Below are 222500 nucleotides of genomic sequence, written 5' to 3'. Positions count from 1 at the left end.
TTAAAAACAGAATGCAATGATGTGGAAGTTTAAAAGTTCAATATTTTATTCAGAATAAAACATAGATGACATATCAAATGTTTAAACTGAGAAAATGTGTCATTTTAAGGGAAACATTTATTGTTTTTAAATTTCATGGCATCAGCACATCTCAAAAAAGTTGTGTCATGCACATGTCATGACAAGGCCATGTTTAGCACTTTGTGGCCTCCCCTCTTCTTTTTATAACAGTCTGCAAACGTTTGGGGACTGAGGAGATAAGTTGCTCAAGTTAAGGAATATGAATGTTGTCCCATTCTTGTCTAACACAGGCTTCTAGTCGCTCAACTGCCTTAGGTTTTCTTTGTCGCATCTTCCTCTTTATGATGCGCCAAATGTTTTCTTTGGATGAAAGATCTGCACTGGACTGCTATTTCTGTACCCGGATCCTTCTTCTACGCAGCCAGAATGTTTTAATTGAGGCAGTATGTGGTTCTTGCATTGTCATGTTGCCCTGAAAGAGAAGACGTCTGGATGGCAGCATATGTTGTTCTAGAACTTGGATATACCTTTTAGCACTGATGGTGCCTTTCCAGATGTGTAAGCTGCCCAGGCCACACGCACTCACACACTCATGGAACCCCATACCATCAGAGATGCAGGTTTCTGAACTGAGCGCTGATAACAACTTGAGTTGTCCTTGTCCTCTTTACTCCGGGTGACATGGCATCCCAGTTTTCCAAAAAGAACTTCAAAATTTGATTTAGCCGGTTTTAGCCGAATGGCACAGTGGATTGTGTTCACAGACTGTTTTCTGGAAGTATTCCTGAGCCCATGTTGTGATTTCCATTACAGTAGCATTCCTGTATGTGATGCAGTGCCCAAAGATCATGGGCATCCAGTATGGTTTTCTGGCCTTGACCCTTCAGATTCTCTGAATCTTTGGATGATATTATGGTAAACCGGGGATCAACTGCATTTATAACAGACCCATGGCCATCCAAAGCACTTTACATATTGCCTGACATTCACCCATTCACTCTCTCATTCATACACCGATGGCGGTGTCAGCCATGCAAGGCACCATCCAGCTCGTCGGGAGCAGCTGAGGTTTGGTGTCTTGCTTATGGACATCTTGACGCTTGGTGGAACCGGGGATGGAACCACCAAACTTCGGGTTTGTTTACAATCTACATGAACTACTGAGCCACTGCCGCCCTCATTATGCACTGTATATGATGATAACTTCAAACTCTTTGCAATTTTTTTTGGGAGAAACTCCTTTCTGATATTGCTCCACTATTGTTCCACTTAAAATGTATCATTGAAACTCAACCACAATGCTCTGAGCTTCGACAACCGTCTACAAACCCAATTCCAAAAAAGTTGGGACACTGTACAAATTGTAAATAAAAAAAGTAATGCAATAATACAGATCTCATAAACGTATATTTTATTCACAATAGAATATAGGGTAACACTTTAGAATAATGGTCCGTTATTAATAGATAACTATTCAGGAAGTAATGCAGGACTAATGAGTAGCACTACATTAACACTTCAGCAACTACTATTAACTAATATAGAAACAAACTGAACTAATCAGTAAGTAATATTGAATTCAGGATTAAGATAGTTCCTTAATAGTTACTGAATGAGACTTGCGTCACTAAATAACTAATAGGTAAAATGGAAATATTATAAAGAATTACTACTAATCCAAACATTAACATGTCTGAGATTTGAGAAATTGTCTTTTTTTTACTCTCAATGTGGTCATAAAATGCATCACTGATTATTTAAGTGTTACCTAGTCATTATGCAGGAGCATTATTTTAAAGTGGAAAACATTGTTAGATGTTCTAAAAAAGTGTCCAATCTGAATAAAGTAAAATGCATCACTAATTACTCAAGTACCCAATCACTCTTCAGGGACTACTGGTGATCTGGACCCTTATTTTAAAGTAAAAAAAAAACATATTTTCCATTTTAAAATAATGGTCCAGATCACCAGTAGCTCCTGCATTAGGACTAGGTAACACTTAAGTAATTAGTGACACATTTTAATGACTTTACTCAGAGTAAAGAATATGATTATTTACATCTCAGACTCACAATAATGTGATAATTGGTCAGTTAGTTTATAGTTATTAATGAGGCTAATCTCAGTCAGTAATTATTGATTACTTAATAAGGAACTATCTCCTAAATTCAATATTACTTACTGATTAGTTCAGTTTGTTTCTATATTAGTTAATAGTAGTTGCTGAAGTGTTAATGTAGTGCTACTCACTAGTCCTGCATTACTTCCTGAATAGTTATCTATTAATAACGGACCATTATTCTAAAGTGTTACCCTATATTCTATTGTGAATAAAATATATGTTTATGAGATCTGTATTATTGCATTACTTTTTTTATTCACAATTTGTACAGTGTCCCAACTTTTTTGGAATTGGTTTTGTAGAAGGTTGTAGAAGCTCAGAGCAGTGTGGTTGAGTTTCAATGATACATTTTAAGTCTGCGTTTTTTTGTTTGGGTTGTGATATTGTCTCAATCTGCATACCACCTGCTGCTATATACCCCTGATTTGATGTGTTTTTATCTTTTGCATATGAAGAATTTAGATCAGTGGAGTGGTCCCTCTGAGACCGGGCCGGGCCTCATTTCAATAAGCCTTAAATTATGCACAATCTGTAATGAGTGTGTGCAGAAGAAGAAGAAGCCTTTTCAATATGTGCACATGGAAGTGCTAAACACATTACATTAGCCCCGGGGACTTTTTTTCATGACAGTTTAATCAGACTAGCTGCAAATGAGAGAAGTACTTGTCCTGTCTCTAGATACACAACCATTTCACGCTCTCAGGGACTTTAATAAATCACCCAGCGTGTGTGTGTGTGTGTGTGTGTGTGTGTGTGTGTGTGTGTGTGTGTGTGTGTGTGTGTGTGTGTGTGTGTGTGTGTGTGTGTGTGTGTGTGTGTGTGTGTGTGTGTGTGTGTGTGTGTGTGTGTGTGTGTGTGTGTGTGTGTGTGTGTGTGTGTGTGTGTGTGTGTGTGTGTGTGTGTTTGCAAGTATAGTTTTAACTTCTAGTATTGTAATTAGAGGTTAATTAAAAGTGGATTTTGCAGATACAGATGTCCGAGTCGGGAAAATAGGGCAGTCACAGAATGAATCGGCTGATTGTTAACTTGACTGTCAATAATATGGATGAAAACTTTCCACTTAGTGTTAAGTAATGCTAAACTTTTTTACACATTTAACAATAATGACTTATTACAATATATATATTTTTTATTTTTTATAAAGTAATATAAAATAAAAACTGCCGTAAAAATGGTTTCAGTAACATTTTTTTAGAAGTCTCTGTTGACATTAAAAACTTTAATATTGTGAAATATTAGTACAAAAACAACTGTCTTTTATTTTAGGCTAATATTTTAAAATGTAATTTATTTTTGAGGTCTTATTTTCACATGGCCTTTCAGAAATGATTCTAATATCCAGATCTGCTGCTCAAGAAATCTTATTAGTATCAATGTTGCTAAATATTAGAGCTATCGATTAATCGCGATGAATCACATCCAAAATAAAGGTTTGTGTTTACACAATATATGTGTGCATAATTCTTATGTTTATACTGTGTGTGTGTGTGTGTGTATGTATGTATATATATATATATATATATATATATATATATATATATATATATATATATATATATAAGAAAAATATGTTAAAAAAATATATACAGTATATACATGCAACTATTTCTTAAATATTTGCATGAAGTGTGTATTTATTTAATAATTATACACAGTACATATATTATGGAAACACAAACATTTATTTTAGATAGGATTCATCGTGATTAATCGATTGCCAGCACTACTTAATATTTTTGAGGAAACAGTGATAGATTTTTTCAGGATTTTTAAAGGAATATAATTTTTTTTATCATTTATTTGAAAAAAAAAAATTTTTAACTGTAAATGTTTTCACTTTATTCATCCTTGCAGAGTGAAAGTATTAATATCTATCAGACCTCAAAGCTTGAACGGTAGTGTTTGCATTCAAATTGAACCAAAACACTTAAATAATATAAACTGCAAATAAAGTAAAATAGAAAGTGGCATTAAATATGAACAAAATAACTCTCCAAATAACAACCGTCTGCAACTCTCACCACCAAAATGTTCTGTTAAACCGATATGTTGGTTAACTCTAATAACATTTCTCTGTTCGTTTGTGTTTTTCAGGTCTTCGTAAATGAGAGCGTGTCCTGAAGAGGAGCCGTTCTGCCCGTTCCTCCTCTCTGCTCCTCACCTCCTGCCCTCTCCTCTGTTTAAAACACTCTCCTCTAATTCATCCTAAATCAGTGTTGGAGAATTGGCTCTTGCTCTGGACAAAACACAGTCGCTCCATCAGATGCTCTGGGACATGGTTCCGGCGGCCTCATTTAGACACTTACAAGTGGCTGTAAAGCATATCTAAACAAAAAGGTCCTGTATTTTGACCGGTGTTGTGTGTGGTCTGTGCGTTTGAGTTATTGGGAGGGAGTTGAGATGCGGAGGTTCAGCGAGTTCCAGGTCTGTTTGTGCGTGTGAGGAGGGCCATTGAATGCTGTTTACCTTCACACAGGATGTGCTCAGTAAAACAGAGGAGGGAGCCGAGAGGAGGACAAAGCGAGCTAAACTCCTTTGGTAGTCAAAAATAGAAGCAAAGGAAGTAAAAACAAAAATGAATTAGAGCTTTTCTTGAAATGTCAGTGTGATGTATGATTCTCATGATTCACTCTCAGATTTAGGGTGTGTTCACACTTGTAGTTCGGTTCACCTGGTTCATTTGATCTGGACCAAACAAAATTGGCATTTTAACATCAAACCCCAAAGATACTGAACTCGAACCTAAAGGCATAGGGATATGGTTGGCTTTAATTTCCTGTTGGAATAACCGATACAATGCTATGTGCTGGCCTAAATGCACTCGATGTGTGCGAGATGAGGACTAAAGGAGTCAAAACAGTGACATGAATCCCTACGTCACACACACGAATGAAGATCTGCTGCCAGGAGATGCCGTTCTGACGCCTGTGAAGGCCAACGTGACTGTGACGAGAAAAAAACTGTGAGCATTCTGTCCTTTTTAGGGTCGCATCTTCCTGTTTTTGGTTCGTTTCCATGTCTTTGGTCCGTGTTGCATTGATATCTCTTTTGAACCGCACCCGAGTTCGTTTAGAAGCGGACCAAAACCCATCTTTTCAGCTCGTTTGGTGCGCACCAGGGTTCAGAAGGCAGCGTTCACACTTATTCAAAGGAACTGCACTGACTGAGCAATCGCATCAGAGTTCAATTTAATCAAACCTAACATGCCAAGTGTGAACACAGCCTCAGATTTAGTTTAATGCAGTGATCCCTGTACTTAGACACTTGAATCACGCTAAACAATGTATGAATGTCATGACATTAGACCAAATGTAGGTTATACACACTCAATGGGGCTTCAGTCGGGTCCTATATAGAACCCTAGGGTTCTTGACTCAATTTTAAAGAACCCTTTATACCAAAAAGGTTCTATAATACTCTTAAAAATAAAGGTTGTTATTTGCATTGATGGTTTCTTGAAGAGCCTTTAACATCCTAGAAGAACCTTTCTATCGCACAAAAGTGGAACCATTTCTTTTTTAGGAACTCTTCACAGAAAGGTTATTTTATTGGAGTCGAGTGTTGGGGTAACACATTATAAGTAACTTGAGTTACATAATCAGATTACTTTTTTCATGTAACTAGTAAAGTAACATTACTTTTAAATTTACAACAAAAAACCTGACTTACTTTTTCAAATAATTAACGCACATGACTGTTTCCCATTGGCTGACAGCTCTCCTGTCCTCATGTTAAGAGGAATTGCTTTTGATAACCCATTTCAACCATACAAAGCAAAAACTTTTGGTGTAAAGGGCCTTTACGTATGCCAAAAAAAAAAACAAAAAAAAAACATTTGAGCAAGCAAGCCCAGCCCATGTGAGAAAAAGTTATGTAAAATATATGTAACACATTACACATGAAGTAACCAAGTAATGCAATAAGTTACTTTTTTGTAGGTAGAATGCAATATTGTAACGCATTACTTGTAAAACTAACTTTGCCCATCACTGTGAAAAACACCATCTGGAACCTTTATGTGTTTTAGAGTGTGTAAGGAGAAATGTATTGAGCGACTGCATAATACTTTCATGTTTAATGGGTTATTTAAGTGATAAAAAATATTTTAAGGTTCTGCATAGAACCCTTTCTTGTAAGAATGACTAAAAACCTTGCGGAAGTGGTTCATTTTATTTGCAGATGCTTCTTGGTTTGATATTTTGTATCTAATGCAATGAAATGTGTCCATGTTAAGTGTGACTTAAGCGTTCAAACATTTTGGGATCACTGTACATGCCCTTCAGTATTTTTAATGTTAATAATCATCATTATTGCACAATGTGTTTTGTATAATCAGCCTTTAGATCTAACAGAAACTAGTTTGGCCATCCTCCGGTAGTCAGTACAATATACTGCATAACCTCATACTATTGTGTTTCATCATTATTATTACATAACTGGCTGATATTATAAAACAGAAAGTGGTTCTTTCATTTGAATGGTGCTTGTAATCAAATATCAGCTGTTTGTGAACAAATCGTCAGCATGTCTTTATATGAATATGAAAACGGTTGCGTGGCTGTCATTGTCTTTCACTGTAGATGCAGAGCTACTGTAACTGTTCTGGAAACATAAACCTCAAAGCACAACTGATTGACCCCGACATGCAATGTTACGTGTATCATATAGTGCTTATGATGACAGAGGCTGTGTATTTCTTTTCAATATGAGATGTGAAGGCCAGAGGTCAGGGTTTTGTAACTTCAGTTGCATTGTTAAGTTGCTTGCAATCCCAGATGTTTCATATCATGAGATTTGTGGACTGTATTGGCAACATTTTGGTTTCTTGTGGCCTGGTGGTAAAGGAACTGGGCACATCATGCTCTTAAGGGAGTAGTTCACCATTGCTCTTACCTGTGTGCCTGAGTGCAAAAGGAGAAGAATGTGAATTGTGAAGAATGCTCACGTTGCTCTTTTATGTAAGTTCCCCTACTGAAAGAGTGCACTTGTGCGCTGAAGTCATATGATAGCTTTGTGCTTTTCTCGTATAGAAAAGAGCTGCATGAACATTCTGCAGAACATCTTGTTTTGTGTTAAATCAACAAAGTTTTGTAACATCATGAGCCTGAGGAAATTAGTTTTATTTTAAAGTGAACTACTCCTTTAAACATTGCAAGGGTTCTGGGGAAGTCTCTTTGCATTTATTTTACGAATTTATGTAACGCTTTCAGCTTAATTTTGGCTTGCTTTAATCTTGTACAATGTTCTGTTAGTCCATCATATTGACCATGGATCTATCCTGCCCCCTAGTGTTTAATGTCCTTCTGTACATGACCTCTCTACTCTAGGAACAGGAAACTTGCATTTTGTACCACTCTGAAAATAGTCATGTACATTTGTAATTGTAGATTTTAGAATATTGAATATAAGCCAGCAATGATAGTCTGCTGCATATGTGTTATAATGAGAAAAGGAATGATAAATATTTTTATCACACCTTTTCCACTCATCTTTATTGCTCTGTCTCTTTGTACAGGTGTTTTTTAAGCCTCTTTCCTGTGTTTGCTCACTTCTCCATAGTTCTACATTGACTGCCTGTCCATCAACATGTGTTTGCTGACCACAGTGTAAATAGATGTTTGTTAATAAAAGTCTGCTTTTCATCTACTGATCACACGTCTTGTTTTTGTTACTCCGTGCTGTCCTATAATCTAACCAAATGGTCATTTCAAGTGTTGGACGGGATTTCAAGATGCTCAAAATAATAGTTGCAATATATTGAAAAATAAAATGTAATTGGTGTGTGTGTGTGTGTTTGTTTTATTGATTATGGATGGATGGATGGATGGATGGATGGATTGGGTGGATGGAGGGATACATGGATCATTGATGGATGGATGATTAATAGATTGGGTGGGTGGGTGGATGGATGGATTGATTACGTAGAGGGATGGATGGGTGGGTGGGTGGGTGGGTGGATGGATTGATTAGGTGGATGGATGGATGATTAAAAGATTGGATGGATGGATGGATGGATGGATGATTAATAGATTGGGTGGGTGGATGGATTGATTAGGTAGGTGGATGAATGGATGGATGATTAATAGATGGGTGGGTGGATGGATGGATTAGGTAGATGGATGGATGGATGATTAATAGATTGGGTGGGTGGGTGGATGGATTAGGTAGATGGATGGATGGATGATTAATAGATTGGGTGGGTGGGTGGGTGGGTGGATGGATTAGGTAGATGGATGGATGGATGATTAATAGATTGGGTGGGTGGGTGGGTGGATGGATTAGGTAGATGGATGGATGGATGATTAATAGATTGGGTGGGTGGGTGGGTGGATGGATTAGGTAGATGGATGGATGGATGATTAATAGATTGGGTGGGTGGGTGGGTGGATGGATTAGGTAGATGGATGGATGGATGATTAATAGATTGGGTGGGTGGATGGATGGATTAGGTAGATGGATGGATGGATGATTAATAGATTGGGTGGGTGGGTGGGTGGATGGATTAGGTAGATGGATGGATGGATGATTAATAGATTGGGTGGGTGGATGGATGGATTAGGTAGATGGATGGATGGATGATTAATAGATTGGGTGGGTGGATGGATGGATTAGGTAGATGGATGGATGGATGATTAATAGATTGGGTGGGTGGGTGGGTGGATGGATTAGGTAGATGGATGGATGGATGATTAATAGATTGGGTGGGTGGGTGGGTGGATGGATTAGGTAGATGGATGGATGGATGATTAATAGATTGGGTGGGTGGGTGGATGGATTAGGTAGATGGATGGATGGATGATTAATAGATTGGGTGGGTGGATGGATGGATTAGGTAGATGGATGGATGGATGATTAATAGATTGGGTGGGTGGGTGGATGGATGGATTAGGTAGATGGATGGATGATTAATAGATTGGGTGGGTGGATGGATGGATTAGGTAGGTGGATGGGTGGATGATTAATAGATTGGGTGGGTGGATGGATGGATTAGATATATGTATGTATGGATGGATGAATATATAGATGGATACATGGTTGGATGGATGGATACATTGATAGATATATGAATTGAATGGCTGGGTGGATGGATAGATGGAAGAATTGGGTGGATGGATGGATGGATGGATGGAAGAATGAATGGATAAATGGATCATGGATTGGGTTGATGGATGGATAGATGGATGAATTGGATGGATGGTTGGATGGATGGATTGGGTGGTTGGGTGGATTGATGGATTGGGTGGATGAATGGATGGATAAAAACATATCACAGGCTTTATTTTATATTTTATTATCCTCTGATTCAGTAGCCTATGCAGAGCTGCCAACTTTTCAAAAAAACTTAGAGTGAGATTTGGTGGTGCCAACCAAAATGTTGCCGTACAAAGCAAAAATTGCAAAAAATAAATAAACAAATAAATAATAATAATAGCTCTCTCTATATATGCATCTGCATTTAAATGGGGTACTATTGTTCGTTTGTTTTTTGCATCTATATGGCGGTTTGTATACATCCTATAGACACACACAATTTTAAAGCACTATAGAGACAGTGGCTTAACTTAGTAATGACGGATCCAGTGAGGGTATGACAAAAATGGTAAAACTTTAGTTTAGGGTCCAATTCTATATTAGGATATTGGCTGTTTATTGCTACTTATAAATCAAATATTAAGGCCTTATTCTGTATAGGACCTACATCCCTTAATCATAATAAAGGCACCGTTTTATAATCACTGAGATTCCAAATGTGAGGTAGTTAGGGGGGTTCGGGGGCATGCACCCCCGAGAAAATTTTGATTTCTATGATCTACATATGTGCATTTTAATATGTTCTGAAGACCAAAAAAATTTGATAACAATAGCTTAAAAACCATGTCAAGGACAATTTTCGTCAGTGAAGAAAGTAAATCTGGTTAACTGATATTTATGTTTTATGAATCATTTTTGCAGACACGTTAATTTATTGAAGGCTACTGGGAAAGGTGACTACGTTTATTAAATTAATTCACAATATGCACACATTCATTAGGCTACTAATCTTATGCCCAATACAGGCAGAAAAATACTGAGCTATTTAATTTACTGAAGGCAACAAATGGAATTGATTTAGACCATTTTAGTTGGCCGCCCATGATTCAGACCAACTAAAATCAGTAGCTTAGTTTGGTATAGTTCTTTTTGCGTGCATCTCTCTCCAACACACACAGAGATTCGCGATTGCACTGGACACGTTTTAAGTGCAGGCATATTCTCTGAGTGAGCCCAGAGAAAAATCTTCCAAGTGCAGCGTATCTGAGAGCGCACGCAGAGTTCTCGCGTACGAGCAGGGAGATTCGCTCTCGGCACATTACATTCCGCGCCCGAGAAGAGAGAAATTTCCGCTCGCGCATTATATTCCGCGCGCGAGCAGAGAGATTCGCGCTCGCGCACTACATTAATGTACTTTCGCGCTGCAATAATGCGCTCTCGACGGGGCCTCCCAAGATAAGGCGGGGCCCTAGGCGACCGGCTCTGATTAAGAGTTGCTCATCAGGTAGATCTATAGATAAACTTATCTTTCAGGCATTTGACCGACAGGGTTGACACTTCAGCGTGAGAAATAAGGGGTGTGGCGTGTGAGCGTGTGAAACCAATCAAATGCGTGTGTCTCACGGCCAATGCGTGAGAGTTGGCAGCTCTGCCTATGCTCTGATTTTTATCAATGAAATGCAATTCAATTTATATAAAAACTGAATAGGTCCTCTTAGTTTGAAGGTTAAAGAAATGTATTTTAATATTTGCAAAATATGTCAAAGCAGTTTGACTTTTTACGCAAATAAGAGCTGCTTCTAGTAACCAAAACTGTCCTCCAGATGGCGATGTTGGCTGCCGTCGACATACCCGGTTGGCATAGAGGAAGAAGTATTCTCGTGCGGCTGCAGTTTTCGCGATTTAATGTTTCAATATGGCTGCCTCCTCGAGTAGTGCTGCCACTGTTATACAGAGCGACCAATCTTCATTAGCCGAAGAAACAGAGGCAGAAACAGAGTTTTGTCCCGGATTTAAGGATGTTGATGCATTCGTCAAGGTTAGTTAATCGTTTCAGTGTGTAAATTCCGCTGTCAGCGCTGTTACTGACTGTAAACACAACTGCAACGTGGAAACAGGCCATGCGTGCATACGCAGTAACGTTTAATATGTCAAATTTACACAAGTGAAGTCAAAGTAAATATATTTGATTGGTGTTTGTTTCCACAGTACGGTCTGGGAGCGGTGGTCGCGGCCACGAAAGCGTCTGCAGCTCTTCCAGCGGCCGGAGATGAGTTTGATCTGTACCGCAGCTTCCCCGCCTTCCAGCACTTCTGCGCCTCTCAGGGCGACCAGCTCTTACACTGGTAAAACACACTCACTGAAGCACTGGACCAGTATACACTAAGGGTCAATACCATAGTGTCTCTAATAAGTCAAGGTATTCTAGCTTACTTAAAACAATGCCATTAAATGGCATTTGGCAAAATCCGGTATATTGCATGAAATGTAAACATATAGTGTGGTCCCTTTTAAAATAGATATACACAATTACCATGAGGGATATCATAAAACATATAAATACAATGGTATATTTTGTTACTTTTGGTGAAATGCTGAAATAAATCACACGAAGATCAGATTGATACTTCATGGGTTTGTTGATTCAATTCATCAGTAAGGTTATGAGGACTCATATTAAAGGTGGGATAAGTGATATCTGGTAACCGTTGATGATATTTCAAATCACCAAAACAAACACGCCCCTACCCTAAAAAAGGGTCTCTGCCCTATTTTGATAGCTCCGCCCCACACATACGTAACCCAGGCAACGACTATGGCAGAATCTGTGTTACACTAATCCAGGTTGAAAAAGTCACCCCTTCCATCACAAAAACACAAACCGTTCTCATGAACAAATAGTACACGAGCCGACGGTCCAGCTAACGACATATTACAATTATGACACGATTAGAGTTTTAGCGATCACAAAACACAAACCGTTCTCATGATCGAACAACTTGATAGTACACGAGCCGACAGTCCAGCTAAAGACTTATTACAATTATGACAAGATTAGAGTTATAGCGATCGCAAAACACAAACCATTCTCGTAAACCACTCGATAGAACACGAGGCGACAATCAAGCTAAAGACATATTACAATTATGACAAGATTAGAGTTATAGCGATCACAAAACACAAACAGTTCTCATGAACAACTCGATAAAGTTAGTAGGCTATACAAGCTTGATAGTCCTGCTAACGACATATATTACAATTATGACCGGATGGGTAATATAGATATAAAGAGGAAACAAACATACCAGTAAATATTAGGAGTATAGTATCTTACCCGTCGAACACATTTAGTGAGCTGACGCTTGAAACCTTGAAACACTGAGGGGATTTAGATGCTCCATATGGTGTGGAAGTAAACAGGTCTTTATTATCGCTGAAGTGAGACACAATACGATCGCAGATGGACAAACAAGCGAACATGACACACGAGCATATTCAAGCAAAAGCCAGCATATATTAGTTCTTTCTTGGCTAATGTCTGTCCTGTGTGACTCGTGTGTTTTTAATAATGACGTGCACTCTCTTCTCACCATAGACACGCCCCTTATCTGCTGATTGGCTATAAGTTTGTTATTCCACTCGGCCCGAGTCCTTTTTCTAAAACGGTTTTGAAATAACGCTTATCCCACCTTTAATTGTACTGTAACAAGATATTATAATTACTTATTATGCCCTACTGGATAAACTGAAATTCCTCCCAGATTTCTTTTTTCTTTTTTTCTTTATAAGGATATCGATACATTATTACTAGAGCTGCACGATTCTGGATAAAGAATCTGATAAAGTCATGATTTTCTTTCAAGGGGTCATATAATGCCCCTTTTTACAAGATGTAAAAACAAGTCTCTGATGTCCCCAAAGTGTGTAAGTGAAGTATTAGTTCAAAATACCCCACAGGTCATTTTTTATAGCATGTTAAAATCTTAATTTTTTGGGGCCATTTTTGTGCATGTCCTTTTAAAGTTGCCCTAGAATGATTTGAAACAATATGTTAAATTGTTACATATTGCAGCTGTTTTTGTGAAGAAAAAGTACATACTTTTGAGTGTACAGCAAAGGCGTAGACAAGCTTTAGGACATACTACCACGTCATACAATTGCTTCTTTGCATCCTGACACATCCTGTCACCATAAACTGGCCTGTCACTCATCTTGTCACAGTTAAATGATCCTCCATTTCATTTAATTTTCTTCCTTCATGCGAAAAAACTCTCCTCATATTAATGCATAATCATGCATTTAAAAGTTAATGGCCAAACAGGTCTTTATTAAAGTCCTCATTGTTATTGCAGATGAAATATAGCACGGACGGATAACATTAAATAAATCTTTTTTTATCAGGTTAAACTTTGATTATTTGCCACTCAAAGCTTTATCTAAACCTCTTACTGTTGGTCACATGTATCCGCAATGTTTTTGTTTGTTTGTTTTTTTATAGTTTGTTGCTGAACCGAATCCTCCTCTAAAGCACAATGGGTTGTGGTCAATATTAGCCTTTAGAGCAGGGTCTCCAAACTCAGTCCTGGGGGCCCACTGTCCTGAGTTCAGCTCCAACCCCATTTAAACACACCTGAACCAGCTAATCAAGGTTTAGACAGGCACCCTAGAAACTTTCAGACAGCTGTTTTAGGGCTGGTTGGAGCTAAACTCTGCAGGACAGCGGCCCTCCAGGACTGAGTTTGGTGGCCTCTGCTTTAGAGTGTGCACGGGTCCACACTTTGAAAATCTACAGGAAATAGTAGACCATCTGGGGACTTTTGACACCCTTTTCAACAAACTATGCTTTAGGACACACTCATTCTAATCTCACATACTATTTAGGATGGATAGTATGGACATTGGGGAATGATTCAATGACAAATACAAGTCACTTGTCGCCACCAGTTGGTTTAAAGATGTAATGGATACAGTCTTTTTTTTTTGAAGTGTCATGTTAATTTTCTGTAACACAGAAATAATGAAACTGTATGGCTGAAAAGACTCGGGGTCAGCGGCAGCCATCGCACATCTGAATGTTCACCGTGATCATACTTGTCAAAGGTTTAATACGCATAATTGAATCGCTGTCATTTAGGAATACAATCGTGTGGGTGTTTGAATCGAGATCAGAATCCTGTAATGATTAATTGTGCGGCTAAAATATTACATGAGTCTTAGCGTCTGTTGGACCCTAACAGAACTCGAGGGGTGCATGAAGTTCACTGTTATAACCGGAGACGTCATATTGTACTAATATCTGTTTGTTTCTCGTGACAGTATGAGCAAGATCATGCAGCATCATGGCTGTAGATCTCACATGAGAGACCGGAACAAACTGACTGGACTGGAGGACAGGTTTGACCTGGTGGTGGACTCAAATGATATCATCCTTGAGAAAGTGGTACGAGTGTTACTCTAACAATAACTTTGACATTCAAATATCAGGTTGCGTCAAGGCGTTTCGGTCCGGATGTGTGTCCTTAAAGAATATCCTGCCATTTAATTCCTCACCCTCGTGTCGTTCCAAACCCGTAAGACCTTCGTTCACCTTCAGAACTCAAAATGCCCGTCTTGGCGGGTACCCTCGTAAACAGTCAGTTACACAATTGAGAAAGAAAACAGATGTGCGCAATTGTCTTAGTGACAGCATTCCAATGTACCAATCTTTTCTTCTCTTAACTGTTATCATTGATCTGAATGTAACGTTTGCTAACATTTTTATTCAAAACCACGATTTCTTGAATAAATTCAAATTAATCTGAAAAATCAGCTCTAATCTGCATATGATTCGCCTCTGCTGTGTTACATTTTAGCTTCAAAAAAAAAAAAAATGACGACAACACTGGGGCACTATTCATTTTGTACCTACGATATTCTCTTAGAATTAGAGTAGACTTTATGGTTACCTACGCAATGTGAGGAATCTTGGATGGCCTATCAATAAAACACGTTTTCAAACTATATCTGAAAGGGTAATTTCTGCTTCCATAGACATAAGTGTATATTTTACAAACTATAAATGTATTTTTTACTGGTACTTATGCTATATTTAAATGTCTGAAACCTATAAGACCGCCACTGCTTCCATTGTGTTTGAGTAATGTCACAATAGCTGCTTGTAGAAATGAATGTTTAAAAGGTCTCAATACTTTAAGTCTAGTGCTGCATATCTGTCTTTTGTCCCGCCATATCTGTAAGCTGACTACTGCTGGATTTGTGATATGTTTTTTAAGGGCATTCTCCTGGACGAGGCCTCAGGTGTGAGTCGCTCCCAGCAGCCGGTGATGCCTGCAGGATATCAGCCGCCCAAGATCGTTGTGTCCAGCTGGAATCGCAAGGTTAGTTTCTCAGCGCATCTGACATTTGATACAGTGCAACATTTTTGATTGAGAGAGGAAATGTCGAGTATTTGAGAATGTCTAGATCATCGAGGAGCAGGTTCTGGCATGATGGCAGCTTCTCTTCTTACAGGGGGGAGGCCGCAACACAGAGACCTTTCGCCTTCTGCACGCTAAAAACATTCAGCGGCCACAACTCAAGTTCAGGGACAAAGTGGATAACAGCAACACTCCTTTTGTCTCCAAAATCTTCATCAAACCCAATGCAATGAAACCTCTGCCGTCATGTGAGTGGTAAAAAAGTCTCAACGATTTCTTTAGCAAAAAGGCAGAGAAGGGTGTTTTTTTTCATGTTGCTAACATTTCCAGATACTATACTTCCACCAAGTGACCACAATAAATCTTTAAAAAAAATACACTGTTAAAAAAGTGTGCTGCCTTAAATTAAGTACAGTCAACTTGGATGTTTAAGTCATGTCATTAATGTCAAAAATGAACTTTGTGAACGTATTTTAATGAGTTAAAGCAGTGTAAAAACATGTTGGCATAACTTATGGATCACATAATTTTTTACAGTGTATAAATTAAATAAAAATACTTTTTAATTATTTAGTTTAATTAAACCTTGTGTGTTTACGTCATATCAGTAAATAAAGAAAAGAAGCCGTAACAACTGAATTACTCAGATTTGCGTAAAATACCAAACCCATGTTCCTCCGCAAGTTTCTTGTTGTGTTATAGTTCAAATGCTAGACGGGCAAATGTTGCATAGTGTAGCTTCAAATATAATAAAAATAGATATTCTAAATATTAGAGCTATATATTAAAATGTTACCAAATGTGTGTTTTTTTTTTTTTTTTTTTTTTTTTTTTTTTTTTAAGATTTTGCAGACAAACACATTCGTAAGGAGAGACCGGAGGATTTAGATGTTCCTGCTGCACTGGCGGATTTTATCCATCAGCAGAGAACAAAAGAGCATGTGGATGACATGTAAGAGACATTTCTGTGATTTATCTGGCGTAAAGCCATCTAGTGTCATTATACATCAGTGTTTAATTCTAGTCTTGTGAAGGGATTGTAATGCTGTTTTTCAGGTTTTCCCACCCTTATCAGTATGAATTGGACCATCTGGTCATGCCAGAGAGTCTGCATTGTAAACCTGATGCCCAGGTCAGTGTCTTATTCATCCCCTTTTCTGATTTCCATTGCCTGTTTTCTTGTCACGTGAGGAGTATTTTCATTTTAATTTAACATGAATTATTGTGTGTGTGTGTGTGTGTGTGTGTGTGTGTGTGTGTGTGTTTTAGATGTATAAACCTATTGCTGAGTCCACTTGTCAGTTCATCAGTACTTTAGATGATCTTGTTGCTATGAATGAGAAGTTGGCCAAGATGACGGAGTTCGCTGTGGACCTGGAGGTATGACTGTTTTTCAGGATGCTAATTAATCACGGTATCACTTTAAGTTTTTAATTGACACCAGTTTTCCGTCTTCAGCATCATTCCTACAGAAGCTTTTTGGGAATCACGTGTTTGATGCAGATATCAACGCGAGAGGAGGATTTCATTATAGACACGCTGGAGCTGCGCAGTGAAATGTACATCTTAAACGAGACTTTCACTGACCCCGCCATTGTAAAGGTGATTGACTATAATGTTATGCTTTTTTAACAGTTACCCACTTAGATGTGTGTGTGTGTGTGTTTCTGCAAAGTGTAAAGTAATACTGTAGTTCTATAACTATAGAATAAACTATAGAATTTTGGCAGTTGTTTGTCATATTGTAAAATCGTCATGAAACAGAAGTTGCAATAGTCTTTTCCTTCCTATTGTGATGTGCATCCGCATGAAACGGCTTCTCGAACAAGTAAGAATTCGATTTTGTCCAATGGGAATTGATTGGACGGTTCTGGTTTGCTATTGGTGGATCTAATGTGAGTGACAGGTTATTGTCCTGCCCTCACACCAGTTGCAACACATCATCAGAGAAATGTCACTGCAAGAGGGAGGAAAAGTTGTTCAAGATTATGAGGACAAATGAGCTAAAAACATATGCATGGATAAATTATTTAAAATACTGCTATATTTCATAAAAAAAGAAAGAATTCAAATGCTAAAAAACAAATTCCTGTTTACTTAAAGGTTCCTGGTCTTGTCATGGCCTAACCTGCTTCATCCACACAGCAGTCCCATTAAACAAAGTCCTGCCTGACTGTATCCAGTTTCATTCATAGAAATGTCTCATTCTGCATGTTAAATGTGCTGTGAATGCCATTTGATGTAGTCTTTACTCTGTGAATGAGTTAAAGTTGTATGTAACGTGATGCTGATGCTCCTGCAGGTGTTTCACGGGGCTGACTCTGACATTGAGTGGCTACAGAAGGACTTCAGTCTTTATGTGGTCAACATGTTTGACACCCATCATGCTGCGCGTTGCCTGAACCTCGGCCGAAACACCCTTGACCATCTGCTGAAAGTCTACTGCAACGTGAACTCTGATAAACGCTACCAGCTGGCAGACTGGAGGATACGGTAATGCATTCAGATTTTGATCAGAACAAGAGTTCTGCTTTATTATCGAGTCAAAAACATTATGTATGACATTAGCCCATTTCAAACAGCAATACCAGTAAATTATAGTAAAATTACTAGAATGACTTTACCTGTAAATACACACGTACTGTTCACATTCTGGCTTTTTACAGCTAAGATACCATTCACACATCAGCAGCAAAATACCGGTAAATTCATCGGAAATGATCTTTATCTTCCCGCATGAGAAGCACTTCAGTTTCACTATCTGTTCAATTTGACCTCCGAGAGACCGGCATAACTCTTAAAAACAAGAGACGCACAAAATAGTATCCAACTGCAGAGCGCACCGCTGATGAATGGAAAAGAAGGCTGAGTCTCGCGCATGACATGTTGAAAAAGCTTCAAGAAGTGGCGCTGCACTTAATGGTGCACTATGTAATATTTTTGCAGTAAAATATCCAAAAACCACTAGGCAAGTTATATATTTTAATCCAGTTGAGTTCTTACCATATCCCAAATGTTTCCAACTATTTGTAAATTGTGAGAAAATTGCTATTTTAACCAATGAACCGGGACGTCTGAGGGAGTCGCCTGTCAATTGCATCATATCTGCATTACCCTCAGTTTCCGGTTTTATTCTGCAGAAGTGCTTTACTCTTAGCAGTGTGAACAAGTGTCACAGCAGCTGCTGAGCGAACGCACAGAGTAACGTCATAACATCATTTTAAACACACTTAAATGTATTTAATGTGATAAACAGAGTTGCGTTACCTCTTAATCATGACCAGAAAAACAGAAATAGTGCTGCATTTTGTCCCATCATAATAAAAGTCCCGCTGCCGCCATGTGTTGCTCAACAATCGCTCCAGCGGCCTTGCTCAGCTCCTCAACATTTGGTCCTGCTCTGCTTCACACTACAGTAACGTTGTTAACAGCATCCATGAACATGATTTCCATTTCATGCGTCCTATCCCAGTTCTTTTCCACCGGCTGTGAGACCACATGTCCCGAGATTCTGAGCTCAAACTTGACATCCTCAAACTACACCTTTGTTTTAGATAGGTGACCTCTAGCAGACGGAAAAATTACATAGTGCAACTTTAAAGATGATCATTTAGCGCATATTTGAATATAAACACTATTAAAAACCTTTCATTTTTACTGTTAATAGTGCAGAGTAATCGCGCCATCGTCATAAGTCTTTATGATTGGCCCGAAGCAGACTTCTTACATCAGCGCGTTCTGACTTCATATGTGAATATACAGGTAATCTTCATTCCGCTTCACACGGTGCACATTACCAGTAATTTACTAGTAATGTTACTGCTTCCCTTACTGGTAAATTGCTGTAATCAGTTTACTGGTTGTGGCAAGCAGGACAAGGCCGGTGGTGTGAGTGATGAGCATCGGCTGCACGCCACACCGGTCTCGTATCTCCCGCAGGAGCTCTGATGCATAAAAGGAGGAGCAATGACAATAAAGGACAAGACAACCACAGGCCTCACCCCGTTCTCACGATCCCTCTGCCTCGTCCTGCTTGCCACACTTGTATTTTTTTAAAAGGTCCTGTTCACACATGAACTATTACCCCTTTTGTATGTGTGAAAGGGGCTATTAACTCCCTCATTTTGCAGCAGGTTTCTTTTTGCTGTTGTAGACATTGTAGGAATACTGATGGTGTGTTTTGTGTCTATAGACCGTTGCCAGATGAGATGTTGAAGTACGCTCAGGCTGACACACACTACCTGCTGTACGTGTATGATCGAGTCCGAGCTGATCTGTATGATATGGCCAACGGGCAACCTGCCCTCATTCAGCAGGTCTGGGCTAAAAGCAGAGACCTCTCGCTCAAGGTGTGGACAGAGTTCATAATGCCAATTAATTAAACAATCCCGAATGAAAAGAGAATGGGAAATCACGCGTTAATCACTTTGTGTTGATCAGTACAATGGAATCATTTAAAGGTGCAGTGTGTGATTCTTAGCGGCATCTAGAGGTGAGGTTGTAAATTGAACCCCCCTCCCTTTCAGAGCATATTTGAGAAGCTACGGTGGCTGACACAGGACAAAAATGTCGTCATCGGAGAGAGCAGAGTGATTAGCGCTCTGTGGAGAAGTTTGTCCGTTTAGAGCTACTGTAGAAACATGACGCCACAAAATGGCGACTTCACTGTCAGGGGACCCGCGGTGTAAATGATAGAAATGAATCATTCTAAGGTAATAAAAACATAACGGTTCATTATGTAAGGCCGTTATGTATATTATACTGCATTTCTGTTTATAGATCCTCATAAATACTACACACTGCACCTTTAAAGAACCAGTTCAAAATTAGTTTGTTTCTAAACATTTTACAACCACCATGTATTTCTCTTTAGAAATATGTGAAGCCTATTTTTACGGAGGAATCGTACATGGAGCTCTACCGCAAGCAGAAGAAGAGCTTCAACACACAACAGCTGGCGGCTTTCAGACTGCTCTACGCCTGGAGAGACAAACTGGCACGACAGGAAGATGAGAGCACTGGGTGATGCCCCAAACCATTACTAGTGGTTATTTACTAGTTATTGTGTAGTAGTTGTGATCCATGAATGTGTTGTTCCTCCACAGGTATATCTTACCAAATCACATGATGATGAAGATTGCAGAAGAGCTTCCAAAGTAAGTTTTAAAGGGGCCTTATGCTAAATAGAACTTTTTTTTCTCCATAAGGTAATTAATAACATACGGTCATAATTTAGTTTTAAGGCCTGTTCACTCCAAGGACTAACAATAAAGAAATAGTTGTAAGAGTAATTGTAAATATAAAAGAATAGTTCAGTCCGCGCCATAGCTATAGATAATGGCACAGAAACGATGTCAAATGTCCTCTGTTATGATTGGCTAACATTATAGTTTGCAGGCATTTGCTAAGTAAATATCTGAGCCAAATAACTGAAAAGATGTTTTGTAGATGTGGGTGGTGAGTGGCATCACAACCGTGGTGATTTCTGACCAAGCTGTTTAGTGTCAGTAATTGGAATGGACTAGTGTATTTGAAATCCTTATTTATTTATTAATTTTTGATGCATCCTTTTAATATTTTATTCTGTTGGAAGCTGTAAGATGGCTGGTATCTCTCTCTCAGAGAACTGTATGAACGGATGTTTTTTTCACTCTAGGGAGCCTCAGGGCATCATCGCTTGCTGTAACCCCACTCCACCACTAGTGCGCCAGCAGATCAATGAGCTTCATCAGCTTATCAAAGAAGCTCGAGAGACTCCTTTACTGAAGGTGTGCGCTTATACAAACACCATTTAGCTGATTGACTTCTATCACTTATGTTATATAAATACATTAGTGCAATATCAATATGAAATTGTAAACCAAAGATTAGTAGCTAATAATAATGTTGTCTCTACTCAGGCAGAGGTAATTGCTGAAAAGAGGAAATCAATGACCCCTAAAAGAAAGGTGGGTTGACTGATTCATCCAGCCCTGTGAAACTAACTTGCAAAAGAAGCCGTCTTATTCAATAGCTCTTGCTTTTGTCTTGTAGCCACAGTCTACTTTATTCGGACCCCATGACACCTCCCGCTCGTCTGAAAGTGATTTCCTGGACCTCTCTTCCTTTGGTAGGTCTAGATATTATGGATACCTCACGAGTCTTTAATTTGCCCTTCAATTTAGTCATTAAAATAATTAAATGGTTTCCTCCATGTGTATTTAGAAACCCCAACCAAACCAGGAGTATTGTTTTCAGAGGAGGAGAATGAAAGTGTGGACCAAGAGGGAAAATCCTTGCATGGCCTGATAGCTCCAGCTAAAATCAGACTGTTTGCGGTAGGACACTTTTGGGTGTGCTGACAGCAAAGGCTAGGTTTAAGACAAAGGCAGTGTGGTTAAAGGCAAAGAATGAGCTGGTGTGATCATTTTGAACAAAATCAAGCCAAAATGCAGTTTGTTTGGTAGTCATTTCTGGAGTTTGGGGGCCCTAATAAAGTCCAGCAGAAGTTAGAAATTTAATGTGGTTAGAAAATGTTGTAGTTTTAAATGATCTTTAGGATTTAGTTTGATTCGGGAATGTGTTTTAGAGCTGTGAATGTTTTTTTAGGAGGAGGATGAGGCACCTCCAGCACCTGCTCATCTGACAGTGGCACAGCAGAAAGCGCACAGCATCATGGGCTCATTTGACAACCCCTTCAGAATGGTACAGTACTTCAGTCTTGCTGATGGCTTTTGTCTTAAGCATGCACTGCACTGATATTTCAATGTTTGTTTCCAGTATTTACCGTCAAAGGACATTCACATATCAAAGAATGCCAAATATGACCCATCTTCAAAGATTTATGAGGTATAGTTTATTTTTCCCTTCTTGGCGTTGTACTGTGTGTGTGTGTGTGTGTGTGTGTGTGTGTGTGTGTGTGTGTGTATCAATCAGGCATATATGACCACTGACAGGTAAAGTGATTAACACTGATTATCTCTTCATCAGAGCACCTGTTAGTGGGTGGGATATATTAGGCAGCAAGTAAACATTTTGTCCCCAAAGTTGATGTGTTAGAAACTGGTAAAAATGGGCAAGCGTAAGGATTTGAGCAAGTTTGACAAGGGCCAAATTGTGATGGCTAGACGACTGGGTCAGAGCATCTCTAAAACTGCAGCTCTTGTGGGGTGTTCCCGGTCTGCAGTGGTCAGTATCTATCAAAAGTGGTCTAAGGCAGTGGTTCTCAAACCTGTCCTGGGGACCCCCAACCAGTACACATTTTGCATGTCTCCCTCATCAAACACACCTGATTCAAATCATCAGCTCATTAGTAGAGACTCTAAGATTTGAATTGGGTGTCTGATGAGGGAGACATGCAAAATGTGCAGTGGTGAGGGGTCCCCAGGACAGGTTTGAGAACCACTGGTCTAAGGAAGGAACAGTGGTGAACCAGCGACAGGATCATGGGCGGCCAAGCCTCATTGATGCACATGGGGAGTGAAGGCTGGCTTGTGTGGTCCTATCAAACGGACGAGCTTCTGTAGCTCAAGAAGTTAATGCTGATCCTGACAGAAATGTGTCAGAATACACAGTACATCACAGCTTGTGTATGGGGCTGCATAGCCACAGTCCAGTCAGGGTGCCCATGCTGACCCCTGTCCACCGCCGAAAGCACCAACACTGGGCATCAGAACTGGACCACCATGCAATGGAAGAAGGTGGCCTGGTCTTATGAATTACGTTTTCTTTTCATCACGTGGATGGCCGGGTGATTGTGCATCGCCTACCTGGGGAACACAGGATGCACTATGGGAAGAAGTCAAGTCGGCGGAGGCAGTGTGATGCTCTGGGCAATTTTCTGCTGGGAAACCTTGGGTCCTGCCATCCATGTGGATGTTACTTTGATACATTCTACCTACCTAAGCATTGTTGCAGATCATGTACACCCTTTCATGGAAACGGTATTCCCTGGGGGCCGTGGCCTCTTTCAGCAGGATAATGCGCCCTGCCACAAAGCAAAAATTGTTCAGGAATGGTTTAAGGAGCACAACGAGTTTGAGATTCTGTTCAATTCCATGCCCCACCTTGCAGCTTACAGGATCTGTTGCTATCATCTTTGTGCCAGATACCACAGCACAACTTCAGGGGTCTAGTGGAGTCCATGCCTCGATGGGTCAGGGCTGTTTTGGCAGCAAAAGGGGGACGAACACAATATTAGAAAAGTGCTCATAATATTATGCCTGATTGATGTGTTTGTTTGTAATGTGTTACAATTAGTGCAATAAACACACCCTCCCTGCCCCAGACCTACGCATTTCATCTTAAATCTCATACAGGGGATTTGTGACAAACATGAAGCAGGGCAAAAACTCACTGTGTGATGGAGACTATAAAAATCATATCAGGGCAAAATGGCCTTGTATGAGTTTGTCTCATTTATATCATAACAATATTACACAAGTGCTGTTTTGTCCTGAATTGCTTGTGCAAATGTGATTATTGATTTTACAAAAAAAGAGTTATCGTGTTGTATTTTAGATACAATATTGCCATCTTTTGATCACCTGATTACCTATAAAGCCAGAGCAGAACTGTTGTCTCAGAGCAACACACAGCAGTGTTTTGAGTGAATCAATTGGGTGAACCAATGATTCATAAAGAGTATTAATAGTCTTAAAGAAATATAGAGTGAAGGTGTAATTTTAATCTTTTAAATTATGTATCTTGATGCTAACTAAAGCTCTGATACACCTGCTGGACCAGGAGCTTTGTCTATTTTGTTACAATAATTCAGATAATGTGCTTTTAGTTTATTTTCTTTTAGAAAGACTAGATAATGTCGACTACTAAATGAAATACTGTGCTGATAGTGGGCCATTTAGACAGACATGCATGTTATAATGGATCTGAATAATGGCTGTTAAAAAACAAACAAAAGATTCATAACAAAAAGATAATGAGAATTACGTCTCATACATTCCAAAGTGTGAAACGATCATCGAGTGAGCACATTGTAGCATTAATTGAGCTGTTCTCCTCACTAGACATTATACCAAAGACTGCAAGTATCTTCAGACCAACAAACTTGTTTGATAAAAGCATCTAAAAAAAAAATCCAGACATGGTCTTAGAAAATGTTTAATAAAATTCATAGTTTTGGACATAACAGCCTCAGATTTTAAATAAAGCATGACCAAACTTGTGCTTTCCTTTAGCTAGCTGTAGTTATAAGTTGTTATACTACATTCTCATAATATTTTTATACATGAAGAAAAATATTTAAAATATTTAAATTTATTTTTGTTTTAGCATATATATATATATATATATATATATATATATATATATATATATATATATATATATATATATATATATATATATATATATAATAACTGTCTGAGTATTCAGCTGTAAACTCTCAAGTGTTGGTTTTCTAAATATTGGTTATGTGTATATTCAGAATAACTTATGATCAGTTGTCTTTTTACTATGAGTATGTCTAATTTGCCAAATCAGGGGGTGACGGGCAAGGGGTTAATAGATTAATTAATTGCCACATTGTGTAATTTAATTAGATTTTAGTTTTTTAGTTTTTTTTTTATTGCTTGACTGCCCATATATATCAAAAGAAAAGCTGTATAGACCTTGACCTTCAAATGCTAGAAGCATTCTAGATGCAGTGAAGGTGCTCTGGTTGCATTGATTATATTGCTTATATTGACTATTTAAAATGTTTGCATTTATATCAGATTCATAACCGGTGGAAACTACAGAGTATTGAGCAGCAGCAGAAGGAGGCTCAGGCCAAGCAGCAAGCTAAAGAACAGGCCAAGAAAGCTCAAGGTACAAACAACACTAGAACCGTGTGGAGTCTAAAGTGATTATATACAGTATGTGCATAATTGCTTGTGTTTGTCTTTCAGAGGAACGAAAGAAAGCCAAACTGAGCTACCAGGAGTCGCTGCAAAACGTTCACACTGTCAGGCAGCAAGTCGCGGTGAGGAAGCTTCAGCTCCCCACGTTTTTTTTATTTTTATCAAAAAAAATGTAAGCAGCTTCTTTTTCATTTTACACTAGCATTGGTTTTGTTAATCTTGTGATTTTAGGAGGCAAAGCAGGCTGGACAGAAAAGGGAGAGAGCTCTCAGCGATGTTGGTGAAGAGAGTCTTAAAGTCTCAAAGACAGAGAGCGAGACATCAGTGGCTGATCAGTCGACAAAACCTGCACAGAAAAAACAGAAACAGAAAACCGTTCAAGAGCCTGAAGTTACCCAACAAAACTTTAAACCTTATGACTACAGCCAGTCAAATTTTAAAATGTTTGACGGTAAGAGGTTTTTCATATTTATTCTTCCTGTTGGTGTCTTCAGCGTATTGTCTTCATTTGTTTATATTTTATACATGCAGGTAAATCGAAAGAGAGTTCACAGTTTGATCCAAACGGACAAGCCCATGGCAAGCAGAAGGTATTCAACAGGCTTTCACCTTTCGAAAAATCTCTTAGCTTTGCAAGATCTCTGATCTTTAACCAATTTTGTTTTTCAGAAGAAACAAAAAGGAAAGAAGAAAAGTACTGGGGGAGGCAGGAGCATGTCTTACTTACCCGCCAAATCTGAGAGGTACTGTAACACTCTTCATTGTAAAGGCAAAATCTTTCAACAGAAAGCGAATCAGTTAAACAGCTCAACACAGTTAGTCTTATTGTTTAATCTTGTTTTTTTTTATTTATCGTGAGTACCGTGTTTCACCATGTCTAATATCGCTCTAGCTCACTGCAGTGTGAACAAGTGTCTCATAGTAGCCACTGAGCGAACACACAGAGTAGCGTTATAACATAACTTCCAACACACTCAGATGTATCTAGTTTAATAAAACAGCGCTGTGTTACCGCACATACACACGAGTGGAAGAAGCGGAAGTGTCTTTGGAATAATAAAAGCTCTGTGCAATCAAGGTGTCATCAAGCTGCGCCTTTGTTTTGAATAAGCAACGAAAAAAGACATATTGTGGTTTAACAGTCATTGCTGGATTAAAAAAAGCATTTATGGGGTCTTGTTTGCAGAGGGTTTCGCCACAACTGGCCCAAGAGATAGGAGCCATCGACTGATGAAGTACCATCCCCCTTTTTTGTTTTCCTTTTTTAAAGTCCTCCTGCTTGACATTCAAATGTTCTGCAGAGTGAATTTGTCCTGACTGTCTCAGCAGTGCTTGTATACATTTATTATTTTGTGGAATTTGATCCTTACTACTTCATTAAAATGAGATTTTAAAACATTACGGTTTGGAAGTTCTTAGATGTTTCATTTCTACTGGTGTTAAGAGTCTCTTTTTTAGTACATTAATTTGAATTAAATATAATTTTTTTACAGAAATGTATTGAATAAAGAATTGCTTTTTATTGGTTAGCTATGGGCGTAGTTCAGCACATGCCTTATGATCTATTAAAGGGTTAGTCGACCCTAAAATGAAATTAATGTCATTAATGACTCACCCTAATGTCGTTCCTCACCCGTAAGACCTCCGTTCATCTTCAGAACACAGTTTAAGATATTTTATTTTTAGTCCGACAGCGTATCTAAGTGTAAGCACACTGTACTGTCCATGTCCAGAAAGGGAATAAAAACATCATCAGAGTAGTCCATATGGGACATCAGTTAGTTAGTTAGAATCTCTTGAAGCATCGAAAATACATTTTGGTCCAAAAATAACAAAAACTACGACTTTATTCAGCATTGCAGGGATGGAAATTAACTTTTTTGTCCACCGGCCACTGTGGCTGTTGGATTTCAAAATCTACCAGCCACTCAATGTTTTAACCAGCCACTTTCTTGTTTATAACCGACAATGTGTAACTGCATGTGAAAATTAATACTACAAGCTCTACAATACTTAAGCTGTTTATTTAATCTCAAATCTCAATGAAATACTGAAATTTTTTGTTTCACTCTAAAGGCATCTTTACACAGAATTTTGAGCAGACACAGACACACTTGTGTTAGACCCGCCTTAACTCTGCTGTGTAAAGATGCCTTAATACACACACAAACCATGAACTGATATACATTTCATTAAATGAGTAGGGCTCTGTGTGCTCTCTTTTTTTTACCTGGATGTGGCAATGAACAATGAAACTACTAGTTTTGGCATCTCCTGAAGCGTGTTGACGACATACCGAGCAGAACATTGTCGGTAGGGATGCACCAAAATAAAGATTATTGGCTGAAACCGAAGCACTAAAAGAAATTATGCCAATTATCCATTGCATTTATGGCTAATGCTATGACTGTGTAACTTTACTAATCAATGCATTGCAATTGCATTAATTAATATTAAAGTTTCAAATAATAAATCAATTACATATTATGCAAATATTTATTTAGCACATTGCAACAACCCACAGTATAAAATAAAATTAAAAGTAAAATGTTTAACTTAACCTCACTCATGTGTACATTAAATAATAATGTACAGGTCTACTGGCCTGCAGAAAGGTACAGAAATAGAATAAAGTAATCAAATGTAAAATAACTGCATATTTAACTGTTTAAATGAAAGATTAATCCTTACTAAACTTACAAAAGCTATTCAATCAAGAGCAGTGAGTGATGTCCTTTTGTTTGACATTAAACATAGCAGTAAAGGCGACTTCCCCTTTAAGAGCTAATAGAAGGATATGCGTCATCTTTCACGACTGTATAAAGTTCACTTAAGGCATATTCAGACTATGTCTGCTAGAATACTCATCAAGATGAACATGTTGGCATACTTTTTGGGCGAGTTTGTCTGTTTAAGCACAAGACTTGAAAGAGAACTTTAATATTTGCGCGCTGTGAGACGGGTGCGCGCTTCCGGATGACAGTGACGGATCTTCTCTCAGCGCGCGCGAGTTCTTATCATAGACTGTAAAAAAATATGGACGTAGTGTCCGTGACGTCACCCATAGGATTCCGATAAGCCGTTCTGAAGCTTAAAGTAGGGGCGAGCTGGGCGTTGCCATCTTGTGAGCGAGTCAACGCGTGTCACTCCCGGATAACAGAAAATGGGCAAAAAGGCGGGATGTGCGCGGAGCTGAGGTGACGCAATAACTATAGACGGCGGATAAATGGCTATCCACTTGTAACCACGCCCTTAATTATGCAGAACCTTAAGGCTTTATATAATGTAAACGAATGAGTTATAAAAAAATTCACCCCCCTCAGAGTTGTCATGAAGATCAAAATTAGCCATATAAGCCAAAAACACAATTTGTACCAGGCTGTAAACATGTTTTTTTCTGCTTTAAAGTTGAGAATTTTAACATGGGGCTCAATGAGATTCTGCTCCCTTCTGGAGCCTGTCCCTAGTGGCCAGTTGAGGAATTACAGTTTACATTACTTCCGTATTGGCTTCAAGAGAGATCGCGGGAGGTTGCCGCTTGGTTCTTATTCGCGTCTTCTGGCTCTACATCCGGGTAATGACGGCGAAAACGACTGGTCATATTCGGACATACGGCCGCATGCACTGAACACAGTTTATAAAGAGGGGAAACAGTATGCTAATTTTATTTACCCGCCACGGTGGCCGGTAGGTGAAGCGAGTTTACCCGCCACAACTCAAAATCACCCGCATTTGGCTGGTGGCGGGTGCTAATTTCCATCCCTGCAGCATTGTTTTCTCTTATGGGTTTGTTTTCAATCCTCAAATAAAGATTCAAACGGTTATCAATCAGCGAATGATTCATGATTCGGATCGCGTGTCAAACTGCTGAAATCATGTGACATTGGCGATCGGAATCATGAAGCAATACACTTGTGCATGTAATTACTAGGAGTTAACGATACACTCGTGTCATGATTCGATAGAAATCACGATACTGAACTCATGATACGAAATGTATCCTGATATTTTAATAATAATAATAATAGATTTTATTTATATATATATAATATACATACATATATATATATACATACATATATATATATATATATATATATATATATATATATATATATATATATATATATATATATATATATATATATACATATATACATATATATATACATATATATATATATACATATACATATATACATATATATATATATATATATATATATATATATATATATATATATATATATATATATATATATATATATATACACACATATATGTGTATATATATATATATGTATATATATATATATATTCGGGAATTACATTTATATATTCGGGAATTACATTTATATATTCGGGAATTACATTTATATATTCAGAATTACATTTATATATTCAGAATTACATTTATATATTCAGAATTACATTTATATATTCAGAATTACATTTATATATTCAGAATTACATTTATATATTCGGGAATTACATTTATATATTCGGGAATTACATTTATATATTCAGAATTACATTTATATATTCGGGAATTACATTTATATATTCAGAATTACATTTATATATTCAGAGTTATAACTATATATTCAGGATTTACATTTATATATTCAGAGTTATAACTATATATTCAGATTTACATTCAATTATTTCCTGTTTGGCCCCCCATAATGTATGTATGTATATATATATATATATATATATATATATATATATATATATATATATATATATATATATATATATATATATATATATATATATATATATATATATATATATATATATATATATATATATGTGTATGTGTATATATATATATATATATATATGTGTATGTGTGTATATATATATATATATATATATGTGTATGTGTGTATATATATATATATATATATATGTGTATGTGTGTATATATATATATATATATATGTGTATGTGTATATATATATATATATGTGTATGTGTATATATGTATATATATATATATATATGTGTATGTGTATATATATATATATATATATACATATATATATATATATATATATATATATATATATATACACATATATATACATGTCCTTCTCAAAAAATTAGCATATGTGATAAAAGTTCATTATTTTCCATAATGTAATGATAAAAATTTAACTTTCATATATTTTAGATTCATTGCACACCAACTGAAATATTTCAGGTCTTTTATTGTTTTAATACTGATGATTTTGGCATACAGCTCATGAAAACCCAAAATTCCTGTCTCAAAAAATTAACATATCATGAAAAGGTTCTCTAAACGAGCTATTAACCTAATCATCTGAATCAACTAATTAACTCTAAACACCTGCAAAAGATTCCTGAGGCTTTTAAAAACTCCCAGCCTGGTTCATTACTCAAAACCGCAATCATGGGTAAGACTGCCGACCTGACTGCTGTTCAGAAGGCCATCATTGACACCCTCAAGCGAGTGAATGAATCTGAACGAATAGGCTGTTCCCAGAGTGCTGTATCAAGGCACCTCTGTGGGAAGTCTGTGGGAAGGAAAAAGGGTGGCAAAAAAACACTGCACAACGAGAAGAGGTGACCGGACCCTGAGGAAGATTGTGGAGAAGGACCGATTCCAGTCCTTGGGGGACCTGCGGAAGCAGTGGACTGAGTCTGAAGTAGAAACATCCAGAGCCACAGTACACAGGCGTGTGCAGGAAATGGGCTACAGGTGCCGCATTCCCCAGGTCAAGACACTTTTGGGCTACAGAGAAGCAGCACTGGACTGTTGCTCAGTGGTCCAAAGTACTTTTTTCGGATGAAAGCAAACTTTGCATGGCATTCGGAAATCAAGGTGCCAGAGTCTGGAGGAAGACTGGGGAGAAGGAAATGCCAAAATGCCTGAAGTCCAGTGTCAAGCACCCACAGTCAGTGATGGTCTGGGGTGCCATGTCAGCTGCTGGTGTTGGTCCACTGTGTTTTATCAAGGGTCAGGGTCAATGCAGCTCGCTATCAGGAGATTTTGGAGCACTTCATGCTTCCATCTGCTGAAAAGCTTTATGGAGATGAAGATTTGGTTTTTCAGCACGACCTGGTGCCTGCTCACAGTGCCAAAACCACTGGTAAATGGTTTACTGACCATGGTATTACTGTGCTCAATTGGCCTGCCAACTCTCCTGACCTGAACCCCGTAGAGAATCTGTGGGATATTGTGAAGAGAAAGTTGAGAGACGCAAGACCCAACACTCTGGATGAGCTTAAGGCCGCTATCGAAGCATACTGGGCCTCCATAACACCTCAGCAGTGCCACAGGCTGATCGCCTCCATGCCACGCCGCATTGAAGCAGTCATTTCTGCAAAAGGATTCCCGACCAAGTATTGAGTGCATAACTGAACATAATTATTTGAAGGTTGGCTTTTTTTGTATTAAAAACACTTTTCTTTTATTGGTCGCATGAAATATGCTAATTTTTTGAGACAGGAATTTTGGGTTTTCATGAGCTGTATGCCAAAATCATCAGTATTAAAACAATAAAAGACCTGAAATATTTCACTTGGTGTGCAATGAATCTAAAATATATGAAAGTTTAATTTTTATCATTACATTATGGAAAATAATTAACTTTATCACATATGCAATTTTTTTTTAAAGGACCTGTGTATGTGTATATATATCTATCTGCAGCGTCATAAGTAGTTTAAAGCGAGTTACTCAAACGCATCAAATCACTTCAGAAGGCCTTTATTAACCCCGTGTGAAATGTTTATAATGGATTGATGCACTTTTTTGGGCTGCCATTATAAAGCTTGGAATAGCCAGGATATTTTATTTAATATTAAATTGTATTCGTCTGAAAAAAGAATGTGATATACACCTATGATGGCCTGAGGGTGAGTAAATCATGGGATTATTTTCATTTTTGGGTGAACTAACTCTTTAACATAGTCTAACCCTTGCTTTATAATGAATTGCTTTGATATCTCCAACACAATAATATTTATTGACTTGTATGGCCATTGTACATATGATTCATTCAGTGCCAATACACACTACAGCCTCTAGATGGCAATGTTATTGAGCTCTACCTGTATCTATTTCTGTGCCAATCATTCTCATCATCACATGTACAGGAACACACAGCCTGTCAAGGTTATAGAAAATGGAAATCTTCAGGGGAACACATGCTTCTGTCATCAGCGACGTGTAGGAGGAACTGGTTTGATGTAACAAAACATCCACATAAACCTTTAATTTCTGAAGACGTTCTTTTCAGAAGTAATGTTTTTAAAGGGCATAGCTGGCATAAATATTCCTTTGCACCCTGAGAGCAGACCGCATGCTCGAACCTTCACTTCCTGCTGCTCAAGACTGCGGTTCTTTTCTGAACAATAGGTGCTAAGACAGACAGGAAACGCCTCATTCTTTTGTCAGCTTCTACAATTCAATGATAAACAGATTTTAGAAACAAGTTTATTTAAAAGAGCATAACTGATCCATTAAAGGGATCATTCACCCAGAAATTAAAAGGGTCATTTCAAATGACTCTTCTGTGAAATGATTTAACAGTTTTGGTTCTATTGTATGGTCAAAAATATAATTGAAGTCAATGGGAACCAAAGACTATTCAAAATATATTTTCAGAAGACAGACATTGGGCAAAATTGACATTTTTGGTTGAACTATCCCTTTAAGGAACTATATATATATTTACAAAAATGCACAACATTTATGTTCTTAGTCATAAATAAGTATTCGTTTGGCATTTTCAACAAAACAAAAATATCTTTGATATCATATCGATAAAGCAGTTCTTCTAATGCATCGTCATTCTACGATGACATTTGTAACAAGTAAAAGTCGCTGATAAAGTTCCAGAAAGTGTGAGAGGAGTGGAAATGGATGCTACGCCACCCAGCTGTGTTCCCCCTCCCACTCACACACTCCTCTGTCGTTCTTTCCTTCAGTCATGCTCTCTTTCATGTCCGCCAGGAACGAGTCCACACAGGAAACTGTGACAGCTTTGTCTCCAGCATCACCCACTCTGGAAGAACAGCAATGAGTCAGTGCGCTCGGACGGGAGTTTCGTCTGACGCCGCTTTCGCGCTCAAACAATATTTACGCAGAGATACACGAATGAAAATAGACGCTTGGATGCACGTTTCGGTTATTTTCCGGGTCAGTTTCATGTATGAATGAGAGTGTGTCTTCCCAGATCACTGCATCAAGAATCCAAAGTCATTCAAACACTCGTCCTCCAAGTCTCACTACAATCCTCCGCTCATGTTTCCCAGAGCTGACAGCAGTCTTCGCATTCCTCCGTCATGTAGAGGTACGAGTTAATGGCCTCCTTCAGTCCTTCGCTCACCATAGACTCCTCCGCGCCCTCTTTACTCTTCCCGAAGATCATGGAGCTGTGAAGAGAGCTTGTTTAGAAACTGCTCTACTAGGTTTTCATGGCTCGTTGTTAAGCTCTTAAGAAGATATTCCTAGTGTGGAATTAAAGGACTGATTATAATGTGTTTGACGTACCTGTTCACATCTTTCCAGTTTATAGTGGGCCTCTTCACGGCAATCGGAGGTGGGCCGTTCACCACTGGAACGTTGTTAGATCCTTGGATGAAGCACGGCTCCCCCAGGGTACAGCATAACCCGTCCGATACTTCTGAAGGACAGTTCACATTTAGACTCTGGCCAAAACACGTACACTAATGTATGTACAGGGCAGGCTACTATGTGGTTGACAAAGGTGTTTTGGTAGGCAGGACTACTTAAGGTGCAAAACTAAACCACCGTAATCCATTTTATTTGTTTGGTTTCTTACCAATACAACAGTGGTCTCTGACAACATACTACTAAGTATGTTAGCTGTAGAATTACCCTACCTAGACAGCAAATAGTGTGGGCCCAGATCCATGCCACATCTGGTACACGTGGATTCAACGCACACCAGATGTGGGCCGACACGTTGCTGTCTGGGTATTCGCAGCCATTTGTCACCCACAATTTATTCCGCCACTGAAAGTGTCAGACAAATTGGGGGTTACAGAGATAAACTCGAAATAGCAGGCAGTGCGATTTCAAAATGTCAGTCATCTCGAGGAGAATAAAACTTGTTTTTATAGGCACTGACATGACTGGAGCCCACTATTAGTGTGCCACCAGGTCATGTATCATGCATCACACCAGTATCAACCACACAGAAGCACTGGGTTTCAATGAGTTAGGCCGTGTGTCCACCAAAGTACTTTTAGCCAACTGAAAACACTAGCGCTCTTCTGGAAGCGGCTTGCTTGAGAGCGATTATGATACAAAAAATATCAGTATTATTGCTAATAGCTGATTAATACTAATAATATCTGATTTTGCATAGTTTCTGAATGTAAACCGTGTACTTTGGCACTAGTTTTGGATGTGCTTCAGGGTTGCCAGGTTTGCGTAAGAAAACCAGCACAATTCCCATTTAAAACCTGCCCAAACAAGGCCAAAACTAGTCCAACCAAATATTAACCATGGTTTTATCATAGTAAAAGTTTAGTAACCATGTTTATTTGCCAGATTTATTCCCACTTGTATAATCAGTTTTACTACAAATTCCATGGTCAAACTATGGTTAGTGTAGAAAAAACATGGTTCATTTGTGGTTACCGTGGTTTAACTACAATTTTGGTTTTATTTGTAGTAAAACCATGGTTTGGGCATCCCGGTAAAAAACGCATTTAGTAAAAATAGTCCAATGCCACGGGAAAATCTTGTTGTCGTTCATTATCGTTGTACACAGAATGTGGCGGTTGGTCGGTGTGGCATTTGTCCCGCCCCTCCTCCACTGTGATTGGACGGCTGGGTAAAAAGTGACAGTGATGAGCGCTGCTTTACCCAAAGTTGAACATTTCTTCATCTCTCTGCGACCGGCAAAAAACGCTGAGCGCTCAGTGTGAAATAGACACTTAGCTGACATTTAAAAAAAACTGCTTTCATTGAGAACTATTGGAGAATAGGCTGGCCTCTGGGAAAAAGCACTTTGGTGGAAACACAGCCCTAATAGCTGTGTATCTATGAGTGTGTTTGCGTGTACCTGAATAGTGCGAGACCAGGTCTGCAAGGGTCCTGAAGGTGAGGCTGGGAGAGATGTAGACCCAGCCGTTCTCGATGCAGCTGATGCGGTAGTGTTTGACTGAAGCGCGCTCCTGCGAGCTGCTCTTGCGCACTGACAGTGTGTGGTTACCTGGGAAAAAAAGACACTTTTTCAAATATTTCCTGGCTATGTAGTTGCTGAGGTATTCTGAGTGGTTTTTGACATGTTATGTGGTTGCTAGGGAGTTTCTATAGTATTCAGGGTGGTTTCTAACTGTCTAAAGTCAAGAGCCCACCCAGCTCCCTATGTCTTGAGTCTCTTCTTCAATAAAGTAAAATATATATTTAGTTTTATCGTTGATGAGGTGAAAACCATATGCATCATGGGCTATCATACAACTAGGATTAGCGTGTGTACCTGGGAAGGTCTCACTCTCTCTGATAAGGAACGAACCGGGCTGATTATGGGGGAGCATCAGCAGTTCCTCTGCTTTCTGTTTGCTGAGACCCACAAACTGCCACCTGCATGGACACACACACACACACACAGATGATTTACAAGTGTGGGGACAAAACCAAAAGAGCAGAGCAGGAGGAAAAAGCAGTAGGCAGAGACGCTTACGTTGTGAGTAAGAGTGATCAGCAGGCTCATTGTGGGTACAGTGCGTCCACAAACTGATAATCAGATCACACTGTATCCAGCTGTGCCCACTCTACACCCCCCACACACAGTTAACCCCACTACAGAAACTACAGCTGACATCATCAGACCCCCTGACCGCCCGCGTGATGATGTCATGAAGCGTGCACCGCATGAGCTCACCTGTTGTAGACTTTGGCGGTGTAATTGCTGGGGATGTAGCTCTCATTTCCTGTGGCCGATGAACTGACTTTCCACCACTCTCCCTCACTGTAACACACGTTATGACGTCACATCAGATGCTCGTACTGATGACCGAGGCATGCTTCGTCAATAATGATGAACCCTTGTACACTTACTCTGATAAAATGTTGAGCCTCTCTCCCACTCTGATGGTACAGTCACCCGGACCTCTGGACGGATAGTCGTACAGGGACACAACCATGTATCTGCCGGCTTCTATACACACACACACACACACACACACACCAGAACAACACCATTAGTCCTGCTGGCTTGATCATTTCATAATAGTAATGATTTGAATAGATTTTCCAGTAAAAACCTGTTAAAGTTACCCTAATATTTAGAGTGAAATTATAAATTGAAAAATTATAAATGGTTTAAAATATTATATTTATATAATTATTTAACATATATTCAATTTTAGTAGTTGGAAGTAAAACACATAAAATTACCATACAATTAATTTTAAATCTAAATAATACTAAATTTAAATCAGCATATCATTATGAATTTGTGTTTATGTTTATTTTACACACACACACACACACACACACATATATATATATATATAGACACAAAATCCTAAAGTAAAAACCTAATAAGTTACCCTAATATTTATAATGAAATTATAAATTGGAAAAAAATCAAAATTGTTTAAAATGTTATATCTATAATTGTTTAACATATTATATGCAAATTTGACTAGTTGGAAGTAAAAATAAAAAAATTATAAAAAAATGTAAAATAAATATAATTTATTTTAAATCTAAATAATACTAAAGTAAAATCAGCATATCATATCAATTTATAAAATGTTTTTGTAAGTAAAATATTAATATGTGTGTGTGTGTGCGTGGATTTTCATTTAAATTAAGTTAAAGCTTTAGTAATTTTGTTGTGTTTTTGTCATTTTATTAAATTGTATGTATAGTTTTTATTGATTTCTACTTATACTAAATGCAAATGAGAAATGATGCTTTGGCAACTATCTGAAATAAAACGAGTAAGTCTTTCAATATTTTATTTCATTTAATGTATATTTTATTTCAAGCAATTCATTTTTTTATGGTTTTAGTTGATGATAAACCTGTGCATCACATTTGATTATATTTTATTTATATAGCATTGTTTTTTTATTTTTGTAATCAGTTATGTAGATTAGGGAGTTTGTGCTACATTTTATATTGCGTGCATGCCCGTCTGTATGCAAATATTGGTCATGTTTTATGGACAGGACATTTATGATGAACTCTGATTCATCAAGTGCATGGCTTTCTATTTTACACTGTATATTATGGCAGTTATCAGTATGTGCAAATCATATTTTGGTAGTTCAGGTGGACTAATGTACTACTAATATTACATCAGTTAATGAAATATACAACTGTCATCCATCCTGTAATATCTGAAACTTTTTTTTTTTAATAACCATGAGCTGGTAACCTTAGCTCCAATTTTATTTTACCATAAATTTAACAGGATGCTTTTTTTCAATAGTCTTACACACTGAAATGTGTTAAGCTACTGTAAAGTTCCACGTCTGTACCAAATGTACGTCTAAGCTTCTGCTCTACACTATTGCACTTATTTCCATCTAGTGCTGATTTCTGGAATGAGTGTGACCTGGTGCACAGATAAAGTGTGTATTGCAGTGCTGAGCTCACCCATGGCCAGCGGGTCAGCTCGTTCCTCCGTGTCCAGGAGAACAGCATGTGCGCTGGATCCGCGCCGGACTTTACTGGGCCGACTGCCCATGCTGCTCTGGAGTGTTTAGGTGCACAAAGCTGACGGAAACCACACACTAAGGACAGAAGAGCGAGATCCTTTTTATTTAGTACTGATGGATTCGTATAGATTTTTGATATTCAATAAAAAGCATAAAAAAAACGAAGTAAACAACACAGAGTTTAATCAGGCATGACATCCTTATTACAAGCCTAGATTGCTAGGAGGAAGGATGTGGACAAACCACTTGTGTACTCTGATAAAAAAACTTTCCATTCGCACTTTCGCTATCACTCACTTTTTTTTAATACTTGGACCAAAAAAAAAAAAAAAAAAAAATGGGGTGGCTGTTCTAAAAATAGATCTTATGCAATCAATGTTGAGAACTTTCTACTCTTTTCTGTCATGCTCGGTTACATCACAAAGTTGCAAGATGCCTTCATTTATGCGACGTATCCAAAATATTAAAATGATTCAGTATGCAAATACCAGGTAAAAAAATGTATATAATAAAAATTATAATATATACCGTGACTAGTTCTCTTTTATATTATGAGGAAACGACAGTAAAGTGCTGAGGTACGATCTTCCACTGCCTTCCCACATGGTGTGAAAAATAGCACTGTAAATCATTTGAAGGAAATGTATCAGATGGTCTGATGATCAAAAACATGTTTCCTCTGCTAAAACACCATTGACCCTAAATACACTTACACTTTTTTCAGCATCTCTACATCCCTATAGTCTTATTACATGTTATTACACTGTAATAACATGTAATAACCCCGTAGTTCAATCGTTTTAAAGAACGCCCTATGTCTTTGAGGGTTTTTTCTCCATTATATTGTAATGCAGTGTCGCTGGTCCCACAGCTTCATGAGCAGATGGTCACCTGGCACCACAGATGGGTCTCACTAGGTCATCAGGGTCTCCAGGTCCAAATTACAGACCTCATACCCCGGGCACCGAAATAACACACGCGGAACGGATTACATGTGCCACACAGTGTACCTACACAGCTATACTGGAGCACATCATACAAGCACTAGCACACACAAACACGGCCAAAAGGCAGTCGCTTAAAATCACGAATAATATTTAACATATCTCGTGGGTATCGCATTAAAGATAAGACCAAATAAAATGATCAACTTCCTGTTGCAGCAATACAGAGCAAAATGTTGTTTTATCAGTGTTTAAGCCATTATGTGACTTTAAGACATGGTTTCACAGACAATGCTTCGATGAAGCCAGGAAAGGACTTCAAATCAGGGCATTAGGTAGCTTTTGTATACGAGCCTTAAACAAACATTAGTGGTGTGCATCTTGAGAGAAAACATGGCCCTGGCATATTTTAAGATCTGTCTGTGGAAGTTGCTTTCAGTTAAAAGCGCTCAAAAATGCATTTTAGTCTGGGACTAGTTTAAGCCTCGTCTGTGAAACCTGTTTTTAAGTAAGAGTCTAAGCATTGTTCGACTTCAAAATGGCACACAAACCCGTGCATTTCTTTCAAGTGCCTTTGAAGCAAGGCGCCTGTGCATGTGCACACGTTTCAAGATGATTCTGACTTTGATTCAAGATGGTGACTTTGAAGTTTGAGCTTCTTGCGTTGACATAATGAACACAGACGTTCTTTTAGACCAATCACAAACACGTTATTCTCAAATGTTTACCTTCAACAAAAATGGCCAGACTTTCTCCCAACCAAAAACGATTTGAATTACTATGAATCGGAATTCATGTAAGGCGCTTTGGAGAAACCTGCTAAACGAATATAGCAAAAAGACCTTAAACAGACTGAAAGGGCTTACACTTTATTTTAAGGTGTCGGTGTTACAGTGTAATTATGTATTGAAGTACTGAGTGAAATTAAGCAACTACATGTACGTACTATAGGGATAGGGTTTGGTTACTTAGTTACTAGTTATTACTACATGTAACATGGACACTATAATATAAAGCGTTACCCTGAAAGGTTACCTTATTTTAAGATGGTGTAGTTACATTCTACTTACTCTGAGAAATATTAATAAACTACATGCATTTAGTTACTTGTAATTATGCATAATTTGTAGTTATTACTACAGTAACGACATGTAACAAGCGCACTGTAAAATAAAGCGTTACCCTGACACGTTACATCTTATTTTAAGGTGATGTACTCTAATGAGTAATTTTAATACAGTACTTATGGTTAGTTATTTGTGATTATGCATAATTTACTGTTATTACTCTAGTAAGTACATGTAGTGATGTGTAACTACGCCACCTTAAAGTAAAGTGTTAGCGACTGAAACGAGGGCATCAAGTATCTTACTCACCTCATGGTCTTCAGGCTAGCTTTGATGACAATCCTTTCGTACGAGCAAACAGACGTCCTCAGCTGAACGTGGGTTTATGAACGCGTCTGACAACAGTTTGGAGTGATTTTGTCCCAGATCAGAGGCTGTTGTCTCGTCTCCGGTCAGGAGCAGAGAGGCAGTAGTTGAGCTGAGTTTCAGGTGAAGTGTCACTGTAGGCTGATGCTGTGGTCGACTGAGGCAGGCAGTCTTATTTACTACACACTTGTAGTTTCCTGTGACGAACAGGTCTAACTGTCACTCCTTTTGCTGACGCACAGATGTCTGTTTGTGAGAAGAGACTAGAAGAAGGTGTTTGGGTCATGTTTGAACTGTACTAATACAACACAGATGTTGGTGGAGGGCAATGTTTTGAATGTCATGATGTCATGGGCTAATCGATGCAGATGCAGATGGAAGCGCCTTACTACATTTAAAAAGGCTTAGGGATTCTCTGGCGCTACTTTTTGCACATATTAATTCCAATATTCCCAAATGCATCCAAACCAATTGCCATAGCAATAAGTGCCATGGAAACTAAATGATCAGATCCAGACTCTAATAAATGCAAAACAAGTCTTGCTACAAATGACTGCCCAGCTGAAACTAATAAATGAAAAGAACATGGATGCACAGTTTGCACTGGGATTCATAAGCCCAGTGTTGGATTTCAGCACATTAAAGGGTTAGTTGACCCAAAAATGAAATTAATGTCATTAATGACTCACCCTAATGTCGTTCCACACCCGTAAGACCTCCGTTCATCTTCAGAACACAGTTTAAGATATTTTATATTCAGTCCGACAGCGTATATAAGTGTATGCACACTGTACTGTCCATGTCCAGAAAGGGAATAAAAACATCATCAGAGTAGTCCATATGTGACATCAGTTAGTTAGTTAGAATCTCTTGAAGCATCGGAAATACATTTTGGTCCAAAAATAACAAAAACTACGACTTTATTCAGCATTGTCTTCTCTTCCATGTTTGTTTTCAGTCCTCAAATAAAGATTCAAACGGTTATGAATCAGCGAATGATTCATGATTCGGATCGCCAATGTCACATGATTTCAGCAGGTCTTACGGGTGTGGAACGACATTAGGGCGAGTCATTACTGACATTCATTTCTTTTTTTGGATGAACTAACCCTTTAACATGGTTACATTTAAAGGATTAGTTGAATTGGAAATTTCCTTATATTTTACTCACCCCCATCATATCCAAGGTGTTCATGCCTTTCTTTCTTCAGTGGAAAATAAAATACGTTTTTTTGAGGAAAACATACCAGGATTTTTCTCCACATTATAGACTTCAATGGCAACAAAAATGTTGAAGGTCCAAATCAATGCCGTTTCAAAGGGCTTCGGAGGCTCTGCGCGATCCCACAAGAGGAACAGGGTCTTATCTAGCAAAACCATCCAGGGCTCCAAACTAACTTTTTGCCTTTGTTTGCACTGGTGTGTCTAACTTTTTTATTTAGGTGCACCAGCGCAAAATTTAGGTCCACCCAATTTCCCCCCCAATTCGCGTCAACTTTGCCGCCACAATTTCACGGTCACCTTTTATCACGCTCCATACACATTCATATATTATATAAAATAACAACATAATATATGCATTTATACAGGGATTCATATAACAGGAAACAATGCTTTGAACATTAAATTACATTAAAACTGCAGTTATCAAATCATTTTAAAAATAATGAAATAATAAACAATGAAATACAACTCATAATAAATACAAATAGAGCCTCCGAAGCCCTTCAAAGCGCTTTGAAACTGCATTGATTTGGACCTTCAACATTTTGGTTGCTATTTAAGTCTATACATTTTAAAAGATAATGTGAACAGCCAAACAAAAAATCGGATCTGAGCAAAAAAATCCGAATTGAGCATTAAGACTTGCGGTGTGAACAGAGCCAAAGTTTCAGTGTCAGTGGCTCAGTTTGATGCTTTGCTAGCGATACTGGAGTCACATATTAAAAAGAAGACCACTAATTTCCGTGAATCAACTGATCCCGAACACCTGGAAGTATGTCTATGGATCGGATCACACACACACAGCTTTACAGAGACTTGATGTGCTATAATTATAGCTGTGATATAATAATATTTGTGGTATTTTTGCTAGAATAATATGTATGGTGGCTCTCAGTTGTCAAAACATCTCTCAATGCGGAAAATCAAACCTGTCCCGAATTTGTTTTTGACGGACGAAGTTTCAGAGGCAGTGTGCAAGCGTGATTGACATAACGTGAGGTCGAATTTATTTTTTGACGTGCGTAAATTTCGCATGCGAATTCCGGACTCAGTGTGCAAAGGCCTTTACTCAACGTTTAGTCTGAATAAACAGGTTGTGAGTACAGATGACACTGCATCAGAATTCATATAGTTCAGCTTAAAAGATTAGTTCACTTTAAAATGAAAATTTGCTTTTCCTCAGTCGAAAAGAAATAAAACTTGAGGAAAACATTCCAGGATTTTTCTCCACATATAGCCCAGATCTGATTTTTTTCAATGCGGCCGCAGTGTGAACGACCAAGGTGGATTTGATGCGACTTTTATGTCAATCTATGTTGACATTTGTCAAAATTATGCACCGGCGAGTTAGCCCTAGACTCAACAGACACTGACAGTCACATTAAAAACTTGAGTAGATATGGAGAACAGCGATGGAGCGAGTCAATGGAGGGAGAGTGAGGGTCTTAGACCTAATTAGTATATGGGGAGATACTTCAATTAAAGATACGCTGGAAGGATCCTACCGTAACCCCTCCGTTTTTGGAAAAAGCGGGTTAGTTTGAAACTTCAAACAGTTCACACTGGAATCAGATAGATTTGAGTGTTCACACTACCTCTGAAGAATTCTGACCTGGTCACTTGACCCCCTCAAAAAATCAGATTTGGGCCACTTTTGCCTGCAGTGTGAACGGGGCCTTTGAATCGGTCGATCTGGATAATCCCGCTTGATAAGAGGGGAAACTCTCCTCTCTACGCGATCGCAGGAGTTAATGAACCCAATATCTCCTCAGGACAAACAAATCATCCTCACTAGACGTCACTGTCTTGTTTTGCGTTTTTTTCCCGTAACGCATTCATTAATACGCATCAGACTCAGTGTGTAAGGTCTCGGTGCGTGACAAATTTTTGGGATCACGAATACGAAAAAAAACGAATGCGAAAATATTAGACTCAGCGAGCAAAGACCTTTACTCTGACTATTTTAATTATGCAGCTGAAGATGTTCTGATGTAGTTCCCATGACAAATGGAGAGAGTTAAAGTTGTAGTGAGACGTCATCCTACCTGGTTACAAAAAGTTCAACACTCATTTCTGAGGAGAAGCAAATCAGCAAAAACGTATACAGTAAGTGAAAATGACATAAAAGCTGTAACTTTCCTCATGCACATCAGATAAAGAGGACTCAGCACAGATCTGTTTTTGACAGATCCTTTCTGCTGTGGTCTAAGTTGTGCTAAGTGTTTGAAATGCGTATGCCGCAGTTTCTATAAATAGCTTCCAAATGTGTCATCTTTGACCACATGCAATCAATAAAAGCAGTCTTGCTAGTGATCGGAAACTTTCACAGCTGGCTGAGATGTTCTGCACAGAAGCGCATATTGAGCATCTGATTATTCGGTGCATGAAGTGGCACTTTGAAGTGATTTGGGTCACATCATACTTTGCTTTTCCCTGACGTCTAATTATGCTAGTCGAGGTTTTATTGCCCCAAAAACTTTGTTTTCATTGACCATTTTCTACACTCTCTCTGCTCCTTATCACAAAATCTAAATGATGTAGTTTACTGTACTCACCATCAGGTTGTTTCAGACTTTTTCTTCTACAAGAAAATAGATGCGCTTTTCTAAAACTCTTCAGACAGTGATCACAACAGCAGTTAATGTGGGCTAAACTGTGGATCATTTATCATTGCTTTGGCACAGAACGCAGTCAAAGAGATGAATTATTTTCACACTTAGACTCAAACACTGCCAAAACTCTGTGTACCTACAGGCCAATTTGGGTGTTTACATAATTTTTCAAACCTGTTAAACTTAACCCTAGAATGCATAAAGCAGGACAAATTGACCCGGTATGGTGTGAATCAGTGAAAACGTTATCACTTCGATATTCCATAAATTTAAAAAAAAAAAAAAAAAAAAAAAAGTGCTTCTGGCCCTCATCAATGTAATTTTTAATATTTCTTGGTCATATGTCTTTTTTTGCATCACTACCCCAAGAATGTATCAAGGAGGTCAAATTGACCCATATTAATTTTTTCCTATGGAATTTTTTTCCTATGAAAATACCCAACACAGTATTTTGGATACATTTTTGGTAAATAATATTATTTATTTTTTTGAAACTTTATGGATTACTGAAGAAAAAAAAACACATGCTTTGAGCCAAGAAACCTTGTGTCTGAATTTACTTTTTTTCCCCTTTTCCATTGTTGCACTGAGATTCTTCTGAATGAAAAGTGCATTATAAATAAAATCTATTATTATTATTATTATTATTATTATTATAGTAGTCTCTTCCCACTATATAGCAGATGAAATGCAGCATGTGAAATGAGTAGTATGTTGATAATTCACGATATAAAATAGTTGGGCAAAAATGTACTTGGATAACCTACTCCTTCGGCCATGATTCTGAAGTTCACATCCAATGGATGCTTTACTAGTATTCATAAACTAGAGGAGCAGTGAATGGCAAGGAAAACGACAAATCTAAATCTATAGAAGACTATGCTAACATAGTGGTGGATGTACATTCATACCGCCTTCATGCTAGACAGCCTTGCCCCCGGTTTCACAGACACGGCTTAACGGACCTAGACTAAAATGTATGTTGAAATCTGAAAATGCTGAAAAGACAAGCTGTTTTCTCTCAAAGCAAATTTGCACTGGCATATCTTAAAATATGTTACTGCCATTGTTTTGTCTCAAGATGCACACCAGTAATGTTTATAAAAGCTACTTATAAAAGGCCTAATCCTGGCTTGGTCCAAGCCCTGTCTGTGAAACCAGGCCATAACTGAACTAAAGTCTAATCCTGGCTTAATTTAAGCCCTTTCTGAGAAACCAGGTGCAAATATTGTATGAAATGTTCCGTCTCTCTCTCTAAAAATGTCATTTTTACATGTTCTGTAAGAAATGTGGTGAGTGGAGGTTCAGACTTGAATGTACTATACAGCAGATCCAAATTAGTTTAGATCGTTTAGGAAAAAGTGCAAAATGTAATCTTTTGTAATGCATATATACAAATAAAGGACAAATAAATGTGTTTTAAATTAAATTAAAAACATTTGTGTAGCAACTATTATTTTAAATTTGTGTGTCATTTTGACCCGCTTTATGCATTTATGTAGGTTTTTTTGGTTCCCGCATTGGACCAACTCAATTACATTTCACTGCATGAATTTGTTTTTTATGAGTTGGGGCTACACATTTATTGGACGGAAAACTGTCCTCAATAAAAAGTTATTTTTCTGAGTGCATAATAATAAAAACTGAGGCAGAGGGACTGTGATATACGAGAAATCAAATCATGCCCCCGGCCTTGTGCCGTTCTCACGGCCCCTCGGCCTCGACTGCTTGCCACAGACATCAAATTAGGACATATTAGGACTATAATGAGTTATTCCGAGACCTGCATGAAGTGTTAGGGTAGTATTAGTGCATTTTAAATGTGAAATTTACTGTTGTGCCAAGATGAAAGTCGGCTAGAATAATTGTATGAAGAGGAAAAAGGGACCCAAATATTGAGAAATGTGTCCTAGCAACTGTAATAAAAACAATGAATTAAATAAAGAAACATACAAGTTTTATGTACAACTACTTTATTTCAATATTCTTACAAATTGATACACTCAGCAGACAGTATGCAGTACAACGCCCCCTAAATGCTTGGAGGACAAAGCACAACACATCATCACAAACTCACTCAAGGCAGCGGTACAATCAGCAATCGACAGGGAATTGCCATCCATTGAAATAAAAAGAATAAAGACCAATAACAATAACACTTCAGAAACTAACAGTAGTCAAACAATAAGATGTTACTGGGATATCAGCCCGCTGTACAGAAGGAATGGAGAATTTGTACCAAAAGCCTACAGGTTACTACAGTGCATTTAGAGGACCCATGCTGTTTTAAACCTCTAGATGGCCCTTTTTTTGGAAAATATAACTGTTCTTTGAACGAGCTACAGATCTTCACTTCAGCTATTGGCTTGTTTTGGTGTAGCTGATCTCCCAAGCACAAAATGTGAAAAATATTGTACATGAACTTATGTGCAAACCTAAGCAAAGTCTTCACTATTACGGGGCTTCTAGTCTAAAACGCAGTACAGCTCTCCATGTAAACAGAATCAGATTGAATAAATTCAATCAAACTGTACTAACAATGAAGAAAGATCGAAACATAATACTAATATAAATGTCTATTGTACACTTTAAATAAAGGCATGCTAATCAGTAGCTTTTTCAAAAACACTACAAATAGCAGACCGTCAATCAAAATCAAATCTTAATAGCTGCTGCCATATGGTGACAGAAGTAGAAACCGTCTAACAGCCAGAAATCGGTCTACAAAGAGGAAGTGGTTTGGTCGTCTCTATAGTAAACACAAGGGGCAGGAAGACCTTAGAGAGAGCAAGAGAGGGAACGAAAAAGTCTCCTGCTACAGACGAGAATACCCTCTGAATGTTCAATATACAACAGCCACCGGCAAAATATACACACAAGAAGCATATTGAGATTGAAAATGAATCTCCGAAGGATGACACAAATATGAAAGAATGGAGTAATAAAGTAGTAAGCCAATCAAGATCAAGGTAAAAACATCAGCAAAAAAAAGTTAGTGTACATCCATGCAGTGGAGAAATATTCCAATATGTTAAACACATGGATTACTAGACGTCAAACAATGCATCCCTTCATTAGACCCGCTTTCGTTCTGTGTCTGCTTGTTCTCTGGCCACAAGGGAACAAGAAGACAAAGAACAAAAGACAAAGACAGTGGGGGAAAAAACCCAAATCATACAGAAAGGAGTCTGAGGTGCAGAAGGGCAACACGCGAATGATCCCAGGTGAAATGGTGGCTCGTTTCTGGGTGCTTTAGCAGGACACCTCCATGGTTTGCGGTCTGGTCTGGTTGTCGTGGACTGGGCCACCGGTGGCGCCCTCCATCTGTGAACTGGTGTGTGCGCGGCTGCGCGAGCCGTCGGCTGAGCCCATGCTGGAGGCAGAGTGAGTGCGAGATCGTGCCAATCGGGTCATACTGGCAGTGGGCACTGAGAGAGAGAGAAGAGAGAAATCGAACAGAGCTGAAAATATGTACGAACTATTGCTGCTGCATGACTGTTGGAGGATCCTGAGTGAAGGGCATGTGCTTCACAGGACAGTCAGCTTCGCATTAGGATCCAAACATATGGAGATCCAGGAAGGGGAGAATAATGAGTCTCCTCAGAGTGAGTGAACTCCTGCACATCTGCAAGCCACTGACTAACACTGGACTGATCGAGATACTATGACAACCTGAAATTATGGTTAATGAGAATAGTAAAGCAACAATAAACAAGTTGTTTATGAATCGCATGTATGTTTGAGCCTGTTTACACCTGGTCACCATGCATTTTACTTTCAGATAGCTATCTGATTTGTTAAAACGGTTCCATTTACACGTGGCCACATAAATGTGGTTCCGCACAACAAACAAAAATCTATGCAAGCCTGTTTCCGCCAAATAAAAATATAAAAAGAGTAATTGTGACTTTTCATCTCACAATTTTGACTTTAAAAACTTGCCGTTGTGAGAAAAAATGTCAGAACTCTGAAATAAAAAGTCACAACTCCTCTATTTTTTTATTTAGCGGCGGAAACAGGCTTCCATATAAATCCGGTCTTCAGTTCTGCGCTATATGCAAATTTAATGGAGTTCACATCAATCAAAGCAACAGATATGAGCTGCATTTTATTTATTATCAGCTAACTGCAAGATCAAAGGTCGCAATAGAAGAACGAACGGCATCAGCACTGGTAAGACCATTTAGGGTGTTTTCACTTCTAGTTCAGTTTGCATGGTTCATTTGGTCTAGACCAAAAGAAAGCCTCATTTAGTCCTGGTCCACTTATCATTCACATTGGAATTTTAACAAGGAACCTAAAAATACCAAACCTGAAGGAACAGAGATGTTCACAACCTTATTGTTCGGCTTTTATTAAGTATATTTTCCATCGGAACCTACCGAACATCCAAAACAATGCTGTGTGCTGGCCTAAATGCACTTGTTGTATGCACGTAGCCTACATATGCTATTTGTATGATATATAGTATTTGACCAGCTGAGATCTCGTGAAGCGTGTAAAGGAGTCAAAACAGTGACAGGAATCCCTCTTATCCCACACACAAATGAAGATCTGCTGCGAGGAGACGCGGTTCTGACGCCTGTACGAATTGTGAAGGCCAACATCACGACTGTGACAAAAAGACACATTGTGTGCTTGAGCATTATGTCTTTTTAGGGTCACAACTTGTAACAGGATTTCCTGTTTTCGGTTAGTTTACATGTCTTTGGTGTGTGTTGCGTTTATATTTCATTTGAACCGCGCCAGAGTTTGTTTGGAAGTAGGCCGAGATCCATCTTTGTCCACTTGTTTGGTGCGCACCAGGGTTCAGATGGCAGCATTCACATGTTTAAATGAACTGCACGCAGAGAGCAAATCGAAGGGTTTTTTATTAAAAATCAAACATGCCAAGCGTGAACACACCCGTGAACACACTACTTGAAGATGATTGTATCTGTGACTTACTGTAATTACTTTAAGTTATGTGGCATTTTGTGTGTCGGCTTGCTGAAGAGATATTCAGTTACTCATCTGCGTCCTTTCTAGCCTATAACACGTTCTCTCACGCTTATTTTTCAACATTTTAGAAGTAGTAAAATTTACATGTCTGGGTTTCAACAACCAGACGCATTTACCCCATTCATTTCTGACCACCTCCAGAAGTGGTTTAGTGATCAGATTTAAAAGTCTTGAAAGCCTTTCAGGGGGAATTTACACCTGTGGTCTTTTCACGATCAGATAGCTCTCCGATCAGAGAAAATGCATGAAGTGACCATGTGTAAACAAGATGTATTGAAAAATCTCAAATGCCCATCAGTTACACATTGACTTGCTACTTTAATACACTACGATTCAGAACAAAGTAACTGTTCTCATATATTATACACGATGGATAGTATGCAAATTTGGGATTCAGATCTAAACACAGAAAGGTCTCTTCTGAATCCATAGTCTAAATAGAGTGCTGCAAGGATTATGCTTATTTATAGGCAAGCCCAAGAACTTCGGATCACAGCGGTTCCCTCAACTAGGATTTTTCCATTGGTTTTTGGATTGATGCAGAAAATGGGCTTGTGAAGCTCTTTGAATTGTTTATCTATACAAGCTTCACAGAGACAAACTTCTATAGATTTTGAAGCCTAAATACAATCCCCAGAAGTAAAAGGATAAATGTAGACTATAAACGAACTACACCAAACTGCATGACTTCAACGTCACCATCACTAGCTCAATCTTTCTTGAAAATCTACAAGTTGCAAAGTTTGCAAGAGTGCGAGTATAAACACTGCAAATCTGTAAAAGTGGAGTAGTGAGTAGACTTCTCTTGATGTCCCCACAACCTCTGTAGTCCCATTTACAGTAGCCCCTTTTTAAGACGCATAAACGCTTGGAAAAAAAATCACAAGTGGGCTAAAATACTGATGTATTTTATGTCATAGACCTTATTTCAAGCATTTAACCAAAAACCCATTCAAAAAACCCATTGACTTTAGGATGATGGAATTGTATTAATTCCAAACTGTTTCCAGGTTTTAGGACTCATTCCTGCAGCACTCTCTTAATAAATCTCAGACTCAACCACCGTTTGGACACTGCAGTCATTATTCTCCCAGGAAGGAAAGAGAATCCTCGTGTCCGGATCAAGCTCAAATTCATTTTTACCGTTGCAGCAAAATGAATAGGCAACTTCAGACAATGCAGAATGTGGCATGCAAAGTCAAATGCATGTTCCTAGGAGAATCATAAAAGAACATAAGATCTGTTGATTGTGGACAGTGTGCACAAACACATTCTCTCAGACAGCTTATAATCAAATACAAACATTGACAACAAACCCACATGTCTATTCACCATGCTTCAAACGTTGTGATGCAGAGACACAAAGACATTTGTATGCACGTGATTGGGACAAGGACGGACAGACAGTGAGGAAAGGAAGCACGAGAAGTTGAGATGACAGGCTTAGGTGCAGCTAAAGGTGCTGGCTGATCTCCTGGTACCTGATTCGCTGTTCAGGTGGCTGAGTAGCACATGAGGGACTGTTGGCATTGGTTGTAGGAGGTAAAGAAAGAAGATAGGGAAAGGGAATGCACAAGGAGGAGGAAACATATGGGACAGAGGAAAGGGAGAGATTATTTGGTAGTACTTTTTGAAAGAGAGAGGATGGAGAAACGGAAAGATTAAGCAGAAGACTTAAAGGAGAGAATTGGGGATGTTAGATTGGGTGATGGGAATAGCCTTGACAGTTAGTTTGTGTTTACAAATATTTAAAACGCAAGAAAAGTGGCAGCCACAGGCCAGGGAAACTTTTCTGAATAGTTATGATTCCCTTTTGTACATATCCGATTATTATTTTATAAAGGTATTCAAACTCAGCTGTCAAGGATATTCACTCCAAATCAAACTAAATGTGGTGAGACAAGACTTCAATCACTATTACGGTCTCATTCATACAGCACTTTAACCTAAAAGCTATTTTTGTCTTGGTTTGTGTATACATTTCAGAATGTGGTAAAAGACAATGAAAATCTGAAAGTACAGAAAGAGAAAGTGAGATATATTCTGTAGAAGGGAAACTGTCTGCTGCTGGGATAGTCCCTCAAGAGAGCGGATTTTTGAGGGGTGAAACTAAATAACAAACCCTAAACAGTAACACAAAAAAAGAAAGAACAAAGCACACTTAATAGACTCAAAACACAAAGTGGAAATTACCGGGGGTACCCTCCCTACCTTCTACTCACACACAAACATGTCAATGACAGAAGCAACCAATGTATATAACGCTCTCCAAATGACTCAATCTGCATTTGCTAATATTTCCATAGACAAAAGAATCACACCCCTACAGATGTATGTTAGGTACTTTTCCTGTCTGAAACAAAAGCTTACATATGAGGAGTCAAATTTTACTAAAAGAATACAGAACACAAGATTAAAATGCACTGGTGTTTTGCGATGCATTACATTAAAATGGGTCATATAATGCCATTTTTGTACTAGTTAATATGATTCTTTAGTGTCTAAATGAAAACTTTGTAATATACTTTAATTAAAAATGATTATTAGTATTGTAAGAAAACACTCATTTTACCTGGTCAAAAACTGCTCTGTTTTCAGCAAGCCATTTCAGTGCATACAGCTTTAAATGATAATGAGCTTTGCTCACCCCGCCCCTCTTTTCTGTGGGCCGGTTTGAGAAACACGCATGGAGTTGTTGCCTTGACAACAGTGGAGGGGAAAGAATGGCGACAGGAGTCTCTAAGGATACTTCTGTTCAACTGTATCAATTTGATCTGGAGTCGGACCCGGGACAAGATGACAGCTCCAACAAAATTCGCCAATTAAGGCTCGAACAGAACGCTTCTGAATGGTTGGTTAACGTAATGTCACTATCTGACTATGTTTGTGGCAGGGTAACATTAGTGTAGTGAGATATATACGTATACGTTAGTTCATTGACAGATTGATGTTATACCTAATGCCAATAAAAACTTTTTATCTGTAAATCTCGGTTAGTCAGTGATGCGTAACGTTATCTACCGTAAATCCTCTAATATTGGCCTGTATTCCATTAGCGGCCGGGTCTCCAACATTGGCCGGTCTCGCTGTAACCGAAGGTAAATAAAGGCCGGTCTCTAATAGCGGCCGGGGGTATTATTAAAACCAACGTTTTTCTGGGCAGGCCTCAACATCAGGGGCGTAGCCAGCGGACGGGCCTGACAGGCACAGGCCCCCTCAGTTTATTATACAGATATAATAATATTTGTTAAATTACAGTTGTTTAAATTATTTTAACATAATTACAAAATTATTATAACATCTCAAATACTAGAATAATTAAAAAATAGTTTTTTACAGTCAATTTTTTTTTTTTTTTGCATGATGTTTGATTGACAGCTGTGTTAAGGCAATAGTCTGTCTCATGTATGTGACGCGGCTCGTGCCTGTGACTTCATGAAGTGCGTTTACCTATTCACTTAGCCTGTAATTTGCAGTTGTGTGATAGAGAAACAGCAGCGATGCAAATTTCTATAAAAAGGACTTTAAAAAAACGCGTTGACGTGGGAGAGAACCCATCCATCAGGCCGCAAGTAACGTTAAGACTTTTCCATTGCATGTGCGAGGATGACAGATGCGCAGCGGAACGTGAGGAGGACGAAGAGGAGCTGTACAATAATGAACTTGTTGTAGAGGCTGGCGCGAGTGATGAGGAGTTTACAGGGAGAGATGAAAAGGAGGAGGAAACTGAGGAGGACGAGGATTAAACCAGGGTATATACAGCAATCCTTAAGTTAAATTTACTACTTTTTAATACCTTTTTCACTACCTTCAGAATATTTTTTAAAACCATCACGACACTGAATTGCAAGTGTTAATCAGCGACCTTTCTATTATTTACACAGATTTTGACATATATAACATACAAAAAAAGAATAGATTTAGAATCGACACCAGGAGGAAATCTGTGATAAGTTATCATTCAGACACAGTAAAATAGATCTCAACATTCACAATGGTTGGTTAAGGAGAAGCATTACTACATACACATCTGATTTCAATTAATAATTGGTAATTCAGCAATTAAATTATTTAGTGTTTTTTTTCCAACAACAAAACCTGAGCCAAATATTACATTTCTATAACTGTGATAAGTTGTTGAATTTAACAAAATACTAAAAACTAGTGCTGTTAATCGATTAAAAACTTTAACTAGATTAATCAGACATTTTTTCTGTGATTAATCGCAATAAAAAAAGAAATGTTTTTGTACGTTTTTAATATATTTTTTAATATAATAATTTCACAGTTAATCAAATTAATGTAGAAACAACATAAAGACAGTCTATTTTAAATACTTGTTTAAATGGCATCTTTTTATGAATGAAGGCCAGTATTACTGATATTAATACAGCTACTGATTTTTTTTAAATATTTTTTTTTTACATTTATTATTAGGCTTCAAAAATATAACAGTTTTTAATTTAAGTAAACTTAAAACAATGCTAACATAAACGCATAATAAATGTCATGTTTACTCTTGCCCTTCCTGTCTTAACAGTTAGGAAATATACAGAAATTTAATAAAGTTATCAAAGTTATATGTAGTCTGCACTGCATAAACTATAAATTAAATAGTTAATCCTTATTAAAGCTACAAAAGTTATTTAGTCAAGAGCAGCGAGTCATTTTCTCTGTTCCCTGACAGGAAGCTTTATTGGCTGCTGCCCCTTTAAGAGCAGACAGACACGCGGATCTCACTGTCTATGGATCGCGCCTCATTCTCTCACAACTCTTTTTGTTCATTTTAGACTTTATATAAATCATTTAAGATTGCTCTAATGAGGACAGTCGTTGGAGATATGCCTTGAGGCAAGTCTACAATAAAACGTAAGCCAGCCACTTCTGTTGAGCGCGCAGTGTTCTGAGATGATGCCGAACGACCGCTGAATATGACGTCAGCATCAAACATACGCCGAGACGGAGACGATTATTTGATTATGTGCCCAGATATGCTAAAGCCCATATTTAAACGAACTAATGCGAACGCAGATAGAATTTCAATCAGAATAGGACACCTGAGAGTCTGAAAAAATAATACCTAGTTTGGAAAAAAATAATACCTCTGAGACCACATTTAACACTTTTAATGGCCTTAAATTTGGCAATTTTGATTTATCACTTTTTAATACTTTTTAAAACCCCGCGGACACCCTGTAAACAGAGTTGGAGGATTTCTTTTTTTACTTCAAACCAAAACAAGACCGGAATGGTTAAACTTTGTAACGGTAAGGTGTCCGTTGCCTTTTGTTATGAATTGCTATGCTTGCTATGTATTTGTTACCATATTTCTACACTGGAATTTAGCCTAAATAACCGGTATTTGTTGTTAATGTTCTGTATGCATACCATAATGTTATGGTAACTGTACGTTTTCAATAAATGAACCTAGTATTTTATAGGTTGAAATAGACGCAAAATCTCATTTTTATTCATTCTACTGGTAGTTTGATTTGCTCAAACAGAAATTGAGGCCTGCCTCTAATTCTGGCCTCCTTCCAATAAAGGCCTGGACCGCGATGCGCTTGAGTAAAATAAAGGCCCGGGCCTATATTAGAGGATTTACGGTATGCATTGTAATAACTGTTACAACACAATTTTTTTACAGTAACAGACATTGTTATAAACCATCTACAAAAGTTAGCTTAGTGTAGTGTTACCACATCCACGTTAACTTTATCACTAACGTACGCAGTTTGTAATAACACAATAACCATAACGCATTGTTCATTATAAATGTGGGATTATAAATTATATTGAGAAAGTCCTACATAGGTAGCATGCCGTGATGTAAGTTAACTTATCCTGTAAACTTTACCCGCATTTATCGTGAAGCGTGCAAGCGTTTGAAACTACACTCACATCTTCAGGAGGTGCAGCAGGAACACGAATAGCTGGTGCTGATCCGTTTTTCAGGAGCAGCTTCTTAGCCAAAAACAAAACTTCGAAAACAAATCTCAGCCACTGCTTCTTCTGCGATTTGGATTTAGGGACATCAGTATGACTGCTGTGTTCATTATTACACCCAAGATCAGAACACAACAATCGCTAAGATGCCATTCTGCTCCAGTGTATCCACAATGGCGGACTATGATGAGCTCGCTCAGGGCAGGTCTAAGATGAAACGCTGCTTGTCAATCAACAGTTGTGGGAGGAGTGTGTGTGACGTCACACGGTTGAACGGCTTGATGTGACACAGGAGAAAAGATAAGGAAATAAAATAAAAAAAAACACTAGATGGATTTTTATCATTATAGGATGGTTGTGTACACGCACTACCAACACACATTTTCATACAATCAGCTTGTAAAAGTGCATGTACCATTATATGACCCTTAAACAATGAAACTGCCATGCATTGATTATGGATTTTATTAATTAATAAATAGAGAAGAGAGAAATAATGAATACATATTAATAGATAATTACTGTAATAATTCACAACGTATTTGCATAATTTAAAATTCATGTACTGTGAATGTAAAATATGGCCCGGACTGTTGTTATATAGTCTGTTTTATAGTTTTTTCTTACTATTTATGACATTATTGTTTAATTAGTCAATAGTATTATAAAATTACAGCACAATCGTTTATTTTAACTGACCACATTTCAGAATCACTTAATAATAAAAATAATAATGACCAAATTTCAGAATCACTTATAATAATTAAGTACAGAGCAAGTTGTAATGTAAAAATAAAGTGTTTTGGATTACATTCAGAATTAAAGGCTCAAATCTTACAGAGCGAGTTTTTCTTCCTGATGGAGGGCTGTATTTTTCAGTACAAACACAAAAATATAGACTTATAAAAGGTCAACCCTTCAACCGGATTAGATTGCTGATTATGAAGGAGGAATGTGACTAATCGCGTCAAAACGTGAGCATTTTCAAATGAGTCAGATCGCTTGCGATCACGTTCCTCTCACACTCAGAACACACCTAATAACTAATAACTGTTGCTAGTCGTGTTGAATATGTCAGACAGAAACTGTCTCTGGAAAATCAGATCAAAAGATTAGCATGGGTGCACTAGTGCTAAAAAGTCTGAGTTAATAAATAATAAATAAATACTTCCAAATAAACAAGGATACATTAATTCATCAAAAGTGACTAAACCAACAAAAAGTGACATTTATAATGTGACACTTATTTCAAATAAATGCTGTTCTTTTAAACTTTCTATTCAAAGAATTCTGAAAAAAATTGTAACATGTTTTCCATAAAAATATTGCGCAGTACAACCGTTTAAAACATTGATAGTAACATTACTAATAATAATTACTATAATGTTTCTTGATCAGCAAATCAGCATATCATAATGATTTCTGAAGGATCACATGACACAGACACTTTAAGTAATGATGCTGAAAATTCAGATTTGATCACGGGAATAAATTACATTTTAAAATATATTCAAATAGAAAATTATTTTAAATTAATTAATTATTAATTTTAAATTGTAATAATAATTCACAACTTCTTTCAACAATATTAAAAACCTATAACATCAAAATCTTATCATTTATCATCTTATCATCCCATTTGAAAGGATAGAGCTCTTTAAAATGAACGATCCTGTTGGGTTAGTTATAATTATTATTGGCCATAACGGCAAACAAAGCCTAAAATATTGATACTGTTGACAGAATACCACTGGCTGGTATGTTAAAATGTTTTCAAATTGATGTTAGACCCCTAAAAGTGAATGTATATATGTAAATATTTTAAGGAGCTTATGGATATTAGAGTGCATTTCATTTACTAGGTATGTCAGGTGCGATTTGTACATAAATTAACTATTAATAACCATCTAAATTTTTGAGATTGAGAGAACTTATGGGATTCTTTATAGACTTACCAAAACCTGTTGCGGAAACAAACTGAAAGTTCAATGCAGAAAGTTCAGCTCAGTGGTGCAAGAGGTTCAGAAATCACACACTTCACATTTAAAATTCAGACTATTTCAGCTCTGTCTATTCAAACAATAGACAGAGCTGAATGAAGCCGAGGTTTGAACGCTTGAGGTTTTTCAGCATGTTTCCATGCTATACAAATCAATGTGCAGTCAACAGATTTTTTTAGGGCACAAAAGTTATTAAACCTGAAGATTAGAGAAGGTTTGTCACACAAGGCTCATGCTACACAACATGCTCTTAGAGGAAGACTAGTGTACTTACACGCTGAAGAGCGCATCACTGACAGCCACACGGAAGACAAGTCATGTGTTAGTGCGGCCGAGGGCTGATCTGAGACCTGCTTTACTTAAGAATACTGGCCTGATGCTTTTGTAGCCAATCAGATCAGCAGTGGATAAAGATTATGATTATTAACATCTGAGGGCCCATGTTTCTTTGAACATGCAGGGTTTGTTCTCTCACCCTTCAATTCCTCATATTCCTGCTGCTGTTAGATGTTAATATATTTATGACGTACACTTTTAAAGCACTGGGGACATACGTAATGCAAGTTGAGATGATGCTGATATCTCTCTAACAACAAGATGCTTTCAGACACGAAATGCAAACGAGACAAATTCATACAAACAGTGATGATAAATATACAGTAAACTGAGAAAGATGATACAATCAAACGTTCAACATTAAAGTAGGCCTATGAGAAGAGAAAGAGGACAGATACTTACTGTAGCCCATTCCCTGGACAAAGTACTTGAAAGCCTCAGCGAGTTTACCCGGCTAAAAATAGAAAACATCCACATTTAATAGTCCAAACTATGTCAAACTGATGCTATGGTAGACATACCGGGTAATGGTGTTGTCTTTTATTCTTACTTGGACAACTTGGGGAAGTCCACCACAATCTGCCATCTGAAGAAAGGAGGAGAGGACAATAATCAATTTAATAATTCATTCTGTCAAAATGAAAGGCCAAAAAACAAAACAGGGATGCAAACTCATCAGGGGTCAAAAAGGTGACAAAGGGGGGCCTGAACTAGTAGATACAAGAAATAAGCAGCCTAGTTGACTGGCACAGAGTATTTTATGACTTTAACGTAAATGATCACTACTTTTAAAAGAATTTTAAAGACAATCAATATTCGATTTTTTCAAAGGCTTAACAATACAAACTAGTCTTTTTTATATAAAAAGCATGCATCTGAAATACTCCCCCATCCCTGCATAATAACAAAATATATATTGGAACCAAAAGGACACTTTTTGCAGAAAGATGACAAGATTGCATCCCTGAATGAAAAAAACTAGGAGGGGAAAAGCTGCCATGCCTTGAGTAAAGTAGTCTTGGTTGGATTTAACCTCGAGTTGCATTCAACCTGTGAAAAAACAGATACAATCTCACTATGTCAGTTTAGAAACTGAATTGAATGTATAAGCAGACAAAATGACCAACTATGCACTAAACCAAACTATTTAAAGTGCCACGCTTGTGTTTTTATAAGGGAAACTGAGTAGGTGCCACATATTTAAGTACAACCTAAGCAGTTACCCTATAAAGGATTTTAACACAAATGGGATTGCTGTATTGACCAATCAGTATCCTGCATAGGGATGGGCACCGAAACCCCGTATTAAATGAGCCCCGGTGCTAAATTATGAAAGACCGCAGTATCGATAAGCTCTGCCGCTATCGGTTCTGCTGTCGGTACTGGAGCAATGAAGAAAATACACTTACTATTTATTATTGCTACATGTTATATTGCGAATTCTATATTGCCAGCCGTTTCTATAAACAAAAATATTAAACTATGTGTTACATTGTACCACATAGTTTACGGAAGGTCTTTGTATGGGCCGTACGGGCTCTTCTCCCGGTAGGGTGTGCGCGGGCATGACTAGAGCGAGACAGGAAATGCACGCCCATAAACACTCACTCAGGTGCAGATCCACTCGTCTGTGCAACACTTCTGTCGCACCGCGCTCCCTATGGGTGACGTTAAACGGCTTTAACGTGTTCGCATAGCATTCCGGGAAGGCAGCGCTGCATTTGAACCGATTTGAACGCAGAAATGACGGGAAGCTTCACAACATCGCTTCAGTCGCGTCGCAAAGTGAATCTCCAATCGTCACTGCTGTCACAGGACTTCACCAAATCAACAGTCTTACCAAAGAAGTGTTTCTGACGGAACGGTCCCGGCGATAAAGGTTCGGTCCTGCTTTGGAAACAGCCGGTGAGTAAAACTGCTTCAAATGTCTATGCTGTTGGCTATCGTTGCGTGAGTAAACATCAGTAAACAACATGATTGTGTATAACGTTAGTTAATTTATCAATGGAGCATCGATCTATGGTGTGTGTTGAAAATACATTTGTTTAGCTGACCAATATAGGTGTCAGTTTGTTTATTGTAAAACCACCCAAACATAAACCTAGCGTTCTCACAAAGCGTGCTTCGTCATTCAAATGCGTTACTCCATTGTTGTTCTATGTATAACGTTACACTAGTCTGACGTGCAAAACCGTTTTGCTCGCTACTGCTAAGGTTTAGTCGCATACAATAGTTCATAAACCAAATCATGTCATCACATACCACGAGTAAACCCACACAAATGTTGACAGTACACACCACAGAGACGGACGTCTGGATCATATATGTATTAGTTGAATCTGATTGATAGCCATGGTTCATTAGAGTAACGTTTTCTTCTCCACGCTTGAGGACGTCACCGCTTTGTGCGCACTCGTCATTCTTTAGCTCCGCCCACACGAGACGCCTCCAGGCGCTCGTTTTTTTTTTCCAGAAAGACTCGGTACAGCCTATATTTCTTTTATAAGTATAATAAAACTAAAGACTTTTCGGAGATGTGAAGGTTGCAATACTACTCTATAGGTACTCAAGATTGACATGAGATTTATGTCCCCCCCTTCTAAATGTATTTTGTATGCCATAGCCTACCTGAACAGTAATGCTAGACCTTCCAAAGATTAAAGCCCCATATTTAATTTGTATCTTTGTTTTATTGTACATTTATTTTATTTATTGGACCATTTGTTTGTACTTTGTTTCTTTGTTTTTAGCGTATGCATATAAAACACAAAAAAATAGATGTTTTATTTTAGTTTTGTTCAAACATTTCTGTTTATTTTGCTATAGATATTTTACATGTTCAGATTATAAAGCAATGTTAATTATGTTCTTACATTTTCTGTTTATTATAAAAAAAAGTATAACAAAAGAACCGATAAGGATACCGTTAAAGTACCGGATCGATAAGCAGTATCGGTAAGAGTAGTAATATTGTTAAAACCTTAACGATACCCATCCCTATTCCTTCACATTCTGCACATGTAAGGACAAGATATCTTGACACAAGTGTGTAAGCAATCAGTCATTTAGGAGTGCTTTACAACAAAGAAAAGTGAATAAAATGTTATGATGATTAGCCCTTTTCAGATGTGATGTTCCTGTTACAGTCCGAACAGAAAAGCAGTACAAGGAGACGATGAGATAAAACATACTGAGCTGTTTATAAAGCACACTGTGTTCTCTTTCCCTGGCTACAGATGCAATGGCAGTGCTTTCAATTTGTCACTCACCACAGCCTCTACCGCTGGTGATGTGTCACCAACTATTAGCAGGGAAGGACATCTAAACAGCAAGAGAAGAGAGACATAAAAGTGTAAGGAAGAGAAGACACCATGATTTAATAGCGAAGAGATCAACAACCAATTAACCTACTTCAGTGTTTTGACTGTGTCTTCATTAAGTCCCAGGATGGGCCTTTCAATCTCCAGATCTTGTCGACTATAATAAGGAGAAAAAAAGCCTGTTCAAGATCCGCACATATGACAGTGGCCACAGATCAGTGTTTGAATTGGTCCTAGATCAGGGTTGATAATGTCACCTGTTGTAGGAGTGGCAGAAAAGAGCCAGGTTGTCCTGATTGATGTCCTGAGCAATGTGCAGACGGTATGTTTGAATGATCTCCTGGTTCTCTGTCAGTTCGTCCTGAGGTAAAAAAAACTCTTAAAAGATGTTGTGTGAGAATTATTTCACATATGCTGTGATGAATCTCGTATTTAAGACTTACCGTGCTGAAATGGTGTGCCATCACAATGTCTACTAGATTGCTGGTCCATCCAGACAGCTAAAGCAGAAACACAGAGCCACAGTGGGAAGCACAAGCTTTAGATGAGATGTTTGAAGATCATACAAATCTTGTTCCCAGCACCTCCACTGACTTGAGCACTTTTTATTATTGTAGCAATCTGACCTCTAAGGTCATTATGTGCTTTGTAACAGGGAAAACCTTAAGAAGATCAAGTACACTAATCTGTTGAGAAATCTGAAGTATGGAGGAATGATTAGAGTTAGCTTGTAGCTAATAATAGAAGTATAACATATACATTTTTAGGAATAAATATACATAATAGTCAATACATAAAAGACAGTAAAAGCGAATAATTACATGAAATTATGATAATTTAAAATAACCATCTGTATCAACAGTGTTTTTTGAGTAAAGCATACAAAGACTATTGTACAAGTTTACTGTGGCATTTCCATATTATTGAATGTATCATTGGCCTACAGTCCACAGTCAAAAAAAATATTATTCTTATTATTAATTTAATAATTAACTGCATGTCTCCATGTCGGACAGAGCATTCTTAAATTTACCTTAGATGCAGCCCAGTCGATCCAGCCCTTAGCACAGGGGTCCACATTGATGAGAACCAATCCCTCCACCAGAGAAGGCTCATTCAGCTAGAGAATGATATCACATGGATCAGTCCAGCATTACGGCTAATACTGACTTTAACCCTCAGGGCAACTACTGACTGAGAGGATTAGGGGCATGACATGTAGCTGACTGAACAAACTAATGAGACAGATTCTTGACTTTCTCGTAGTATTGTTACATTTACTTGTCTGGGTCATTTGATAATCTAAATCAAACACATTATTATTGGCCTGGGAGATTTTACAGGAAACGATCATTTAAAGGGGTCTTTTAATGCCCATTTTTTTTTAAAAGTGTTTTTGTGAAGTTTTAGCTCAAAATACCCAACAGATAACTAGCATGTTAAAATTGTTACTTTTTGAGGGTGAGCAAAAACACAGTTTTTCCTGCGGCTCCTACCCCCTTTCAAGAAAAGGACGGAGCTTCAAGAGCTCATGCTTGGAGCTCCGATCACGCAGACATGCACCGAAAAAATGTCTGAAACTGTTCAGCCTTTTATGTTCAAACCGTAGTTGGACAATAACTCAAGAAGAAGTGACAACATGTAGAATGCAACAGGGCGTTTCTGAATTGGTTAGTTGATGAATTTATGTAGCAGATGTGGTGTTAACTATCTTCAAGTCATTGATTAGCATATTCTGTCATTATAATCTATAAAATGCTCATGTGGGAACTATTGTAAGATGCGAGAAGCCAGAGAAGATAGAACAGGTGTAGTTAGTTTTATTACGGTTATAACTCATGTTGTCACCGTGCTTTTATGACAGGCTATTGCATTTGTGTTAAGTACTATGGTGCAATAAAAGTGAAAAGACGACAGCTTGAGCAGACTCCCAAATGTGCTTTACCACAACAACTCTTCCTCTTCTCAACATGGCCTTTGTTGCGTGTTCCCATGGGCAGGACTTATGTAAATGTAAGGGTTAGTGATGTCACTATCTGCATCATGTTTACTTTTTGGCGAAAATGATTAATTTTGCTGGTTACTTGTTAAATAATGTTACAAGCCATGTAGCCATTTAAAGGGATAGTTCACCCCTAAAATGTACATTCTGTCATTGTCACTCTTGTCCTAACATTTCCAAGAATGTTGGGAACCAAACAACATTGGATTTATTGATTTCCACTGTATGTTGGAATCTGTTTCCGTCTGACTGGGCTTGTTTTCACCAATTGAATATGCTCAATTGATTAGAACGTCTGAGAAGTGACATGCTGTAATCTGGTGACTGTTGGCGTTGGTCTGCATCTGTGGGAGCAGTGTGAATTGACCTTAACAGTAATTAAACAAATATTATAGGACGGGAATTCAGGTAATTGCGGAACATAGAGATGCACTCAGGGGTTAACTCAGCCAGTAGACTAAAAGGTGAGTGCTGATGATGTTCTGGACAACTTAATTATTCAGTTTCACCCATAGACTGTAAAAAAATATGGACGTAGTGTCCGTGACGTCACCCATAGGATTCCGATAAGCCGCTCTGAAGCATAAAGTAGGGTCGAGCTAGGCGTTGCCATCTTGTGAGCGAGTCATCGCGTGTCACTCCCGGATAACAGAAAATGGACAAAAAGGCGGGATGTGCGCGGAGCTGAGGTGACGCAATGACTATAGACGGCAGATAAATGGCTATCCACTTGTCACCACACCCTTAATTATGCAGAACTTTAAGGCTTTCTATAACGTAAACGAATGAGTTATAAAAAAATTCACCCCCCCTCACAGTTGTCATGAAGATCAAAATTAGCCTTATAAGCCAAATCCACAATTGGTTCCAGGCTGTAAACATGTTTTCTTCTACTTTACAGTTGAGAATTTTAACATGGGGCTCAATGAGATTCTGCTCCCTTCTGGAGCCTGTCCCTAGTGGCCAGTTGAGGAATTGAAGTTTACATTACTTCCGTATTGGCTTTAAGAGAGATCGCGGGAGGTTGCCGCTTGGTTTCACCCTTAAACACGTCACATTACAGAATTAAGATGACTTGAGAACGCAACAAAGTATGCATGCAGCTTTAACCTCAGCAGTGACCAAGTAAAACTGATTGACGCGACCTCACCAAGTATAGACATCAACACCTTAACCAAGTTCCCAGTATGTCAGTGTCCGGAGCGTTGACTTCCTGCAAGGGCTCACGCTTGGTTTTAACGAAGAACTTCAGCTGTGGGCAGCTGAACAAATCTAATGTCATGTGACAGTGATCACAATGGAAAAAGTTTCCAGTTTCACACCTCTTAGTTATTCTCTCTGCATAAGGCTGTGCACCGAAGCTAGAAAGACATGCAGAGAAACGTTCCAGGCAATGCTCTTATATCACCACATGTCTACAGACAAGCACGAGATAACCAAGGTGTAATTCAAATGATTTTAAATAGTTCACACTGCCGTAGCTGTTCTGCAGAGCTGCGTAGGTGTGTGTTTGTTGGCTGTCCGATTTCACAGGGCTCTGAGCAAGAAATACGAAAATGTGCACTGCAAGCTGTTAGAAGGGTGAGAGTGTGATATGCTGGACTGAAATAATGGAGCAAGTAGTGAAAGAAGGCCATGAAAAGCCACATTCTTCAGATAATTTGAGGAAAATATCAATCATCTCTTTACACTTTGATAATAACCAGCAGGAAACATGAGAGTGAGTGTGTGTCCAAGGGAGTATGACGTCGTAATGAATGTGTTTATGAGGGTATCCATCTCCAATGTCTATGTTTGTGCATAGATGGTGAATGAGGTCTTTGTGTAGGGTGAGAGTGTGAATGCATGCGTGAACTGTGAGTTTCTTATTAAAGTGTGAGGACAGATGGTTTTACTGCAGATATACTTCAATGATCTTCACCTCTGATGAACTCAACTTCATTCAACTGCTCAAATAAACATCTAATGGCTCGTTAACACAAACTCCAACTATAGGTTATTTATAACAACATAAACTGACTAATTGGTCATTATAACAAAATAAAATGGAAGAAATTTTACTTACAGCCAGTCTAGTAAGGATATAAGCTCCTGCTCCCACACCGATACCAATCACACTGTTGATTCTGTTAAAGCATTTCAATCATCCATTAACTGGCATATATTACTTAAAACACACACACATTATTTGAGACTTTAATAGAAAGTATGTCGACCAGGATTTTGTGAACATATGGAAACTTATACTTTTTTATATACTTTTATCTAATTGTACAGGATTGGGAATCATGTTGTGACTCACTTTAGCTGGGTCAGAATTGAGGGCAGCATCTCAGCAAGCTCATCCATGGTAGGGTACTGGTACCTGAGAGAAAGAAGACGGAGACAAGAGTGACAAATTAGCCCAGCTTTTCAAGCGAATGTAAAAACACTGTCAGGCTTAGCAGTAAAGTTGTGGTTACATCAGAGGTTGCGTGCCGTTAACTGAAAGTGTTGTGTCATTGGCTGATTTTTTTTAGCAGTAATGTAAAATTATCTCCAAATTTGTTGGCAAAAAGGTGGGAGGGCAAAACAGCAATAAAACTGCAGCACAAGCCTGTCAATTTTCCATCTTAAAAACAAAAATATATGTGAACAAGATGCAAGTTTTGGGCACTTGTGATCCATATACAGTACCTGCAGCAGCATTTCAATCACTAAAAACATAGGGACGTTTTAAAACGCTTAACGTGAAAAACATTAATAGGGTGAGTTGCACCAATAAGGATTAAATTAAGCAAAGTGTAACACTAATCAAAGATTTGTTGATCAGGGTTTTATTTTAAATCAAATTCATGTTTAAACACCTAAACCAGGTAGAAAGACTATTAGGATTAAAGGGCTGATAGGGATGAACCGACACCATGCTAGATAATCCTTATTAATAATGTACAGTAATATTAAAATAGATAATTCAGTTTACACCTTTTTGATAATGATACCTGTGCAATAAGTCCATTCGTGCAATTGAGAACAACAGCAACTCAGCCACGAAGTGCTAGGCCACGTAAAAATCACAGACTGGGGTCAGCGCATGATGAGGCGCACATTGCCTAGAAGTTACCAACATTCTGCAGAGTCAATAGCTACAGACCTCCAAATATCAATGCCTGACCTCACAAATGAGCTTCTAAACCTTGTGGAACGCATTACCAGAAGAGTTGAAGCTATTATAGCTGCAACAGGTGGGCCAACTCCATATCAAACCCTATGGATTTAGAATGGGATGTCATTAAAGGTCATGTTCATGTAAAGAAAGATGTCCCAAAACTTTTGCCAATACAGTGTACGTGTATATTCCTATTAACAAGCTGTTTTACTGATGTCTTTCCACAGTTGAATCACTGAGCGATTGAGACAAAAACATATTTTGGTAAGTTGCACTGTAACTTCCAACAGACCTTCTGATGTTAGTTCAATCACGTTTATTTTGTCCTGTAACTAGTTGTAAAGTGGAAGAGATGACAGTGCACGTGTGCCCCGTCATCAAAATGACAGACAATGCAAAAATCGAATCTCAACCTCTAGGTTACATTAGAAAACTTTAGGGAAAAAAAGGTTAGTCTACTGTTGAGAAGCCTTGTTTGAAGTACAGCGCACAGAAAAGTCACTTTTGAATAAAGCAGCGTAGGAAATCTGCATGTGGAAATAATATGCCCTCACACAAACTTCTTGATTACTTCATTTCTTATTGAAATGACTGGATTTATACTTTGAAAATGTGCTGAAAAATGTACTTTGAAAATACACCAACAGGCACTGGTAAAAAAAAAAAAAAACAGCAATAGGTACACATATGAGCGATGGTTTTCATGGTGGAACATGGTGTCTAAGCTTGGATATATTATGGTTTTGAGCCAGTGTTTTGTTATTTTGGTAGTTTGTCTTACCCAGTGGGGAAAGGAGGTGCAGATTCCTGCTGGCCTGGAGCATCAACATGGACCACAGCAAAGTGCTGGGTGATCTCCTGCATGTCCTCGAAGTTAAAGAGTGTGTTGAAACATGACTTATCTGCATCGCAAGAGAACAACAAAACACTTGTTTATCATCACAGACACTTCTCAAACATGTTTTTCATAAATAAAAATAAAAAATAAAATAAAAAATCAGATCAGATCCTTTGGGTTCAAACAAGACATTTTTTAATAACTAACATTAACTACCATCATCAGTGCCCTGTAAATAATTTTTAATTTTTCTGACTTTCAGCTTGCCATTATAATATTGTATATACAACATAATAACTATAAAAGTATATACTATAGCTGTATATAAACCCGCAAAAAAAGTTTGAAAAAGTGTAGTGTTGAGATGCAAGTGAAATCGCATGCTGTCCAAGTTGGTACTATATTTGATGAGGCAACCATTAAAAAAAGTATGTTCTCTATAGTGTAAAATCCAGATGTACTACACTTGTTATGTACTATATATACACAACTATATATACACATGCACTATATATTCACAACTTCTCTCTCGTGGCCTCACTGGATAGCAAAAGCACTTCAGAAACTCTGTGAAAGTAGTATTTTTCACATACTGTTTTATAAATACTTTGAATTTCAACCTACTCATATCACATCCTGTTGTTCACCTACAGTGAGGAAAATAAGTATTTGAACACCCTGCTATTTTCTCTAAAAATCTAAAAAATAAAATCCAGAAATCACAATGTATAATTTTTTACAATATTTATTTGTATGATACAGCTGCAAATAAGTATTTGAACACCTGAGAAAATCAATGTTAATATTTGGTACAGTAGCTTTTGTTTGCAATTGCAGTGGTCAAACGTTTCCTGTCGTTTTTCACCAGGTTTCCACTCCTCCACACAGATCTTCTCTAGATCAGTCAGGTTTCCACGGAGTTTGAGCTCCCTTCAAAGATTCTCTATTGGGTATAGGTCTGAAGACTGGCTAGGCCACGCCAGAACCTTGATATGCTTCTTACAGAGCCACTCCTTGGTTATCCTGGCTGTCTGCTTCGGGTCATTGCTCTTCAATGCTCTAACTGAGGGAAGAAGGTTGTTCCCAAAATCCCATGTGCAGAAAAACACCCCCAAAGCATGATACTACCAACCCATTTTCAGGTAATTTTTCACCAAGCTGCTTGGCAATTTCCCCGTAGCTCTTTCCAGCCCTGTGGTAGTGTACAATTGTCTCTAGTGTCTTTGAACAGCTCTTTGGTCTTGGCCATGTTAGTAGTTGGATTCTTACTGATTGTATGGGGTCGACAGGTGTCTTTATGCAGCTAACGACCTCAAACAGGTGCATCTAGTTTAGGATAATAAATGGAGTGGAGGTGGACATTTTAAAGGCAGACTAACAGGTCTTTGAGGGTCAGAATTCTAGCTGATAGACAGGTGTTCAAATACTTATTTGAGCCTGTATCATACAAATAAATTGTGTTTTCTGGATTTTTTTTATAGATTATGTCTCTAACAGTGGACATACACCTACGATGAGAACTTTAGACCCCTCGAGGATTTCCAAGTGGGAGAACTTGCAAAATAGCAGGGTGTTCAAATACTTATTTTCCTCACTGTACTATATAAATGGGAAGTGGGCATATTCGGACACAGGGTTGGTCTAGCTCCAGGAAAAGGGCTGAGAAACACTGATCTAGACCCCCCGTCCCTGTCCTCTTCAAGCAGGTGAGCTCTAATGGCACATTCTGAGACCGAAACACGAGAACTTTGAGTATATGGGACAACTTACGATTGAGTCCGATGTCATGATAGGTGAGAATGACTGGCCGGTTGCCTTTAGGGGTCCCTCTCAAAGTCACGTGTAGGACACCATGAGGAGTCTCAATGTCATGCTCCTGCAACCAATCAGATAACGACGTGTGAATTACCAATAAAAGCACAAAAGCGTCAGCTGTTTCTAAATGGAGCTGTAGAGGGTTATTCCTGCAATATCTGCATGAAAATATAGAAAGAAAGGTTAAACTTATTCTTTGTAAGGAAATATCTGCCCAGCCAGTCAAAAGTCATCTCTAAATCATGGTCTCAGTGAGGACAATTTCACACAGGTAAATTAAACTTGCAACGATAGTATGTAACAACCTTTATGTAACCAGAATAATCTCACTGAGATTAAAAATCTCTTTCACAGGAGTGTCCTGGCCAAGAATGGGCAGCAATTACAAACACAAACTCACAAGACAAATCATTGAGTCTTCTTCAAGTGACTGAATAATAGATTTAAAGGGTTACATCAGCGATTTAGCATATGGATTTGTACCAGTAGAAACCCAGGAGTATATTCGAATGATTGTGCTTCCCTCTTAAGGATTTTGACACAGAGGAAGACTTGCACTTTTTGCTCAGCCATATTTATTTGAACCCAAATACATGGGCGCACAAGATAACACGTCAGCACAAGATAACACTGTGGATTAAAAACAGACCCGGAAGAAAAGGCGATGCTTAATAAAGTCGTAGTTTTTGTTATTTTCGGACCAAAATGTATTTTCGATGTTTCAAAACATTCGAACTAACCCACTAAGGTCACATATGTGGACAAGGACAGTAGTGTGCATACATTTTCAATGGAGGGACAGAAAGCTCTCGGACTAAATATAAAATATCTTAAACTGTGTTCTGAAGAAGAACGGAGGTCCTACAGGTGTGGAACGACATTAGGGTGAGTCATTAATTACATAATTTTTTCATTTTTGGGTGAACTAACCCTTTAAATACAAGGCTTAATGCTAAATCACTGAAGTAACCCTTTAAATGTTCCCTAGACATCCGAGAAAATAAGCCATTTTTCCTAGTTCAGTTCTAACAAACGGAACAAAGAATATAATTTTGAGACCGAATGGAATATTTCCCAGCACTTTTCTGTTTAATAAGACAACCTAAATATGAGGGCAACAGCCCCAGAATGTTTTTTTTAAATAAATAATTAGATACCAGTGCATTTTCCTTTTAAAGGACAGAGAAGGCCACTACTGTTATACAAAGTGAAATGATGGGTTAAAGGTTTGCAATCTGATATAAATCTTGGAGCACTATGATAAACGGCATCCAAGGGAGAGACAAGATGAGAAGAAGCAAATTGATACACTACATCACCGTAATCAAGGACAGGCAAAAAGTAACAGAAACTAACCTCTTTCTTACATTCATTGAAAAACAAAACTTGTTTTTAAAATAAAACCCAAGCATTATCTTAATTTTTTTCTTAAACTTACGTGAGAGCCAAAAGGTAATGTATAATCAATAATGATGCCAAGATAGCATATTTATATTCTTTCAACTAACAATCACATTACCTTGTAAAGTCTGGAAAGGAATCAGATAATCTACTACCTTTCTCAAACTTGAAAATACAATGAGCTTGGTTTTATCAGCACTTTAAACAAGTTTTAGTGTATAAAGCACTGGATTACATCAAAAGCCATGCTGTTGAGAAGGTGCACCACAACACATGACAGTGTCATCTGCATAAAAGTGAAAAAGGATCCGAATCCTCTACCATCATCTTGTCTGTCATCTCTCCCTACTTTCATCGCGTGATAAGTGAAATCCAACAGTTTGTGGTGTATGGAGCCAAGCAAATGTGTACTGTTTGAATATGTAGCATCTGTTGTCCAACTAAACTCAATGGTTTTATATCTATAAAAAAGCAAAAGGACAGTGGGTGTGGTACAGCGGTTGCAAAGTAATGCAATCAGTGCATGGCTGAACACAGTAACACAGTCTACCACAGCAAGCCTTTTGGGCGGAGACAGTTAACTCCTATGCTTTTTTTTAAGCTTGTTTGCAAAAGAACGAAGGTCGACGTCAGTCACCCTCTTGTGTTTCATTGTGGTGTAGGTTTCGGCCCACGGTTGATGATGTTTGTTGTAGCACATCACCACAACTACCACAGCATTATATGTCAAAGTATAAACAAAACAAAAACTGCCGCCTCGGACAAAATGGACACCTCAGCTACAAGATCACACAAACAGGATGTGGCCTGAACCACAAGAATGGCGAGAGGCTAACAGCACAATTCAAGGACTCCTAAGAACAGCAGAGCAGCAGGTCCAGCTCTAATCTCATTCCACACACAGCGTGAGGTTTCATTATTCTGGATATATCTGCCTGCAGTTCTCCAAAAGCAGCTCAGAGCCGCACCAAAGGAGGCTGACATTGTTTTGATGCCAACACACTTAACAGAAAAACACAAGACCTTAGTAACCTTAGCTGAAGGTAATAACGTGCAGGCACGCTCGTCATTGCGAGGCGAGAAGGGAGAGATCATTTCTCTCATAGTTGATGTTAACAGACACAGGCAATGTCTCTGATAGTGATGTCTTAAGCAGGAGATCTAGAAATCATGCTAGCAGCTGACACCTGAAGCAAACCACAGCAGCACCCACTGAAGGTAGCAGATTTAAAAATAGACAAGGCGGTTATGTTTGAGTGTGCACACATATCGCTCTGCATGACATCTCATGTTAAGTGACTGATGTACAATTCAAACAGTCTTCAGAAACAGGTGTTTCTACACTGGCAGTGTTTCTACACTGGACACGAGCAGCATGTGACCTGACAAAATGTGATCACTCCCCTTTATAATCAAAGCTGTGTACAATGGAAACGGCCGTTGCAACAGTTGGTGGACCCCCAGTTTCTTTTAGAAGTGGTGCACAGCTATTTGTCCATCTGAAATAAAACATTTTATTAAAATAAAAAAATAAAAAACTTTTGAATTGATTGCTAATGTATGCATTTTATCTGTTTATATAGTTAATATATTTATAATAACTTGTGTGTCTAGTGGTACACCGAATGCATATTAAAAAATTTGCGGTTGGTATGATTTTTAAAAAAATGTTTTAATGAAGCCTTTAAATGCTAAACAATGCTATTTTATTTGATAAAAAATAGATTAAAAATATAATTACAATTTACAATAATAGTTCTCTTTTTGAGTATAGTTTAAAATGCTATTTATTCCAGTGATAGTAAAGCTGAATTTTGACACTGACATCCAAATAGCCGAAACATTTGCACTATTTTTATTTTTTAAATTAATACATCTATTTTTAGACTGCAGACCTTTTTTGCATTTTTATACTGATAAAGAGGTAATTAACTGTAATACGTGCTTTGATTAAAGCTGACTTTTCAGAAAGAAACATTTCTGATTACGGTATTATTATTAATGTTGAAAACAGTTATGCTGCTTATTATGTCACTGGATTTTTTTTTTGATGGATAGAAAGTTCAAAAGAACAGCATTCATTTTAAATAGACAAATGTATACATGCAATAACACATTATAGTTTTTAATTAATGGATGCTTTTACAAGTCATAAGTACTTTAAACAGCAGCCACATAAATAACTGCTCATGTTGCATGGTCACTTGCTATTTTTCAAGAACATATTGCAACAAAAAGACTTAGAAACTAAGACAACATCACATCACAACAGTGAACAACCAGCAGCTCGACAGAAATCATAAAGCAAGCGGTTTGGATGAAGCTGAAGGTACACTCCTGGGGGAAAAAGGCTAAACACCAAGCTTTTAATTGTCTTAACCACAAATTATTGATCAAGCAAATGCACTACTTAAAGGAAATGCATGTAAGATTGTGGCCAAAACTGGTACTGCAATCACTATCCCCTCTCCCCCTGACTCGAGGTTGCCAGATATACTGCAGGATCAGCAGGAGCGTTTGTAGATCTGCAGCTGTGGTAACTAGAGTGGATCTGGCAACCTGAATGCCCAAACACTACTGACATTGTGATTGGTCGTTATGGTGGAGGGCGGAGCTTCAGGCCAAAACACAACATGACAACAACATCAGTTGTGGGCTGCAACAACAACTTTTAAACGACAATATCCTGGCCGGATACCAGACTACTGTTGTCAGTGATATAAGTATTTGAAATTAACATAATTTATTAATGTCTGGTGACATATCAGGGCCATTTTATGATCAACTGAAATACATTTCTTACATACAGTTCCTTTAAAAAGCTACAGCTAGGTCGGAAAAGCATCAAAGACAGAATATGGGAATATGGGAGTGGTTCAGCAGAGGTGTGTGGAGTGATGCATCAATGAAACACGATTTGCATGGTGATGCCCCAGAGCGATGCCTTTGAAAATATAATAATTAATGCATGTACTACAGTGAAGCATGAAGGAAGAGGTGTTGTTCTGTGGGGAGCTGCAGATATTAGTGAGCTAATTCAGTACAGGATATTGAATATTAAGAATAATGCAGAAATATTTATATACTGCACTAAATATTTATTTTTTACTTGTCTTATATTATTTTTAAGCCCAGGAATGTAGATGCGGTTTTGCCTAAGGGCAGATCAGGAATGTGTCAGGGATCTGCCAAAGACAACAGCGCTCTAGAAGATGGAAGTAAGAGAACAAGGTTATAAAGAGCTTGGACAGCTGTCAGTGTTGGATTTTGTTGTAGAAAAAGCCCAAATCTCATCCAAACACAAGTACCTGTCTCTCATCACTTGTCTGCAAACAGCCGAGACAGACACCACACATCATGACAACCTCTTAGATCAGCTACAAAATTGCACTGGTGTTTGGGGACATGCGTTAAATATGCGTATGTAAGATTGTGGCCAAAAATGGTACTGCAATCACTGTATAGTGGTGTATCCCCTCTCCCCCTCCCTCCTGACTCGAGGTAGCCAGATATATTTCAGGGTCCAGCAGGAACGTTTGTAGCTGCAGTTTTGGTAAATAGAGCAGATCTAGAAATACTACTGACTTTGTGATTGGTCGATAGGTGGAGGGTGGAGCTTCAGGCCAAAACACAACATGTCCAGTGACATATCAGGGACATTGAAATACATTTCTTACATACAGTTCCTTTAAGGAGATTCACCCAAAAAGGAAAATTCTGTCAAAAAAATGAAAAACCCTCATGTTGTTCCAAAACTGTACGAATTTCTTTCTGCTGAAACCAAAAGAAAAGATTTTAAAAAGTGTTGGTTAGCTGACAGTTGACGGACCCAACTGACTTCCATAATAGGAAGGAAAAAAAAACCCACTATACAAGTCAATGGGGTCCATCAACTGCTCGCTACTGACATTCTTTTGTGTTCAGCAGAAGAAAGAAAATCTTGCAGGTTATCTGTTTCTGATGCAGAAAAGCTAGTTCATGCATTCATGAGATGTAGTCTGGATTACTTTAATGCTTCATAAGCTGGTTGTCCTGCATTCTCAATAAACAAGCTACAGTTAGGCTGCATGTCCACCAAAGCGATTTTAACCAGCTGAAAATGCCTTGTTGTGGGCACTTGAGAGCGTTTTGGCAGAGCAGTGTTTGTTTAGTATGTTTTTGCAAGGATACAGAATATCCACAGAAGTATAACTAGCATCTCATTTCACAAATAGTTTGTTTCTGTACTATTTCTATATAAAAAAAAAAAAAATGGATACAAATGTAAAGAATGTGCTATAGCCCTTGTTTTAAATTAATTTGTTCCATTGTTATGGTTGTTGTCGTCTGTTGACGTTGTACAAGCAGAATGTGGCAGTTGGTCGGTGTTTTATTTGTCCCGCCTCTCCTCCACAGTGATTGGACGGTTGGGTCAAAAGTGACAGTAATGAGCATTGTGTTTTACACATTGTGTTTTTTATTGTATGAACAACAAAGTGAGATGCCAGCTGAACATCTGACCATCTCTTCCTCAGCTCACACTTTTATACAGTTCTAGCTCAAGGTTTCATGGGAGGTGCATTACTCGCCACACTTTTTGCCACAGTTGCTCTATTCATAAACTTATCTAGTCTTCTTTGTAATGGTGGCCAACTGCCACTAGTTTCTCTCTCTCATCCATTAGGCACCATTCTTTTTACAGTCACCTCCTGGTTTTTTCCACAATTATATATAAACAATGTATCATATTTGTCTGTGGGCCTTCCCCGCCTTCCCAGTACATGAGTTTCCCAGCGCTTCTCACCCATTTTCCCTTACAACTAATGTAACATCTCCTGTTTCTCACGCTTTGATGTTTCTTACAAGCGGCATACCTTGGTTTCTTCGTGCTCAGCTAAGGCCAGCTTATACTGCAGCTAAGGCCTGGTGAGGCCTACTAAGGCCTAATGAAAATGAATTTCCTCTACATACCTAGGAATGGAGATCTAATTTCACTAAAGGAGGGAAAGTGTGTTCACATTTGGAATAGTGTGACTCTGGAATAGCCATCCTGCTAATGTTTGGAGCTCAGACACACCCTAGAACCCTTGGGGCGCCTGATGTGCCTCTACTTTTCTTTGTTTTTCCTCACTTACTCTAGCAGTTAGCATCAAGTGCCATATATCGTTTTAACAGGATAACCTGAAGTTTCCATCTAGCTCACTTCAAGTCCCAATTTTACATTTATTTATTCTAAGATTTCAAGATTCAAGAGATTCAAGAGTTTTATTTGTCACATACACAGTTATACAGAATACAACCGGCAGTGAAATGTAAACAGGTCCGCTCCATGGACAGCAAATAACAATTAACAAAAAAAGCACAATAAATTATAAAATAGGAATAGGATAAAGGTGCTATATATATACACATATGTAGATTTATGAATAAATCAAGTAAAAGAAATAAGAGATGTGGAAGAAAATAAGTGAGATAAAGTAAACTGGAGACTATAAAAATAAATACGTGGATAACAGAAGTGCAGGAGTGTAATGTGCAAACAGCATTATAATGAGTAGTTACAAGAATGGATTAAATTAAAGGTACCCTAGAATGAAAAATTTAATTAATCTTGCCATAGTGAAATAATAAGAGTTCAGTACATGGACATCACATACTGTGAGTCTCAAACATCGTTGCCTACTTCTTATGTAAATCAAAAACTCCACGGAAAAAAAGTTCTTCTCAACATAAACCCAAGCGTGACGCAAGCGTTGGGGATCATTTATATGCACCCCCCCAACATTTGCATCTCTCCAAACATGTTAATTGTCAGGCAGAAATGAAAGAGCCGAATCATCAAACGACACTTGAGGATAGCAAAAACAGCTGGTTTAGGCTGTGCAGGGGACTGTTGTCATATGTCAACAGTCATGGTTGAGGTTTATTATAATCGGATACCACAACTAGGTCTGTCGTGATCGTCAATAAATAAATTAATCGCACGATTAAAAAAATGAGCTAGATCATTTTTCTGGCCGTGATCATTTCCATTTGCATGCTTGTTTGTTTTCCTCGTCTCTCTCATTGACTGAGGGCGCACGCACGCCGATCGTTTGGGGAAATGTTTATACTCGACGCGCATACCGGCTGCCGGCGTGATGAGACGTCATGCTCGGACAGCTTCTCCTGGAGCTCGTGCTTCTTCGGTTGCGGAGCTGCATGCAAAGTTACAAAATTTGACGTGCACAGCTCCAAGCTAAATGGGGTCTCGTGCACTCCACGTTAACGTTGTTTTTGCCGCACGCACCCTCGCGCTCGTGTGGACGCGCATATAAACGAGTATAAATGAGGCTTAAAGCTACACTGAAGTTGACAGTTTGATAAATGCAAGTACATTCTTCAGTTCAATCTTTGTGTCCTAAAAAAGGCACATAAGGTACTGTAGCGATGACAATACACATTCTCCTTTTTTTGCCAAATAAATGAAAAGCATGTCATCAATGTCTTCTCTCTTTCTGTATCAAAATCTCACCTAGCTTTCCTCAGAGATGGTCAAGTCAAGTTGTTTGAGCATGATTACAAGATATAACATTTTTAATGCTGTATCCTAAACTGTTTATAATTAAGTTATATATCACATGCTAAAGTAAATTTCTGGAGTGTTAAAAAAACAAAAACTAGTACCGTACAGAACCGAACTGTGGGTTTTGTGAACCGTGCCACCCCTAATATGCACCTCATCTATTGCAGTTTTCATCCATTTTATTTATTGTTTTTGGTCTTTTGTTCTAGCCTGACAAGCCAGAGCCACATCAAGATGTTTGGTCTGGAAACTCACCATAGACAGGGCTCAATCCGAGGGGCGGGATAAACGGTTGTCTTTCAAACTCCCTCTGCACGCGATAGGATAGCGCTACACCAACCAGAGCAACGAAGGTGAAGCAGAGCTCGTTGACTGATTAAACATTCACCGTATCCGGTCGGCTAAACTCCGAACACATCTTCCCTTTTTAAGAATGACTTCAGTGCCGCTCTTTGTTCCAGAGTCGCGGTCAGAGCTGATTCGAAAGACCGTCGCCATTCGCCAGTTTCTGTGTTTACTAGAAGCACGCAAACGCAACTCGGCCGTCGTCATTATGGCCCCATCCACCGACTCTATACACGATGTGATTGGCCCGACAAGTTTCTGAGGAATACAGCTCAGAAGGGTATTGAGAGTGCCTAGACGACACTTGCGGGCAAATTAAATTTGCTGCCGCTAGGGTGCGTCTAGATTTCCAGGCTACTTTTGTTCATTTATTGATTAATGATTTATTTACTGATATTTTAAATGTTTTCCGTTTTCAGTGTTAGTCTTTAGAAATAAAAGTTTTTTGATCTTTGAAAAAATTTACCTGCATTATTATACCATTATCATTATTTTCGATGAAAATGGTCTCAGAACGACATTATCGTTTATCGCAATAATTTCTTGGCCAATTTATCGTTCAGCAAAATTTGTTATCGTGACAGGGATAACCAAAACAAATCGTTAGTTTGTTCGGCCCATTTTAAGCAAGCTTCGTTCAGCGTCTTAAGGGGCAACATTCCTGCAAGCAGTAAGTAGTGATTTATCCACTTATTGACTAGCTGTTTAAACAATTTCTGATTAAATTGAAGTTTCTTAGTGAGACCGCATTGTAGATGACGCAAGATGCTAGTACAGTAACAATAGGAAACACCAAGTACCATAAAAAACGAAATATTGTGTCTAATGACAAAGGGTAATATTATTTTGTATTACAAAATACAACCGTAGATAAATTTCACTCGATCCTTCTAGCAAACGTCACCTTTTCCACCATATAAGTTAAATGTGCATATGGTTGCCAGATTTGACATGTTTAGGTAAAACACCGGATAAAATACAGGGTTTTTTTTTTTCACAGGAAAGCTGTTTGGGGGATTAAATTACTAAATCTTTCTCGCGCGTGGATGATCTGAAAACACCAATAAACAAGTAAGCTGCAGTTTTGCTTAAAGTGTCATTCAGTCAGTCTGTGTTCTGTCAGGAAAGTCCGGACTCATGAGCCGCTTCACTGAAAAGCTGAACTGCTCTGAGCTGCTGAAATAACCCAATCAGAGCAGAGCTCAACATTAATATTCATCACTCTTCCAAATAAGGCAAAAACAGAGCATTACATCCTAGGGACAATTTATAGGGTTGTAAATGGACCTGTAAAACTGTATCTGGACAATTTTTGCCCTTAAATAAGCCACATACCCTCTATTTAGATATCAGAGAACAATTTAACATATTGTTTCAACTCATTCTAGGGCACCTTTAATATAATTTCAAGAAACACAGCAGCAAAAATTTGGTATTTTTACTATGAACACCAACATAAATTCATGAAGTTTGGATTTTTAGTTTAGAAAGTTAGACTTCCAGATAAAATGTTGTCAACATGTAACAATCCCATAGCAAGTTATAGCCATTTATTATAACATTATTCTAGGCGTTTTTAGGTTTTTGAGTGAAAACAGGTGTACTTTATTTACTGACAATGTAGATGTGTCCTAAAAATTTGAAAGATTAAAGGTCCCGTTCTTCGCGTGTTTTCGAAGCTTTGATTATGTTTACAGTGTGCAATATAACATGAGTTCATGTTTTCGTGTAAAAAGAACACAGTCTTTTTCACACAATTTACTTATCTGTACAGCGCTGTTTCCTCTATCCTAAAAACGGCCTGATGATTTCCTTGTTCTTTTTTTTTCCTCTTTGTTTTCATGCACACAAATTCACACCCACTTTCACATTAATTATTCAGAGAAACGTGATTGGTGGTTCAAAGACCAAACACTGTGTTTATTGCTTGAGTTGATGACAGTTTCAACGAATCTGGGCAAGGGGGGGTGGGACTAATGATAACAACAAATAATTTCTGTTTGGCTCAGGGGAACAACCGTTTCCTTGACAAATCAATACTGCATATTTTGATGACGCATCCATGCTGAATACAGAGCCTATGAATGATCAATCGCGAGAAATGTAATACTTAAAGCGGAGATTCTCCTCTTTATGGTGCAGTTTACAGCATATAGATTGGATTAACGGTTTAAAAATTGTTAAACATTTTAGAGCGATAGTTATTTTTAGGTGCGGGTGGCTGTCTTGGTCTTTAAGGGTCAAATCTAGATTAAAAACATCTCTATCCAAGCATTTACATAGATCTCCTTTTCTAAATATTGTAATCATTATGAACTTGTAATAATTGCTTTAAATGAATGAATACATGATGAACTGCATGATTTGTATTATCTTAGAACTGTTCATTTCTGGACATATGGACATTACTTGGACACAATCACCTCTGATAACAAATTAACTACTACTAAATTGCAATGTAGAAACATGAATTGTCAGTAAAGCTGCTTTGAAATGATCTGTTTTGTGAAAAGCACTATAGAAATAAATGTGAATTGAAAAGCAGTTATTAAGTTGGGGAGGTTAATACACCCTTGTCTTTGATTTCGTAATTACCAATTTCAGTTCTCTCAACAACAAAAAAAAAAGTTATCTTTTTTGGTTCAAACTGATTTAAAAAAAGAAAAGAAAGGTAAGATAAAACATAAAATAAAAACCTTCATGCATCATGCATTATATTAATGGAAATTACATTACATTGATACTGGAGAAGCGTGCATAGTTTAATTGTATTCCTTTCAGCTTGCCAGTAAAATGACCAAAATTTGATTAAAGTTGGTGTCATTATTTGATTATCCACGCTGCATCTCAAGTGACAGTATGCTGGTAAGAAGCAGCACATTACTAATCAACAGCAATTATTTAAAATAAAGGATGGGGGTGAAGAAGAGGGACTGATGACACCAACAAAAAAGTTGCTTTAAAAGGTAAAGCAAACAGTTACAATTATTTTACAGAAAAAACCTGGAACATTATTCATTATGTTATACTTCACAAAGCATATACATTTATTTACATTTATGTATTCGGCAAATGCTAACATCACATCTATACATTTTTAACATTCCCCGACAATTGAAGCCATTGCTAGCACCATGCTCTAATCTTTAAAATATAAGAACACTGCATCAGAATATAGTATGCTTCACAGTAATCACCGTTTCTCTCACACACACACAAAACACTCAAAGGCCTCCTTTTGACACTGCAGACACATGAAAGCGCAAGAAAACCCCTCACGTGAACAACCCTCAGACAAAAAGCAGATAACGCCCATCGTTCACCCACACTACCTACGACAGACACGACTCAAACTCCATCGACACTCATACACAGGCGTGAGAGAGCTTGAACAGTTCCCGTCTGCAAAGTTCCCGCTGGTGCTTCAGAGGGAAAGCAACAGGCTACTCGGAGATAAAACACACTCTTTTCTGTTAACACTCACCACGGCAGTCACTGCACAAGAAACCTGGTTGATGTCCAGCTCTGCCATCATGGTTCATCCAGCGATTACAGAACAGACGCTTTCTCCTGTTCCCTCTTCTCACTCTCCTCAGAGAGAGGGGCGGTGGTGGGAGGTAAGGGAGGGGACAGTCGCGATCAAGAGAACCGAGAGAGAAGACAACAGGGCAGCTCGTTGCTTCGAAAACACCTACCGATAACAAATAAAAGGTCTTCCCCCCCCCCTCAATAGAAGCCGACGTTGCTAAAATGAGAGGATAAGAGAGGGACCCAAAGCAAAGCAGACGTATAAATGCCTGGAGAGTGTGTTTGAGAGCAATGAGTGGTAGATATGGAGGGCACTCAAGCAGCTCTAATTGGATTTACAGGGTCAGGTGGAGGGGGTGGGCTCTGCAAATCTCAGCTTGTTTCAGAGTGTGAATGTGGAAGTTGATAAGGGTGATTATAAAGAAACGTAATTAATAGAGGTGGATAAATCCATCCAAAAGTAAAAACGGCAAGTGAACAGAACACGTGGTAACATCCAAGCTGCTGTTGCTATAGTGATAGGAATGGATAACTCCATATGGCACGAATGTGTCCAAATGTCTCCGCTATTGTTTCTCAAGTGTTTCAAATGTGAAAGGCGAATATATTCGAGGTATTGGTGTGGGCAATGGTTGCCGTCCACAGTGCAGAGTTGGTTAATCCTGAGCTTAGCCTCCTCAGGTTTTCCTGTCCGGAGAGCGCTGCCTGGCTGCAAAGCTGGGGAACTGTGCTGAGCAATGAGGAGGTGATGTTTCCAATAGAAATTTAAAGTGCAAATATGATGACACCTTCCTACAGGTATAAAGTATTCAAGAACATTCATTCTGCTCTTTGATAACGTCAGAGGTTTAGCATTAGGATACAATAGCACTTCTGGCTTGAATCAAGGTGCTACAATGACATAATTAGGCACAATATCACAACCTGCAAATTTGCCAACACTTTTAGAAGAACATTAAGTTAAAGGTAGGGTAGGTAATTTTAGAGAGGCTAGCAATAGCAAGCTAGATTTAAAAACATGAGATCCAACCCTCTCTTCAGAGAGCACTTCAAAACCACATCTCCTCCAGCAGACACAAGCACAGCAGAGTCTGAGACGGAGTTAAATTACTTCATGTCTCAACAACTTAAAGAGCTCTGGCTTGTACCACCTGACTGCTACGGATTCATTTTGTCATTGATAGTGTTGCCAAAGTAACGCATGATTTAGGACGTGAACTGGACAGGTAGCTAGGGTATCATTACATTTGGACTGAAAGCAATAACTAAACTGACATCTGAGCGTTCACACTGCACACATGGGCACGGTCTGGAAATGAGTTCCATATAATTTAATGTCTACTGTGTTTCACAGTAGACACATGGCTTTTTGCCCAGGGTAAAACAAGTAAAACTACATTTAACACATACAAAGTTCTTAATGACCCATGGGATTTCTCGTAAAGATTTAAATACAAAAGAAAAGGCATGAGACACTATGACATCTTCTGAAAGAGTACTGGATCTCCTGACCAAAACAAAGATGAAGATGATGCAGAAACAAGCGATATAATATGTATTCATATGCATTACCAATATTCAACAGCATCTAAAATCAAAACTGCCTAATGTAATATACTGAATAAAAATAACAGATTTCTTATTAAATTTACCCATATTCATATTTCGATTAACGATTATATTTTATAAATAAAATTAATTTTATTTAAAGCAGAGGGTCTGTTTTTTCTTTTGATATATTGCATGTTTAGATATTACAAGAAAATATTTTGGGGGCCATGAAATTGTGAAAATAATCAAAAATGCTGGCAGGCAAACGCTGGCAGCTTGATTATGTATATATTTTATTTTTATAAACGCTGGCGGGGAAAGAGTTGAATTTACGGTTTAAACGGCAGTAAATCTAAAAAAAAATATTGTATAACTGTGCTTTGTATAAAGAGAATCACAATTCTAAAAAAAGATTTGATCTAATTAGGGACAGAAAACTGACCTCTAATTCAATAGGCACATTTACAATGAGGAAAATAAGTATTTGAACACCCTGCTATTTTGCAAGTTCTCCACTTAGAAATCATGGAGGGGTCAGAAATTGTCATCGTGTGAGACACATAATCTAAAAAAATATATATATCCAGAAATCCCAATATATATTTTTTAACTATTTATTTGTATGATACAGCTGCAAATATGTATTTGAACACCGGTCTATCAAATACCTGTTAGTCTGCCTTTAAAATGTCCACCTCCACTCCATTTATTATCCTAAATCAGATGCACCTGTTTGAGGTCGTTAGCTGCATAAAGACACCTGTCCACCCCATACAATCAGTAAGAATCCAACTACTAACATGGCCAAGACCAAAGAGCTGTTCAAAGACGACGATGACAACAACTTCTTTCCGCTGTTCCCTTCAGGGGTCGCCACAGCGAATCATCTGCCTCCATCTATTCCTATCCTCTGTATCCTCTTCTCTCAGACAGACTACCTTCATGTCCTCCTTCACTACATATACCCCCTCTTGGTCTTCCTCTTGACCTTCTGCCTGGCACACAGGACACTCTAACCTCAGCATCCTTTTACCAATATATTCACTCTCCCTCCTCTGAACATGTCCAAACAATCTCAGCCTTTGTCTCCAAAACATCTCACATGTGCTGTTACTCATTCCTGACCCTATCCATCCTCGTCACTCCCAAAGAGAACCTCAACATCTTCAGCTCTGCTACCTCTAGCTCTTCCTCCTGTCTTTTCCTCAGTGCAACTGTCTCCAAACCATACAACAACATCGCTGGTCTCACTACTGTCCTGTACACCTTTCCTTTCATTCTTGCTGGTACTCTTTTATCACACAACAGACCTGACACTTTTCTCCACCCATTCCAACCTGCCTGCACATGCTTTTTCACCTCTTTTCCACACTCCCCATTGCTCTGGACTGTTGACCCTAAGTACTTAAAATCCTGCACCTTCTTTACCTCTTCTCCCTGTAACCTCACTGTTCAACTTGGTTCCCTCTCATTCACACACATGTATTCTGTCTTGCTGCGACTAACCTTCATTCCTCTTCTCTCCAGAGCAAACCTCCACCTCTCTAGACTTTCCTCCACCTGCTCGCTGCTCTCACTACAGATCACAATGTCATCTGCAAACATCATAGTCCATGTCTGACCTCATCTGTCAGCCTGTCCATCACCACTGCAAACAAGAAGGGGCTCAGAGCCGATCCTTGATGCAGTCCCACCTTCACTGTGAAGTCCTCTGTCTCACCTCCGGCACACCTTACCACTGTCCTACTGCTCTCATACATATCCTGGACCACTCTAACATACTTCTCTGCCACTCCAGACCTCCTCATTCAATACCACAGCTCCTCTCTTGGCACCCTGTCATATGCTTTCTCTAAATCTACAAAGACATAATGCAGCTCTTTCTGACCCTATCTGTACTTCTCCATTAACATTCTCAAAGCAAAGAATGCATCTGTAGTGCTCTTTCTTGGCATGAAACCATACTGCTGCTCACAAATGTCCACTTCTCCCCTTAGCCTCGCTTCCACTACTCTTTCCCACAACTTCATTGTATGGCTCATCAGCTTAATACCTCTATAGTTTCCACAACTCTGCACATCTCCCTTGTTCTTAAAAATCGGCATCAAAACACTTCTCCATTCCTCAGGCATCCTCTCACTCTAAAACCTTGTTGAACAACCTATTTAAACACTCTACTGCCATCTCTCCTAGACACTTCCATACCTCCACTGGTATGTCATCAGGACCAACTGCCTTTCCTCTTATCATCCTCTTCAAAGCTCTCCTAACTTCACCTTTGCTAATCCTTTCTACTTGCAGGTTAAAAATATTTGCCTCTACAACTCTTCTCTCCCTGTAATTTTCCTCATTCATCAGTTCCTCAAAGTACTCCTTCCATCTTTCCCTCACCCTCCTGTCACCTGTCAAAACATTTCATTCTCTATCTTTAATCACTCTAACCTGCTGCAGATCCTTTCCATCTCTATCCCTCTGCCTTGCCAACCGATACACATCCCTCTCACCTTCCTTACTATCTAACCTTGCATACATGTTCTCATAAGCTTTCTGTTTGGCCTTTGCCACCTCTATCTTAACCTCACACTGCATCACCCTATATTCCTGTCTACTTTCCTCCGTCCTCTCACGGTCCCACTTCTTCCTAGCTAACCTCTTCCTCTGTCCAAAGACACAAGACAAAATTGTACACTGGATCATTTAAATATGGATGATCCAGAGGAGTCATGGGAGAAAGTCATGTGGTCAGATGAGACAATTTTTTTGGTCAAAAACTTTTTGGTCATAATTCCACTAAACGTGTTTGGAGGAAGAAGAATGATGAGTACCATCCCAAGAACACCATCCCTACTGTGAAGCATGGGGGTGGTAGCATCATGCTTTGGGGGTGTTTTTCTGCACATGGGACAGGGCGACTGCACTGTATTAAGGAGAGGATGAGCGGAGCCATGTATTGCAAGATTTTGGGGAGCAACCTTCTTCCCTCAGTTAGAGCATTGAAGATGGGTCGAGGCTGGGTCTTCCAACATAATTACCCGAAGCACACAGCCAGGATAACCAAGGAGTGGCTCTGTAAGAAACATATCAAGGTTCTGGCGTGGCCTAGCCAGTCTCCAGACCTAAACCCAATAGAGAATCTTTGAAGGGAGCTCAAACTCCGAGTTTCTCAGCGACAGGCCAGAAACCTGACTGATCTAGAGAAGATCTGTGTGGAGGAGTGGGCCAAAATCCCTCCTGCAGTGTGTGCAAACCTGGTGAAACTACAGGAAACGTTGACCTTTTCAATTGCAAACAAAAGCTACTGTACCAAATATTAACATTGATTTTCTCAGGTGTACAAATATAGTTGAAGCTGTATCACACAAATAAATAGTTGTGCATTAAATACATTGTGATTTCTGGATAGATTTTCTTAGATTGTGTCTCTCACAGTGGACATGTACCTGCGATGACAATTTCAGACCCCTCCATGATTTCTAAGTGGGAGAACTTGCAAATTAGCAGGGTGTTCAAATTTTCCTCACTGTAGATTATTCCACTTTAGATATTGTCAAAGTATGGACAAATACCAATGTCATTCACATATTTACTGTTCGATATAACAGCGTCATCACCGCATCGTCCCACAAAAATCAATCTACAAGTGAGGTAAACTTGGCCTAGTTTACATCAGACTGTGTCTGTGTCCTTTGCAATTCAACAAAAACGCAAAACAAAATAGGTTTCTGAAATAGGTCATCTTAGATCATTAGCGTCATGCAACAATTGAGCTACACCGAGATAAGCACCTGACGCTCAAAGATAATCCAGAGAAATAGGATGCACCATTTTAAATGTCATAGCAAAGGGTCTGAATAGTTGAGTCAATGTGATATTTCAGTTTTTTAATTATCAGCTATCTTTAACTTTGTCATTATGGTGAATGGAGAGTAGATTAACGTGAAAAAAATATTGGTGGCAGTTTATATTAACTGTCTTTAACTACTATGTACTAAAATTGTAATAATTTGATACAAAATTGGCTTTTCTATCTACCACTAGAGAAGAAGAAAAACGTTTGTTGGAGGTAAAAATAAATTAAAAAAACCTTAACACCCATAATGCACTGAGCATGTTGCCGTCCAAGGCCACTCCCACCAGTCTGCTATGGATACGCTTGACCAGAGTCAAATATCACCTTGCTTAGTAGGAAAATACTTATTAGTAAACGTTTAGTCATAATGGTGTTGACTTTATTATTACTCCCGGGAGCAAGATTTTAAATAGAAACCATTTAGCGGGAGTGGGTTATTTTTTTGGTTTCCAGAGAAGGTTCCAGCGCATTGTAGGCAGTGACTAAAGGCTGCAAAGTGTTTGTGGTCAGCATTTCAAACTGGACGAACTAGGGGTGTCCATGGTTAACCGATTGACCGATTAACCGTTAAAAATTGCGTAACCGAGTGAAACATTTTGCTCGGTTAAGTGGCGTCAATGACGTGCCTTGAATTTAGTTGTAATATATGTTTGCACCCCTATAGACCGCCAGAGCGCTCCCAGACATTTGTAGTATCCATAGGGTTAGGGTAGTATCCACAAGAAGAAGTCATGACCAGCTTTCTAAGCGGGCAAAGAAAGCGTGGGAGCACTTTAAAAATGAGAGTGACGGGGCGAAATGCAAGTATTGCAATGCAGTGCTTACCGCATTTTTCAGGCTATAAGTTGCTCCGGAGTATGAGTCGCATCAGTCAAAATATGCGTCATGAAGAGGAAAATAACATACGTCGCACTGGACTAAAAGTCGCATTAGGGCAGAAGCAGAGCGCGAGCCGCGCGCGCTGTTCATAACGGATCAGAAGAAAGAAAGTTTGAAGTGAGAAACTTGTGAATGACTAGAGAAAAGCAGACGTTACTTTAACTGTAATGAAGAAAACAAAAAAGCTAATCGCGGACTGAAAGCAAGATGGCCAGAGCTGAAGGGACGAGTCCACAGATGCTTGAACTCTCTGCCGGGAGAGGCTCATCAGCCGCGCGAGTCAAACGCTGAGTCTGTGGGAATCATTCTCGGCTGCATATTTTACTAACGTTACATGCTCTAATCGTGCAGGCGGCCACTCGCATTGCTCGTGAACTGGAGCGCATCTCATCCTAATTTAACGAAACTCAGCGTACGCCTCGCAGACATGAAATAGATCTTAAGAAACTTGAAATGTCTTTTAACAATTTAAAACGAAAAGAAATAGGCTACTCTCTGATTATGTAATCCATGATGTGCATTTCTCTCTATAGGCTTGTTCACTACGGAGATGGTGGTCGTCAAATTAATAAACTAAAAATAACCCTGACGCACACTATGGTTAACCGAGTATTAACCGCTAAGGGCCTCGGTTAACGGTTAATGAAAAACTTGAAAACGTGCAGCCCTAGGACGAACACAGTGTTTTAGGCCAAACGGAGGAGAAAACTGAAAGAATCTGTTCTATAAGTTCAGTCAACCTCCCGAAGTACAGGTAAGAATTAAAGCTGTTGCCATAGTGTTCCCTTTTTACCATAATTCTGTTTAAAGAGTAGACAATTTTTTTTTTTTTTTTTGTGAACCCTACCTTTACAATAACTGTTTTGTTAATAACCCTCTGTCAATCCGACTGTCAGTGGGCGAGATACAAAAATGCAGAAGTACAATATGCAGTTCTCACAAAAGCCCTGGAGCAGCTGTTAAGATATACATTTTTTGCTGTTCAAGAAACACAGAATTAGTAATCAATTTTTATTTACAAATACTACCGACATTGTAACAATACAAAGCATACAGTTAGATTCATATATATTTGGACACAGGCATCATTTTTACACTCTTGAAACAACCAAGATGAATCTGAAGTGCAGACATTCAGCTTTAATTCAAGGGGTTGAACAAAATTATCAGGTAAACATTTTAGGAACTGCAACCATTTTTTTACACAGTTTCCCCATTTTTATGGCTCAAATGTAATTGGACAAATGAATATAATCATAAATAAAAATGCTAATTTTTAATATTTTGTTGAGAATCCTTTGCAGGCAATGTCTGGAACCCATGGACATGACCAAAGACTGGGTTTCCTCCGTTCTGATGTTTTGCCAGGCTCTAACTGCAGCTGTCTTCAGGTCTTGTTTGTTCTTGGCTCTTTCTGCCTTTAGTTTTGCCTTCAGCAAGTGAAATGAATGCTCGATCGGGTTGAGATCAGGTGATTGACTCGGCCATTGCAGAATATTCCATTTATTTTCCTTAAAAACTCCTGTGTTGCTTTTGCAGTGTGTTTTGGATCATTGTCCATCTGTACCGCGAAGCGCCGTCCAATCAGTTTAGCTGCATTTGGGTTAATCTGGGCAGAAAGTATATTCCTATACACTTCAGAATTCATCCGGCTGCTTCTATCTTCTGTCACATCACTCACTGGCCCCTGTCCTTCATGGCCTCCTATATAATCCCCATATCCTGATTGGCTTAATCACTCTGTCTCCTCTCCACCAATCAGCTGGTGTGCGGTGGGCGTTCTGGCGCAATATGGCTGCCGTCGCATCATCCAGGTGGATGCTGCACATTGGTGATGGTTGAGGAGATTCCCCCCTTCTATGTAAAGCGCTTTGAGTGCCTTGAAAAGCGCTATATAAATCGAATGCATTATTATTATTATCATCATCATCATCATCAATAAACACCAGTGCTCCAGCCGAAGCCATGCATGCCCATGCCATCACACTGCCTCCAGCATGGTTTTCAGATGACGTTGAGATCATGCTTCGGATCATGAGCTGTTCCAAGCCTTTTCCATAATTTTTTCTTCCCGTCATTCTGGTACAGGTTGATCTTTCATCCGTCCAAAGAATGCTTTTCCAGAACTGGTCAGTTTTTTTTTTAGCTGTTTTTTTTTTTTTTTTTTTGGCAAAGTGTAATCTGGCCTTTCTATTCTTGAGGCTTATGAATGGTTTGCACCTTTTGGAGAACCCTCCGTATTTGCTCTCGTGGAGTCTTCTCTTGATTGTAGACTTTGATAATGACACGCCTACCTCCTGGAGACGGTCCTTTATTTTTCTGGATGTTGTTAAAGTACATCTACCACTGTTTTCTTCCATGTGATGTCCAGGCCAATGTTTTTAATGTTGCTAAGCTCACCGGTGCATTCTTTTTTACTTAAAATGAATCAAACTGTTGATTTGGCCATTTCTAACGTTCCTGCTATCATCTCTCTGATGGACTTTTTTTGTTTTTGAAGACTAATGATGGCCTGTTTGACTTGCATGGAGAGCTCTTTTGAACGCATGATGTGGATTCACAGCAGTAGATTCCAAATGCAAACACCGAATCAACTCCAAAACCTTTTACCTGCTTAATTGATGAAGAAATAATGAACAATTGCACAATAAGTACATCACACCTAACATGTTTTTTTATATATATATGTTAATAGTAGTTAAATACACCTAATATAAAGTGTGACCAAATTATTTAAAGGTCCACTGAAATCAAAATTTAAGTTTTGTAGCTTTTAGTATGACAGTTTTAGCCTTAAAGTTATGAATAAGCTGGTATGTTCCAAAACTATGACAAAATTTGCATTTAGGAGATAAAAGCATTCAAAATTTACAGTCTCCCACTTCCGTTAAAACGAATCTCAGATTTTGGTGACATCATCGCAGACTTCACTTTCTCGTCAAATCTTCTGTCCAATCAAAATGCGCTCTAGAATCTAAAGCCCGCCCCCTGAAGCTGCGGCTGAAATCGGTCCGTTTTTAACACATTTACTAATATCTACATGGTGAAAGGCACATAGCACACTATATATATGATAGGAAACAATTCAGTGTAAATATGCTTTCATTTGAGGCGAATAAAGTCCGTTTTCACCGCCTCAGCGCACACACCCCAGTGGCTCTGGTCTAAATTTAGACTTCAGACACGAGAGCGCAGCGCGGATCATAATGCGTGAGTCTGCGCTGACAACAAACAAATCGACCCATTTGAATTCTGCACAGAATGCTGGATTTCAAAAGCGATATGGAGGAGATTATGATGATAAACAGTGTTAGAGAAAACTGGCTTTACTAAACAGAGAAAGGTCCAATCTTGCGATCTAGTCAAACTGTATATTAACGAAACGCTATTGGCCGTTTCAAAAAAGGGGAGGAGCTGCTAACAGCTGAAGCCGTTTCAGGGGAAATTACGTCAACACGCTGAATAATGCGGCGCGTTTCAAGGCACTTTAAAGAATTTCAGCATAATTATGTGACAAAAAAAGGAACACTTTCTGAACTCTGATGGAAACAGACCTTTAAGACAATCAAACACAAACCACCATAATTAAATATTATATCGTCATTCCTTTTGTTCCTGTAATGAAATCACATCACTGGGATGCAAACTTCCAATCACTCCAACCCAGTTTGAACAACAAAAAGCCTTTGAACTGCTACAAAGGCCACGAGGATTACAAGCACACGAGGAATAAAACCTGCATAATGATCAGGAATCTAGGTGATCCTGATCTTTGAAAATACCTCCGTTTATAAGCCTATAAACAACCCAAAAAAAGAGGGGTTAACCTTGACATTTCAGATGGTGTAACCTTGTCCCAGGATGCACCTGAGTTTCTGGTGGATGACAGAGTGGGGAGAACAAGGATTCCCCTCCGAACACAAAGTGCAAAGAAAGCCCCCCGTGCAGCGGCCCACGCGTGTGCGCCCCTGCGCTGGAACACACCCTTGATCAGTATAACTGTACACAAGCAAGTGTGCTTGAGAGCAGCCACATCAAGCAGCAGGTGTATCCTGCCACAGCAGCAGTTGAGGATGATCCAAATCTGATACGCAGTCAGAGAGAGTCAGAGTGTTTTGATCTCAGACATTAAAATGTCAGCTCTTTCTCTTCACTGTCTGACAACTACAAAACGTGATGTTAAAAGAGGGCACAATACCCCTCAACACCCAGAGAGGGCAGCATTTCTCACAAAATGCTATTGCTGCAAGCGTACAAAGCAACAGAAAAGGGTTAATTTTGTTTTAGTTAAGCATTAGGCATCATGAACTAAGACTAAAAAAAACTTTTGCGATGCTTTGGCAAAAAAAAAAAAAAAAAAAAAGTTTTAATACATCATTATTAAAGAGATATTCTGATACTCACTGGCCAAAATCAACATCATGCAAATATCATGCTAAAATACAAAGTATTGGAATTTAGTACAGCACCAATCGAGGACAACTATGGTGTGTTTACAAATTATAAATAATATAAAAATAAATCATCATGTTCAAGCTGAACTAAACATGCCAGAGCCTGACGAGGAGTGAGTTTCAGCTTTTAGGAAGAAATGAACAGACAAAAAAAGAAAAAAAAGAAATGAAAATAAGGGATATAACTAAATATGTACCTTATAATCACCAGCTTTGTGAATTACATAATTGCTGCTAAAGATTAAACTCGTAACCTGTAAACATGTTTTTGTGTTTACGAGAGAGAGAGAGAGAGAGAGAGAGAGAGAGAGAGAGAGAGAGAGAGAGAGAGAGAGAGAGAGAGTAGAATACAGCAGAGATGGTAGAATACAGCAGAAACAATGGTAACGAGAGAAAATGGTCATGTCTTGTGCTGTGCCTGTACTTTTCCAGTAGAGTGCTGTGCCTGTACTTTTCCAGTAGAGTGAGCTTCACGCCTGACTAAGCACATCCACTGCCCTGTGTGCCATCTGACCCAATGCCATAGCCCTACAGAACCAACGCTGCGTTATCAGCTCGACACTGGGAGAGAAAAACAAGCTTGCATAGCTAATGATGCTGTTCGCTAGAAGATCAATGCCATTAAAAAAACAGATGTCATTTGGGCAAAGTAACACAGAACCAAGCCACAAACATAATTCTACATGTTGTGTGAGAACAGCTTGTCTGTTACAAGTATTTACACTGCCCTCTTGAGGAGAAGCCCAACAGGTGTCAGCTTACATCATCCACAGACACCCATTCACATCTCACACTCAACCACCAGCCAACAGCCACACCGTCACCATAGCAACTGCTCTTCATAACGCTGGGGACTATACAAAATAGTGATGTCATTATGCATTATGGGGCTACAGGGAACCATTACGACTGGACTCTTCAGGCAGAGTTTTAGACTTCAAGATTTACTGTAGTTCACTCATTGTACAGTACTTTCCTTTTTCTCCCTTTAGAAGAGTTCAGAGATGATAAGTTACGTAATAATTCATGTCCTCCTGTTGCATAGTTACCAGCTCAAGTAGAAACCCAATAGAGAAAAGATCAACTTTTGCATTGCCACAAGGAAGACAAAGAGCAAACACTATGGTTTACGACTACCCATCTCTCCTCCTCAGCCTCGTCCATATTCCTTTGGTATGTCTAGTAACACATTCAGCATCCTCTCAGGTTTCTGAATGTGTGATGATGTAATTCTCACCTGAGATGCAGATCTACACGGCTAGCTGATGTACCTGTCGAGGCTAAATTTAAACCTGTGAGTGCGGCCATGATCTTAGCTAGTGCACATTATGACAAATTACTGTATAATTCAACACACTCTAAAAATACTGCAAATGAGACTCCCTTAAAGGCTGCAGAACCTCAGTTAAGTAAGTATCTTTTCAGGGAGCTGAAAGACCCGAACTCTGACAGTCAATGGATAAGGGGAAGTACTACAATCCTAGGTGTTCAGACAATAATTACACACCAATCAGGCATAACAGTATGAACAGTATGACAGGTGAAATGAATAACACTGATTATCTCTTCATTCGGGCACCTGTTAGTGGGTGGGATATATAAGGCAGCAAGTGAACATTTTGTCCTAAAAGTGGACTATAAGAAGCAGGAAAAATAAGCAAGCGATTTGACAAGGGCCGAATTGGGATGGCTAGACGACTGGGTCAGAGCATCTCTAAAACTGCAGCTCTTGTGGGGTGTTCCCGGTCTGCAGTGGTCAGTATCTATCAAAAGTGGTCTAAGGAAGGAACAGTGGTGAACCGGCGGCAGGATCATGGGCGGCCAAGCCTCATTGATGCACGTGGGGAGCGAAGGCTGGCCTGTGGGGTCCGATCAAACAGACGAGCTTCTGTAGCTCAAATTGCTCAAGAAGTTAATACTGGTTCTGATAGAAATGTGTCAGAATACACAGCACATCACAGCTTGTGTATGGGGCGGCGTAGCCACAGTCCAGTCAGGGTGCCTGTGCTGACCCCTGTCCACCGCCGAAACTGCCAACAGTGGGCACGTGAGCATCAGAACTGGACCAGTGGCGTAACTTTGTTTTAAAAAGTGGGTGGGACATAAATTGCGTATCATATGCACGCGAAAAAATGCGTACTATGCACGGCAAAGCTCATTTTGACGTGTGAGGGGCGCTCATACGTCAAAATGAGCTTTTGGCTTGCATATGGTAGGCAGTTTTTCGTGTGCATATGATATGCACTATATGGCGTATTAAGGGGGGTTGCATTGCTGATACAATGTTATATCAGATGCAAAATATGTACAATGACATTTGCAGAAAAATTAGTATTAAGATGTCCGGAAATCAATTAAATAGTTCATTAATTGATATAGATCTCGTTTAATTATAGCATCTAAACACAATATAGCGGTGTGCCAAGATTTTTCACGTGAATAAAGGCGCACACTTTTCTTATAATCCCTGGTCTAGTCTGTTAAACTTGTCAGAAGTTCTCGTTTCTAATCTGCCCTTGTAGCCTATTTTCTCTCTCATCAAAACCGAATACCATCAGTGGTTGTACATCAAGAGCAGGGACAGTTTTTGTGCATTATTTCGTGATCTGACCGGAACAAATAGAAAGTCTATGCAACGGCGTTAAGCGTTAGATTAAAGTGCTCGTCTGTGTGAAGACTGCATGAGCCGCGAGAGAAATCCGCACCACTGATAACAGCGGCAACGAACACCAGATCGCCTCTTATTTAACAAACGAACAAAATGATACTCTTCCTAGTTAACCAGAGATGTTTTGTTTGTATTAGCTCATCCGTGAAGCAAGATGTTTTAAAAAAAGTGGTGGGGACATGTCCCACCCATAAATTACGCCTATGCACAGAGTAATGGAAGAAGGTGACCTGGTCTGATGAATAATGATTATTTTACATCACATGGATTGGGGGTGGGGTTTGTGTGCGTCCTGGGGAACACATGGCTCCAGGATGCACTATGGGAAGAAGTCAAGTCGGCGGAGGCAGTGTGTTGCTTTGGGCAATGTTCTGCTGGGAAACCTTGGGTCCTGCCATCCATGTGGATGTTACTTTGACACATTCCACCTACCTAAGCATTGTTGCAGATCATGTACACCCTTTCATGGAAATGGTATTCCCTAGTGTCCGTGACATTTTATTTAAAAAAAAATGTATATTGTGGGCTCATATGCAAATCATGCATTATGCATTTATATAACAAATACAAATCGTCTTTCGGATGAGACGTTAAACCGAGGTCCTGACTCTCTGTGGTCATTAAAAATCCCATGGCACTTCTCGTAAAAGAGGAGGGGTGTAACCCCGGTGTCCTGGCCAAATTCCCTTAATTGGCCCTTACCAATCATGGCCTCCTAATAATCCCCATCCACTGAATTGGCTCTATCACCCTCTCTCCTCTCCACCTATCGCTGGTGTGTGGTGAGCGCACTGGTGCCATTGTACTTTGGCTGCCGTCGCATCATCCAAGTGGATGCTGCACACTGGTGATGGTTGAGGAGAGACCCCTGACATGAGTGTTAAGCGCTTTGGGTGTACAGTTGTACATTTGAAAGCGCTATATAAATGCCTCATTCATTCATTCATTCATGCATTCATTCATGCATTCATTCATTCATTATACAACGAATTTCCTGTATAATTGGCAATTAAAAAATTAAGAAAAAACAACTACCAGCAAAATAAAAAACACCTTGGGGAGAGATTGTCATCTAAGTAATTCCAAACACATCGCGAGGCAGACGACGACATTGTGATCAAATACACTCAACTTATTTAATAATAATAATAATAATAATAATAATAATAGATTTTATTTATAATGCACTTTTCATTCCGAAGAATCTCAAAGTGCAACAAAGGGGGGGGGGGGGGGAATTACAACAAAAAATGAATAACAAGTACAAATATAGAATACTACAAACAATCAACCAACACAGAAAACAGAACAGAAACAGAGCTGATGGTGAACAGAAACAGAGCTGATGGTGAACAGAAACAGAGCTGATGGTGAACAGAAACAGAGCTGATGGTGAACAGAAACAGAGCTGATGGTGAACAGAAAACAGCTGATGGTGGAAGTCTCTGTTAGCTCCGCAGCACACTGTGGTCCACTCCATGTTTCAGATTTCTCCCAGCGGCAGTGTCCCGATGACATCGCCGAGGCACGACAGCTGAAGACCAGATGATGGGTCTTCTTCATGATGATTCAAACGATGGGGATCGCTGCAGCACCATGCAGGAGGAGGAACATTCCTCCGGGCACTTCTGTGGACACACCGGGGCCGGCGCAGATGTCGCTCCACGGTCGCAATGCAGGACGGAACAGCGGCGCAGCCGGCGCAGCCGAGAAGCAGAACATCCCAACATCATGCCGGACGCCGACGACGAGAGCCCGGATGACGCTAGCCCGGTGCAAACTTCAGCCACCATGCAGCTTAAGCCCAAGGGAGACCACCAGTGAGCACCCGCGGCGAGAAACATCAAATGTCCTCCAAACCAGAAACCAACCGCAGCAATTCAAACGTAAACATTAGAGAAGCGGTTGAAAACGGCGAAACGACGAACAACGACTTCTCAGTGGCTGCCAGCAATCAGCAACAGTCCCAATTGTAGCTCTGACTGTTAGACTAGTCACAAACATAAGAAAATAAAATAAAATGTAAATCTAATAGTACATTAACATGATTTGTTGTGGGTGGAGAAGCGGCGAACAGACAACGCCAGCGTCCTCTCCCCCACGTTGCCTAGCAACCTATTTACCCGCTCCACAGCGCCACGTAGTGGATTTAGTTATAACTGCGAGATTATAGGGATTTCTCATAGTCGCATAAATCAACGCAGTAAAATTCGAATAGTATTTTTGGCTTTCGAATGTTAATTACAGATAGAATATTCGACTATTCAAATATTCGTGCACACCCCTACTACAGTAATGACCCAGTTTAAATACAAATTCATCTTCCCAGCACTGAAGGACTCCTTTAACTTTCAACTATATTACCGATCTGCCCGCATTGACACTATGTGATAATTGGAATTAGAAGGATAACATCAGTTTTCTCCAAAGAGGCTGTACAGCCAAATCAAATTCTGTTGCATTATTTTCCTGTTAACACTGTGAAGCTGCTTTGAAACAATTGGACTTGTAAAAAGCACTATATAAATAAAGGTGACTTGACTATTGACAGTTATTGTCTTACATGACGGCACAGAATACACATGCTAGTTGACAGTCGCCTATAGTCATTTTGTTGTGTTCAAGAGCAGCTTTTTTTTTGGACCAGATACAGCTAAAGCAAGGCGACAACAAAGTCAACTTTCATAGCCACCAGTTCTTTTTACAGTGGCTTGGCATGTCACGGCCTTTAGGACTTGCTTTTTCCTGGGTGAAATTTGACTACAACTGCCCTACACCTGCAGGGGCTCAATTGTCAATCAGATCAGGTTTAAGACAATTGAGAAGGGAGAGGACAATAAATAATGAAGAGCTGTTGAGCAGCACTAACAGCAATGTGCTGCTATCTGAGGCTGGGGTAGGAGAATAAACACAACTGAAAGGAGCAGTCAACTGTGCCAAAATACTAACAAAAAATTGCAAGTATCAGGAAAATGCAAATGGTGTTCAGCACAACCGGGCTTCAACACCTCTGACTAAGTTTACGCAAGTAAGTTTTATATTGAAAGTATTTCTTATGCAATCACCTTTTGATGTAATGGTGAGTGAACTGGAAACGAAAGAGAAGCATGCTACTCACAAACCATACACTAAATATTTAGCTTAACCCTTGTGCATCAATGTGCATCAAAAAAGTTACACATAGGTTCATAGATGACAAAAATGTCCATGTCGAAAAACTGTCATAAAAAAAATTAATCTTGGGAGCACAGGCTTCAGTTTCGTGTCATTTTAAAGAAGCCCTGTGGCAGATTATTGTAGAAGTCAAAAAAAGTTAAAAAAGTTATAGAAGTTTAAGTTTATGAAAATGGTTTATGAACAATATTTTATAAAACAATATATATATATATATATATATATATATATATATATATATATATATATATATATATATATATATATATATATATATATATATATTTAAAAACATGTTGAGCTCTAAAAATCAAAATCAAAGCCATAAATCTAAAAAAAGCTGTGTTTCAAATTTGAGGTTGATATCTCAAAAAATGAGCACTCAGTAAGATTTTGTTTGGGCGCAGTGCCAACTTTTCCCCATTAGAAGCCAGCAAAACTTCAATGGTGCACAGCGGTTGTATTTGTGATTTGCAGTTGAGTTTTTCCCTCTCGTATATCTCAAGCACACACGCACACCTACACATAATTTGTATTACATACATACACCCCACACACCCACACAGTTATACTTGCATAATTTATCAAATTGGCTTTATGATATGCATAAACAAAAAACAGGAATAAAGTGAGTATTTGCTTTATACGCCAAACCTACAAAATATAGCTGGTATTTTTTTTTGTTTTTTTTTTAAACATTTACATTTTGAAGCCTTGCCAACAGAATAAAAGCCTATTAACAAAGATTGCATAATTTTATAGTTAAATGGCAACAGAATTAAAAATAGCAGTTTTAATGGGTTTCAATGTGGGCATTTTTGTCCAAAAGGGCCTGAGTGTATGTATTTTGTGTACCTAGTGCAAAATAGTTTTTTTTTTTTTTTTTTTTAAGGAAATGGTGGTTAAATATCAAAATTCCAATAAAAATACACACCTGTGGCAAATTTGATACAGTTAGCATTACCACACAGGCAAAGTCATAAAAAAATAAAAAATACATAAGGATGTCCATAAGGATACACAAGGGTTAATCCCTAATAAATTACATATAACAATAAATAATACAGACAGGTACAAAAATCTATTAAAAAAAAGTGCTACTTTTATTTAATGTTTTTTGTTGTTGTTGTTGTTGTTGTTGTTGTTTAACAACTGATTATAATTTAACTACTGACTGAATTAGCAAACAGTTAAATGAACAAAGATGGCCCAGTTTATGTTTTAAATTATAGTTTCGATAATGGCACATTTGAAATTGTGTATGTAACATGCAAATTTCCACCTCTTTCATACATGTGCGCTTTGTGTTAAAATCTGAAAATTGTTGCTGCGTTCTTATAGGCAATATTACAGAATGACTGCTACTGGAGGGAAAATAAAAATAAAATAAAAAATGAAGCAAGGATAAATAATAGTGGAATAAACATATGATAATGAAGTGTGCTAAGATCCTGAGTCAAATCGTGCTCTTCAGTGGATAACACACACAGCAGCTCAACCCACCACCCACAAACCCTCCCACACACCCATAGACAAAGACAAAAGAGTGAATTTCACTGCTCTACGGTGAAGTACAGGTCAAGAGTCTTTCACCATCACACTGTGCTGGGAAATAGAGCGATGGTGCAGGAGGAGTAGATGAATGGCTGTGGGTGAATGCTTCAGAAGGTTATATGGAATACATAAAGACCTAATGATCACATGAGACTCTTACCTGACAATCAAAGTCCTGGAAGTTCTGTCCATTCTGTGTGGAAAGACAGAGAAAAGAAGAGAGAAAGAGATCAGCTAAAGGGTTAAGCATGTGATGTTAAAACACCAGATCATTTAAAACGCAATGGTCCATGTTACACCTGGCATTAAAATCAGTCGCATGTGAGCTAAATCCCAAGCAGACAACAGACACAGATTTCCATTAACATACAAAACATGAACATTGAAAAACTCCTGTAACCACGAGCATATCCTCACAGAAAGGCCAAAATAGAGAGTCGTGTGATGATTTAACTCATGTCTGAGTTTTCATTGAGGAATAAAATGGCCATTTAAAATCTTTTGACCAATGGTAAGTCCAAGAGGAGTCGTTTTCATGTAGTCAACATGAGGGGTGGGACGGCATCACTCCATCCGTTTCAATGGCGGAAAGATGTCAATAAAACAGCTTGTAAACATTTACCGAGTCCACAGCTGGTTAGTTCACTAGAGAGATGAACACTAGCGCTAAATATATGCACATATTAGCCTATATATTCATTATATTCTGCTTAACATGTAAGGGATGTCTTGATTATTTAATGCATGTTTAAATGTATTTGTCATGAAAATGACAGCTACCGTGTATACATGATTTTATTTCAACAACAAATTGGAGTAAAAGCATAATTTTATAATGCGATTTAGAAGATAATGCAAAAACTGCCTTGTGTGAAGTTTACATGTTTGCACACAATGCGTTATTGGAGTGTTGACTATTATATAGTAATGGATTTTAAGCTAATAGTTTGGGCTCTGTTGTTACTTGTTAACCTTTAATATTATATTAATGTGGAAGTAAGGGCTCCATATATAGTTTATTACAGCATTTTCTTTAAGAAACTTTTAGTTTTAATTTAATTCATTTAAGGCCAGACACATTTTGTTCAGTAAACCACTGTTTATAAATAAAGCAAAAATAAATAAAGCAATTTTATATTTAGTTTTCTCTCCCCTGCTGTACCGAAACTCCCATCGAACCGTGACTTCAAAACCGAGGTACGTACCGAACCTTACCATCAGTTTTGTGTACCGTTACATGTTAGTCAACATGAATGTTTGTTTATTGTCGTCGCTGTCTTTAGCAGTTTGTCTCTTAGGTAGTGATCGACCGATATATCGGATTCCCGATATTTTTCCCGATATTTAAGCATTTTTTCATAATCGGGTATCGGTTTTGTAATATCGGATTTCCCGATAAATGGATAAACGTCTTGAGAATTGCATACAAGCGCGCCATTAACAGACTGTCTGAGGGGAGATGAGTAAACAACGGTGTTCAAAGGTAAAATAACCTGCATCCCTTAATTGATAAACTTTGTTTGACATAACATTAATGCACAATTGAGATATGCACAAATTAGATGTTATGAGATGATATTATATAGTTTAAACTTGGCGCTGTAGAGACGACTCACTGACAGAGTCATCAGGTAATCCGTCATGTCATAATAAAGACGTAACTTCACATGAATGAAACAAAACAGCCATGAATGAGAGCATGTTGGAAGTAAAAGCACCACATTTCTTTCTTTCCGTGTGTTTATGCTCAGTCGCATTCAGCCGTTCACTCACCGAGTTGTTGCTCCAGCATATATGCTAACGTTACCGTAGGCTATGTAAACAAGACCGACTCGTTTAAAACTCCTTAAATTATATTAACGTCTGCTATATGACATTTATATAATGAACATCTTATTAATTACAGCTCCGTGAAAATGAATTATTAGGCCACCATGAATGAGAGCATGTTGGAAAGCGCTAAACTTATTTCTCTCTGTGTGTTGTTTATGCTCTGTCGCATTCTCTCTCGGAGTTGCTGTTCCAGCATAGGATAGTCACCGTGTGTAAGACCGACTCGTTTAAAACTCCTAGATATATTAACGTCTGCTATATAACATTTATATAATAAACATCTAATTAATTACAGCTCCGTGAAAATGTATTATTAGGCCTATCTCCGCGAGATGTGTAAGTTAAACGCAGAGATGAAAACAGCGCTGTCGTCAGCATTTCATAGACATACACAAACATTAATTTTGATACCGTACTAGATGAGATAAGAAAAAGAAACAAACCCGCGAATACATCATAGCTATTACAATTCCAGAGAATATTCAATCTTTAGTCTATTAAACACATAAACCTTTTAAAACTGTAGTTTAAAAAAATGAATGCTTATATTTAGTTATGGGGATTTGATAGACTCAACTCTCATTTATGTTCTCCATTTGAAAATATTATACTTTATAAATGTATTTTGCCTGTTGTTAATATGGCTGCATTTATAAATAAAAAGTTGAAACAGCATTAATGCTAAAAGGACTGCCAATTTTTTCAGACTATTTATTAATGTAAATGTCTTTTGTTCTGTATGTAAGGGAGTGAAACCGCAAAAATTACAGTGTTTAAAAAGCGCAGTTAAGTGCTGTAGCTGTAATTGTAAAAAAACAGAAATAACACAATAAATAAATATCGGTTCTATATATCGGGTTATCGGCACATAAACACCCAAATAATCGGTAATAAAAAATCAATATCGGTCGATCACTACTCTTAGGTTTCTTTACCGATTGTGAAAACGGACTGGAGCAAACTGAGGCGAAAAAATAAATAAAATAAAAATACAGACTTTGACCTGTGTACATGCTATCCTTATGATGAATGCACTGAACACTTACCTTATCGTACACCTACAAATCAAAGTATACTTTCAGCTTAATTCCAGTGAGGGAATTTTGTAATCTGCTGTAGTTTTTGTGACTGAACTCAGTTAAAAGTAGTCATCATTCATGTAAAAAAAAAATCAAGCACAGAACGAGCCTTTGCGGTTCACAATTTAACCCCATAACGGCCATTACAGGTGATACACAAATTTCAAAAGCCTCTAAATTATACTCAAGACATTATGCTTGACATTTTCCTATTTTTTTTGTGTGTTTTATTTAATTTGTTTAGTTACACTTCTTGGGGGGTGGGGTGGGAAAATATTTGTTCATGATTCTGCTGTATTTGGATCCTGTTATTATTGAAAAAGTTAAATAAACAGATTTATATATAATTTTTTTTTTTTTTAAATAAAAACTTTGCTGAAAAGCCTGTTGTACACAATCCTCTAAATGAGGCATCGTATTAATAGATTATACCATTTTAGTAAATAAAATGTCTAGTATAATTGTAAAAACATCCCCCCTTCAGGTGGTAATACATGTCTTGATTTGCTGTCGATCACTGATTAATCATAAGAATAACTATTATTAGTTCAGGAAAAGTACTTACTAGACAGTTAAGCAACTTAAGTTTACTTAATTATCCATACATAACACACACACACACACACACACGCAATTTTTTTTTTTTTTAAACGTTAAGATTTATCAAATATTATCAATTAGGCTTTGATGAACATTAATTTGTTTGTCTTATCTCTTAATCATCTTTTATTGCACTGCATTATATTTTTGCTTTGATCATAAAACTAATCATTAAAATATTGTACCAAGACCTTATTGAGAGACAGTCACAACTGATATTCATATGCATTTATTCAATACTGTTTCTAAAGATCTCATTAACTTACATTTCAAGCATCATCAGAATTTCATCTGCACATTGCAAATTGCATATTTTTTCCTCAGTTTGTCACTTTGAATACCATTTGTATTCATACTTGAGTATGAGCTCCATATTCTCACTGTCATGCTATATGAGCCATAAAAGCCTGATGCATCAAATTTGATACTTAATAAAACTATAACTATAACACAGCTCTATTTCAAATTAGATTTTTTTTATCCGGACTATTACTTCATACACCGATCAGACATAGCATTATGACCACCATCCTAATATTGTGTTGGTCCCCCTTTTACTGCCAAAACAGCATCTGGCAGCAAGATGTTAGCAGCAGATCCTTTAAATCCTGTAAATTGTGAGTTGGGGACTCCATGGATCGGACTTGTTTGTTCATCACATCCCACAGATGCTTGATTGGATTGAGATCTGGGGAATTTGGAGAATGCTTAGGTGGGTGGTATGTGTCAAAGCAACCTAAGGACCGAAGGTTTCCCAGCAGAACATTGCCCAGAGCATCACACTGGCTCTGCCGGCTTTCCTTCTTCCCATAGTGCACCCTGGTGCCATGTGTTCCCCAGGTTAGTGACACAGCATGGGGTCAGCATGGGCACCCTGACTGATCTGCGGCTATGCAGCCCGAAACATAAGAAACTGTGATGAACTGTGTTCTACAACTACCAACAACCAATCAGAGCAAAGAAGCGACGCATTGTCAAATGTCAACAGAGCTCAACTGCACTGTGTTGCCAAGTCTGTGTTTTTTTCCATGGGTTGTTTTATGTCTGCAGGTTAAAGCGACTATTATGTGATATATAGACCCATGAGTGTGAATTTTAGCAGGCAACCTTGCCAAAATAACACACATTTTACCCCCCAAACACCATTTTTTTTCAGGGGAATTTCAGCTGGCACCCAGGCTAATTTTTCCTGGCAACACATCAACTTTGAGGACAAAATATTCTCTTGCTGCCTAATATATCCCACCCACTAACAGGTGCCGTGATGGAGAATTATTCAGCGTCATTGACTGTGGTCATAATGCTATGCGTCAGGCTTTACAGGGTTAATCAGAGACAGTTAAGAGAGCCATATGGAGCAAAAAAAAAAAAACACTCTTGAATTGTTCTGTGGGCCTTCTGGCTCTATTTGATGCTGGTGATTTCAGCAGCTATGAGATCAGGATCTGATGACATTCATACATCATGTCTCTGATCTCATTGCTCCTCTACAGCTCGTTACCCAAGGGAAACAGACCCCGAGACGGGCGCCTTGAGGAGCCTGGGATCGGGTGATGATGATGAGATTTAGTTAAAGATAGCAATATATATGTTTTTTTTCTTCTTTTCTTTTCTTCTTCTTTAATTATATTTTGTATTTATATATCTATACCTGCATAACTTGCTACATGTTTAATGCTTTGGCAACATTGTACTATCCGACAGTCATGCCAATAAAGCTGAATTGATAGAAAGACAATCGGTCATTTGCGAGTGAGTGAGTGAGTGAGTGAGTGAGTGAGTGAGTGAGTGAGTGAGTGAGTGAGTGAGTGAGTGAGTGAGTGAGTGAGTGAGTGAGTGAGTGAGTGAGTGAGAGAGTGAGTGAGAGAGTGAGAGTGAGAGTGAGAGAGAGAGTCTTTTATCCTCAAAGTCCAAAGAAAGACGCTAATCAACGGATGCAAGGCAGAATTAGGCCAATACCCTCTCCTTCTAAACATCCAAAAAAGAGCCAACAAACACAAGTGACCCCAACACATAGCATTACAAAGCCCCAAAACACCAAGAGCTGAGCGTGACTAGGAGTCCCCTGTGTCAGCTGGTGCTGAGACTGACTGAGCTCACACACACGGAGATCAGCCGGCCTCAGGACACACACACTCACACACACATTTGGCCCTCAAAAATTATGATCACAGAACAAGAAAAGTACATCACCCATTGGACACACACCATTCAAAACCAGCACAAACTGGAATGTTATTCGGCCCTAAATCGAGAATATAGCGTAGCGCAGTACCTGAGCTCAGTGAGGGATGTGAGACTCAAGAAAGCCCTGACGATGTACAGACTCAGCGAGCACAGTCTCGCCATAGAGACGGGCCGAGGAAGACTAACCTGGCTCTCCCGTGAGGACAGACTCTGCTCGCACTGCATTCTGGGAGTGACAGAGACCGAGCTGCACTTCCTCACAGAATGCACACAATACAAAATGATCAGAGAACATTATTACCCCAAAATTAATAAAATATTCCCCCATTTCAGCACCTGTAGCCCAACCTAAAAACTGAGCTACATTCTTGGTGAAGAAGCCAAATGTTCAAATATAGCTGCAAGATTTGTAGCCTCTTGCCATCTCCTTAGGGACGAGCAAATACACAGCCCATAAACACGCACTCTCTCACAGCCAATACACACACCCATTAGACCTGCACGCACACACGCACACACTACACACACTAATATAGTGTATATACGTTCAGTCGTTATATGTTTTCTATATTAACATGTTTGATTTTCTTAACAAAAATCTTTATTTTACTATTCATATTTTGTTGTTTTTATTATTAATATTTAGTTTAGTTTTTTATGATCAGTTGTTACAAATCACTATGTTGTCTTAATGCTTTGGCAATACAAAATTTTGTCATGCCAATAAAGCTTCTTGAATTGAATTGAAGACAGCGAGAGCGAGAGAGAGGTTTAACAGTACTTTATTTTCAAAAATAAAAACAATTCATCAACATCAACTACTTAATCAAGATAACTTAAAGCAGCACTTGGCAACTTTTGCTCTCGGGGTCCCCCTACAGTTGGGAAAAAATAATGCTCGTAAGCTCTTTCATCCTACAACAGGAGATGCCATCGCACGTGCATTTGCTGACATGACAACCCTGATAGCCCTGAACTAGTGATGCGCGGGCCGTCTCATAACCCGCGGACCCCGTATGTCTATTTAATGGTCGCGGGTGCGGGGCGGGTTGTAAAAATATATACAGTGATGCGGGGCGGGCCAAATAACTTCATAAAAGCGGCCCCGCGGGTTGGTGCAGCACTAACAGTTCCCCTGAACACTGCAGGAGGAGTTCTTCTGGCGGCGCGTGTGAAATGTCTTCATCCCAGGTACAGTCAGTGGCATGTTTCAGCATGTCATATGAATATAATTTCATGTGTTTTATTTTTTTTAAACGCCAAATAATCACGATGCTCACGTTTACAAGCCAGCGTCATTATAGTAGTCTATTGGTTACCGTTTTACAGAATCTATATGATACTTCAGTTCAATGTTTGAGTGGTAGCTCACCGTAACAAGCAGGACAGCATCGGTCGGGCACGCCTTCTTCAGCTCACACCGACGAGCAAACCCTGGTCCAATGTTGATCCTCGTCCTGCCTTTAATCACATCACTTTTTCGTTTCCTCTTATTGCTTTCCTCCAACAAAACCTTTTCTTTCTCATTTGTCTGTGCTGCTTCGGACATGACTATATTATCCGATGAACAAAGCTGGGCTCGCACGTCCGAATTTAAGGAAGTGTGGGTGTTGGTGGAAGTGACGTATATGCCGTAAAGCAGTCGAATTTTGTAGTTCTTTTTTTTCTCGGGTTACTACCCGAAACCCGAAGTTTAAAAGTATGATTAAAAACGATACAGACTCCATCAGGCTATAGCAGACGTGTCATTCAACCTATTGTAAGTCGATGTATCATCACAAGAGTCTTGAAAGTATATTATGAAGGTTGAAAAGTTACCTAGTGCTGCTTTAAATTAAAAATTCAAAAACAACTGACCCTCATCAACTACACACAAAATATTGTTAAAACACCAAATATGATCAAAAACCTCCTCATTTTTTATTAAATTATAATACATAAATTCTATATTTAACCTTCCAGCAACCAAATTCTTGAACATCAATTCAGTATCAGTACTAAGAAGTTTCAGCCCTTCATTTTTTCTTGTCTTCCACATTGCTAACTTCGCAGTTCCTATCAAATAATTTAACAAACATGTTTTCCTTCTGATTAAGAATCTATACCTCACACCCCCAATGAAAACTGCTTCTGAGAATTGCTCATCAAATACCTGAAACCATCTCTCAAGAAGATTTAAAAGACCTTTCAACCTTCCACATCTTAAAAACAAAAGCTCCAAATTTTCTACCATCCCACAGAACCTGCACTTTTCATCCACTGCTGGGTTCAGGTGTGCCACATGTCTGTCCGTAGCTATCGCCCCGTGAATAAGCCTCCACTGTAGATCAGCGGTACGCTTCTCTATGGGAGGCTTATACAGGGCTCTCCACCTGTCCCTCACGAGGAAGTCTGGCTTCAACAAACCTGGCCACCTTGAAGCTTTTTGTCCTTTAAGAGAGTCCTGATGTAAAACTTTGACTGCAGAGTAATATATTGCTTTCTTTGATGCAGACTTAAAGTATTCCAGCTGCAGGGTATCAAAAGACAGAATAGACCCCACATCATCATCATCATGCTCCGCCTTTATAAGAGGAGAGATTTTAATTTCTGGGAATTCCTGTTCATTTATCATGTCCGTCAAAAGTACTCTCCCAATGCACTTTCTGTAACTGCTTGGTAAGGCATTAACAATCTCCTACACCAATTTCTCTGTCAGACGTGAAGACCTTAAGCCTGTCATTTCTTTAAGGACCTCCACTGATTTCCATCCATCTCTGTTTAAGAGGTATCCCAGCTTTACAATCCCATGTTTCTGTAAGCATGCACTCACACCCACAGAAGACAAGAGTCTTGTTTGAGTCCTTGGGTGAAAAAACAATGGTTCCTCTAGAACCCAATTCCCAGGTTCATCCACTTCTCTCAACTTTAAAAACAGTTCTCCATGAATGCAACATTGTCCGGTAAAAAGGTGTCAGCTCAGACAGGATCATCTTCTCAAGCATCATTAAAAATAAATGTCTATCCAATCCCAGACCCCCAGATTTTGACCCCCAGAGTCCAGACCACGTCTTTGTGGTAGAGAAGTCTTTGTGGCACTTGAATTCTGAAAGCACATATTCTGCTCCTCACATCCACCAGACCCTGGCCACCTTCATGAACAGGAAGATAAAGCGCTGCTGCACAAAACCCAGTGCTCTCCGCTCCAAAAGAAATCCACAATTGTCCTTTGTATCCTGCAGATCAATTCATCAGGTGGCTCCATTATAGAAAGTCTATGCCACAAGATAGAGGCAGCCAGGTTGTTTACAACCAGAACTCTTCCTCTGTACGACAATTGTGGTAATAGACATTTCCATTTAGACAATCTAGCATTCACCTTCTCCAGCATTCCCTCCCAATTTTTATCTTTTAAACTGTTGTTTCCTAAATAAACACCTAAAATGTATAACCCTTCCCTTACCCACAACACCCCACCCGGTAATTTTGGAGGTCCTAACCCTTCCCACTGGCCAATAATAAGCCCTTCACTTTTTCCCCAGTTCATTTTTGCTGAAGACGCTCTCTCATATGTTTTAATATTTTCAGTTAAAATATTAACATCGTTTTGGCTTGTGATAAAAATTATGTCGTCCGCGTAAGCAGATAATGACACCCTGCCACTGTTATTTATACCAGGAAGTAAAATTCCATTGAGGTCTCTCCTTATCCTACACATGGCTCTATAGCTAGGCTATATAATTGGCCAGACAACGGGCAACCCTGCCTAATACCTCTTGATACAGGTATGGGTGCACTTAGTCCTCCATTTTTTTAAGTCAGTTTAACATCATTTAAGTTGAAATAACTTAAACATCCAAGTCGATTGTACTGCAAAAGTTAAAAATTTGCCTTTTTTTTACAGTGTAGTTTCATCGTTATTACCGTTGACATCCTGATTGTTATCTTGATGACATCCTGGACTTCCTCAGCAACACTAGGTCCATCTTGAGCCTTATGTGGGCACGCCATCTTATTATGGCCGATATCGCCACACTCAAAGCACTGAATGCTACCAGTATTAGCGTAAACCACATGAGTCTTTCCTTCGTGGCCAATTCTAAACGATACATCCAGCTCTGGCTGATTCAAAAAACAAAAACACTTGCCTCCTAAAAGACAACTTCAACGCGGCATTTCTGCATCTTAGTGGAATTGTTCTAATTTCACTTGCAAACTTCCCATATCTCGCCAACGCTCTTTCGATCTCATCATTATGAATGAAAGGTGGTACATTAGACACGGTTATACAATTCCATCGCATATCAACCGGTTCGCCAGTTCCTCCTCCTTTACAAACACCACCACCGCCTTATTCATTCTTGAGGCCGAAGAAATACTCTCGTAGCCGACCTGTTCTCCAACCGCCAGTAACACATCTTCCACAGACACGCCCTGTGCGGGCACACACCTGATACCATGACGGAGCGACACAGGTGATGCCGCCACCTACGCGGCCGCGGGGTGAGACGCCATCACGATGCCGCAAAAAAAAACAAAAGTTCCCAACAAAAACGATTGAATTACAGAGCACAAAACAACTAATATACTAACAGGAAAGAAAATAACACCCTCACCTCACGCACACCCCAAACTTCAACAAAGAGAAACAAACCTTGTCTGTCAGGAGGGGTTTGATCTCAGTCAACTGCACATCCTGTAACTCATCCATCCCTCAATACTGACAGCTGCCCGTCACTACAGAGAGAAAGAGAAGGGATAGAAATGGATTAGTACATCATTACAGTCAGCAACTACTTATTGACAAACAGGGAACAGAACTCAGCATGCCAAAAGTTCATGAATACAGGGCACAGAGACAGAGAGAGAGAGAGAGGAGAGAGAGAGAGAGAGAGAGAGAGAGAGAGAGAGAGAGAGAGAGAGAGAGAGAGAGGAGAGAGAGAGAGAGAGAGAGAGAGAGAGAGAGAGAGAGAGAGAGAGAGAGAGAGAGAGAGAGAGAGAGAGGAGAGAGAGAGAGAGAGAGAGAGAGAGAGAGAGAGAAGTATAAAGTATAAAGATGTATAACATCCTGCCTAATAACTGCCACCAAACCCCCATTGTCCTTGTTAACAGAATTCAGATGAGCTCATGTTTAATTCATGGCTTAACTCTCTGTGGCAGTCCTGAAGGTCAATGCATGCTACTGTCTGTATGGGCATTATGTAGGCTTATGTCAACCTTACAGTGCTGACGGCTGTGCCAGCATGAGAGAGATAGACAACGACGGAGATGTGTTAATGAATGAACATCCCAGTACTGTAAAAGTGCAGGAAGGCTGTGTCTATTTCATGCTCACGTGGTTAACCACAATAGATAAACATGTCAGCTGTGTGGACGCCAACAAATCGGAAACAATTCTTGTTTTTAATTGACACGTATATGGATTCTTATAGTGGTGACCCCGAATAGTCGAAGATTCGATGCATCGATATGCAGAGCCGGATTCGACCACCGATCTCGCGGTCGAATCTTCGGGGGTGTTATGAAACAAGGATCATACCATTTTGGCAGTATGGGGGTGCTCAATATTTTAAAGACGCGCCGCGGCTCTGCGCAGCGCTGAGCTTCGCATCCGGTGTGTGGCCCCTTTAAGGCATTCGTCGCCTGTCCGTGGCTACTCAGGAACTTGAACTACTTGTTAAAAATTTTGCTATGCCACAGAGCGCCATTTCAAGCTTTCATATTAAATTTATATTATATTTCCCTTAAATCGTCAATGTACATACTGATTTCACACTGTGGTACAAGACACACCCATCGTGCAGCTCTTCTGTCAGAAGTCAGTTCAAAATTGAGCTTGCGTGTATATAATGTGTTGGGTCATTTATATGGATGCCCCCAACATTTGCATCTGTCCAAACATGTGCATTGTCAGGCGCAACTGATGGGGACTGCAGATAAACATGCATCGCACAAGGATAGCAAAAACGGCAGCTCATGGTCATGTTCCAGGCGGTGCAGGAGACGTTTCTATCCTTCCCACAGATAAAAAAAAAGTCAACAGCCAGGATCGATGTTTATAATCCGATACCACAACAATTTAATTCAAGATCGTTCATTTGTTCGGCCCATTTCAAGCAAGCTTCACTCAGCGTCTTAAACTGAAGAAAGGGGCAATTTATTAAGTATTTAGTCATTAAGTAGCGATGTTTCTTAGTGAGACCGCATTGTCTAGATAACGCAAAATGCTAGTACAGTAACAGTAGGAAACACCAGTACCATACAAAACTAAATAGTGTGTCTAATGACAAAGGTTTGGAAAAGAAGAGCGTTTTTGCGGTTGCCAGATTACAGTAATTTAAATCCCCCAAACAGAGCTTTTCTGTGAAAAGAACCCGTATACTATCTGGTGTTTTACCTAAACATGTCCAATCTGGCAACCATATGTATGCAAGCTCTCTCTCTCGCCCGTGCGTGCGTGCGTATGATCTGAAAACACAAATAAACAAGTAAGCTGCATTTTATCAATCTCCATTTGAGATGTTCTGCTTAAAGTGTGTGTGTTCTGTCAGGGCGGTCAGGACTCACGAGCCGCTTTGCTGAACTGCTGTGAGCTGCTGAAATAAGCCAATCAGAGCAGAGCTCTAATTTTAATATTCATCACTCTTCCAAATAAGGCAAAAACAGAGCATTACATCCTAGGGACAATTTATAGGGTTGTACATGGACCTGTAAAACTGTATCTGGACAATTTTTGCCCTTAAATAAGCCACATACCCTCTATTTAGATATCGGAGAACAATTTTATATATTGTTTCAACTCATTCTAGGGCACCTTTAAATGCAGGTTGTGTCCCAATCCATCAGGGCTCGAATGTGCTGCTGCATTTTAGGAATGAAAATGCAAATGCGAAATGCTTGGCCAACACAGGCCCCTTTGGGCATGCTTGAAGAGATGAAACAGCATTGGCAACTGATTTTACTACTGTAACGTGACTCATTTCTTAGTCACCCAAGTTATTCATGAGACAAAAAAAAACATGCAGGCTGACTGTATATTATCCATCGGGAATTAACAGGCCTCTACTAATTCAGGACATCACAGCATATAAAGAACCATTCAAACATTTGTGAAAGAAGTCGCATATGCTCACCAAGTCTGCCTTTATTTGGTCAAAAAACCCGCAAAAGTCTTTAAAAGCCCCCCCCAAAAAAATGCACTTACACATTTTGGTAGACAATGACACATGAAATCATGCTTGGCTATAAGGAGTTTGCAAGTGCGCACGATTTGGCTGGCTGTATGTTTTTTTGTAGTTTCTGATCTAAAACCACTTAGGAAGTTCATCCTTTTGCATCAAACAGTTTGTCACAACATGATTGTATAACTGTTCTGTACGTGTCTGGTTTAAAGGCTTTGCCCACATATATGTAATGACTTGGCATTCAGAAAAATCTCTCCATTGCACACACACACACAGGCCAGGTCACGTTAACAATTGCTCACAGTAAGTGCCTCTGGGCATTGACTGACTATATGTGGTGTGGCGATGAGGATGCGAGAGAAGACGAACAAAAGGATGTGAGGTGAACGCTGGGCTTCGGGTGGCGTCCACAGGAGGGCTGACAAGTGTTGACAAGGTCACAGTCAGAGACAGAAGGCCATGCGCATGTGTAAGATGGATTAGAGGAGTTACTCAGAGGGAAAATGTCAATCTGTCATGGTGTGTAGGGTCAGTGATCTGTCAAAATACACCGCTTGTGAGACGAGACAGGGTTTTGCTTATTTATACGTTTCTAAATGTTGACCAAATTGTTTTTATATTCTTTAGTGCTTTTCCACTTTCTGAGAACAGGATGAACACATCTAGCATCTCCTCCTGAATAAATGGAGACAGAGTGCACTATTTTAGGAGGAACGCTGCCCAATGAGTTTCTCCAGAGCTTCTCAAAGAACAATGTGAACTGACTATTCTTATGCAACAAACCATTTTCTTGTGAAAATGTAACATGATGTGCTCCTTTCATTGTGTTTGTTATATAATGCACACCAATGTTAATATTTGGTTTGAATATGAATGGCAGAGGCAGCACTAAACATGAATAGATTCCTGCTAGGGCCAGTCAGTAGGTTGATGATATACTGTGTTTCATGTCAACTGATGCAAATTTTGCCATTTGGTGTATACCAAGGTCAGGGGTGTGTAATCTACAACAATTATATAATACAACAATTATATCATAATTATTGCTTAAACAATGCATCCGCTGACATGTCAAGTATGCCACTCACTTTGCAAAATCCAAACAAAAACACTTGAGAACGCACGCTTTAACTGTGTGACATAGCCTAGCTCAATGCCGGGAGAATGCTCTAAAATTCAAGAGATAGCGGGTCAAATGATATGGTTTAGCAATATCACACAAAGAGGAGGGTTGTTTATTACAAATTCCAGTATGATTGCGAATGTCATATTGATTTCATCAAACAGTTAAAAAAACAAAACAAGTTACCATTGCTTAATGAATGGTTTAATGACTGAATGACAATGAGCTGTCTGAACGAATCCTTTTAATGAATGACACAATGACTCAACTCATTAAGACAAGTGACTGGGGGTTTTAGATTCATATTTAAAGTATAATTTTTATTTACAAAAATAAATACATCACTTTAAAGAGGCAAATGCTGATTTTTAGAGGAAACCTTAATTTGTCACTGCTGTGAATTAACTTCACACAGAATATGGATAAAACGAAAGCTTTGTGCTGTCCACGGCAGGTCTAAACTAGTCAAGGTACCAGCATAACACACTCAGCAAAATATACATGAAATCCCTCAACATTAGTAGGGATCAAGCCTGCAGTCTCCCTCTCATTTACTGAAGCTTTCGCGCCTCGATCTTCTGCATCTGCGAGAGTGTGGGCGGGCTTTTGATTTCGTAGCTGTACTTCCTGCGCTCTACTCCGCAACTCCGGTCTCGAAATCACTACTGTGCAGACTCGGTCCCAAGATGTCAGCGCCGTGCACCCCCGCCTGAAAGCTTCAAATATGGCAAGCGGAAACGGATGATGTCGAGTCGTCCATATTTTTTTACGGTCTATGGTAGGGATGCACCGATACCAATTTTTCAGGACTGGAGCATCTGTCGATACCAATCCGATACTAATGCAGTTTTGTTAAAAAAATTATAGATTTTCTGTACCTCAGTCTGTTGAACTAATAATCACTCTTTTGTGAGTTAAACACAATTACTAAAGACAGACTTCATTATAAAAACAAAACACACACACACACACACACACACACACACACACACACACACACACACACACACACACATATATATATATGGCGCACGATTATGCATCTTGGCAAGTACTCATGTAAACAATTGGTCAGTTATGCAAGTAAACAACCTGGGCTACATTTCTCAAAAGCATCGAGAGCCAAGTTAATCTTGAGACCATTGGTGGTAATGGTTTTACGATCAACTTAGGCTTATGGGCTTACAGAATATGAAGAAAATTAAAAGCTTAAACCTTTATTTTCTGAAACATTATCATGCACATCATCCTGCAAAACTGAGAGAACACAAAGGTTTGAACAGTTACTAATATTAGAAATGAGGTCTGTTAGTTTAAATCCAATTACAACTACTCAAGTTTCTTATGTCCTTATCCACCAGTACGGTGACAGTGCTGGAGCTGGTTCTCACTGCTCACAATGAGTAAATGCATGGGTCGGATGTGTGAAAATACCACATGGTTGCTACAGTGTGCCCATGTAAATTCACTAGGAAACATTTTATTCCAGCCAATTTGGTTTGATTATTTGCTGAAGTTGTAAGCCTACTTTCCAGCAGAACAATACTCATTATGTTCTACAGGCTGTTTGTGAAACGCTAATTATAGGCCATTGGTGAATGTGTGGGTTCAGGTCATAAAACCACTGTAGGGATCCTTTCTTGCTTAAAAGGCAGGGTTCCAGAAACACTTTTTGTTATGCTGGTTGAAAGCCTCTTCACATCCTGACAGCGATAACTAGTGGTCGAACAGGTGCAAGTGTGATACAGTTCAGCTCTCAAAGTATGCTCTTTTTCGTTGTAATGTTATGTGCTTTGAGACACGAGGTAGTTTAACGCCATATCTTGGGGTGCTTTTGTTTGCTCCTTGCATGTTTTTTTTGAAGGAGGCGAGGCTTTGGAGGCGCTCTGAAAGGAAGGTGGGATCTTTCTTTTTTTAAAGCTAGCTTTCTATTACTAGCTTCTACTAACCCTGCCTTTAACTGCTCGACTCTCTGAATAAGTCACGTAATTAGCAAAAAATACCCTTTCTCTCAGTTTCATTCAGGAGAGACCTTTCAGGCCTCCATTCCAACTGTAATCCTTCTTTATAATTAGTAATGGTGCTATAGGCTTGTGAAGCAAAAAGATAATTGCAGTTTTGAAAGTAGCTTCAAAGAGTTAGTATTTCATGTAAGGGAGGAGCAAAAATCTGCTTCAGAGAATAGTTATGTTTAAGAGAAATCATGAGGCCAATGTTTGGAGGCTTCAAGGTTTCTAATTTGAAATGTTTTCCCATTGATACAATAAGCTACATGAACTAAAAAGGTCATTGGCCCCAATTATAACATTTTAATTATTCTGTTAAAACACCACATAATTATCACTTCAGTGACATTCATGAAGCCTCTATTAAAATCAAAGGGCCCTCTCTTAATTCATCTCAGTCTAGTCTGAAGTCAATGTATGTGATGGAAACTTCACTTTGAAGAAGGGCAGCTCTTAAATAGAGTTGGCATTTCAAATGGAGATACGGTGTGCGGTGAACAGAAAAGGTGTGCGGTGATTATGTCCTGATATCATAGCGCCCGGACCGATGTCCCATGACAGAAGGCAGGCAGGTAAAGGACTACAGAAGAGAATAAACTACAACAACAAAAAAAGATCAAATTTAAACTTTTATTTTAAGTAAAAGACACATACAGGCAAATAATTAACTACTAGAATAATGATATTGTGGTATGGATTAGTGAAATTATCAAATCAAGAAGGCTGATTATAAAATAAATAATGATTAAATAAATACTGTACGCACTGTGCACTTTAGAATGAAGTTCAAAACAGTGTTCATTCACACGCGTCCAGCTCATGATTCAGTATTTGGCACACTGTAAAAAAAAAAAAAAAATGATGACTGTAAATTGATGCAATTTAATTCGGCAAACTGAAAAATTTAGAAGTGATCAGTCACTTGAAAATTTTCAATTGGAGAGGGAGACCTGAACTTTTTTTTACAGTGCAGAAATGTAGTCGCTTTATTTTTTATAGTACAAGTTAAATATTGTTAAAAGACAGTAAGTAAAGTTTTTATTTGTGCTATTTGTTTTAGTAATAAAATGATACAATTTATTTCAATATATATATATAATTTCAACAGAACAAACATATCCAAATAAAATAAACCGTTCTTTTCAGGCTTTTCATATAGGTCTAAACTATATTTAGGTACAGAAATGGTAATAAAATATAAAACATCACTGCATAATCTGCAATGTATAATATATAGATGAATTAGCATATTGTGATAAAATTCATTATTTTCCATAATGTAATTATAAAAATTAAACTTTCATATATTTTAGATTCATTGCACTCCAACGATTGCGATTATATTATGTGTGTGTGTGTGTGTGTGTGTGTGTGTGTGTGTGTGTGTGTGTGTGTGTGTGTGTGTGTGTGTGTGTGTGTGTGTGTGTGTGTGTGTGTGTGTGTGTAAAATTAAATACAATTAAATATGTTGTTTATCTGCAATATCAATTTCAATGTCTATGTCTTTAAAGCTACACTGTGTAACTTTTTTAGTTTATTCTTAGATAAAAGCACTTTAAAAGTTTCAAAAAGTAATGTTGGACGTTTGATGGAGTATTTCTGTGACAAAAATACTCCTTCCGGTTTCTCACAAGTTTCGGAGAGTTTTTCCCGAGTGTGGATCGGCTTGACGTTAATAGAGCGGAAGGTCCTTATGGGCCGTACGGGCTCTTCTCCCGGTAGGGTGCGCGCCACGCGCGCGTGACTAGAGCGAGAGAGCAAATGCACACCCATAAACACTCTCTCAGCTGCAGATCCAGTCGTCGTTATAGTCCGTGCCATGCTTCACTTCATTCCTCCACTTTGACATCAAGCGACTTCAATGCTTCAGCACAGCATTCCGCTACACATTCCAACATCGCTTCAGTCGCGTCTCAAAGTGGATTTCCACGGCCACTGCTGTCACAGGACTTTTTGACGGAGCGGTCCCAGCGATAAAGGTTCGGTTCTGCTTTGGAAGCAGCCGGTGAGTAAAACTGCTTCAAATGTCTGTGCTGTTGGCTACCGTCACGTGAGTAAACATCAGTAAATGACACGATCGCGTGCTTTGTCATTCAAATGCGCTAACATTTTATGGACTCCATTGTTGTTCTATGTATAACGTTACACTAGTCTGACGTGCAAAACCGTTTTGCTTGCTACTGCTAAGGTTTAGTCGCAGACAATAGTCCATAAACCGAATCATGTCCTCATAAACTGCGAGTAAAGACACACAAAGGCCACTAAATACAGTACATACCACAGAGACGGACGTCCTGCTGTTGCTGTTACTCCTGTTCTGTTTAAGATTGACTTGAGATTGACTGAAACTGAGTATTTCACCCCCCCTTTAACCTCTTGCGCATCCACTGTGAGGGAAAAAACTCCTGTTCATGGATTGAAAACATGGATTGTCCTTTAAATGTATTATTTTTTAAGTTTGTTAACTTTTTTAATTTCTTATATATTATTTTTCTTATTTATAATCCAAACGTTTAATTCATACTGAAAGCCAGAGGGTGCCCCCGAACGGAAAAGCCACATTTGCCTCAGAGAAGTGATATGATGACGTTCATTTTCAGGAAACCCCTTATGTGAAGCTAACGCGCTGTAAACAGGAGATAGAAACGCTTTGCTTAAACATGACGACAATAAACACGAGTGCAGCAAAATATGGTTTATTTGAGTTCTTCACGCCGTCAAGGGTATTTTCATAATAATAAAGTATAATGCAGTGCTGAGTGACGGACGTAGAATACTATAAAATAACGCATCGTCTGCCTCACTCTGATGAGAAGCCACATCAGCTCACACACACTCGACTGACGATATGAAGTGAGTTAAACATGTTATTAAACGTTGTCTTTTGTTGAACAGGTTTATGAATGCTTCACTAGTTTGTGAAGATGTTTGACTTGTGTTGCTTTTTCAAACGTTATAAGCGGCCTTTCAGACGGAGCAGCGTTTACTCCTGATCACAGAGCCGCTCTTCGCTAACACACTGGGTATTTATTTATTTCATTAAAATCGCAGCCTTTAAGCTTTCATAATCGCACATCATCCGATTGCGGTTTGATTTCGATTAATCGTGCAGCCCTAATTATAACTGCATATTTATACTGGTGAACGTTTTTACTCACGATCATGGCGCTAGGGAACGTCTGCCAATTTCCACCTAGTGTTAGAAGTGTTTAATTTTATGAATTAAAATTAAAACTTTTTTGTTTTTGTTTAAATGTTCAAATTCCAATGTTGTGCATTAGTCCGTTTTTTATTTTTTATTTTTTATTTTCTATAAATACAACAAAGCTGTGGTCTTTTTAAATGTTAAACGTAATTTTAATTCAAACAAATTATATGTTTCAACCGGCGTTTTCGGGGTATAAATTTGCAGCTATAATGCATGCGAGTGATTTTGAATTGATACTTCATGTCATTATACATTGCAGGGACGTACACAGACATTTTGAGGGGCAGTGGCCCACACCAAAAAAGGGGCATTAGGGGATTGAGTATCATCTTAATGTAGAGAATGAATAACAAACCTTTTACAATCATACTGTAAATACATTTGTTAGGCTTTAGAGCTAATTAAATTTTTGTTCTAATTATTCTTCCAAAAAAATTTATTCTAGGCTAATTTGATCTCTTTTCTATTTTACATTTTTGTTGGAGATTTAAGTAGCAAATGAGAATCACTAAAATTATTGAATATATTTTGAGAGAAAGGTATTGTTTATGGTATTTGGGGTAAAAGGCATATTTAACATGATATTAAACAGCTGACTGACTTCCATTTGTTGACATGACATGGTTAAGATTCAGCTGGTAAATATCTTAAGTGGGGTGTCCATCTTAGAGGTAACATCCTATTTATAATAAAAATATGATAATAATCATATAGTTGTTACAACGATAAAACTTTATTAAATTATTATGGGATCTCAGTGTTTTCAGATTATTTACTTAAAAATTAGTTTCTGTATTTTAAAAATATTTTTTATTAACATTTTAATATTTACTGAACAATGGTTGTTTATTTTATTAATCAAAATAAACAGAAAATACTGCAAACGTTGCTAGAGATTTTTTGAAAGCATGGACGTTTTTGAAAAATGAGCACATTTGTGCTTGTGGTGTGCTTGTACCCTGATACAACTTATTTATATTTATAATAGCCTTTATTACCTTTTTTTAAATTGTGTATACGATTAATATGGTCTAAATAAAATATCATTAATATGACATGTTATAGATAATAGTATTAACTCGTAAAATTGATTATAATCGGAAATCTATTTTACAGGAGTTAAAGAGTGACAAACTGTCAGCAATATTCAGTAGCCTATAGCCATGGCGATTTACCCGCTGGTATGCTGGAGATTTGAATCCATGTTTGCACTGTTTAAACAAACAAACTACGAATTTTGACATTCTACGAACTACGAACATTTCCGTTGTGTTGTGGCTTAATTTAGTACGGCTGCACTACTGGGCCACCGTAGTTAAACGGTCAATATGAGCATCCCTGAACACTACAATACAATATTTTTGTCAAACAAATGACCTTGAAATTATTTTAGTTCACATGTAGAGATTGCGACTTCAAATAATCCTGAAAATAGGTTAAAGGGATAGTTCACATAAAAATGAAAATGCTGTCATCTTTTACTCACCCATGTTGTCCCAAACCTGTATGAGTTCTCCTACTGTTGAACACAAAATAATATATTTTGAGGAATGTTGGAAAACAACATGTTTCAATATCTAATGACTTCAATAGTGAGTGGGGTGGGGGTGTCCAATGAAACATTTCTCAAATTATCATCTTTTATGGTCAAGAAAGACATATTTGGGATGGCATGAGGGCGAGTAAATTACATAATTTTCATTTTTAGGTGAACAATATTGTCTCGTCTGTTAAGAATTGTGGGAGAATCGTGATCTCGATTCGCAGAGGTTATTAGGGGCAGAATCATGGGGCAATGTCAGATGTACAGATATACATGGGGGGCTTTAAAACATGACATCAACTTATGCAAGAGATCCATTCAATAGCAAGTGCAAAACTAACCTTTGCATACGTATGTAGCTGGTTCGGTAATAAACAGCAGCTCGTGAAACAAAGAAATAAAAGAATGTGTTGACCCATATTCTACATAGTATGATGCTGAGAAATGCAAAGCCTGATTAATGCATCCAAATAAACTAAAGCTAACAAAACACACTAACCAGCAGCGCACATAAGCTGCACTAATCTGTCTGTGCTCTAATCAGCTCATGGGACAAACGGAAATCTTACTCTTCAACAGTGGATTTGAGATGATGGGAGTTTAACATGCTTTGGGTTCTTATGGAAGATTTGAATTGAAATGGATTCTATTTCAATTTGAGCCAGCTCAGTCAGAAAGCAAGGCATTTTCACTCACTCTCTCTGCACATTAGGAGAGGAATTGTACACACACACACACACACACACGCAGGCACGCGCACCTTTACACAAAAGTAACTATTTACTCTCGCTCTTGCTGCAATCACATTGTGACTTCTACAGAAAACTAGAGAGACTTCTGTGTGAACTATTCCTTCATAAACACTCAACAGTGCCAAAGTTCTAGTCCATGACCTGCTACAACCATTGGCTGGAGTTGTCACGTTACCAACATTATGACTTTGATACGATTGATACCAGTCTAAAATACCTCGAGACAGATACTCAATTGATACAACAGTCAAAAAAACCTAGTAAAATTAGTTGAATAATATCACAACAGAACTAATTATTCATTGTTTTATTCATTTTTTTACTAAAAATTAACTTGACCAGCATGTTCCTGCCCTGGTTTTTGACCATTCCCTCGTCTTATTGCTTTAATGACATGTGAATGTGAACATCCTTACAGAGATCACATTATCAATCATGTTATCATTCACTAACTTTTTTTTACTTCTCAACAGGTTGGTATAACCAAAATCTTACTTCATGATACAAGTAATTTACCGTATATACCCAAATATAAGATGATGTTTTGTGTCCTAAAAATATGCTGAAAAATGGGGGGTCGTCTTATACTAGCGATATAGACAAAATCACATATCTATTAAACTGACGATAACAAGGTCGCTCGGGCAGTTTTTATATTTATAACATATGATACAATTAAACAACATGACTCAACCAAAAAAGTATTTTCCTGATACCATCACGACTGATTTCATATGACAGTTCCATAAACAAATTAACATTAAATCACTTACATTTTAGATGCAGTATTGAGTGTTTTTGTTCTAGTTCAGCAGCGAAAATAGTTCTAAACAAAGATTCAGTACCAGAACTATAACACGTCTCACAGCAACAGTGTGCGTTACTAAATGATTCAGTGTTTGAATGAATCGGTTGAATCAAAGATTCAGTAACCTGTTCGTAAAAAACTGCCTCAATCTTGAATGAATCAGCCATTTGAATGAATCGTTTAAATGAATGACTCAATGGGTGCATTCACTTGCACACCAGAGTAAACTGACAATGCAAGTAAACCGGGTTTACAGGTTGACCAGATTTTTTCCTTTTAGTGATGTCAAAAATTATGTCCGTATCAAATGTTAGTTGTGATGTTAAATAAAGCGTGCACTGTGTCAGCGGGAGATTTACGACCCATATTATCCCTCATGTAGTTCCAGATGCAGCGTTTTGACTGAACCTCTTCTACTTCTGCTGCATGAGATGAGAACACATCTTTACAATTGTCTGGGTCTGTTTGTGTGATACATGCCCTTATTTCATGTAAAACGCTAGCTCGCTCTGTCTGGATGCGTTTAAATCTGCTTATTAGGCATAATCGGCTTAAGAACGTGCATGTAAACGCACCCAATGACTCACTCATTAAGACTCACCTGCTGCCACCTACTGGTGGTTTAGTTTAATGTTTAAACATACTTTCTAAAATGTCTTATTTATCCAAAAAATCTAATCTCATAACATTATTTAATGCAGTTGTAATTTTTCAGTGTAAATTATTTAATTTGATTGGTAACAGCCCTATAGTGTCTTATTTTAATTAAATGTATAGTTTAAATTTAAGAATATAATATAAGATTAAGGCCCTTTAAAAAAGGTAAACATATCACAAATATGCAGATCTCAATATGCCAAAGCTGATTGAACACTGATGAGAATATTGTTTCAGAATAAATTATATTTACAACACAAAAAAATAAAAATATATAAAGTTTTTTCCGGACAAGCAATTTTTTTACTCAGACAAGTGAATGACCGTGAACGGCGGTTTCACACCGCATGCGCAGGCAGCGCAGAAGCTTTGCGTATGGAGAGCGGGAGCCACGTGCCTGTTGTGCTTTTACACTGGCAACATTGGTCGCTCGCAGCTGAACCGCGGCTCGTGTGTATACAGACAAATATTGTCCATTCTGTCAGATTTTCGGGTGGTCTGCTCAACCCCTGTCATTCTCATGCTTTGATTTATGATAGGCACATTAGGCAGCATATCTGCTGCAAATGCGACCCCTCTGTTCCCCTCTGTTCCAAACACATATGCATATAACATGCTGTATATGGGTAGTTTACATGATAAAAGTAACCTTAGAGTTAAGATAAGCCTCTAGTTTTAAAGGTGCCCTAGAATGAAAAATTGAATTAATCTTGCCATAGTGAAATAATAAGAGTTCAGTACATGGACATCACATGCTGTGAGTCTCAAATTTGCCTCCATTGCCTCCTACTTCTGATGTAAATCTTGTGAATCCATAACACAACGGAAAACAGTGCTTCTCAACATAAACCCAACAGTGACGCAAGCATTGGGGATCATTTATATGGACGGCCCCAACATTTGCATCTGTCCAAACATGTGCATTGTCAGGCGGAAATGAGAGCGAATCATCATTTCAGATCATCCATCCGTGAGAAAGAGCTTGCGTGCATATGGTTGCCAGATTGGACATGTTTAGGTAGACGCAAGCTCTTTCTCGTGCGCGGATGATCTGAAAACACCAACAAACAAGTAAGCTGCATTTTAGCAATCTCCATTTGAGATGTTCTGCTTAAAGTGTCATTCAGTCGGTCTGTGTTCCGTCAGGACTCACTGAACTGCTGTGAGCTGCTGAAATAAGCCAATCAGAGCAGAGCTCAACATTAATATTCATGACTCTTTCAAATAAGGCAAAAACAGAGCATTACATCCTAGGGACAATTTATAGGGTTGTAAATGGACCTGTAAAACTGTATCTGGACAATTTTTGCCCTTAAATAAGCCACTTACCCTCTATTTAGATATTAGGAATGTGCCGATTTTCGGTACTGCGATATATCACGATAATGAATATGCATGAGTTTGTTATTGTGGGCACTTCAAAATATCGTAAATAATAATTTATTAACAACTATTACATTTTTTATAATGCACTTAAGAATACTTTGCTGCGCATCAACCATATAAACGCTCAACACCGCTGTTCTGCGTCAAAGGGACACGCACTCAGACGTAAACAAGCCCAACGTGCATTTGCACATGAATGAACCGGTGAAGGAGACGGACTAATGAAGTGCCGCTCAGTGACAGCAGAGGACGCCGATGAACTGCAGAAGAAGTTTTTAAAACAGCCAGTCGTTTTTGTAATCTCAATGTTGTTCATCACAGGCTCAGCACCAAATACTTAATAGGTACTTAAAGACCTAATAGGCTATTTATTTTCAAACTTAAACATTGTTTTAATCTGAACTACAAGATGCCCTAATTATTAGAATTTTTTTGGATTATTTGTCCAAAAGACATACAACATTATTAGTTATGTTAATTCATTATTACCAAACTGACAATGAAAAATACTTATAAAGAATTAATTATTCTAAGTAATGTTAATTTCTTAGTTACTGTTTAATAACGAAATAACTTTATTAATGGACCTAAGATAAAACTAACGATGATCAGTATTTCTTAACTAACATTACCAAAAACATTATACTTTCTGTTACAAATGTATCTATTGCTCAATCTTAGTTAATGCATTAAATAATAATGTTATCTGTTGTTCTTTATAGCCTAATTCTTTTGCACTTTAATCTGTTTGAAAATTGTATTTTTACAGCTCTGAAATTTTTTTAGAGACCACTTAACATTGATTTCTCTTATTTTGTTCCAGAGCTGTATATATTTTTGGTGCATTGCATTATTGTATTTAAACATTCAGTTATTTTTGTTATTACAAAAATAGTTCTTAAAGCTGTTATAATAATAATAATAATAATAATAGATTTTATTTATAATGCACTTTTCATTCCGAAGAATCTCAAAGTGCAACAAAGGGGGGGGGGGGGGGGGATAACAACGTAAGTTGTGGACTCGGTAAATGTTTACAAGCTGTTTTATTGACATCTTTCCGCCATTGAAACGGATGGAGTGATGCCGTCTCACCCCTCATGTTGACTACATGAAAACGACTCCTCTTGGACTTACCATTGATATAGAATACTACAAACAATCAACCAACACAGAAAACAGAACAGAAACACAGCTGATGGTGAACAGAAACAGAGCTGATGGTGAACAGAAACAGAGCTGATGGTGAACAGAAACAGAGCTGATGGTGGACAGAAACAGAGCTGATGGTGGACAGAAAACAGCTGATGGTGGAAGTCTCTGTTAGCTCCGCAGCACACTGTGGTCCACTCCATGTTCCAGATTTCTCCCAGCGGCAGTGTCCCGATGACATCGCCGAGGCACGACAGCTGAAGACCAGATGATGGGTCTTCTTCATGATGATTCAAACGATGGGGATCGCTGCAGCACCATGCAGGAGGAGGAACATTCCTCCGGGCACTTCTGTGGACACACCGGGGCCGGCGCAGATGTCGCTCCACGGTCGCAATGCAGGACGGAACAGCGGCGCAGCCGAGAAGCAGAACATCCCAACATCATGCCGGACGCCGACGACGAGAGCCAGGATGACGCTAGCCCGGTGCAAACTTCAGCCACCATGCAGCTTAAGCTCAAGGGAGACCACCAGTGAGCACCCGCGGCGAGAAACAACAAATGTCCTCCAAACCAGAAACCAACCGCAGCAATTCAAACGTAAACATTAGAGAAGCGGTTGAAAACGGCGAAACGACGAACAACGACCTCTCAGTGGCTGCCAGCAATCAGCAACAGTCCCAATTGTAGCTCTGACTGTTAGACTAGTCACAAACATAAGGAAATAAAATAAAATGTAAATCTAATAGTACATTAACATGATTTGTTGTGGGTGGAGAAGCGGCGAACAGACAACGCCAGCGTCCTCTCCCCCACGTTGCCTAGCAACCCTTATTGTTATGCTATGACAACACTTTATTTGAAACTTATTTCAATATCATGATAATATCGTATACCGTGATGAAAGCTTTGCAATTAATTGCAACATGAAAAATTGATATCGGCACATGCCTAGTAGATATCAGAGAACAATTTAACATATTGTTTCAAATCATTCTAGGGCACCTTTAAACATTTAAAGGGGCCTTTGAAGTTGGGGAAAAAACTGTGCATTTCCTTTTTATTTTTCAGAGCTCTGGATATCATAATGGTGATCGTTAAACAGACAGAACAATTCACTACATGATTTCAAGGTGAAATGTGTTATTTTTTTCATGTTCATTTTCAGCTTTAAATGTTTTACTTAATAGTACTGTATGTAAAAGATAATTCTTATGATTTTTTGTTTTGTTCTTTTAAACAAATTTTACTTGAAAGAAAATGCTAATGAAGCACTTTCCTTTTAACTTATATAAACTAATATAATGTATTTTACCGGAAAGTTTAAAGCTCATAATCATTAATATTTGAAGTACTCGAAGTGCAGTGTTATGTTGCTTCATGCAATATTTGTCCTAAATACTAAAAAGTAAATGTGATGTTTGTAACCTCAATAAATGTAAGGTCATTCCTATTATTTGTTTTATGTTCTAGTATATTAACATTTTATTTTACAGTAAAAATTAACATAAAAAACTGAATTTGCAAAAATTGAAACAAAAATAAAAGAGATTTTAAAGGGCCCTATGAAAAAATTCAGCCCCCTCACAGTTGTCATGAAGGTCATAATTAGCCGTACAAACCAAAACCGCAATTTGTACCAGACTGTAAACATGTTTTTTTTTTTTTTTCTGCTGTCAAGTTGGGAATTTTAACATTGGGCTCAATGAGATTCTGCTCCTTTCTGGAGCTAGCGGCCAGTCAAGGAATTGCAGTACGGCTTCAAAAGAAACTGGGAGAGGATTTCGCTTGGCTACATCACTTGTTAACAATGCCCCCAGAGTAAAGAAAGATTGAGGTTTGAGAGAGAAAATTGGTTTGAACATCTGCTTTTTTCCTCCAGTCCATGTCCATCAGCACCGCCCATTTGATTATTAGCACACTCAAGCCCGCCCATTTCCCATCACCACAACCAGCTGAAAACTCATCAAGAGCAGAGAGAATGGCAGTAATTACTCAATCCTTCTGCCAAAGAATCTCTGAACATTACCAACATTATCATTATGACTATCACTGTGATCCGTCATAGCTAAATTACCACAACCATCCACCACATAGCAGGCTCACCGTGAGCCACGTCAGCACTGTTCTCATTAGATAAACTTTGGCCCATTTCTTTATGTTGTTTACTGGGTGCAGAAAAAACCCTGACCTAGACTTGACATTACTCTCCTGTAGGTCTATTTTCATATCAATTAGATGAGGGTTATGAAAAATGAGTCAGCCATTTAATTTTAGCAAACTGCTGCTCAGTTACAAAAACTACTGAGTTGCTTTGCTGCTTGATTTAAGATGTTCCATTTGAATTCATACAAATGTTCTTAACAAAGGAGAATCAAGTCATGATTCATTTTAATATAGGTGACTTAAGAATAAACACACAATATAAACATGTACACACATTCAACAAGCGTAGAAGAGATGACAAATGGGTTAAAAAGTTGGTACGTTTTTCATCCTTTTAAACTGTGTAATCAATGCTTTTCTGTACTAAATGAATGCTATTTACATTCAACATTTTCAAAAAGGGGTAGCATAATTAAGACTCCCATTTTTTCGAGCAGACTTCACATTCAGGAGTGTGCCAGTGATGCCTTTAAAATGTGCTTATGGAGGTTTAGGAATTGAACTTGCATTTCAAAAAAATAGTGTCATGAGGATGCTAATCATTGCTTTGTGTCCAAAATATTCTAAAAATGATGAGCCTGTTGGTGCAAAGTAAAGTATGTAGTAACCCAAACGTTGTTGTACCCCTGAAATAATTTAAGATATATTCTGGAGATTTTCAAATCAAAAGACACATTTTTCTCACTGCTGAAAATCAGCCCACATCAATACCACTTCAATTTATGAAACCACACACAAGGCATAAGGCACAAAATGTACAGTGTAAAATCACACCATGCAGGACTGCAACAGTGCAAAGTGCTTAATTGATTTAAAGAGGGTTATTTTAGGGGGTCGCACACCGGACGCGGAGCTCGGCGGCGCTCGGCGGCGCGCCACGTCTTTAAAATTCGAACACATTGTTTTCAATGAGTGTACGCACACCGGTGGCGGCATTCGGCGCCTGTCCGCGGCGACTCAGGAAGTTGTTCTAAATCCTGCCGCGCCACAGAGCGCCATTTCAAGGCTTTATATTAAAAGTATATTATCGTTAAGGTATACTGATTTCACCCTTTGCTACAAGACACATTTTTTTTACATTCTGAGTTCAACAGCTTGAATAAAGTCTAAACATATTTTGGGGAAATGTATAATAAACGTAGCCTTTTAAAATGTGCACGTCCTGTGTGCGATACCTGAGACGCTGCATGGCGCGCCGCCGAGCTCCGCGTCCGGTGTGCGACCCCCTTTTGACATACATTATGCTGCTTATTGCGTTGTAGGACATTTTGAATGGAACAGGAAACAACTGAAAGTAGAGCCTCCAAGCAGAGCTGCACAACTTTGGATAAACTGAGATTCACAAGACTTGTTTTGTTTCAAATAGAGATATTGAGTCTCATTTACTTATAATTGTGAGGATTCTTTCGTATTTTTACACACATGAAGCCGCTCATGAAAAATCTCTGCCTGATTCACAAAACGTTGAATTTGTCCTTAACCTCGCTTTGATGTTTGTGAATTTGGAGTAGTGTTGTCACAATACCAAAATTATGACTTCGATACAATACCAGACTAAAATACCTCAATACCAATACTAAATCAATACCATGGTAAAAAAAAAAGAAAAAAAAAGAAAAAGACAATATGAATAATATGACAACAGAACTTGTTATTATTCACTGTTTTATTTTTTATTTATTAAAAACTATCGTGGCCATGTTCCTTAGGGTTGGGCATCATTTTGAACGATTCTGATTCTGATTGCGATTCTCGATTGCGATTGTTTGAGGGTGGGGTCAAAACGCCACATCGATATTCAATGCTATTTCCGAAACCACGGGCGGGAAAAACTCTGCATATACTGTCAAATAGATATTTTTAATATAATCGTTTTTTTGTCAGTCTATTGAAAGTCTAGGGCTAGGCAATCAAAAAAATATTCTGAAGAGATCACTTTATATTATAAAGCTTTTTCTCAAATATAAACATTGATCAATTACTACTAAAAACCTCACAAATATTTGCTAACTCAGTGTATTTTTTACAACAGGGTTATTGTGTTGCATTAGCACAAGTAAGCTTGATTTCGAATGGTAAATTGAATTTAAAAAGACGAGTAAACAGTAATAAAATAAGAACAAATAAACAGATTACAAACAATAGCACAAATAAATACAACAGAATGAAAGTAAATTAAACACGTAAATTAAATTAAATTACATTGGATAATGTTCTTTGTAAAAAAAAAAAAATAGCCTACAGATGAAACCATTAAAGTTACACAAGTTGATAAGTCAAGAGCAGTGTGATCGTTTGTCTTTTTGTAGTTTGAATAACAAATGACTGCTGTCCCTTTAAGACCTAACGCACGCATGGATCCTAAACACTGCTCCTGTTACTCGTTCTTCCTGATCCGTTTATGACTGTTTGCATTAATACTCTTCAAGATGTGCACTGAGAATTCTTTGGACTGTATTTGAACAATAATAAGCTGGACAAACAAGTAAATGTTTGCACTTGTATGTCAGATGGGGCTTTATTACGGTATTTGTGTGTGCGCTTCAGATGTGAGCGTGGAATCTGCAGGGATTAGTAGAATTATGTGCAATCCTGTGCGAAATTCAAACCGATCACACGCGTGCGTATGCATGCTTAGTGAAGATTCTCCCACAATTCTAAAAAAAATAATATTTACTAAAAGTTCAGACAATATTAATTGCTGTAGTCTATTTTAAAATGTTTAATTCATTAGGGATTAGGGCATATTGCATATTGACCGTTTAACCGTTAAATGATAGTAAGAATTTTGACCGTTTTTTGTTTGTTTGTTTTTTTTTTTCTCACGGGGCGCGTCGATATGCAACGAGAAGCATACTGTGTGGGACCATTTCAACAGAAAGGATGACAAAGATACCTGCAAAATAAGATATGCTCTATTACAATCCAGCAGTAGTACAAGCTCCTGACTGGTGGAGGAAAGCAAATGAAAGTCGCTTCCTGAGGCTGGCCTCTTTAAAGGGGGGGTGAAACACTCAGTTTCAGTCAGTGTCATGTCAATCTTGAGTACCTATAGAGTAGCATTGCATCCTGCATATCTCCGAAAAGTCTTTATTTTTTTTATAATTATATAAGAAATATGCGCTGTTCCGAGTCTTTCCGAAAAAAGCCGAGCGGGTGGGGGCGTGTCGTGTGACCGGAGCTAAATAATGACGTGTGCAGCAGCGCGCTGCAGTGAGGAAAGTGAGTCGCTCTGTGAGGAAAGTGATTCGCTCAGTGAGGAAAGTGATTCGCTCAGTGAGGAAAGTGATTCGCCCGCCGCGTGAGGAAAGTGATTCGCTCTGTGAGGAAAGTGATTCGCTCAGTGAGGAAAGTGATTCGCCCGCCGCGTGAGGAAAGTGAGTCGCTCTGTGAGGAAAGTGATTCGCTCAGTGAGGAAAGTGATTCGCTCAGTGAGGAAAGTGATTTGCCCGCCGCGTGAGGAAAGTGAGTCGCTCTGTGAGGAAAGTGATTCGCTCAGTGAGGAAAGTGATTCGCCTGCCGCGTGAGGAAAGTGAGTCGCTCTGTGAGGAAAGTGATTCGCCCGTCGCGTGAGGAAAGTGCTAATACAGATCGACCGCCGGCCTATCAGTGGGTAAGTCAGTAGCTACTGGTTATATCACCTGTTTAGCATCCTACAAGCCAGCGCTTTGATGGGCGTAGCCTGTTGCTTTCGCTCTCTCCCTCGCTCTCTCTCACGCGCTTCCGGTAGAATTGTCCGTAAGGCCCATACAAGGAAATTCCGCCCCCATTAACGTCAAAGGGGACGCATGATCGCAAAAAACTTGCCGAAACGTATGACTAACCGGAAGTAGTATTTTTGACAAAGAAATACTCCCATCAAACGTCCACCTTAACTTTTGAAACTTTGTCTATGTTTAGTATGGGATTCCAAGTCTTTAACAGTGTAAAAAGATCAGTATGCATGAAACAGCATTTCACCCCCCCTTTAAATTAACTTTAAAATTTTTTAAAAAGAAGTTTTTTTGTTTTTGTTTGTGACAAAGTGACGACCAAGCGACCAGCGGCCGACAGAGAGTTAACCGCATGTTTAATCAATTTAGCCTCTCAAATCAACTCCTGACTTGTCTTGTCTATAATAAAATCCATAGATATAATACTTAATGCGTTACAATGTTAGTTAATATAGCCAACTATAATATTACCTCCACAGTAAAAAGGCATTTTTGACGAGCTGAGGCCGGCTGATTGCTACAGCTCGTAATGCCGCACGCAAACGAAACAAGCTAAACAATCTAAACAAATAATAAAAAAAGAACATGCAGCTTACACCTTACACCTCTGCAAAATGAATAGCCTATAAATCAGATCTTTAATTCCCGTGGAATAGCCTAGCCTACATTTTACGGAGTTCACATCAACGAAAGCAAAATATTCAAGATGCATTTTATTCAGCAGCTCGTTTCAAATTCAAAGACCGCAATATGAGAAAGATCGACCTAAGCACTGTTCAAGCCAACTCAATATAATAATCTTACCAGTTAACGGCTAATAATCGATTAATGAGCATCGGTTGTCGGTCGGGAAAATTAACTGAAATGAGCATCCCTAGTTTGGATAGAAGATTCAGTAAGCAGATAAACATCACATTTTCATTTTTGGGTGAACTAACCCTTTAACTGGTAAACCCAAATTATTAGACAATTCATTTGCTATGTAATAATCAACACTCAAATAACCCATTGTGTGCAACCATTTAAACTTCAATCATTCTGACTAAAAATATAGAGATCTTCAGATCTGCATCCCCATTTACAAGAACGCTTTAATATGCAGTATGAAGAGTTTGTTGCAGCTGGTTGCAAGAATATTGTCAGACTTAAGACAGAGCCATAGTTTGTTCAGTAAAGAAAAGAAAGGTTTTAAAACATGCAGGAACAAACAGCAACTTTAAAGAAACAAACCAAATGAGACTGCATAAATAAAAAACACTCCGCTCTGCTTGTAGTGCGTGCACTAGCATAAACTCTTTTAATATAATGGCAAACCAGGGAAAAGGGGCAGAGTGTCAGCCAAGTAATCACTTCGCCAGGGTGTGTGTGCCAGGACACGGAGACGTCCCAGCATCCACAATGCATGCAGCATTGGACACACACAGGGACCATACAGTGACCCCTAAGCACTGGCAGGGAAAAGCAGACTGTGTGGCAGGAATTAATCAGCAAACTCACACTGGCCTTAAATGATTACTGCAAAGCTTCTGATACTGTATCCACCTTTTTCCGGGGGGCGCTACTGTAAAAAAGAACGTGGGTACAACTTCCGGTGAGACAGCGGAAGTAGTATGCCAATGGTATTTTGTGTGCTAGTTAGTGACGAGGCTACGTTTTTATTTAATTATTCGGATCATTGTTTTAATATGTAAAGTCGCAAACCTTTAAGAGAGATGTCGTTGCGGGGCTCAGGGACAACATGTGCTGTTCGCGGGTGTACAAATAACCAGACTAAACTAATTCAGTGGCGTAAACGTGAGTGTTTTGAACATAACTAAGTCAGAGTGTTCCTGCCAACGATGGTACAGTTTCCATCGTCTCCCAATAGACGACGAACCAAAAAGAATATGGTTGAAGAACTTAAACTTAAAAAAAACATCCAAACATCTGTTTGTGTGATCGTTTCACTTCGTTGACAAGAAGCCAACACAGGATAACCCGTACCCAGCGCTTTTTCTGGGTTACGAGAAGCCACCGGAGAAGAGACGCCGACCCAGGGCTAGACATGCTAAATTTATTTAATTAAATGTTCTGGATACCACTGCTAACTGAATGTGCAAGTAAAAAATGTTTTGATAATTACTGTCTTTGTGTATTTATTTCTTCAGAATATCCGTGGACTAAAACTGATTGTATAGTGTAAACCAGGGCTATTCACATCTTAGGCTTTCATTGTGTTGTTGGCAAGGCTTCAAATTTTAAATTTGTACTTTTTTTTTTACCAGATTGTGCCACAAGGGTTAAGTGAAAGTTCCTGTGAAGCAACATATGCAGAACATGAATGAATGACACACACTAAACATTTCAATTTAGTATTTATTAGTTAATTAATAATATCGCAATACAATAAACAAACACAGTGCACTTAATTGTCCTTACTTTACCGACCTTCCACAAAAGTGCTGATGCATGACTACAAGAGCGTCCTGGCCCTGCAATACATGAACAACCCGCTGTCTGTACTTCACCTGTCACCGATGCTAGCACCCAAGCCTTATGATGGGATACGTGAAGGCTCTCGCTCGGCTCAACGTCCGCTATTAGATAAACTAGGTTGTTTCCAACATCCTTAAATAACACCCGACCGACTTTATCACTATGCAAATACTGATACGCCTCTGAGCTTTTCAAATTGCTCATTGCCTTACCATCACAGGCTACTGAATCAAGAAAATAGCTAAAAATACCACCGTACGTGATACGAGGCCACTTTTTTACGTCATCTTCCCAACCAACTACAGCGGAGGGTAAAGGTACTGTTGTTTCACCATTTTTAAGTTCGTTGAGGTTGTGTTCCCACATAGTTAGCACGTTTGGATAGCTTGAATGACTGTCAATTGTTAAATGTCAATGTCGTCCCGCTTGTTTATTTCGAACCGGAAGACGCGCCCACTTTTGACGCAAGTGTTCATGGGGCGTAGGAAACTTGTGGATACTCATTTCATAATGCACAGGCAAGGGTTTCCTCATGCACATTCAGTTATGACAAATGAACAGAACAACGTTGGGGAAAACAAAGTCATGATTTAAGATTTCAGGTTCATTTTGCTCTACTCCAAACTGAAGTACAGTTCCTACAACTGCGCTCTCATTTGTCTCCTGTGCATGTTTGTTGTTTATTAAGGTCTCTGGCGTCATTCTGTTAGCGATCTCATTAGTGGCTTCCTGCCAGTGGCAGAATGGAGCAGCTGTGGCGAGATGGCCTGCCTCTCTAACCAGAGACAACACGGACCCAGAACAAGCAGATGTGATGTCCTGTGGGCTTACCAAACCTTTGGAGGACAGTGTCTGGCTGTCTCCTGACACCTGCTTAAACTGGGCCACTTGGGTCGATTTAGGGCATGTATAACAATAGATGAACAGAAACAATGCCAGAAATGCTGTGGTGTTACTGCTTGAGATCAGAGAGACAAAAGAGACACTGCATTGAAGCTAATTACCCATGATTTACAGCAGTAGCCTCTAAATCTTGAAGACAAAGCTTCTGAAACATTACTCGAGATTGTGAGACCACAGCATTAGTGGTGAAACCACAGATTGAGGTTAGCCCGCAACTTTTGATTAACAGACCTTCTCAACTAAAAGGTTCTCTAAGAAAGATTATGGCTTTGACAAAGCCACCAATTAAGTTTTATTGCTGACAAAATAAATCAACAACTCCCCACATTTCTATTGGTTTTTCTCAAATATTGATTGCTCCAGGCTCTTGCCACCATTTGATGTTTAAATACCTCTTAAAACTTAATAGGGGATATTTCACCCAAAAAAAAATCTATTCTGTCATCATTTGCTCACCCTCATGTTGTTCCAAACCTACTGTATGAGTACAGGATGAGGGGGAGTAAATGATGACAATTTTCATGTTTCGAAACAAATAAAAAATGTCATCAATTACTCACCCTCAATTTGTTTCCAACACTTGTTCCAAACCCTTTTCAGGCTTTCATTCATCTTTGAAACACAAATGAAGACATTTTAAATGAAATCTGAGGGTTTTTTCCCCTCCATTGAAAGTCCACGCAACTACCACTTTGTTAAGAGTTAAAAATTAAGAGATCATAAAAAGAATTAATAGGAATGGAGAGATTAAATCCAAATTTTCAATCACTTTATATGATGAACTAGCCTGACGTGGTCATACTCAGTTCTAGTCAGATTATGAGTCTGAAACTGCTCCACTGGGCTGTGATTATGGGCCGTGTTTCAACCGGACCGGGAAAGACATCAATTGGACAGACCTACAACCAATCAGAGCAATGAAGCAACACACAACGTTAGTTGTCAAATGTCAACAGAGCTCAAACTTTTTATCAGCTGTTGAACGGCCTGTTTGAGTTTAAATGCAGTTTTCAATAAATTGCCTACTCTCTATTTTTTGTCTCTTGCTACTGTTTCTTCTTTTGGCATTTTGAAGCAGCATTTACAACCCGGTTATGATCCACAAGTGCGAAATGTGTAAAACTTGCAATGCATCCCCTGGTCTTAAGATTTTGTTCAGGAGTGTATGAACTTTCAAGATATTACTATCGAAAAAAGCAACGATATCGACGATATAGATTTCCCCCCTCCGCGCTCACCCTGCATACAACTCTGGCAGTCATAACAAACATTTTACGAGTGCCCTTAAATACACCGGTATAGCCAGCGCACACACACTACCAGGGACATTGGAACTATATTGTGAGAGGGGGGGCATTTCCATGGTGGCTGACAAGCCACTAGCCTGACAAGCCAGACCCACATCAAGATGTTTGGTCTGGAAACTCACCATTGACAGGGCTCAATCTGAGGGGCGGGATACACGGTTGTCTTTCAAACTCCCTCTGCACGCGATAGGATAGCACTACACCAACCAGAGCAACATGTAGCGGAGCTAGTTGACAGATTAAACTTTCGCCGTATCCGGTCGGCAAAACTCAGAACACATCTCTCCTTCTTAAGAATGACCTTCAAACTATACATTAAATAAAATAAGACACTATAGGGTTGTTACCAATCAAATTAAACTATTTATTCTGAAAAAATACAACTGTATTAAATAATGTTATGAAATTTGTATTTTTGAATAAATGTTGAAAAGTATATGAAACTAAACCACCAGTAGGTGGCAGCAGGTGGGTCAAAAATGTCATTAATTACTAATCATTCTTGCATTTTGGTGATTCGTTAGTAATTTTTTTGTTATTGGCATTTTAATCAGGGTCTTATCCTTCGGGCAAGTAAAATTCTCTTTCACTTTCACATTATTGTCCCTTCAAGAAATCCACTTGTCCCGGACAAGCGTTAATGTCGAGACCTGCCATGAACAAGATTTGTCACATCGGTCACTCACGTTAGTGCTCGGCTAACATATATGTGCTGTTATTGATACAGTTCCCACATGTGTGGCAGGCCTATGCTCAAAATGAACTGAGCTCGGTGAGATGTTAATACACCAAGAACACCTGCACACAGTCTGCGCGTCGAGTAGAAACCATAGACTGTAAAAAAAATATATAAACACCTCCGCACGTGTATGCATGCGAGAACTGAATTGAGTTTATTTTTCTTGTGCTTGAATCTGAATGGTAACTGATCGTCAATCGTGGTAGTGCTAGAACATATTTATCTGACTGTGTACGCCCCTTACATAATAAAATAAAATAAACGTTTATACATCATATATTCTGACAGTTTAATTCAGTGTTTAATTTATATATAATACCATATTTTCACCCAAACTGAATATTGAAAACAAGTTTAAATCTTCTATAAATATTTTGATTCTTCATTTTCTTTTCTGATATATGTTCTTTACAAAATGCATTAAATGCTTACTTTGTGCATTTTGAGCACTGTGTGAAATTATTTATTTTGTCCATCAAAAGTGAGCATTCACTTTAATGGAGCGTCAGCAGCAAAAATAGGCTTGGCGCAAAACCCCCGCTTCACTGCTGCTCAAGCGACGGTGTAAACGTTCATTAGGCTGTCAAGCTTTAAAATGACATGAGTATCCAGATAAGTTAATTTGTTGTCCAAGTGTATAGCTATTGGCAAAGTGTGTAAATCAATTATAAAGATTGTGGCATCCCTGGCTGTTGGGTGCATTCAGCATTACTCATTCTGCAGGCACCTGGCTATAAGCAGAGCTGACAGTATGAAAACACTTTAGCTGTGATTAGCTTCAGCACTCATGTTCACAAGTGCCAGGAATGCTACTAAATCTTGGATCAAATGCTAGTTAATCTTTCCACTAAATCTTGGTTTAGAAAAGAACAGGTACAAGAGAGGATGGTACCTCTATAGGACACACTTGGATTTTAACATCTGAATTCTATTACAAACGGCAAAAGCAAAGATAAATAAATAAATTAATTAATTAATTGTGGGTAGGCATGTGCCGATATCAATTTTTCATGTTGCGATTAATTGATGAAGTTTTATCACGATATACGATATTATCACGATAATGAAATAAGTTGCAAAAAAAAGTGTTGCCATAGCATAACAGCTTTAAGAACTATTTTTGTAAGAACAAAAATAACTGAATGTTTAAATACAATAATGCACCAAAAATATATACAGCTCTGGAAAAAAAATTAAGAGACCCCTCATTGAGAAATCAATAAGAAATCAATGTTAAGTTGTCTCTTGATATTTTTCAGAGTTGTAAAAGTACAATTTTCAAACAGATTAAATTGCAAATAAATTAGGCTATAAAGAACAACAGGTAGGCTTACAAATTACAATAAGGTCTCATTATTTAATGCATTAACTAAGATTGAGCAATAGCTACATTTGGTACAGAAAGTATAATGTTTTTGTCAATGTTAGTTAAGAAATACTGATCATTGTTAGTTTTATCTTAGGTCCATTAATAAAGTTATTTTGATTTTGATTTTAATGTTATTAAACAGTAACTAAGAAATTAACATAGAATGATTCATTCTTTATAATTTTTCATTGTCAGTTTGGTGAATAATGAATTAACATGTTAACTAATGAAGTCGGATGTCTCAAAGTTTTACTGAACAATAACAGAACGTTCTAATTATTAGGGTATGTTGTAGTCCAGATTAAAACATAAAAATGTTTAAGTTTGAAAATAAATAGCCTATTAAGTCTTTAAGTATTAAGTATTTGGTACTGTGATGAACAACATTGAGATTACAAAAACGAATGGCTGTTTTAAAAACTACACGCGGTTTTTGTTTGTTTGCTGGTTTCCGGGGTAACCGGCTGCATTCTGCAGTTCATCAGCGCCCTCTGCTGTCACTGAGCGGCACTTCAGCAGCGCGTCTCCTTCACCGGTTCAGTCATGTGCAAACGCACATTGGGCTTGTTTTTATCGGAGCGCGTGTCCCTTTGACGCAGAATACAGCGGTGTTGAGCATTTATACGGTTGATGGGCAAAGTATTCTTGAATGCATTATAAAAAAATTATAAATTGTTAATTATTATTTACGATATTTTAAAATGCCCACGATAACAATACCGTGCATATTCATTATCGTGATAAATCGCATTATCGAAAATCGGCACATGTCTAATTGTGGGTTTCGCATGACATCATCCCAATGACCTACAATGCTTTCAAACTTTTAACTCTGAAGGTGCTCAGAGATTAGGTCCAACGCACAATCCATTTAACTTTTTTAGCGAAACCATTGCAAATCAAAGAGAAGTTTCTCCCAAGGTTATTTTCGTAAACGAAAACTGAAACTAAGACTAAAACTTTTGGTCAAAAAACATTTTCGTTAACTTAAATAAAATTTAAAAATCAGAATAATTGAAAAAACTAAACAAAACTAACAACTCTTACTGAAAAACTAACTTAAATGAAATAATAATTAGCAAAAATAAATATTCGTTTTCGTAATTAATAAGCTCTCTTTACTGTGGTGGAAAATCTGACCCGTGGCGGTTGAGGGAGTGTCTGTATATTGCGCTACTGAGCGTGAAGTTATCTGATGAGATTAACCGCTGTCCTGTGACGGACGCGTGCAGACAGTCAACACGTCGCTAGACCTAAACAGCAGTTCACAAAGAATCAACGCATTCATGGTGGTGAAATGGGAAATGACACAAGGTAAGGAGATGCTCGTTGAACTTCTTTTAACTTAAGCTTACTGTTTTAGAATGCCGTTTCTTACGCGACGAGAGACGCAGGCGCAAAAGTCAGCAACTATAGTAGCAAGTACTAGCGTGTGTTTGAGATTTCATGTTTTTTAACTAGTGAGGACCAGTCAAATGTCCCCACTTGTCAGTTGTCATAATATTTATAAGTGAGAACATTGGTTCTTTTTACAAGTATAGCCAAACAAGTTACACACACGCACACACGCACGCACACACACACACAGAGAGAGAGCACAACAGTGTTGGCTGTATTCAGATAACTTTAGCCCTGGTCACACTGCTAGCCAACATTGTACTACTGAAGAAATTAAAATAAGCGTTTAACAATATTTAATCTTTGTTATGAGTGAGTTTGTCTGGAATTAATAATTTGTACTTTTATATTTTACATTGCATTTATTAGGTTCGTTAGGCTCAGATCCTATGTCGAAAAAATCAAATACATTTGTTAATACCAAAATATAAATTAATATAATTTTTAATCTCAGTTCATTGTTTGTATAGGTCATAGTTTGACTCAAGTGCACTCAAACATTAAACTTTGCTGAAATTAAAAACCTTGATTTGGTCTACACTTCATTATGGTAACTCTACTAAACTATAATTACTAAAATTAAAACTTAAACTAAATAAATAAAAACTAAATAGAAATGTATTTGCAAAATAAAAACTAAACTAAAACTAGCAAAACCATTTATAAAACTAACTAAAACTAAACTGAAATTTGTAGCAAAATCGAAAATGATAAAATAAAAACTAATTTAAAAAAGCAAAACTATAATAACCTTGGTTTCTCCAGGAATTCAAGTAGAGACCTCCTTGGTATGGATGAATCATGCACAATAACTATTTAATGGATGGTTTAACCTCATGCCATTCTAAACCTGTATGACTTTCTTCTGTAGAACAAAAATGTATTTTGAAGAATACTGAACCATTACGATTGACTTGCATTGTATGGACAATTTCTTTTGGACATTTCAAATGTGTCCTTCTTGACCTACAGGAAAGTGTGACTTTAAGGTGCACTACGCAGAAATTTTCCATTATAGAGGTTCTCTGGTCTGGGTAAATATATACAGGATATGAAGAGGAAAAGACACTTCTGCAATACCCATGTGCAACATAATGTAACCGTAGCTCTCATTTAGTGAGTGTCTACTTTCTGTTTCCAGAATCAAGTAACCGGACCTCACAAAACCAGCCCATCCAAAATGGTACAGCAGCATCTACAATTACAGTCAGACAGACAGACAGACAGACAGACAGACAGACAGACAGAGAGACAGAGAGACAGAGAGACAGAGAGACAGAGAGACAGAGAGACAGAGAGACAGAGAGAGAGAGAGAGAGAGAGAGAGAGAGAGAGAGAGAGAGAGAGAGAGAGAGAACTAAACATTCAAACATGATGACTGATGTTATATAGAATTCAGCCGTCGCAAAGCACAAGCAAAATGGCCATTTAAGATTATAAGAATATAACAGCGGTGGCAGAAGCCTTCTCTTGAGAAATGAAAAAAAGTAACAGCTGTAATGCGATTAACAACTGTATCGCCTCTCAGTGGATAATGAAAGGCAAGACAAACAATTCAGCTGTAGTTTCATATGATCTGTGGATATCTGATGGACTAATTCTCAACTGGTCAAGCATATTTAGAGACACCATATGGAAAACAAACTCTCATATGCTTTTTTATGATGCAACTGTAATGCATGCTTGTCCATTTATTATACTCTGTGTCTTAGTGCCTGACTAACTTTAATCATTAACTGTAGTTACAGCTAAAGCGTTAAGGGACCCAGTCCTGAGGGGTCCCGCAAAGCTAAAGCAATTTTCAGTTCCAGATTTGACATGATGAGTTTAACAAAAGCAGACAATTATTTTATTTTCTACATGCATGGTATGGATCTTATTGTGAATCCTTCATCCATGTATACATTTCATTTTTTTTCTTTCAAAAACTCATTTTAAGATTTCATTCAGAGATCTTTCTGATGATGCATGCAAGATTTATTAAACTCTTTCTTATAAACAACTGCAAATTCATATTTTAGACCTGCCTCCATCTAATCAGCAACTGATAAATTGAAACAAAACCCCATTCTGCACTTTTTTTTCTGCACATTTCACTTGATGTCAGTCAAAATACAGTTTCATTTAACAAAATTGTTATCCCCCCCAAAAAGTACTCCACACGACTCTGCAGCCATGTAAAGTTGCTACTACTTACATTTTTCAAATGATAAGCCATATTTGAGGTCGATGAACGAGAGGGGAACGTTTGGATTTCCTGCCTGACATAATGTAATTGCCTCAAATAACCGTTGTTAAAGCTGTAAATCTGTCTCTCATGGACTGTGTCAGGGCTCTACGCTAACATTTTTCTTGAGGAGCCCTTGTGCTCCTAATAAAAACATTTTTAAGAGCAAAATGTAGGAGCACTTTCTGATCAATAACACACATTCCAATACTAACTTTCCCATTACAATAGTTGCTGAAGTACAATAGACAATAGTTGTCCTTTTAAATTAATGTCCATTTTTACCATTATAAGAAATATAATGTGGGTGAGGAGGCTAAAGTGAGTGGACGTTGTCAAAAGAGGCGCTACTCAAAACGGTCCATCTACAAAATCATAGCAGAGCATAATTATCTTCAGAAGGGGAATTCGAGACTAATATTAGTAAACTTTAGATCTCTTTTAAAGATCGAACTCATTGCCAGTCACTGCCTGAAGTAAAAGTAGGAAGAGACCGAACTTCTAGTGTCATGTAGGCTACTGATCAAATGTCAATGGAAGAAATAGGAAAAGCAAAACATATTGATGCGTGTACCACACTGGCTTCATCATCACCGCGAGTTTAGTTTGAGTGAATGCCTAACGTTAGCGGAATAGCGCTAGTCTACAGCACGCTATCCTTTTGACCGTCAGAAGCTCACGTCTGTGCCGTCTGATCCGACCCCCGACCGAGAGACAGAAAACCATCATTTGCCTTTTTTAGTTATATAACAGGGAATAGACCATCTACGATAGCCTAACATATTATTGTAAGTCAAACAGCAGCAGTCACTAAAATAACTACTCAATGGTAGGCTGAGGCTCATTTAAAAATGATGCTATTAGACTAGCGCTACATCTACTGGAGCACGGTTAGGCATTTCATGTATTGCTACCTCCCGAATTAGTTAATCAGCCCCTCAATAATCATGTTAACTATGTCTGAATCCCAAGCAATTTACTAGCGTTGTCATAGTAACGCTTCGGCTTTTGGTCGTTTATTACTGTTGTGACGTCATGGTGAATTGTCGTATACAAATTAGTGTTGTCACGATACCAAATTTTTGACTGCGATACGATACCAGACTAAAATACCTCAATACCGATACTAAATCGATACCACGGTAAAAACAAACAAAAAACAGGTAATATGAATAATACGACAACAGAACTTATTTGTTCTATTTGTTTGTTTTATTTTTTTAACTAAAAATTCACTTGGCCAGCATGTTCCTGCCCTGGTTTTTGACCATTCCCTCCTCTTATTGCTATAACTACATGCCAGTGTGAAGATCTTTACAGAGATCATCATTATCAATCATGTTATCATTCACTAACCTTTCACTTCTCAACAGGTTGGGATGACCAAAATCTTATTTTATTATACGAGTAATTTGCTATTTTTTAATTGTAATCTTATAATTATAATATAGATTTTTAATTGCATCTGTTTTTAAAAATAAGCAACAACAAAAAAGCAAATTACAAACAACATGACAAAAACAGTTCTTTATTTTTCAGCTCAAGAAAGAAATTAAATAATCAAAGATAAAATTGCTTACTTAGTCTTCACTCTATAATTTAACTCTACACTGATTCTTAATAAATATATTTGAGTTATTTAGCCAAGCATGTTGTGGTTTTCTATTTTTCATTGTTTGCGTAACATTAATCACAGAATATTAGGTCTGTCTTAAGACCTGCACGGATCTAATTACCTCAGCTGTACACGCTCACTAAAGACATATCCGACTGTGTTTACCTGAATACTCCCCAGACCATGCATTTTTACTTATGTTTGACCATTCAAATCCCAATAATAATCCTCGAAAGAACTGAATGGCGATCGCATGTTTGTTGTCTGGAAGGCGTGTGCGAGTGCTTCAGGTCAGAGTCCGGCAGCACGAGCATGTCCCGTGCCGCACCTTTTCTCCTCATGCGCGCATATTTCTGTTGCTTTCTCTGTCATGCGCTGCGCGTATATATATAACTCTTCTACTATAGTATATACTACTTCCAATGTTTAGTGACCGGTGGAAGCAGAGCTCTGCACACACATGTCCTGACACCTGCTGTCCCACATCCAAGCACATTAAGAAATTCAGCTTATATTAGCGCTGTCCTCCTTAATGTGCCGGTACTAATTAAAGTCCATATCTTACCGTTTGTAATAGCAGGGTATTGCAATACTTTTCTAGTACCGGTATATCGTGCAACACTAATGCTCAATAAATAGGACTGCATGCCATGCGTCTTACGGAAGAACATTGTAGCTGGATCTACTTCTCTCAGTTTGTGTCTTTGGCGAGTCGCGCAGGTTCTGTGCTAATCCGCAGCGGGCCGGGAATATAAACACTTATTATGTGTACCATAGCAATTCGGGATGAGACAAAAACACGGCTTGGAAAAAAAAGTCGTGATATATTCGTTCATTATATAAGGCTACATTTAGTAATTTTTTAAACATCATGTGTGATAAAGGTTTAAATCAAGAACTCAAGGGCTTTTTAAAATTATTATTAATTAATTTGTTTTTGGTGACATTTTTGCCCCAAGCCCCCATTAATTAAAGCTTGTTATTGATAATCCAAACGTGGTATTTCCAGGTAATTTTGATTTGGCTGCAAACCATTTGCACAAGGCGTCTGGTAAGCGCGCATGGCTGCTTTTAGCCTTGTAAAGAATCTTTGTTTGAATTGTAGTCCGTCGCAGGTGTTTTTTTAAACTTACTCTGCTGAAGGAATGAAAAGCAGTTAATTGCAGTAGGAAACATAGCCTATCAGTTTCTCAGTGTTGATGCACTTTGGGAGTTGTAGTTTTTATTCCAATTGTATTACACATCCATTCATGAGAATCGATCGGGTCACTTGCCGTTGCGCCTAAATATTTTTTCACAGTCGCAAGCAGTAATTTTCAGGCACAAATGCCCCAGAAATGGCCGCTATGTAGAGCCCTGTGTGTATGTTTTTTTTCCGGTGACTACCCGACTAATACAATCTTGGTCTAAGCCTCTTCTCGCAGACTAACGTTTGTTGACTATTTAGTAGGGTAGAGGGCAGCCCTAATACATACTGGACAATTAGACACAACCTGTATCTTCATTATCGTGATATATTGCATTATCGAAAATCGGCACATGTCTACAAGGCGTTTAGTGATTAGGTTCTCAAACTCTAACGGTGCGAGAGAACAGACTCATCTGCTTCACGCTGTGGCACCTAGTCAGACATTCCCAGATCAAACAAACGGGGCTTAGTGACACTCACTCGTGTCTGAAACGATATGCTGCTACACACAGATTCTGATCCACGGGGCCTGTCGTTCCAGCTGGTTTGAGTTGTTAGCTCTGAGTATGTCTGTACAAAAGGATTATGAAGTCAATTAAAAGACTAAAACAACTGAACATGCAGCTCATTAAACAAAGCGTGTAGCAGCATTCTGATGGCAGGCTTGAGTGCCAAAACAATGAAAGCAAGAGATTTTCTTCTCTCTAAAAAACAAACAACAACAACAAAACAAAAAACAGCCTAATAATCCAATAAGGATTATGAAAGAAAACTCCAGCAAATACTTTCACTACTAGCTGGACCTGACAGCTGCTTTTTGTCCCCTTGTAAGTGATCAGATAGATGCGGACAGATAAACAACAGCCCTCAGTTCCAGCAGTCTACCTCTCCAGGAATCCAGCGGAGGCCACGAGCGGCGTCCTCCCATGGGGGACGCCACCAGAAATAGAAGCAGGCGTGGATTGATGGAGGGCTGCGAAGAGCAGAGCCAATGGAAATTAAGGAACCAGAGAAAACACACAACAGCTGTCACCCAGGGAGGCTGTTGGCATAGCAATGGGAGGAGGGCAAACAGAGTAACCCAATCAATAGAACAACAGTGAAGCAAGTGTGATCGGTCCAGCAATGAGCTCGGTCCAGTGCGGAGATGGCGGATCAGCAGTGTCATCTCGCAGCCAAAACAGACTCAGAAAAAGAACGTTCAGTAAGTGTCCTTGAGCAGTTGACTCTTTGATTAAATGAAATGATGTCCGGTCCTGTAGCCTGTTATGAATTATTGCAGATGACCCCAAAGCTTAAACTGGTTCCTGATTTCATTTTGGAGGTCTAAAATAGGTTTACATGCATCAAAGGTAAAAAATAAATAATTTCATCATAATATACATTGCAGCATCACATCTTTGCTAACAGTGTCTAAACCAGCTCAATCAATGATTCAGTCTCTCTTTTCCAAGAGCATACTCTGCCCTGATTGGTCAGATGGCCCAGTCTGTTGTGATTGGTTTACTCTGCCCTGATTGGTCAGATGGCCCAGTCTGTTGTGACTGGTCTACTCTGCCCTGATTGGTCAGATGGCCCAGTCTGTTGTGATTGGTTTACTCTGCCCTGATTGGTCAGATGGCTCAGTCTGTTGTGATTGGTTTACTCTGCCCTGATTGGTCAGATGGCCCAGTCTGTTGTGACTGGTCTACTCTGCCCTGATTGGTCAGATGGCCCAGTCTGTTGTGACTGGTCTACTCTGCCCTGATTGGTCAGATGGCTCAGTCTGTTGTGACTGGTCTACTCTGCTCTGATTGGTCAGATGGCCCAGTCTGTTGTGACTGGTCTACTCTGCCCTGATTGGTCAGATGGCTCAGTCTGTTGTGACTGGTCTACTCTGCCCTGATTGGTCAGATGGCCCAGTCTGTTGTGACTGGTCTACTCTGCCCTGATTGGTCAGATGGCTCCGTCTGTTGTGACTGGTCTACTCTGCTCTGATTGGTGAGATGGCCCAGTCTGTTGTGATTGGTCTACTCTTCTCTGATTGGTCAGATGGCCCAGTCTGTTGTGACTGGTCTACTCTGCCCTGATTGGTCAGATGGCTCAGTCTGTTGTGATTGGTCTACTCTTCTCTGATTGGTCAGATGATTCAGCATATTGGAAACTAATTTAAGTTGGAAGGGGTCTATGCCCCATAATAGGACTGACAGTTAAGAGTATTAAATATATCATAACTGCTATATACAGCGAGGAAAATAAGTATTTGAACACCCTGCTATTTTGCAAGTTCTCTTGGGGGTTCAGGGACAGGTCACAGGAGTCGCACTGTCACTGCTGAAAGTGGACGGGGAAGATGTGGACACTTGCAGGAAAAGAAGAAAGTGCAGAGCCCAACTCGACCGCAGCAGAGAAAGAGATTTTAACTCCATAATCTAAAAAGCCATGTCTGGAAGTACGTTGGATTTTGTACGGTAAGAGGTAAAATTGTTGAGCCGCGAGATAAAGTCATATGCAAGCTATGTAAGATACAGTTAGCATACCATGCCTCATTTTATTTAATGTTAAATAGAAACATTCCTAAACTGTAGGCTACTGTACTGACTGAAGTGATATTGCATGATTAAAGGATAAATGCACTGCTTCCACTATTGTGATTATTTACCATGTGAAGGAAAAGCTCCATGTTTAGCACAGCAGAGCTCGCCCGGAGCGCTCAATATGCTGTAAAACTTTAATTAATAATATTTGTTTCAATCACTGAATGAAGCCTGCTATATTTGGGACAAGAGTCGCGAGTCTCGCGACCTTAAATTGCTTGCACAAAACTCTTGATCATCACTCAGTTTGCTCATTTAAACCGTTATCTGCAGTGAGGGCGAGAGAGAGGTCTGCGCTCTGCGGTCTTGGCCATTAGTTAATTTATATATAATAATTATATAATTTATAATAACAATCTACTTGTATTTGTGTAAGTAATACGCTGTCAAATATGTATAAACTTAAATAGACAAACTATACAAGTATGTCTCTTTGTATTAATTTGCCGCTATTGACGTAATGCACTGACAAAATGCACACCTAGATGTTCGAATATTTTGAATATTCGTGTTTGTTTTAGAGGGAATATTCGAACAATTTTGACAGCCCTAGTAAGTGCGCGCTGCAGTGAGAACGGCTGTGACGTAAGCCGCGTTCTCGACATATCCAGCAGCCCGAGTTTACTCGTCTACCTTACTCTAGTATTCTCGGTCCGCCGCGGTAACGAGAGAAGAGGAAGCGGCGGCGGTATAGTGACGAGAGCTTCGGCTTGAGTTTGTTTACCTACTCAAGTGTATGTGTTGTATTCTCTGTCCAGGGTGGTTCTGGAGTTTTCAAAGCTGCCCTGTTTGTTGTTTTAATGTCCTTCCACCTCACGCGCATGCGTGAATTCAATGACGCAGCAAATTAAAATTCACGGGGAAAATGTAGGCGTATTAAATCGATCCTCCGAGTTACGGATCGATCTTTAGAAATTAATATGAAAATCAATTAAGAATTGGTGAATCGATTTTTTCAACACATCCCTAGATACAGCTGCAAATAAGTATTTGAACACCTGTCTATCAGCTAGAATTCTGACCCTCAAAGACCTGTTAGTCTGCCTTTAAAATGTCCACTTCCACTCCATTTATTATCCTAAATTAGATGCACCTGTTTGAGGTCGTTAGCTGCATAAAGACACCTGTCCACCCCATACAATCAGTAAGAATCCAACTACTAACATGGCCAAGACCAAAGAGCTGTCCAAAGACACTAGAGACAAAATTGTACACTGGATCATCCCAATTTGGATGATCCAGAGGAGTCATGGGAGAAAGTCATGTGGTCAGATGAGACCAAAACAGAACTTTTGGGTCATAATTCCACTAAACGTGTTTGGAGGAAGAAGAATGATGAGTACCATCCCAAGAACACCATCCCTACTGTGAAGCATGGGGGTGGTAGCATCATGGTTTGGGGGTGTTTTTCTGCACATGGACAGGGCGACTGCACTGTATTAAGGAGAGGATGAGCGGGACCATGTATTGCAAGATTTTTGGGAACAACCTTCTTCCCTCAGTTAGAGCATTGAAGATGGGTGGAGGCTGGGTCTTCCAACATGACAATGACCCGAAGCACACAGCCAGGATAACCAAGGAGTGGCTCTGTAAGAAGCATATCAAGGTTCTGGCGTGGCCTAGCAGGTCTCCAGACCTAAACCCAATAGAGAATCTTTGGAGGGAGCTCAAACTCAGTGTTTCTCAGCGACAGGCCAGAAACCTGACTGATCTAGAGAAGATCTGTGTGGAGGAGTGGGTCAAAATCCCTCCTGCAGTGTGTGCAAACCTGGTGAAAAACTACAGGAAACGTTTGACCTTTGTAATTGCAAACAAAGGCTATTATACCAAATATTAACATTCATAATTGTCATTGCCATGTTGGAAGACCCAGCCTCGACCCATCTTCAATGCTCTAACTGAGGGAAGGAGGTTGTTTTGCCTATTGGCCTCTGACAATCATGGCCTCCTAATCATCCCCCTCTCCTGATTGGCTTAATCACTCTGTCTCCTCTCCACCAATCAGCTGGTGTGTGGTGAGCGTTCTGGCACAATATGGCTGCCGTCACATCATCCAGGAGGATGCTGCACACTGGTGGTGGTTTGAGGAGATTCCTCCTTCAATGTAAAGCGCTTTGAGTGCCTTGAAAAGCGCTATATAAATCAAACAAATTATTATAATTATTAACATTGATTTTCTCAGGTGTTCAAATACCTATTTGCAGCTGTATCATACAAATATATAGTTAAAAACATCATACATAATGATTTCTGGATTTTTTTAGATTATGTCTCTCACAGAGGACATACACCTACGATGACAATTTCAGACCCCTCCATGATTTCTATGTGGGAGAACTTGCAAAATAGCAGGGTGTTCAAATACTTATTTTCCTCACTGTAGCTAGTACCCTTCTGTTGGCAAAAGAATGTGGCTCGGACCAAAGTTTTTGTTTGGCCCACTTGTTAGTGAACAACCCTGCACTAAAGCATCTGGACTCCTAGAGCTAATAAAATGGCTTTGCTGGTGCTGTGTTGTTTCTCTGGAAGTATTTTGGGTAATTGGGTTAGCTGCCCTTTTATAAAACAGCCAGAGATGCCCCACGATCTGCCCTGGGGTATCTACAGCAATACGTATTACCAATTCACTGATCCGAGGGCTTTCGTTGTATTAAGGAGACATAACATTATAGGATGACGCACACTGAAAGGCTTCAGCAACAACGATAACAGAGTTCCGACTCCATTTTTACACCCTCTGCTTCTAAAACACATGTCGTACAGTCTCCCTGAAGAGACTAAAGTCCGAACGGCTTTCATCCTGGATCATGGAGGTGCTCGGTAGAAGTTAAACTCAACAGTTCAGAGTGCTAAACACGTTCTAACAAAACAAAACAAAACACTACACAAAAAGAGCACTCAAATAATGAATCAAATGTACCTTATTTCATCGATCAGTCTGCTTTTTCAACAAATACGCACTGAGTAACGTTACGTTAGATATGACAGGACGAACGTTAGCTGGTGTCAGTTTTCAGTCTTCAACACATCCAGGCTTCAAGCAGTAACAAGGAAAGAGGCGACAATGACACCGTTGCCCATATCTGTTATTGACAAAATAGCTCTATAATGAAACATTATGGACTAAGCATTCCTTAAAAGAGCCTTTATGTCTAATTCTTTTTTTTTGTCTCGCGCTAGCTTGCTGTTAGCTCGTGTTCCGCGCGCACCGCTCGCGCAAGAACTGACCAACTGAGTGACTTTATGATAAACATTCAAGCCAGGACTTAAAAAATGAAAATATATCACTGCTCACCGTTCACGATGATCAAAACCTGCTGGATAAGAAGTGAACGCAAGAAGGATGAATTGTGCAGCGTGTTGTAGGCACTGGAGTGTGAGTGTGTATGTGTGAGTGAGGCGGTGATCTAGTTGCTTCCTCCCGCGGACGGAGGAGGAGCTCACGAGAGCTGATAGACACCAAAGTCAAAACACGCGACCAGCCCAGACAGGTGTGTGTGTGTGTGTGTGTGTGTGTGTGTGTGTGTGTGTGTGTGTGTGTGTCGTTATGATTTAAAATAAACTTAAGTCCACATTTATGTTATTTTATACACATTTTTATAATAGCGTGTTGTTAAAACATTGAAAACATTTACAGCTAGCTAGTATAACAACCAGTATTATCAAACGTGGGGCCTAAATAAACTCCCAACATAATAAAAAAGTTAAATACTCAATTAAAGTGCAAAGGCATTATAAATGAAATTTTATTATTTAAATATAACAGAATATTTAATATTGGCTAATGTTATTAAATCTAACCATGCTTTGAGTTTTCTTTATCATTGGAATAAAAAAAGGATTCGTCATAATTATGTAGATTTATAGGGTTTAAAGGCGCAATATAAGATTTTTGGATTCAGATATTCAAAAACTACTAGAACTATGTTCTTTTTTTTTTTTTTTTTGGCGTGCATACTTACATTATCCCAAATGATTCCAAAAATGTATAAATCAAGAGAAATAAGAAATAAGTCATTTTAACCAGGACTGTGTCTGAAACCTGGAAAATGCTGCCTTCAGAGGACACATTTCAAGGTAGGAAGGCATCAAGGCATGTCTGAATTTAATGTTAGCTTCATTTCCTGTCTCCTGAGAGACCCTAATCGAGTTTTGAAGGCAGCATAAATGTATCCTTCGCTGCTTTTGATATCCCACAATCCTGTGCATTACATGACAGTCGAGATAGAAAAAAAGATTGTGTCCGAAAGTTGTGGTCAGCTAGTGTGTAATGACATTATACCCATTACTCTCGATTCCCAGTATAAAAGAAACCATGGAAACACCAACACTTTAAATGTGTTTTATTAGACAGGTGAGCAGCTGTTTGGATCATTCACAGACAGAAAACGAATCAGTTATAGCTCAACAGTTAGTCTTATTGTTCAAATCTTGTTTTCTTGATTTACAGCGAGTACCATGTTTTACCATGTCTAATATTGCTCTAGCTCACTGCATTGTGAACAAGTGTCTCATATTAGCAGCAGAACGAATGTATTATAACAACTTTCAACACGCTCAGCTGTATCTAATATGATAAAACAGTGCTGCATTATCCCACATACGCATGAGCGGAAGCAGAAATCAAGGCATTAAGTTACGCTTTTGTTTCGAATAAGCGACCTCTAGTGACGAAAAATAACATTGTTTACATTATTTATAACCGCTAATTATAATAATTAGTGACCTTGCAACATTAATAATACATAAAAACAAAACATTTTAATAAATATTACCACAATCTTCTATGAATTTTAGGCAAAAAACAAACAAACAACATTTTTGAGTTTATATTTGCATTTATTTTCTGGCATTTGGATTACGTGTCAATATTTTTCAGAACTTATAGATTCCCATTTGACCCCAATGCAAAAAAAGATGCAAACAATGGAAAAATGAAACGTAAAAAAAAGACTGCAATACTTAATCCACAACTAAATTCCCAGTGACTGGAAATAAACAGGGCAGATATAAAAAATACAATAGACAATACTGAGGAACAGTCAATGGACTGCTCACTAGCTGTACAGAGAAACACAAACCTTTCAGATACCCGTCGGCAGGATTTGATAAATTCACAGATTTATAACAAACGTAGTTTTCGTATTTGAGGGTAAATGACACTCAGATTGGCCTGAAATATGATATCAGGCACAGCTTTTATTTTTTTATTATTATAACAGTAATAGTCTAGAGGGAGGGAAACTAACACCAAAGGGTGAGAACACACACAAAAAAACTGCTTTTCTCGTTCTCTCTTTGACCATACAATACTCAGACTCGCACTGTATAAAAGAAAGCCAATGGACAGAAGTAAAAAGGTGGCAGAATCAATAACTTAAATTCACAATTACAATAACTTAAAAGGCATCTAATGTCTTAATCAAAAACAATCTTGTAGGCTTGAAAGCAACAGACACAAATAACAAAGAATCAGAAACAGTTCAGAATCATTGGGGGGAAACAGAAATACAAAGAAAAATATACATACAAAATTTCAGTATGCAAGAAAACAACATTCTTTGCTTGTTTAATGTTCCAGTGGAAACAAAGCCCACTGTTCTGAAATGCAAGCAACATCAATTGTGTCAAAAATTAGAAAGTTATAGGCAGAAAGCCCACAACTACAGTATTCACAACAGATCAAAGATTACAGAAAGTCTTTACTGTAAATACAAGTTTAAATCAGAAATAAAAAAAAGAACATGAATAAGCAATTGGTTGGGTTATTTACAAGATTACTTGAATTTTAAGTACAAATATAGAAGTAAAATGCAAGTATTTTCAGATTAAAATATATTTTCATATTGTTATAGTCATATTTAACATTTTTTCTTTAGCTACAGCAAAATACCATTCGGGTCCTTAAGCTCTTCACTCAGAGCAAAGACGTGCCGAGAGAGTCCAAAATGATCACTTATGAATTAACATAAAATTATTATTTAGCATGTCAAGGATACTGAGGAAATTACATATAAAATAAAAAACTCCTAAGTCTATAACAGACACAGCTAAGTGCTACAATGAAGCATTAAATTCCACAAATACCAAAAAATAAAATAAACTGTTGTTTGCATCAGATATCGTTAGCCTCGATTTATTTTCATCAGTCTTTTGTGAACTGTTAAACTGCTGACCACACCAGTCACTCCAACAAGCATGTGCCACAGAAACTGTCACATCAATGTTAGCTTGATTCATGTTGGGGTTTTCTCAAAAAAACCAGGCACACATAATCATTTCAGATGGACTCCATTGTGCATTGAATTTAGTTTGAGTCGTTTGCATGTTTTCTGGCGCCCTCAAGAGGATGAGGAGCAGAGTGCGATCTGCTGGACTGTTCCCAGGTCAGTCAGGAGTTGTCTGATGCGATGTTTCAGTTGAGGGAGGCGCGCCAGCGGATCTGGAGGTTCCAGCTCACCTGTGTAGTCTAGCCAACTCTCCAGCACTGCATAGTGATTTTAACAACAAGTTAATACCAACAATAACTACAACCCTCTGAAATTATAATGATGGTTTACAACCATTGTCTCACCGTCTAGTTCTCGCTCAATAAGGTCCATTCTGTGCGTCACTTCGTCCTGCACTGCTTCTATGTGCTCCAGCAGGTTCAGTTGCCACTGCTGGTGCAGCACAAGATCAGGGTCAGGCTTTGTGTCAGGGGTCACAGGGTCAGGCTCCTCTTCCTTGATTTCCACCCCACAACTCTTTTCCTGCTCAGCCGAAACCAGTCGTTTCATACGGCACTCCAGCTCCTGAAAACAGAAACGAATTAGTCTCGCATGATCAATAATGTGAAATCAATGACAAGTTTGTTCATTCTAGCATCCCTAAACTATTTAAGCAAATCAAATTAGTTCAGGTTTTATGCACAGCAAAACAAAATGCACAAAATTGTGAAAGTGAGGATGATCTAGTGTGTGCAATTGTAAGACATGCGGTGACTATTTGCAGATACTATGAAAGACTTTAGACTGGTTTAAAAACAGATTTCAAATTAGTTTGAAAACTAATTTTGAAACATTTTGCAAGACAGACTTTGAACTGGGTTGGCAACAGACATTAAAGGTGTCATGAAGAGCCTTTTTTATTTGTTTATACTGTTGTCTGAGGTCAACTAATAATGTTAGTGTGGTTTTTACATTCAAAAATATCATGACTAATAATAGGCTATATTCTACACTGGTCTCTCCTGAACGCTGGTTTTTGATGGGTGTGACGCACTGGAGACTTGGAAGTAAACGCCCACGGCTAGGATTGGATAAGATTTGCATATTTAATGAGCTTCAGCACCCCTGTCAGTTCACGGGGGAGAGGAGAGAGTGAGGGAGAAGCGGCAACCGGAATGATTTTTTTGAACACAGGGCTCGTAAACGCCTTTTTCAAACAAACACAATTATTTATTAATTGAAATATTATTTTTGTATTACTTGGCCCGCCCGATCGGTGGATATTGGCGCAAACACCGCACGCACACACATACACACACGGCCATAACAAGAAAGGAATATTATTTCACTATTTGAGATTCACCGGCCTGCTGACGGGCTTACGAATTACACGTGAATTACACGTGCTTATTACATGTGTTACATGTGGTTTTCCGCAGGGGTCAGTTCTCGGCCCAATCTTATTCATCCTCTACATGCTTCCTCTCGGTCCTGTCATCAGCCAGGGTTCTTGCAGGTTTCAGTAAGTTAAATTTAAGACCTTTTTAAGACCTTTTAAGACCATTATGAGTGAAATTTAAGACCAACACGACGCATTACTAAAAGCATTATAAATGATCTCAGAAACTCTCAAACATTCTATTTTTATTGATTCAGTTATAGAAACATTAAATAAACTCAGAAACTGATATCAAAATACTGAGTCCGATATTTTCGCATGCGGTTTTTCGTATTCCGAAAATTCGTTACGCACAGAGATCTTGCACACTGAGTCCGATGCGTATTAATGAATGCGTTACGGGATAAAAACGCAAAACAAGACAAAGTGACGTCTAGTGAGGATAATTTGTTTGTCCTGAGGAGATGTGGAGAGACTCCTGTGATCGCGTAGAGTTTCCCCTCCTTATCAAGCGGGATCAAGACCGACCGATTAAAAGTGTCAGTTTGATGCTTTGCTAGCGATACTGGAGACACATATTAAAAAGAAGACCACTAATTTCCGTGAGTCAATTGATCCCGAACACCTGGCAGTATGTCTATGGATCCGATCACACACACACACACACACACACACACACACACACACACACACACACACACACACACACACACACACACACACACACACACACACACACACACACACACACACACACACACACACACACACACACACACACACACACACACACACACACACACACACACACACACACACACACACCTTTATAGAGACTTGATGTGCTATAATTATAGCTGTGATATAATAATATTATTTGTGGTATTTTTGCTAGAATAATAATTTACGCAAAATAATTTCCAATAATAAATTCGACCTCACGTTATGTCAATCACGCTTGCACACTGCCTCCGAAACTTTCGTCCGTCAAAAAATGTTTTGGAACAGGTTCGATTTTCTGCGATTTCGCATCCGTAAAAACACATTTTGAGACGTTTTGACAACTCAAAGCCACTATACATATTATTCTAGCAAAAATGCTACAAATATTATTATATCACAGCTATAATTATAGCACATCAAGTCTCCCCTTACGAAAGGAAAATATATTTACCAATATATTTTCTTGAAATATATTTTAATATATGGAATAATATATTGATGGCATTATAAAATATATTATATATTCATGCAATATATTGGAAAATATACAAATGATGGCCGCTTTCAATATATTGCAATATATTGGAAAATATAAATATTAAATCCCCTAACGTTATATGTGAATATATTGCATGATATTTTCAAATATATTGCAATATATTTTTGTTTCGTAAGGGTCTGTAAAGCTCTGTCTGTCTGTCTGTCTGTCTGTCTGTCTGTCTGTCTGTCTGTCTGTCTGTCTTTATGTGTGTGATCGGATCCATAGACATACTGCCAGGTGTTCGGGATCAATTGATTCACGGAAATTAGTGGCCTTCTTTTAAATATGTCTCCAGTATCGCTAGCAAAGCATCAAACTGAGCCACTGAAACTGCAACTTTGAATCGGTCGATCTGGATAATCCCGCTTGATAGGGAAACTCTCCTCTCTACGCGATCTCAGGAGTAACGTTAGATGAACCCAATATCTCCTCAGGACAAACAAATCATCCTCACTAGACGTCACTTTGTCTTGTTTTGCGTTTTTTTCCGTAACACATTCATTAATAAGCATCGGACTCAGTGTGCAAGGTCTCTGTGCGTGACGAGTTTTTCGGATCACGAATATGAAAAAACGGAACGGAACGGAAGTAAAAGTTTTAAGACTTTGGTAAATTAAATTTAAGACCTAGGATGAAAATCTGGGCGTTTTTAAGACTTTTTAAGGCCTTAAATGTAACTTTCTGAATTTAAGACCCCGCGGGAACCCTGATCAGCAGACATGGACTATCTTTTCATTGTTTTACTGATGACACGCAACTTTATATCAAAACTGCCCCGAGCCCCTCCACAGCTCTGTCACGACTCTCCACATGTCTTGAGGAGATTAAGGCATGGATGGGAACTAACTGCCTCCAACTGAACTCCAGAAAAACTGAGGCACTACTGGTTGGCACTCCTCATCAGATCCACCCATTGTCCCAGCTCATCACTTTCTCCTCCTCAGTCACTAATCTAGGGGTTCGGTTTGACCCACAGCTGACCTTCAAAGACCACATTAAGCATATTTGTAAAACTTCCTTCGATCACCTTTAAAACATTTCTAAACTCTGTCCTGTTTTAACCTTTCCAGATGCAGAGAAACTTGTCCATGCCTTTGTGCATGGACAAGTTGGTGGACAGCCTGGTGGACTACTGCAATGGACTCTTCAATTAGATTTCTGGCAGAAATATCCAGATGCTTCAATACATCCAGAACAGTGCTGCCAGAGTCCTTATGAGAGTCCGTAAATATGATCACATAACTCCCATCCTACACTCCCATTGCACTGGCTTCCTGTTACATCCCGGATCGTCTACAAAATCCTCCTGCTCACACATAAATGCATCACCGGACATGCACCTCCATATCTACAGGAAATCATCACACTGAAATCCTCCACCTGCACCCTCAGATCTTCAGGCCACCTGCTTCTTCAAGTCCCCATCAACAGGCTTCGTACCATGGGAGCTCGAGCTTTCTGCTCGGCTGCACCGTGGCTTTGGAATCTCCTTCCCAGTGAGCTGAGAGCAGTACAGAGCCTAGACCAGTTTAAAGCTGAACTGAAGACTTTTCTGTTTAGAAAAGTCTTTCTCTTTCTCTTTATTTCTCTTGATCTTTGTACTCTTCTTTGTGTTAGTTCTGGCAGTTACCAGTTGCGCTCTTCAAAGTGTTTGCTTTTAAATGTACCAAGAGTGTTTACTGAACTGGGGAAAACTGCATTTTCCTATTATGGACCTATGGCATGGAATAATTTGCAAAAAGATTTAAAATTGGAGAAATTGGTGTCTATCGGTGAATTTAAAGGCATCATAAAGAAAGTGGTAATGAAGGCATGTGATGGTTTTTGTTGAGAGAATCCTATGTATTACTATTTCTTTTATTATTGTACTTGTTGTATTTTAATATGTTGTCAGACTGTATGGCTGCTACCTTGGCCAGGTCTCTTGTAAAAGAGATTTTAATCTCAATGAGACTTCCTGGTAAAATAAAGGTAAATAATAGAAAGGCTTAGTGTGTTAATTGTTTTTATTTTCTTTATTTTTACTTTTTATTCATTTTTGTTATTTTTTTCCCTTTTTCCATTGTTGCACTTTGAGATTGTTCAGAATGAAAAGTGCGTTATAAATTAATCTGTTATTATTATACGGTGTTTTTCGTCACGCGATGACGTAAGGATGATGCACATTCTGAGATCGATCGTTTGCTGGGCCTGGTGTCAATAAAAGCTTTTATTTGACTAACAAGGAAGTTTTCAGCCCTGAAATTTACAGGATAATCTTGTATTACCATGACCATTTATATATCAAAGGCTCAAGGAAAAGTGGATTTCTCAATTCATCACCCCTTTAAAATGGTTTAAAAACAGATCTCAACTGGTTTGACAACCGATGTGCTATTTGCACACATAGGACCATAGCTACAGTCGGGCAGGAAAAGTATCTTGTAATTGACGCACTTGGTCTGTGATAAGTTGTGTCCAATGTGCACTAACAAAGAAAATGCAAAGTCTTCAGATGCACACTGGCCGGCAAGCTTTTGTTTTGTAGTGTGCACTTGGCCGAAAAGGTAACAAATTGCTTGTAACTTACCTTACTAAAAGAGCGTTCGGCCAGCTGAAGCTTGTGCTGGTCATGGTCCAAAGGCATGCTGTACCTCTGCTCAGCCATCTCTAGTAGGTCCTCAGTACTCCTAAGACTGTCCTCCAGCTCAGAACCGCCCCGCGTCTCCACTACAAGTCTTCTCTCCACCGCTGGGTAGTATGTGCGCGGCTTCTGGTAGCAGTGATCGCTGCTAATGTACGAGTCCTGGAAAGAGCAATGCGTCTCCACGGGCGATGGGACTTCGCTTTTCAACGTCTCAAATTCGCTCACTCCCATTTCAGGGGGTGAGGGAGGGAAGGGAGTAACTATGCCGGAATCACCTGCCGCCTTCCTCCGTAGGCCATCTACAGGTTTCCAGGGCTGCCGCCAGAGCTTTAGGTCTGGATGGGCTTGTGTCCTAAAACGGGGGGAAGCTTTGATTTATAACTGAAGCTTTCACTGGTACTTTCACAAAGGTACTTAAAGGGTTAGTTCACCCAAAAATGAAATGTTATTAATGACTCACCCTAATGTCGTTCCACACCCAAAAGACCTACGTTCATCTTGGGAACACAGTTTAAGATATTTTATATTTAGTCCAAGAGATTCTGCCTCTCCATTGAAAACGTATGCACACTACTGTCCCTTTCCAGAAGTACCAGAAAGGTAATAAAAACTGTGTTTTTAATCTTAAACTGTGTTCCGAAGATGAGCGGAGGTCTTACAGGTGTGGAACGACAATAGGGTGAGTCATTAATGACAGAATTTTCATTTTTGGGTGAACTAACCCTTTAATAGTTGGTCACATCAAGAGCACTAGAGAAAAATAATTTGCTTACTGTAGGATGCTCATCTTGAGCTGAAGGCCGTTCAGGACCTCAAACACACGGTGGACATCTCCTAGAAGCTGATGGGCGGCTGTCACTTTCTTACTGTTCTGGTGGGAGTAGTTCTCCTCCAGGAAAGACAAGCCATACATGTGACCGCTGCTCAGCCAGTCTTTATCGTACCAGTATCTTTGACTCTGCCTCTGAGCTGCATACAGACAAAAGCACATTAAAACATTAACAAAAAGCCAGACCACAAAATGTATTGATGTGGTTGTCATATTTTGATATTTTGAATCATTGTCTTGTTTTGCCAACACACAAAATGAAAGTTAATATACACTAAACTGAGATGGTTTGGGGGAAGTCTCTCACCTGGTGGGTCTCTGCAGATGTAGCAGCTGTAGCTGTCTGGCACACTGTCTTCATACAGACCCATACACGTCCCATGCTGCCAGCACAAACACTCATCACACTGCAGAGAGCACAGGATATATCCTTCAGTCTCTCAGACAATTACTGAACATGCATATGAATGTTTCAAAATCATATAGTTTCACCAAAACAAATAATACACAACAACACAATTAGTAATTGTGCCAGTGCTTAATTTGTTGAACTCCTGGCTCAGATTTTTTTTTTTTTCATACTATAGCTGGAAGTATGTCAAGTATACTCATTTTTATAGCTGAATTTATAAATATAAAATAATTGTGCATAACATTTATATTTGTAATAAATATATAATCAAATAAATAAATGTAATGATTTCTGATCAGGGTTTTTCCTGCATATTTTGGGCGCTGCCAAAGAAAAAATTGGAATGGCCAATCAGATGTGTTTAACTTGGTCAGAAGCCACCCAACAAATTGTTTCATTAGAACCAACAATGTCAATAAACTGTATGATTTGAGGTAAATGGTGCTCATTCACACGAGTGACAATCACGCAGTGTGAAGTATCAAAGAAGCAATGAGAGAATCGCAGACGAGTCGGCCACACCGCTAGATATGCAAGTGCTAAATAAATAAATTAAATAAAAGACCATTTTCTTTATACTGTGTTTCTTTGCTGTTCATTTTATTGCTAACTGTGGGAGAAATTTGTAAAGGGTTAGTTAACCCAAAAATGAAAAGTCTGTCAATAATTACTTATCCTAATGTCGCTTGATACCCGTAAGACCTCCGTTCATCTTGGGAACACAAATGAAGATATTTGTGTTGAAATCCGAAGGCTCAGAAAGGCCTTCATTGACACCAGTGTTATTGGTTGATTTTAAAACAATGTTTCGAACTGTTATGAATCAGCGTATCGATTCATGATTCGGATCGCCAAAGTCACAGTCAAACCGCCAAACTGCTGAAATCACTTGACTTTGGCGATCCGAATCCTGAATTGATAGGCTGATTCATAACCGTTCGAAACATTGTTTTGGCCCATCACTATATACGTTTTTTTTTTTTTTAATTTGTGCACAAAAACTATTCTCATCGTTTCGTAAAATGATTGTAGAGTCACTGTAGTGAGATGGGCTTTGTAACGACGTCTTTAGTGCCTTTATGGGTCTTGAGAGAGGAAATGACATTGGTGTCAATGAAGGCCTTTCTGAGCCATCAGATTTCAACACTAATATCTTCATTTGTGTTCCGAAGATGAACGGAGGTCTTACGGGTGTCGAACAAAATTAGGGTAAGTATTTAATGACAATTTTCATTTTTGGGAGGAAAACAAAAAAAAACAACAGATGGTCTTGAGGTCTTGTCTGGTGGAGTTCAGATGGTGGTAGCTCACCTGTATCATGAAGTCGTTCTCCTCCTGCACTTCACAAATACAGCGCACAATCTCAGAGCTGTGAGAGATGGTTTCCACACCCTGCTCGGAGAGGGGCATGTTCATATCGAGCTCGGTGTCAGATTCATCCTCACTCCATACAGGACTGTCTGAAGACAAATCACTGCTGCTGTCTTCCCCTGGTGGAAACAAGGACCGCACATTTAAGCAGAGGATTTTCTCTCCATTTTTATACTACAGTCTTCCATGCAATAGCTATTCTCTCTCTCTCTCTCTCTCTCTCTCCCTCTCTCTCTCTCTCTCTCTCTCATACACTCACACTCACACACACACACACAGGTTTGTTTCACTATATTAGTGAGGACATTACATAGACTTCCATTGATTTTATATCAGGTCAATGATACTTTCTATCCCCTAACCCAACCCCTATCCCTAAACCTACCCATCACAGAAACATGTGCAGAACAACAGATTTAAATAAAAACATGTTTTGGCTGATTTATAAGCCTTTTAAACTAGTGAGGACCAGTCCAATGTCCTCACTAGTGGGTCATTTTCATGTTTTACTATATAAGTGAGGACATTTGTGTCCTCACAAGTATTACCAAACAAGACACACACACACACACACACACACACACACACACACACACACACACACACACACACACACACACACACACACACACACACAAGTCTACAGAGATAGATCTACATAGCGTCAGTGACTAAACACATCTGATTAAACGAAGACACTGGACAGCTAGTGAAGACACTGAAGGACAACAAGGCAGGAGAAGAACACAAAGCAGGCAGCTGTGAGTTCGAAGGACCTGCGTTCTCTGGTACCCACCCTGGCTGAGCATCTTTTCAGGGCAGTTTCCCGTGTAGGATCGGTGTGTGAGGGAGAGGGGCAATTTGTGGGCCGAATTCAGATTGCAGGGGAAAGACTTTAGGCCAATGCTCTCCTCAGTGCTGTAACAGTCTGTCAGAGGAGGAAGAGGGTTAAACACAGACCGAGCAGTTCCTCACCGACGAGGCGGCTTGTAGATCTGATTCAGTGAGTATATGACGCTAGGGACTGGCAACTGAAACGTTCATTTTGTGGGTGGATGTGCACTTTCAGAGTCTATTAATAATTTAAGATGAACGACACATCGATTTGGTGTCCCTGTGTAGATATAAAATGATTGAGAATTTCTGTATTCAACATTTAGTAATGAGTAAATATTTGTGGATACAATTTATTTAATTTACAATTTGTGCATCACCTTACATCTAGAGTACTCTGGAGAGGGAGCGGCTCTTAAAACAATGGATTTCTTTTTGGACAAATGGACATAAAAGCATTTGACAAAACAAAGAAAAGCAACTGGCAAATATTAAATGCTATTTAAACTGTGCAAATAAAAAGATTATTATTAATGTATTATTCTTAATTACCACATTTTAAAACAATTAAATAAACAGTTTTAAATATGGCCATTATGGCTATCCATTTAAACATTTATTTATTTCCATTTATTTTTTGTATTATTAATTGAAGCAATTATAAAATTAAAATGCAAAGGATAGGCTTTTTTCTACCTTCCATGAGGCATTGAAAAAATCATTGGCATCTTTTTGCATTCAAAAGGAGAGCCCAGTTTATCAAATGTTCATCAGGTGTCTAAACGTCACCAGCTAAGAATTGAACATGGAGAAACACTCACTTTAAAAACTCCACACCAATCTAAAATTAAAGAAATGTATTTTACAAATAATAATAATTTTAAAAACCTGCATGATTTTTAACATTTTAAATATACACCGATCAAGAATAACATTATGACCACATATTCTCATTATTCCTAATACTTTGTTGGTTCCCTTTTGCTGCCAACAGAGCCCTGGCCCATTAAGGGCATGACTCCACTAGACCCTGAAGGTGTGCTGTAACATCTGGCGTCAAGATGTTAGCATCAGATCCTTTAAGTCCTGTAAGTTACGAGGTGGAGCCTCCATAGATCTGTTCAGCACATCCCAAAAATGCTCAATTGGATTGAGATCTGGGGAAATTGGAGGCCAAGTCAACACCTCAAACTGGTTGTTGTGCTCCTCAAACCATTCCTGAACCATTTTTGCTTTGTGGCAGGGTGCAATTCAGTATCCTGCTGAAAAAGGCCACAGCCACAAGGGAATACAGTTTCCATGAAAGGGTGTACATGATCTGCAACAATGCTTAGGTAGGTGGAATGTGTCAAAGTAACATCCACATGGATGGCAGGACCCAAGGTTTCCCAGCAGACCATTGCCCAAAGCATCACACTGCCTCCGCCGGCTTGCCTTCTTCCCATAGTGCATCCTGGAGCCATGTGTTCCCCAGGTAATTGACGCATACACACCCGGCCATCCACGTGATGTAAAAGAAAACGTGATTCATCAGACCTGGCCACCGTCTTCCATTGCTCTGTGATCCAGTTCTGATGCTCACGTGCCCACTGTTGGTGCTTTTGGCGGGGTCAGGGGTCAGCATGGGCACCCTGACTGGTCTGTGGCTATGCATTCCTGTAAGCAACAAGCTGGGATGTTCTGTGTATTCTGACACATTTCTATCAGAACCAGCATTAACTTCTTGAGCAATTTGAGCTACAGAAGCTCGTCTGTTTGATCGGACCACACAGGCCAGCCTTCGCTCCCCACGTGCATCAATGAGCCTTGGTCATGAGTCAATGAGCCATGATCCTGTCGCCGGTTCACCACTGTTCCTTCCTTAAACCACTTTTGATAGATACTGACCACTGCAGACCGGGAATACCCCACAAGAGCTGCAGTTTTAGAGATGCTTTGACCCAGTCGTCTAACCATCCCAATTTGGCCCTTGTCAAATTTGCTCAAATCCTTACGCTTGCCCATTTTTACCAGTTTCTAACAAAATGTTCACTTGCTGACAAATACATCCCTCCCACTAACAGGTGGCAATAAGTGTTATTCACTTCACCTGTCATACTGTTCATAATGTTATGCTTAATCGGTGTATAACTTTGTATAGATTATTTATAAATTTGGATCTTTTTATCCATTCAAAACAGAAACCCTAGAGCGTGTCATCTTATCCTGTTGCTTAAATATATTGCCAGATCCAAAATAATTGTACATGCTTAGTTTAGTGGAACTGCCCATTTAGAGAAAAGTTGTAGCTATAGCAGACAAACAGAGGGGACAGCAGAGAGCCAAAAAGAAAGAGCCACCGCTGCATTAAAACTGCCGTCTCACCTGACTTAGACTTCCTTTTCTTCTTCTTCTTTTTCTTCAGTTTGATGCGGAAGAAATCCCTCTGCCGCTTCTCTCTCAGCCGTTCCCTTTCTTTCACCGCTTCAGATGAGAAAAATCAATCTCTATTACTGCCATGGCCTGATTGTGGTAATATGCAGAGGAATCGGCGTGATGTTCACAGATATAGATGGAATGATCACGATGCTCTCCAATACCTGTTTCCTTGGCAACCCAGTCTCTGTCGTCATGCAGCGAGCGGTTGAAGTGTTGGTTCTCTTTGCTCCTCTCTGCACCCAGTGTGGCCGAGCGCTGCCGGTGCATGCTGCCGACAGCAGGGGGCGACAGAGTGTGACCTGACTTACTGTCGCTCAGAGGAGAGGGAGTATCTGTGGGATATTTAAAGGGCACCTATTATGCTTTTTCCTTTAGTGTGTAATATAGCTACTTGTGCATATAAACAATCTGCAAACTTACAAAAGCAAAGTCCACAGCAAAGAGTGCCAATCTCATCAACAATAAACACTTGCTCGAAATGGCTTGTTTGTAGTATTTCTACACCATGTGACAAAGATTTTGCCCGTCGTCAAAGAATAATTGTTTAATTGATTTTGCTATCTTGAAGAGATGCTATTTTATTTTTGTTTTGTACAACATTGTAAGGACTTTCAATGGAGTACAACAGTTGGGTTCTGAAAGTAAAAACTCCTAATTTTCTTCGTAAGAAAGTTGATTTTAGACAATAACTTGTAAACCTTTAAAGACAAACCTACTGTGAGCTATCTATGGTATATGCTTCAGCTTCAGCTGTCAGCCCGTGTAATTTCAGCATATTTTTATGTGCGAATGACGTAATCAAGTTGATCTCTCTATGCCCTATAAAGGTGCCCTAGAATGGAAACCTGTATTTACCTTGGCATAGTTGAATAATAAGAGTTCAGTATATGGAGCTAACATACCATGAGCCTCAAACACCGCTGTAAATCTTGTGCGTACAAAAGACCACTGAAAAAACAGGCAAATCCCAACATAACACAGACTGTAACAGTTAGGATAAATAATATTTACGTCCCCAAAATTTGAATATACCAGCCCCCATTCAAGGCCAAGTAGTATGTATGTTCGTGCTTGCGGTTGCCAGATTTCAATTATTTAAATCCCTCAAACAGAGCTTTTCTGTTAAAAGAACATATTCCATCCAGTGTTTTATTTCAAATTTGCGATCTGGAAACCATGTGCCCAGGAGCTCTCTCTCTCGCGCACGGATGATCTGAAAACACCAATAAACAAGTACGCTGCATTTCAACATCTCCATTTGAGATTTTCGGTTTTAATTAATGTGTAATTCACTCGGTCTGTGTTCTGTCATGACTCACGAGCAGCTTGTGCTGTTTATGAGACTAAAACTGATCAAACCTTCAAACCTTCTCGGTGATGAACTGTACTAAATCCAAGCATGGGTCTCTCGACTATTTGCAGTTGTGTTTGCTGAATAACTCCACTTGAGTGAGCTACGGAAATGAGCCTTGCTGTGAAACAGCCAATCAGAACAAAACTCATTATTATTATTTATGACCCTTCCAAATAAGGTAATAACACCCCAATTAATTCTAGGGACAAATCTTAGGGTTGTAAATGGACATGTAAAACCGTATCTGGAGAATTTTTACCCTTACTTGAGCCACATACTTTCTATGTAGATATTAGAGAACAATATAAAATATTGTATCGATGCATTCTATGCCATGATGCATTTGATTATGCGCTTTGCAATGCATCATGGGATTGTAGTTCTTTCTCTCAGTAAAACCTTTAAAGGGAGAGTTTCCAGAAAAATGAAAATTCTCACATCATTTACTCACCCTCAAGTTGTTCCAAACCTGTATGAGTTTTCTTCTTCTGCTGAATACAAAATACTCTCTCACACAAAATATTCTCTGAATATGGGCAACAAAACAGTTGATGGGCACATTGACTTCCGTAGCACGGGGGAAAAACTGAAGAAAGCAATTCATAAATGTTTGGAACAATTTAAGGGTGATTAAATTATTAAATAAATGTTTATTTTTGGGTGAACTATCCCTTTAAGTACATGGTCACGTACCTTTGTGTTTTTGAGCGTTTTTGCCTCAAATCAAAGTTTGCATTTTTTAAAATTGATTTCAGAGCTGGTTGGCTTGGTACATGTGTTATAACTCTTTAAAAAAAGGCCATTTTAAAACGAATAAAAAACTGAATAATATAATAATAATACTTATTTTCTGCTGCTGAAATATCATCACTAAGCCTCGGAATGGAAACAGTTATGGGGCATTACATTTCCGACATATGACTGTTGACCAATCACAACAAACTGAGCCAGGTGACTAATCAGAACTTTTTAGAAAGGTGTGTTTTTAAAGGAGCACAGCGTTTTAGGAAGCAGTTAAAAAGAGGTGCTGCAGCAATGCACAATATGAGAAAAAAAAATGCTTGAACCTAAAATTTTGTAAATGTATTCTAGCAGACCCCCCCAATTTAGAAGCTCGTAAATGAGCATAAAATAGGCACTTTAATTGTGTTTTAAACATTACGAGGCCAAATCTGAACAAATCAACCCAAACAAACGACCACACAAACAGCAAATAGACAAAAGTGTGCACTAACGGTGGGAAGCCGAGACAGTGCGGCGCCTGCGAGGGGTCTCCTGGCTGAGGTTCTGTTTTTCTGTGGAGCGCGTCTGGACGCAGCGAGGGGGGCTCGGGTCGCTCTGTGCGTGATAGTACTTCATGTGGTAGTGCAGCAGAGACGCTTTGCGGAAAGACTTGAGGCAGCCTGCGATCTTGCATTTGAACAGGTTATGGTCCAGCTCAATGGACAGGATAGGAGGAGGTTGGTTTTTGATGACCCTGTACACTGAGGGAGGCAAAGAGCATGGGGTCACATAATAGTTTTTATACTGTACTGGTGAGCGAGAGTGAAGCTGTGGGTTTGTTGTGTACTCACATGGTTCTCTGCTGTACTTGTTTGTGGTTGGAAGGTGGACTTGCCGTTTGATGGCTGCAGCTGAGAAAACAATGTGTCAGTTAGCACATCATATACATACAAGTGAAATGAATAACATTTGTACATATTCTGAAGAGAATATGAGAGGTGGCCGCTTAAATATTTGTACAACCAATACATTTTACACTACTACTTTCTCTAATTATTAGGTTTATCAGCAAAGATACATTACATTAAAAAAAGGGACAGTAAAACATTTATAACATTATGTTCTTCAAAATGTTATATTCAACAAAAAATCCAGAGAAAAATGTTATTTAAAATTGTAATAATTTCACAATATTATTTTTCTACTGCATTTTTGATCAAATAATGCCTTGGTGAGCAAAAAAGACTTTCAAAAACATTCAACAAAATCATATTGAACCCAAACTCTAAAGCAGTAGTGTACAGATCATTATTTATTTTATGTTTAGGTGTTTGATACTTGATATGCAGAAGCCATATTTCATCTTTTTTTTTTTTTTTTTTTTACACTTTGGTAACTAAATAATTATAACAAAACTAAACATGTTTTTTTTTCTTTTTACAATAATGATAAAAAAAAAAAAAATATATATATATATATATATATATATATATATATATATATATATATATATATATATATATATATATATATATATATATGTATGTATGTATGTATGTATGTATGTATAACACCAAAAGAGTTATAAGACTTTTACCCCCAGTTTCACAGACAGCGCTTATGCTAAAGTGCACGTTTGAGCCGTTTTAACTAAAAGCAACTTAAAAATATGCTAAAATATGTCAGTGCCATTGATTTGATGCACAACAGTGATGTTTATCAAAGCTACTTAGATGTCCTAATTGAACTAAGGCCTAATGCTGGCTAGGGGTGTCACAAGTAACGGTACTTCGGTACCAATCTGGAACTGAAATTTAGAAAATGTGACGATACCACATTTCTGTAGTACCGACTCCCGAGTATATCCGGTACCCGCAGCTGTTAAGTCGATTCCGTGTTAATCTAAGCTCCAGACTAAAGCTGAATATTTACTAGTGTATGTGAATATTAAACTGCAAAATACTATTTAAATATTACTCCTGCATGTTCTGTGTGTCTGTGTGAATGACAGGCGCAGATGCACGAGCGGCTGGGCCACACGATGCTGGCTGTCTTTGTAGTCTCTGCCAACTGCCGTGTGTGGAGGACACGAACGCATGAACCGTCACTTCATGAGAATTTACCGTTTCATTTGAGAAAACGGTCATATCATTAACACAGACACTCAAAGGTCTTCACAAGTTTGGTGTAACGTGAAGAAATTGACAGAAATGTATTAGGCTAATGTTGTACAGTAGATTTATCTACGTCTCTATGTAATAATAATAATACACATCTACTACTACTACTAATATGTATGCCTAGATGGTTGATTATTTTCACTTGATATTTAAACAATGTTTAATTTTAAAAGGCATATAGCCTTTAAATGTGTATTTATTATTTACGTATGATTCCGTAATGATTATCATCATAAATAATAAACTTATTGAATTTAATATATTTTTTGAAAAATAGTTCAATAAAATAAAATTGCTGTGGTACTGAAATTGGTACCGAGTAATGTCAAATTTGTATGGTATTGGTACAGACTACTGGAATTTTTGTACTGTTGACATCACTAATCCTGCCTTAATCGAAGCCTTGTCTGTGAAACTTAGTATATTGTCTTGTGGTTGCTATGTTCAAATCCCTCACACTCTGTATGAGAAATAGTAACAGTGATGCAGTCAGTCTTATCAAACACCTCTGATTATGAAACTGAAACACAGAAAGATGTATACCAAGATCAGGTGTAGATCCTGCCTCTTCTGTGGGTGCTGTATTTCCTGCAGGACTGGTTGGGTCTTCCTTACTCTCGGAAGGTTCTGAGACAGATTCCGTTTTCACCGGCTTGATTTGAGATGGACTGTTTTTGTCTATGAGAGGATCAGAGACACAATGTGGTGGTAGATGGTATAAATCACTATCTAGCATAAAGAACAATAAGAATGAAGAATATTGAAGGAATTTCACATTAGGTAGTTATAAGACTTCAGTTATAGGAACTAGCCACCTGAGAGGTCTGCCGAGAACAACATTTATCCTTGACACCGGCCATAGGAACTCTGAAGTAACACAAGCTGGTCGTGTTCTGTATATCTATATGTGTATGTATGTACGTATGTATATGTACACACACACACACACACACACACACACACACACACCAATAACAAGTGAGACACAATCATGAAGTAAAATGAAATTTATTGGATATTTCAAACTTTTTTAACAGATCAAAAACTGAAAAATTGGGCGTGCAAAATGATTCTGCCCCCTTAAAGCTACACTGTGTAACTTTTTTAGTTTATTCTTAGCTAAAAACACTTAGTTTTTTCAAAAATATATGTGCTCAGTAATGTATATTTACTTCTTTCAAGTAATAAAGCACTCTCGTAATTTTATAATATACCATTGAAAACACATAAGTGTTGAGGGTTCGGATGGCGGTCGCCATGTTGCTCCTCCATCTTGAAAGTACATTTGCCAAAGAGGGACATACCCGTAAATTCAAGCTTCGCTTTTCGCGTTTTTACACTCGATGGCACTGTGTCGGATGTGAAGAGGAGGATTGCTTGAGGCTGCTATATGATGATGGAGGATCACTCTTAAGCCCCTTTCACACTGCACGTCGGACCCGCAATATTCCCGGAACATTGCCGGGTCGCCTTCTGTGTGAAAGGAACCACGTCCCGGGATTGATTACCGAATTCGACCCGGGTCGGGGACCTAGTAACATTGCGGAATATGAGTCGCCAAGGAAGCGGAAAAGAGAATTAAGACGGCAATGCAACAGGCAAATCAACAAGACAAAAGTAAATATTGGAGTGGCCTTTCCAAGATGGAAAGAGCTCATGAGGAGCAACGATTTTAAAAAGAACGCCGACGTTGCCTGCTTTCTTTTCGACAGGTAATATTAATTCAGCCTATTTGTGTATATTGGAAGTTTTATTGTTGCTTGGCTAATTATATCATGGTCTGCTGTGCATAACACTAGAACGACGTCTAGGATAGTTTTCCTCGCGTCAGTGATGAAAAAGTATTGTTTACCTTATAACATAAATCCGTGTTCTATGACGGATAACATGAGATTAATATTTTAATTGCATTATAATTTGTTTGCCTTACGCTAGTGATGTCGTACAATGTACACAATAACGATAGCACTGATAAAAGATACTTTACTAAGATTAGCTTGCATTCGTCTGGGAACCTGATAGCTGATGTTAGCAATGAACTGGTTAAAAATAACGCAAACGTAAAACTATTATTCATTTTACATAGATTAATTTGATCATAGATCATTTGGCAAATTAATTAACTGCAAATTATAATAGTTTTCAAAAGTAACCTCATCACTTGAAGCAACACTCATCGAAGGGGTCGAACTGAAAGCCATGACTAAATCGGCCACCGTAGGAGTTGAAACGAAATCGAAATTGAGAGGAACAGAAACTATTATTCACTGGATGGTCATATACCTTTTCACCACTAGATGGGGGGAAATATCACACAGTGTAGCTTTAAGTTAATACTGTGTAGCGCCACCTTTTGCTGCGATTACAGCTGTAAGTCGCTTGGGGTATGTCTCTATCAGTTTTGCACATCGAGAGACTGACATTTTTGCCCATTCCTCCTTGCAGAACAGCTCAAGCTCAGTGAGGTTGGATGGAGAGCGTTTGTGAACAGCAGTTTTCAGTTCTTTCCACAGATTCTCGATTGGATTCAGGTCTGGACTTTGACTTGGCCGTTCTTACACCTGGATATGTTGATTTTTGAACCATTCCATTGTAGATTTTGCTTTATGTTTTGGATCATTGTCTTGTTGGAAGACAAATCTCTGTCCCAGTCTCAGGTCTTTTGCAGACTCCATCAGGTTTTCTTCCAGAACGGTCCTGTATTTGGCTCCATCCATCTTCTCATCAATGTTAACCATCTTCCCTGTCCCTGCTGAAGAAAAGCAGGCCCAGACCATGATGCTGCCACCACCATGTTTGACAGTGGGGATGGTGTGTTCAGGGTGATGAGCTGTGTTGCTTTTACGCCAAACATAACGTTTTGCATTGTTGCCAAAAAGTTCAATTTTGGTTTCATCTGACCAGAGCACCTTCTTCCACATGTTTGGTGTGTCTCCCAGGTGGCTTGTGGCAAACTTTAAACGACACTTTTTATGGCTATCTTTAAGAAATGGCTTCTTCTTGCCGCTCTTCCATAAAGGCCAGATTTGTGCAGTATACGACTGATTCTGGAGAGAGTTTGCTGCACTGAAAGTAAAGAGGCCGAATCATTTTGCACGCCCAATTTTTCAGTTTTTGATTTGTTAAAAAAGTTTGAAATATCCAATAAATTTCATTCCACTTCATGATTGTGTCCCGCTTGTTGTTGATTCTTCACAAAAAATTACAGTTTTAGATCTTTATGTTGAAATGTAGCAAAAGGTCGCACAGTTCAAAGGGGCTGAATACTTTCGCAAGGCACTGTGTGTGTGAGAGATTATATATATATATATATATATATATATATATATATATATATATATATATATATATATATATATATATACATACATATATAAATATAAATATATATATATATATATATATACATATATATACATATATATATATATACATATATATATACATATATATATATATATATATATATATATATATATATATATATATATATATACATATATATATATACATATATATATACACATATATATATATACATATATATATACACATATATATATATACAAATATATATACACATATATATATACACATATATATATATCTATATATCATTGCTGTTTTCTATGCTGTGTGGCAAGTGCCAGTGTTTTATATGGTATGCATTCGGCCAATCAACATATACTTATGTCACTGGTAGTTCCTATTATGCTGGGTTAAACCCTACTCTGAAGTAGGAGCCAATTTCCCCTCAAAATACATTCTTATAACTAAATTTGTTCCCAGTTCCTGGGGTGCTTTCACCAATAGTCATGGGAACTTGAAGGTCCTTATGATAAGAGATGGAGAGAGAACTAACCTGTGCTTGAATTGGCTCTGCTTCTTTTGGAAGGTGGCATCTGTCCTGTTGATGCACGTCTCTTCCTCAGTTCTGGACCGTTGGGCTTTTCCACATCTTTTGCTGTGATTGACACAAGCCAAGAAATGTAAATCTCAAGCCTGAGCTAAATACATTAGTGAATCACCCAACAATTACTTACTTGCGCTTGACATGGTTAAAAATGTATCACCATCAGTAATACTCCCTAAATGACTTCACTCAGCGGTAACACCGAAAATGCGTGCAAGCTAGAAATAGAATTAACACCTATTTTTCCATGCGACACAAAGCGGGTTGGAAGCGTTTCCAGGCAAAATAGAATAGGAAAAGATGTGTAGATGCCATTTTGACATGAATACATAATAATAAATTACATGTTGATGTTTGAAAGTTAACATAAATGCAGATATAAGCCTAATTGTAATAATAATAATAAAAATATATTGTTTTTTAAACATTACACCTGTCAATACAGAATGGTATATTCTGTAGCACATTTTGCCATCAACACTGCCGATGATGTCTTGTATCAGTAGGCTATATATTTATGTTTAACATTGAAGTATAGGCCTTCCCTGTACATCATTAGCAGGAGCAGCACCACGTCAGACACACTTCTGGTGTACAAAGACACAGAAAACGCCACGCGGCTAACACGCAATACAACCTCCACACTCAAGCCACGTAGCCAGTGTGTCGCCGGCCTAAATGACTATGTCTATCAAAAAGGCAACTGGGTCTTTTAAATGAAACGCAATACTTCCTGTCCAGACTTAGACATGCCATATTGAGTATTACAATTTCTCCCATTCATTTTTATGTGAGTGATTTGTCTTCAACTGTCTCTCTCCATTTGCTACATAGCAAATGTTGCCTGTTGGCATGTGCGTGAGGCTGAATCTAGCTCTTGGAATTGAATCATAAACAAATCAAATATTCAAATGTAACACCAGCATGTTCCTCCAAACCAAACTCACCATCTGCCATCCTGCTCCGTGTCCTTCTGGGCAGACTGGGACTTCCATCTGATACTTCTTCCTTCTCTTTCTTGTCCTCTTCGTTCTTGTCAATGCCATTTTGAAGCTCTTTGGTCTCGTCCTGTCCTCCATTCGTCTCTTTCTCCTCTGGTTGGTTCGCTCCTTCTCCATTCTCAAGCGTCTCTGTCTTGTCTTCTTCGCTGGGCTGTTTTTCATTGTGCTCTGCAGATTTCAGCTCTGATTCGTCAACTATCTTACTATCTGTGCTTTCACTCTCTCTGCCATTCTGGAGATCTCTGGCCTCATCCATCGCTGTGGTGTCGTCTTCATCCTCGTCTGACCCGCTCTCTCCGTCCTGGTCTGAAGTGCTGTGTCTCGAGCCATTACTTCTGCTGTTGCTGTTCTCCTTAGTCTTCCATTCTTTCCCATTCTGATCCCTCCGCTTTCGAGCTTGCTGATTGGTCTTGCCACCAGAGCTCTGTAGATAAAGAACAACTGATTAAAGTGGTTTATTTCATGAATGGCATGGTTTAATAATATTTAAAGCTGATGAAGTCAATTCTCACCTCCTTGCGGAACGGCTTCACCTTAATCCCCTTAACTGTCTTTATGACTCCATCAAAAAACTTCACCGTGTAGAAACCTGAGACATCATAGAAGAACAGCCATGTGTAAAGACCAACACTTTCATAATGTAACAAATGTAATGCCCAACACTTTTATAACGTAATACTATAATAATGTGACGGCCAACACTTTTATAACCGAACACTATCATATTGTAATGTTGAACACTTTCACAATCATAACGTAATACCAAAAACTTTTATAATTCAACACTATCATAATGTAATGCCCAACACTTTTATAATTGAACACCATCTCTGGCGATAGGGGCGTGGTGAAGACAAGACTGCAACGGGAGAGCGTTTGCGGAGACGAGCGGTGAGAAGCAGGTCAAGTGCATAATGACTAACATCTGTCTCTAATTTTAGTAACTGGCAGAGACTGTATATAAGTGGCTTGCAGTCCTTGCAACATCAACACATGGCTCCCACATGGGGCCGCCAATTGTGTCCAGTGCCGCTGTTTGACATTGATGAACAAAGCCATTCAGCTGGCAGAGGATCACCTGGTGGCAAGCCCCTCCCTAATATCTCTCTCACGCCCTTCTCCCTCTTTTCCTCCTCTTCCCTCTCCGTCTCATCCTATCGAAATTCCCAGGTTGCAAAGCAACGCACCCCCTCGTCCTTCAGCCTGCCTTCTGAGATTTCCCAGGGTTCCAGACCTGGGACACTTGGGGCCGTGTCATTAAGCACCGGAGCCTCCACATCATATCCACCTCTCCCCTTTCTCCGTTAGTCTCTAGGCCATCTTTCTGCCAAAGGGGGAATGGGAAAGCCTGGGTTGGTTTGCTGGACATGCGGGTACCTGGATCATTTTCAGGACAGGTGTTCAATCATGAAGGTTATGAACTTTGATCTGGGTCCTTGATTCCCTGTAGGATGCCCCCGATCAAGCCGCACAGTATCAAATACGTATTAGGGTACGTATTAGGCTTTGGTGGATTCAGGTTGTAACCAAACCTCCATTCATCAAAGCCTGATGCAGCAAGAGGTATTGGATATAAGCCGCAAGGTTAAGGTGCAGTGTGTGCACAAGGATGTGGTGGATTACCCTCTGGTGCCTGTTAGCATTCAATTTAGGGGGAGAAAAGCATTAAATAAATGTAGCGGTTAATCCCCACCTTTGGCCTCAGGGAGAAGCCATTGCTAATGCCGAGTTCACACTGCACGATTTTCAAAGTAATCAGATCACAGTTCTTTTCACACTGCACGATGGATCAGCGACAGGGAGTTTCACACTGCATGAGTTTTCAAGAGGAAGAATCACAGACAATCCGTCTCATCCACACTATCTTTCACAACCAAACGCGAGATCATGTGTGTCAGACTGGAGTTCTCGTGCCAGACTGGAATTGTTATTAAAAATGATATGATGATTTTAAATGGTCTGTGCGCTGATTTGCAGCGAAAATGAGAAATATATATATATATGGTGGAGGAAATGGTTGGGGATAAACAGGGAGCAAGGAGTGTGTTCTGCAAAGTTAGAGGTGAATTAATATTTTGCAATGTGCTGCTGTTGTGGCTGTTAACCAAATGCTTGTGCTTTGTTTCTGTTTGATATAATTGTACATGTATCTATATAAAATACTGATATTCTGCTCTACAACTCCTCCCTGAACCTCCCGCTGTCCTGCATCTCGCTCTCTCATTGGCTGTAGGTGATCGACGATGTCATTTTCAATCAGAACTCACAGACAGGTCCAGATATTTAGCATGCCAAATATCTCACGGCATCTGCGACTCATTGGTGATTCTCTCAAACCACATCTTTGATTATTCACACTACGTGATCGTCACTCGCGTGAATGAGCACTGATTTGCCTATGATTTCGGCATTTGTCGAGTAAAAATCAGGCATAAATTCATGCAGTGTGAACTCAGCATAAGTCTGTGGAAATTGTTCAGGGACCTTCACAGACTGACTCAAAGGAAACGAGAAAGAGGGTGGAGCTAATGCCACCTTAATTGGAAGACATACAGATCAAAGAAGATACAACAAACTTTTTAGTACCAAAAACCTCATTACAGTCCAATGGCAGGACACTTAGGGGAAGGGAAGAAACTAGCACGATTTCTTTAGCCGGCATTCACGAGAGTGTCCCCTGGTGGTGTGTGGCTTTGTAGTGTAGTGGATGTCAGCTGGTTAACAAACCGGCCATTACTTGTGCCATTGCGCCCATAACAGTCATAGAGGTCCTCTTCGAGATAATTGCTATGGACCTTGGGCCATATCGGGTCATTAGAATGTTTAGCACACGACCACTGTTTTGCATTAGTTCTGGTGGGCTATGCAAGACGAAACGGTGCCGTTCACCATTCTTTGCGAAAAGTGTGGTGTATGCACCGCTTCATTTTATCTCCCGGGTGGGAATACCCAAAGAGATTCTTACTGATCAAGGTACGGCGTTTATGTCACACATATTAAGTGAACTGTACAGACTTTGGGCATTATATCGATTTGCATCAGTGTCTATCACACACAAATGGACAGACTGGTAAAACCAGTTTTATTGCACATTGAAATCCATGGTTTGTAAATTTGTAAGAGAAGACACCAAAAATTGGGATAAATAGCTTGAGCCACTGTTGGTTGCGGAGCAGGAGTGTCCACAAGCCTTAACAGGATTTTTCCCACATTTGAGCTTCTCTAGAAATCACAGCCCTATGGGGTGCTTAAAGCCTTTACTGAGGCTTGGGAGGAGGGGCCTTCAAACAGCCATATTGAAATTCAAAATGTCCTGGACCCCCACATGTTGAGGTAGCTCTCCATGGAGAATTCGCTCCAGACACGGGACCAAGTCAGTTGTCCAACAGGAGTGAATTTACGCCGGGAGATAAAGTACTTGTATTACTTCTAACATTCCGTTCTAAATTACTTGCCAAGTAGCAAGGACCCTTTGTGGTTACATGGCGAGTCGGGATCTCGATTATGAGGTACAGCGAACAGACGAGGGCGGCGTATGTCAACTTTATCACCTCAATTTCCTAAAACACTGGAATGAGGTGACACCGGACGAGCTATCGACGGCTGTTTCAACAGAGGAAGATCTCGGACCAGAAGCGGCTGTCCCAGTCAATCTGCTGGCGCTGGTCCTCAGGGAGATCACCTATTGCCAGTGCAGCTCACCGATGTTGCCAAGTTGCAGGCAGAATTTGTAGACGTGTTCTCGCCCCTGCCTGGTCGCACGGACCATATACAGCACCATATCGAAACGATCCCAGGGGTGGTGGCACGCAGCCGACCCTATTGTTTACCTGAACACAAGAAAAAGGTGGTACAGGATGAGTTAAAAGCAAACAGTTAGGCGTAATAGAAGAGTCTCACGGAGACTGGACGAGTCCAATAGTTTCTAAATGCTCAGTCCTTTTCGGTGTATGCTGTGTCAAAGTTTGACGCTTATCCTCCGGCCACATTCTGCATATGCCGCAATGATTGGCAGCGCCATCTGAAACATCTGCACTCTGTTCTGCGATTGCTGTGGCATGCGGGGCTCACGGCAATCCCGAGGAAGTGCGCAATTAGGCGTGTGGAGATACGGTATCTCGGCTTCCACTTAAGACCTGGTCAGGTGCATCCCCAAATTGACTACTCCGCTGCAATTGCAGTCTGACTGATCTCACAGTTGACGGAGAAACAGGCTCTAACCCAAGTGAAGGCTGCTCTATGTGACGGGTCGCTCTTGCAATCTCCCAATTATGATCTCTTCTTTGAGTGGCAGACAGACACATCCAACGGAGCTGGGTGCAGTCCTGTCCCAGGTGGTCTGACGCTCTCAAATACAGAGACTAGATACAGCACCATTGTGAAGGAGTGTATAGCCATCCATTGGGCCATCCTCACCCTGTTATTACATCCTGGGGCGGGAGCATCCCTGCAATGGCTCCACCGTATCCACCAACGTGCGGATCACCCGCCTTTTACAGCCTTTTAAGTTCAATGTGATCCATAGGCCAGAAGCGAAGATGGTTGTAGCGGTCTTCCTTTCTAGGGGTGGCCCTTGTGGATATTTTGATTTTGAGAAAATAAGATTCTGAAAATTTAACGCCACCCTGACTTCTTTGTCATTTTTTTTTTTTTTGAACCAGTTTACACTATCATAATGTAATGCCCAACACATTCATAATACAATTTTAGCATGTAATACCCAACAAGTTCATAAAGTAACACTATTATAATGAAATGGCCAACACTTTCATAATCTAACACTATCCTAATGTAACGTCCTAAGACATTCAAAATATAGTAATATCAATGTAATGCCCTACACATTTATAATGTAACTATATCATAATGAATAAAGATCTACAAAAGGTGCACCGATATTAAAATTCTTGGTGATACTGATAAGCTGATAATGAGTCATGTTAAGGCCATTATCTGATGTATGGCTGATATTAAAATGAAATTAATAATAATAATAATAATAATAAATAATACATTACTAAAAAAATGTAAATCAATAATTTTAAATGCTACAAGTGAATTTATGCATCGCAACATTATAATGAACATCATGAAAAATGGATATTCATTTTAAATTAAAGTGAGTGTTAGATGACGGCAAAGGTAAGGTAAAAGTAAAATAGGGGAAATGAGGAGCAATTAATTAATTTAAAGTAATTAATTTAACAATTAATATGTTAAATTAAATATACGTATAAAGAACTGTTCAAAAGCTTGGGGTAAGATTATTTTAAAATTAGTAAAAATAGTAATATTTTGAAATATTTCATTTTAAAATAACCGTTTTCTTTTTTAATATATTTTAATATATAATTTATTCCTGTGGTGGCAAAGCTGAATTGTCATGTTTACTCAAGCATCAAGTGAAAACAGCACAGAACAAAAGATCGATTATTGGGATTTAGGAATCAAAATATGTTACAAAATCATTACAATGACAATTAATTAAGTGATTTTCAACCCAGCCCTAATGTAATGCATGCTTTTCAGTAAGTTTAATTTATTTAAAAAAATAATAATAATGGAAGTATAGATTTTTTTATTCGACTTTTTAATAATTAAATGAACAAATACATTTATCTTTTTTTTGTATTTAATATGAGCCAAATTATCTGGTACAGTACTGTTTCATTTCCCAGTTGGTAAAAATCTAACAAAAATAGTGTCTGAACCTGGACCAGTCAGATGATGTGCTGAGGATTAACATTGTGTGTTGTAAGGTTGTGAGTACACACCATCTTTGTCCCGGGACAGGATCTTTGCAGGGTAGTATCGACAGTCTGACCAGCTGGCGAGAACTTTCTGGTTGACTTGAAAGCCCTGAGAAGAAAAACATCTATATATAATCGTGCAACATAATGAGTCAGAGTGTAACTTTGCCCATGCAGACCCTGAGTGATTCAGCACAGTTTGACAGGAAGTACTCACTGGAGCGCTCTGCCGTTCATTGAGACCTTGTTTCCTAAGCTGTATTCGTTCCACAGGTCTTAGGTACGGACTGCTCCAGTCAAACCATTCATCATAACGATGACTCCACTGTCTGTAGTGGATCAGAACCTTCTCGTCTTCATAGTCGATCTTCTCAATGCTAGCTGCGTACCTATGAGCACACACACAGATCGCTTGACATTACTGACTGATTACATCTGGGTTTCTAAAGGTTGAAGAACATGTTTGAGGGGAGTTTTATTTTTACGGGTAATAAGTCAAGCTTACATAGCACATTTTAAAATCCGTGTACAAAGTGCTTTACAGAAGAGAAATTCACAAAAAATGAACTACACACACATAGAAATAAGATAAACAAAATACAATAAGAAAATAAACAAAAACACATCAATGGAGTACACGTGTACATTCACAGAAAAGAAAAACATACGTCTTATTATATTAATAAGATACTATATGCCTATATTGATTTTATGCATGAAAGAGTTTGAGGTCCTCAGTCTGTGATTTACACTAGTAGCAGCCCCTGGCTTCCTAGCTCAAATAGTAAAGCACAAAACTTGTGCACTTTGACTTAAAATGCTGATTTTAAGATTTGTTTGGTTGGCAAATTAAGAACTTTTTCTAGTGGTATCAGCACCAGAGAAGCATCAGAATTTCAATCAGACCGAGTGAATGAGCAGATGGAAGAACGGAAGCAGAGGGCAGACACTGACCAGTTCTTCAGACTGTCCCTCGCCTCCAGCTGCGATCCCACCTCGAACGTGATCCCACGCCTGTGAGGAGGGCTCTTTGTCATGCTGGTCACACACAGTCACCAACCTATGAAACCAGAGAAGCACTTAATGAGGTCAAAGGTAACAAATATTACGCTCGTGGGCGGCACAACCTAACTAAGGTCATACTACAGCCTACAGGGAATCAACAAATTAGGGGTGGATGATATACCAGTATACACCATTATCCGGTAGATAGAATTTTGGACCATCACAACTACACTTACACTCATGTAATATAGCATTGGGGCTAGGTCACAACATTTTTTCGTTTGCATGCACTTTCTAGCATTGTGGATTAAAAGCAAGGGATTTTAAACTGATGAAACGCATTTAGCAGCGAAAGAGAACTCATTAGTATATAATGCACACTCTCTGAGAGACTTTGTCAGAGATGCGCAACATGATGGTGCTGCTCAGAAACTGAGAAACTGAGTGTTTTTTGCTGCCAAATTGAGCTTGAACAGTTAAATACACATACCGATGTGTCAAAGTGAACCTGTATTAGCAAGTAGAGTCATTTAACGTTAAAGGGATAGTTCACCCAAAAATGAAAATGTGATGTTTATCTGCTTACCCCCAGTGCATCCAACATGTAGGTGTGTTTGTTTCTTCAGATTTTTAACTCCAACCGTTGCAGTCAAACTGAACAATATTTATGTTGTTGTTTTTTTTTACCTCATATCCAGACGAATCTCATCTGGTATATATATATAGATGCAGATCGGTCGAATGAGGCAGCTACATACATACATACATACATATATATATATATATATATGTATGCATGTTGTCTAAGCATGTTTTTTTTTTTACTCTTATAGAGTTGTTACCCATTCACATGCATTATGACTGACAGACTGCAACAGTTGGAAATAATAAAAAACAAACTTCATTTGTGTTCTACTGAAGAAACAAACACACCTACATGTTGGATGCCCTGCCCCTGGGGGTAAGGAGGTAAACATCACATTTTCATTTTTGGGTGAACTAACCCTTTGAGTGGAGTAAACAACTGAGAAAGAAAGAGCGCATGTAATATTACATTAGATTTATGCAGTTCTTAACTCTTTCCTCGCCAGCGTTTAAAAAAAAAAAAAAGTTTCCAGCCATTTTCCCCAAAATTTAATATCTGAGCATGCAATATATCAAAAGAAAGAGCGGACCCTCTACTTTTAACCACACACACAAAAAAACTTTTTATTCTAGCTTCATTCATTCTTTTTTTATCAACACTTGAATATGGGTAAGTTTCATAAAAAAGCAACATTCTGAACAAAAAGCTGAGAAAAAACTGCATTCAGATGTGATTCAGAGGGATGATCAAACAGATGGAGGGGATCGAGTCCATCAACACCCCTAATGCTTGCACAGGCCTGTCGCTCGTCCTGGGTCCACATTTCATTCAATAACAGTAAGATAGTTTTGATTCATATGATGTTTAATGTTGTTGATCATTAAACATCATATGAATCATCTGCTTGCATACAATCAGTTGTTTTACTGTGTCTTCTTCATCTGTGTTTTGATCTAGAGATTCTGTACTCAATTAGAAGATGCGTAATAGCGCCCCCTAACGTATAACACTGAAAACACGGACACCCGGAAAATTCAGTTTTTGACCAGGGAAAGAGTTAAAGTGACAGCAAACCTACTTGTGTTCTTGGTGTTAAAAAATCAAAATCACCCATTGTTGCTCTAGACTGAATAACTTTTGTAGATTTAATAAGAATCTGTGTAGTATATTGAATTCATACAGTGAAGACTAAGTGTTTTATTTGTACATTTGATTATTCCCTTTATGTTAAATAAACCTAATGTGGTTCTACCTGAAATCCTAAAGCCCTTAGTTTACACTGACATTAATGACACTTATTTTTTTTAAGTAGCTATAATGCTACATTAAATAATATTGTTCACTTTCAGAAGTTTTTTAGGGATGCTTTAATTCTCTGAAAATAGAATGTGAAACATGTTTGTTGTTATATAATTTTCAGCTATTAAATAGAATTAACTTTTATTTTACACAAAGCATTATCATAGTGTATATCGAAGAGCGCATAATTTAACAAGTTCTTTCATATCACATTTTTCTTCAATATCGTGTTACGCCTTCCACTGAGTTAATCTTGTAAATTTAAGCTCACATCAACAGCAGCATCGTAAACAGTCATTACGCACAGATCAGAACTCCTAATACTGGGTCTAACCGATTACAGACTACATGACAACATGTCATAAACCAGAACACAGACAACTGACCACAGAAGAGGAGAAATAGAGGGAGGAATTAAAATAGATAGTTAAGTACGCAGCATCATTCAAAACAGAAGTATACTAGACATTAAGATCATCTTTGTGTACGTTTTTATATGATCAATTATATTGACAAGAAGTATATTCATACTTTTTTATTTTATTTTAAATATGATAATTGGACATATTTTTAAACTAAGGGGCCAATTTTAGTCATATTGAATGCTGACATAAGTGGGTTGTGAAACAATGGCAAATATAGTTGTTGGAGATCTCGTGCCAAGATATGCGGACTTGCATCTGTCATTCCCAAGATGAATTGATGCTGTATTGGCTGCAAACGGAGGTCCTAAACCATACTAATAAATGTGTGTGGTCTAAAACCATGCGTTTCAGTTTCATTGTCTCTGTAATTAGATTTTCAAAATACTGTACTAACAGCTCAGGAAAGTAATTACACACTTGTTGTTTCACCACATTACTCACTTACTGCTTAATGAAGACACTATAAATGTACAAAAAAAAAACACCCCTGCATAGTTTATTTTATAATATTGGTCTGAAACCAACATGAGGACACTCTTGTACTGTGATTATCTTGTAACGCAAAATAAATGTCTATAAGAATCCAGATCAGATGTGCAGTAGCTTGATGACGCCTGGATTTTGAAGAGCTTTTATTATTCCACAGTCATTGTTTCAGCTTCTTCCGCTCATGCGTATGTTGGGTAACGGCTGTTTTATTAAATTAGATACATCTGAGTGTGTTGAAAGTTATGTTATAATGCTAGTCTGTGTGTTCGCTCAGCAGCTACTATGAGACACTTGTTCACACTGAAGTGAGCTAGAGCAATATTAGACACGGTGAAACACGGTAGTCACGATAAATCAAGAAAACAAGATTAAACATGACTTGTTGAGCTGAATAACAATGATTTGTTTTCTTTCAATGAATTTATCCCAACAGTTGCTCACCTGTCTAATTAAACACGTCATATTAAAGCGTCTTTGTTGTTTTCATGGTTTCTACAAGACAAAATCAGAAATCGAGGGTAACGCAGATATGACATCACTGAAAGGTGAGGAAAAGACACGATCAGTCTCCTGGTTAAATGAGCTTTTTTCCTCTGGATTTTTTTTTTTTTTAAACATTTGGGATAATGTAATTACACAAGTCAACAAAATATATAACTGGTCTGGTAGTTTCTGGATATTGTAATCCAAAAATCTTACATATTGTGCCTTTAATAGTGTATGTTTAAATAATTAAAATGCATTACAGAGCAACATGAGGGAGGGTACATTACGCCATACTTCCTATTTTTGGGTGTCCCTTTAAGCACGTTTTTAAGACTGGTAGAGTTTATGGAAAACATTCAAATCTAAATGATATAATTTTGCCAGTATGAAGAGTGGAAAAAGAAGAGGAAACTTTGAGCAGCATAGACACCAAATACCCTAATGCATTATTATTATTGAATCAAATAGGAAAGACTGACATTATTCATAATGAAAACCAACGTTGTTTATCAAAAAAGTCTTCATCATCATCATCACATGAAAGCGCGTCATCAAAGGCGTAGGATAAGTTTCATAACTGACTCGCGTGCTTATCCAACCAGCCAGCGCTGCGCGCGCAACCGCGGGGCTCGTGTCCGTCCTCGTGGACAGACACGTTCCTACAGGGTGCATACATTTTCAATACGTCATAATCGCGGGAAACCGGCACATTAGGTTAAATCAGAGCATTCAAAAAGTCCAACTCTCCCGTTACACGATCAGCCATATCGACATGCGCTTGAGCGCCGCGTGACGCGCAAAACGTTTCCTCCTCGTTGTTTACATTGTCAGGCAAGCGGCTCATTTTTACATGCCTGTCATAACAAGTCGCAACCACTACATCAAACGACAGAGACTTAAAATAAATGTTCATATGGTAGAAAGAGGCAAATAGAAACGCAAATAGAGTATTCATGCGTTTGACTCTTCCTCTACTTCTCATGCGAGGAAAACGTGGGTGCAACGTTGCCTGCGAACTTGACGCTCACTGCTGTGTGTAGTTTAAGATAGCAACAAACAGAACATGCTCTGCGATATGATCTGCATATCACAAACACGAGTCACGCCCCCAAAATAAAGTTTAAGTAAATACCGTGGCATTTTAAATGGCTATTTTGAAATTACATTGTTCCGTTGCCGAGTATGATGCGCAACAACAGCAACCCGTTTGATTGGTTCAGAGCCCTGACTGACGCGGACTCCAGCGTTCTGATTGGGCCGCGCACCTGTCACTCAAACGCTGAAGCTCAGCGGCCTCCGCTCGGCCTACTCCTTGCTGCATGGGACCGTAAGTATAAGTCGAACAAAAGTCTTTTAGCTATTTAAGAAGCCACAAATGTGCATTCAACCCGATCTACTTAAAGACTATGTCTGTAACTGCCGACAATTTTCATCAATGCACTATTTGACAAAATCAATGATATAGGTCCCATTAGCATCAAACAGGAGAACACATGTATGGAGGCAAGTTTCTTTTGAACAGAACAGCATCATCCCCAGATTCAAATTCTAAAATGTACAATTACATCAAATAAACGACCAAGACAGCTGCTAATTATTGTGCAATTTATAAAATCACAGCGCCGTTTACCTTTATTGCTGATAAATGTACTCCGACACCAAAGAAAGCCAGTCCAAATGCATGGAGAGTGCTAGAAGTCGCATGCTTTGAGAGCGAGCGCATCCACGCAGTTTGTTTTCTCCGGCGCGAGCAGCAAGGCCGGTGTCCGCGAGGTGGAGCCTGTCTGCGCATGCGCGAAAGGAATTTTTCCTGGTGTCTTCGTTTCCTCATTTCATGGAGGTTTTCTGGCATTTTCATTTCGTTCCTCACGCTTTCCATTTAAAACCGATGTGCTGGTTATGTTAAGCTCAGAGAATTTTGGCGCTTGTTCTCTGAAGATAGATATGTTGTTATTAGAGAGTAGACATAAGCCGATGTCTTCGATATGATGCGATTGATTTGTACTCAAACCTCGAGACAACACTGGTCATCAAACTACGATGATGACCAGTGATTTCTTTATCATATATATATATATATATATATATATATATATATATATATATATATATATATATATATATATATATATATATATATAGTGGAGATTAAAACGTCAGTAGCCTAAGTAAAAAATATTTATAATTATTTTGTTTCATATGTTTTTGTCACAAATATAGGTGGGGCAAGTTATGGCACCTCATTAAACACCGGCTTTATTAGTAAAATATGCAGGGCAGAGATTTCCGAATTCATAAATCCTTTTACAAGAAGACTTGACTTTTCTTGAACTAGGTGTTTAAAAGCATCATACAAATTCAAGGTGTTTAAAATTCATCATACAAACCACTGATAGAGAAAGCAAGCATTCATGTACCTGGATTTTTCAGTCAAATCCTTATTACTCAAATACAATCCTTTTTTAATCACTAGCTTCATGTGACAATTTTTCCATAATAAAAAAATAACAAACAGATGAATGTTAGTTTTGAAAATCCCCCAACCCAACACGTATGCATCCGCATGGTCCTCTGTTTTTTATTTTATTTATTTAATTTTTATAGTTTTATATATTTTTATGATGTAATTAATAATTAGCTTTCTATTAACTCACTAGTTTTATTTTTCATATAGAGCCATTCATCATTTTTAGATATTTTGAGATCTAAACCACTTTATCTCTGACCACTTTCACTCTTGAACTATATAAACGTAGCTACTGTGAATGGAGCTTATCTGGCAAGGCATCAGCCAATAACGTTGAGTTATGCATATAACTACTGTTCCCAGAAGGAGGGAAACGAGGTACAACACATGACTATGGGATATCGCGCTCTAGCGCCATCTGCTGAAGACACCTTTATTCACGCCTGAAAGGCCAATGACGCATGACGACGTGGGCGGGGTCACCTGCCCACAGCATATAAATGCGGTCGTATGCGTCATCCCCTTTGTTCAGTTCAGCTCTTCACCGGGCCTCCGACTGCGCGGGGCCCAGAGGTGTTGTACCTCGTTTCCCTCCTTCTGGGAACAGTAGTTATATGCATAACTCAACATTCCCATTCAGTCGGTTCACTCGGTACAACACATGACTATGGGACATATATACACGCCCCGCGAAGTCGCTGAACTAAACGTAAGGGACCAGCACCGCCACATATCCCATTTCCCAGGGAAAAAACGGCCTGTAGTTAACGCCGGGTAAACCGGACAAAACGTGCGCAGTAATGCCTAGCTGGCATCCGCGCAAAATCTCAAACCAAGCCCCTAAAATGTTCATGTCCTCGTAGAGTGCTCACACCCTTCCAGGCAGAACCAACTCCATACATGCTATAGAAATAGCTTGTATAATCCCATGTGAAAGACATCGCTTAGATAGCGGCTCCCCATGTGCTGAGTTGGAAATCATGACAAAAAGGCTGGTCAGGCAAGTGCATAGCCTACAACTGCCCAATGCACCTGCGTACAACTTGCAAATGGCACAAGCACAAAGCAAGTCTCCTGTCTCCCTCTGAGTCAGAGATTTTACAAGGCAGGCCGCTCGAACGAGAGCGTATACTACCAACATGCCTTTTAGGCATATCCGCCACGTTTGGGCGCAACACCACCAAGCACAGCTTGGGAGCCATCAATAGTGCATGAGGATCACCAAACGTGCTTCACTGATACCAGTACCAATGAAAAGGCAGCATCCTTATATTCAAAGATTTCTAAAGGCTCAAACAGAGGTTTACAACTAGCCTCCAGAGTCCAGACCAACCATCAGGTCATGACGGCACCATTACGGTTTGTAACGAGCCTAAAAACGCAGACCCAAGCTCCAGGTATACTTTGGATGTCTGTGTTCTGCGTACCATCCGCGTGACATAATTATTGTCAACGGGAGGGTCTACAGTGCGCATACCACAGCTTACGAGTGACTTGCACAAAGTTCACTTAGAAACACACAATCTGTACTCAAGCCGAAAACATCCGTCAGCATGCAGCCTTAGACAGACAATGCGCATACAACAGCGCATGTGCAAAAACAACAGAGGTGACAGAAGAGTCACAAATATTATACTGCACGTGTATTGAACTCGGCCATCCGTGTTCATTCGATTGTGCCAGAGATACGTCTGGATGTGGAAAATGAATTATACCCGGGCCTTTATGGCCAAAAGAGTATATATTTGAAAAGCTCACACTCTCTAATGTGTGCGAGATGGAGTGGAATGCGAGAGCTCCTCGGCAGTCCATGAACTGTCTGTGTGAAGTAATTATCAACATCAGAAGAGGTACACACACAACCACACACATGTGAGTGACATGAATTATGTAGCACGTTTCCCACGTACTATCCTACACTCAAAACACTTTGCGCTTATTTCCGGGATCTCTCCTCAACCACCAGCGGTGTACAGCATCCTCGTGGATGATGCGACGGCAGCCACAGTACAATGGCGCCATTGTGCGCTCATCTCCCACCAGCTAGAGGTGGAGAGGAGGGCCAAAAGCATCTTTCCACTAATGTGGCCAATAAAGTATACTTTGAAAACTCCCGCTCTCGCCTGTAATCGAAACGGTGTGAAATATGTAGTATGCCCGGACCCTTTTGAGGAACCAAATATGCACGCTTAAGCGCAGCACCATTAATGCCCTCGTGAACACTGAATCACCCAATAGACTTCCAGTATGGAATGGGGGTGATTTCTTTCGGAGAAGAAACCAGTAACCCCTCAATCAGGCACTGATACGGTGATACAGATCTTCACCTGCACCAAACTTCAAACAAGCACTAATTTGACATAACATGGTGCGCTTCAAAAAATGCAAGCGCCCTGTTTTGTCGCTATAATCAGATTCTCCTTCTGTCAACATGTAGGTCCTGGAGACCACAGTTCCCGTTAAAGGGTAAAGAATCTGCGTCCTGCCTGGGACAGCAGGTCCCTGCGTAGGGGAAGACACCATGGTGTCCGGCAGTGACATGGTACTCGCGTTTGTCGCTTACCCTGTCTTTGCCGGCCAGCGAGGGGCCACAACAATCAGAGCCAGACTCTCCTGAACCACTCTGTCTAGAGTAGGCTGTCAGTATGTCTTGGTTAGAACTGGAGCTTAATCAGCTCCAAGCTTGGAGAGACTGTGTATGGTAAATGGACTGCATTTAGCACTTTCAACAGACCGTATGGCCATCCAAAGCACTTTACATGTTGCCTCACATTCAACCATTCATACACCAACGGTGATGTCAGCCATGTAAGGTGCCATCCAGCCCGTCGGGAGCAGCTGGGATTAGGTGTTTTGCTCATGGACACCTCGACACTTGGTCAGGTGGACCCAAGGATTAAACTGCCAACCTTCCGGTTTGTAGACAACCTACATGAACCACTGAGCCCCTGCTGCCCGAGAGAAACATGGACAGTATAGTCTTGGGCCATGCGACAGGGCCTCCACCCCCAGGGGGTGCTCCTGTCTATTGAGAATAACAGCTCGCAACGCGTGTTATTCGTGGACGCAAACAAAAATCTACCTCGGCACTGCTGAACCGAGCCCAGATCTGTGCCACTATTCGAGGGTGCAGGCGCCACTCTCTGACTCGTGGTCCCCCTCTGGACATTAGGTCCGTTCCAATATTCATACGGCACGGGACCTACATTGCCCGGAGTCCCGTTAAATGCTCGCTGGGGCGAGTCCTCAACCCCTGCCTTGACGCTGCAGACATCCACCTCCTCGGAGGAAGACAGCTGCAGCATCGCGACCGCTCCCCGGGCGGGAGAAACCGCAGTGCGGGCTCCCAAACCCAGAGAAGCGGCACTGGATCTGACAGGTGAAGGCTGAGAAAGGGCTGGCCCGTCTCGCACCCCTCCATCAGATCCATATACGAACCCCGCGATCTGAGCTGCCGCTGTGCCTCAGCAGCAGCGGAGCCCGTGCCGCGGGGAACGCGAGCCGGTTTGCCCTCCTCAAAGATCGCCCGGCGGGATCGCAGCATGCGGAGAGGCAGAGCCTCACAATGCTCGCAGCCGGCTCCCTCGAGTGCCAACTGTGCGCCCATATCAGGAGCGTCCGTGTCAGTTGCAACAGAGGAAGAGAGCGAGTACCTCCCTGTCTTTTTTTTTTTTTTTTTTTTTTTTTTTACGTCATTACTGTCGTGTTGTCCATTCCGACAAACACATGTCTGCCTTTTAAGTGCTGAGCAAAGTGTTTTAGTGCCAGAAGAACCACCTGCAACCTCATTTGTGTGACACTCTTTCCGGCTGCCGGCCACTCTCCTTACGGAGTTGCCCTGGCACAGAGCTCCCCATCCCTGTAGTAATGCATCCGTCATCACCACTATATGTGATATAGCTCTCCCTAGAGGAACCCCATCTGCCAACAGACCCGGGGATGCCCAGGGGATCAGAGCTCGAACGCACAACGGGATTATTGTCGGTCTGTTCTAATGCCATGCGGCATTCAGACCAGTGCTCGGCGCCCATCTCTGGAACGCATGGATAAAGAGGAGACAAAGCTGGATGACTGCTATCATCAAGGCCATGAGCCCCAGCAGTCTCAACCTTGTACGAAAACACACTTGCATGCCCCACTGAAACCGATTCAGGCAGCTGTGAACATTTTCGACTCTTCGTACTGACAGCCTAGCTGTCTTCTGTACTTAATCCATCTCTCACCCGAGATATGAACTCCGTTGACACGGAACCAAGGGCTCTTTATTTATTTTTTATTTTTTTGACATTTATTAAAAAACCCAGAGATCGTAGATGGAAAACAAGCTCCTGTGTTTGTAACAATGCTTGTTCCCTGCTGTCTGCGGCCAGGAACAGGTCGTCCAAAATAGGCGAACACTCATGCCCTGATGACACAGTGGAGCCAACACCGCTTCTGTATGTGAGGTACAGGTCGAACGGCGAGTGACATACTGCAAGCAATTTTGAGCTTGACACAATAACCACTCTAAGTTGTGTACTCAACTGCTGCAGAGGTTTTTTTTTTTTTTTTTTTTTTAGAAGGAGGAATTAATGTTGAAATACCTCTTCCTCCATCTTTCCTTGTGGCAAAAACTGAAATAGCCATTTTGCTGAGGAAAGCACGGATTTCCCCTCAATAGTGGGGAAAAACCCTCTCGACCAACGAAGTTGCGATTACTCTGCCGAAACAGAGGGGGCGCGAGAGAACCCGCAGCCCCACTGGAATCGTGCGAAGAAGCCACGGTGTTGTTAGTGCGCACGCACGCCACCGTTTTGACTTCGAGGCGGGCAGCGAGGATTCCCAGGCATCACCTGTGGAACCCCGCTGCAAAATGCATGACCTTGCATTTTCCTCCTCTGTTAGTACAGAATATGAGGTTAGCTGCTTCAGTGCATTCTGATTGTTTTGACAAATCAACACATGAGGTTTTGTTATACACAACATGCTTAAAACTGAACCCGCTATTTTGCAGGGTTACTTCTACAAAAGATCGGCAGGCGAGTTTGCACCGCTGATTTTACTGGAGTCAAACAAGCTTCTCTTTATCATGGCAGGTTACTGCCGACAAACCTTGTTGCCGCTCTAATACAGGCCATGCAAGGACCATCACTTCGCTTCCACCCACTTTGGGGGGACCGCGATCTGCCCTGCTTGAATATTTATAGCGTCAGAGCATTTCTCGCCCGCATCCAGCGAGACCGAATCACCCTGTGAACACTACACTCCGAGTATACCCTAAACACCCACATGCTTCATAGTACAGGGGCGGGTATCCAGATATTTCTTCTGAAAAGGAGTATTTGGTAGTTGTACTAAACTCAAGCTAAACACTTGTATGCCTTTCCTTCAACAAGAATCACCACTGAGGGTTATCGTGTGAATGTGGCTTATGTTTGAACGTTTTGTTTTGAGAAAAACTTATTAGCCTTAGTTAGCATAGCTAAACTTGTTGCTAAGAAGCTTTCTCTTAGACCTTCATTTCGACAAGAATCACCACTGTGGGCTTCCCTTGCGAAAATGTGGCGTGATGGTGTTCTAGCAGCACGGTGAAGAGCTGAAGAACAAAGGGGATGACGCATACGACCGCATTTATATGCTGTGGGCAGGTGACCCCGCCCACGTCGTCATGCGTCATTGGCCTTTCAGGCGTGAATAAAGGTGTCTTCAGCAGATGGCGCTAGAGCGCGATATCTCATAGTCATGTGTTGTACCGAGTGAACCGACTGAATGGGAACTGGAACTTCTGCAGTGATTTTGCATTTACACCACTAGGTGTCATTATAAGACACCTGCTATATCAACACAACTAAGGCCCTGTCCCAAACATAGACAGTAAAAGAAACGGACACAGAGATCCCATAGACTTCAACGGCAAAAAGTGAAGTCAGTTAGTAGCACTCACTTCCTGATGGCTGAGCGTACTGCGCAGGCTCAGACTGAGCTTGACGACGTAGGTGCGACGTGAGCCTCCTGTCTGACAGCTGTAGGTCTTCTAGTAGTTGTGGAAAGTGAAATCTGAATCACGTTGTTTAAATGTTTTTTCCCGTTGCTTTTGGCTCACTATGGGCTTCTCCCCATTCTTCTCCTTTGACTTTGTCTCCACGTCCCCCCGACTCTATACGGTAATTTCTCTACTGTGCGACAGAGTCGTGTTGGTTATGACGCAATCGTTAGCCTATTTTTACAAAAACAGCTTCTACGGGGCGATAGTGTAAGATACAAGGTAATGGAGTCTTTTATGCATTGTCATGTTTCTTTATAAATAAACAATGGAAAAATGGAGTCTTTAAACACCTCAGATGTAAAGTTATTCACTCTCAAAGTGACTCAAAAATGAATGGGAGTCAATGGGATGCTAACAGCAGGTGACGGCTTGGTTAGCAATGGCCGCCCCTATGGCTGGAACGCTTTCCGAGTGCTAGATTACCACCTTGGTCCCAAATAGCACTTCATATGCACTTTCGGTCTTGCGGACTTACAATGGCCATTTACCATTACCAAAACAAGTTTACCGTTTGTCCTTTTAGGTTTCAGAAGAGTGCTAGTGAGCTAGGGTTGCCACCTTCAATACAGAAAAATAAGGGACGCCTGCCGGTGGCCACACCCCTCGGGGCCACGATGACCACAGTCCCGATGGTGTGCCAGTGCAGTGGTCGTATATCATAACTTAAAACCTAATTTGTATATATATATATATATATATATATATATCTTAAGATTGATACCAGTGGACATTATAATAGGATATCTGCTATTGAAATCAGTGTGAACAGATGCACTCAGTATAATACACAGCTATGACAATGAAAAACAAACTCAGCTGCTATAACCTAGAGGGGAGTAGGATAAGAAATTGCAAATTAACTCGAGTAATTTTATAGTGTTGTGAACAAAGATTTTGACTAAAATATTTGTCATTGTTTGCAGTAACACCATCCAAACAGTGAAACCACACCTAAATAACTGAAAATGATATAATATCTACGATCATTTCCGATTTTGATAAAACACTTAACAACATTTATATTTTTGGTAAGTTAAGTAAATATATTTATGTATTATTCCGTTTTTTGATTGTTAATTCTATAGTATTGGATGATGCAATTATAATTTGTTAAGCATAACAAATAGTTGTTTATTTTATTCCTAAAAGGTCCTATTTTGATTATATATATATATATATATATATATATATATATATATATATATATATATATATATATATATATATATATATATATATATATATATATATATATCATCTCTTATTAAAGTAATGCTTGTGTCTGACTATAGCCTACAAATTAACCTTAATAAACAAATCATACCATAACATCATTAATGTAGCCTACATTATTAACATTATTTCTTAATAGGCAGCATTTATGAAATCTAACGTTATCAATCAAAAAATTGAGGTGATTAAAAAAAAAAAAAAAACATAACTGTCTGCCTCAGGAGATGCTTGAGGTATGAAGAACTGTGCGACAGTGCTTTGATTTCGGTGAGCTCTTGCATTTAGTGAATGTTGCTCTCCCGTTGCATGCTGTCGCACATCTGACAGGCCAGCGTGCGCCACTGAAAACACTCGCCGACAAATAATTATTGTACAATTGGCTTGGTATTCATTGCCGCGGACACTTTCCAGCCAAATATTTATTTCTTCCCACTCTCGTCTGTACCTCTGCATCCGCTTGCGTTTCTGCTCTGAAACTTTTACAGCTGGACGCGGAGGTATTTGGACCTGCCTCCGCCATCGTTTCAAATGGATTCTGCCCATATAGAAAAGAACCTATACCTCTTCTGGCTCTGATTGGCCGTGATTCACGACCCGTGAACCTGAAACAAACCAATCAAACAAACCAACGACGGCAGCGACCCAATTAGGGGCAGAATAGGACGTGTCTTCACACAATGCGGGTGGACCTATGTAAAATACGGGACAAATCGCGTCCCGTAATTGCTTTGATACGGGACGCGTCATTTTTCCTGAAAATACGGGACGATTCCGTATTTCAAGGGACGGGTGGCAACCCTATAGTGAGCACCCCTTTGCAGTCGATATGCAACCTTGATGCACTTGATGCCGAGTCTGCACTAAAGCGAGCTCCACTGCAGACTTCTTCCTGACAGTCAAAGTGGCGTTCCATCACGAAAGTGCGGACTAGTAGGAAGACTGTGCGTTTAGGGTGCCATTTGGGACAGGGCAAAAAGTGCACTCATAAACTGTGTCCCAATTCAGTAGGTGGGACAGAACGAGCATTATTAAATGGGACAGTTTAGCCTATAGAAGATTGTTTACTGGTGTGCAATGAAACTTGGGATAGGCTAGGCTGAAAAGGATCCACTTATTCTATCCTTTGTGGTATAGGAACGAAGGATGCATTTGTTGACCACAAATGCGTCTGACCACTGTGATGCATTTCGACCTCTGAATGAAGCCGCTGAATCGGAACACAGCCATAGTCGATCAACCTTTAATTCAGTATGTAAAATATGTTCAGTGGGCCTATATGTATTCAAGTCAATGTGTGTATGATTATGTCCCCTCTTTTTCATGCTTTTTTAGTTTAACTCTTTTTATTAATATTTTTTCAATCAGAGAGTTGTTATAAAAGGGAAAAAAATGTTCATGCTTTTTTAGATAGATCTGAGCACATCACTGACTAAATTCCTTTTGATCAATCAAAACTGATATTAAAGCAGCACAGAAAATCCATGATCTGATGACTACCCAAACTGAGCAAAGACAAACAGGCAATAGATTGACAGGTGAGAGCTGACAAAGACACGGCATACTAAAGGATAGAAGTGTCTGAGAAATGCCATGTTGTAACAATTGAACCTGTTTAGAAAGAAACTGAGCTCTTATAAGGTTTCTAAAGTTCTGAACTTGTGGCCTGAAAGAAAAGTGTCATAAATGATGCAGAAAAACTACAGCATAGTATCCAAGAAACACCATTTCTATTTGGGTTGTTGACGTGACATGGCATTTTCACTATCACAAGATTCCTCATTGAAAATTCTGTAAATGGTTAAACGTTCTTTGTCTTCCATGGACCTATTTTTATAAAATAAAAATACTTTTTGAGCCAAATCTAAAAAATGTCGTATGGTTTGACTGTCTCAAGCCTGCTTCAATAAATTACTATTTTTATTTATTAAAAAGAAAAGCATACCAATGTTAATAAATACCTCATGCATAATTTTACAAGTGTCTATTTTAGAAAATGACAATTCTTTTTTTCATCCGTTTATTTCAAAAAGCATAGAAACATTTTGCCACTGAAACTCATGTCCTACGGCGTGACATCATATCCTGATTTTAAAGCTGCAGTCCGTAACTTTTTGCACTCTAGTGGTTATTGTCACTACTCGATCCGTACCGGCAACACGATTTGTTCTGCGCATGCGCGAAAATGTTTCTACTTCCTGTTTGACATGGCAAAGCAATTTACGGCAGTTATTTGAATTACTACCACTCGATCCGTACCGCGATAGTTTTTTATTTATTGCATAACTATAAATAAATACAAAATAAACAATAAAGAACAATGAATATGTGATTTTTGAAGAGTTGATAATAAATGTTAATTGTTGTGTTTGTGTATTTGTCAGGAGATGGCGCTATAGTTCACATGTTGTTACCTATATAAAGGTCTCGTAAGAATGGAAGAATTGTTGCACCTGCTGTCAACGTAACCATCTGGCACCTATCTTGCTTTGTCAATATAATATTTACCCATCATACAAATAAAATTTAAGACATCATCCAGCTCTTTACTTTCCTTAGTGACAGAAATATTACACAGTTGGTGAAATACAAGTGCTAATAATTTCCCATAAGCCTTAATTGAATAATCACTAACAGTGAAGAAGTTCCTTAAAAACTGATTTGTAGGCTTAACATCTAGGATATCAAACCCTTGTAAAACTAGTAGAGGGATATTCAAATGCAAACTACAATTTGATTTATAAGATGTAACCAAAAAACAACAAATAAGCAGCAAGTCTGTAAGCTTAAAGTAGTTGTTTTGATGCTTTTATACCATATAGCCTAGTTAAATAAAATCTTTATAAGAATCTAAGTCTCCACATTTACGAGACCTCACTTGGAAAATTCAAATGTAGACTATATATTCCAAGGTTATTATTATGTGGCACTAATTACATTGATTAAATAGTTTAGACTTGCTTGACCCCATTTGGGAAATTCAGATGTTTTTGTTTGCATTCAATATTTCATTTTTTAAATGAAAAAGTTATTTTTTTCTTCTTCAACATACTTGTCTACAATATAAAGAATACATATGTCTGCATTTAAGAAACACACGGGACAATTTATTTATATATAAAAAAATGTTTCCTGGGATGGATCGCCTTTGCTCCTTTTGTGGAGTGGAAGATGAGTCTGTCCCTCACCTTTTTGGGATTGTTTTCATGTAGTTACTTTTTTTTTTTTGAAGAAGAAGAAATTTAGAAAATTATATTGATGTCCCATTTGTATTTTTTTGTATAACTCTGACAATAGTCTTAAAGACAAGTTTTTTTTTCTTATAAATCTATTTATTTTTTTAGCTACTTTTTTTTATACACAAGTCTGTTAAACCTTTCTTTATTATTTTTTGTAAAGATCTGAAATGTAATTTAGATACTGTCTTTTCTTCCAGCAATGCCAAAGCTTTAAAGTCCTCTATGCGGTGCAAGAAGTATATATACCTTTTTATAATGTAAAAAGGGAAAAAAGGCATTGGCATATTTTTCACTGTCTCACTCTCTTGAACCTAATTTAGGCTACTATAAATTGCATGTCACCCCTTGCTCAATTTTGTTGTTGTTGTTTTTTTGTGTGCTTTTTTTTAATAGTTTCCTTATATATATATATATATATATATATATATATATATATATATATATATATATATATATATATATATATATATATATAGTGTTCGTTTTTATTATTTAATTATGTATTTGTTTGCTTGTTTGTTTAATTCATTTTGCTGCCTCGGTCTATTGTTTATATTTGTTTTGTTGTTGTTGTTGAATCCTTTTTGAACTGTGGCTGTTTGCTTTTTTATTTGTTCAATAAAAAAATTATAATAATATATATATTTTTTAAAAGTGACACCGTTGTCGCAAAAAACTTTTGGCGATGACAGGAAGTGACGTCAAAAGTACGTTTTCGCGCATGCGCAGAACAAATCGTGTAGACACTCTCTATATTTTGAAGTATTTCTAAGTCACTTCTGTCAGTCACCGCGCCGGTGTCGATACTGTAACTTCACTACTTCAGAATCACAGATGGAGTATAACCTAAATAAGAATTTTCTCTGGTTGTCTGACACTTTTGTTATGACAAAAGTCACGCTACCAACAGTGATTGAACCTAACTATCGCTTATATCACAGCAAACAATTAGTTTGATTATTAAATTAGTATTATTATACTTTTTGTTCTCAAATGGATTTGTTAACAACATTAGCATTGCGTGACTACGGTATTTATAGTTAGTGCGTATTAGCGTTTCCTGTAGATTTCAGTTTCTATACAGTCTAATCTTTTGCTTTTGACTATGGGTGAATCTCCAGCTGTCACTGATGATGTCATTTGGGCCTTTCTGGATTACAATCCGCTTTAAAAATGATCAATGATCCGCCACCTGCAGCATCCTCACACACGATAGCCTACTAGCTGGACTCCTCCATTATGTACAGATGTGACGTAATGACGCAAAGACAAACAGTGGAATGCTCGAATTTCCCACAGAAATTTAACAATACCACTCAGATTATAACACATTATTACTAGTTTACCGTTGTGAATCGGGATACGGTAAGGAGATAGTTTTGAACACTGGCTGATTATGTACTTGCTTAAATTGAGTTTGGATAAAAAAAGGGATATGTGCAGATTTCAGTTGTTGTTGTTTCCCTCTAATTTCTTTGTAGATTGCCAGAAATGTGCATTTATTCAGCTCACATGTAGTGGTGTAACTAAATGTGGCTTCTATACTCAACTTCCCCTCTGTCTCTTGTCCTTTTGTTTTTTAATGTTTTTGTTCTTGCACTGTTCTGTAAAGTAACAGATTTCTGACTTCACCACAAGAGGTCATGAGAGCAAATTTTCCATACCTTTGCTTAAGAGGTTTGTAAATGTTCTTAAGCGTATTATTCGTCCAATTTTGACTAATACTTTTTTGTAATGGAGATACAGTGTATGTTATAAAAGTAGTGCATAGCCCTCCATTTTTATTATACCTCAAACTTTGCAGCAGATGAGCCAATCGTTGATCTCGGGCGGTCTTGAATGCACAGAATACTCAAGTCTTTGTTTCGTAATTCTCCCGCCCTGCATTTTGTGTGTGGAAAGGCTGTGACAAATCAAGGAAGTGAAACTCAGAGAACCATTTTTGTACAATTATACAAATTTACAAATTTTATTTTTAGAGTTCTTTATGAAACTATGCAAATTTAAACACACATCATCAATGTCATAATTCGCTACTGTCTCCTACACATCCTCACACAGGTAGAACAAAATAAGACAAAACAATCCTTAAAGAGCAAGAAGAGTGCAGGATGAGTATCAGTGATCTCACTGGTGGTGGAAATGAACTGAGAGGAAGTGCAACAAGGCAGGGGCTCACTGACTTTCACTATTAAGCTTTAGAAAACTATTCATCAGATGAGGGCCTATATACAAAATATGACTGATCCCACATTATATCAATAACAAATATAATATTTTTTTGGATATCAGAGATGAATCATGGAAGTTTCAGAATTTGCATAAACTGTATTCTATAGTCATTTTTCTCTGTCAGGTAAACAACAATCATGGCAACAAGTTTGAAGAGATTCTGAGTAAGTCATTTTAATAGCACACACACATATGAAGGTAACATCTGGCTGTATCCGAAATCGCGACTCACCCCTTTATCCTTGTACATTCCACTATTTGAAGGGAGAGCCATTTGTAGCGGTGTCCAAAACCACAGACATGAGTGTCGCACCAAATAAATTCTCACATCACGCCAGAAGATGGTATTTGCAGCATTGTCGGCCCTTCACTCAGTTTTTTTGTATTCGCTCTTTTGAGTGCACTAATGTATGGAATTGTGAAAGAGAGTAGAGATCTTAGTCAAAGGCAGACGCCATATTTAATTTTGTCTGGATGAAAGTAAGGCTGTTAAAGACAGTCCTTACAGTGGTACTTACTTAAAGGTACTAGATCATGTCATTTTCATATTGTACTATCCCTCACAACCTTGTTTTCAGCTCAATGAGATTAGATCAAGGAGTGTCTTTGGGGGGGGGGGGGGGGGGGTGACATTTCTTGAGAGTGACATCAACTGTTGACCTGGCACGCATAATACAGCCTTTTAGTCATTTTGGCAAATCCGCGTGAATGGGAATCGTTTTGACAACATTGTCTGTTTTTAGTATATAGTTGCCATGTAAACTTAACCATAGGTCTATAGTGGGTGATTTCGGACACAGATTATATTGCTCCTTTGATTGGTGAACTGTGCGGCCACAGTAACACAAAAATCCTTGTAATCTTTCTGAGGTTTAAGTACTTCCTATGTCCTGACTTAATGAAGCGCCAACTAAAAATAAGCCATTTGTAGATTGATTCCCCTGAAGAGTGTAAACATTTTGTTTAGGTGCTACTAGCCTGCCGTAGCGACATCTCAACCAATGGTGTGAGTTTGGGGCAGGGCTACCACTATGTTTGACCAATGGCAGACAGGAAAAGTGTTTAGGGAAAAAGTACTTGATAAAACCAGTAGTAGTATTTTTGTAATAGCATTTTGTGATGTTAGTCGTACATATATTATACTTCAGCTATAAGTACTGCATGTATGTTGGCCGTGCTTCAACCTGGGCAAATTTTTGGCCATCTGTTGATGTCGGAGCTGCTGGATCAGCTGAAACCTAGTCAACTTTCAGTGGGCCAATGAGCAGCAGCTATTTTGTGAGAGTTGCCAGACCTGCAGTAGATCTGCCAATCTTCGTTAGTTTGCTACTGTTTAGTTCTGCTTAATCATCACTGATGTAGCCAACCCACATCTCCAAATGGGATGACTGGGAAAACTACTGCTGGACAGATTGAAAATTGCCTGAGGTACCCATTCATTTGGAGCCTCTGACAATGCAGAAGCATGGAAGTTAAGTTTAAGTATATGAGAACTTGTGCATCTTATACATAGGCGGACATTCTCCATTTAAGGCACCAAACCTCAAGCTTCGCTGTCTATGTGGTCCACAGCTCTGCAATATTAATTGACCTCTTCTTGCTAGCACTTAGCATTATACACAAAACTGAAGCCAGTAATTCTCCCTGCACTCATACTTGAGCTTACAAACCGTTGATATTAAATAATCAGAACACTCATACCATATTAAATTAAGAGAACACACTGCAGATCATATTGCATGTGTGTTATTACCATTAAGCTTGTCCAAAGGATGTATTTCCCCGCTAATCAATAAAAAAGACAAAGGCCATGCGTTTGTTTAGTTTCAATGTGTGATCTTTGTGACGTGGAATCAAATTCAGTCTACTAATTTAGTTCAAATAGAGTCTGGCTTCAAGAAGAGCCATGAGAGTCAAGTTCAGGATGATTCACATGGAGCCAAATCTGGAATTTTAGGCATTGACCGAACTATTATTGTGATGTTTGAAGATGAGAACGATCTCTGAGCAGAAGAATGTCCTGATACCATCATCTCCTGGATGATTCGCTCAAATGACTCAATTCTGAGCTATGCCACACAATAATGAATAAAACGTGATTGTCAGATTAAGCCCTTTATGAAGCTGGTGTCCAAGTGGACGATGAGTATGCGGAGGAAGGACATCTCTTTCCGCGTGTTTTCAAAGATGATTCGAGGATCGTCAGACTGACAGCGCAAGCAGTTTGGAGCCATGACCATCGCCAAATTGTTCACATCCATCTTAGTCCTACTCACGTTCACCGGCTGAGTGAAGACCTGGTATGAGAGAAAGAAGGGCCGTTGAAATATTTACCGTTATTTTGTGTGACACTGCGAGGATTTGCTCATGTTGCAGGGCGTTACCTGTAAGAAGTTGATGAAGTAGCAGAGCACGAGTCTGTTGAGCTCTGGGAGGGACTGAACCACACTGATGGCCGCATCAGGATCTTCATAGTGACTGATGCACTCCTTATAGAAGCTCTGAGGGATCACCGGCTCCTCCAGCTCCCTGTACCACAGCTTCAACAGAGACGCTGACACAGAGGAAGAGACAGGCTTTACATCTATGTGCTGCATGGTCAGCTTTCATTGGCATTTAGCCATATTCACACTCGCATAAAAAGACATGCACAACTGTATAACGTATAGACTAGGGATGGAACAATATATTGTGTCACAATATATTGCAATAAAAAAAATGCAACAGAATATATATCATGGTTAGTTACAACATACACTGCTCAAAAAATAATTAAAGGAACACTTTAATCAGAGAATAACATCAAGTCAGTTAAACTCCCAGAATATTGATCTGGTCAGTTAAGTAGCAGTTGAGGGGGTTGTTAATCAGTTTCAGCTGCTTTGGTGTTAATGAAACTAACAACAGGTGGACAAGATGGGCAACAATGAGACAACCCCCAAAACAGGAATGGTTTTACAGGTGGAGGCCACTGACTTTTTTTCCATATTCATCTTTACTGACTGTTTGTCACCGTTTGTTTTGCATTTGGCTAGGGTCAGTGTCACTATTGGTAACATGAGGTGATACCTGGACCCTACACAGGTTGCACAGGCAATCCAACTCCTCCATGAGTGCACATCAATACGTGCCATTGCTAGAAGTTTTGCTGTGTCTCCCAGCACAGTCTCAAGAGCATGGAGGAGATTCCAGGAGACAGACAGTTATTCTAGAAGAGCTGGGCAGGGCTGTAGAAGGTCCATAACCCATCAGAGTTATTATAACCCACCTTTGTGCAGGGAGGAATGGGATGAGCACTGCCAGAGCACTACAAAATGACCTCCAGCAGGCCACTGGTGTGACTGTCTCTGACCAAACAATCAGAAACAGACTTCATGAAGTGACCTGAGGGCCAGACGTCCTCTAGTGGGCCCTGTGCTCACTGCCCGGCACCATGGAGCTTGATTGGCATTTCCCATTTAACACCAGAATTGGGAGGTCCACCACTGTTGCCCTTTGCTTTCCACAGATGAGAGCAGGTTCACCCTGAGCACATGATAGTTGAGAAAGGGTCTGGAGAAGCCGTGGAGTTATGCTGCCTGTAACATTGTTCAGCATGACCAGTTTGGTGCTGGGTCAGGGATGCTCTGGGGAGGCATATCCATGGAGGGACGCACAGACCTCTACAGGCTAGACAATGGCACCCTGACTCCCATTAGGTATCGGGATGAAATCCTTGGACCCATTGTCAGAACCAAAGCTGGTGCAGTGGATCCTGGGTTCCTCCTGGTGCAAAATAATGCCCGGCCTCATGTATTTATGTAGTTCCTGGAGGATGAAGGAATTGATAACATTGAATGGCCACCACGCTCGCCTGACCTAAATCCAAAAGAACACCTCTGTGACATTGTGCTCCTGTCCATCCGATGGCGCTAGGTTGCACCTCAGACTGTCCAGGAGCTCAGTGATGCCCTGGTCCAGATCTGGGTGGAAATACCCCAGAACACCATCAGTCGTCTCATTAGGAGCGTGCCCCGACGTTGTCAGGCATGCATACAAGCCCATACCAAATACTGAGTACCATTTTGAGTTGCTGCAATGACATTTCCGCAACAAGGACTAGCATGCTGCATAATAATTTCACTTTGATTTTCAGGGTGTCTTTGAATTCAGTCCTCTGTAGGTTGATCATTTTCATTTCCATCAAACAATGTGGCATCCTTTCGTTCATAACGATTACCTAGGCCATATTAGTATAGATATCCAGCATGATATTTTCCCCATTGAGATCTGGTGTGTTTTCAAAGTGTTCCTTTATTTTTTTTATTTTTTTGAGCAATGTATATTATGTATAGTTCACCCTAAATAAAAATGACTCATTCAACTTTTACTCAAGATTTATCTGTACTTTTACTTGAGTATGACAAAACTTCTGGAATCACAGAATGATTAATGGCTAATTAAATTATTTTATCATTATAAAAGGTCTGACACACTCAATTTCTCCTTGGAAATGCTGAGTCACATGTATTGACACGTGTGTGAATGTTTCATATCGTGTTTGATGTTCTCACCTGGGACATTGGGATCAGAGAGGCTTTCAGGAATCCTCCACTGCTCCACCTGCAGCTTGAGAGCATTCACCTCATCAATATCTCCTGGAACTCTACAAGATGAAGACAACAGCTTCAGCCACGACAGCTAATGATACATGAATTCATCCATTTGTAAACGTTATTTACCTAATTGAATTGCCATAAGTGTTTGGACTAATCAATAGCACTAAGGTCCTGTCCTAAATACTGCTCTCAGCCCCCAGCTCAACACTTTGGCTACATTGTAGCCGTAAAGTGACCTTCTAAACCATATCAAATGGGACACTAAAATCTTTTTGACATTCGCAAACAAAAACCATATTAAGGTAACCATTTGGAACCAGTTTGTACACTACAACACTTGACCACAAGATGGAGCCAATTTGACACTCATGAGCGTGTCATGAGAGGCCGTCATACACAGGATTTAATGAAAACATGTCTGTTACATACAGTATCACTGTTTGTTTAAGAGTGTGTGCACTTGAACACACTTTTCCTCTGAAGTATCCTCACACATGGGGACTTGATAGGGAAGACAAGACAATTGAAAGGTGTACAGTAAGTGCCATATTCATAAGAGAAAGGGGGAAGAAAAAAAACACATCAGGAATAGTAGAGACCTCTATCATGGATGAAGAGAGAAAAACAGATAAAGAAGAAATGGGAACACAAATTCTTTATACTTCAGGATGGCCATTTAGACCAACAAGAACTGAGTTTGCTATATATAAAACTCTTAAGACCATGACGGCCCTCTTTCCTGATTCTCTGTATGTGGTCTCACCTGAAGATGCCCTCCGTCTGGGCTCCACCCAGGGCCAGTACACACTGAGAGAGCTGCACCTGCACCCAGGGCAGTCTCCTGTCGGGGAAGAGCTCACTCTGCCTCTCCATGATCTCCTCCAGAGCGCTGCCGAAAAGAGATGGCGTCACGATGGCGGTCCTGCCGTGATCAAGCTCCTCCAGAGTGGGCTTCCTCAGACCCTACAGACAGAACCAGGCATATCCTTCAAATCAAAGATATAATATATTGTAATTTGACTAAAACAATTGAAAATGGAGCAGTCTCATATGATGTAGACCAGGGATGAACAATGTAAATGGTTATAAATACACTACAATTCAAGAGTTTGGGGTTAGATGTTTTAAGTATTTTTGAAAGGAGTTCCTTATGTTCACCCAGGCTGCATTTATTTGACGAAGAATACAGTAAAAACTGCGACATTGTGAATTTATTTTATTATGCTTTCTAGTGTTTTCTATTTTAATACATGTAATTTATTCTTGTGATGCAAAGCTGTATTTCCAGCATCATTACTCCAGTCTTCAGTGTCACATGATCCTTCAGAAATCATTTAGATATGATTTGCTGCTCAAGAATTTTTTTTAATGAATGTTATCAATTTTGAAAACAGTTGTGCTGCTTAATATTTTTGTTATGGAAAATCAATCCCTCTAGCTTCTCCAACTGTCCAAAGTTTAACTTACATTTATTCTAATAATTTCTGAACCATAAGGGCTAGAAACAATTTCTGTCATTAACATTTTCCTGCCAAAAAAATGTATAACATTTCTGAACTCCTCCTAGACGGTTGCTCCAATTTTCATAAAAATCAGATCATCTTCAGAATGTGGTGGCAAAAAAGTTATCAAAAGCCTTTTGATAAATTGAACCATCCTTGAATAGCGCTTATATAATGTTTATCATATCGGCCGGCCATTGTATTTTTTAGACGGATTAGCGCATCATTACGAAACTCGGAATGGGTCATTCGAGACAGCACCACCTTGTGGTGAAATCAAATATTTATATGCTCATAACTTTTGATGTGGTTGACTTATCAACATCTGCTTAGATTTCTGAATCCTTGCTGATTCCAGCATTAAAACAACATTTGCGAATATCTTCAACAGCATTAGTATGACCGAGATTAAACCACAGTAGGACATTTGGAATCATAGGTTGTAGACATGTGCCGATTTTCGATAATGCGATTTATCACGCTAATGAATATGCACGATATTGTTATCGTGGGCACTTTAAAATATCGTAAATAATAATTTATTAACAATTTATAATTTTTTTATAATGCATTCAAGAATACTTCATCAAGAATACATCAACCGTATAAATGCTCAACACCGCTGTATTCTGCGTCAAATGGAAGCGCTCAGATATAAACAAGCCCAACGTGCGTTTGCACATGACTGAACCGGTGAAGGAGACGCGCTGCTGAAGTGCCGCTCAGTGACAGCAGAGGGCGCTGATGAACTGCAGAATGCGGCTGTTACCCCGGGAACCCCGCAAACAAACAAAAACGCGTGTAGTTTTTAAAACATCCATTCGTTTTTGTAATCTCAATGTTGTTCATCAAAGCACCAAATACTTAATAGGCTATTTATTTTCAAACTTAAACATTTTTATGTTTTAATCTGGACTACAATACATGCCCTAAAAATTAGAACGTTCTGTTATTGTTCAGTAAAACTTTGAGACATACAACTTCATTAGTTAACATGTTAATTCATTATTACCAAACTGACAATGAAAAAATACTTATAAAGAATGAATCATTCTATGTTAATTTCTTAGTTACTGTTTAATAACATTAAAATCAAAATCAAAATAACTTTGTTAATGGACCTAAGATAAAACTAACAATGATCAGTATTTCTTAACTAACATTAACAAAAACATTATACTTTCTGTACCAAATGTAGCTATTGCTCAATCTTAGTTAATGCATTAAATAATGAGACCTTATTGTAATTTGTAAGCCTACCTGTTGTTCTTTATAGCCTAATTCTTTTGCAATTTAATCTGTTTGAAAATTGTACTTTTACAGCTCTGAAAAATATCAAGAGACCACTTAACATTGATTTCTCAAATTTCTCTTAATTTTTTTTCCAGAGCTGTATATATTTTTGGTGCATTATTGTATTTAAACATTCAGTTATTTTTGTTCTTACAAAAATAGTTCTTAAAGCTGTTATGCTATGGCAACCCTTTTTTTTTTTTGCAACTTATTTCATTATAGTGATAAAATCGTATATCGTGATAAAACTTCATCAATTAATCGCAACATGAAAAATTGATATCGGCACATGCCTAATAGGTTGTTGGCCAAATATTAAAGCTCACATGTCAAAATTTTGATAGTAAGGGGCAAAAAAATGCAATCAAATTTGTGCATGGTTTTTTTTTTCAACAAATTTGAGACATTTTCAACAAATTTGACACTTATTTATAACAACACTCAATGGACACGCAAATAAGTGGTGGAATTGCGCCTGTTGGTGCATTATAACGACAAAATATAAAACATTTTTGGCAGTGTGTTCTCACTATATTTTTTTCCTGCATGAAAAAGAAAAAGTGTGGAACACAGCATGACGATTAATGATGACAGAATCGTCCTTATTAGCTGAATTATTCCAGTTCAAAACCGCATCACAACAGAATCAAGTTTTGAATGCCAAAAAGCCACTGACACAAAGCATCTGTTGATCAGACTATGTGTTTCCCTCATAACTATGTGGAACAGACGGACACCATCTGAACTGTAACACAATATGGAACAACAGCGCCGAGCGGGATAATATATAGCTGTGCGGTGCGAGGGTAAAAATAGCCCACCCAGTAAAAACGCTGGAGACAGAGGTGGGATGGCTGATTACAGGGTGGGACTGGTGAAAGGACAAATAGGGAGGGGAAACAGCTTGTTTTAGTGCCAGTGCCGTTACCAGTGAAGCGTGTGCATGGACGGAACTCATGGACGATGCTTATAGAAGACCTGGGGGGGTTGTTGTAACCTTTTCTTCTTAGTTTGGGTTAGTGGATCAGTAATTCTCATGGTGTGCTCCTAAAGGCCGGGTGCTGTGATTGCTCACAGATGTGACCAATTTTAGACGGCTGTGCCATATACTGCTTCTTTTGACCATTTGGAGACTCCTGGGTTTGATCTAACAGCAGAGCTGGCATCTACAAATAAACAAAACTCCCAGGAAAAACTGTTTTCAATTATCATTTGACGTGATGGAATCATCCAACTTCATGTGTCTGGTAAACCATATTAGAAGTCCGTGAGTGTGTTTAGAGTCAATGCTGCAATCAAGACCTGATTAAGAACCATTGCCTGCCTATTGAACTTAAACAGCGTTAGATGCAGATCAGAGCTGATGGGCAAGTATACGTTTGGCCGATATGTTAAATCGATAATGATATTCAAGTTATGGCCAATAAGCGATAAATGGGCAATATTAAAATGTGATGCTATTTTCAACATCACAACATTGTAATAATAATCTGCAAATACATTTTATAGTCTTTAACGTTTTACTTTAGATGAAGGTAAAGCTTATTTAAATCTAAAAATAGGGAAAAGAGCAGCACAGTTAAATAAATCAACTGCTGATATCAATAAAATAATAAACAATTCAATTAATATATATATATATATGTTAAGTTTAATTAAAAAACTAACTTATAATGAAGTAAAAAATAAATAAATAAAAAACTCTTACCTTCTTGCCCCCAGTAATGGCCACTTTTTGCAGCTTACGGTAACAGTACTTGGCGTAAGTGCTGATGGGAAGACCTGTCAAAGACAATTAATATGAAATATTACTGCTCAATTACAGAACTTTGAAAGGAAACAGCATAACTGACCACTGAGTGACCAAATGTTTTTTTTTGTTGTTGTTGTTGTCAAATTTGCTAGGATTTAAAGATCTGAAAGGGAGGTGTGGTTTGGCTTGTGAATGAATCTTCTGATTTGTATCAAAATCCTAAGTATAAAACATTTTACTGAAGGATTTCTAAATAAAGAAGTCTTTAGAAACAATGCCAATCCACTCATTCTCTACATTTTTGGAGTTGAGAAAAGCCTTTATATGGCTTTGCAGGCATTTCAATATGATTTCAATGTTCCATTCACAAAACAGAAACAACATGAACAACATTTTACAGCATTGTCAGAACAAATAAATATATTAGAGTTGCTGAAATATATTGGAGACAAATTTTTTTTTGAATAGACTTGTTGGCATTAGTGAAAGTGCATTGGCATAGTTTATCTGACCATTATGAATTTGTAGCAGTAAATGAAGAGGTATCATATCAACCACAAATTCAATATGGAGTACCACAAGGCTCAGTACTAGGACCGTTGCATTTCACCGTGTACATGTTACCATTGGGAGATATCATTTGAAAACATGGTGTTAGTTTTCACTGTTACACTGATGCTACTCAGAGAGCTGCTTTACAGCAGAACTGAACAAAGACAGACAGAGAAAACTGATGAGGCATACGTGTCGTACAAGTAGCTGCTAGTCGATCCAGAACCTGACAGAGCCTCTTCTCTCGCTGTATAGACCAGCTTCAGTGACTCATATGCGGATAAGTGTTTTCCAGCAGCCGAAAACTGAAACCCTCAGTCTTGCTAAGCATGACTGCTCATCGTCCTGCTGGGTGAACGCTGGAAGTGAACATTTCGAGTGAGATGTGAATGTTTCCTCACAGCTACAAGGTACATGAGGCGTGAAGTTTAACTGTTACAGGAAACCAGCGTTTAACGTACTAATGGAATCTATGCTACGCCGGATGAAATATCGCTCACGCTGATATTAAAGTGAAATCGATAGAGCTACCAGTGATGCTGGCTAATATGCATTACATATGAGGTGATATCCGTTTCATTAAACAGAAGAACACTCTCTCAAAACAGTTCCCTCTCTTTTTTCTCCTTGGCATGTGACTCATTCTTTGGCTGAACAACCTTACGTGGTTATGCGGGTCTGAAACAGATTTACAGCGAACAGGTGACTGAGGTTTGACTGGGCTGAACTGAAGCCTGAGAGACAGAAAGAACAGACACAGAGAGGCTTCAGGGCTCTTCACAGCCATTACTCACACAAACACACAGAGGGGACGAGGGAGAAACAGCTTTATATGGGAAAAATATGTTGAAGATGAAAATCGGACAAGACTAAATTCTCAGTCAAACAAACAAAACTAGCATTACTTCTTAAATTTAGCAGCTGAAATAACTAATGAATGGATTGTGCTGTCAAATGAAACAAGGAAAGCTATTATATTTGCATGTTTAAGTGCTGGCAAAATGTGTTGTGTCTTGTACTTACTCATCAAACATGGAGAAAATAAGGATACGAGACTTCTCTGTTAAATGTCTGAAAGACATCCTCACAAAATAGACGAACACACAATGACTGTGAGATTGTTGTCAAAGTCAACGTTTCCCGATATCAGACTTGACAGGAACAGGTAGGTCTGTATGAGTCTGTCTACTGCCACCAGGCACATCTATGAATCACTAAGAGATTTACAGCTCTTGTTTGGATGACTCTTGAGTGTATGGAGCTGTAAACTTGTGTCAAACGAGCAGGTCAGGTATTTCACAAGAATCTGTCTCACCTCTCTGTGACATGCTCTTCTCCCTCTTCAACAATTTGTATTATTTAATTTCCTAATGTATGACCCTCTTCCCTCCATCTTTTCATCAGTCCTCATACTTAAATTACTGGTAATATGTCTGGCCAAGGAAATTCTTCTAATATTATGAACTCATTTTAGCATTCACAAAACATTTTAATGGGCCCCAGAATATTTTGTTGTATGAATATCTAAACATGTAATATATAAAAAGAAAGATCAAATGTATTTTTTTATTATTATTATTATCAACAGTTGAATGTGGGAAAGTTTAATAAAAAACAACAACATTTTGAACAAAAACTTAACTCATGTTTTTGTCAAAGTCTACATCTGGATTGCATTTAGAACAAAACATTGATGGAGTAGATGGAGTACATCAACATCGCCAAAATTTCACAACCTATAGCTCGTCATGGGTCGACATTTCATTCAATAACACTATGCAGTTTTTATTTCTATGCTGTTTAATGTTTGATGAACATGTTTCATCAAACGCTTCTTTCGCTTGTTTAAAGTGTGTTAAGTGACTTCAAGGTGTCACTGCAGCGTCTCTCATTGTGCAAATGATAATCAGCAACAGCCATATTTGAGTTTTCATTCATTTCAAAGCGAGAAAAATTGACGAAGTGTTGTATCATAAAAGACGGAATATCTGTCAATTGCGTTGAAAGATTTTGTAAGCATATTGCTGAGTTGTGCTTAGAGTAAATTGTTGTATTTGTGATAACACAATCAAATAAAAATTTTGGCCAGACTGTCATACAAAGAAATTATGAATAAGAGAAAAACAATTAAATAAATAGTAACTCAAGTGTCAGCGATAATTTTCCTGTAAACTTTGTTTTTCCATTGTAAAATAAAACATAACTATTTTCCTTTTTTGCTAAATAATTTTGTCAGAGAAATGCTTTAAGTTTAGTGTTTTGTTCTTTCCTCATATTTTAAATATATAAAATATTTTCCTCATTTTGATGGTTTCATCAGACTTGTAGGCTTTTTTTTCCCAGGATCTTTTGATGAATAGAATGATAAACCAGAGCAGCATTTATTTGAAAGAATTTTTTTTTTAACATTCTAAAATGTCAATACTACCTGTTTTAAATAAAAACAAATGACCCGACACTTTTAAAAGGTTTTACTAAAAAACTTTTAAAATTTTAAATTCTGATTGGCTGAGCCACATTTAATATTTTTATTAAAACGTAATACAAATCCCCGGTTGAGTTCTTTATTAACACATTAAATTCTGACATTGCTCGTAACAGCAAACGTGCTCAGCAACCGTCACATTGAGCCCTACAACAAAGTTCTTCCTCTTGTTTGGGACACGTCCCACACTCTATTTTCACATTCCTCCATGTGTCTTTGTTATACTTGTGTGAATAACAAAGACAATCTGCCTCATCATAACCTCCTAAATGATATTTACCGCGTTATATATACAGCAGGATCTCTACTGTTTGACACTGCTATGATACCATCATACCATCCAGCCCAACTGTACTCTTCTCCCTCATGAGCGATGAGTGTAATTTGTGAATGTGTACAGCTTCTCATCCTTCAGTTAAACACACTTTTATCATTAGCCTCTATGAGATAAAGAATGACAGTTTGGACACTTCAACAGAACCAAGGAAACGTGCAGATAGAGGACTGTTTTGCATACAAACAGTGCGAATGTTGTAACGGCACTTCTTTGAGCCCATAAAGGCCCCCCCTCTCAAACCCCACAATGCACCTCTAACCTCAGAGGAGGCCACACCCCCACATCCTGAAACAACTGTGGGAGAGTAAAAGGGCATTACTAAAAATAAAATAAAAACAGTGCTTCATCATATAACAAAGTGTTTATTCTCTTTAAAAATGGCCCCTGAACTCCGGCCCTTCCCACAATGCCCTCTTCTGGGGCACACGGCACTGGTACACAGCTGGTGAGACCCTGCAACACTTTTTGCAGCCCTGCAGGCTTTTTTCGCAGCAACGCCACAGAAGAACCATTCAGTGAACAGTTCCCAAAATAACCTTTTTCTTTTTCTTTGTGTGAAGAGCCCTTTTAATCATAAAGAACCTTTAAAGGGGGGGTGAAACACTCAGTTTCAGTCAGTGTCATGTCAATCTTGAGTACCTATAGAGTAGCATTGCATCCTGCATATCTCCGAAAAGTCTTTATTTTTTTAATAATTATATAAGAAAGATGCGCTGTTCCGAGTCTTTCCGAAAAAAGCCGAGCGGGTGGGGGCGTGTCGTGTGAGCGGAGCTAAAGAATGACGTGTGCAGCAGCGCGCTGTGTGTTGAGTCGAGTGCGTCGTAAAGCTGTGTCATCCCTAACAGCGGGAAAAAACTTTATTCAAAATAAAAATATGGCTTTTAATCAGATACAGCCATACATCTATGATCCGGAATCAGACCCAGAGGCTGCAGTTGAACAGGAGCAGCAGCAAAAACGACTAGAGCAGGACGTCTTTATGTGGTAAGTTACAAGTTATACACTAACTATATAATATGCTTAGCGGCTTGTGTTATTTACATATTTATACTTGAATTATATCGTCGTATTTTTGTCTTTGAAGGTGTACATGTGGGAAGTGCAGTTGTGCATGTGTGTTTGTGTGTTTACGCGTGGTTTGTGTAGACAGTAAGCGGACTAAAAAAAACACAGACATTTGAAGCAGTCTCACTCACCCTTCTAACGTTGGGACTGCTCCATCCTTCAGCATTAGGCGATTGGGAAAAGCCGGCGTCAAGCTGGGCCTTGTTTATGAAACAGTCGGCACCGAAATGCAGCGAACAGATATAAACATTCGCGCAACTCAGTTGCTGATCCGGAAAAGCAAATTACATCCACTGTTGCCTTAACGCGGGGTTTTTGGGGAATCTGTGCAGGACTGTCTTGGTCTGGCAACCAAAAACGCACTTTTTTGGTGACACTGTTATGTGCTATGTGTAATTGTCACCTGTCCAGCATCCTACAAGCCAGCGCTTTGATGGGCGTAGGCTGTTGCTTTCGCTCTCTCCCTCGCTCTCTCTCACGCGCTTCCGGTAGAATTGTCCGTAAGGCCCATACAAGGAAATTCCGCCCCCGTTAACGTCAAAGGGGACGCATGATCTCAAAAAACTTGCCGAAACTTATGACTAACCGGAAGTAGTATTTTTGACAAAGAAATACTCCCATCAAACGTCCACCTTAACTTTTGAAACTTTGTCTGTTTAGTATGGGATTCCAAGTCTTTAACAGTGCAAAAAGATCAGTATGCATGAAACAGCATTTCACCCCCCCTTTAATGGATCTTTATGGAACCCTAAAGGCTAATAAAAAAAAAAATATATGTTTTTTTATTACGAGTGAATGGTAAAGCCCTATTCTTTCTGCCATTCTAGAACATTCCCAGGATCCATCATAGTGAGGAAGAGAGCAGGAAGGTGCAGAGGTGTCACTTTGTTCCAATCCAGACAAAACAATGCTTTGGAATGACTAAAGTAAACCGATAGAAGTTGTTTCCTTTGTACTTTCCATACACTAGAACAGGGCTGTCCAAACTCGACCCTGGAGGGCCATTGTCATGTAGAGTTTAGCTCCAACTCGCCTCAACCACTTGCCTGGAAGTTTCTAGTATGCCCAAGACATTGATTAGCTGGTTCAGGTGTTTTGAATTGGGGTTGGAGCTCAACTTTGCAGGACAGTGGCCCACCAGGAGCAGGATTGGACACCCCTGCACTAGAAACCACAACAAGATTCCTGAAGTTTGGCTTCCACATACACGCATGACGCTGGAATTAGCCAGTGTTTTCCTGGCTTAGCTGTAGCTTATCACTTTTACAATCGCTGATGCCACCATAAGTCCTCCCACACATCCTGTAACCTTGACCTTAAAGGTCAAAGATTGTGGTCTTGTTGATTGAAGGCCAGTAACAAATGAAACCAAGTCTGCTGCAATCCAACAGAAAACAAACATTCAAAACTTAAGGAGCAATCTGTGATGTAGTGTTATCGGTACATGCAAATAACAGGGATAAAGAGCTACTGAATACACCTTTACTTACTGCACTGGGAGAATACTTTTTTTTTTCTGTTCACGTACTAGCATAGTAGAATTACAGTAAAGCTTTGTAAGCCAAGTTAAATGTATGATGTTATAAATATCACAATGACATAAACAGAAGAAAGTCCTAAAGTTATGGGTAAGGGTCAATGATTATCGGTGGTTTGGATGCAACATTATACCCTGAATGATTCAAAATTGCTTTAAAAACCTCTTCACTTAAGTGGACACCAGAACCAGCGGGTTCAACATACAAGCTCCCATTTCAGATATGAAATGCAGTCTGCCAACAGTCGAACGCTGAGTGTTTCTGAACTCCCCACTGAGTTTCACACTGTGATATATCAGGCAGTGCAACGATTTCATCAAAGTCAATTATAGAGCAGCAATAAAATGATGAAATGGACCGGAGTCAGCCAGCTGAAAGAAAAGTCATGCGCTAGAGAATCGCATTTAAACAGAAGTTAAAGAACTAACGTGTACTAAACTAAACGTGTGCAGTGCTAACTAATATCTTGGTACATTTTATCCTTGCAATTCCACCTCAAACGATGACAGTGGCCATTACTTGAAGTGAGCGTGTCTCGTGTGGCACTGCCCCTGTGAAGACGGTGTGATTAACCGCGGACGGGCTGGAGCTGCATTATTAAATGCCCACGCAGAGCTGTCTCGTCAAACTCTTTGTTCTGCAGCGGGGCTGTGTGCGCGGGGAGTACAGAAGAGGTATAAAAGAACTCGCAGAGTTAAGTTGGATGGCAGCCACTGAGGGTGTAACCTGATAAAAATGTCCCACTCTCTGTTTTTTGTCTCAATATGCCTGTCCCTCTTTCTCTCTCCGTCTCCTATCACTGCCGCTTCAAGACTGAAAGACGTTCTCAGGATCTTTGTTGCCTCTCAACCAACAAACTCGCTCCCTCTCTGCCTGAGCAGTCTGGAATTGGGCCAGGGAAGCGTGGGAGTTGTAGAATGTCTTGTTGCTCAAAGCTTTAATCTTGCCTCTAAAAGAGAGAGTGAGAAAGGGGAGAGGAGGGGGATACTCCCCTTCTGTGCTGGGCCAGCTGCTCTCTCTTTGAGTGGTCCTCCTTCACCAGCGGACCCAAAGCATCATTAATACTCTCCCTCAGACAAAACGTGCTACCAGGAAGATTCCCTTATTGTACACCAAACCCCCTTGGACACTGCATATTAGTGCGTTTGGGAGCTTGTCATTCAGTTAAAGATCAAAGATGCCTTACCTTACAGCACATGAAAGACATCATGAAACCGTATTCGTAGCGTATTTAACTTCTGTAACGTTATGTATTTCCGGATTTGACTAGACCATCAAAGTTAAGGCTGCTATCACATTACTAAAATCATATAAGCAGCTACAGTAGATATACATGTGGATGTTTGAAGGTATATAAGGTATGTAATCAACTTTTTTTTCACTCACAGCCAATATGACTACTACATTTAAAGGGTTAAATCACCCAAAAATTAAAATCTGTCAATAATTACTTATCCTAATGTCGTTCGACACCCGTGAGACCTCCGTTCATCTTCGGAACACAAATGAAGATATTAGTGTTGAAATCCGACGGCTCAGAAAGGCCTTCATTGACACCAATGTCATTTCCTCTCTCAAGACCCATAAAGGCACTAAAGACGTCGTTACAAAGCCCATCTCACTACAGCGGCTCTACAGTCATTTTATGAAGTGGCAAGAATACATTTTTGTGCGCAAAAAAAGAACTAAATAACGACTTATAAAGTGATGGGCCGATTTCAAAACAAAGTTTCGAATGTTATGAATCAGCGAATCGATTCATGATTTGTATCGTATTCGTAAAAAGTGATTTCAGCAGTTTGACACGCAATCAGAATCCTGAATCGATTCGCTGATTCTTAACTGTTCGAAGCTTTGTTTTGAAATCGGCCCATCACTATATAAGTCGTTATTTGTTTGTTTTTTTGCGCACAAAAACTATTCTCGTCACTTCATAAAATGATTGTAGAGTCACTGTAGTGAGATGGGCTTTGTAACGACGTCTTTAGTGCCTTTATGGGTCTTGAGAGAGGAAATGACATTGGTGTCAATGAAGGCCTTTCTGTGCCATCAGATTTCAACACTAATATCTTCATTTGTGTTCCGAAGATGAACGGAGGTCTCACGGGTGTCGAACAACATTAGGATAAGTAATTATTGACAGAATTTTACATTTTTGGGTGAACTAACCCTTTAAGTTACCAGTCATTCAGAACTTCCACTAGTGTTGTATTTTAATGTAAAACTATGTGAGTGACTGTGGTGGAGAAGGGTCCAGCTGCGGCTTGGGCTTTCCCATCATGCAACAAGAACGCCTATTGGGCGTTCCTGGTAGCGTCTCATCAACCAATCGTGATGAGTTCAGCGGATATGCCCTGTAACCGATTCTAAACATTTCATTTGGCCATGTCAATCACAATAACGACTGCCTACACCCAACCCTGATCTCTAAAGCCTAGTTCACACTGCCCGATTTTTGCCCCGATTTTGAGTCCCCGACAGGTTTTGTGAAATCGCTGACAAATGCCCGAGATCATAGGCAAATCGGTGCTCGTGCACGTGAGTGACAATCACGCAGTGTGAATGATCAAAGACGCGATCAGAGAGAATCGCCGACGCCCACGAGATATTTGGCATGCTAAATATCTGGACCTGTCGGCGATTGAGACTCCTGCTGTGTGAACTGCGTTCTGACTGAAAATTGACAGCCAATGAAAGAGTGAGATACAGGGCAGCAGGATGTTCAGGGAGGAGTTATAGAGCAGAATATCAGTATTTTAATAGATATATTTACAATTCTATTAAACAGAAACAAAGGCCAAACATTTGCACATCCAGCCACAGCAGCAGCGCATTACAAAATTGTAATTTACCTCAAACTGTCTTTGCAGAACACAATCCTGGCTCCCTCTGTCTCTCCAACAATTTCCTCCGCCATAATATTTTTTTCTTTTTCTCCACAAATCAGCACACATACAATTTGAAGCAAACTTTTTGTTTTTTTTTGTTTATCATTTTTAATAACAATTCCAAGTCTCGCACGAGAACTCCGGTCTGATTCACGTGTGATCTCGCGTTGTTTACTTGTCACTTTGCACGTGTAGTTGGGAAACGTAGTTTGCGCACCGGAGAGAGAGAGTTGTCGGCAATTCTTCCTCTTGTTCAGTCATGCAGTGTGAACTCCTCTGTCGTAAAACCATCGGTCAGTGTGAACACAGCAGTGACTGAATGATACCCCAGATAGTCATGCAGTGTGAATAGAGCAGTGACCCGACGAGTTTGAAAATCGTGCAGTCTGAACTAGGCTTAAACCTACCCATCACAAGACACATTCTGCATTTTTACATTTTCAACAAAACCTAATCCATTTACATTGTGGACACACACACACATAATGGTTCGTTTCGGCGTAGACATACATGCGGGGATGATGGTTCGTTTACGTGTAGAGATTCACGCGGAATCACACACCGTAGACATACATACGGATAGCTCAAAATGCGCACAGATAACTCGCCACTTGGCTTTAGAAAGTGGCGTGTATGTTTACGCAAAGTCATGATGTCATGTTGCAAGATGCTAGATGTTATTTTGAAGCTTCTGTTTGAGAAAAACTAACTAGCAAATGTTGAACACATTAATCCGGATGTTGACAGCTAGCAGTTCAGCAGAAGAGGCCAGTCTGCGAAAATGGTAACCCCACCAGCACGATAACGCCCATTTGGGGCCGCAGTTGCATGATATTGCTGTGGTGCGGCATGATTTTGAACAGCCGGAGTCATAGAAAACAATGTGTTTGAATTTTAAAGACTGTGGCATTTCTCTCAGACTGTGTGTGACCCTCTTAAACATGTTGTTTTGCTAATGTTTGAGACTCCTTTTAGGGGAAGAGCTCTGATAGCTATGCCATGCAAAGAGACAGAACCTTATTTATGAATTACAACCCAGCAAATAGCCTTGTGTGTTGATATTTTCAGCAGCAAACCCTGGATGTACAGTAGGTATACATAGAACGAGAGAATGATGGACGGAGGGACGGACATGTAGAGACTCAACTTCCTTTTGGGTGGTGCCCATTCAATTCAAATGCCAAATTTGAATTGGAAAGGAGCCAAATCTTCTAAATGTTGTCCAATACGTCCAAAATCTCTTCTCAAAGAGATGTGTGTTTCCCTGAGTGTGTGTGTGTGTGTGTAGAAATGACTCATTCCAACATAAACTCACCCTCCTCATCTTCTTCCTCATTGTTCTGTCTCCTCTTTTTTCTGGACTTTGAATTCTTCTTGTTTTTTATGTCCTGCTGCTCCGTGATGTGCTGAAGTACTGTCAGATACAAGAAACAAGATACACGGTTAATTTTGAACACTCATATGCTCCAACCGTCTATCTGAACAATAGTTGACTTTATTGTTCCACGACCTGTGTGACGTTTAACCTGCCATAACCCCAGAGTTTTATTTTTCTCTCCTCTACAGCGTTATATCCTGTTTGGGTAGGCACGATGCCATAATCATTTTAGAAGTGTAACCAATATTAACCGCGCTCTGTTTGTATGTATATGAGTGTTTCAGGTTTTGAATCCATATGGGACAGCCTAAAACATAAACACTCCCCTGTGTGTGTCCTTTCCCTGTCCTACAAACAAAAACACAGGACTATCCAAGACATACACTGGCCTCGGAGTATTTGGACTCTTAAGCCACACTTACAAATGTATGAATTTCAATACATTAGATATACAATATCAAACCAAGTGATCTAAAAAAAGAAAGAAAGAAAAAAGAAACCTACTTTTCTTATCATTACTGGGCTCAAGGTGTCGTTGGATGTAGCCTTCCAAATAGCGTCTAAATTTGGGCGAGGGCGAGAAGAAAGCTAAGCTGATGGCCATCAACTCCCAGCCCCCCTCCAAGCTCCTCAAACTCAAGTTATCAGTGGTCTGCCGCACCAGCTGCACGTACAGCTCGTCCCGCAAGCCTTGCATCCCCCAGCACTTCGTGACCACCTGAAGGGCCACGTGGCGTTTGTCCAATCTAGCCGGCCTGTCGCCCATGTAGGCCTGGACCAGCTTGAACATCTCGCAGGCTTCCTTCTTGACGGTGCGGTCGCTGGTGATCAGCATGGGTTTCTTAATGGAGCCTCGGTTCCACGACAGCATATTAGCGATGGAGACGCGCCGGCGAAACAGGCCTTGCGTGTGCTGGTTGAGGTTCTTGCTGGCCCAGTCCTCCATGTTGGCGTCAGGTGTAGGTTTGCAGAGGGTGGTGTATGGGTACTGGTAACCCGAACCCGTGCTGGCATGAGGAGGAGGGGGACTGTTGTTGTTGTTTTTATAAGTGAGGTGGGCAGTTCCACGACCCTCTCTGTCACGGTCATCCTGGGGCGAGACGTCCTGCTGAGTTTTGGATTCCAGTGTTCCTGTCTGGAGACAAAAAAGTAGAGATTGAGAAACCCAAAATATATCAGTACGGATGCAGATGTTGTGGCATTTATTTGCATCATCACGACTGCCGCAGGAACTCGAATCCGAGTGTGTGCGTTGCGTAGGTTGCAGCCGATTGGCTTACTCACTCTCCCTGCAGAAACCTGGAAACGCTTTTTGTCATGGATTACACTCGCTGCCTAAATAGGTGACCCAATATGGAAATCACATCCCAACATCAAACATTACTGCCTCCCCTCTTCTCCTCTCTCTCTTTCTTTTTCCCTCTCTCCTAACTCATTAATGTTTCAAAAACCCTGTCAGACTTTCTACACTGATGGAAATGATTTTTTATGACTTGCTAAAAAGGTCCACTCAGTATTTTTCTCTCATTTAATTTTTTTTCATGTGCATATATAAATGAATAGTACTATCTTTAAAGTCACAATGAAATGGAATTATTGACAGATCTTTTCTTCCATATTTTTACATGCATCCAAGTGTAACAGATTTGGATCTTTTCATTGGCTGTTGATTTGATTTGAGATACTGGCAGTGCGTTCAAAAATCGAGGGGACCTTGCAGTTGATTGTGTTTAAGTGGACTATAAGCTTATTTTTTTAACGTTTTATTTAAAGGTCGGTCACCTCATGGGGGCAGCCATTTTGAAATCACATGACCAGATAAATACTACTCAACAAATCATGATAGCTGATAACCAATCGGTAATTTATAGAAGCTTGTTTCTGCCACAGAATAACAAATAAAAAAGTTAATTGTGACTTTTTTTTCTCAGAATTGTGTAATATAAAGTCGCAGTTGTGAGTTATAAAGTAAGAATTGCGTGATTGTGACATAAAAAGGTCACAATTATCTTTTAAAATATTTTATTCTGTGGTGGAAACAAGCTTCCATTGTAATGGGATACTGTCGTTCACTGAATACATTGATCATGGCTGATTGCGAACGATTGTGGATGTGATCGTATCACATTGCGCTGCAGTTTCACGGTCACTGTGGGCAGACAGATTGATTGTCACTGCTGGGCCCTTGTTATGTTGTGACTGTTTAGGATGTGGTATAAGTCCAGGATGACGAAAATCTATAAGAACATCAACATTTCTTGTTGAATCAAGATATTTGATTATTTAGTAATCCAACAGTGGCAGCCAAAACATGTGATACAACCAGACACAATCATGCTGACATTATTATGGTTACAAAAAGAGTCAATGAGAGATGACATCTTTATATGCAGTGAGATACATATCCAGCACTTTACATTTGGCGATATATTCCCGTAACATAACGGTTTCCTTTCCTGCCTTGGCGCCCCCTGGCATTACGTCAATGTGACACTGTGCCCTAAGTTATACAGATTTAACAATGTGGTCACATTAAATTGTAAGCATGGAGCTTTTCTCCATGAGCCTGGACGTTAGTGGGGTTCTACCTCAATTAAGATGTAATAAGCTTGCTTTGAACCAAATCACTGAGTCAGTGTTTCCAACCTCGCTACTCTGTCTTTACATTTATTTTTGTATTTTAATCAGATGTGAGCGTTTGAGAAAGAGACACAAAGAGATGGTTAATGAGGCATGAAAAGCTGAAGGGCCAGCAGTCATATAGAGGAGGCTGAATACAGTAGAGTAAAAAACACAGGGATATGAATCCATATTAAACCCTGCGGCTCGTGGCAACACATTGATGTCTTAAGACACAAAATGATCAGTTTCTGCGAGAAACAGAACAGTATTTGTTTTTTGTTTTTTACCTCATAGCAGACAAATCTAATCTAATATTTCTAGTGCCATTACTTGGGCCAAAGAAGGTCAAAATCCTGGTGCAATCATATATATTCCTTATTAGATTAGTGCCTGCGTGGTTAGTCGAGGCATCTATGTACACATATCTATGATCACGCCATTATTTTGACCTTATTTGGAGGAAGTAATGCCGTTGGGAATACTGGATGAGATTCATCTGATATAAGGTTAAAAAAATACCATAAATTCTGTTGGGTTTCTCGTAGAAACTGATCACTTTGTGTCTTAAGACATCAAAGTGTCGCACCGAGCCACAGGGTTTAATATGGATTTGTATGTCTATGTGTAATTACTCTCATAGAAATGCACCCCATTGACATGCATTATACGAGCAACGGTTGGAGTTAAAAATCTTCATTTGTGTTCTACTGAAGAAACAAACACACCTACATCTTGGATGCACTGGGGGTAAGCAGATAAACATCAACATTTCATTTTTGGATGAACTATCCCTTTAAGAAAACGGTCATTTTGATTAGATTTTAATCGTTTATGATCATTTGATTGATGGCAAACCTCTCTTGGTGTATTAAGATCCATAATAACTCCACCAGCTCATGCTCCCCAGGAGAAGCCAAACCACATGTGGAGCACTACACTAATGACAAATGGAACTGTCAGCACACACATCGAAACACATTACCTAAATGTGCAAAATCACAATGAGCTGTAAGATCTGACTGTCTTGTACAACCACAGCACCTGGCTGAGTGGACTAGGGGACTAGCCTAGTCTCTGTTTTCCTTTCTCAATTATTCTGCAAATAGCACCAGGGCTTGTATTTCTGTTATGTTTTAAAACAGACAGGTTGTTTCTGGTGGAGCACAGACTAAAGGTTAATTTATGTTCCAGTTTTTCCAGCACTTGTGTGGGAATGACTTCATGAACAGCATTAACACAGACGCTAATGCTACCGAATGCAGAGCCCGGATCCAAAACACTTAATCTATATTTCTAACCCTGCTGAGATGCACTGCAGTCCAATCCCTACATAGACAGCTGTCTTCTTAAAGGGTTAGTTCACCCAAAAATGAAAATGATCTCTGATCTCTGGGATGATTTCAAAACAAAGTTTCGAACCGTTATGAATTAGCGTATCAATTAATGATTTGGATCTCCAAAGTCACGTGATTTCAGCAGTTTTGACACACGATCCGAATCATGAATCAATTCACTGATTCGTAACCGTTCAAAACTTTGTTTTGAAATCGGCCCATCACTATATAAGTCATTTTTTCGTTTTTTTGCACACAAAAACTATTCTCGTCATAGAGCTGCTGCAGTGAGATGGGCTTTGTAACGATGTCTTTAGTGCCTTTATGGGTCTTGAGAGAGGAAATGACATTGGTGACAGTAATTAATGACAGAATTTTACATTTTTGGGTGAACTAACCCTTTAAGTTACCAGCCATTCAGAACTTCCACTAGTGTTGTATTTTAATGTAAAACTATGTGAGTGACTGTGGTGGAGAAGGGTCCAGCTGCGGCTTGGGCCATTCTTATTTTTACGGAATATTGCATTATTTGTTATAATCGATTAGAAAAAAAAAAAAACCCTTGCGATCTTAACTTCTAAGACATCTCATTTTGATAATGTGTTTTTCTTTGCGCAGCTGTCACAATAGGGAAGAAAAGACTATCGCAACTTCTGTTTCATACCGACTTATAGTGACTTTTAGTTTCAGATCATATTACGTTTTTTGAGTCACAGATTGGATCATTTTTCGGATCTCAAAAGAAAAAACTTGGGGGTGGGGTAGTCTCGCGTTGCCAGACTGACGACAGAAGTTATGGAATCTATTGCAGCTTTCATTGGTCAAGGACTGCCCAAGAGGATATTTGACTGACATGTCACGCAACCAAACAGTTAGTTTTGTTTCATGGCATGTTTAGGGGCGTGAAAATGTAAAGGCAATGTGCCAGCAACACTGCATGTTGTGGTTGTCCACTGTATACATTTATATAGATTAATATTTGCTGCTGTCACTTTAAGAGATAATGCATGGATCCAATATAATGATACACATCTGATTTATTTCTCAACTGTTTATGATCACGTTGGATATCAATGACTGCTTTTATGAGAATATTTGTTCAGCTGGGCATTTTTACATTTTTGTCTGTATGTGTCCATCCAAGTGCAAGAAGATGCAAAAAAATAAAAATAAAATATCAATTTGAAGTTTGTGCGCTATTTCAAATGCTACTCTCCTTGTGTGTAGCTGTGCACACAGATAACTGTGCGAATACAAAATTACATTCTCTTTTGCCTCTAGTATCGTAACGCTGGAATGGTTTATAGTCGCTTAAATGTATAAACTGGCAAGACAAAACGTGTGCAAATTCTAAACTTTCCCTCTATGGTGGTTAATCTTGCAATTCATCCGCAAATCACAAGCGTGCTGAACCATGGCGTCTAGTCCATACAGATCATGTATTAACTAGGATTTGTTTAACCTCTACCAACTTTTAAGTTATGTTTATAATGACAGCAATACATTTGCCCCTGCATTGTTTGCTTGTAAGTGTTC

General features: G+C 39.0%; 6 protein-coding genes across 16 annotated transcripts in view; 2 read left to right on the top strand and 4 right to left on the bottom strand.

Moving 5' to 3' along the window:
• nkain4 (sodium/potassium transporting ATPase interacting 4) overlaps positions 1-7794 on the top strand; it is a 115376-nt gene extending 107582 nt beyond the window's left edge. For both annotated transcript variants that reach the window (XM_067446734.1, XM_067446733.1), the window contains one exon: positions 4239-7794. In XM_067446734.1, the coding sequence (XP_067302835.1) occupies positions 4239-4252 (14 nt within the window). In that variant the 3' untranslated portion in view covers positions 4253-7794. The remainder of the gene's footprint in view (positions 1-4238) is intronic.
• A 3242-nt stretch (positions 7795-11036) lies between these two features.
• exosc10 (exosome component 10) lies at positions 11037-26832 on the top strand. Its single transcript, XM_067446732.1, has 25 exons — positions 11037-11214; positions 11385-11521; positions 14493-14616; positions 15449-15553; positions 15687-15840; positions 16436-16544; positions 16649-16724; positions 16862-16972; positions 17051-17194; positions 17895-18085; positions 19785-19941; positions 20466-20614; positions 20698-20748; positions 21249-21360; positions 21493-21540; positions 21626-21701; positions 21797-21909; positions 22181-22276; positions 22352-22420; positions 25306-25399; positions 25480-25553; positions 25663-25882; positions 25963-26021; positions 26101-26174; positions 26618-26832. The coding sequence occupies exons 1-25, from the start codon at positions 11092-11094 to the stop codon at positions 26646-26648; spliced, it is 2697 nt and encodes an 898-aa protein (XP_067302833.1). The 5' UTR covers positions 11037-11091; the 3' UTR covers positions 26649-26832.
• A 5396-nt stretch (positions 26833-32228) lies between these two features.
• sla2b (Src like adaptor 2b) lies at positions 32229-41132 on the bottom strand. 2 transcript variants are annotated; one of them, XM_067446730.1, is made up of 8 exons: positions 40433-41132; positions 38051-38187; positions 36500-36599; positions 36324-36410; positions 35919-36022; positions 35502-35651; positions 33959-34091; positions 32229-33840 (listed from the first exon to the last, which is right to left on the bottom strand). In XM_067446730.1, the coding sequence occupies exons 2-8, from the start codon at positions 38139-38141 to the stop codon at positions 33708-33710; spliced, it is 798 nt and encodes a 265-aa protein (XP_067302831.1). In that variant the 5' UTR covers positions 38142-38187; positions 40433-41132; the 3' UTR covers positions 32229-33707. The 2 variants fall into 2 exon arrangements, with proteins under 2 accessions (XP_067302831.1, XP_067302832.1); XM_067446731.1 differs by having other exon boundaries at positions 32230-33840; positions 33959-34088; positions 40433-41129.
• Positions 41133-46281: 5149 nt separating this feature from the next.
• ndrg3b (ndrg family member 3b) lies at positions 46282-149301 on the bottom strand. 4 transcript variants are annotated; one of them, XM_067446724.1, is made up of 18 exons: positions 149149-149301; positions 109012-109094; positions 98840-98872; positions 68687-68792; positions 66860-66980; positions 65233-65295; positions 64996-65056; positions 61962-62048; positions 61372-61428; positions 61186-61289; positions 61020-61085; positions 60878-60929; positions 58611-58658; positions 58159-58194; positions 58011-58062; positions 57547-57564; positions 50808-50846; positions 46282-47753 (listed from the first exon to the last, which is right to left on the bottom strand). In XM_067446724.1, exons 2-18 carry the CDS (start codon positions 109066-109068, stop codon positions 47578-47580), a joined length of 1176 nt encoding a protein of 391 aa, XP_067302825.1. In that variant the 5' UTR covers positions 109069-109094; positions 149149-149301; the 3' UTR covers positions 46282-47577. The 4 variants fall into 4 exon arrangements, with proteins under 4 accessions (XP_067302825.1, XP_067302826.1, XP_067302828.1 ...); XM_067446725.1 differs by lacking the exon at positions 57547-57564; XM_067446727.1 differs by lacking the exons at positions 50808-50846; positions 57547-57564.
• Positions 149302-151115: 1814 nt separating this feature from the next.
• Positions 151116-184210, bottom strand: phf20b (PHD finger protein 20, b). 5 transcript variants are annotated; one of them, XM_067446710.1, is made up of 19 exons: positions 184057-184209; positions 179091-179196; positions 178354-178525; positions 178161-178245; positions 172899-172975; positions 172333-172810; positions 171335-171436; positions 168016-168150; positions 166144-166203; positions 165805-166053; positions 163377-163547; positions 163162-163260; positions 160760-160891; positions 159904-160082; positions 158488-158587; positions 158125-158320; positions 157295-157703; positions 152428-152647; positions 151116-152340 (listed from the first exon to the last, which is right to left on the bottom strand). In XM_067446710.1, exons 2-19 carry the CDS (start codon positions 179171-179173, stop codon positions 152195-152197), a joined length of 3093 nt encoding a protein of 1030 aa, XP_067302811.1. In that variant the 5' UTR covers positions 179174-179196; positions 184057-184209; the 3' UTR covers positions 151116-152194. The 5 variants fall into 5 exon arrangements, with proteins under 5 accessions (XP_067302811.1, XP_067302810.1, XP_067302813.1 ...); XM_067446709.1 differs by having other exon boundaries at positions 178161-178525; positions 184057-184210; XM_067446712.1 differs by lacking the exon at positions 160760-160891.
• Positions 184211-198257: 14047 nt separating this feature from the next.
• arhgap46b (Rho GTPase activating protein 46b) overlaps positions 198258-222500 on the bottom strand; it is an 88614-nt gene continuing 64371 nt past the window's right edge. For both annotated transcript variants that reach the window (XM_067446707.1, XM_067446708.1), the window contains 7 exons: positions 217513-218143; positions 216946-217044; positions 206721-206794; positions 202981-203180; positions 202173-202264; positions 200004-200173; positions 198258-199916 (listed from right to left, as the gene is read on the bottom strand). In XM_067446707.1, coding sequence (XP_067302808.1) covers positions 199722-199916; positions 200004-200173; positions 202173-202264; positions 202981-203180; positions 206721-206794; positions 216946-217044; positions 217513-218143 — 1461 coding nt within the window. In that variant the 3' untranslated portion in view covers positions 198258-199721. The remainder of the gene's footprint in view (positions 199917-200003; positions 200174-202172; positions 202265-202980; positions 203181-206720; positions 206795-216945; positions 217045-217512; positions 218144-222500) is intronic.

Source organism: Pseudorasbora parva, chromosome 6 (assembly GCF_024679245.1).
Source record: "Pseudorasbora parva isolate DD20220531a chromosome 6, ASM2467924v1, whole genome shotgun sequence".
Lineage (NCBI taxonomy): Eukaryota > Metazoa > Chordata > Actinopteri > Cypriniformes > Gobionidae > Pseudorasbora > Pseudorasbora parva.
The sequence above is the reverse complement of the archived record's forward strand: the minus strand, read 5'-3'. Positions and strand labels throughout refer to the sequence as shown.

What these genes read in the sequence shown, in the direction of transcription:
- exosc10 (XM_067446732.1), top strand. Translation starts at nt 11,092, where the DNA reads ATGGCTGCCTCCTCGAGTAGTGCTGCCACTGTTATACAGAGCGACCAA. An exon ending in CTGGCAGACTGGAGGATACG is followed by an intron (nt 18,086 to 19,784) that starts GTAATGCATTCA and finishes TTGTGTCTATAG; the next exon opens with ACCGTTGCCAGATGAGATGT. An exon ending in AAATTTTAAAATGTTTGACG is followed by an intron (nt 25,883 to 25,962) that starts GTAAGAGGTTTT and finishes TTATACATGCAG; the next exon opens with GTAAATCGAAAGAGAGTTCA.
- sla2b (XM_067446730.1), bottom strand. Translation starts at nt 38,141, where the DNA reads ATGGGCAGTCGGCCCAGTAAAGTCCGGCGCGGATCCAGCGCACATGCT. An exon ending in AGCTGACCCGCTGGCCATGG is followed by an intron (nt 36,600 to 38,050) that starts GTGAGCTCAGCA and finishes GTGTGTGTATAG; the next exon opens with AAGCCGGCAGATACATGGTT. An exon ending in ACCGCCAAAGTCTACAACAG is followed by an intron (nt 36,023 to 36,323) that starts GTGAGCTCATGC and finishes GTGTCCATGCAG; the next exon opens with GTGGCAGTTTGTGGGTCTCA.
- ndrg3b (XM_067446724.1), bottom strand. Translation starts at nt 109,068, where the DNA reads ATGGATGAGTTACAGGATGTGCAGTTGACTGAGATCAAACCCCTCCTG. An exon ending in TGGCACACCATTTCAGCACG is followed by an intron (nt 61,290 to 61,371) that starts GTAAGTCTTAAA and finishes TTTTTACCTCAG; the next exon opens with GACGAACTGACAGAGAACCA. An exon ending in GACTTCCCCAAGTTGTCCAA is followed by an intron (nt 58,063 to 58,158) that starts GTAAGAATAAAA and finishes TTCTATTTTTAG; the next exon opens with CCGGGTAAACTCGCTGAGGC.
- phf20b (XM_067446709.1), bottom strand. Translation starts at nt 179,173, where the DNA reads ATGACAAAGAGCCCTCCTCACAGGCGTGGGATCACGTTCGAGGTGGGA. An exon ending in CAAGTACAGCAGAGAACCAT is followed by an intron (nt 166,054 to 166,143) that starts GTGAGTACACAA and finishes TGCCTCCCTCAG; the next exon opens with TGTACAGGGTCATCAAAAAC. An exon ending in TGAAAAGATGCTCAGCCAGG is followed by an intron (nt 160,083 to 160,759) that starts GTGGGTACCAGA and finishes TGTTTCCACCAG; the next exon opens with GGGAAGACAGCAGCAGTGAT.